Source organism: Acipenser ruthenus, chromosome 1, assembly GCF_902713425.1.
Source record: "Acipenser ruthenus chromosome 1, fAciRut3.2 maternal haplotype, whole genome shotgun sequence".
NCBI lineage: Eukaryota > Metazoa > Chordata > Actinopteri > Acipenseriformes > Acipenseridae > Acipenser > Acipenser ruthenus.
The window spans coordinates 62,817,604-63,064,741 of record NC_081189.1 but is presented as its reverse complement, the minus strand read 5'-3'; the positions used below and the strand labels follow the sequence as shown (position 1 = coordinate 63,064,741).

At 37.6% G+C, this 247,138-nt stretch overlaps 3 protein-coding genes across 22 annotated transcripts; 1 reads left to right on the top strand and 2 right to left on the bottom strand.

Moving 5' to 3' along the window:
• Positions 1 to 8,430: 8,430 nt before the first annotated feature.
• LOC117420731 (PDZ and LIM domain protein 3-like) lies at positions 8,431 to 26,863 on the bottom strand. Of its 2 annotated transcripts, none has more exons than XM_034034296.2 (7): positions 26,633 to 26,863; positions 16,011 to 16,162; positions 13,778 to 13,862; positions 12,198 to 12,385; positions 10,075 to 10,205; positions 9,563 to 9,674; positions 8,431 to 9,305 (listed from the first exon to the last, which is right to left on the bottom strand). In XM_034034296.2, the coding sequence occupies exons 1-7, from the start codon at positions 26,723 to 26,725 to the stop codon at positions 9,116 to 9,118; spliced, it is 951 nt and encodes a 316-aa protein (XP_033890187.1). In that variant the 5' UTR covers positions 26,726 to 26,863; the 3' UTR covers positions 8,431 to 9,115. The 2 variants fall into 2 exon arrangements, with proteins under 2 accessions (XP_033890187.1, XP_033890188.1); XM_034034297.2 differs by lacking the exon at positions 12,198 to 12,385 and adding an exon at positions 11,861 to 11,928 and having other exon boundaries at positions 26,633 to 26,862.
• Positions 26,864 to 38,820: 11,957 nt separating this feature from the next.
• On the bottom strand, positions 38,821 to 185,337 carry LOC117421159 (sorbin and SH3 domain-containing protein 2). Of its 18 annotated transcripts, none has more exons than XM_059027214.1 (27): positions 185,038 to 185,337; positions 141,819 to 141,922; positions 137,767 to 137,906; positions 109,747 to 109,802; positions 100,256 to 100,351; positions 96,228 to 96,254; positions 95,848 to 95,972; positions 91,564 to 91,708; positions 89,225 to 89,385; positions 87,625 to 87,691; positions 84,052 to 84,102; positions 77,744 to 77,933; positions 77,165 to 77,279; positions 66,262 to 66,311; positions 65,352 to 65,530; positions 63,258 to 64,811; positions 59,926 to 60,005; positions 59,678 to 59,724; positions 58,955 to 59,069; positions 58,702 to 58,830; positions 55,004 to 55,207; positions 47,190 to 48,038; positions 46,700 to 46,873; positions 45,654 to 45,767; positions 43,984 to 44,033; positions 43,568 to 43,674; positions 38,821 to 41,385 (listed from the first exon to the last, which is right to left on the bottom strand). In XM_059027214.1, the coding sequence occupies exons 4-27, from the start codon at positions 109,754 to 109,756 to the stop codon at positions 41,324 to 41,326; spliced, it is 4,701 nt and encodes a 1,566-aa protein (XP_058883197.1). In that variant the 5' UTR covers positions 109,757 to 109,802; positions 137,767 to 137,906; positions 141,819 to 141,922; positions 185,038 to 185,337; the 3' UTR covers positions 38,821 to 41,323. The 18 variants fall into 18 exon arrangements, with proteins under 18 accessions (XP_058883197.1, XP_058883186.1, XP_058883199.1 ...); XM_059027203.1 differs by lacking the exon at positions 185,038 to 185,337 and adding an exon at positions 151,984 to 152,522; XM_059027216.1 differs by lacking the exons at positions 141,819 to 141,922; positions 185,038 to 185,337 and adding exons at positions 101,707 to 101,895; positions 151,984 to 152,522.
• A 34,412-nt stretch (positions 185,338 to 219,749) lies between these two features.
• Positions 219,750 to 238,709, top strand: tlr3 (toll-like receptor 3). Of its 2 annotated transcripts, none has more exons than XM_034035991.3 (5): positions 219,750 to 219,948; positions 230,812 to 231,265; positions 232,603 to 232,794; positions 233,568 to 235,411; positions 236,654 to 238,709. In XM_034035991.3, exons 2-5 carry the CDS (start codon positions 230,825 to 230,827, stop codon positions 236,883 to 236,885), a joined length of 2,709 nt encoding a protein of 902 aa, XP_033891882.3. In that variant the 5' UTR covers positions 219,750 to 219,948; positions 230,812 to 230,824; the 3' UTR covers positions 236,886 to 238,709. The 2 variants fall into 2 exon arrangements, with proteins under 2 accessions (XP_033891882.3, XP_033891883.3); XM_034035992.3 differs by lacking the exon at positions 219,750 to 219,948 and adding an exon at positions 220,718 to 220,825.
• The last annotated feature ends 8,429 nt before the right edge of the window (positions 238,710 to 247,138 follow it).

Here is a 247,138-nt window from a genome sequence, read left to right as displayed (position 1 = left end):
TTCTTATTGATAGAATTTCTTGTTGCAAACAGATTTCATATTGAAATACAGTAGTAAACAAATTAGAAATAAAAGCTTTTCAGAGCTTTTACTTTGCTGCAGAATCATTACATACAACCTTGTACTGTTGAAAGACATAATTAACATTTTGCTATGTCCACACAGAGGTAACTTTAGCATTTGTTTTGAGAATATATCAAGCAAAAGGTTTTGAAAACCCGTGATGAGTTTAATATGCTGCTAGTGCGTGAGACTTTTGAGTACTGTAAATCTAACCTCTGAAAACTGAACAGACCTACTAATGCCAATTAGATTTATTGAAGCTGTAGCGGATCAGTTTGTACTAAACTGATAACTGTTTTGAAACCAGAGCTCTTTGTAAACAGATGTAGCCAAGGGAACCTTTTCACAAATGGAACTCATGGTGACCTTGAGGTTTACACGCTGGGAAAAGTTGGGATACAGTTGACTTCTTGACTTGTGGTACAGGATTGTACAAGCAAAGGGGATCACTTTACCCTTTGTTTAGTTTTTAGCCCTAATTACAGCTGGGCAAGTCCCTGTCTTTCAGTGGCTGAGCACAGTGGTCACAACACAAACTTAAGGACAGTTAATATCAAAATTAGGAAAGTTAGCAGCTAAATGTGGAAACCATTACTTATTTATTTAAATAAAAGGTGAAATACATGATTATCACATTTACAGACACAGACAAAAGTAATGGCACTCTACGCTTATTATAGCGTAATTCAAGGTAACAGATTAAGGATGGGCATTTAGTAAACTATAACCACTTTTTAATAAAACAAAAAGCTAAATACACATTTTCTAGTAACGTAACAAATAATCTTTATCAAAAAACAAGCACATTTTTTTTGTTTTAAGTATTAGTTCATGACAAAAGTATTGGCATCCCTGCTTTAGTATTTCATGTGTTATACTTTTGCTTTAATTATGGCTTTCAGACGTTTATGATCATTCCTAACCAGTATGTTAATAGAGTATGTTAAATCTCGGCCCATTCTGTCTTGCATATTTCCTTCCGCTCAAACAGATTGGATACACAATACTTGGCTACAGCTGTTTTCAGATCAGTCAAAAGCATTTCTATTGGACTGAGATCTGGTGATTGTTAATGCAATTCCAGAACTTTTATCTTGATTTTCTTCAAGAATTTCAGAATTGACTAGCCATACGTTTTGGGTCATTGTCGTGTTGGAAGATAAACTGTCTGCCAATCAGCCTACAAGCAAATGGTATCATTGTACTTTGTAGAATTTTTTGATACATGGCTTCATTCATTCAATCTTCAATCAAACAAATGCCTCCAGTCCCTGAACTGCTAAAACACCCCCATATCATAATCAGACCACTCTAGGTACAAGGTTTTCTTCATTTAAGTATTTCTCTTTTTTTGGCAAACATACTGTGGTCCATTTTTGGGGAAAAGCTATGTTTTAGAACATAAGAACATAAGAACATAAGAAAGTTTACAAACGAGAGGAGGCCATTCAGCCCATCTTGCTTGTTTGGTTGTTAGTAGCTTATTGATCCCAGAATCTCATCAAGCAGCTTCTTGAAGGATCCCAGGGTGTCAGCTTCAACAACATTACTGGGGAGTTGGTTCCAGACCCTCACAATTCTCTGTGTAAAAAAGTGCCTCCTATTTTCTGTTCTGAATGCCCCTTTATCTAATCTCCATTTGTGACCCCTGGTCCTTGTTTCTTTTTTCAGGTCAAAAAAGTCCCCTGGGTCAACATTGTCTATACCTTTTAGGATTTTGAATGTTTGAATCAGATCACTGACAATTCTGGTCGCTCTTCTTTGCACTCTTTCTAGAGCAGCGATATCATTTTTGTAACAAGGTGACCAGAACTGAACACAATATTCTAGGTGAGGTCTTAATGCATTGTAAAGTTTTAACATTACTTCCCTTGATTTCAACACTTCTCACAATATATCCAGGCATCTTGTTGGCCTTTTTTTTTTTATAGCTTCCCCACATTGTCTAGATGAAGCCATTTGTGAGTCAACATAAACTTCTAGGTCTTTTTCACAGATTCCTTCTTCAATTTCAGTATCTTCCATATGATAATTATAATGCACATTTTTTATTGCCTGTGTGCAGTACCTTACACTTTTCTCTATTAAATGTCATTTGCCATGTGGCTGCCCAGTTCTGAATACTGTCTATATCATTTTGAATGACCTTTGCTGCTGCAACAGTATTTGCCACTCCTCCTATTTTTGTGTCGTCTGCAAATTTAACAAGTTTGCTTACTATACCAGAATCTAAATCATTAAGGTCGATTAGGAATAGCAGAGGACCTAATACTGATCCCTGTGGTACACCACTGGTTACGTCACTCCATTTTGAGGTTTCTCCTCTAATCAGTACTTTCTGTTTTCTACATGTTAACTCCCTAATCCATGTGCATGCATTTCCTTGAATCCCTACTGCATTCAGTTTGAGAATTAATCTTTTATCCGGGACTTTGTCAAAAGCTTTCTGGAAATCTAAATAGACCATGTCGTATGCTTTGTAATTATCCATTGTGGATGTTGCATCCTCAAAAAAAATCACATCTCCCTTTCCTAAAACCATGCTGACTGCCTCACAGGATATTGTTCCCATATAGGTATTTTTCCATTTTGGATCTTATTATAGTTTCCATAAGTTTACATATAATAGAAGTCAGGCTTATTGGTCTGCAGTTACCTGGTTCGGTTTTGTCTCCCTTTTTGTGGATCGTTAATACATTTGTAATTTTCCAGTCTGTCGGTACAACCCCTGTGTCAAGAGACTGTTGCATGATCTTGGTTAGCGGTTTGTAAATAACTTCTTTCATTTCTTTGAGTACTATTGGGAGCATCTCATCCGGTCCAGGGGATTTGTTTATTTTAAGAGCTCCTAGTCCCTTTAACACTTCTGCCTCTGTTATAGTAAAGTTATTTAAAACTGGATAGGAACAGGTCGACATGTGGGGCATGTTGTCCGTATCCCCCTTTGTAAAAACCTGTGAAAAGTAATCATTTAATTTTAGTCTCATCAGATAAAAGAGTTTTGTTGAAGAATGCTCCAGATTCCTGTTCATGTTTCATGGCAAATTTTAGAGGATTTGTTTTATGACTTTTCTGTAAAATTGATTTGCAGCGAAGTCTACATGCACAGAACTCTTCTGTTCAGGTGTCTATGTCTGATGCTTCTAAATCTTTCTTTGTCCTACCTGCTGTACCGGTAATTTTCTTTGGATGTCCACCTCTTTCAAGAATTTAGTTGAATTTGTTCTGTGGTACTTCTTGATTATTGCTCTGATTGTGAATTTTGGCATTACATAGTTCTTTGATACTGTTCTGTTGCCATTTCCTTTGTTTTAGTTTGCTACAAGTGCTTTTCTCAAACGTGAATCCATCTCCTTTGTCTTGACCATCTGCTGTGTTGCCAAAACGTTCTTCTTTAACAGATGTTGGAAATAATTACCTCTTTTCTGGCTATAGACTTTATAATGCAGTTTAATTACAGTGTAATTGTTTTCAATCAATTAGTATATTTTTTTAAATTGTTCTGTAACATTTTACAGACTTTTAATGTAAAGGTGCCAATACTTTAGTCATGAGCAAATATTTGAAATTACTTAAGTTATTTTTCTTAATAAAGATTGTTTGTTAAACTACTAGAAATTGTGTATTTTAGTCGTTGTCATATTAATTAGTGGCTAATGTTTACAAAATGCTTGTATGTAACATGTTGTCTTTAATTACCTTTGTGACATGTTGTAAGAGTGTACTATAGCTTTAAGACAAAGTGTACACATTACCCCTTGCATGTATCCCAGTGTGCAAGGCAGTTGTTGGCTGGACTCGACGTACAATAAACGTGTTATAAAAATCTCTGTGTATGCCTCCTCAATATGGAAAAGTCCAAACATAACAACCTTATATTAAGTGTAGGGTGCAAATACTTTTGTCTCCACCGTATGCATGTAAAACTGATGTGTGAATATGAATGTAACAGGGTCAAGAATGCCCTTTTCACATTTATTTTACTCTTGTATTATTTTTATAATCTTATTTATTGATTTGATAGTGAACGCTTTATGTTGTCTGACACTTATAATTGATTTGTATCACGTTATGTTGGCTTCTCCACTTGTTTCCCTTTATCTGCCTTACTGGGCTCAGACTAATTGAATTATTGAACAATTTATGCACCTGAATATAAATAGCCCATGTTTTTACGAATGGGTTGGCCATTTTTGTTTGTCTGTGCAGGAGTGGGAACGCAGCGTTTGGAGCTTGGAACGACGAGTAAGAGAGAGTGAAGCGGACCAGTAAATGGAGCATCCCGACCAAGTATTGGGCTGATTGTATGCAGGTGTTGAATAATGAATGTGAGCAGCTTGAGTGCTTTTAGCCTGTCAGTTGCCGACCGGAATTTAGGAAGTGAAACAGAATAGGCTATTCAGCATGGAGAATCCGCTATGAATGGCAGTGAATAAATGATGATGATTGCAATTGCAGATGATTTATGAACTGTGGTGGGCACTCAGGGCCCGAGTGAAAGATAAATTTGGCTGGAGGCCTCATCCACAGGTGCCTGACGGCTACCTGCGCGAGGCCTGCTGGAAATACATGAACAGTTACATGCATCCCAGTGCTGCAGATAGGAAGTGTCTATGAGCCACCTCCCCCCTCCCAAAAAAGACGAGGCCGCCAAACCATGAATGGAGAATAATAATAAATAATTAACGCACCCCACAAGGGTGAGATCAATTTGGCTGGAGGCCTTGTCCGTGGGTGCCTGACGGCTACCTGCGTGAGGCCTGCTGGAAAAACACAAACAGTTACATTATTATTTTTTGTTTATTTAGCAGACACCTTTATCCAAGGCGACTTACAGAGACTAGAGTATGTGAACTATGCATCAGATGCAGAGTTACTTACAATTACGTCTCACCTGAAAGACAGAGCACAAGGAGATTAAGTGACTTGCTTTGGGTCACACAATGAGTCAGTGGCTGAGGTGGGATTTGAACTGGGGATCTCCTAGTTACAAGCCCTTTTCTTTAACCACTGGACCACACAGCCTCTCAAGTTACATGCATCCCAGTGCCGCAGATAGGAAGTGGCTGTGGCCACCTCCCCCCCGAAAAGATGAAGCTGCAAAACCATGAATGATAATAATAATAAATAATTAACGCGCTCCACAGTGGCGCCCTGCCACCTACCCCCCAAACATCAAATTTAATGAAAATCAGCAGCTGAGACACGGCCCGTCCCCCAGAGCATGACTGCACTGGGGGAGAGAGCCCAGCCTCTCCAACCCGACCACTCACCACACAGAACTAAATACAAACCGCTCAGCACTCAGGTAAGGAAAAACCCGCTACTCACATATTTTTTTTATTATTTTTTAGGGGGAAACCTCATGGAATCCATGGCTGAGGGCAGCCCTTCCTCCAGGCTCTAAGCGGTCAACTCCCGTTTCGGCCTCCCAGCGCTTGACCGAGCAGCCGAAACAAAAAGAAACAACATGAAAGAATAACACACATGGCTTTTATGCGCTTGCTGATGATGTATTGGTTAGGGACGGATTCTCCTTTGCAGAAAAGCAACCAAGGTTACAATACTGTGATGCTGGTTTCTCTCTCTCCGTCTCTATCTCTGTGTTCCCTCCCTTGTACGGACATTGTGTATGTGTGTGTGTTTAGACCACTGTATTTTGTTTTTATTATTACTGTTTTACTGTGTTCTGTAAAAATATATATCCCCTCTATTCGCTGGGTAGCAGTGTTGTTACATTTGCACTTTACAAAATAAATGATAAATGATTCCCATTAATGTGAACCTTGTTTAACCGTTTGAAATCTCTCTACTTATTTATATGTGAATGGAATGATTGTCTTAAACAAGTACCTTGTAAACAATGTGTTGCTATTTTAGGATTTCTACAATAAACAAACGTCTTTTAAAATGTATTTGGCAGCCTTGTTCCTGCCATTTTTAATCTGTTTTCTGAATAAAAGAACCTAAAGGTATCCAAAAATTTGTTCTGTGCCTTATCGCACTGAACTGGCGTAGTCACTCTATATTCTGCTATTTTGGAATTGAAGGCATGTGTTCTGTCTGTTTTTGTACACTCCTGTACCGGGCAAGTGTTACATGAATATAACTCTGTATTATATTTGTATGTATATTAAAATGGATATGTACAGTATATATCTATACATGTATCAACTTTTGTTATTCATAATCTGTTTCTTTGCATTTGTTTGTTAATTAAATATTTTACTGGAACATTTGAATACAAATTAGAAAGTATTTTTTTCAAATCTAAAAAACATGATTTTTTAAAAAACATGATTTTAAGATGCTTTTTTATGTAGGCTGTCATTCATTCCTATCACGTACATGATGGCGGAACAGCTAAATGGGAAAAGTAAGGCTACCTATGTTTCAAATATGATTTTGGGCAAATCACTTCTTTTTAAATCTGTCAACGCTTCAGTGAGGCCTAAAGACCTGAACAGAAGTGTTAATCCCATAGTACTCGTGTAAATATTGTATATGTGCATGGTGGCAATTCCCCATGTCTATTGAGCCCTATATATGTTTTATTAAGGAAAGACTGTAGACCAAATGCTATTAGATAATGTATGAACTGCCTTATGATTTCTTTGTTTATGTACAATCCTTCTGATTATACATTTTAAGGGACATCATCACCAGCATAGTAATTGTCTTTGACCCGATGGAGCCTTCCAATGTCGCTTCTTACTAGATGCCATCTATGGAGTTGGCAGCAAAAGATCTGTAATAATTCCTCCCCTTTATGATAATCAAACTGAAAACCAGTTAAGTTTACAAACTGGCAGAATTCATTAAAAATCACAGCTTTCTAATAAAGTGAGTGAAAGGACGGGAACACATGTCTATTGAACCATTTTACAATCATGATGTGAGTCTCATATTTGGTTTAGAGCATCAGCCTGAGAACAAAGGTACTGTAATATTCCCCATACTGTATTTTAGGAACATAAATAACTCATATTTAGAATATTGCTAGTTGGGATATTCTACTGGTGTTCTGAATAATTCTGGAATACTAAATTCTATGAGATGTTAACAGATTGTTCCATATGAAAGCAAACTCTCTACCAAAATTACAGTTTTACTTATCCATGTAAGTGTTTTAATGGCACAAAGGAATAAAGAAATAGTTGTAAATGGGCAAAAAGAAAATTAAATTGTAAATTCTTTTTTTTATATATTTAGCTTTTGAGTGTAGAACACATGAACTCAGTTTATGAAGATCCGATTCCCTTGTGTTAAAAAGAGATTTTTATTACACATTGGCGGTACATATGTTTTTGCATGTTATTGCATGTGCATAACACAGCATATGATATACTATTATGACACAACACTATTATAGAAGAAATAAATAGATAATAGTAAGCTAGACATTTTCAGAAGTCACATATCCTCCTCACATAAACATTTTGTATGTGGAGGAAGAGTAAAATAACTAAAGAAACCATTCTGCTGTGTAAGTGAGTGAAAATAATATAGTTACACGAAAACACTACATATACTAAGAAGACTACAGGTTTAAACTGTTTATATTCCATATCTATTTATCCATTTATGTGTATAAAGGGTAATTGTTACAGTATAAGAGCCTTGAAGACTTCTTTCTTATATGAAACTTTGAAGGTACTGTTGTACAAACACTTTCTTTAAGTTCATTGTAGTCTTAGCTACGTTATAAGCAGGGTGTCTGATTTTCGGATGAATGCTTTTTTAAAAATCGGGTAGAATTATTTAATGAACAAAATCAGGTGAAATCGAGAAAGAAAAAATATTCGGGTAGAACTCTGGTTTTATTTAGAAAGAAATAAACAAATGCTTAACCACAAAGTGTTGACAACAAAGTTGTCGTCAACAGTTTAAATCCCCAACTTATGTATATTTCCACACATTGGTGTATGCAAACTTTTGACATCTATCTTTCTCCCCTCTCTCTCTCTCTCACACACACACACACACACACACACACACACACACACACACACACACACACACACACACACACACACACACACACACACACACACACACACACACACACACACACACACACACACACACACACACACACACACACACACACACACACACACAGTATATGGAGGCATTGGTCCAGTGTTTAAAGAAAAGGGCTTGTAACCAGGAGGTCCCCGGTTCAAATCCCACCTCAGCCACTGACTCATTGTGTGACCCTGAGCAAGTCACTTAACCTCCTTGTGCTCTGTCTTTCGGGTGAGACGTAATTGTAAGTGACTCTGCAGCTGATTCATTGTTCACACACCCTAGTCTCTGTAAGTCGCCTTGGATAAAGGCGTCTGCTAAATAAACAAATAATAATAATTTATCTGTTCCAATCAAGTTTTATTTTGTAGTGGAGTACAAGTATAATTGCACACAGAACATACAGAAAAACTAAACAACTTTACTCCATGCTGTTTTACAAAAAGAAACGATCGACTGTCACATCTAAATGCTCTTGGCTTAAACACACACTCATAAAACAAATAACTGGGAAGAAAAGTGTGCAAAAAAACAAAAACTGACACATGTTTCTAATAGCTGCTCTGTTGTATTTGAATCAGACAACTGCGCATGTGTTTATTCATATACAGTATGTGCCTATTCATGGAGTTTTCGGGTTTAACCCGAATGCAGAAAAAAACATTTGCGGGGAGAAAATCTGGTTAAATTGGGTAAAACCTGAAAATCAGACTCCCTAGTTATAAGCTACAAAATATGTGCTGGCTAGGGTTTCCTTGCTTTTCCAGATAATTATGTAGCAGACTGTGAAATACATGCATGTGTACACTGAACAAGATTGACTTTTAGGTGACCCTTGTATTCTGTAGCAATTACTAACTGTAAGTGGAGTATTCTCTTGCATGTTCTGCATTGAACCAAAATGTAACACTGTTTATGTAGTATAATGCACCATGGTGCACATTCCTGCTAATGCTAATCTCAATGGATTCAGAAGGCACGGGGTGAAGCTATTTCTGCAGGGTACTTCCAATAAGCAAGATGTTTAGGCTGTAGGGTAGACAGTGACTGCATCATATCCCTCTGGAGGCCTCATCCTGGATCTTGCGTGGGTCTCACAGTATAGCTGTCCCTCCACGAAGAAGTAGCCCTTCTGCTTCAGATTCATGTTACAGTCAGAGCACACAAAGCAGTCAGGGTGGCGAAACTTATCACGGGCCTTTACAATGGTCCCGCTGTAAAGAAAAACAGAATGAATAGAACATCTGGCACGGTTTATCTGTAGTGGGTTATTATTCATAAAATAATCTTCTACTTATATGTTTAGATTAAAGACTAATTTGACAATAAAGGAATCTGTAGGTTTATTTGGTTATTGATATTTTCATATTGGAACACCAAATGAATAACTACTTAAAGTCCTAAATACTAGTAACCAGCGGCCCCTGACATTCAGCTTGCTTTGCTTTATAAAAGTGATTGAAATACTCACACAATCCCATTGCCACATTTGTCACACAACGGCAGTTTCTGAACGCTTCCAGTGGGTCCACCAACCTTTGTGATGGGAGCTCTCACACTTCTAGTGCCAATGGGATGAGAACCTGCCAATTGGGATTAAATAGTTAGCATTACCTGATAAAGTAACTTGAACACGGACAACTGCTAGTACTGTGGGTCTTTCCCCTGGTGGTCTGTTTCAATGCACATGTAATGTAAACAGCAATGCCACCCTAAATCTTGTAAACCTGCTCTGTCACGATTTACAACTTATTTCCATTTTAGTTACCAATGTTAAGCAAACATAACACCAGAATGATAACTATAGAGTAATGTTGTTGCTGCTTCAATCGTAAAATAGGCCCCTCATCCTTCTTTTTATTTTAATGGTTAATTTTATACAAGTGAGTTTGAAATCCCCCCACTATTTTTCATACCATCAATTCTAAATTGATAAAAAAAAAATGAGAAGGCAAAACCAACAATGATCCAGTTAACGCTTACAAGGTTCGTCCTCCACGTAATCCTGCAGAGCTCTGAAGGAGCCAGACTGCCGAGGCTCATGGTATTCATTCTGATTCTCCTGAAGCATTTTGTACACGTGTGACTGCTCAATCGATGGCTCTGGTTCAACACTGCAGAATAAGTGGCATCATTAGTTACTATAAGAGCATCTTGTACTTTACTGTTTTTATTCAAAAAGGTTGCTTTGAATTATAAGAACAAATTACAATTATTTCATCGCTGTTTTTTTAACTGCTATTAATTGTCATGTTGACCACATTTCAGAAAATATAAAATAGTTGTTTCTGAAAAACATACACTTACAGAACTCCAACAAATATGTAGCTTTATTTAGTTGTGTATTAATTTTTAAAGCAATAATTCATATTGTACATTTTTTTTTTGTCTCTGGTGCCGCAGCCCCTAGGGCCTAGCGCACCACGTTTCTCCCAAAATAGTTACATATTAGTTAAGGCATTTTGATCAAAATCTCCAGTTCTTATTCTTTCTGAAATTCATTGTAAAATGTCGCTCCTCTTATGTGCTATTGCATTTATACACAATCCTCATGCATTGACATGATAATGGAAAAAAATAAATAAATATTGAACATACTCTTTAAATATTATTTTACAGTCTTAGGCTTCAGATCAATGCCTCAGCTATTTAAAAATACCTCACCATGTGCTAAATGCCACCATGCACTTAATTTCAGTTCTCAATAGTTATTGTATACAGGATCTATATTGTTTTTAGTGATTTCAGTTGAAGTGGAAGACGCCTCTCCATATAGAGAGTTCATATTATTGGCATCTGAGTATAAATTGTATGGGTGAGTTAAATGGAGCGTGTTGACTCCTGAGCCCTGGCAGCTCTGCCACCCAGGTCTTCTGAGGAGACCATTTCATGGTAACCTTTAAATCTCTGGGGGTGATGATGTTAGAAACTGCAGTGGGGGGGGGGGGGGGGGGGGGGCTTCTTGAATCCACTAATGACCAGGAATGACAGACACAACAAGGACACCCTGGGATCCTTCAATAAGCTGCTTGATGAGATTCTGGGATCAATAAGCTACTAACAACCAAACCAGCAAGATGGGCTGAATGGCCTCCTCTCGTTTGTAAACTTTCTTATGTTCTTATGTTCTTATGTTCTTATGACACCAGCACAACGACAATGAACAACAAACCAACACAGACGACAGGGGAAACAAATACCAGGGACCACGAAACAACATTTACAAGGGAAACATTGTAGAAATTATATGTATGGCAGTTACAAATGTTATTAATAAATGTTGATTATGCTCTCGCAACAGGATGCCACACACTCAAACCAAACACAGGCTTCATCATACTACTGTATGCATGCCTTAAATTACAAAAAAGAGACCTTTTCTAAACGTCATGCCCCTTAAAAGATATGCTTCCCCTGTACTTCCATTATATTTTTGAGGTAATGTAAATGCTACATAAAAAAAGTTTTAATAAAAAAAAAAAAACAGGTTGGTTTAATTTGCAGAGCCATGCTGTCGTGTTTTGGTGACACATGTAAAGACTACCAGTACACTTAATGTAATTTTTTAAAATAGAAAATGAAATGTATTAAATACGATTATATCTTTCCCATGCACAGAAAACAAATTTGAAACCTGGTTACCAGGTTTAAGCTAATGTTTACCCCATCCTAATTTCTAAACAGGGTTTGTTATTTAATGCAGACTATGCTTATAACAGCCATAAAATGCAGATTGCATGCTATATTGCAAAAATCTAGTGCATGTAACCTGCTTTGGCCTGAGGCTACGAATGGTTTTGGTCTGATATTAAACTTGTGTTCGAAGTAGCCTAGGTCCTGTAAAAAAACAAAGAGGTTAGAATGAGGTTACGAGTGTTACAAATGTTAGTGCATGGAAAGGCTTGATCACCGTTTAGATTAATGTTCAAACCACTGGTGTTGGTTATGTTCATAGTGTTTTTGTTGTTGTTATAGACCTATGTCAAATAAGAACAAAAGGGTTTTAGATACAGGAAATGAAGCCTAAAGAGCTGGGCTTATGGACATCACAGACAAACACAGGATGAAGACAACTAGACATGGACAAATAAAACCCTTGCACTTACCCTTCTGGTTTGTCTTGAATGAGGCCTCGCATCTGTCCGTGGAGGGCGTCCTGGATGTTGCCAGCAGAGTACAGGCCTATAGGAGTGTTGTAGGCTGAACTCACTACCTGCCTTTTATCATCAATGCCGGCTGCGGCTACAAATGGCTGGGCTCTCCTATTATGAGCAGCACCGATTGGTTTTAACTCCTGCACATGGAGCCGAACAAAAACACACAACGCTACATGCTGCAGTCAAAACAGTAAACAAGGACAATAGTACCAATAAAGCTAACTGCATTGGCCACAACATGTTGTACTTCAGCTGGAGCCACCAATATGGAATGTGTACCTGATATATTAGATAACAGGACCTATTCACAAAAGTTGCACAAAAGACTGTTTTAAGCAATTTTGATGAAGTTTATATATATATATATATATATATATATATATATATATATATATATATATATATATATATATATATATGGCAGTTTTGTGTTATCTGCAACATTATATTGTTTTTCAACACAGGCAATACATTTAAAAAATGACAGAAAGTGGGGGTCATTATATTTTATGTACAGGAAATTATCAGTACATGCAATATGGGTTAGAGTGTCTGCAGGATTGTGGCATTAAGTAGTAACCAAATATGTTGTTATTGTCATGCGGTGGGTCTAAACCTCGCAAACGACTAATATATGGTATGTGCCTCAGGGCATTATTCTCTTATCAGCCCGAATAAGACCATTACTGGCCCAAGAGGAATCCATGTTTATTACTGATTACTGTACTAAATATTTTTTAATAGAACTGCCATTTACTGGCTCTTTAGATTTTCTAATATTTATTTAATGTGTTCCAGCACATTACACCAGTCAACACCATCTAATCAAATAAGAACAACATTACACTTGCTCTATAAAACTCATCTTTCCAGTGAGTATCCATGATAAACGAGCTATTCCCATGCTTATACTGTTTGTTTACTATTCATGCATTCACTCTGCTTTACTGCAGTTTGCTATGCTTTTATCATGGTGCTCCTCAGTAAACCTTTATAAGATATTCAGAAAATGTCTTTTACCCAGGTACATAGAACAAGTTATTGCACATATCCAAGACAAACATTAAGACAGAAATACACTGGAAAAACAAAGTCCAGCTCTTGTGTTCAAACTAATCTATGCATAGGGGATTTGAGGAGGATTCTGTTGTTTTATTGTATGTTTATAAGTGTTCAGTGGCTACCTCTAATCAACTTCATAAAAAAAACAAACAGATGGAAAGCTGATATTAACGTATTTAATCTGTTTGTGTTGATTCGGTTGTGGTTTAAACATTTATAATTACTTTTCATTAACATTCTGAATGTGAGATCTACACTCTCAGCCACATTCTAAGTGTTGCTGTTGCTAGGTTCCAATGGAGACATGACTTATAATTAAATATTTAAGGGCGTTTGGGGGTTGGTCAACAGGGGGTCCCAAAACTGGCTGGCTATGCCCGATATTTCATAGGTGTACAGTGCTGTACATTTAAGACAGTGTATGAAAGGTAAATACATGGTGAATCTCAATGTTGCATGATACCTACCTGCTGTTCAGCTTCCAAATTGATTTTAAAAGGATTGGCCTTACCACCTTCTGTGACTTGAGGAGACCAAAGCTTGGTTTCTGGTCTGAAATGAGATCAGTAAACGTCGTTACTAATGTGAAATTGTTCAACTACCATCCCATGTAGCATGAATACAGTATCAGACAGCTGTGATTTGCAGCCTGGGAAATTTTGTATGTCTTAAAAGAAAAAACCTTTACCACATTCTGACCCCAGCTGTTTCAAAACTGGAGTGCAGACAATCATAAATCAATATCTAAACAGCCACAACCTTTATTTCAATATTTTGATTTCATGAGTTTATGAATCAAGAAGCAAGAATGTAATTGTTGGTTTGTAGCCATGTACAGTTTCCAAGAGCCTGAAAAAGTTCCAATATGCTCAGCCTTGGCAATCTGGCATAAACACCTACTCTAAGCCTAGCAAGCATGGAGACAAGTTTACAGTTCTACAGCATGCGTTAACTATTATACAGCGTAATGTATTTGATTACATTTGATATACAGTTAGAACCATATTGTTTTACTGTATTTCCATTCTAATTGAAAAGCTAAGCTGAAAAACAAGTCCAATCACATGCTTCTAAGCCAGACAAGACTGCTTGCCATTAAAAAGTTATAATAGAGATGTTTAATATAGCAGTACTTAGAAACTGTATTATTTTGCAGTTCAGTTAAAATTAATATTGCAAGTGTGTATAAAATAGATGATTAGTCAATTTCTGGAGGATCGCCAACTTGGACAGTATGTACCAGTAGTAGATTTTGTAGACAATGATTTATACCCTCTGAATTTGTATAATATTTAATTAGGTATCTGTGTATTATCCCATGACATGTATTCTTAATCATTATATAGTTTCTGTATTCATAACATTTTTGGCAGAATATTTGACCTTTCTGGCACTCTCTTTTGCAAATCTTTAAATTGTAACTAACAAAATAATTCCATAAATCTTATTCATTTTCCACTTCCAACTGTCAAATGTGCAGTTTTAAAAGAAACACATGTTATAACACACATGCATTTTCATTTTAAAACGATATGTGGTACTGCTTTAATCTCAGCAGTGTCTTCTGGGTCAATGCAAATGCAGGGAAGGGGGAGGGGCCATATTTAAATTAGCGACGCGTGAGGCCCAGTTTGATTCTTGTGCTGTTTACCGTGAAAGTCCTCAACATACTCTTTACTTGTGCAGTTTCACGGGAGAGAATCCACATGTCATCAAGTGTGATGTAAATGGTTATTAAAGATCTGATTTGCTGATGGATAGTGCTTGCTTTTTTAATACTTTGTTTTAGTGTTGTCACCCACACTGGGTTTTACAGAAGACGGAGAAAAAAGTGGGGTTATCTGCAACATCAATCTGATAAGGAAAATACTGCAAACTTTCCTGCTGCCATCTTTGGACCATGGTAAATTATTTATTCCCATGAGGCTTTAGGTAAGACACTTGGGTGAGCTGATTAACAGTTTCACTAGAAACCTGTGTTTCCACGTGTAAGTGGGCATTGATTTCATGAGCATTTCTTTGGTTCTCACAGGTAAAATAGTGCAACCATTTTTGGGGGCATTTTCACAAGCTTTCCTGCTAACATGCATGCGCATTGCCAATTCAAGTTGAGACAAACCACTCATGTAAACTGGCCCAATGTCTGCAGGAATAATAATAACACCAACACATAAACAGGTAATGGGATAATTAACAGATACAAATAAATATTACACAAATTCAGAAGGTAAAAAGTTTCCTTTCATATACATTCTAAAATGCACTGCTCACTATAAATTGCTTTTTGTAATTTAATTTTACACTTGTGTGTGTTCTTTTCTGAAATCTGAACTTGTCTCTCTTGAACATGAAACCCCTTTATTATGAGCTGTTATAAAGTAGCCACGTCATGGAGACATGCTATGCAAAGGAGGTATTTATTAGTTAAAGCAGAGTTGTCAAGGGTATGACATTATTTACAATAACCCTTCCTATATTACTAAAATGTGTGCAAGTACCTGTCTTCTACAAATGGACATTTCTATTTACTGAGTCAAGTTTTATGTTTTTTTTCAGTCTGCCTGTTATTAATAAAATACAATTTTATATTCATTAAACTGCTTGGCTGTGGTTATTATTCAAATATTGTTGAATATCCTTGAAACCTGTAGAGTTATGTATGACACCAATGCTTTGTGCGTTCCCATTTTATGTTGTTACCTCTCGATCTTCAGATTCAGTTGATTTGTGGAATCCTTGATTATATTCTGAGCTTCGCAATGAGTCATGCTTTCTGTTGTTACACCATCAATGGAAAGAATAATGTCACCAGGGCAAAGATTGGCTAGTGAGGCCTTGCTTCCAGGAGTGATCTAAACCAAAAGAAAGAAACAAAATACAGAAATAAAAAATAATACTAAACTAAATTAACACACGTTGTTCTGATTTTTATCACTTCTTTTGAGTTCCCAAATTTAAAAATAGACATTACCATACAAGGGAATGTTTATTCAGTATAATTAAGTCTTCACTGCTTTAGCATGATTCCTACCGACTGCTTGGTTACAGAAATTATGTAAATAAAAGAGTACCTCTGTATTCACATTTTCTGTTTCAATTAACTTCCTTTGGGTTTTGAAATAAATAATAATAAAAAAAAACTTAATCATGTACATTTAAAATATGTATTGGTATGACATTTAATTATGTCAAACACCATGACCTATGATTGCCACATTTATGGATAGCTACTTGTACAAATGTTTTCAATTCAATGTACACATTCAGCGCTATAGTATTAATTTGAAAATGGTTGCAGACTGGTCATTTTATCTTTATTTCATATTTCACATGTAACAAAATAACTGACTGGCACTCAGTGAAAAATATGTTAATTAAAGTGCCAGTCTATTCTAAAGCAAAAGATACAACTAAACACAGCTTCAGGCACTTGGGAACAAATCCTGCTGATGTGTTGACTTTGGATGCCACACAATGTTTTTTTTAATCTTGTTTGCATTTATACCTTACAATACTATATTTTTTCTACTTTTGTTTTATTTACAGTTGCTGGGATATTGATTTCCCCTTCAAGAGGTGTTGATCCTCCAGTTAAAACTACACTGTGTTAACATAGAATAAACCAACGGTAAAGAGGCGGCTGCGTTCTGATCCGCTCCATACCACACAGGCCTACAGGATTGCTGAAGGCTCAACTCCGTCAAAGTTTTCAGATAAGCTCTGCAATATCAACAGTCAAGTCATTTTTATATCACAGTATCATTTTTTGGCTATTTAATGGTATTAAAAATAATGTATCTCATAAAATATATTTTATAGTCAGATGTTTTCATGTAGAAAATTGGAAGCAGACGGACTAGAGGAGATTATCTAAGTCTAGGTTTCTTGCATTGGAATTGCATACAGGCTAGGATTGACTGATCACTTCAAGCACAATGAAACAAACAAACATCTATACTGTTTCATAGGTCTGTTCTTTGCCAAATTTCTACTATGGTCCAGCTTGAATACTGTGTTACAAAATGGTTTTGAGGTGAAGACTACACAGACTCATTGTAATCAATGTGGAAAGATATATTCTTTATTAAAATGCTACAACAAATCAAAATCAATTGCTGATACAATAACCAGTTTGATTTTGGTTGATGTTACAGTGTTACAAAATCATTATTATGTAGGGGTAGAGTGATTACTAATTGGACAGAGTAAAAACTTTTGAATAGTACAGTAAGACTAGTCACCCCAGCAGACTCTTGTCAAATAGACTACAGTACAACCCCTGTCATTACTGGTGTTTTGAGGTAGTTCAGTTTCTTAAAGGGCTCAAATGTTCAAAATGTATTCCAATCCCTTTTTGAATCCAAAATCTTAGGTGAAAATATGCCATTGTCTACTAAATCTGATTTGTGTTTAGTTTGACCTCTTCAAATTAACACCATACCTTAAATAAATAAAAAATAATGACCTCCCTTTTTAAGATAAAATATATTAAGCTACAGTACAGCTAACCATGGAACCATGAAAATACTACAGAACTTAAAAAATATATTTCTAGTGAAATCAAAATGGATTTCTGCAGAGACCTACTTATAAGGTGTAGTGCACTGGAGTTTGTAGAAAATAGAATATTCCATGTAAAAAAAGTTTACGTGAAATTCCATTTAAGTTCCTTGGAAACTGGATCATTCAGATACAGGGCACATACAAATGCATTCACACCAAATACATTTTTGTCCTACATATTTGGTTACATATATGTGCTTGGTGACTTGTGCCGTAGGTTTTGCACTATATGGTGTAACTCGGGGAGGGTGATAACATTCTATATATTAAGAGAATCAATTTGACAGGTTAATTCGATATCTTAAACAGTGTGTTAATGTAACACTCATTGTAAAATGCAACCAGAAAACCTTTTGCCATAAAAGACAAAATAAGTGAAGGCATGCATTGCAATGAAAAAGTGAAGGAATTTGAATGTTGTCAGTTGTAATATGTCCCTTAAGTAAACAGGTTGGATCTCTAATAAACATAGAAACGCAGCAGTGTGACCTCCATTGTCTTCACGTCAGGACAGTAAATCATTATCAGACTTTTAAAATTAAACACATATGAGTCACCAATAGGCACAGAGTCTGCATTAAGTCTGGAAGAGCTACACATGCTCTGGTTCATGGCCCTGTTTCAAGACCCTGCCAGTAAGAGGATATGTAACCTTATAAAATAGAAACCTCTTCATGTTACTTACTTCATTTTGAAGTGTTTATTATTATTAGTGCTATGATCATTAATATTGCTGCTATGAATGTACCCTGTGAAGTATCCTGATTTTTTTTTTTTTTTTACTGAACATGATGTAATATTGGGTAGTTTTATATTTAAATTTTATTATATTCATTTTATGTAGCCAAATTAGCTCCTAAGGATTCTTTATCAGAAGGGCACCAGTGCAAGGCAGTGACACATTCATACAGTTACTGTACCATTTTTAATGATAAACACATACTGTATATTTCTTAGCGGGATTCCCAGGGGACCAAAATTAGAGAATGATGTAACTCCAGAAGAGGTTTACAGGCAGGTAAGCAAACTGACACCTGTGTTTAACTGATGTGCAAGGCCATGGTGTGAGGGCTTATAGAAAGGGTCTGATGTTGTGCCGACATGTCATGTTAACTTCAAGAGAAGTTTTTTTTTTGTTTCAGATTTCTCAATTTTTATATTACATGGTTTACCAATTGTGTTTTCCCCTTCATTTCATTTTGATAAAATGTACAGGGTAAACACTGGTTTAATCTTTGTGTTCGTTTCAGGGGTGTCATACAATGGAAGTAAAACATTCCTAGGATAATACTGTAAGTATACTGCCTCACCTAAATAATAAATAATACCTTCATGGATTAGATTAAGAGGGAGCTTTAAATGCCTAGTTTTGTGTTGGAATGTTGCTGTTACTAGATCTGTAAGGATGCATTCATCAGAGTGCGGTCATACTACAGCTGAGGGAGACTCATTTCTCATTGAGTGCTTGTTGATCTATTTGTTGAGGCATTTCATCTCCCTTCAAGCAGGGTTCTTGAGACTAGGAGTTACACTGGACCTGACAGCACCCTCCGTTCCCATTCCTCCTGCAGGGTCATTCCCGAAGCATTCATCTATCTTTGCAGCTGCTTATATCTTGTAGTGAAGGAGACAGCCCCCTGCTTCATGATAGTGTACCCCTATTAGGTGTTTTGAGTAAGGCACTCCTGTTCTATTTTAACAGCAAATGGACTCAGTATGAGATCAGTGGTACTGTAGTGGATTATTACCACATTATATAAACTCTGAAAAGTCTTTCAACTTAGGTTTTTATAGTAATAACACAGTGTAACAAATATATATATATTTTTTTGTTCCTGGGTAGTAAGTGTTATTTCCTAATTGCTTATGCCTCAAAAGTATAGAAAATGGCTATTATTCCCCACAAACTTTGCTTTTGTGACCAGGACAGTGATATTTTGAAATTGACCTATTTTCCAGAACATTCCAGATAGATTCAGTGCTGAGTAAACTTGGAGTAACTTCTAGAACTTTCTAGAACTTTCCAGTAATATAAATAGTAGTATAAATACAGGGGCCTTAAGCCCACCAGTTCAGTTTAGTTCCAGCTGCCTAAGTGGATACATATCTGCATTTTTCTGAGATGGCATCAACGTCATAGGAGACTTCAAAATGGTGGCATTCCTGATGGGTCTCCAAGGCGGTTTTACCAAGTTTCCCTGCTATCTTTGCCTTTGGGACAGCAGGGACACCAAGGCGCACTACCACAGGCGGGACTGGCCACAGCGGACCGAGTTCTCTGTGGGGAGGAACAACGTCAAGTGGGAGCCACTGGTGGACCCCCGGAAGGTGCTGATGCCACCACTGCACATCAAATTGGGCCTTATGAAACAATTTGTCAGAGCTCTAGAAAAGGAGTCATTTGATAAAAAAAAGAAAATCAGCAACATATTTTCATTATATCACACTGAAAGGAGGGCCAACGTAGAGGTTGCTTATGGTAATAATAGGTAAGAAAGTAGTGTTGGTTATTACAGTAACTATTCTAACGGTAACAATTTAAAACAATGTACATTAACATGACTTCAAATTACATTTCATGTGAATCTCATCTGTTCACATCAAAAACTTTTTGTTTTCAAAAGAGAAAGCAAAGTATAGTCCTAAAAACACACACACACACACACACACACACACACACACACACACACACACACACACACACACACACACACACAGCGCTAGAGCCTTTCTAAAAGTTGGGTGGTCAAACTACATTTAGATTTCAACAAATAAAATACAAAATAGATTATTACATTTAGGTGTTACCTAACTTAAACATATCTGAAATCAAAATGCCTAAAAAATGTGTTTTAATTGTGTAAAATGTAGTTTTAACACACCAAATTCACCTACTTTTCTACCAGGCGGCCATTTTGAATTTTAGTTATACTTCGGTTTGAATACATGGCGCATGGCTCGTTTTATTCCGCAACCTACCTGTGAAAAATACGTACATTTATCGTGATTTAAGAAGACCCCTAATTATATTCTATTCAAAATAACACCCAGCAGATAAATAAAGCATTTTCTTATCGTGTGACGGGTTGAGGTCTGCTCATGAGGATTAAGACTTTGGCTTCCCAAAGTAGGCTTCTCTGTGCACATTCTTTGTTATAAACAGCATTCATGGTGTTAGTTGTCTTTGTGTATGCTTATCAAAGGCACTGCTTTTAAAGTTGTCAGTGTTTCTGCTTTGCTGTGGAGAGTGGCTCCTGCAGGAATAATCTCATATGTTGCCTTGTTTTATTATCTTTTTTGGTGGAGGTGAAATAAAGATTTTCGCTGCCTCATCCACAATATTATTGTCTTCTAAAACATTCATTTTCCATTCTTTAATTATCCTAGTTCTCTGAATATTTCCCGCCTTAAAAATAATCTTCCTCTCGCGCTGAAAAAACATTAGCTCACAGCAAAAGTAAAGGCTCCAATCAGAATTTGCGTGTGGTTGCTCTGCACACTACTGGCTGTCTGTCTGTCTGTCTGTCACTGAAATGGGTGACACATCCCTCTCCCGCAGTCCTATTGCATTCGTAACCTGACACATTTTTAACCCTTTGTCGCTGTGAAAATTCTACCTTTATGAGGTCTGACTGACATAACTTGACTTTACGACTTGTATTAAGGCAAATATCCACAGAAAGTATACCGTAATATACCTTTTTTAACAGCTGAGAGTCTGAAGATTATTAAGAGAATGTTTTGTATGTATAAAAATACGTTTTAAAATGTACTCAAATTCTTATTTTTTTTTTTAGAAATGTCCTCATAAGGGTAATTTAGTAAGCTCCTTCCTGAAAACTGCTAAATTACCAGTGGTAGCCACAACCCTCAGGAACAGTATTTTTTTATATATAAATACTGTGTATGGTTTTGATTTTAGACCAAATTGTTTGATGGGTGTGCAGGAATGTCTACTTCAGATTATTTACTAGAATCAGTATGAAGAAGTTCACCATCAGAGAGATCTGTCAACATCTTCTGTAAAATAAATATTTTTTTCTTTCAGGTCGATAATCACTCTTGGTTATGTAAAGCAATTTAGTATGCTCTCCAGTAATGCCTGTGCCTTGAATCCATGGTATAGGGGAGTCGAAACCCAAGATACTGAAATCCTGCACCGCATAAAAAAGTATCTCTATTGGCTTGGGGCTTTAGTGAAATGTGTTTTCATTGGGGAGTCATCCCTGAAATTTATCCTGTGAATATTTCGCTACAATTAATATTGTGTTCATTTTTGGGGGTTTATGGACAATTTGGACGATTTAGTATGATTTCTGGTAAGCTTTGTTCGCCGAATCTCCAGACGAAAAACAAAATACTAAAACTCACTCATCTAGCTTTCCGTCTATCTAACTACACTTTCGTTTTGAAACTTGCTGTATTGGCTAAATAAACCCCTACCTGATTGGTTGTTGAAGCCTTTAGCGATGTCAGTCATTTGGTAAGCAACCAATGGTTGTTTAAAAAGGCTCAAATGGGCATCTAACTTTACCATTACATCATTGTTTATATATGAACGATTTCTAGCGGCGCTGTAGCATAATTAAACCTGAAGAAACATTATTTTTGCTATTGGCTATAACAGACCACCAGAATTTTCACCGCAACTAAACATTATGTGCTATACAAGTGCCTTTTTTTCCTTGTTTCTTTTGCCACGGCTCCGGTGCCACTACAATATCGATATGAACCTGTGTCGTATTGTTTAAATGTGTCCTTTTGTGTGGGCTTCGGTTGACAGAATCACTCACTTCTTCAGTATATCACTAGATAGAAAAACACATTTTGTCCAGCTGATACTAATGTTTCTCTAACAAAGTCATTATTCCCATTTCAGCACAAGCTACCCCATAGTGACACAGCATCCCTTTTCTTTCAAAAATCAACTAAAATTAAATCATGTCTTAAAATGTAGTTTAAAGTTGTGCAAAACAAAATGAAATAAGTTATTTACAAACCGCTAACCAAGATCATGCAACACTCTCTTGAGACAGGGGCTGTATACCGATCAATACAGACAGTCAGCATGGTTTTAGAAAAGGGAGATCGTGTGTAACTAACCTGCTTGATTTTTTTGAGGATGCAACTTCGATAATGGATAATTGTAAAGCATATAACATGGTTTATTTAGATTTCCAGAAAGCTTTTGACAAAATCCCACATAAAAGATTACTTCTCAAACTGAACGCAGTAGGGATTCAAGGAAATGCATGCACATGGATTAGGGAGTGGTTAACATGTAGAAAACAGAAAGTACTGATTAGAGGAGAAACCTCAAAATGGAGCGAGGTAACCAGTGGTGTACCACAGGGATCAGTATTAGGTCATCTGCTATTCCTAATCTACATTAACGATTTAGATTCTGGTATAGTAAGCAAACTTGTTAAATTTGCAGACAACACAAAAATAGGAGGAGTGGCAAACACTGTTGCAGCAGCAAAGGTCATTCAAAATGATCTAGACAGCATTCAGAACTGGGCAAACACATGGCAAATGACATTTAATAGAGAAAAGTGTAAGGTACTGCACGCAGGCAATAAAAATGTGCATTATAAATACCATATGGGAGATACTGAAATTGAAAAAGGAATCTATGAAAAAGATCTAGGAGTTTATGTTGACTCAGAAATGTCTTCATCTAGACAATGTGGGGAAGCTATAAGAAAGGCCAAAAAAATGCTCGGATATATAGTGAAAAGTGTTGAATTTAAACCAAGGGAAGTAATGTTAAAACTCTACAATGCATTAGTAAGACCTCATCTAGAATATTGTGTTCAGTTCTGGTCACCTCGCTACAAAAAGGATATTGCTGCCCTAGAAAGAGTGCAAAGAAGAGCGACCAGAATTATTCTGGGTTTAAAGGGCATGTCATATGCAGACAGGCTAAAAGAATTGAATCTATTCAGTCTTGCACAAAGAAGAAAATGTGGCAATCTGGTCCAAGCATTCAAAATTCTAAAAGGTATTGACAATGTCGACCCAAGGGACTTTTTCGACCTGAAAAAAGAAACAAGTACCAGGGGTCACAAACAAAGATTAGATAAAGGGGCATTCAGAAGAGAAAATAGGAGGCACTTTTTTACACAGAGAATAGTGGGAGTCTGGAACCAACTCCCCAGTAATGTTGTTGAAGCTGACACCCAGGGATCTTTCAAGAAGCTGCTTGATGAGATTCTGGGAACAATAAGCTACTAACAACCAAACGAGCAAGATGGGCCGAATGGCCTCTCATTTGTAAATGTTTTTATGTTGTTATGTTCTTAAAACCACAATCTGTTTACCTTCAGTTTTTAAAAACAAATGTAATTCATAAGACAGGAAAAATACATAGTTTAATAAGCATGTCAGGGTATTTTACACAATTCACCCTATTAACAGACAGCAGAGTGAATCTGCTGACTACAAATGTCTGCAAAAGAAATATATATATATATATATATATATATATATATATATATATATATATATATATATATATATATATACATATATATATATATATATATATATAAAACACAGCTAAAACGTAAAACAAACTGAACTGGTGGTTTGTGTTGTGATCATTTTAATGAGTCATGCCCTGTGACACACTGATTTTATTTCCTCTTAGATATTAAGACACAATATGGGTTCTGGAACCAAAGCTGAGACAATTGTAAACCTTTAATTTGATTCAATTAAAACATGATACTATGAAAATATGTCATAGTTGTCTGTCTTCACAGTTAACTTAATTAACATAAAAGAAAAGATAAGCAGGTTTTGGGAAATAACTACCCTTTCTTGTTGGTATGACTTAAATATAACAGATATTTAATGCTTTATACAGTACTAAAACCTTTAGCATATAAAGCTACAATATATTAATTAATCAATGATTCATAAACTAGATTGTATTAATTGAATGTACTGAAATGTTATGTACTACATTTCAAAATCACCACTTGACATGTTTTTTTGTCACATAACTGTGTTAATGCTGCAAATACAACCGTTTAAAATCAGAGAAAAGACAGGTGCAGTGTAAATCGGAAAGGGAGCTTTTATAGTGATATTAAACAAAGAGACACAAAGGTTTATTGATCCATTTGTTAATATTTGATGAACTTTTCATCACATGATATACGTAAACTGTGATGATATTATAACCTTTTAATTCTGGTGGCTCTTTCACTAAATGCATGAGGAGTTTTTTTAAGTGCAGCCAGCTGACAGATTTTATGTGACTGTTGTGACAGACATATTTACGTATACTTTAGACTTCTCTACCTTTTTAGGTATCACTGTTCTTGGCACATAATTATGTCACCTTTTGGCACAACATTTGCTTCAACAACTCATTTAGTGTGGTCTTTCAGTGTTTGTTCTGAGTAATGACAGAACAGCTTTAGGAGCTGACATCTGCTCTTGAAACAGGTGTGATGATCCCTGCAGTGTTTCGTTTCAAATGTCTCAGCAAACGTTACACATTAAGTTCCTATGAGCGCATTTAACCTGGTTAGAGTCTTAACAAATGCCTATAATTAGTTCATATTAGAATTAAATGTTTGTATATCAGTAATTTAATCATAAAATAACTCTCCATGTATAAATATGTATTATGCTAAACAGCCCAGTGTGGGTGTATATACACACACACACACACACACACACACACATACACACACACACAACAAACTGTGAATACAAGTTTCTGGTCACTGGTCATCAGAGTAGGTTCTGATCACATTACAAACCACGAGAGCGACGCTGAAGCGGACTAGCCATCACAACCTATTGAGATGTGACCAAAACAAGTCCAACAAAACAGGCTGTCTTTTGTCAACGCATTGTCAATCAGCTGTAAGTCACAGTTTTGAGCAAAATTTATTTACGAGCCAGTCCTGTGAATTATGACTTTTTTCATGGGGTGAGTGTGGGTTACAGAAACCAACCATAAATATATTATAGGTATGCTGTAGCTTGCTTATGCAAATGATTGCACTAGAACTCCAGGGTTTGTTACAAAGAGTTTATCCACAGCAGTATCTTCAGTTATATATTATTCTTAAAAGGAAAAACAAATCAAAGGCCTTCTGTTTCAGTTGTTCATGAATGTCCACTTTCAAACGCCAGAAATTTCTGAAACCATGAATTGTGAAGATTTTAATCAGCTGTGAGTAAATACTCAGTTGTTTTTATTTGGATACAGCAGCTATACTGCAGATTCTAGACTACCAAATCCCTTCACCTCAAATCAATTTTTGATACAAGAATGAGGAAAGAACATGCTAAATACAGCCAGTGTCTAAAATTTGAATTGTGTGAATTCAAAACTTTACAGTCAGATTTTTATATTTCACAAAAAGCTAAATTTGAAAATAAGGCCACAGAGGAATGAGGCAGTCTGAAAGTCAATTTAAACAAGTTTGAGATTAGATAAATACTGTTAGCAGATAATCAAAGAATTGGCAAGCAAAGAAAACATACCCAGATGGTCAATCTGATAGCAAACCATCTGGGCTGTGAAAACAGTTACATATTCCTAAGAAGAGATAATGGGAATCATAATTCACATTGTTTCTCTTTTTTTGTCTTTGATGAATTTATCCAAAGTAAATTACCTAAAGAGATTCTGTTGTACGTCTGTCATATTCTGCCGAAACACACCCAGCACAGATCATTCAATATATTTATATACAAAACACTTTTATAAATATTTATTTAAAATTACTCACCCTTGATATGGTCAATGGCTGATTAAAATCCTTTCCACCAGTCAGTCTGAATCCCCAAGGGGCTGGACCTTGCAAAGCTACATTCTGTGGCATTTTTGCTACTTATTTTTTTATACTTCTGTGCTAGGTAACAGAAATAATCATTTATAGATGTACTGCCCTCCCAAAAGGAACAATTGCTCCTCGAGAGCTGTGCTTCATCAGCCCCTGTCCCGGATCCTTTTAAGATCCTCCTGGTGTAGCAGTGGCCCCGCCTCCTGGATGAGGTCATCTGGCAGCCACTGGTCCTGGAACAGCAGCAGCACCTCAGAGAGCATGAACTGAGTTCTGTGTCTCAGGCCTCTGCTGGACTCTTCTCAACCACCTCCTAGACATCGGTGCACAGCTCCATAGCAAATGACACGCACATTTGTTATGAGATCAAAGGTGCTGACTTGAAGCACATGGCTTGCCTATGAAATAAGCATACAGGTATGGCAGCAATACCAGATTATATTTAATATGAAATCCCTGCTGTCAGCAGCTACTGACTATTATATATTTATTTAAAAAAAAAATAAACTACCTGATATCAATTGACCGATCTACTCATTTTAAATATGCTGCCTTTATATCATCAGTTGACTTTTAGTCAAAATATATATGGATTTGTTATTTATGACCCACTTTATTTTCTTGTTCTACACTGTGTCACATTTTCAGGAGGGATGGAACATCTGTGCTCTTCATTTTAGGGCTTCAAATGTTTGCTCATTTTGGTATGTCTGAAAGTTTGATTGAATAGAGCACAGAGACCTCTGAGTCATTAAATATACATTTTGATATCAGATATTTAAATTGCTGAGAACATTTACTGCATTTCAAATATCAAAAATGCTGTTTTCTTCTGTTTGCTATGCAATTATATACCTATGTACATCTAAAATGTGCCTGCAAAAATAATAATAATACAGTTCGTGCATATTGCACAAACTCCATACAATTTCTGTGTTTTGCACACCATAAATATCCACTTATATTCCTGCCCTACTTGTGGAAGTTTTATTTCAAGGAGTGCATTGTGGGACATTTACAGTTTGTAGTCTGCTGCCAAGAGTTCCTTTTTTCTCTAAAATTGGAGAAAGAGGTCACATAGAAATGGGATCAGTATGATAAATAGAAACTGTTATTTTAATTAATAAATTATCGATAAATATAAACTAATTATTTTATTAACTTTCTTTGCTGTCACTACAAGGACACTCTTGTTGTAATTCAACAGTGCAGCTAGGATCATACCATTTGACACAAACTCATAAGACAGTTGCATGCTTCACTGAAACTTGAATGCCCTTACAGAGTAAAATGTGCACACTCACTGAAAGTAATTAAATTATTTTAAGCTCTTGTCATTCCTCTTCAAGACCGCATTTACCCATGTGAGGTATAAGACCAATAACATATACCTCACATGGTAATTCATCTTGTTTATAAGTCAGACATCATAATTCAATAGTGGAACATTTCAAGGATGATCAAGTTAGCCTGTATTTCAGTGGCTGTATAATTCTATAAATTCCAACAAAATGAAGGCACATCTGCTGGCTGATTTATGTTCTGATGTTAACTTCTCAAGACTTCACATCTTAAAACTCATTTTTGTTAGTTACGATATTCTTGCTCTCAGTACAGCTAACAGAAGGGGTGCACTGGCATGATGGTGCATTCCACTCTTTCAAAGATAGATTCCCACTGTTGGGGAACATGGTGCATTCCATTCTTTCAAAGATAGATTCCCACTGTGGAGGAACATGATGAAACTGTCAAATGAATTATTGTTTTTTTTCTGCTAATATCTTATTTCCATATACTGAAAATAATTTTAATATTTTTTACTCTGAAGCAACACAGTAAAATCTTTTTTTTTTACTATCGAGAAGTTTTGCAAATGTGACTGAAGCTCCCCCACAAGACTGATACTTCAGCACTCTAATCTGCATGTTATAACAGTAAATATGCCAATGCCTCTTTTTCCACTTAAAACAGGTGTCTTGGAAGATCTTGGCTTACAGGAGTGCAACAGAGCAACCCTAAGTGAGAGATCAGTCACTCAGTGGCTTAGATCTGAAAGTAAATGCCACTGCTAAATTTGGCCAATTGTTACCTTATTTGGTTTGAAGTTAAGGCTCATTCAGGCAACTGAGACTGTGCAGGCACATTCCAAAAGTATTAATCTGGGTCAAACCCAAGAAGTCTTCTTGCAGCGTGGCTGAACTCCAAAAGCTTGTCTGTTGAATACGCAATACTCTGTACTTTTCCTGTAATTTTTCTATCAGGCTCCAAATGTGAATTTAAGATGGGGGATGTGAGGGGGTATTTCTGTATGGTTAACTAGAGTCTTATCTTGAACCAGTTTGTTCTTCTCATTATTCTGTATAGATATTAATTGAAACCCAAAAACTCTTGTATTTTAGTATATATATATATATATATATATATATATATATATATATATATAGTAACAGAGCGGCACTCACTCTGGTTCGTTGCCCGTTTAAAAGCAGGACCCAGGACACAAGAAATGGATTTTCAAACGCTTACGCACTATTTTTAATACACAAAATAAACACAAACAAAATAAACACCTAGGTCAGTTTGGAGTGCTAACTACACAGGTAGGTTCACCCTAACTACCGAACCGGACAGCAAAGCTGTTTACCGGCAGACATAAAGACACCACGGTACTTACAAAGGAGACTGCTCGGAAACAGCACACACAGCCTTCTGTTTCCTTTTACTCAGCAGCTCCGAGTAGTTTATGGTCTCTCTTAAATACCCTGCACCTGGTTCCAATTTACAATCGTAACCAGGTGCGGGTGATAATTAAATAATAAAACAATTAACAAAACGGTGCATACGCACATGTTTTCTGCAGGGAGGATATTAACCCCCTCCCTGCTGTGTTACAATATATATATATATATATATATATATATATATATATATATATATATATATATATATATATTTATATATATATATATATATATATATATATATATATATATATATATATATATATATATATATATATATAGTTATACTGAAGTTAGAACTTCTTGAGATGTTACATTTCTAAATAATGTTAGGTTATTATCATAACCCTGGTCTCCCTGAAATAGAAATGTAACCATTACAGTATGGGTATTAACCTCTTTAAGACCTGAAACCTGAATAAGATATAACAAAGCTGCTCACAGAGCCTGTGACACAGTCATGTCCCGCCCCCAAGGACATAAATGAACTGCACACACAGATCTCATCGTCTTTTTTCCTTCAAAATGGATGCAGCAACCCTGAAGGTTAATGGTTACATTTCTTTTTCAGGGAACCAGGGTTAGGGTAATAAACTAATGTTCCCTTTCAATTAGGAAATGTAACAGTTACTGTATGGGTCAGTATACCTATGCGGTCACAAGGGCAAGATTGCTGCACGACTGGAATGCTACAACGCTAAGTCGAGGCTGCCTTGTGCGTTACCATATGGAACCCCAGTAACAAGTAGCTTGGGCTAGAAACTCCCCTCTGTGCCTGTGTTGTAAGGGTTGACTCAAAAGCCACCCTTAGCACTCTAGTTCCAAAACTAGGGTATTGAGGATCCACGACATTCAGTCTGTAGCACCTAGTAAAGGTATGGGGTGTAGCCCTCACCGCTGCATTGCAAATGTCCCTGACAGATGCACCCTGGAATAAAGCCCACGAAGTTGCATGGGCTCAAATGGAGGCTTCATGAGTGCATCGTGCACCACGTTTAGCCCCCAGCGAGGAACACTGTCCTTCATAGGCAGCCGACGCTACCAAACCCCTTTCAAAAATTGCCCTGCCAGGAAGCTGAGCTCCTGGGGAGATCGAGTCAATTTTGACATGGCAAACCAATGGCTGCCAGATATACCTTCAATGTAGAGGGAGATTTCCTCTCATCAAACAGCTCCTGCAGAAATTGCAGTATTACTGCCATGGGACAAGTTGTGGGGTGGAACCCATGAGGCAGACAGCATATCTGAAAGACGTACCCATACTGGGAATGTGTGGCTGCTTCTCTGGCATTTTGTAAGGTGTCAATAACCCTATTGGACAGACCCAGATGGCTCAAATACAGCCATTCAGGGGCCAGACCCAGATCTACAGGCTTGATTGGTCAATATGCCATAAGGTCCCCTGTACCTGACTGAGCAGGTCACGGCATTTGGGCAGTCTCATGGCTGGCCGCTCAGTAGCTGCATCAGGGTTTAAAGGGCTATTAGGAGCACCTTGGCCCGGTCCTGCCTGATTTTCTCCAGATATAGCAGGAGTGAGAAGAGTGGTGGGAAGGCATATAACAGTTACCTTGGCCACTGGTGTGCCAAGGCATCTACCGCCACTGGGTCCCCGCCTCCTATTATGGAGAGCCAGAGGGGAGAGTAGGTTGATTCCTGGGAGGCAAGAGACCTAGCTCTCCTGAACCTCTCACAAATGAGGCTCACCACCTCGGGGTTAGCCTCCACTGTGAGGCGCTGGGACCCTCCTCGAGAGGAAGTCTAGTGCCCAGTTTATTGTATTTAGGTTCTTGTGTGCCCAGAGCAAAAGCTTGAGGGCCACACGATGGAGACGGTGAACTGAGGCCGCCCTGGTGGCTGAAGTAAGCCACCGCTGTTGTGTTGTCTGTACGGACAAGCACATGTCTCCCTTGATTCTTCTGCAAAAAATGCTAGGTAAACTACATGTGGCTCCAAAACATTTATGTGGAGACCCTGCCAAGGAGGGTTCCACACCCCCTGCGCCCCTCTGCCATTCCACACAGCAACCCAGCCCAGTCTGGATGAGTCCGTGGTGACGACCTCCCTTCTAGTGACACTGCCCAGCACTACGGCAAGGCCTACATGGGCAGGCTGTTTCCACCAAGAGCGTGCCTTTAGACAGTGGCGAGACACTGTAAATAGGCGGTTGCAGTTCATCGCGGACTGAAAAACCTTGCTGTTGAACTTGAGACTTGAGTCTCAGTGGGGCCAGGGTAGCTTCCATGCACTTCGAAAAAGCACGGGGAGCTAGAGAGAGAAGCCAAATGGCAAGACCTGGAACTCGTACGCTGTTCCCTTGAACGGTATGGTGTGGTCGGAACTGGTACAGTACCGGTAAGGTACGGGTCGGTTGGTATCAAGACAGTACAAGTCAGTTTGGTACCGGTTCGGTGCCTCTAGCAGTAGCCTGTACCGTAAAAGCCAAAATGAGAATAAAATAACTCCAGCCGGAGCTATTGCAGCCTGGGGGAAGAGCACAAAGTCAGCCGACTTATGTTGCTTGATCCCTGGGAAGGAGCGACTAAAGCCGCTGGCTTCACGCGGGACACAAGGCCACTGTAGTTCACAATATACGCGTAATTAAAATTTTATATATATATATATATATATATATATATATATATATATATATATATATATATATATATTACAGATTAATTACATTATTGCATAAAGTATGTAAAACACAATAAATAGCAACAATTATACAGTCACATGCAACAAGTACTTATATGATAAGCTCCTCCTGTCAGGTCAGTCTTGAAAAAATGGCGATTAGATCTGTGTGTGCAGTTCATTTATGTCATAAATGTATCATATGGCTCCATGTTCAACGGGACAGTTTTGGGACAGTCCAGGCTTTTTAACCCCACACCCCAATGCATTCTGGTAAGTGTAGTCCTGCTTCTCTTAAAAAAAAGAAACAAGTGAAAGGTACCTGAGAAAAGTAAAATATACCAGAATGCATTGCCTGAACTGTCCCAAACTGTCTCCTGTGAACACGGAGTCATATGGTAATCCCAATAATACTAGCACTAGTATTCTATGTATAAGGTGGAACACAAATTGCATGGTCTCTTACCTATGGCTCCCATCTACAGTGTTATTTCGGGGAGCAGTGTACAAGTAGTCTTATCTTTGCAGGTCAGCTTTTAACACCACTTTATTAGGTTTTTCATAATGCTATATTATTAATAACTCAAGTTATTTTAGGAGAAATCATTATGTCTTGGGAGTAGGAGTATTACAAAGTAAGAAGATACCATGGACAATAAGTTACATTAAATGTGCAGTTCATGAAACCTTTTCTCACTGATTTACAGAGGGTTAGACGTTTATCTTTATTTAAAAACATTCAGTATAAATAGGGCCCACAGTTCAGTATGGGTGTTGAAGAATACAGTATCTTTCATAATATGCTGTTCTAAAAGAATGAAAAAAATGGGCTTAAACTACATCCCGTTAGAGTATGAGGCTTTTTTTTTATTGAAGTCTGCCACTGTTTTAAGACCACTGCAACTCTAATGACATAATACATCTGAGGTTTTAAACATAGCCTGCACGAGTGCTTGTTGTGGTTTATTTATTTAGCATTGGTTGCTAATGAAGCATGGGAGCCAGATAGACCCCATCAGCTTAAGGGCATGTATGCTGCTGTTTATAGTGCAAGTACAGTATAGGAGACTCCCACCAGTGAAAAGATCTGGAAACAAGACATGAGCTTCTTTGGTGCCATCAAGTGTTGGAAGAGTAAACATACTTGAAAAACAATTTGTGAACAGTTATTTATATCCACTTTAGAATATTTCATTTAATAGTAAACTGGAGTTAGCTGGTGCTCACAGATTTTTTGACAGCCTGTCTGAATTTCTTCCATGTTTGAAGCTCTTTTGTGAAAAGGACGACACAGTGACTACATGGACACTTATTGGTGTGAGTGGCAATAAAAAGGGAAATACACATTCATTATTATGATTTATTGCTTGTCTTGTAGATTTCCAGCCATGCTCGGTCTTCAAGGTTTTCACATCATGGGGTCACACTGGAGGATGGCCGCCTGTCTTTTATGCCTCGTTTCCACTGCCTGGCACTCCCGGCTACAACTGCCCATGGCAACAAAACTGGCTACAAAGGAAGTCCGTCATCAGGTAGCCAGGAGGTGCTTATAATTGGGATGATAGAACCGCTTTTAAGTTATTTTTTTTTTACCAAAGTTAGAGTAGAAGTTTGAAATCTTCACAACTTTTAAAAACTTTGGCTTACATATTTGATATAATATACATTTTTGAAAAAATAACTCTTCTGTCAAACAAATGAACAGGTTATATTTCAAAGTCATCAGGCCATCAGTTCTATGAATTGCTTGTACCACTGCTTCTGTGCAACACTTTTCACCAGCTAACATTTCACAAAAAATAAAATATTTTTTACAAAAGAAGGCTTAATGGAATATCACAATAAAGCTCTATCAGTATTTCAGCATTAGTATCTGCAATCCAGAATCTTTACCTCAACTCTGAAGAGTATGGCTGAGAAAACAGAACATAATTCTCTTCGCGTAACCTCATGTCATTAAGATGAAAATAGAATTACTAAAATAGAACCACATGCACTGATTGCTGTTGAAGAGGATGAAATCTAACAGTATCAGCCATCAGCTGAAATCAATTGATATTTTCCTGTTATTTACATATATGGAAAGTATGGAAAACGTACATTGTTTGTTGCTTAGATAAAAACACATTTAAAATTCAAAGATCGAAGCTCAGCATTGTAAGATGTAAAGTGTAGTGTGGAATGACGGACTGATTGGCCCAGGATCTCGCCTTCTAGACCGATAGGAGCCGTCCTCGTTTGCCATCGGTCAGAGGTCACTCTGCGTTAGTGAAGATGCGCATGTCCGTTCTTGACTTTTCCTTTATATATGAAGTAAATAAGCAGACGGTGTTTGAGCAGCAGATTCAGAAAAATGACAAAGTTATAAAAATGCATCCCTAGAACCGCCAGACCGGTCATATTGACCAGGTACTACAATACGTTTTTTTTTTTTTAAATATAACTTACACTATTCTATTCTTTTTACATACAGTATACAAGACACCCTCCCCCCTCCCACCGCTAGGCCACATCACTATGTATTTCACTGTGTAACGTGGGATGGTGTGGCTGTATGCTAATCCTTTGCAACTCGCGTCTGTTTTGACATGCGCAGCGTGTGGATGTAAACAACTGCGGATTACAATTTTTTTTATAGACAATGTCACACAATCTTTTTCGAGAAATATTGAGATATTATTTTGTTTTATTTTAGAGCAACGAGTTACGCCCAGCTTCAGACAGTTATTTGCCCTGACTGGATTTGTACAACAATAGCTCCAAGATGGTCACTTACCTGACAACTCACCTGGGAGCTATCAATCTTTCGTTTTGATACAAGGAATGTAATGGGGAAAATATCAGAAGGAGATATTTCATTTTGGAACTAGCCACAAAGCTTCGGCACAAACATTTCGATCACAATACTGCAAAGCTGCACTCAGTGTACACACGCCAGGTAGGTAAACAATAATCAAACTTCTTCTTCTTCTTCTTATTTAGCTGATGCCTTTATCCAAAGCAACTTACAAGTGTATGAGAAGTGCAAGTTATAAATAAATACAACAAATAAACAAATAGAGCAATACAGTAAGAAGACACTACATACAGTACAATAGAGACGACATACCGGATAAAGTGTTATATTTTCTTTTTTTATGTTAGTATTAGAAAAAATGTTTTCAGTTTTATAGTTTTGTATGTACATATACCCGTTTACACCTATTTACACACTACTTTCTTTTGAAATGTTTATTTTGTTATGGTTTTTTTTTTATTTTTTGTAGTTGTGCTGTATTCGCTAATTTTGAATATAAAGCCTTTTATCTATAATTTTCCATTTAAATACAGTGTTTCTGCTATGCAAATGTGAGATATGATATTCACGAATAAAACTTTTGAGTTGTATCTGATAGTTTGTCTTTCATTTTCATATCGAAGCTATTTAAAATAACCGGCGCGGCGGTTCTAGGTAGTAAGAAAATCCTGCGGTTCTAGTGTTAAATGTACGCTTTGGTGCTCAAACTGCAGCTTCCTGGTTTCTGAGTCTCGGTCTCGCCGCTATCTTGTCACATGTGGTGTCCTGCGTGGGATACAAATGCCTCCAAAACTCAGAGCAGGTACTGCAGATATATTTTTAAAAAGGATTGTTTGTCTTTTTTGTGAAAAAAAAAATGGGAAGGAAGAGGTGGTGGAGCCGAGACCCCAGAACAGGGCCACCCCAGGATTGGCAGGCAGAGCAAGAGTGGATGGCTGAAGGGGCTCAGTGGTGTGGCTGCTATGTAGAGTTCGGACATGTGAGGCAGGATTGTCCCTATGAAAACCCCAGCCTATGCAAGGGGGGAGGTGGCAAATGCTGGCGATTGGTTTGGGCTGCAACCCAAAGAAGCCCCAGCTGCTATCCCAAAAACTAGAGATGGTCCCCTCTGCCTCCAAAGCTACCTGGAGCAGTGGATTGGATGTCCTAGCGTGGTGCCTCTCCTGTGTTAAAAAGGCAGTGTGCTGCCCCCTCCAGGGTGAGAAGGAGGAGTCGCCACCTGTCTAGAAGAGCAAGAAGGGAAGGAGTGGTTGCTCCCGGAGGCAAGCCAGGAGGACAGTGCTAGAGAGGGAGCTGCTGCCATCCCAAGAGCCTGAGAAAGAGGAGCTGCCTTTCTCAGCGCCAACAAGGGGGGAGCCTGAGCATCCAGTGCCCAGAAGGGGGGAGCTTGACCGTCCAGTGCCCAGAAGGGGGGAGCCCATGCATTCAGCGCCCAGTAGGGCGGAGGCCGAGTGTCCAGAGCCCAAGAAAGAGTTGCACCAGTCTCCAGTGACCGAGGGAAAGCCGCACCAGTCTCCAGAGATAGAGACTACCTCCCGCTCCTGCCTCCACCACTAGAGGGAGACTACCTGCCGCTCCCGCCCCCACAGCTAGAAGGAGACTACCTAATGCTCCGCTGCCACAGCTAGAGGGAGACTACCTGCCGTTCCCACCTTCACCGCTAGAGGGAGACTACCTGCTGCTCCCGTCTCCACTGATAGAGGGAGACTACCTGCCGTTCCCGCCTCTACCGCTAGAGGGAGAAGCCCTGCTGTCGCCAAAGCGAGAGGGAGAAGCGCTGTGGCTGGTGAAGTCTACAGGACAACAGCCAGGCCAACCTCAGCAGGCACTGCATTTGCTACTGAGGGAAGCCTGGCGAAAACCAGTTGCATGTCTGCGTCCGGAGTTCCCAGTGTCGCCTCCCCAAGATGCCAGCTCGCCATTGCCCGGGAATGCCAGCTTGCCACCATCTGGAGATGCCTGCACACCACCGCCCGGGGATTTCCTGCACGCCACTGTCCAGGGATGCCTGCATGACACCACCCGGGGATTTGTGGTGTTCACCAGCAGCAGTTTTCCTGCTGGAAATTTTGTGGCCGGTGCCCAGGAAGAGGGAGTTGCTAGCTATAGAGAAGGGGGGGGGAGGGGGGGGGGGGGGGGCGGTCAGGAGACCACCTGCGCCGGCAGCATTGTCACTGCCACAGTTGCCTCTGCCTCTGTCCTGAAGGACCAACAAGACTTTTGGGACTTTAAATAGTGTAGTGTTTTATGGTGTTTTGGTGATGGTTGGCAGGGATGGGGTTAATTCCTGTCCCTGCCAAAAACATGTGAGAATGTGGCTGCTCCTTAATTGAATGATTAAGTGCTAATTAGGAGCACACACTTCACCTAAAAGGAGAGCCTAGGGCTCCATTTGGGAGGAGTTTGGTGAGTGTACACTGTGTTTCTGCACGTTATTGTTTTTGTAGTGAAGGCAAGTGCCCAGCCTGTGTTTTTTGTGTTTTGTTTAAACCTTTATTTTTTGGCCCTTGTGCCCTTTTTGTTTGTATTTGGTGTTATTTTGTATATTAACATGCACACTTCATCAGCATGTTAAGAAACACACTTGCTGGATCAGCATGTTAAACATACACACACTGGATCAGCATGTTAAACACACACACATGCTGGATCAGAATGTAAACAAACACACTGCGAGCTGGACATTGAGGAAGAGAGTAGATCACAAAGACCTGGAGGAGGGAGCTTAGAGCTACGAGAGTAGCGTGGGAGAGCTGGAAACCGGTCAGTTTCAATCAGAAAGAAGAGAAAAAAAATCGATCAAAATAGACTGCTCAAGCAGAGCAGGAGCAATTGGAGATGCAGAAGTAGTTGGAGATGCAGGAGTGATCTGGACACGATTCAGATTGAGGCTGGTTGTAGACATAAGAATCATCACATAGATTATCCATGTTTTACGGTTCAGTAGCTACTTTCGACCTACTCAGAAGAAAGGCTTGCAGAACAAGTATTGGAAGGTGAGCCTGGACTATATAGGTTGAGGAACCAATAGGATTAGCATAGCGAGCTGAGCCTCGCCCCTAGAACTATGGCAAGCCTCGATATGTTGCATTTGATAAAACATAGCCTTTTCATTTAAGAGTGTTCAATTAAGTATGTACCCGTTTTTGTTTCCATTTTAAATTGCTAATTTTAATTCCACAAGAGCCTAGCAAAGATCAGCAAATCCTGATCACATGACTCACCCAACACTCCACATAGCACTAGGGACTTTACTGTAGATGTTGCATTTTCACAAGGCCATCTGGTAAGACCATGAAATGTTGAGATACTACTAATGTGTAAGCATAGATGATGTTGGAGGTCTTATTAGCATTTTTTTTTAAAACGATTGTTAAAAATGCTTGTTAGACTTAAAACATGTTATTAAAACATTGATTGCACAAACAGAAAATACAAACATGGGGAAAGAAATTGTATTTCAGGCAAAATTTATTAGGTATTCAATTCCACACACACACAAAAAAACACCTTTTGTTTGTAAGAATGCAATTGCATTAAATCTATTTTTTTGAAGTCTGTCTAAGAAATAACTTCTTTGAAACCAGAGACATAAAAAAATTCAACAGGCACAAATACTGCAGGTTCATCATAAATGGCATAAAAGACAGATGTTAATCTCACAGCAAAGCTCCATGCACTTTACCTGAATATTGAAAGCTCCTGAAATACAAAGTTTTACGCCGTGAAAGTCGCTGTAACAAAGGTATACTGCAAAAGACTACTGCATTTTTCTATATTTATTGTTGCCGTTTATTTATACTTATAAAGATCTATGTACAGTTAGTTTTTTTGCTGGTAATACTAAAGTGTATTTATAAAATTTTGCATAAAACTATTCTGCAGATTAGCACCATCTATGTGTGCTTGTGATCAATATATATGAAATGAATTAAGGACCAAAAAAAAGGAAACTGATGCTGGGTGATAGAGACTTTATAAAGCAGTGGATTTAATTTACTTAACAGCTTAACAGTTCCGTACAAAAAACACACTTACAAAATGCAAAACGACATACAATGTGGTAAGTTCGGGCATTATGACAAGGAAGGAGGATGCAAAAACAAAAGTAATGGAACTGGAAGGAGTTAAACAGGTTTTCTTCATACACTTTGTTGCCCACCGTAACATTTCACAAAGCACCCGCCTCACAATACTTTCTGTAACATAATATGTTATGAATGCATGAGAACATAGTTAACCACTTTGCTGCAAAGAATATATTATATATATATATATATATATATATATATATATATATATATATATATATATATATATATATTACAAATATAATCATTGACTAAGCAAACACTTTAATTAACCAATTGATGAATGGCACCTCTGCAGCAATTTCACTCCTTTATATAAAACTAAAAATACACGGTAGTTTTAAAATATACTGAAAAATGTAACAACATTTGTTCGAGAAACACTAACACTTTAAATAAGTTTACAAACAACATCTAAAAGGCTTGAAAGTAATATACTAGGTCCAGATTTTGACTTCTAAGGCCCTGTTAAAGTGTTCTCATTTAATTAAGTAATTAATATATTTCTCGAGCTGGAAAATAAAATGTACCGGACAAAAGAATGCTACTGCAAGTGCAAAATTTAACACAACACATTAGTTATTTTAATATAAATGACAGCATTACCGAAGCCAGCAATCGTAATCCACGGTTGAGTTTTTCACATTAGAACACCAATATTTTTCTCATAAAGGATCAGGACATGCCCTTTCGTACTGAACTTTCGGTTTTAAAACTGGGAAATGCGGCGCTTGTACTTTTAATACTAGACCACTGGCTCAAACCAATATACAAGTTACAGTATTATAATATAATCTGCCAATAATGAAGTGCCCCCCCCCCCCCCCCCCCAATGAAAATTAAAGTTTCTGATTCTGAGGTAATCCTCTCATGTCTAAAACCAATATACAGGTAGTGGACAAAAAAAATGGAAACACCAATGTAAAGTCACTTAATAGGGCATTGGGCCACTATGGTATCCCGCTCTGTGGAGTTCTCGGCAGACCGTTTTTGATGAAACTGGCTGCTCGCGCCCCAGGTTGAAATTTGCAATCAATTGATCTGCAGTTGCTCGTCTGTTTTGCCTTGCACTTCAAATTAATGCACGGATATCACCCTTTACTGATGATGTCTTTCCCTCGGAGTTCCATGCCGACATCACCTTAGACACCGTTGCTCGTGAAACATCAGCAAGTTGAGCTGTCTTGAAGCTCCAGTCAAACGCACCCCAACAAACACCCCTCTTTCAAAGTCACTGAGGTCTCCTCTTGCAGCCATAATTATAGGCAACCAGGCCTGTCCAGCATTTTTACACATGACCCTAAGCATGCTGGGATGTTATTTGCTTAATTAACGCATGAGCCACACCTGTGTGGACGCCCTTGCTTTCAATATACTTGGTGTCCCTCATTTACCCAGGTGTTTCCATTTTTTTGTCCACTACCCGTATGTTCCACATGTATAATGCACAGATCGCTGTGTCATGTCTTACATGAGCTCAAATGAAAGTCCCCTTTCATACATACTGTATATGCAAGGGCTGTTTTATATGAAACATATATGTAGAAATCTATATATGTCATACTACAATATATATAAAAGGCAAATATGCCCCTTCCATATGAAAGTTCCTGCTCCAAAATATGCTAAACTTTGGGTTTACATTTACATTCCTCAAAATGATGGAAATCATAATGCTCGGCACTAATAATGTATAACACTGCATACTGGTTACGCTTTTCTCTTACTTACGGCTTCAGTTTCCATTCCTACGAATAACATATGAAGCAGGAAACAGAAACCTGTTCTTCATGTGGTGCGAAGGTATAAAATGTACCGACTCTAATTTGACAAGGTAGGTTATATTGTACCCTGTAACAAGCATGAAGGCAAATAGGAAATTCTATAGGACTTGTGGAAATAAATTAACGTTTAAATCATTCAGCAAGTCCATATGGCGTGCTTTACTGTAGATTTTTCTGCACATACACAACATACTGTATCAAACTCATCATACTTGTTATCCTCTGTATCCATCTTATCTCAGCGAACATCACTGCTAATAAATAACGAGATGCACAGATTATCAACTGTACAATTCAAACATTTCATAGTTTTCTGTTTCACAGACCAAAACAATAACCTTTTTTTTGTTGTTGAATGTACTGTACTTGTCCCTGCCTATAAGTGGATGAGTGGAATATAAAGCAATAATCACTCAAAATGTTACTGGAATAGTCTTCTATGAAGATGGCTAGTTCTAGCTAAAGGTTATCTTTAGTGTAAAAACACACACACACACACAGTCTGTGGTGTTTTGTTTCATCTATAACTGTTCTCCAATGTAGTTGTGCTAAACTAAAAGCTGTACCACTGATACAAATCAGTAGTATTATAACCGCTTGACATAGTTTCCTGGGAAGGTACCAAAGAACTTGCTTCTTCTAGACGTTCCTAGAAAAGAAAAATATAGCGTTACTGTATGAACAGCATGTGATATAAGAGTGGTACAAATGACACAAATAAGCTCGGCACAAGCAACAGAAAATAATGGACAGAGAAAAGGTTTATTAAATGAAACTCAAAACTGACTCTGGCATGGGACTTAGGGGTAGATGTACTAAGATGGGCCAGTCGCAATGCAAACATATCATAATTTGCATTTTCGTTGCGGCAATTCACAAAGTATATATTTTGTTGTATGTACTAAGAGAAAATATGTTATTTTAAAGAGCAGCAATAAACTAATTTAAATATTTGTTGCGTCTTCTTAGCAAGATCTCTAGCATTATACATTGTGAGGGTGCCAGAAGGATAACGCCTATACATGCAAGGGTGCAAGAATCAAAATGACATTGTTTTTATTAAATGTAGTATTCATCTGTACAATGCATTCTGTTCCGTCTTCATTTTACCTATTTAAATACTGTTATATTATGAAAGGCAGTTTAATCCCATCAGATTGGGGCCCCATCCTTCACCCACAAAAAGCTTTTCATAATCACACAGTAGCCCCTCGTGAAACCGGACATGTTTAAAAACAATACAATAAAAACGCACACACATACATTTATAGTGCTTGATGTATTTTAAAAGTAAATCATTGCACTGAAATAACACAAATGTGTTTTGGGTAGGCTACACATTACATTGTGTAAAAATATACATTTGTACAGTAGGACTATACAGTATACAGTACAGTAGTAAAATCTAATGAATACCTATAGCACATTTTCTTTTTACTTTAGCCTACCAGTAACACAAAATAAATCATGCTGCTGCATTTTACACATTAGTGTACAATGAGAATAAATGATTCTTTTAAATTGAAACTAAATGATTGTAGTGTTTTTTTTTTCTTTTCTTTTATCATTATTATTTGGCCTACTTAGTAGCCTAGCCAATTAACACAAAATAGATCGTGGTCCTATACAGATGCTCAGAATGAGCTGGAGGGGTTAGTGACACATGTGTTCCCAACACATTGGGGGAAACCAGAAGTGTCATAGAAATTTGTTTTCAAGGCTTGTAAGTACACCCTGATTTTAGTGAAAATTAGGTACTTAGCCTCAAAAATGCATTGAGCACAACTGGCAACACACAAGAGAAATGCCAGCAACAATTGCGACTGTTTAAAACGTGCTTTCAAAAGTTCTTAACAAATTGATGCAATTGTAAGTGTTGCAATTGTCGGCAGCTTTAGTACATCTCATTATATTTGAGAACCCTAATTTGCACTCCACCCCCTTTTTGCAAATTTATGCAGGAATGTCCATAATTACATATTAATCTAAGGTTGAACCACATAGAAAAACTGCTGTTGCAAAGCATTCCCTAAAAAGTCGCTAACAGCATTGCGCTTGTTTAGTACATTTCACCCAAGATTTCCGACTCGTTTGCAACTGGTTTGCGACTATTGCGACAGGAGCAACACTTTAGTACATCTACCCCTCAGTGTGACTTTCAATGGCTGCACATACTGTATAGCATTAATTTAAAGCAAAGACAGCTAAAATATTAAATAGATGCTATTTGCAAATTTAGTTTATTTATTTTATATTATGCACAGCAAGGGGAATTTGTTCTAACTTGTTTATTTTTCTTAATGCATTTAAACTGTGCATATTCCTCTAAATATTTAAGTATGTGTGAACGCTAACTTAATTGAATAAGACATTTTGAGACCAGATCAAACTAAAAAATCAGTTTAATATCAGAGAAAACTTATTATTAGTCATACCAGGGGAAATGTATTAAGTACATACAAGCTATTAATTAAAATCCTCTCTCTAATTCCAATTCAATCGATCCAAGCAGACATCCCATTCGGGATTTTAATAATAAACAACACCTGACCACACATGTGCCAGCTTTTACATGTGGGGGAAAAGCATGCAGACAAATATTCCAGATAATGCCTTCATCAGTCTTCATCTTGGATGACTTTAAGGTAAAAATCCAAAGATCAGAAGAATGTGGCACAGCATTAATAGATGAAGTATAAAGATGCAGCATGAAATGATGACAGTGTAGGATCTCAGGATTTGAGGTGCAGCCTCCAAAGACCACGGCACACCAGAAGGGAGAGACAGTTACAAAGGAGGCAATTTTATAAAACCACAGATGTTATACTTACCAACAAACCACCCATCATCACATTTTTCCATGACATCAACAATATCCCCTTCTTTGAGTTCCAACTCATCTTCATTCCTAGGACTATAATTATATAATGCCTGAAACCTGAAAAACAGAGGCGCAATACAATAATCCCGCCAGCACTACTGTATGTGTGTCTTTTTTATTTATTTGCATTATTATTATTGAAATGGCTGGAAAACATAGAAAAGAATACCATGTTTGTAGATCTATTAATTGAAAATGTGCGGGCCAGATGGTAAATATTAGAATGTTGGGAGTCTACATTCAGGCAATTTGAAAGGCTTATAATATTATAGCCTAAATTGACAAAAAAATATTATTTCGTTTTTCCAGGTGGTACACATTTTTTAAATATACACAATTTAAATAAATAAAATAAAAAATACTTACGGTTCTCCCCCACTATGCAAGTTGTCTTGGACAAAGACTGGCCGCTGTGGCTGAAATATTAAATATAAAATATAAACACATATAAACAAAACTGTTCTGAGTGTCCCCGCAAACAGTACATTATAAACAGGGCTTGAACTTCTTAGTTTTAACTGATAATAAATTATAGCATACCCCTCCCGAGGACATGTTTAGAAAAATAATTTTTGTGCTGATAAAACACAGAAATGTATAATTAAAAAAGGCTTTGTAACGGTTCAATCACCATTTTTGCACTGTGCAGTTGAAACAGTGTGTCTGTCCATGACGGAACCACAGACGTGCTTAATGTTGGTTTAAAAACCTAAATATGTGTTTGTGAAGCTACAATGGGGGCATAAAACCAAATCAGTTAGTCAGTATGGAAAGGGAAATTGTGGTTTGGTTGAAGAAACCATAAAAGGAAAGCCAGAAATCATATGCAAGTACAGCACTGCAGAGTTGTGATTCCTGAGAAGTTACACAACCTGTGTGGGATCTGTTTCCAGTAGTCCAGGTTGCAATGGGACCTGGGTTTTCTTTCCTCAATCCTACAAGGCTGACATCTGCACCTCCACATAGTAAGTTAACCTTTTTATGATTAAAATTCTGTAGGATAGATGTGTGTAATAATGAGTGTTACAAACCGAAATGTAGTGTGTTTGAAAAACTAAAAGCCTTAATTATACTGGAATTTCAAGGCCAAACACGGGCTAAATGGGTACTCCCCTGTTGTAGAAGAAATTTTGGAGAAAAAGCTGCTTGTCTTGACCTTGTAGGTACACGTTTTTTAAGCTGTGTATACACAGAACACATTATTCAAAACAGCTATGAAGAAAAATCAGTACACATCAAATTGTATTTTTTCTACAGTATACAAGCCAATTCCTCTGCGTTAAAATATTGACATGCATTTGTTTAATTTCATAATCTTTCTTTTTTACACAGCAACACACACAGCTTACACTACTACATCAGCATGCCTTCATGTTTAAATGTGTTGTCCAAACAATGTTATAATTTTTTTTATATACTGTACATTGCATTTGCACTAAATATTATTTTATATATATATATATATATATATATATATATATATATATATACATACTTAAAACCAGCTGATTGGTCCAGTTTAAATGAAATTAGACAGAATACATAAAATATACAATAGATGATATAAAGCTTTGACAAAAAACATGTTGTTTTTCAAAGACCCCCATATCTGAGCTGTAGTCAATATCACTTAAAAGCTCATGCAGATTTTCTCAAACAAAGACAAATTTCCACATGCACGTCAGACACCACCTCACCCACCAATAAAACAGTTTGGAAATGTGCACAGTATCAAAATATATGTTCTTTTATTGTGCTTTATTTTATTGTAAATCACAATGCTAGACTTCAAAGCACACAGAAAGACAGGTCATTAAAGTTAAAGGTATCCCTAAATGAACGTTCTTTAATTAATGTTATGTATATTCACAATTGTTCACATATGTTGATTTATTGACTGTTTAATCTCGAGCATACAGTAGATTAAAACTAAAGCTGCAGAAAGGGATACATGAACTTTAAAGGTTACAAAACAGACGGATTTACCAACAACCACAGCTGCTGAAGCCACACACAGGGTGCACACACCACCCTACCCTGTGAGACGGTGAAAAGCTTTGACCTCTAACTGGTGAGCCGCAGGATCTCCTGGACATCACTGGGCTACGAGGAGGTTTACCGACAACTACAATATCACGTTTTAAAAGAGGCTGAAAGAATCAAAAGACTAAGTAAGCCTTTATCATAGAAAGCACCGAATAGAAACAGAGAACGTCCACATGCTGTTAGAAATATAGTAAAATGCACAAAAAAGTGTGCGTGTGTGTCCCCCTAATTAAAGCCTTTGTAACAATATCTATTTTTTTTTCTTTTCCATTTGGATACAAATATGTTTAAATATTGCACTACAGCTACGGGTTTAGAAATAAAGAAACATATAGTACATGTTTAAAGGCTGGCATACATGGTATTAGAGTGATCAATTTTTGTAGTGTATTACAGGTAGTATGCCACAAGACCAATTGAGTGTGTTATATACTGCATATTTGATTTAATATTGAGTATTTTATTATGCATCAATCAATCAGTTACAGGAAAGCCTGGAACATGTTGTAAAAAGGTACTACTAACTACTGGACAGCAGATGGCACTACTAGATTTTTAAATGCAATCCAAGACAAAAAAGAAAAATGTGAACACTACTAATAGAACATAGAACACAAAAATATACGTCTAAGATGTAGCAATAATGCTGCAAAAACATCACTGAACAGCTGTAATTTCAAGTGTTGCAGAGAATAAGAGGTGATGCCAAAAGCTTAATAGGCTGCCAACCCCTAGTAATCCAAATTGTGAATTGGTCAGTCTCTTTATTCATTTTCTTTTCAGGATGAGTCCATTTTTTTTTAACCTTATACTCACCTCTCAAACATTTAGCTACATTAAACAATTTGGAGCAATGTTGTCCTGCAGGCTTATTATAGCCAGAACCAATCAAAATAGTTATGTATTATTTATTTTTCTTTAAATAAAAACATATCTATGTTGCTGTCATGCTTAGATAGTTGGGGTCCACTGAATGTAAAAAAGCACATTAAAACACCCCCACACCTCAAAGCCTCAAGCAGTTCCTTTTCTTTACCTTCAATTTAGACCTAGACTCCAGTCGGGGAGAGTGTTTTGAGGACAGAGGGGGGGAGTGCGTGGCAGCAGGCTGGGGAGATGACTTTGCGGAGTGTACCAATAATGAAGAAATGAAAGGGAGGTTTGAGGGGGAGGAAGAAAGCGGCAGAGACACGCCTGGAGAGGCAGAGGCCTAGTGAAACAGATAATGCAGACATAAAAATAAATGAACAAATACAAATTCAATATCAGGAATACATTTGTAGAAAACAATAATTCAAAGTTTAAAATCATTTTTGGATTGAAGTACTGTATGCACTGAATCATATTTATGTTACAATATGATTTAAAATATTACACAAAGCAACAATAATTATTGTGTGATCTACAAGAGCATCCTGAGACTGGATTATTCATAGCATTCACTTGATTGTTTGTTTATACAAAAACCTATATTTTAATGTTAAAATATTGTATTCATATAACACAGACTTTTTTTGTGGCTATACCTCTTTCTGACTATGTCTTGATTTTGAGTCTTCATTAGTCACATGGGCTACGCTTTTAGATGGTGTGGATGTCTTTTTGCTTTCTCCAGGTTCTTCCTCTATATAGAGTTTGGGAAGCTCCTCCAATACATCTGCTGCTCGTCTGTAAAACCCTGTGTCTTTCTGTAAGCCCCCGTTGTGGTTTCCTTGGATGATAGACAGCAGCTCTTCGCAAAGCTCCTCCTCCTGGTCTTCCCTGACCTGCTGAGTTTTGTCTGAGGAGCGAGGCTCAAAAGACTCTGAAATGACTAAATTACCAGTTTCTCTGTGCTTGTACGATTCCATAGTGTCAGAGAAACTAGCCTCCTTTCCTTCAACATCTATAGAATTTCTGGACTGCTTCTCACTAATGTCCTTTGTTTTTTTTTCAGCAAGGGTCATGTCACTGCCACACTTGTGGGCGCGTTCGTGTCGCAGTGAGGAGGTGAGGAATGGTGATAATGATCTTGGGACGAGATACGGCTGTGGTGAGTGGATGGTTTCAGATGAGCTGGAGAGGGCTTTGGGAGATGTGATTGGAATGAAATGCCCTTTCTGAACTTGAGATGTGATGGTTCTTGGAGAAGTGGTTCCTAGCGAAGTAGACGCCAGTGGCGCCAAATAGTTGAGCTCTTCCAAGTCAGACAGGAGGCTGCTTGGAAAGGGAGGGGGTGTGGGGGCAGGAGTGCAGGATGGAGACATCCCAACAGTCAGGGAGATCCACTCACTGGTGACAGCTTGGATATCAGGGTGTTTTTGTGGAATAAGGGAAGGTGAGGAGTGATGTCTGAGAGTAGGGGATGGAGTACTGAACCTTGGGTGGGAAGAAGTCTTGGGAAAGAAAAGGTAGAACTTAGAAATAAACAGCAAGAAATATAGGAAAAGTAAATTAAGAAAAGAAAAAGTAATAGTTTTAAAGGAAATTAGGAAAGAACAAACCCACAAATGTAACGACTTATATGTAGAAGTAACATTTCTGACCAATGTAAATTGACCTAATTGTAGACTGAGACCTGAAACAAAAATAAACTTGAATAATCATGAAAGTACTGCTACTATATTACTTAATTTAAAATCCACTACTAATTAAGTTTAAATCAAATCTCCAATATGAAAATTTATTCATATAAATAACTGAATAAATGACATGATTATGAAAAACATTTAACAGACACCCTTAGTGCGGTATTGTTACAGCGGACATAGTTCACAACACATATTTAATTTTAATTAGTTCACAAAGTTTCCCTATACAGAAAAGTATTGTCATTTGTCATTAAAAAAAATAGCTAACACAGAAAAACGTTATTATCATCTAGATTCCATTACCGAATGGGATATATCTCTTATAGCCCGAATTACCTGAGCACTTGTATCAAAGCATCTCCTTTAAGAGCCTCGTATGCGTCAGACGTCGTCTCCGCCCCAGGAGATAAATGCGAGTGACGCATAAGGCTCAGCGCCATTTTCTCTTCCGGCCTGCTGCGTTGGAGTGAACACAGTGACCTTGAAGGGTAATGGTTACTTTTCTATTTCAGGGAACCAGGGTTATGATAATAACCTAACGTTCCCTTTCAAGTACAAAATGTAACCATTAACTAATGGGATCAAATACCCAAGCCACCACAAATGAAGGACTTACAGCACTGGCAGATGTGCTAAAAAAAGAAGATAAACTACCTTAGCATTCTGTCCGAGGACCGATAAGGGTCCATGGCATATAGTCCACAGTGCAGTGAGGGACAGCCCACACTGAGTAACCTCAGCATTTAACACCACAAGTCCATAGAGGTATGTGACTAACTGCCCCTGGACTTAAAGTGGAACACAATAAAAAGCAGAATGAGTGGCTACCCTTAACACTCTGTTCCCAAAACCAGGGTTTTGCTGATCTATGACATTCAGTCGGTAGAACCTGGTAAAAGTATGAGACGTGGCCCATACTGCAGCTTTGCGATAACGCCCAAGATGCACTCTGTAATAAAGCCCAAGAGGTTGCAAGGCCTCTTGTGGACTGACCAGTGACCTTCTCTGGTGGGGTCAGATTGGCAAGATTGTATGCAATCCTGACTGTGTCTACAATCCACCTCAACAGCCGCTGTTTAGACAGGGTTTGTCCATGGAACTTAAGACCTGAAGCAGATAAACAATTGCTCGGACTGCCACCAACAGTGCCCTAACTGGACAGAGCGTATGGAACTTTCTCTCTCTGTTAGACTGGAAAGAAGGTGGATGGAAGCCAATTCCACTGACTGGTTGATATAGAAAGCAGAAATGCTTTAGGGGGAAAAGCAGGATTAGTGTGGAGAGTAACCTTAGACCAAGTTCACAAAACTGTCCCCACAGCTCCTGGGAAGGCAGTCATTTTTAATATGGCAAGGTGATACAGCTGCCAGGTAGACCTTAAGCATGGAGGGATATTTCCCTTTATCAAAAAGGTCCTGCAAAAATTGCAGTATATCTGCCATGGGGCACGTCGTGGGGTCCAGTCCACGTGACTGACACCACGTCAGGAATAACCCTATTTCTAACCATACTGGGAGCGTGTAGACCTGGGGTTCCCAAACTATTTTTGCTGCGCACCCTTCTAGTAAACAGTACAATATTTAGAAAAATATGATTTTCCTAAAATAACATAGTGTAACGTCGTGTATAATAATAATAGTAAAAGCAGTTTAATTTACTGTGTTTTGCTGTGAAACAACTAAATGGGCTTTTAAATCCTCCAAGCCCTTACTTTTGTATTTAAAAGTGGAATAAAAAACGAGAAAACGAAGGTGCAACATTTTAATAAGTCTTTAGTAATGTTATAGTACTTAGTAGTAATGTTTGTCCAGCTTAATTTTTTATTATAACTATAAAAGATTTATTTTATAAAATGTTGCACCCTCGTTTGTCTGTTTTATACATTCTGCACTCGAGCCAGAGCAAGACAGAGCTGCCTTCTTGCCACTACCAATGCAACCATGCTCCTGGTTATGGACCAAGCATCGGGCACCCTATCAAATATAGAGCGTTTGGGCTCATCTTCCGTGGCCCAAGGCACCTGCAGGGCTGTGGTAGCACATCTGATAAGGGAGGTGCGCTCCTCTAACAGGGAGGGGCTTACCGTGGGAGCCAAGATATCTGATTCCGCATCCTCGGACAGTAAGCTTGGCAGGGCTGTATTAAGGGCGGAGCTAGAGCGGAACTTCATTGTAATATTGCCGGAAGGGGGTTGTCATGGGGGATTCTCCATGTGATCTTCATATATAGTAGCGGCGTGACAAACACAACAAACTGTATACTGTACACATAATATTTCCTGTGTTGTCCGCTGATGTGAGTGGGTGTGTGAATCTGTCTTGCTGGCTAATCTCTCTCCCTATCAGCCTGCCTGCACATCAGTTCTGCGTGTGTATGAATGTGAGTGAATATCGATGGGCCAGTGGGTGATGAGTGGGCGGAGTCAGCGTCCATAAAAGGGCATGCTGCGTGCCAATTGAGGGAACTGAGTAGAGCAGGGAATATGTGAGAGAGAGAGAGAGAGAGAGAGAGAGAGAGAGAGAGAGAATAAACAGGCCATTTGAACAAAACAGCGCAAAAATGATTTGATAAAAACAAAAAAGCAGTTTTACTGCTTTCGCTGTACCCTGTTGTCTGTCACTTCATTGACCGCCAGAAACCCCGCACATAGCCGGTCGCTACAATATATTTCTTGCCACTAAGCAGAAAACTAAGTGTTTTGCGATATTGATTCCAAACTGCTTGCTGATTGTGGGATAAACAATACATTTGTATATCAGGTTTTGCATACAACGACATATTGTATTATATTTAAGTCTCGCTATGGTACTGGAACCCTCATACACAGGAGTGCAGAATAACTTCTCAGCTTTAAAACATCAGGTGTGAGTGTGACTGTGGCAGTCTGGCTCGCAGTGGTGAGGTGGATGACGTCACGGACCAGGAAGTAACTGACACCAAAACAGTGGATGGGCGGGTGAAGCTGAATGCTGCGGCACTCAGCGTATTTATTAATAAACAAAACAAAAGATTTAACAAAACACAAAACAAAAGGGCACGAGGGCCAAACGAATGAACAAACAAACAAGTAAGTGATGTGCTGGGTAATCCAGCACGTTTTAACCATTGTTTTTTAAATGTTGCTTTCTCTCTCCGCTCTCCCGTACTCTCCTCTACACTCCCAACCTCGAGTGCAGAGAGCTGCAGGTTTATATACTCTGGCCGATCTTATTATCCCTCGGCCAGAGTCTGCACGCGTTTGGTAAGGATGCATGACTGTCAGCTAGTTAAATAATCAGTAGCTGATCAGCCATGCATCCTCACAGGGTTTTTAAATATAATAATAAAAGACGCAGCGCTTTTACCCGCGCCGCAAACAAAAATACAAATAATAATACATAGAGGCGGGACACTCCGCCACAGTGACAGACTTGACAGTGATAATAGATGGTCCTCCAAAAATGTACGTGCCCCTCATTATTTTTTTGAAATACCAAATCGCACAGTATGCCACTCAAAACCACTTGACAAATGTGAGGGGCACCGGCAAAACAGCTGACATTTTGAGTTAAGTTTCACTTTCAACATGTCGGAATGTTAAAGTAAACTAATTTGTCTCTTTAGAGATGCAACACAGATGCTATAATATTTTTACTGATCTGTATTTGGAGTTTACAAGGACACACTATCACAATTGTTACTTTATTCCTTTATTTGTTTTCAAACTGCCGAAGCTTTTTCTTTTTTATTGATGAGCCAGTTGTCGGTGAAACAATTTAACCTGCTGTTTTTTTTTTCCATCATGGAACAGATATCGATACATTTGGTTGTATATGCAGGTAAAGATTATTGATGCAGCATTTACCGCCGGAAATGTAGTTAAAGCTCATATAGTCTAGGGTGCATGGCACATCTTAATGTACGCGCATCAAAAATACAGCAGCAGCCATACATAGGTTATTAAAATGTGCCGTGTGCCCTGGACTATGATATGAATGATAAGTCAAAATACATTTGAAATTGTTCAGTATGTGTTCTCTATGCCATGCGCTATACAGCAACACATTTGTAGAGCTCATTTTTGCGGTGGTGGCGGGGAGTGGAGGAGGGGGGGGGGGGTTTGGGTTGGGTTGGGGGAGTAAGTGGCCTGCTCTGTGACTGTCTGCAGGTCATTTGGCCCACCGTTGAAATTGAATTGCCGACCCCTGCGCCAGTGTCAGAGATTCAGAGTGGTCCCTGGAACAGCGGGCCAGCCTGCTTTCTAGAATCCTCCTAGCAAAATGAGTAGAAGATGTACAAGAGCTGCAGTCTTTAACTGCTCCCTCTACATGCTCCCTTCCCAGGCAGTGGATGCACCTGTCGTGCTTATCCTCTGCCGGAATGTTTCTCTTGCAAACAGAACAGAGGTGAAACCCAGGCATGGTACAAGGTTGAAAAAACAGTTCAGCCTTGCAATGTATGCACACAAGAACAGACAGAAAGCTGACTGGTGTTGAAAGTTGCTGTGCACAAAAGTGGAGCACTGTCTAACCGAACATGGTAACTGGTACCGATTCTGGTATGACTAGGTCACTGGTACAGGCTGTGGTACTGACTAGTACCGGTTCTGGTACTGACTAGGTCATTAGTACAGGCTCTGGTACCAACTGGTACTGACTCTGGTACTGACCAGGTCACTGGTACGGGCTCTGGTACTGACAGAGCGAGTCACTGGTACCAGTTCTCGTACCGGCTCTGTACCAGGACAAGTGGCGTGCAGGTGAAGACCTGAAAAAGCCACTGGCAACTGCAAGCATGCACTGTTAAACAGACAGGCGCTGCAGTCACCTGCTAACTAGAATAAATCTAGTAGCCTTCATTGTCAGTGAAGCAAAAGCAGACACAACGACGGTAAAGAGACAATCAGAATATTCTCAGGCTGAAAAATGCTCCTGCCAATTCGACAGCGCAGTGTAGCTAAAAAGCCATTAACACTGGCAGTGTCTCCGTAGTGCAAAAAGCTGACTGGAAAAAACAGACAGCTAGCACAGTATACCGTCTGTGTACAGAGGCGGACCTAGTACAGACAGACAGCCTACGTGCATGCTGTTTCTGAAAGAAAAACAGAAAATAATTAAAACTTGCTAATAATTCTATACAACATTATATATATATATATATATATATATATATATATATATATATATATATATATATATATATATATATATATATATATATATATGCTAGCAAGAATTATTATATTATTATATTGACTCACAAAGAGCCAAGCATCAAGGGAGAAAGCGTGAAAACTTAGCCGCAACAAGGGAATGCATCCTGGGGAAGGGGCGGGGAGAGCCGCCGGCTTTGCGCAGCAGACAAGGCCGCAGAGGGGACTTAATCAGAACCTAGGCTATGAAAGAATCATACGCTTAAAATAAGCAAAATTATTTCCATAGTTATGACAAAAAAGTCAGTGCTCACTCCTTTCCCAGGCAGGCTGAAAAAAAAATGGCTCTGGGCCTTATGCGTCACTTGTATTTATCTCCTGGGGGCGAAGATGACGTCTGATGCATACAGGGCTTTTAAAGGAGCAGCTTTGATAAAAGTGCTCAGGTAATTCGGGCTATAAGAGATATATCCCATTCGGTAATGGCTACATTTCGTACTTGAAATGAAACTGTATTTGTTTTGTTGCTTGCACTCTGCTAAGAGCACAAAGTAGGCATACATTATTATATACTTAGGAATTAAATAATAATAATAATAATAATAATAATAATAATAATAATAATAATAATAATAATAATAATAATAATAATAATAATACCCTGTTGATATCATCAGTATTTGAGAGCTGACTTTTTGTTGTACAGTGAACACTGTAAGTTAGTATCCAGAAAATTTGAGTTGACAAGTGCTCTCAATAGGGACCATTCTCACTGGTGTAGAGTCTTATATCCATGACTGAAGAATGTGCTGGTCTCTGAGCTTTAGAAGGTTTCAGCCTATAGTACATCGGCATACATCTTGACAAAACTATTTTAGGTGGTTTGTCAGGACAATAAATGTTCTTTATGGTGTCCATTTTATTTGAAGAGTTTTTAATTTGGATATGGATGTTCCACAAACATCTAGCGCGTGAGCTAATTTCTTTAAAGCAATTTAAAAAGGAAAAAAAGATCAGTTTTAAAAACATGTATTGAATAGAAGTTCAATTCAGAACTGTCTTTCTTGAGTCACCTTTAGAAACATCATGTGTCCTCCATCGCTTACATTAGAAACAGTGGTAACTACAGTATTGAAAATGTAGAGGCCCACTGTACCTGCCCGTGCCTGACCCTGGTTGAAGCTAAGGGTTCTGTATTAACAAAGCCAAGTCATTTCTAAGTTTTGGCCCGATTAACATGCTGAGATGACCTCTGACTGAGGGTTGAACAGATACATCATTCACTTTCTGTACAAGACAGGATGACTGTGTCTTAAACATATAATTTACCAGTAAATAAAACACTTTTTGTTATGTTTAGCAGCGATGAATACAAATACGAACCAATAGACAGGTAATTTGTTCCAAACTACCACAACCACAGATTAAAACAACCTCAGACCAGATCTACTATTGCTGTACATAAGAGATGTTTCAAATTGTTTCAAAATTGTGCATCTGAGTAGGTCTTTATTAGCACCAACAGAAATAAATGTATGAACTCCAACAAAGTAAAATAATAAGAATAAACCTCTCATTGAAAAGGGATTTCCTGGAGAAAAAATAGGGTAGCATTACAAAAACAAGAACTCATTCATACCTTTTTAGAAGCTAAGGTGTGTATCATATCACTGGAATAGCTCTGAGGTATTGATGGATCCGGATAGTCACCTGGGCTTCTACTTGAGCCCTTCTTGATGACATTCACATAGGACACTGGAAATATTCCTTGTTTACTGGTTCCAGGTATCTTTCCTTCATACCAATTCTGATCCACTTGTCGAAGAAGTACGACTCTCTCTCCCTAAAAAAATGTATTTCAGTTTTCAGAATTTAAACCCACAAAACACTCTCACACGCAAACAACATTCACTGCATTTTTCACATACCAGGGGCTATTTTAATCAATATCTAAACATTTTTTAATCAACATCTTGGGAAATTGTAAGTTAAAAGGATGGGTATATACTGATGCACAATGAAAATGCAACAGTCTTACATAATATTATTTACATTTTAAATAGTGAGCAGATAGGTTTGTTAATTGTTTATGTAGTATTGTTCCTCCAAAATACTGAGCTAAAGTCATGTGATTTCATAAAAACGCCAGATGCTCAGTGTTTGGTATTTGAGTTTGGTATTAAAATTGCCAAAATGAGTTGATTAAGAATCTGTATCAATAGCCATTTGAAAAGATTTTTAATTAACGCAGGAACAGTGAAAGATACGACCATGCACCACTTGAGTAATGAAGATCGGCCTGTTGCTATTGGCATGATTGAAGGCGGTCTGTCTGTGAGAGAAGTTGCCTGGAGAATGAGATGTTTTGCTTCAACAATCAGCAGACTGGTCCAGAGAAACAAAAAAAAAACGGTTCTGTGAGGGACAGGCCACGTCCTGGAAGGCAGAGGGTCATCACACCGGCCGGAATGTTATGCTGACTGTTTCGTTCTTCAAGCCAACCGATGGGGCGGTGGAAGTGTGATGATGTGGGGAGGAATCTCCTTTAACACAAGAACGCCTTTGGTGCAGATTGAGGGCAACCTTACTGCTCAGCGATACACTGACGAAGTCCTTGAGGCAACAGTTTTTCCATTCCTGCAAGCCAATCTATCAATTTTCCAGCAGGACAATGCAAGACCACACAGTGCTAGGATTACAATAGCACAACTGCAAGAAAACAATGTCGAGGTCTTGCCCTGGACAGCTTTTTCTCCTGACCTGAGTCCAACAGAACATCTGTGGGACCAAATCGCCAGTGCCATCCACAAGAGACAACCGCGACCAGTCAACCTTCGCCAGCTGGCTGCAGCTGCACAGGAAGAGTGGCGGAACATCCCACAGCAATCTATCCAGAGGCTGATCAAGTCTATGCGTCAATGCTGCCAAGATTGTGTTAATGCTCAGGGAGGTCATACCCGATACTAACTTTGTAATGTTTTCACGTTTCATACTGAAAACTTATCATGATTCTTTGATCTGTATTTTTGTTCAGATTTTCTGTGATTTTGTTTGATATCTATGTTTAAAATATTTGATTAAATCCAATAGACTTGAGTGTTGCGTTTCTTTTGTGCATCAGTATACGTAAACAGTCAGCACTCACATATCCGACTGTAACAGGGGAGATCTGTGCTGACTATCTGACGGATGCAAGATTCTGCAGGAAGAGGGCAGCAGCCCCGTAAGATTCGCCTGTCAATTATAGCAGTGACACAGAGAGGTTGGGTGGAGGTGGGCCTTGGGAGGTCACTTGGCCTATAAAAATAAATAACGCTTTGCTGTTTTTGGCCCAGCACATTTAGGAAGAACGGCAGTGGGAGCTCTGTTCGTAAACTTGGATTTTAAAACATAACAGAATGCCAGTGTCTGGAGAGAAAGAGACAGGCAAGCACGGCTAAAGGATACAGCCGATATTAAAAAGAAAATAATCATAATTACGTACCCGAGTGGGACGTGTATAGCTAGCGGGGAAAACCTGGGCCATCCCACAGAGTATTGTGAGGGAACACCACAGTGTAGGTTGGAGACCAGAGCTGACCGGTTTAGCGGCAGTGGGGGGCGCTGCACAAAGCAGCACCTTTTATTCTGTAGTTTTATTTTCCCTTTTCCTTTGTGCCTTTTGTTTTCATTATTATTTTGAGCACTTGCATGTGTGCCACGAGTGAACGTCCAACCTTTTACCATTGCTGGTATCGGGTTGTGCTCTGCAGCAGTACCACAATGCCACCTTGTGGCGGAAATACATCAATGCACCAAGCGGCGTTTCAAATAAAGTTCTGTCTCCTGTGTGTCAGTGAATTTCCCACACCCTTCCACACCGACTCTATAAAATGTTGACTTCAGTGAGTTAAAAGAGTGTGACGCAAATCTGATTATTTAGTTTTGGATCGTTCCAACCCTTGTCCGTTTTTCAGGGAACACAAAAAAGATACAATGTAAAAAATACATAGCTGAAAGGACTGTTTTAAAATAAGTATGTTTCCATTGAGATGTACTGTAGTTGGTTTTGGTGGTACAGTACTATATTTTCAACAGAAGAAGTATTTTAATTCAGAATGATATGATTCTGAAAACATTACTTGCCAAAAGAGACGACTGTGGACACGTGGACTGTAATACAGTACATACTATTAAATCCGGTATGTATTGTAGCAGTATGTACAATTCCCCACTAGCAACCCAACAGCAAAATGAAATAAAAATGTTGCCCATGCACAGAACTGCATAAAACATAAAAGGCAAAGCAATTTAGCAAACGACAAATAAATAAAAAACACAGTTTCCAGAATTAAAACAGTATCCAAAGTCAGTATTCAAAATTGCAGAATATAGTGCTCAATAAGGCTCTAATGTCACAGTTCACTTGAAAAGAAAATGCAATTAAAAAAAAACACAGTATCTAAAACTGTTTAATGATTTACTGTTTTACATGACAGCAGCTGGTCTCGTTCGACTTGTTGTTGCTTTATTTTCGTCAGGTGAAACTGAAGGAAGCGCCGTGTAACTGCATAATAAAGACAGACTGATTTCCGCATGCGAGAAAAGAATATATTATATATGTATATATATTTAACATTGAAGAGATGGTTTTTGTATCAGAAAACTGGTCGGAAATTGCGTGTGACAGGTAAGTGCATACATTTGTTACATTTCTATCTGAGTGTCGTATATCCGAGTGCTGACTGCATGCTGCATTTTCCTACTATTTCATTTGTCACCTATTTAACATCTTATTGTGCATATTCTGTATGATTCTCTTTTTTTGTTTCTTAACGTGCTTACGAACTCCTGACTTCCCCTCAAGGCTGACTGTGCATATATTAGCGCTCTGTTGTGGTGAAGCATTATGTACTGTGCCTGTGCACCATTGATATGCTTCCCTACCTCGAACAGGCCTTTCATAAACATAGCAAGCAAAGACCCAAGCAGAAACAACAATAGAGAATCATATACAGAGCACACGGAATAGCATATGAAACAGATATTGGATTAAGTATAAGGATATACTTAATGACTCCCATTAATGAAATCATGTGAATGAATGTGAATCAATCTTTATTGGGTTAAGATGTACTGATTCACATTACATATTTTCCTTCAACTAAAAAGGGAATTCAAATTGACCCTATGTATTATTATGTATGAGGTAAACAGAGGACACAATGTCAGCAGTTAGTTAAACACAGCACACCTTTATGCAGAATGGGTTGTCATTTTGTGACACGGATCATTATCTTACTTGAAATCTGGATTGAAAAACGGATTGAAATCCAGCATATTGAATAAACATGTTACCTTTCTTAGTGACAGCTCCACATTCGTGTCTGCTGTAAAGGTGTATTTGGCCACAGCCTCTCCTATCTCTCTTATCTGTGCTGGCGGGGGCGGTCTTGTGGGCTGAGATTTTTCTGTCGACAATACTTTCTAAAGAGTGACAGAGATGAGGTTTAGAGAGTTACATTGTACATGGTTTTAGGGACTACTGTATATATATATATATATATATATATATATATATATAAATTAAACAAAAAGGAAAATAACACACCTCAACATATGAAATGGGGAAGATCCCCACTCGCCCATGATGTTCTCCCTCATACCAGTTTTGATCGATTTGCCTGAGGATGTAGACCGTATCTCCTTTCTTGAATGTCAGTTCCCTGAAAGGCATTGCTCCCAGGTTAAATCTAATCTATAAGTCACTGAGGTTATCGACCATTTCAGCACTTCCCCCATTTCTGAGTAGCAATAAGGCAGTATAAGGTTTGTGCACATACATAAAAGGCAGTGCTTTGTGTGGTCACTGATTTAGCTAGCAGCTGTCTGAATATGCCTTTCTTTTTTTACTTAAAGGAATGGTTGCTTGGCAGCCCTAAAAAGCTACTTTTTTCCTTTTCACTGTTTTTTCTTCCAAACCTTCCAGTCTTTATTTTATATTTATACACTGTATATATTGTTGTCACTAAGATTCGACCCCCATTTTTCAGTAACATTAAGTACAACTATTTAAGCCACAGGGAATCATACCATTGCAGACCTGTGTTTTTATTGTATTAAACTTTTAATAAGGATAATTCACTAGCAGAATTAATACAATTACAAAACAGTATGATCCAATTTTGATCACAGTGCAAAGTGAAACGCAAACACTATTACCATATACAACATTGAATAGGGAATTCCATAATCTGCATTAGGTATTCATGTTTTCATTGTACTTTGCCAATTTAGCCCATATCAAAAAATGTCGATTGAAAACTATACTCACTTTGATGTTTGAGCCTTAAAATCATATATTGCTCTGGCTTGCTGCTTCTGAAAAAAGCCACATATATAAGAGAACATTATACATACGTAGCCCAGTAATATTTGTTAGATCTTGTTATTATACAGCTCTTTAGAGCGTTAGTAAATGTAACTTATGTTTCATGTATTAAGTCAGACACAAATTAATACAGCTGATCAGAAACGAAGAACAGAAACGTTGCTGTTTGTAATCTAACAGGGACTCATTACCTCTCTATCTGGAGTTCCTCTTGTTGGAGTATAGCGACCCACATCAGCAGAAGAAGAAAAGCCCCTAGAGGATTCCCGATCTATTCAAAATAAATTGGTGTAATGTGAATGGAAATCCAATACATTTAACAGACAGAGACCAAGTGCAGTGTTTCATTAGTCATTGTTGACTTGCATATGCTGTACTTAAAACTGCAAAACGATGGGTTGTACCTTAATCTTGCATCAGTCTGATATGATTAGCCTCAGCTGAAACTTGAAAATAATACTGTTCTGGTGTCTTGAAATCAAATATATACTATATAAACAACAGGTGATATTAAAATCTGAGTGGTTTAGGTTTAAAACAGTTTACATCAACCCTTTAATCAATGTTGGGACCATATGGTAACCGCTCATTAGTGTTATTCATGTTTACAGCATGCAAGATATTATAAGATCCTAATGTCCCTTGCAGTAAATATGTAATGGTTTTACTTATTTTCAACATTGTTTGGATATAACCATTTATCACTAGGTCAACATAATATTTCTTAGATCACCTTTAAAATTGAGATAGATTTAAGTATCCTGCCAGTGCATAACCTTTCTGCTAAGTCTCAAGGTACTGATAATCTGCAAATTAGAGCTCAGACTTGTTTCATGACCAGCTGTGTTTCTAAAATGGCTTACCAAGCTTTGAATTTTGACCCATATGGATAGTTGAAGGTCCTTTTGGTATTAAATATATGTGTCATTTGGCCCACACTTTTAAAACTTTAAACCCTGCTTATGTCACTTTAGAAAAACAAGTTTGGGATTCCTTAAAGCATTTTTGGAGTTGAGTCTCTTTAGCCATATATGCAGATTGCTAACAATCAGTTACAGTTTTGTGAATAGGTCACAATCTCTGTTTCTGTGTCCCCTATTCAAATATAGTGTACATGCACAGATAGTGACGCACACATGTATCTTTAACTAAAAGAGATGTGTAAAAATAGCAGAGGAATATCTATCATTCAGTGCAGGAATGCAGGCCCATTTTAGACTGGCCATCATTTAAAACTCTTCTTCAGCTGCTCCAAACCGCAATTATCATATATCACTGGCTGCTTCTATTAGCAGATGCATTTCGTGTTTAATAGGCATACACAAAAAATAAAATAACTAAAATATATTTTTCATAACACTGGATAAGTGTTTATTTTCTTCTCCATGCATGGTGTCTCAACTGTTCAAAAACATGAGAATCCTCATATACTAATACAGATTCAAACTTCAAAAAATGTGACCTAAACATGTTGACAGTAATTTGCTATTTCTTTTTGACATTGTAATATCTCCACTCCAATGTAGGAACCCAAAAATAATTTAACCCAATATGGTTTTGGTCTTACTTTTAGTAATTCTACTATTAAGGGGTAGATGCACTAAAGTGTTGCGCCTGTCGCAATAGTCACAAACCAGTTGCAAACAAGTCGGCAGTCTAGGGTGAAATGTACTAAACATTTCAGGTGTTGGGATCAATAGACTGCACACAGTGCCACTAACCTCTCCAGCTCATTCTGAGCATCTGTATAGGACCATGATCTATTGTGTGTTATTTATTATTATTATTATTTATTTCTTAGCTAGGCTACTAAGTAGGCCAAGTTAAAAATAATAATAATAATAATAATAATAATAATAATAATAATAATAATAATAATAATAATAATAATATATGCTAAAATCATTTAATTTCAATTTAAACTAATCATTTATTCACATTGTGCACCAATGTGTACAATGCAGCAGCTTGATTTATTTTTGTTATTGGTAGGCTAAAGTAAAAAGAAAGTGCGCTAGGTATTCACTTGATTTTATTACTGTACTGTATAGGCCTACTGTACAGATATTTTTACATAATGTAATGTGTAGCCTACCCAAAACACATTAGTGTTATTTCAGCGCAATGATTTGTATTTAAAATACATTGAGCACTTTAAATGTATGTGTGTGCGATTTTATTGTATTGTTTTTAAACCCGACACCACCTCCAAACACGTCCGGTTTAGTGTGGGGCTACTGTATGATTATGAAAAGCTTTTGGGGGGTGAATGTGGGGACCCCACTATATGGGATTAAACTGCCTTTCATTTTTTATTAGTATTAAACAGTATTAAAGTAAGTAAAATGAAGACAGAACAGAATGCATTGTACAGATGACTTTTTTACATTTAACAAAAACAATGTTATTTTGATTCTTGCACCCTTGCATTGCAGAGACGTTATCCATCGGGCACCCTCTGCTGCAGCAAAGCACAACTCAAATCCCTCTATTTATATGAACAATGTTGCACGACTCTCACAATGTATAATGTTAGAGATCTCGCTAACAATACACAACAAATATGTAAATTAGTATATTGTGGCTGTCTTCATTAATATATTTTCTCTTAGTACATACGACAAAATGTTTACTTTGCTAAGTGTCGCAACGAAAATGCAAATTGCCGTATGTTTGCGCTGCGACTGGCCCATCTTAGTACATCTACCCCCAAGTCTTTTACCACGAGAAGAAATTGTTTGAGGCAGATTAATAGCCTAAAACATTTGTTTTTAAGCATGCTTTAAAAGAAGTAATAAAAACAACAAATAATAATCATTACTGTATTGTAATATGATTGTGAATGAATATTAGTGCATGAATTTTACATATAACACACACACACACAATAAAAATGAATGCATATCTGACAAGTACCCAAAGAAGGCAAAAAGTAAGAAAAAAACAAAGGATAACATCAATGGGAAAGGACATCAAAAGTTATTGGCAGTACCATTAAAGTCGCTTCCCTAGTATATATATATATATATATATATATATATATATATATATATATATATATATATATATATATACACACTGTATACATATATAGCTATATTTTGAGTGCAAAGACAAATATTCTGAGAGGAATAAAACAATTAGAACAGTGTAAAACTAACAAGAAACAACTGCATAGTAGTTTTTCTGGCTAGTTTTAGACTTTTAAAATTATATTCTTATCTGAAAATGTCCCCTTGCCTTTGCTACAGTACTATATATAATACCAAGAAATAAAAATGATGATAGTTACAAAAGGTCTGCAGCAGTTTGTGCTTTTCATTATTTCTATAACATCCTGCAAACCTTAATTTAAAGGTGTTCCAATTAGAAAGCCAATTCCTTCAGATTCAATTCTACAGTTAACTCTCTATCCTTAGTTCTTTAAGGATTTCTACAAGACACAAATGGAAATGGGTGGGATGACATTTTGTGTGAAGAGTTCAAACACATGTTAAGCGAAATGGGGGCTTGTACAATCCACCTTGATAAGACTGTGCATTATCGTTCCCTTGGTTGTTGTTGGTGTCCATATCTTGATACGAGGAACTGCGGGGTAATCTTCCATAATCCGTCTGGTATGAAGGATAATTCACAAGGCCATCTTGTGGCTGCTGTTGATAAGGCTGTTGTAAAGGGCTCCTCCTCCTCATGGCTTTCAGAGAGGAGTTTCTTTCTGGAATATCAGGAAGCAGTTCTGCTAGGAGTCTATGTAATATACTGTTATCTGGAAGGCTCCCCCTCCTTTTTTCAGCTTTAATGTGTTCGTAGATGTCCTTTAAAGCCGAGTCCAGCGCTTCATAAACTGATGTCTTTGATTTAGTTTTTTCAGTTAGTTTTTGAGGAGGCAAGCATTTTTTTCTCCTGAAAGGCACTGGGCTGACTAGGAATGCTAACTTTGACAAGCCAGACTCAGCTTCTTCTTTCTTTAGCTGCTGCTTCCTTTCTTGTTTAGCCCTTTCGTGCTTAAGCATAGTGGTGAACCTGGTGTTGGAGGCTGGGCATCTGCCCTTGCAGGAGGTGACCAGGTGTTTGTGATGTTGATGATGGTGGCCTGACCCGTAAAAGCTTTCGGAAGAGGTGAAGGAGAAATGGTCAAAGTCACTTTCGCTGCAAAACGAAGAACCCTCAATCTGAATAAAGTCACTGAGGTCGGACACCACTGGGTCATGCTCACTGTCCGAGTAATCAAATTGGGATGTCGACCGTTGCTGATGTTCATTGGTGACTTCGATGTGGATTGGCACCACAGTTTTTGACTTGTAGTACTGCTGTTGCCTCTCAGTGGGTTTTCTGTTCGGATGCTCATCATCCAGTAATGACTCAATGGAAAAGCGGCGCTTGGGACATGTTCCCCTTTTAGAGGAGCCCAAAGTACCATCAGATAATGTTTCGTCAACCAGATTTGGCATGGATTTGGATTTTTGGATCATTCTTTCAAATTCAGAAATCCTTGTTGGCACCATGTCTCTGGGAACCTCCTCACTGGACTCTCTCCAGCCTGCAAGCATGCATTTGTGCTGTTCTTGTTCATACTGTAATATCCTGGATTTTACTGAGCAAATCACCTCACAGCTTAACAAGTCTTTTCGGTTGATGTGGTGCATCTTCCTGTACAGCTTTAAGAATCCTGGAGCGTTGTGTGCTGATCTGTGTCGCGCTCTGGGTCTGCGGGGCTCTGATCCCTCACAGCACACCCTAAAATAGGAATCTTTGGGTTCTTTGTCACACATCAGTGACCCCACACTTTCCGACCTCATCTGCGCTTCAGCTAAACTCTCGTGTTCATCCGTCAGAAGATCATCACAGCTGCGAGACTTCAGCTTTGGTGATACTGTTTCTTCTGCACTACTCCAAGTTCCTGCATTTTGCCGGTTCATTTGCCATCTGTTCTTGAAACTGATTGACCTCTTTGAGCCAAGTGGAATGACCGGGAAAGGCGGATTGTCATCGTAACTGTAGTCTAACGCACATGAGGCATTCTGGTTGGGACCTGAACAACTTAAAAGGGATGAGTACATTTTGCTAATATTCCCACCTTTGAAATCCATGGAGCAGCATGGCAAGAGAAAGACATGAGAATAAATTAACAGATTCTCAAAGACATTCAGTTATAAGTAGAAGGGAGAAAGGAAGAAAATGCATTTTCTTGAGAAGGAAAGCAAAAAATAAGAGACAGGTAGTCATAAGCACTACGTGTGCAGCAAATAAATACCCTCTACTTGATGCTGCAAAGTCCATTTATATTCAAAGATTTACAGGTAAAATAAAAAATAAAAAAATACTGTTGGTAAAAATGTACATTCCTTCAAGACATGCACAAACATAAACTCACTCACTAAAATATTAATTTTCCTTTAAGACATGTACATACAAAATGATTAAAGCACAAACTATTTCCACTATACATTATAAAAAATAATTTCAATATTTTAATTTAGGGGTAAATTCAGTTAACAGTGACTCTTTTTTTTAATTTGATCACTTTGTTATTTTAAAACAGTGTCATGGATTTATATTTTCCTTAAAAGCCCCTTTCTCAGTATTTGCATTCTAAACAATTTGAGCAGATTCTTACCTTGCACTCTAGATGGAGAAGAGGGAGAGGACCGAGTCAATGGCTTTCTGAGTGTGCTATTCTTCTCCTGTATGTCGGCAGCCCTTGGAGAGGTTTGATTTGCATTTTGATCTCTGTGTGCTCTCTGATGACTTACAGCAGGCTCAGACTTCCGTCTTTTTCTATAGTCACTTGCCGAGCTACATAAGAGAGAAATAAATCACTGAGACTTTAAAATTCAGAACCACGTTAATTTGTATGCGTCCAGTGGATATTCAGGACATTCTAAGCAATTTACTATGATACACGGTGTTACACAGCTACAGTTATAGCTGTGTATGAGCAGGCCATTCTTTATGCACAGTGCATGCGTTGTACTGGTGCTTGATAGATGATATCCAGGAGATTTCATGGCTAATGCAATGTGCCCATGGGATACAAACACACAGCAACCTACTGGGGGAGGACAGCTCTGCTTCGGGCAGAGTAGCACTGATTAATGCAAGAGAAGACATTGATCTGACATTCCACAAAGATAGTGCTAGCAGCACAACTGGTGCAAAAAGACACCTACTGTATAATTTCCAAAATGTACTGCAGGGAAGGGAGATGTGGGGGTGGAGGTCAACATTAATATAATTTTATTCTGGGGTTAGCCCCAGCACAGGAATCCATTTTCCTGTTATTTCTATGTGGCTGTACTGTGTGTAGAAGCTGATTTGGACAAAAAATAGCACATCAATATTCACAAAGATAAAAGGAATGGAAATACTGGTAGTACAACATTTTAAGTAACATTTAACTTCATATTTTTTAGCAATATATGATTTAAATTGCATGTGTGCTACAGGAATATGCTAAATAACCTGTAGTTCCTGAAGCTAAAACAGCAAATATTGAAGTGGTGGAAAACAAACAAAAAAATCCTTACCTAGATAGTCTTTCTGGAGTTCTCTCTGCTGAAGAGTGATACAAAGAGATCTGTAAGAAACCAAACCAGTAAAAGTATTAGCCAGTGAATAAGGCAGCTGTGAAACAAACAGCCCTTTCTCCCCTGCAGGAGTCCCGGATTCCCTTGATAGTTTATGAAGGGATGAGGCAAAGCTGGCTACAACTCTGCTGAAAGGCACAACAGAATATGTTATGAGATGAAGAACCTGCATTCAGACATAAAGAGTACATCAGTAAATCAGATTCTGCTGCCAGATGAGGAAAGTTGCCCGTTGTTATCTTAACCTGATATCCAGAAAATATAGTCTCGGAATGAACTCACTAGTGTCTCAATATCAATTAAAGCAGGAAACTCTTTATAAGCATTGCTGGAATATGCTTTCATTCTCCTGCCTGTGCCAGCCCAGTGCAGTTCATATTGAGCACTGCTCTAAATGCACACAGACCTGACTAGTTTTTTTTTTTTTTTTTTTTTACCATCTTTATAAGTAGCAGTGATGTTCATCCCCTGGAATGCAGTGTCACTCCAATACACTGGTCACTTGTCACTATAAATTCTGCCCTAAGTGACAGCCACCTTTACTTAATTGGGTTGCAAGGCTTAAGCTACAATTTTAAACATCCTGTTAAACTGAGGGTCCTCTAGCTAGTCTATGTGCACGTTTTTATCTTCAGCTTCTACATATGGCCTCATATGTAGTACCAGTAAAACTAGATTCGTTTTTCAAGAAAAAAACACAAAGCTAAAATAGCAATATGAAGTATAAAAAATGTATTTACAGCCCCCTTTCAAATGATAATATACTAGTATATTACTTACTCAACAAGGGAGATATGCTACACTATAGTATATAGTATTGAACAGTGTTCTATCAAGAATCATGTTCCTTTCTTCCCATTTTGAGGATCTATACTTTCAAATACAAAAATAGTGTCATTTTTTTTATTTTTTATTACTGGTACCAAATTAATTTGATATGATTTATTTGTGATTACTGTCTGTCTGAATTTAGACCACCAATGCACAACATACTAAGTTTGAGTCTTCCAGCCTGTTATCTAAGTACATATTTTATTATAATTTGTAGTTTGATAAACAGTGCATATTTATATTGTAAACTAAAACAGTTTTTATTTTGGTTCTCATTATGTAAAACTCTCATTCTGTATGTAAATCAGAAACTAGAATGATACCGGAGTCAGCACATTAGGCAGGACCTTACTATAAATCATATGCGCCCTCTATCCATTCAGAAGGTCGTTTGTAGTACAAACAGTACACATATATATATATATATATATATGTACTGTACACACACACACACACACACACGAGCCAACAAATAAAAACAGTGGTGGCTTTAAATAACTGGACTTTTTCCATAAGCATGACACTTCTGTAAGCTACTATTTTTTTGTAAATGCTGAAAAAAATATGGCAGACTTTTTTACTCTGCATGATAAAACACAGTCTTAGAGGCATTTAGAAAATACATTATGGAAAGTAGAAATGCATATGAACTTTTCACAAATTTTGGAATTAACAGTTGTAATTGCATTAGAAACTTGTCATTTGGTAACTGTCAGTAAAAAGATATTTGCTGCGTTTACAAAAGAGTAGTAGCATGGTATAATTGTAGCGCTACTACCCTGTCCTTTTCATTTACCATGACATGGGTGTATTTCCATTATTATTGTATTTGTCATTTATATTTAAGTTTTACAGTTTACAGTTTATCAGTGACAGTCTGGAAGTATGTATATCTCAACTTTGTATTGTAACTTGTTTTTATAAATATGACAATCAGAATTCTAGAAAAAGAACGTTGCATTCTGGGTGCCAGAAGTCTTGTAACCCAGGGGTAAATCTGTTTTGTCAGTATCCACCTTCATAATGTACAAACATTTGTTGATAATCTCAGGAAAAAAAGGGAGATTATACAGTACCTGCAAACTATCATTGTTCAGAAAAGTTAAATTTACCGGCAGTGGCGTGCTGTGACAAAATGGACATTTATCACATTTATTTTTTATTTAGTGTAAAATAAAATTAAAATTAATTAGATGTTGTAAAGGTATTTGTATTTATCAATGTATATTTATAAACAATATCGTGCAAATCCAGCTATCCTCCTAACTGCAGTGCTAACCAAGGAATATTCATGTTTTGGGGTTGCTCACTAATAATTGGTCAGCTGTCAGAGCTTTGACTTTCCCATTGGTTGCTAAAGCAGGCCCTTCAAGTGAGGCAGAGAATACCCTGGGAGATTTATGGCCCGCCTCTGCTCACTCCTGATTGGTCACCACCTGTCTTAAAAAAAAAAAGGACATTCTTCGACTCGCCTATTGGTTAAACTCACTCAAGACCTTCAACTGAAACGGAGAATACCCTCAACTGTTTTTTTTCTAGCGTCTGGTCATTGTTTTAGACTTATGCGGGGAAAATGCAGATCTCTTATTGGCTGATCACATCCCCTTCAGGAAACCCCTAGACTCTTAAAAAACCTCTAGTAAACCCTGTAAGTCATCTTCGTCAGACAAATGAACAAATAATAATTAGAGTAGTATGTTTCATAGTGTAAGCAAGCACACTGTATGCAAGTGAGTGAGGCAACGTAATGTCATTTGACTGACGGTTTACTTGGCACTGTGTGGTCAGCAGAGAATACCTTGAAGATCCTGACGGCACACCACTGTTTAGCAGAGATTCTCCTTTTCCTGTGAGAAATGTTTGTGAAATAATGTGATATAAATGAGCTTCTTGAACCATTCAAAGAAGTGTTCATTACCTTGGTAGAGACACCCGGGGAGCTTTCTGGCATATAATCCAAACGTTTTTTAGAAGGCTTGTATCAAAAGCAGCATATAGGAAGAGGTGGAAAGATGAGGTGAAGGAGAGTCAATGGCATCAAGGGAAAGAACATGTGGATAAAATGACATGGTCAGAAAAAGGACAGAGCAGCAGCACAGCAGAATGAAAAAAACATGCATGCAAAGGATAAGCAGAGTGAAAAATGAAACAAGCTGTGATGAAATCCTGTCAAGTTTAAAGCTTGATGCATGGAAATCCTTTACCCACCATTGATGCATGAAAAGCTGATCAAAGGGCTTTACCTTCAAGAGTGAATCCAAACTATTCAATTATCTTTCATTCTTGCATCAATTTTCATCAGTGTTCATTGATAGCTAACTAGCAGCACTGTGGAGTAGTGGTTGGGGCTCTGGACTCTTGACTGGAGGGTCGTGGGTTCAATCCCAGGTGGGGACACTGCTCCTGTATCCTTGAGCAAGGTACTTTACCTAGATTGCGCCAGTAAAAACCCAACTGTATAAATGGGTAATTGTATGTAAAAATAATGTGATATCTTGTAACAATTGTAAGTCGCCCTGGATAAGGTTGTCTGCTAAGAAATAAATAATAAAATACATTTGTTTTATTTTGCTGTATATGTTCAGACTTTATTTCTGATATTTAAAAACTAAAAGCTCTGATAAGGTCTGAAATTAGCAATTTTGTATTTGAAGTCCTTCAGAACACATCTAAAAAACTGATATTTCAAAGCTTTAATACATTTAAATGTTTTATTCCAGGGTTTTTAAGTATTATTCAGCTATTTATTACTAATTTTTGAACATCTAGTGTTATCAAATAAGATTTACCCCCAAGTGCTATTAAAACACTATTTTTTTTAGTCTGTGTCCATTAATTAAACAAGGTTATCAAAACTGTATTAGATAATTCGAAACAAAAATAGTTTTCACTTACTAGTAGTTAAAAAAAAAAAACAACAAAAAAAAAAAAACGAAAAATGTTAGAAGCTGAATTCTACGGAACCCCTAAAGGGACATTGCGCCCACTTTCTGAAAACAAAAGCAGGATCGGGCTTGATCATTAATGTGTCCGTCCCAATAATAACTTGCAAATCACTGAGACACACATGACTCAATTAACTCCTTATCATGAAGACTTTCATGGGGTAAAATAGCTTTCTCTTGAGAGTTAGTCTTCTGGAGCTATGAACTGTTGTATGACGTAGCCTACTGTATAATGTAAAGGGTAAATATGTGCGTATTTTTGTTCATGACAAATCGAGATAAATAACTTGCAAATCATGAAACATAACTCAAATTACTCCTTTCGCATTTGCTTTTGTACCCGGGGTGTTCCGACATAAGAGAATACAATTGCATGCAATAATGTATTTACGTTAAAATAGAGTCTAAAAAGAGCACCAGTTTTGCATAGTTGTTTTATGCCATGAGGAAAATACGGTGATTGTCTCCTAACCTATCCACCGAGAACAGGTATCTGCTGCAGTCAGCAAGATACAAGCTCATGTGCACGAGATAGTAAGTCGTGAGCATGAGATATTATCAGGTGAGACAGTATTATTTTATTTTGTTTCACAATGTCCCTTTAGGGATTCTGTAGAATTCAACATCCTGATGAAAGAGAATGTGTCTACCCTGTCTAACAGACACCTGACTCCTGCACATAGTTGGCTCTATTTTATTACACTTTACACCGGAATTAACTCGTGGGCATAGCATTTAGCAAAGGTCGACACTAAGCAAAGGACAGGGCAGTTAACCTCTCACACTACCTTTAAATACTTTTAATAAAACTGCAGTGCTAATTACCCTGTTCTTGTTACTTCAGCCTGTAACATAGGAGTGCCCCTGTCACTAAGAAACAGTTGCAATGTTATGTCAGTAGAGCACTATGGATGTGTAGCATGCAACATGATTGGTGGTAATTTTCATAATAAATACTAGTATTGAAAGGGGCTAGGAATGTGCATCCGCTGTAAAGTGGAAGCCAACACTGCACATGTGGAATGCACATCCGCCTGCCTCTCTATTTATAAATCTATCACCCGTGCTGTTTTAGAGACTAGCGGTTTAGCAGCTACAGTATTCACATGCTGAGATTCAAAAGGCCTATAAAATTAGCATAATGCATCTATTCTATTGTAGCATCCATAACATCAGAATTACAGTATTTTTATTTATTTTTTGCAATTATTCAAGTGATTTAAAAATAACACCACGCAGAAACGCCATTAGGTATAAGCGTGCAGAAAATGTAGCTCTGATTTCCCCTTCTAATGCTGTTGGAATACTCTTCTCATTCTAATAAAATGATTAGATTCTGTACTATGGTATTAAACACCCTATTGATGTGCTAACATCATCAAGTTGTTCTTAAAAAAAAAAAAGAACTAAAAGAGAAGAGATTTTAGCCACCATGCCCTGATCTTTTGTACATCCGTACCTGCATGCCCCAATGTACATATTTTACAGTATTACTGTAAGTAAGCTTGCTAGATGACCTCCCAATCTAAAATCATCTATGACAAGCACTACATCATTTGGTCTGTCCACTATACAAAACAAATACAACACTGAGCATTCTCACAACATGCCAAGCCTCTATCAGAACTGCAGGCAAAGTAGTTCAACAATTTACTTTATAGCGGAAGTGCATATTCGGGTTTCTTGAATGCTTACTGGCCTCACTTACCGGACGTCTTTACTCCAGGTCAGAAAATAACTTATACCAGGGTTCATTTTCTAAATCTATCTCATCTGGGTTTATGTCATAAATCTGGAGCAGAAGTGAAGGAAAAAGCATACTGAGCGAGGTGGAAATGTTATGCCAAACTCACATGTGCATTCACATGGTAAAAAAAATAGTCAATGAGGTAAATAACGGGCATTCTTGACTGTTTTCCCACCCAGTGCTCCCTTGCTGAAAAAGCCCTCCTATATAAAACTAGTAGATCAGAGAAAACTTTTGTGAACATGGTTTTTGTTCACAAATGTTTCTAATGTACTTAAAGGTGTTTGGACCAGTATAATGATACATGAAAATGATGAAAAGTGACACAAATTTGCAAATAATAAAATAAATTTTACTTTCTGAATGCAAAATATAATTTAAACATTCCAATTTAAAATAGAAATATACTAAAAGCAGTTGGTCAAAAGTATGTTATATTTATTCTGTCCATGCATTTGCACCAGTCATGGTAATTAAATTTGAGTTCTGGTCTAAATATGATCTTAGCATACTGAAAGTACTGTAACCTCTTTCAATAAAACCATTTCATGCAGCAGAGGGCAGCGAACATACAATACATCTGCACATTGTACCATAATACACATAATAATCTACATGTGCAGAAAGAAAGTTTTTTCTATTATTTTTCTACAAGAAAGAACTATCTTTTGTGTAATGTTTTATTTAGTGAACTGCTTATCCCTGAACAAACTATCCTGTCGCATATCTAATATGAGTTCTTGTTGATCATGCACAGAAAGGTATGATGAAGTTAGAACCAGCAAAAATGAAAAAACAAATACATGATAACAAATGCAGACTTCAATACACTGTAGTCAGTGCAGTGTAACTGAAAGGCAGACAATTGAAAATGTGGTATTAGTGATTCCTTGCTTTAGTGCAGTGTAGTTGTTCTCAGTGGGAAAAAATCCCTAATGAAGGTTCTTTTGAACTTGTACAGTGAATCCTGACAGGGTCAGATTTCAGCTTAAAGATAGCTGGGGTCAATGTTGCTATGCCAAGGGCAAAAGCTTCCTGCACCCTCAAATCCAACATAACATTAACTAGTTTGCACTATAGGAAATCAGAACTAAAGAACCAATATTATGTAACAGCATCTGTTGTATACTGTAAGGTGCCAATAAACTCAAATTATGGTGGTGACTGGGTTTTGGAGGAAGAGGTGTAGAAACGAACAGCATTTTTCTTTTTACTCACCTTCACAATAGCTGTCATCCACAGCTTGAAACTGTCTCGCCTACACTACTCCACGTTTTTATATGACTTAACCCTGTCTATTGAGTAACCAAATCAGCGAGAAGAAACTCAATTAATAACATGTTTATTTATTTTACAACTTACTCAATTACTGCCACAACTGCAGAAGAATAGGTAACCACCATGACAGGATGTACATGTCCTTATCTTTAAACTGTATTTCATACCCAATTATAAACAGATTATTTTTCCCAAGAGATTAAATTTAAACGGCCAAAAATAAAAAAAAAATCTGAAAGGTTACATAATTAAAATTCCACTATAACTGCCTTTAACACAATCTGTGAGCCTCAGAACCAATTTAGGAGATGTGGGTAGGTAGTGGACAGGTTGCATGGTACAATGCAGAAATACATGATTATAGCTTCCTTCACAAACAGCCATCCTCAATTCCAACATAACACCAACTAGTTTACACTATTGAAAATCAGAACTAAAGAACCAATATTATGTGATGGCCATTTTAATTTCAAGATAATTGGTTTAAATCTCTACAAGTTCTAAAAAAGTCTGATCTAATATCACTACAATACACGAGGCAGTACTGTTCTCAGCCATTTTAGATTTAAGAAGAATTTACAGACAGCCATTAGGGATGCAAACTTCCCTTACAGCCTCCATGAGTCCTTGACTTAGTCTTTTCAAATAACAAAGACAGAATAACTAAAACAGAGGTCAAAGAACCACTGGCAAACTCAGATCACAACATGGTCTCATTTAAAGTGATTTTTAAAACCCAACAAGTAACGACTAAAGCTAAGGTTTACAATTTTAAAAAGGCAAACTATGAAGGAATGAAACAGAGACTAACAGAAGTACATTGGAGTCAAATAGAGAAAACATCCACAGAGAAAGGATGGCTATTTTTCAAAGGGAATACTAGAGGCGCAAAACAGAATACACCCCAAAAGTAGACAAATCAAACTCTAAAACAAAATGGCCAAAAAGGTCTAACCCTTTGCGGTCCTATGTCGGACCTGGTCCGACATCGCATTTTCCCTTTCCGGTCCAATGTCGGACCCTGCCCGACATCATCAAGAAGATGCAAAAAAGGTCTCTAGTCGTTTTTTCTCCGGAAAAAGACGAGAAAACCATTCAATGGCCGAGTGAGACTGATAGGAGCCGAGAGAAACCGGGAAAAAAAGGGCATATCTCATGAATACTGACAGACCCGACACCACATAGATAATACGGACATAAACAAACAAGATAGCTGCTTCCGCATCCAGCGTTCAAAGAACATCAGACATTTGCAGAGCTTTTTTTAGATATTATAGTAATAAAATAACGACTTGAATCGCATTATTCAGGAGTTTGATGATAAAACGAGTGATCAAAAGATGATTTATCGGTATGTACTATTATTAAGAGGCATTTGAAAAATATAGCGAACAAGGGGTGGGGCAGGGCTGGAGATGCTGAGTGTCCTGTTGATATGCAGTGCTTTTTAAATGTGTTTTACTGTGAAAAAAAATACTTTTAAACAGCGCGTCTAAAATAAACTGTGCGTGTGAAAATAAATTGGACCTGACGAGCCTGAGATGCGCTGAATAAATGGACTGCTAAGGGTTAATAGATCAATTAAAAAAATATTCAGGAAAAAAGGCACTTTACTGAGCATTTGAAAGGGGACAAGAACAAAGTACACAGAAAGAGTACTTGAAACTGAGAGTGCAAGTCAAAAAGTTAGAAAGGCCAAAAGAGAGATAGAAATGAACATTGCCAAGAGGGCTAAAACCAATTCCAAAAAGTTTTTTTTCCAATGTTATAACAGCAAAAGAACATTCAAGGAGGAAGTAAAATGTCTAAGAGATACAAATGGCAACATCATAGATGAAGAGAAAAAAATAGCAAATATATTAAATGATTACTTTTCACAAGTTTTTACAAAGGAGGATTACTATTATTATTTATTTCTTAGCAGACGCCCTTATCCAGGGCGACTTACAATTGTTACAAGATATCACATTCTACATTATTTCACATTATACAGATATCACATTATTTATTTATTTTTTATACAATTACCCATTTATACAGTTGGGTTTTTACTGGAGCAATCTAGGTAAAATACCTTGCTCAAGGGTACAGCAGCAGTGTCCCCCATCCTGGGATTGAACCCCCGACCCTCCGGTCAAGAGTCCAGAGCCCTAACCACTACTCCACACTGCTGCCCCCATACGGACAACATGCCACACATGTCGACCTGTTCCTATCCAGTTTTAAATAACTTTACTATAACAGAGGCAGAAGTGTTAAAGGGACTAGGAGTTCTTAAAATAAACAAATCCCCTTGGCCAGATGAGATCCTCCCAATAGTACTCAAAGAAATGAAAGAAGTTATTTAGAAACCGCTAACCAAGATCATGCAACAGTCCCTTGAGACAGTGGTTGTACCAACAGGCTGGAGAATTGCAAACGTTACCTATCCACAAAAAGGGAGACAAAACCAAACCAGGTAACTACAGACCAATAAGTCTGACTTCTATTATATGTAAACTTATGGAAACTATAATAAGATCAAAAATGGAAAATTACCTATATGGGAACAATATCCTGTGAGACAGTCAGCATGGTTTTAGGAAAGGGAGATCGTGTCTAACTAACCTGCTTGATTTTTTTGAGGATGCAACATCGACAATGGATAATTGCAAAGCATATGACATGGTTTATTTAGATTTCCAGAAAGCTTTGGCCAAAGTCTGCAATAAAAGATTACTTCTCAAACTGAACGCAGTAGGGATTCAAGGAAATGCATGCACATGGATTAGGGAGTGGTTAACATGTAGAAAACAGAAAGTACCAATTAAAGGAGAAACCTCAAAATGGAGCCAGGTAACCAGTGGAGTACCACAGGGATCAGTATTCGGTCCTCTGCTATTCATAATCTACATTAATGACTTAGATTCTGGTATAGAAAGCAAACTTGTTAAATTTGCAGATGACACAAAAATAGGAGTGGCAAACACTGTTGCAGCAGCAAAGGTCATTCAAAATGACCTAGGCAGTATTCAAAACTGGGCAGACACATGGTAAATGACATTTAATAAAGAAAAGTGAAAGATACTACACGCAGCAAATAAAAAATGTCTATTATAAATACGATATGAAAGATACTGAAATTGAAGAAGGAATCTATGAAAAAGATCTATGAGTTTATGTTGACTCAGAAATGTCTTCATCTAGGCAATATGGGGAAGCTATTAAAAAAAAAGCCCAACACAATGCTCGGATATATAGTGAAAAGTGTTGAAATTAAATCAAGGGAAGTAATGCTAAAACTTTACAATGCATTAGTAAGACCTCATCTAGAATATTGTGTTCAGTTCTGGTCACCTCGCATGTCATATACAGACAGGCTAAAAGAATTGAATCTATTCAGTCTTGAACAAAGACGACTATGCATTTACTCTTTCTGATGCACCTTCAATTTCATTAAGAGTTCAGGGACAGATGGCAAGCAGAAAAAAAGTCTCACTGTATAATAGGATTTGACTGTTACAAAATCAAATACATGCAAGAAACAAAATGATGCTCCAGGCAGTAATCAAGTTATATAATGTGTTAATTAACAATGATCTCTGAAAAGCAGACAGTCAACAGCAGGTAGCAAATTGCTTTACAATTTGTCCATGTGAATTTATATCACATAATGTTACTGTTAACATTTTTGTTAAGGGAGAAAATAAAATGAAGGACAAACATCAAGTTGCCTTTTTTTTTTTTTTTGCATCTGCCGATATGCTATGGCCCTGTAGTTGAGGGTATACAGTATGTCATATACATGCATGGTTCAGTGGTTCTTTTCTTCTCGTCTGTGGCAGATACAGCTCTTTCTGACAAAACAGTTTGTCAGCACAGATAAACAGTAAGTAATATTGATTGTGCTTGAAAAAAAGTGGTGCATAAAGCCATCTACCGCCATTAACTTTTTAAAGAAGGAACTAAGATACCAAGTAAAACACAGCAACAAGATAAAAAAAATAATAATATTGAAAATATTATTATTGCTAGATACTACGACTATTAATACAGCTCTTACCGGTCTTTCATGTTGTAAAATGGATGATTTCCCTGGCTCGTACTCAAAAATACTCCTGGGTTCAGCACGGTATTTTCGGGTATCAACTTTTCTGTCTGGAGGTCCCCATTCGTTCCTTTTGAAAACAAAAGTAAAAGCTGTATGAAAAGCCAAACAGTATTGCAGCACAGGCCTTTAAGCGCGCAATACTTCTCAATAGGTTTAAAGGGCTATACTGTAGAGAGATTTTTACTATATTGTTTTTAAGAACCTTAACATCTTATTGAGTTGTGCTTTTCCCGTGTTACACCTGAGACACAACTACTCTTTAATGCTTCAGTATTCATGAAATATCAAAGCCTGAAAAATCAGAGTAACACACAAGAGCTAAAAGTTTATCATAAATATACTTTTTGTATTATTTATAAATAAATGTCATTTTTTCATCAATTGCTTCTTTACCGAAACATATTTAGTCCTGATGATCAGGCCTTTTATCAAGATTGCACTGAATTTTCCTATATTGTAAATGAAGACTACATTTTTTTGTACAATTGGGATTTTGGTATGTTGGTTGACTGTTTCAAGGACTACACTTACATTTCAGGTGTGGCTCTCTCCAGTGGTCTCAGCTGGGATAGAGATGGCATCGGTGGAGGAGGGGGAGGCAAAGGCGATGAGTCCCTAAAGGTGCTAGTGCCGTTATCGGAGATGCTCTTCGACAAAGGCCAGTATGTGTGTGTCTTGGGCGCAGGGTGTGCCTGCACTGGGTTTGATGGGCTGTAATTATCTGACACAAAGATACATAAAGTAAACAACCTTTATTTACAATGCTTTCAATGGGGAGGCATTGTGCTGCCTCAACAAGAGCGGGACCAGGCTTAGGGGGTATTTTTATTATTTAAGGGAAGATTTTTGGAAAGTTTGACAATAGTCTTTATTTTGTAGATTACCATAAAGTAGCGGTTTTCGGTTAGGATGGACTTGGTTTTTATCTTTTAATTTTATTTGTATATGATTCTTTCTCATAATTAGCTGATCAAAGAAAACCCCTCTGAGCTGGAAAAGAGGGAGGGCATTGAAGGAAGTGAGCCCACCTCTCTTTGATTGTAGTAAGAAATGAGGCTTGTAATAATAGTGCATTCCCTTTCAAGTACAAAATGTAATCATTACCGTATTGGTATTTATCTCCTAAAGACCCCAAACCTGAATATTGTATACCAAAGCTGCTCCTTGAGTCTGTGACACAATCGTGGCCCGCCCCCGAGGGCACAAAGGCACTGCGCTCACAGATCTCGGCGCAGTTTTTCCTTTCAAGACTGGCCTGATTGGAGAACCTTGTTCAGATAAGTACATTGTACTATCTGTATATATTTCGCATTTATTGTTTTTTTTACACAAAATATATGTGATATTTAACTAATCGCTGTAATAGTTTTTACTATTTAGGTGTATTGTGTGCACTACAGCCTGTTGCTTGTTACATCCTGCTGCGGCCTTGTACCCCGCGTGAAGCAAGAGGCTTGAGTCGCTCCTTCCCAAGGATCCAGCAACATAAGTCGGCTGACTTTGTGCTCTACCCCAGGCTGCATAGCTCCGGCTGGAGTTATTTTATTTCATGTTTTGGCTTTTTGCTAAAATATGAGATGTTTTATATTATTTATGTAATTGTAAATTACTGTGTTTTTTCTGTTTTAATATTGTTAAATATGATGACCGTGTACATGATTAGGATGTCTCATACAACTTGTCTTATAAGAATAGTGTTAAAGAAAAACATTAGGTGTTGATGGAACATTAGATTTTTGACCTCTGATAGGCTTTGCACACATTCTTAAACCGCCCAGTTCCGCCCCAGTACCGTACCTTACAGAGGAGCGCCTAGTATTTTATAGTCCTTTATAACATTCTAATATTTACAGACGTGCTCAAATTTGTTGGTACCCTTACAGCTCATTGAAATAATGCTTCATTACTCCTGAAAAGTGATTAAATTAAAAGCTATTTTATCATGTATACTTGCATGCCTTTGGTATGTCATAGAATAAAGCAAAGAAGCAGTGAAAAGAGATGAATTATTGCTTATTCTACAAAGATATTCTAAAATGGCCTGGACACATTTGTTGGTACCCCTTAGAAAATATAATAAATAATTGGATTATAGTGATATTTCAAACTAATTAGTTTCTTTAATTAGTATCACACATGTCTCCAATCTTGTAATCAGTCATTCAGCCTATTTAAATGGAGAAAAGTAGTCACTGTGCTGTTTGGTATCACTGTGTGCACCACACTGAACATGGACCAGAGAAAGCAAAGGAGAGAGTTGTCTGAGGGGATCAGAAAGAAAATAATAGACAAGCATGGTAAAGGTAAAGGCTACAAGTCCATCTCCAAGCAGCTTGATGTTCCTGTGACAACAGTTGCAATTATTATTAAGAAGTTTAAGGTCCATAGAACTGTAGCCAACCTCCCTGGGCGCGGCCGCAAGATTGAAAATCGAACCCAGATTGAACAGAAGGATAGTGCGAATGGTAGAAAAAGAACCAAGGACAACTGCCAAAGAGATACAAGCTGAACTCCAAGGTGAAGGTACTTCAGTTTCTGATCGCACCATCCGTCACTTTTTGAGCAAAAGTGGGCTCCATGGAAGAAGACCCAGGAGGACTCCACTTTTGAAAGAAAAACATAAAAAAGCCAGACTGGAATTTGCTAAAATGCATATTGACAAGCCACAATCCTTCTGGGAGAATGTCCTTTGGACAGATGAGTCAAAACTGGAGCTTTTTGGCAAGTCACATCAGCTCTATGTTCACAGATGAAAAAATGAAGCTTTCAAAGAAAAGAACACCATACCTACAGTGAAATATGGAGGAGGCTCGGTTATGTTTTGGGGCTGCTTTGCTGCGCTTGGCACAGGGTGCCTTGAATCTGTGCAGGGCACAATGAAATCTCAAGACTATCAAGGCATTCTGGAGCAAAACGTACTGCCCAGTGTCAGAAAGCTCTGTCTCAGTCACAGGTCATGGGTCCTCCAACAGGATAATGACCCAAAACACACAGCTAAAAGCACCCAAGAATGGATAAGAACAAAACATTGGACTATTCTGAAGTGGCCTTCTATGAGTCCTGATCTGAATCCTATCGAACATCTATGGAAAGAGCTGAAACTTGCAGTCTGGAGAAGGCACCCATCAAACCTGAGACAGCTGGAGCAGTTTGCTCAGGAAGAGTGGGTCAAACTACCTGTTAACAGGTGCAGAAGTCTCTTTGAGAGCTACAGAAAACGTTTGATTGCAGTGATTGCCTCTAAAGGTTGTGCAACAAAATATTAGGTTAGCGGTCCCATCATTTTTGTCCATGCCATTTTCATTTGTTTTATTATTTACAATATTATGTTAAATAAAAAATCAAAAGCAAAGTTTGATTTCTATTAAATATGGAATAAAGAATGGTGGATGCCAATTACTTTTGTCAGTTTCAAGTTATTTCAGAGAAAATTGTGCATTCTTCATTTTTTGTGGAGGGGTACCAACAAATTTGAGTACGTCTGTAAATGACAAAACTCATCAGGTAAGAACTGGGGATCTGTCCATTTCTGTGAGTCTGTTTTTCATTTTAGGATGTCTTCCACACCCTCACATCATCGTAACACAATCTTATATTTGTACTCTGGACTTTTGGCTGAGCTTTTTGACATAGCTCAGACTGTCATAATAAGATGCCAATAAATTTTGGTGCTTTCATTTTTTAATTTTTTTTACTCGCCTTCACAACACCTGTTATCCACAGCTTGAAACTGTCTCGCCTACACTACTCCACGTTTCATACATTTTATATGACTTAAAAAGTAGCAGAGTTTCGAAGAAATATAGAGCTATATGCATAGACAGCGGAACCGTGGGGGCAGGGGGGGAGCTCGGTAATATGTTTTCATATGGTTTTTTTTTTTTACTTTCACAAATAAATTTTTTTAGCACCTAATGGTAACTTACACAAATACAAGAATGTGTAATCAAAAAATAAAAAAAAAGTTCCAGGCACTTTTACTCTTTTATATGTTTTAAATTTTTGTATGTAGGCGGTACCTGAAGTGAAGATCGGTTTCCCGGTAAAGCCCTCTTTCGGTTCTATTGCTTAAATAAAATAGTTCATAGATTCACGTAAATGTAACAAAATATTGACTGCGTCTGTCATTAACTGAAATAAACTCCTTAGCGATGTTAGTCATATTCAGTTCATGAGAAGCATCATGAGAAGCTTCTCTCAGCTGTAGCACTGGATACTGGCAAGGTGAGGAACAATTGCAAGAATGAATGGATTTCCGAGAAGAAAACATCTGATAATGGGACAGCCTTAAACATATCAACTGCGGCCAAAGCATGAAAAAAACGCAGTTCTAGTGCCTTATTAATTAAGGTAATTAAAAAAGCCATATATAACAATAATATTTTATAACAATACCGATCTGAAATAGCAGAAATGTGAAATAACTAGCATTATTTTTAATGGCAATGTTATATACAAGTATTAGTAGAAATGGTTTACAGTAAATCACTTATAAAAAACCAAGTCCAGTAAACTTTGTAGATTGAACGGTGTATTTACAGTATTTCACTACCGGTATATTTACAGTTCGCACCACAGGCCTTATATTTCAAACAAAAATGAACTTGCTCAATTTTTCAGATACTGCCAAGCATGGTCTATAGCAGGGGTTTTCATCTGGGAGTACGCAAACCCCTGGGGGTACTTCTTAGGGTGATAGGGGGTACGCAGAAATGCACAAATAAAAATGAAAGTAAGAGAAAATAATTATCTGAATTGTCGTTTGTTTTTTTTTTTAACGGTATTATATATTCTCAAAACCACTGTGTGTACATATTTAATCTTTGTTTAGCAGCCTCAAGTGAACCGCAGATGAAAAAAAAAAAAAATCTATCACGTCCACATTTTCCACCTGTACGCATGCGCGACTTCGATTGAGTGGCTTTCCACTCTGATATGTAGGTGAAGCAGGCGTCTGGCGATTGTGCCTGGAGAACGCTCTGTGCTGCTCATGATCTTTGCTGTTTTCAACTTGTCGTATCAGTGAAGCACAATGTTTCTGCGTTTTTTAGAAGTATAAATGCTCCGGTAAACATAAATAGTCATCACAATATTCATACTTTGTATTTATTACTGCAGCTGCATTTTATTAACAGCAATAGCTGCTGGTTGAATATGTTTTCGGTGTTTGATACATTTCTTACTTGCAAGAGAAAGACGAAGGAAGAAAACACAAGAGTACAGAAAGTGCAAAGGGACTTTGGATCATTTTTATGCTGGCTTTAATAAAAACAAGTATATTATTGTTAGTAACTAATTATAGTTTTTGAGGTTAATGTTTTTGATACTGTAAACATTTTAAAAGGCACACAAAATTATGCTGAGGTGGGAAGTAAATAGTAAAGTGATGAACAATTACAGTGCAGACTATTTTGTATTATTTATGACTTTGCCCAATAGAAAGCGAATAGTGTTTCCAAAGATTCCTAAATACTTTGTCATGTAATTCAGTTTTAAGAATGAAGCCTACTGTTTGGTTTTCTTTCTCAGCAATTTGTCAGTCCCAGACTGTTGTAAAATATTATATATTAAATAAACAGGAAAAAAAGAAATGTGTTAACCAGATTATTCTGCCTTTTATTGCAACTTTGGTACCATTCAGTGAGCGAAAATTGTAAAGGGTACTTTAGCTGAAACCTCCTGACAGAAGGGGTACAGTCTCAAAAAAAGTTTGAACCCCCCCCCCCCCCTTTTTTTAAAACTGCTGCAGACTTTCGTTTTGCATTTTTTTTTTTCGATTTAGGTAGGGCCTGAATTATTTTCAATATTATCTCACAAACTGTGTTTAGGTGGGAACACTAAAAACAGCGCTCAGGAAGTTTCGCCCCCCCCCCCAATCATAAAAAGCTTCCGCCACCAGTGGTTATACGGCCCCACATGTTGCTACAACTGCTTAAATAATGCACCTTTCATTGTTAACATCCTGGCAACTTTTTACACTTATAACTTTAAAGTCTGTTTCAAAGCTCTTTTCAAAATGGCTGCTCTAGTGCCCTGTGGTATGAGATCTGTCCTGTAAATCAAGGTTTCCTAATCTTGGTCCTGGGGACCCATTGTGTCTGCTGTTTTTCATTCTGAGTTATCAGTTACTTAATTGAATCCTTAATCAAACTATTTATTAGCTTATAAAGACCTGTTTAATTGTTTTCAGCTTTTGAACAGATTTCAAGCTAACGATACAATTTTATAACTAACTTGAAATCGGCAACTTTGTAGGAGCTGAACAATTAAAAAGGTCTAATTAAGCACATTATAAGTTCAAGTAAGGGTTTGATTAAGTAATTGAGAACTCAGTTGGAATGAAAACCAGAAGACACAGTGGGTCCCCAGGACCAGGATTGGGAAACCCTGCTCTAAATCACTTCAGGAACAAGTGCCCTGGCTTTTCTGTTCCGTACCACATCATGGATCTTTATGGCCGTGTTACCTATTTGACAATGTGGGCAATAATCCTTACACAAGAGCGGCCATTTTGAAATGAGCTTTGAAACAGAGTTTAAAGTTATAAATGTAAAAATTTGTCAGGTTAACAATGAAAAGAAAAACTGCAGGTACGTTATGTTTTTCGGAAACCGGCTTACTCTTTAACCCTGCCTATTGACTGGCCATATCAGTAAAAATAAACTCAATTAATAACATGTTTAGTTATTTGACAATTTACTCAATCACTGCCACACCTGAACTGCAAAAGAACATGGCCTTCTCTTTTCTCCCAGTAATCACCATGACAGGATGTCCTTACATGAACTTTAAAAAAGTGAAGAAATAGAGACTTCAAATCATACTGACAAAACTCTTACCAGTATTTACTAATGCATAGGTGGCATTGCATGTATTTCCATCTGTACCATCTGTGGAGGCAACATTAAGATAGTCAAGATTAATGCATACAGTGCTTGCTTTGCCTACTCTACAGCACATGAACATGATGAGGACTGCTAGCAAGCTGACTCTGTGCACAGATCATGTGTATTGAGGGACGTGGTTAATATGTGTAAACTATACATTTTTTATAAATACAAACTACAGTACAAGTCGAGATATACACAGCTTCAGACTGTCGCTGATAAAAACCCTTGACATCTCAACAGCACGCTATATCTGCACAATTTTTTCAAAGCACATTAACAAATCTCTTTTGTGCTATGAGTGAAACATTTAACACACTATCACAATCAGCGCTCTAGATAAGCTGTGTACTGGGTGTTTTATGCACTGAAAAAATATGAATTACGCATGATATTCAATTTAATGCACAGCAATTTTGCTGCACAGTTTGAGTTTGCATGTTATCAAGCTGCTTGTGCTTTATTCCTGACGTCTCAATGGCCAATTGTGAATAAACTGCATGCGATAGCTAGAGAATGGATCACGTCGGTGCAGTTAATTGCAGCCTGTATGGGAATTGCCAGAAACACATGACCAAGGTTTTCAAACGTTTTCTATTTATCCCCCTCAACCTAACCTAACAATTTATCTATTTGTGAACCGAATATTTGGAACATATATATATATATATATATATATATATATATATATATATATATATATATATAAAATACAATATTCTGTGTTTGGAGAGAATCAGGATGCTTTATATTGCTATAGCTAGGCAATCAGTAAGGAATACAACATTACAATATATATTTTGGCTTTTTTTTTGGTTTTTACATTTTTGGGCACATGGCTGTCACCTTGGAATGGGAGATTACAAGAAAGCTTTTTTTTGGTTTAGTTTAAATCACTGGAAATATATAGTATGTGCATGTACATTCCATCTACAGCTTTGGGATTTAAAAAAAAATACATGTTCTGTTTCTGTGTTTATTTGCTTCACATATTGTTAGTGGTCAATAAAGCAAATAAGAATAATTGTTGACTAAGTTTTTGTACATTGGTTCAAAGTAACATTGCAGTTCAAATGTAAGGCTGTAGTTAATGCATAACTCATAAGTTAGCATTAAAGTATGTACAGTATTTATTGAAAGTACTCATGACTTCAAGGTAATGTTGCATATTACTCACCTAGGGCCCTATTCTCATACATGACTAAATTGACTAAAAAAGTTATGCTTTTTTAATGCAGGGCTGGTTTAGTCCCATTGTTCGTAAATGACTCTGTTTAATTAGGGGTTTAAGCATCTAAATCACTTATGCTCATCTAGATGACTAAATTCTCTCCTACAGGTGGCACTGGATTTAGATGTGTCAATGTAGGTGTGATTTTCAAAACCTGTGCTGATTAACTAGGCAGAATATCAGTTAGGATGGTAAAGAGACGGGGCTCAGAATTGCCTACTATAACAGGGCGAGCAGACCTGTACGGATTTACTTATTTTTAGTATTATTTTGTATTTGTTTTGTATTATTATTATTATTATTATTATTATTATTATTATTATTATTAGTAGTAGTAGTATTATGGTTTATTTATTATACTTATGACGGTGAGGCACCGCAGGTTTTGTTATTGTTTTTGTATTTATTATTGTATTTATATATGACGGCGTTGCCGCATTGTTTGTTATTATTTAGTAGCGTGGATGGGAAGCCCCATCCACACAGTAATTAATGAACTCGTGCAGATAGTGGCCGAGGGGTAATCGAATAATTACTAGCTAGTTAAACCCCTCGGCCACGATATAAAAGCCTGCAGGTCACTGCACTCGTGGGTGTTAGAGAGGAGAGAGCGAGCGGAGCGAGAGAAAGAAAGACAAAACTGTATTTTAAAAAAATATACAGGAACAGTGATAGCGACTGCCCAGCCTGACCTGTATTTATTATTTTGTGTTCGTGATTTGTTTTGTTTAAAATATTTATTTTTGCTCCGCGAGCACACAGTGTTTTTTTGTTTAAATATTTTATTTATTTTTGTGTTGCTTAATAAAAACGGCGGCCAGCCACGTATTTCTTTAAAAACTGCAGTGCCTGGTGTCAGTGCTTTACCTTCCTGCTTCTGCCGTGACGTCACCGACTCAGCCACCCTGTCACACCTACATTTAGTTATTTAGTTATTTGTAATTGTAATTTGCATTTCTGAAAAAAAAACAAAAAAACACAAACAAACAAAAAAAAAAACACGATGTGTGCTACAATAAATGTCTGCAAACCCCAATACAACTGGAGAGTGTGCCTCTCTGAAATTGGAGAAAATAAAAAACAACAGAAAACCACCTTTTTTGTCTGAGAAAGTAGAAAGACTTGTTGATGCAGTTGTTCATTTATGTAAAACCTTCCCGCAAGGCAAAGAATCACCAGATCCCGTCACCATACAAAAATAGTATGTTGAATCCCCACAATTGTATATTTTGTTTTTTGTGACAACTGTGTAGTTTTCGGAAAGCATATATATTTATTCACACAATCACTTCAACCCATTGTCCGATGGATCTTTGATATGGAGGATATTTTGTGCCAAAATGAAAAATAAATGAATAAATGAAAAGTCATTTATTTATTTCAATTTTGACCTACTTATGTATTTATTTTTCATTTTGGCACAAAATATGCTCCACAGCTTGAAAGCCCTCCCATAGAATCTTAGGCCAGTGGTTATCGTCACTGCCACAGGAACGGCAAAGCTGTGCAATGTGTTCTCCAAATCCTCTGATAACTCCACACATAAATTGTATTTAGTCGAAAATGACAAATAATCTGATCATCTGTTAGGTCCAAAAAATGAATAGGGGGGTCTGTATAATCTAGAAAAAGGATACCTCCCCTCCTCATTATTCTCCTTCTCTCTGCCTGGACCTCAACCACTTCAAAAAAAAAAATCTGCCATTCTTGCTTTCAAAAGGGTAGTGAAATGTCTATCTTTCAAACAATAGTGACTAAAGTAACACCAAGTAGAAGCTGGTGTAACTTAGAAAGTCATAAAATCTTAATAGACGTGTTAATGCTCCGGAAATCGTACGTAGGGGTATGTCAGCTAATTTAACTAACCGTGAATAACTTAAAATAGACAGGCGACTAAATCCCTAGAAACACCTGAACTTACACGAACCAAAACCGTCAAGTCACACGTCTAAATGGCTAAAAAGACAGCTTATGCACGTACAAAAATAGGGCCTCTAGGTGTCTAAATTGGAGAGCAAATTACTCAATGACCCAAAATCTTATTCATGACATCCACCAGCGTGCCACTTTCAAGTTTGTTGTAAGCCCATGTAAAAATGAAAAAGGCCAGGGTCAAGCGGATTTTTTTTCAAGAATAATAAGGCTACTATTATAGCATGCTACTTCAATTTATGTTGTAAAGGTGTGTACAATATTTAAATATTAAATTCAAAAGTCAAAATGTTTTTAAAAGAACTGAAAAACAAACAAACATTTGATGCACTTTGTTACTGTAACTGATACAAATTACCTACCTGGTTTGTGCACCATATGAATTTGCTTGAACATGGTCTTATACCAATCCTTTGGCCTGTCCACCGTCTAGATTATAAAATACAATTTAGTTTCAAATGCTTGCCGGATAATGTAAAAGGGACTGTGCTTTACTTCCACAATAAAATCAGGATTTCTCTGGGGGCTAAGGTTTGTTCAGAGATTAGTACAAATACTTATCAATTATGAGGGAGGTGCAATCGGTCTATAGTTGTAGGATTCACTAAACCCAATACTGCACTTCAATTACATTTGGAGCCACAGTTATTACATTTGAAAGAACAATAAACCTAGCAACAGTTGCTGAAGACAGCACAGGGGAATGAAAGTGTTAGCCATTATCTTCAGAATGCAATAAATACATTACCAAGCATACAAATACAAACAGCAATTCTTACACATGAAGTGCTTTCTTAGATTAAATGATATATTACACTCATTACACAACCTGTAATACACAAATTCTTTGCAACAGAGGGTATTCAAAATTACAAATGTATAGGCCACAGCAAGAAGCCCTTTGAAGTTTGTGTTATGAGAGCATTCACTGCAACTAATAAATTACAGTTTTAGTTAACAGAAACCTAGCATTCCGGGGACATAATCAAATGAGAATGTCTTTACAGATCTATTGGTTAAAATGGATCTTAAAATGTGAAAAAAAAAACATCTGTATCATTAATAAGTTCAGATGTTGAAGCAATGTGGCAATTTCTACTGTTAATAACCCTACAAATATTAAGTGGCTACCTCAAGTAATTTCTGAGACATGAAGCTTTGATACTGTGGCAGCAGTAGCTTTATAAAATTACTTTCAAGAAAGGGTACATTTTTCTAGTACAAAACGTGACCGAGAGAATCACAGAATACAGCTGTGTATCTAATATGAAGCCAATATCTGAAAGCAAAAAGTCACATGAGCCTAACAGCACAGCCCTGCTTTAAAATATTGTACAGTAGTCTCTTGTTAAACTGGACATGTCTGAAGACAAGAGAGATTGTTTTATTTTAAATGTATAAATCATTGTGCTGAAATAACATGAATGTGTTCTCTGTACACATTACATTACGTACAAATACAAATCTGTACAGTTGGCCTACACAGTATACATTACAGTAGTAAAATCAAATTAATACCTAGCAGACTTTTTTTTTCACTTTAGCCTATAGGCTACTTGTATCTGTTCTTACGTTTCTTTATTTTTTCCAGTGTGTCTCTGGATCATGCAATTCACAGTGACCTAGCGTAGCACTAAATTGGTTATTATTGGGAGACATACGTTGTGCGTGGCATATCTGAATGCATAACAGTGTTTGTATTAGCGAAGGACTACTGTACCCCTATTTCCTGTTATATTAGGGGGTTGTCTATGCAGTATATATTAGATTTTGATACATGACTGGGCATTATTGTGAAAAAAACAGCTTCAAAGTAAAACACAAATCATAGTTTACATTGAAGAAAGTAAAAGAAAGGGGGGTAGAACTTTGTTCACTATAAAAATATTCAAACCATTAAACAGGACTAAAAAAAAAAACAGACCAACGAGAACACAACAAAAAGACTTGAAATGCTCTTACCGTTCTCATAGCAATTGGAATGCCAGCTTCATCTGCTGGTCCAATCCCTGAATAATGAGGCACTTTAATAACAGACACTTCAGACGTCCTACAGATTGGAACTGGGCTCACTGCAGTGTAGCCATGAGAATAGGATTCCTGTGTCATGGATTCAGGCGATTCTGTAGACAGCAAGTGATGGTAAAATTAAGACACATTACACTACTTACCTGTGTAAAAGCCACATTCCAAATCTCTCTGAGGGGTTTACTCCATGACAGAATTGCATAGAAATAATTTCAAAATGTGCACTGCAAGCTCTGAGACACCTTTGTTTAAAGTCCAAGCCATATGAGCTAAACTCAAATGCTACGTAACAAGACAACAATGCCAGCTGCAGCAGGGACTTGCTTCACTTGCTTGGAATGCGGTTTTTTGTTATACTGATAATTACAGATCTGCTAAAATGGACAAAGGTGAACATTTTATAAGACAACAGAAAACAACCCACAACCACAGCTGATGGTTTGCCAGTCCTTCTTTCCTGAAGGACTCTATCGTACAGATTTACTGGTAATCCCTGTTGCTTGTACAGTGGGATTAAAGGGATCACTCAGTCTGTAGCACTGCAGGAGGAAAAATCACAGGGAATGATTCTCATTGCCATTGCATTACTGAATTATAGTCATTTAAATTCAAATTCTTTATTACAACTTAAAATATTTACATGTTAGTATTATGTACATTACAGTTTGTGATATATCATTTTCATATTCTGCATAACAGTCATGCAATGAGGCTACAGCGGGTGGCAATTTTCAGTTATTTAGTAGCCAAGTCCAATTTTGGTTGATCCATGTTTGTAATCTCTAATGATAAATCTTCACACAGCTCTGCATGAATAATCAGAAATGCATTGATTTTTGCTTCATAATCTTCGTAAATGTATTATCAATATTGTGTATATATTATATAATTGATTTATACACATCTTGATAAATAATAATTATTACTCTTCCACTTTTGTTAAAAATATTTCCTATAAAAGGTTAAAGAAATGGAACTCCATAATGTACACAACATTAGAAACCATCAGGGCAGCAGTGTTGAGTAGTGGTTAGGGCTCTGGACTCTTGACCGGAGGGTCGTGGGTTCAATCCCCGGTGGGGGACACTGCTGCTGTACCCTTGAGCAAGGTACTTTACCTAGATTGCTCCAGTAAAAACCCAACTGTATAAATGGGTAATTGTATGTAAAAAAATAATGTAATTGTATGTAAAAATAATGTGATATCTTGTAACAATTGTAAGTCGCCCTGGATAAGTGCGTCTGCTAAGAAATAAATAATAATCATGCTTCAAAAATATTTTAAACGATTCAATGACGGTTGCTTTTAATTGAACTATTTCATCTTATATTCTGAAGCTCAGTCCTGAAATGAATGATCCAATTATAATCATAATATACCACGATAATTTGTGAAGTATGTGGGGCTGTAATCCGGTAGAACAAGTATAATTTAACATATCCTTTTTTAATTAACATATTTCAAGTTTTATATTGATGAATAACTATATATTTTTTTTAAATATAGTAACTGTTAACTGCTAATACTGAGAAGAAACCCACACTGAAAATGTCACTGACAATATAATCGATTTACACAATAGTAAAGTTAAATTTGCACTTTGCATTTATCACTTCTAATTCTATTTTCCTGTTAGTGTAAAAAGTAATCCGCTCACATCTCAGACATATTGCAAAAGCCGTTTTTTAGGTACTTCCCTGTGTGCCTGCTGTACTGAATCAATGTAACACTTTGTTATTCATGCTGTACTGGGCTGCACGGATAATTTTAGCTCTGAGTGGTTTCCTAGGCAACAATGGCAACGAGCTGGTCATATGATCACTTGCCCGGTGCAGGAGCAGTGATGATACAGCGTATTTCTTATGTTGAAAAATAATTATCCACAACTATTAAATACTCAATAATGTCAAATTTAGAAATACTAAAATAATCTAATTCAGTGACAAATGTTTCCAATAAGAAGTCTCTCTCCATCCATTTGTCATTGAATTTATTAAGTTTATTTTAGTATTTTACCCTTGAGGTTGTCCAAAGGCATCTCCCAGCTGAAGAGTTAACCTTCCCTAAAATCTATAAAATAGCTTCATTCTAAGAAAACTACCAGTAAAATAAGTATGCTAAATATTCAGAATGAGATGCACTTCAACTGAAACAGGAGGATCATACTGGCATTACCCCCAACCCGGAAACACAATGTTTTATTCTTCATTTTAATTAAACCTGAGTGTGCTATGCCATCCTTAAAGTAAACACTTTGCACAGAATAACTTACCCATGCTGCGGCTGTGTGTCATGACAACACTGTTTGGATTGAGAGGTGGTGGAGGAGGGTAATCTGGAGGAGGGGAGAAGGGTCTTTGTAAATGACTCAGAGGGCTGCCAGCAATGCTCGAGTTTCCATTCACTGTCATCTGGCCCTGAGAGAAACAAAGCAATGAATCATTAAAACTATTCAAAAGTGTGTTATGAACACCGGACAATAAAACAAGGCGCTGGGATGAGGTAACACTGTCAGCTGGACAACATTAGTATACAATGAAAACAAAACAGAATTGTGATAGGGAAGAATATGGAGTGTCTGGTTATTGTTCTGACATTCCATTTGGTTTACCACTTATGTAACAAAAACTAATATAGCAGTAAACCATGACAAAACATTCCATTAATAGTGCAGCCCAAAAGACAGTTATGCATTTTTTTATGAAGGGTTTGATACGTCCAGTGTTTGCTATTAAAGAAACACATACTGCACAATATAATAATAATAATAATAATAATAATAATAATAATAATAATAATAATAATAAAAAACACTTTTCATTAGCTTTATGTAGTGGTAGGCAATTTGAATATTAAACTTCACGGAGGAAAGGGTATACATGTATTTGGTCAAATATTTATTATAAATGTTTGGTAGCAATATTGAACAGTTACACAATAACTCTTGTAGGTGTCAAGTATTAGCCCATATGACCCATGTTAGTAGTCCTACACACTTGTTGTTCATCTTCTGGTATCTCCATAAATGTATATCCCTGTTACGCTTTTGCTTGGATTCAAGATTCTGTAGTTTCTCATATACTTTGATAGTTTGATACTTTTTTATTTACATATTTAAGATGGTTATAGGTCCAACTCTGTAGGCATTGTCAGTAAAATTGTATTAGTATTTTTCTCTATGAGGGAAATTACCTACACACTATCTCAAATTTTCTTTTGTAGTTTTAAAGTTACGAATATAAAACACATTATGCAAATATTTATTTAAATATTATGGTATGTAAGTGCTAAATATCCTTTGCTTCCTGAGATACAAAAATGTTTGAGTCTCTAATTTATAACCTACTGATGCAAAAAGCTAAGAAGCAACTGGCTCACAGAGAGAGAGTGGCAAGCGGATTTCTGAAAATACAGTAGCGTGCAAAAGACGGCTACAGATCTGTATGGAGGAATGTTGTACAAAGGCAACATGGGAATTGTATTTCAGTGTATAACTGAACATAACTGGGGAACATTCATTTCAGATGTGTATTCAGAGGGGGTAGCTGCTTACCCCATCACAGTGACCTAGTGAAACCGAGGTTTCAGCATACAAGCCTTATGCTATCGATACAGTGCCTCTGGTACGTTGGAAATGTTGCGCTACAACACTGGCATACTGTTCTGTACTTTGTAACTTAAAACTGATCAAATCCAAATTTCGAAATGGTACAAAAACAAACAACAAAACAAAAACAAAGCTATTATAAGCTTGAGTTACCTCATGGTTAGATTAGAAAAGCCACCATTTACAGGAAACAAAGTACTTAGTGAGTACTAAGAGTGATATAACAGAAAAGTAAAATTAGAGACCCACATGCTAACACCAGCACATGGTTGAACAATTCAGGTTAGTTTCTGTTGACCAAAATCCTGCTTTACACAGTTAAAAAATACATTAAAAAATGGAAGGATAATTACATTAATTACTGTGGCAGTGGAGGTTAAGGTGGTGTCATCAGTTACAGCGGACATCTGACAAGGCGTTTCGGAACTTTCAGGGTGTCAAAGCCAAAGATTTGAAGCTCATCTAGAATGGCTGTGGAGGCGTCGCTTAGTGTGCAAGATGAATATTCACTGAAAGTGGAATCTGTGGCAGTGGATGCTGTTTTGTTCAAGTGTAGTGGGTTTTCAAGAGTGTGAGCAGAACTCAAAAAAGGGGGAGTATGGCGCTGGGGCTAAGGTCTTCTGGAGAGGTGCAGGGATAAGGTAATCTACTTTCAGCAAGCTAATTGGCTCTACACTGGTGTAGTTGTCAGGTGAGAAACTGGATCTTTTAACAGGTAACAGGTGAGGAGGCAGGGATGCTTCTGGTGAGGTTTGTCTGCCTGTCTGTGGGGCTTTTGCAGAAAGATTATGGATTTCAAGCTGAGGGTGGAAAAAAAATAAAAATAAAACCTTTAACCAAAATGGCAAGATGGGAACTAATATAATACTTGACACATACATGTTAGTCATATAATGTGTTTACATTGTTACACGGTTAAGAAAGGAAGCCTGAGATCTGAGATCATATTACTAAAAAAAATATCTAAATGGGTTCGTTTTTTAGTGGCGCTAAAGAATCTGGCTGCTAATTAGGAAGGAAAGAATATTTTATAAAATCTTTGAATAAACTTGAGAATCATTGACAAGCACTGCTGTACATAACAAAACCCACTGTAGATATAAAACCTGGTCTCAAAAGTAGTGTGCTTTGTTTTTGGCTTTAGGTGGAGCTCTTCTGTGGTTAATGGTTGTAACCATGGAAACGTAATCTTTTTTTTAGTGATGTACCAAAGGCACATATTGAAATTAATTAGCTACATCCAGAAACAAACAAAAAAAAGAGCTTGGGAAAGATCAAATTAGAAAACAAACTGCTGCATAATGGATGCTCTCAACTATTAGCCTAGCTATGTACATTGGAAACGTTATACCACTGATTAAATTCTGATCCTACAGAGACTATTATCCCGTGAATTCCAGGAACTTTTTGTATGACTTGTTTTTCTTAATTTTCCTATTTGTGTTACAGTAATATTTAAACTTTGTGTGTCATTTTTTAACTCCATAAAAGATTTTCAGCAGTTTGTGTTAAAAGTTGGAGGTTAGGTAGGGGTATCAGGTATTATTCCGGTCAATGGGAGCATTGTTTAGAAAGTGAACTGGCTTTCACAAGACGGAAACTTGGATTTTATACCACTTGACCCCTTGCTGAAGATGAGAATGAAGATGCCTGTCTTGTATCCATAGATGTCATCTTTTTGGTTTCTGTAGAAGGAACTGGTGACTGCCCCTGAGCAACCTTAGGCCCAGGTTCTGTGTTATGAACAATGGTCGGGGTAATCTGAATGGAAAGAGAAGCTGTGGGTCTCTCAAGCTGGCTTTTAGGATCTTGAGGTGACAAGGAGTGCTCTTTAAGTTTTACTTCTGCAGTGTGCTTAAGAATAAGCTTCTGTTGTGCACTGGGAATATTAGTGGCATCTTGACCTTCTGATAAGGTTAACTTGAGGGCAGAAACTTTACGTTCTTGAGTCTGCCTGTTGCTGGCTTGAGGGTAGACATTAGTACCATCTCCTGAAAGATTAGAGGTGGTTGTCTTAGATTTAAAGGAGGTCTCTCTATAAGAAAAAGGTGTACTGGTGTTTCTGGAGTCTTCTTGCATAGCCTCCTTATTTGTTAAATATTGAACATCTAAATGGGCAATGTCAAAGGGTGGTTCATGCATTTGACTACAACTAGAACTAGAAGTAAGTGCTTTATTTTGCTTATTGCAAAGAGGGGACAAGTGAAAGCTGTCTTTCCTAAGGGGTAGAAGTGGGACCTTTATGAGCCATAGAGATCCACACAGCACACAATCAAGAAAGAAACAAAGAAAACAAAATAAAACATGTGTTAGTCATTTTTCTTACCTTGGTATCACCTTTTATAATGTTTGACTCAACAATATTGTTCTATATGTTTTAATATATTTACTGTACTAATATAATTAAATTTGTTATCATGAGATTCATGTTTGAGTACCACATACAGAAGTAAGGTGCAGGAGGGCTAAGGGAGTATCCAATGGCTTACAATGCACCTCAGCCCTGTGTATGGAAAATTAGTTTTGTTCTTGAATGTCCCCTCATTTAAGTTAAAAGAGTTCAATGATGAAACAGGGCTTACTGAAATAATAATAATAATAATAATAATAATAATAATTGTTTGAAGTTGAATTTATAAAAGTGTCTTTCAAGAGATCAAGGTGCTGTACAACAGTAACAACACAACAAACCCAGCAAAACAAAAATAAAATCAAAACCACCTGTAACTTCTTCAAACGTCAATGTATTTTATTAATATTTACACGTACCGTAAGTGTTTAAGAGCAAGTTAAATACGAGGTACAAAAAATAGTGTTATAATTACTCGCATTGCTCACTGTATTACTCACAATACAGCAACACAAATCCACCCCTGTATATGTACACTATAAGACACATGAACCACCATAAGCACATGTGAGTTGAAAATGCTTTTAAATTTAATTTACCAGTGTTGGAGACTTCTTGTCTTGTAGATTCGGCCTGACACTTCTGAAACCCTTGGCTGCCAGAGACGAACTGCTTGCATCGCCATTTCTAAGCCCATCATTAGAACTGCAAGATCTCCAGACATCTGCAGAGTATGAAGACAATATAGTCTAAGGGATTAATATGAAAATATAATTGACTCAAGAATAGATTTAATTGCTTTGGCTGGTGATACTGAGGCAAACACTGAACACATAAATCTTTAACTTGGCCCTTTTTTTTTTAGATATCATATGTATATACATATGTACTGTCCAGACACATTATTATAGAGGACGCTTAAATAGGAAAAAAAAGCTATTTCATGCAGTATTGTATTCAAACCATTACATTTAATTACCTGAATCTGATGACTGGGAGTCATTACCTAAGGAAAAAAATAAAATAAAGATTATGTTTTATGTAAAAAACATAACAAAACAATGATTTGCAACCAGTGTTGGGGTTAGGGGTTTGAACAAGTGTTAGGCTCACTTTGTTAAACCTGATTCACATATTCTATCAAATTTACCAGTGGTTTAATAGATATTTGATGCCCAATGCACTTATATTAATTCCTGATTAAAGCAGAAAAGGAAAGATTAAGAATGAAAAAAACAATGTTTCTACTGTACCCTTGTATTACTAATGCCAAAGTTAGGTCCAATATTTAAACTCTAGTCTGATAATGCCAAAATAACCACTACATGCATTTTTAGAGTATGGATGGTGAGGGATGGGAAAGTGGGATTGAATAAATTGTTGTGTGTGAGATTTGGAGAAGTGGATCTGTTACCTCACCTGTTGAGGAACTGTTCTGGCTAGCTTATTAAATGGACAGATATGGGAGATTGTGGGAAAATTCCAACTACTTTGTTCATCCCAAACACTGATCTTGGGTATGCAAAAAAGTGGGAAACTGGGATACTGCTAAAAAAGAGGAACTGACACAAACGCTGATGGGGTCAGCTCTTTAATCTCAGCTGATCTGAACGGGAAAATAAACATTTTTTTCCCTGATATTTTAAAGAAAAGCTGAAGTTTTTTTTAATCTAATGTGATGTTTTTTATGTATATCATTTTTTTTATTAAATATCCCAAATGTACCATAATATAGATGCACGATTGTTCAAGTTCTTATGGATCAGAGAACATTGGTTTCAAAAGTATAATTGTACGGTTGCACGAAAAGGCAGTAGAATAACATTAGAATGTATTTTTCTAGAGTAGTATGGTAGTATTCAAACTTGATACATATAACTATCTTTCCATCAATTAAACAAGAGGTGGGTTGTTTAATATTTAGTTTTCCCAACGTGGCAATAAGTAATGAATCATTGGTGGTCTTCATAGTAACCTGTTCACAAATCACTGAACATACATTTTTCCTCTTTGCATTTATCTAACTATGGGGGTGTGTTGTGAGCACAACCAACATCTTACAAACTGCTAGGGGAACTGAACAAAGCAAAATGAATATATCAGCTGAAAACATTACTACAAAAATAAAAAGAAAAAAACTTTTCGTCTTTTTAATTGTGTGCATTTGTGGCCAGATTTTTAAGAATCTGCAGCAAGTCGTAGATAAATGGCAAGAACATCCTATAATTCCTGATCCCACAAGCGCTAGACAGCTGTAAATGGGGCTGTCCAATCAATACGTGAAGTAAAACAGCCTAATTAAGCTTGCTGGGCCATCTTGGTGAGCAGCTGCAATGAGAAGTAAATGGTGTGGAAAAAGTGGAGACAGACAGTGAAAGACTCTCACTTGCTGAGTGGCTTTTGTATTTTCGTTTTTTTATTATAATTTGTGCTGCAAGGCATAAATATCTGTCAATCAGTTGAAGAGTTGATTACATTAATTATGCTTGGTCTAATTCAACAGATCTAATAGGGGTGAATGAAAGAAATGTTTTGAATATGGCAAAAATAAGAAAACAGTATTTTTTTCACACTATCCTGCAGCTATTCTGGACCACAATCTAAAAGTACAGCTATGGCCAACAGTTTTGCATCACCTAGAATTTTAGGATTGAGACATAATGAACAAATATATATATATATAGTCCAATGTTTTGTTCTTATCCATTCTTGGGTGCTTTTAGCTGTGTGTTTTGGGTCATTATCCTGTTGGAGGACCCATGACCTGAGACTGAGACAGAGCTTTCTGACACTGGGCAGTACGTTTTGCTCCAGAATGCCTTGATAGTCTTGAGATTTCATTGTGCCCTGCACAGATTCAAGGCACCCTGTGCCAGGCGCAGCAAAGCAGCCCCAAAACATAACCAAGCCTCCTCCATGTTTCACTGTAGGTATGGTGTTCTTTTCTTTGAAAGCTTCATTTTTTCGTCTGTGAACATAGAGATGATATGACTTGCCAAAAAGCCCCAGTTTTGACTCATCTGTCCAAAGGACATTCTCCCAGAAGGATTGTGGCTTGTCAATATGCATTTTAGCAAATTCCAGTCTGGCTTTTTTACGTTTTTCTTTCAAAAGTGGAGTCCTCCTGGGTCTTCTTCCATGGAGCCCACTTTCGCTCAAAAAGCGACGGATGGTGCGATCACAAACTGACGTACCTTCACCTTGGAGTTCAGCTTGTATCTCAGTTATCCTTGGTTCTTTTTCTACCATTCGCACTATCCTTCTGTTCAATCTGGGGTCGATTTTCCTCTTGTGGCCGCGCCCAGGGAAGTTGGCTACAGTTCCATGGAGCTTAAACCTCTTAATGATATTTGCAACTGTTGTCACAGGAACATCAAGCTGCTTGGAGATGGTCTTGTAGCCTTTACCTTTACCATGCTTGTCGATTATTTTCTTTCTGATCTCCTCAGACAACTCTCTCATTTGCTTTCTCTGGTCCATGTTCAGTGTGGTGCACACAGTGATACCAACCAGCACAGTGACTACTTTTCTCCATTTAAATAGGCTGAATGACTGATTACAAGATTGGAGATATGTGTGATACTAATTAAAGAAACTAATTAGTTTGAAATATCACTATAATCCAATTATTTATTATCTTTTCTAAGGGGTACCAACAAATGTGTCCAGGCCATTTTAGAATATCTTTGTAGAATAAGCAATAATTCATCTCTTTTCACAGCTTCTTTGCTTTATTCTATGACATACCAAAGGCATGCAAGTATACATGATAAAATAGCTTTTAATTTCATCACTTTTCAGGAGGAATGAAGCATTATTTCAATGAGCTGTAAGGGTACCAACAAATTTTAGCACGTCTGTATATATATATATATATATATATATATGTGTGTGTAAATCGAAGAAACTACAAAATGATATCGCAAAAGTCTACCGGAAGCTATAGTGGTAGTACAGTATTTCATGTTAGATTTCAAAATGTCACATTTTTCAATTGTTGTCAGTTTTTCGTTAAGTATATGGAAAACTACAAAGCGGTATGTGATTCAATATGTTAACGTAACATTATTCAGCAGGTTTCATTAGACTTTATGAAGCTAAATTAGTTAATCCTATAGGGTGATGCAAATCTTTTGGCCACAGCTGTAGTAAAGTAATAGCATACAAGACCCTGTACATTACACTTTTATTTCAATTTCACATCCCTTAACTGATTTCCTTAGTTTATATGCTCAGATTGGTAAAACAAAAAATTGGCTTCAAGGCAAAAAAACAAACAAACAACAATACTAATATCAAGATTTGCTCAGAAGCCACAAGAAAATAAGGAAACTTTATTATAAACTGCAAAAAAACAATGAGCGACAGAAAAGAATATAACCATCGTATCTTCTGTTTAAATACAACATATCCAGACGATACTCAGATAAGATTGTACTTGAGTCAAACTGTTTCTTAATTTCCATATTACACAACAGTGGTTTCAATTTGCAGAGGTCAGGGTTTAAGACCAATAGTACAAGCAAAGCGCCAGGCAGGAAGTATGGTCAGGCAGAAAAACTAACCACACAATGGTTGCTATGGGTCTATTTTATCAATAGAAGCAGATTAGCTAATACACCTGGGTCCTTTGATTTGCTTTGCTTTCAAAAACATTACATACATTTTCTGCTGCATCACTAAAATTCTTCTCTGATCATTTTTTTGAAAAAATGTATTTGAATGAGAAAGACATGCTCAGAAACCAAAAAAAACTAATGTCTACTGTACAAAAAGCTAACCTCCCATTTACAGAGATTCTACTATCGTGCTGTATGAGCAAATCTTTTTTTGTTGTTTTTGTTTTTAAGAAGACATTTAGAAGTATATGGAAATGGAAACACATACAAAATATGAAATATATACATCCAAGTATTTTCGAGACACTATTTACCAAGTTTTCATTTATATAACTTTTTTATTATTATTTTTATCCATTCATTCATGTTATTTGATTGGAGTTAATACCTGAAACCGTATATAGGTTTGGCGAACTCTGGACTCTCTTCATAGCTCTTAATGTGACAGACATGGCAGCACGTTTGCGAGCACATCCACCTTTTTCTGGAAAGCACAGCACCACACAGACACATGCCCAACACATAAGAGGTAAGCACATGCATCATTAGGACTTGTATGCAGGAATTACAAACATGCTTCAAAATGTAAAATGCTTAGTATAATATTTAGCAAATCTTACTACATGCAAAGCATTATGTCAGGGATAAGTAGCATATTAATGAGCTTGTATGCCACTATGTGCATATATGTAGCCTTGATTTCTGATGTGTTATATATATCATGTTTTCAAATGCATCCTTGATTTCTGATGCTGCATTAAATTATTAACTCAAAAAGTAAAAAAATAAAATGCAATACATTAATATTTATGGAATAGATTTGTGGCAAAACATTGGGAAAATCACACAGCCTTACCAAGCAGCGTGAAAATGCATTACAAATATTCTTTATAATTTAAAATATTTGGCATTGGTAAATAAGAAATTATAGATCACAAAAATATCATAAAAAACTTGAAAGATATATTATTACTAGAGGTTATTTAAAACAAGCTACTATTCCTTTGAACATGTTTTAGAAGCGGTCTAAAGTTTGCCAAACATTTGGTTATGCAAAAAGCATGTACTATATGTTAACATGAGCATATCATTTTTTGTTTTGTTTTAAAAAGTGTCTGGATTTACCAGCTAATGTAAACCACCACACACCAACACACCATTTCTGTACCAAAGCAGTATTTCATTGTTGAAGAGTCACATGTATTGGGCCTTGTCACAAAGACGGCCAGAGTGGGTGGCGTCAGACCAGAATCAGGAAGTAACACACAGAGAGATGGGGTTTTTGGTAAAGCTGAGCGCGTGATTGCGCTCAGCATTTAATAACGGAACAGAAAATAAAAGGTTTGCAACAACAAAAACACAGGACACGGCACTTGCGCCAAAATAAACAGACATACAAAACGACTAAACACGAAACAGACGGTGCAGGACAGACGAACAAACACGGTGAGCAGATTTAACTATTACTACTATTATTATTACTTTACTTCACTTCCTGTAGGATCCAGATTTGACTAGCAGATGCATCATAACGTTATTTAAATTTTTAATTAGGTATGCTCCCTGTGTTTAATTATGTATACCACCTGTTCTTGGTATTTATAAGCTGGAACACTATTTTATTACATCAGCAATCACACATACAGTATTCACTGCTGCTGAAGCAGCAACAGCCAAACTTTTTTTTGTTAACATGTTTAGCACGCACAATTTATACTTAACTGTGTAATCCTTTAACACGTTGTTCAGTGATGCAATACAATGCAAATGAGTCTCACACTTCATTCTAGTAACTGTTAATTAAGTAGCTTCAAATTTCATTGATTTGTGTCCCCTTACCTTTTTATGATGTTAGTTTTTTCCTGTGTTAGGGTACTTTTGTATGAGTTTAGGAGCTGCTCTTCCCTTCCAGTTGCCTTCCAAGATACACGTACCACAAGCAGTGCCTTTATAGAAGTAAGAGCCAAACTGGGGGTCGCGAGTGCCTTTAAATGGGGTCACAAGTGCCTTTAATGAGGTCGCAAATACCTGCGCAATTTAAAAAGCGATTTTAGTTTAAGAAAGAGGTACGTTCATTTATTATTATTATTATTATTATTATTATTGCCGCTTTTTACTCAAAATTTTACTCCCAATGAATCCTTTGCTCTTGCTTTTGTCTGAACTGGTCACCTAGCAACCAACTTGCATGTCAGCCAATCAGCGGAATGCACTTCTGTAGTGTTAAGTCCAGCCTCTGTGATTTTTGTTGTGAAGTGAGTTCAAAAAGTTGCATAAATATCAAAAAATTCTGTTTTCTGAAGAAAAGTGTTGGAAACAGGAGTGATGAAGGGGAATCTAGTGGTACTGCAGCAGAACAAGTGCTGACGACAAGGACCCAATCAGCAGTAAAAAAAAAAAAAAAAAAAGCTTGTAGATGCTAAGAGCCTGATTTTCAGAAGGTGCAAAGTGAAAAACAGGTCGCAAAACACCTTATTTTAAAAAGTCCTATAAGTCAGTTGCGCAATGGCATTTCAGGGTTTGCGCTTTATGAAAATGCACTTGAATTACAGCTTGTTAAGCAATTAAAGTCCGTAATTAGTTCTATTTTACAAATAACGTTGTATTTTCAAAAGGTGCAAATCACTGATGTGCCCACTTAGTACACCAAAATACTCTCGCTAATTAAGACATGACCCCTGTCATGTCTTATTTAAACTTTGACCGACTGCAGCAAGAGAGGGAAGGGAGGAGGAAAAAAGACCCTCCTGCGTAGATTGGATGAAGCCACTATAACAGAGCTGTGTGAGTCTGATTTAGAATCACAAACAGCCCGCAGTCACACCATACCTGTAGTTACAGCAGCCCTTCATTTTCATGCAATGGGTGTGTGAACCGGATGGCTTGTGGTGAAGTCAGACCAGGAAGTGACAGAGTCTGTACTATGAGGTCAGCGCTGCTGCGCGTTTTAATAATAAATAAAAGATTTAGAGAAAACAAAAGGCATGATGGCCAAAATAGACACAAACACTGAACACAAAACAAACAAGTATCGCCCTGGTGTAGAACCAGCATGTGCATCAATTATTAAGTCTACTGTATTTATTTCTCCTCTCTCTCCCATACCTCCTCGCTGTACACCCAACCTCCAGTGAGTGATTCGTGTCTCTGTAATACAGCTGTGCCGGGACTCAATTACTAATCATTCAATCTGGCCCTGGCACAGTCTGCACGTGAACTAATTTGTGCATTCCCTGTGCCAAAATACCAATATACACTTTAACTCATCCATGCTATATAACTCAAACTATACAAAACAAACCAAATACTCCCAGGGCTGGGGGGTGCCGCATCACAGGGTGCCATCCAGACAACAGCTGTCAGTCTTCTATGTCAAAGATACTGACTGATGTCACAGATGCACTTTTCCGTAGGGCAAGGGAGTATATAATATTTCCAATTGGGGATGTGGATTAAAATAGAACCAAATACAATTTGTATCAGTTTTCTGGATTCCCGAACGTGCTAGGTGTAATAAGCCCCTTTCACACTGGCATGCTGTACCCAGGTCAGGACCTGGTTTCATGCGGGTCGGCTATGTGATTTCACATTGCTTATGATAAAGTAGGGTTGACCTGGGTGACGCAAATAACCAATATGCGCATCAATGCCCCGGAAGCAGCTTGTTACTGGAAGCTTACTTCCATCAAAGCTTCTCTGTATTAAACCGTTGGCCCAAATGTTGATTAGATTAAATGTTTCTTCTTCCTTGCTGCAACATGACTCATGGTGTGTCTCAAGCAACAAAAATATGGCAAAACAGAGTAAACAAAACCGTTCCTTGCGGAAGTGAAACCTTCATGCAAGCGTGGCTGGTTGTTATTTCGTCGGCCGTCATGCATTTTGTCTCGCTCAGTCCGGGTCAAAGCGTGTCAACCCACATCCTGAGGTGGGTCGCTGGGACTCTGGTTAACCCGGGAACAACCCAGGTACGTGGTTTCACACTAAGCAAGATTGTGACCTGGGTGTGAAAGGGGCTATAGATTACATACATGTTGCGATATACCCAGATTCAAGGAATGAAATTGGTTTCCGAAGCAGAAAACATCATCGATCTTTAACTGTGCAAGTTTTATGTGATGCTCAATTATCACTGATGTAGTTGCCAAGTACCCTGGCTCATGCCATGACTCATTTATCATGGAGAACAGTGCCTTGTTCTGAAAATGTGAACAGGGGCTTCTAAGTGTAGGCTGGCTAATTTTAGAATATATTAAAATATATAATTACCATATGACCGCTATAAAACAGATGTAACAAATGCATATTAATGTTTAACATTTTTATTATGATTTTTCACAAACATACAGAAACATTCATTGCATGTAAAGAATATGAATATTAATATTGCATCAGAGAATATATTGCTATATTGAAATAAACTAAGGATTTTTATTTTTCCTATGGGCAGGCTGTATTATTATTATTATTATTATTATTATTATTATTATTATTATTATTATTATTTAGTCATTTAGCAGATGCTTTTATCCAAAGTGACTTACAGAGACTAGGTGGTGAATTATGCATCACAACTGTTCTGTGCTTTAGGTCCCAGAATCTTTTTTTAAACTTCTTTATTTGACCTTTTTATGGAAGAGGTTGCATTTATTTTTTCGGTTATATCCTTCCGTAATTTAAATTTAGCAGAGGCTCCGGACCTTTTGCCGAAAAGAACAGTTTCATGTGCTAAAATCCCACCGAGCAAAAGCTCAACTTGTTGTTTTCCAGTTAAATGGAAGTCCAGACTATTGAAATGTGACTAATTGGCTTGTTAAGGAACCGTAAAATCAATTGCCATTTCAATTGAATCAGACGTAAGCAGAAGTCATAAAAGGCTTTGCGAGTAGAAATGAACCTGCCCCTGTTGAAAATAAAGATGTTTAATTTGGTTGCCAAAAAACTTGTAGCGCAAATGCATTGCAACCTCTGTTTTCTCTCTAAAACTGTGGAAATCATGCTGTAAATGGCTTGCTTTGCTATCTTAGCTGGCAGATATTTTTGATCGCTTAAATATTCTAACACATCACTCCAAGGACGAGATACATCTGTCCTTTCTCTCACTGACTAAATCGAAAGCTGGATCAAGAGGCTGTCCTTGTGGTACGATCGCGTAAACCTGGAAGCATTATTTATTTTATTTTTTTTACTGTTGGCTGTAAAAAATCCTGCGATTGTATTATGAATTAAAAATAAATTTATATATATATATACACACACACAGTGGCTTTCAAAAGTATTCCCCCCCTTGGACTTTTCCACATTTTATTGTGTTACAACATTTTTGCCACTGATCAACACGAAAAAAGTCCATAATGTCAAAGTGAAAAATAAAATCTACAAATTGTTCTAAATTAATTACAAATATAAAACAGAAAATACTTGATTGCATAAGTATTCACCCCCTTTGCTATGACACACCTAAATAAGCTCTAATTGTCTTTAGATGTCACATAATTAGTTGAATGGAGTCCACCTGTGTGCAATTAAGGTGTTTCACATGATTTCAGGTTGAATACACCTGTCTCTGGGAGGTCCCACAGTTGGTTAGTACATTTCCTAACAAAAACTACATCATGAAGACGAAGGAACATTCAAAGCAAATCCGGAATAAGCTTCTTCAAAAGCAGCAATCAGGGGTAGGATATAAGAACCAAGGCACTGAATATCCCCCGGAGCACAGTAAAGTCCATTATTAAGAAATGGAGAGAATATGGCACAACTGTGAATCTGACTAGAACAGGCCTATAGCAACTCTAAAGGAGTTACAGTCTTCCACGGCTGAGCTGGGAGACACTGTGCATACGGCAACAATAGCCCGGGTGCTTCATAAAACTGGCCTTTATGGGAGAGTTGCAAAAAGAAAGCCATTGTTGAAAAAAACGCACATCAAATCTCAGCTACAGTTTGCCAGAAGGCATGTGGGAGACTCTGAGACCAAGTGGAAGAAGATTCTATGGTCTGATGAGACCAAAGTAGAGCTTTTTGGCCTCAACGCTAAGTGCTATGTTTGGCGCAAGCAACCGTGAAGCATGGTGGTGGCAGCATCATGAAGATAGAGGGCAAAATGGATGCAGCACAGTACAGAGAAATCCTGGAGGAAAACCTGCTGAAGTCTGAAAGAGACCTGGGACTTGGGAGAAGATTCATCTTCCAGCAGGACAATGACCCCAAACATACAGCCAAAGCCACACTGGAGTGGCTTAAAAACAAAAAGGTCAATGTCCTGGAGTGGCCCAGTCAAAGCCCCGAATCCAATTGAGAATATGTGGAAAGAGTTGAAAATTGCTGTTCACCAAAGGTCCCCATCCAACTTGACGGAGCTTGAGCAATTTTGCAAAGAAGAATGGGCAAAAATTGCAGTGTCCAGATGTGCAAAGCTGGTAGAGACTTATCCAAATAGACTCATGGCTGTAATTGCTGCCAAAGGGGCCTCTACCAGATATTGACTCAAGGGGGTGAATACTTATGCAATCAATTATTTTCTGTTTTGTATTTGTAATTAATTTAGAACAATTTGTAGATTTTATTTTTCACTTTGACATTATGGACTTTTTTGCCTTGATCAGTGGCAAAAACTCCTTATTAAATCCATTTTGATTCCATGTTGTAACACAATAAAATGTGGAAAAGTCCAAGGGGGGTGAATACTTTTGAGAGCCACTGTGTATATATCTATCTATCTATCTATCTATATATATATATATATATATATATATATATATATATATATATACATTATACATTAGTTTTGTTGATATTACTTTGCAATGCATGTTTTACTTTTCAATACTAACTATTCTGCAATAACACAGGGCAGAGGGGTTGCGCAGTATTACTAGAAGGAGGTCGCAGTGCAGCGAAGTTTGAGAACTGCTGCTCTAGAGGGTGCTGGCGCTTATCAATACAAAGACACTTTGGCTACTTTATATACATATATGACAGGTAAGTAGAACTGAAGAGCAGCTCCTAAACTCATAGGAACCTTAACACAGTAATTGTTTATTTCAGTAATTAATTGTAGTAATTGTAGTAATTGCAAAAAAAAAAAAACAGTACTTTATTCCTACTTCCCTGAATAGAATGAATACTAACAAACAGGGCTGGTTTAAACCTTAACTAACTGCTATATATGTGATAAACGAGAACTCCTGCGTGCTAAGCAAAAACTACATTACTGTGCATTACTGTTGTGGTCATGGATATGTACTAAGTCACCTTTATTTTGTCTTTGCTGCAGGCAATCACTAAATCCATCACCTACATCACTTCCTTGGAAAAGTCTTATTCGTATCCATGCCACACGAGGCAAGATTTGAACTTAAGATCCTTCTGATTAACAGACTTGTCATCAGCCAGTGTGTATGAAATTAATCAGCCTCTGGAGCTTAAGTATTTGAATTCTGTGTGGAGTTGAAGAGCTCTACTACTGAAGAGCTCTAGTACTGTAGTCCTGCTGCCTTGGATCGCTATCTCTTGGTCCTCTCTTCCTTCTCTTCTACACTCGCTGCCAAACGCTCCTACTTCCACTCTATCATACAGTCTTCTACCAACAATCCCTGTAAACTTTTCTCTACCTTTTCCTCCCTTCTTAGCCCTTCCCCCCCTCTCCCACCTTCCTCTATCTCGGCCAACGACTTTGCCTCCTTTCTCTCCTCCAAAATCACGGAAACTCTTCAATACCTCGCCTCCTTCCCCACCCCCTGCCCCCTGCTCACTCACTCCCGTATCTTTACTCCTCTGCAACCCCTACTAATTTACCCTCCTTCTCGTCACCTTTTCCAGGCTGGTACCCCTGCTCTACTCCATTTCATTTCTTCTCTTCACCTCACTACTCTCTGGCTTTCAAACAGGCCTGCATCACCCCCATCTTAAAAAAACTCCCTTCATCCCTCATCCCTCCAGAACTACCATCCTTCCTTCTCCCTTTCCTTTCCAAAACCCTCAAGAGAGCGGTACATCACCAGCTCTCTGCCTTCCTGTCAAAACATTCTCTGCTCGACCCCCTCCAATCCTGTTTTTGCCCACTGACACTGCTCTTCTCTCTGTCACTAACTCTTTACTCTCTGCCCGTGCCGCCTCCCTCTCCTCTGTCCTAATTATCGTCAACCTCTCTGCAGCCTTTGACACAGTCGACCACTCTATTCTCCTATCCTCCCTTGATGACCTCTGAGTCTCCAGCACTGCTCTTGCCTGGTTCTCCTCCTACCTCTCCGAGCGCATGTACCAGGTTTCCTAGCGTGGCTCACCCTCTGCCTCTTGATCACTTTCAACAGGCGTCCCCGAAAGGCTCAGTCCTGGACCCTGTTTTCTCTCTACACTCGCTCCCTGGGTCCCCTCATCTCCTCCATGGCTTCTCGTAACACTTCTATGCTGATGATGCCCAGATCTTCCTCTTCTTTCCCCCCTCTCCTCCCACATCTCCTCCCGTATCTCTACTTGTCTCTCAGCCATCTCCACCTGGATGCACTTGCATCATCTTAAACTCAACCTCTTCAAATCAGACCTCCTTTTCTTCCCCCCTCTTCCTCCTCACCGCTGATCTCTCTATCTCTATTCCTCTTGAATCCACCACCCTCTCTCCCTCCTCATCCACCAAGAACCTTGGTGCCACCCTCGACCCCTCCCTCTCCTACTCTCAGCTCATCTCTACTCTCACACGCTCCTGTCGCTTTTCCCTCCAGCAACATACGTAAAATTTATCCCTTCCTCATCGACTACTCCACAGCTTCTAGTTTAGGCCCTGGTACTGTCCCGCTTTGACTACTGCAACTCCCTCCTGGACGGCCTCTCTGCTTCCACTATTCCGTCCGCTCCAGCTCATCCAAAACTCTGCTGCTCGCCTTGTCTTTTCCTTATTGTACTTGCCTATCACTGTCTTGACCTTTCTGCCCCCTCCTACCTCCAGACTATTATTTTTCCCTACACCCCCTCTCACCCCCTCCGTGGTGGAACGACCATCTCCACCCTTGCCCCTCAGTGGTGGAACAACCTACCCACAGATATCAGGACTGCTTAGTCCCTGACCACCTTCTGGCGTCTCCTCAAGACACACCTGTTCAGACAGCATCTGTAAACATCACAACTCTCGACTATACTGGACTATATGGCACTGTATCTGTACTTACATCATCTTGTACTTGCACTTAACTGCTCCACACTTTGCTGTATTCTACTACTGCTCTCAATTATAATTCTATTTTCTGTATCTTGCACTTGATTTTACTCTTAAAGGTAACGGTATTCACGTTTTTTGTAATTGCTGTTATTTGAAATCGTTCTTATCCATGTATTGTACTTACTACTTGCTCTTAATACAATTTACTCTTATAACCAAATATGTTTAAGTTTAATTGCTCTTAGTCATAATCACTCTCAAATGTAATTATTTACTGTATTTATTGTCTCTCATTTGAATTTGCTCTTACTACTGATTGTATTGTATTTTATAACTGTATCTGTAATGTGATACTTTGTAATGTGATACTTTGTAACAACTGTAAGTCACCCTGGATAAGGGTGTCTGCTAAGAAATAAATAAAATAATAAAATAAATACTTTAAAACACTTTCAAATAAATCATTTACTCTATTCTTTAATTAACACATATTTTTTAAAGGAGAAATGCCATGCTATTAACAAAATGAGAAACAGGCAACTTGAGAGGGCTTAAGAGTCATGGAATTGTATTATTCAATTGTTTGGTTTTGAAACAATTAACAGATGCTGAAAATATGGTCCTGTGTTACAATTCATAGGTATTTCCAGTCAAAAGAAATACTAGCACTAACAACAATCAATAACTAAAACACATAGCAACTAAATTAAATGTTAACATACCTGTATTCATGTTGAAGGTCTCTCTTAATTTTTCAATAGTAAATCGTCAGGTTATCCTGTAAACAGAGCAGAATGGTTTACAAAGTGCAGCTTTCATCATACTATATACACTGTAATGTAATGGTCAGATTAAATATTTACCAATAACAGAACTACAATATGCTTTTTATACATTTATCATAAAATGGCATTACATTTTAAAGTATAATGCAGTATGTACTTCATTTCAATGAACTAATTTTGCCTAACAAGCCATTGCCTATGCCTGTCATATGAGCCAAGCTTTATAGACCGGACTGTATTCTACCTACAGTACAATCCTGATATTATATTTAAATACAGAGGGCCCCAAGTATACCTACTACCTGGAAATGCAAAAAATGGAGTAATGTATTGCTTTGGACCTCATCTAGGATTCAAACCATGTGAAGGTTGTGAAACATGATACCAGAGGTAACATTCTGAATTTCAGCACAGATACACTCAGCCTAAACTGAATATACACCAGGGCATTAAACACACTGGCTTTACAGGACACCTCGAGAGTAGAGATATGTAAGTAGGGTCTAATCCATTACCTCCATTTGCATGTGAGAGCCTAATGAGTTATGACAGAGCAGTTAAATAAAGAATGACCAGCAAAGTAATTGCTTCACCCCTGAGACTTCCACTAAATCCTCATGAGACATTTTGAAACTGGAGTGAATTAAGAGATTATTAGAGCATGTCAATTGTGAGTGATTTGCAATATACAGCACAGGAAATTGTGTGTGTGTGTGTGTGTGTGTATATATATATATATATATATATATATATATATATATATATATATATATATATATACACACACACAAAAAAAACTGCCTTGATTGAATGCCTTTTACTCAATATGCCACTAAAACTGGATTTTCATTCTCAATCATTGAGGCAACATTTGAACCCATTCACACACCTCATTTCTCCTGTTCCTTTATTATTATTATTATTTATTTCTTAGCAGACGCCCTTATCCAGGGCGACTTACAATTGTTACAACATATCACATTATACATTATTTCACATTATACAAATATCACATTATTTTTACATACAATTACCCATTTATACAGTTGGGTTTTTACTGGAGCAATCTAGGTAAAGTACCTTGCTCAAGGGTACAACAGCAGTGTCCCCCACTGGGGATTGAACCCACAACCCTCTGGTCAAGAGTCCAGAGCCCTAACCACTACTCCACACTGCTGCTCCATTATTTTAATAAATCCATACATAGTCTGTATTTAGCAGTTGATTTTGGTAAACAGATATGACAAAAGCTATATATATATATATATATATATATATATATATATATATATATATATATATATATATATATATATATATATAATGGCTTGGATCAATTAAGTGCTGTGATTGGCTGAACAAGATTACATGACCGTGTGGTAATAATTGTCTTACTGCACGGCTATGACATCATAGACCAACTTACTTACCTGATCTATTAATATTACTATGCCTTAATTATTATTATTATTTATTTCTAGCAGATTCCCTTATCCAGGGCGACTTACAATTGTTACAAGATATCACATTATTGTTACATACAATTATCCATTTATACAGTTTACTGGAGCAATCTAAGTGAAGTACCTTGCTCAAGGGAAGAGCAGCAGTGTCCCCCACCTGGGATTTCCTACAAAAAAAGAAACTCGGAAGCCCCTCCCTCGAGTGCCAGTGTTCCATGAATCCTCCCTCAGATGTGGGAAAGTCTGCTTTCAATTCACAAACGTCATTTCATCTCGAAAATTTTATGTTTCAAAATATGTTACAAAAATATATGTTACAATCAAAAGTCTTCAGGGACTATTTTTTCTCAGTGGAAGTATACATAATATATTTCTTATTTTTTCCTTAAAAATGCTAGTTTGTGTAATTATTTAAAAAAAAATTAACCATTTTATAAGGGAAATAACCCACTCCTGGGTGTGCGGTAAGACCATTCTTACCGCACTTCCTGGGTGGTTGAAGGTCCTCGGCCTGTGACCTCGTGCCTCACAACGTACCCAGGGTGTGCGGTAAGTCTTACCATGAAATTCGACACCATGATACTGTACATCATGATGTAACTATAATGATGCTGATGTTAAAGATATAGGGCAGACTGCAGACCGTCAGCAACTTAAGGTGTCAAATGAGTAAAGAAATCCACGTACAGTGCTTACTTTCGATTGTAAGTCGCCCTGGATAAGGGCGTCTGCTAAGAAATAAATAATACTAATAATAATAATAATGGCGAAATTGTACGCTATGAATCTAGCCAACAGATCAGTTGACCAATTTAAGGTAATAAAGTTGTATCATTATGCAATTAGGATTTGACTTTTGTCTGAAAAAGAATGTAAAAGTACTAAATGTACAGTTAGCATACAAATGTATACTAACATTACATTACTGCTCATTTTACTATTATATTGTTATACCTTCAATATTACAACAGTGTTTTTCTTTTATTTTTTATCACTCAGTGTCACTTAAATTCTTTCCATTTGTACACAGCATCTACAAAATATATACTCATGCTTATCTGCAGCATGATCTATCCTGTTATTCAGGCTTCAGACTTTATTAAACACCATTTTTCTTTTTCAGTAAAACTGCACTTGATTTGAAATGTCAAAAAACATAAGTGATTCTACTGAACAGTTTTACTGCAGTTGTAAAAAAAAAAAAATATTCAAGATTTCATTTGTCAAAAACCCAGCCAGACAGGATCATATCCAGTACTAGCAGCAAAAAAGGAAATGTCCCAGGGAACCTACATTACTTTTATGTAAAATTCAGATTTCTTTTGTTTTCAGTTTTTTTTTTTTATATAATTTTCTGCTTTAAATAATATTTTCAAAATGTTTTCCATATGTATGTATTTGTCTTTGAAAAACCAGGTCTGGAGTGGATAGTAACAACATAGTGTTGTGGTACATTATAAAGGAGAACATGACCACAGAAAAATGTGATACTGCCACGTACCACAAGAACTGTATATTCCTGACAATTATATTGATTATAGTAAGGTGTTTTGTAAAGATAAAAAAATGATTATATAAAGCACTAACATGCTACTTCCTATAAAGTATTATTTTATATGATGAAATAGTATAATGTAAAATGTTTGTGGAATTCAAATTATTAGCTAATGGAGTTTTTACAAAATGTTAGTAGATTTTGCAAATTTATGCAGGAATGCCCATAATTACATATTCCTCTACGCTTGAACCACAAACAGAAACTGCTGCTGCAAAGCATTCCCTAAAAAGCCACAAATAGTATTGTGCTTGTCTAGTAAATTTCACCCAAGACTTCTGACTCGTTTGTGACTATTGCGACAGGCACAACACTTTAGTAAACCTACCCCATTGTGTATCAAAACAGCACTCCATGGGGCCTATTAAGAACAGCACCAAAGGAAATGTAACTTATTGTTAGAAATGTTAAAACAATCCTCTCAACATTCAGACATTGGGGATTCAATGTCAATTTCATGTGATTGTATCGACAATTGTTTATGATCAGGAAACAATTCCTGGACTATAAAAAAAAAACACCTTATGAGACAAGTGAATCAGTACCAAGATGAATCTGTCAGGGGCAGACTTTAGTAAAACGCCTAACAGTTTGATTGCAGGGGCTTCAATAAATTAAACCATTCATTGTACAGCTGTGCAAGTACAGAGAGAGAAAACACAATTAGGTACAAATGTCAGCGAACCTACACGTTTCCTTAAAATGTGAACAATGAAAAAATATTTGCACACGGTTTTGTGATTTATTCTGAAAGGCACACAAACAACTGTCTGACAGCTTGTTTGCAATAATGTATATCATCTAAAATTAAAGCCCCAGGCAGTTGATTTTGCAGTGGGTTAGATTTAGTGTGATAATCTGAAAGGAAGCAGATATAAATTCAACATACAGTACATCTCAGTTTTTGTGCCAATAAGTTAACTGGAACAGAAGATTACGATGACAGTAAAACATTCTTGCGGTTACAAGGGTGTATTTATATTACAACATGATGTGTACAGCAACAATCTACCTCTGAATAAACAGAAAAGGAGTCCCTGACAGTGGTTGTCCAGTGGTTGTCTTGTGGTTGTCCATATCTTGCTTCCCCACATTCACTAACCTTGTATATACAGTGTCTAAACGTTTTTTGTTTACACGTGATGCATTTATCATAAATTGAAAAGTAGGGCTAAATTCAAATCTCTTTGCTGTAGACTATGTTTGTGTAACAACAACAAAGCAAAGCTCTTTCACAATTTCATCAAAAATTGGGCCATATTCATAAAGCATAATATATTTTAGCTTGCTGCATTTTCCTCAGGACAGCTACTGTACCAGTGCCTAATTATAATAAATGTACCCTAAGATTTTGCAATATGATTAAAGAATTTTATGACAACGCACATTAACACATACTTTGGCTTGGTGAAAAATTGATTGCCAACATTTGGAAAAGTTTTTTTGTCCATTCCATCACAAATTCCACAAAGATCCACCCCTGAGATATGACAGTGTAATACCTCCTGTTCCAGCGTTCAGGGCTTAGTGTCTAATATATTTATTTTTGGATAACATGAAGAACAGTACTGGCAAGCCCATCCATATTTGCACTCCTGGTTCAAGACACTCATGTCTGTGAGGCTCTCTTGATTAGCCTCACCCTGAGGTACGTTCTCCTTCCAGCCTTAGTTAAAACTGGTTTTAAAGTTTTAAAGAAGGTGATTGAAGTACAGTAGTTATCGTGTGCCCATTCTGTAATGCAGGTTGATGAACAGAGAATGATTTAGAAATTGAATTGCTTCCATGGGAATATATTGGGTGGACAAATACTAAATATTGCATATTAAATTAGTGGATCATTTATCATTTCATTGACTTTGACAAGTTAACAGGAAAACATATTTGACTTTCAAATTGAATATATTTATATATATATATATATATATATATATATATATATATACTTAACAAAATAGCAGAGTAATTCTCAATAGTGGACTCAGGCAGTGTAACCTGTACTGTGTCCTATTTAATTAATATAGAAAATCAATTTCTAGTACTACCAAAATTATGGAATGGACTCTGATCACTCAAGATTAAGAAATTTCATGGAATGTGAAAATAAATCCTATGCATGTGACCTACATTATTGGAAATGCTTTTTTATTGAACAGACAGACAGAGGAGCTACTGACCTAGGATCATAAAAGGGTTGTTCAACTTACTGCAGTACAAAGAACTGCATACTACAACAGACGATAATGAAAAGTGACAATAGCAAAAAAAGGCACATATCAATGAAATACTGACATGTTCCCTCAAAATACTGTAGCAAAACATTCTGTTTCACTATAACAACCAGCATCACTACATTATATAGAAGTATTAATACTTTTTGAAATCTTTCGATTTGTTCCTGTGAATTGTCCGTCTGTCTTCTTACAGTATGTGTTGTACTTCAAATTAGGACAAATTATCTTGCTACTGATATAAGTGGTCCTTTTGCAATATACAGTACTACAAATTTACAATACAGTAATCCATCGCATATACGACTGGAAAAAGGAAAATGCATTTACCATACAGTATGTTATTACTGTTTCTATACAAAATTTGTATTTACTGTCTACAGCTTTTTTTGCATCTTTAAATATTCCCAAAGGAATAGAAGTATTCTTCCAAGTCTTGAGATTTGATAATGTTGCTGCTTTTTGAGATGTTTAAACTAGTATAAAACAATACATAGCCCAGCTAGGGCCATGTGTCTACAATATTATTAGGCAAAACAATATTAGGTTTTACAGAATATTATATAAATCATGTGTTTTTGGAGTGCTTATAACTTAGAATGTATGACTGAAAAAAAGATTCAGTTGTTATTAGAAATTTGGTAATAGTCACTTTCTAAAGGGAAAATAAACAAATGTGCATTTTAGCTAGCTGCACAAAATAAACAACTACATGTTGGGACTATTATTTATTTAAGTTTAAAGTGAGTGTACTAGTAATAAGAAAATGTTTTGTTTGATTTATGCATGTGTGGCAGGATGACAGAGGTTTGAGGCTCAGAGACAGTGGAAGGGGCAAAATAATGATCTTTATTAAACTAAAATAATCAAATAAACAGGCACAAGGGCCAACAAAAAGGTTCAAACAAAATACAGAAATGTAGGCTGGGCATTAGCCTTCACTACAGTTTCTTTTTAAAAAAACTAAACAGCACAGCACACCAACAAACAAAACTCACCCAAAAACTCCTCTCTCTAACAAAGGGTTTCAGCTGTCTTTTATAGTCTGTGGCTGGAGCCCAATTAACTAATAATTAACAATTATACACTTAAGGCTCCAGCCACATTCTCACATGCATTTTACAGGGAGGAATTTAACCCCCTCCCTGCCAATCCAAAACAAACCAAGAATCACAAAAACCATAATGAAAACAGTAAAAACAACAACAATAACAAAACACAAATTTATAGGGGCGAGCTAGCACCCCATCACAGCATGTCATTTTAATAATACAGTACTCTTCCAAGGGGAGTTTGCAGCCAACCAAAAAAACAGGCTGAGGCAAAGACACCAGGAAGTGAGCGTTTTGGAGTTTATGGATCCTGCACCTCCTTACCCCCTAAAAGGGTTGCCAGAAGTGAGGTTGAAGTGTCTGTCAAAATGTATTTTGGCATTGACCTTCCAATATCTCAGATCTTGACCGGGCCTAAATAATCAGCATCAACAGTGTGAAACGGGTTACAGTGAGTAGTTGAGTTGAGCTTCTAAAATAAAATGTATTCAAACTGGCCATAAAAAAGTATGTAACATACAGTACTATACATAAGTGCTACGACTGTACAAATCTCCAGATTCTGATAATCATAACAACTCAGGAGTATTATGATCATTGTTCAGTTATTACCCGAAAAGCATTCTGGGAGTTCCACATCTGATGAGTGTAAAATAACCATGTGCAAATGTGTCAGGTGCTATTGCAGGTCACTCAAGAATAAGTGTAAGAGTGCTTATCCTGGTATCTTAAAAATACTGAGAATCCAACGGCACCATGAAAATAAATCTTACATACTGTATAGCTCCTCATAAATCTTGAACATACACACGCTACTCTACTGGGTTACGCAAAATGTACTTGAATAAATCAGTTTGTAATGGCCTGTCAGCATTAAATGAAGGAGAGATTATGTGATTATATTTCAGGGTAGCAGACATGCGGCGACAGAACAGCTGTAGTAGATGCTGAGGAAGACTGCAAGTTACTGTGTTCTTCTAGGCAAGGAGCTAAGGGTATTTTGAGGAATATAAAGTGGGAGAAGAATACAGAGGCTTTAGTCATTTATTTACATTTAAACTTTTAGATTCCATCAGCTCTTCAAAGACTGGCAATGCTCCTAAATCATCTCTGCAAGATAGTCTGAATTGATTTATTTTTTTAACTGCAATGCTATTTGTGAAGCGTTTGCTGTCAATACCTGACATGTTGCCAGTCAGGCAGCTCAGTGGATCAATATCACAATTATATAGGAGGCCGTGTGGTCCAGTGGTTAAAGAAACAGGCTTGTAACCAGAAGGTCCCCGGTTCTAATCCCACCTCAGCCACTGACTCACTGTGTGACCCTGAGCAAGTCACTTAACCTCCTTGTGCTCCGTCTTTCGGGTGAGATGTAATTGTAAGTGACTCTGCAGCTGACGCATCGTTCACACACCCTAGTCTCTGTAAGTCGCCTTGGATAAAGGCGTCTGCTAAATAAACAAATAATAATGTATAAAACAGATGCTAATTAAGTGTGTGTTCTTACAAAGACAACCATGGAAATTTTCTAATCTGGCTAGAATATTTAAAATAAATGTGAGATTGGTCTTTAAAAGTGTATGGTTAACTTAAAATTGGCACTTCATTGGTCATAATGGGCCCTGTTTTCATATGTGACTAAATTGACTAGTTATGTTTGTTTTAGTCAGGGCTGGTATATTTTCGTAAATGACTAATTGTTTAATTAGGGGTTTAAGAATCTAAATCACTTATGCTCGTCTAGATGACTAAATTCTCTCCTACAGGTAACATGGGATTTGTAAACTTGGTTGCTTTTCTGCAAGGAGAATCCGCCCCTAACCAACACGTCATCAGCACGCACATAAAAGCTCTGTGTGTTACTCTTCCCTGTCGCTTCTTTTGTTTCGGCCGCTCAGTCAAGCGCTGGGAAGCCGAAACAGGATTTGACCGCTTAGAGCCTGGAGGAAGGGCTACACTCAGCCATGGACTCCCAGAGGTTTCCCCCTAAAAAAGTAAAAATATGTGAGTAGGGGGTTTTTCCTTACGTGAGTGCTGAGCGGTTCGTATTTAGTTCTGCGGGGTGAGTGGTCAGACAGTCAGGCTTGAGAGGCCGGGCTCTTTCCCCCAGTGCAGTGATGCTCTGGGGGACGGGCCATGTCTCAGCTGCCCATTTTCATTAATTTCTCAATATTTGGGGGGTAGGTGGCAGTGCGCCACTGTGGGGTGCATTAATCATTTATTATTGTTTTCCATTTATGGTTTGGTGGCCTTGTCTTTTTGGGGGAGGTGGCCTATAGCCACTTCCTAGCTGCGGCACTGCGATGCATTTAGCCGTTCATGTTTTTCCAGCCGGCCTCGCACAGGTAGCCGTCGGGCATCCATAGACGAGGCCTCCGGCCAAATTTATCTTTCACTCGGGCCTTGAGTGACCATCACAGTCATTAAATCATCTGCAATAGCTGAATTAGAAGTGTCAATTGTGATTTACAAAACCTGTAGTCACCAACGTGCTGATTGACTAGACAGAATATCAATTAGGATGGTAATGAGCAGACGGGGCTCAGAATCGCCTAAATGTAGTTGTTTATACGTTTGTAATGGTCATTTGCATTTCTGAAAAAAATGAAATAAAACACGAGGAGTGCTTTATAATAAATAGCTGCAAACTACAATACAACTGGAGTCTGCCTCTCCAGTTTTGGAGAAAATAAAAAAATTACAGAAGACCGAACTTTTTGATGCAGTTCTTCATTTATATAACAGATCCTGTCACCATACAAAAAAGAGGATGGGATAACGTGTTGAATCCCCGCAATTGTATATTATTCTTCTTTTGTTTTTTGTGACAACTGTGTCATTCTCGGAAAGCATATATTAATTCATGCTCAGTCACTATTTTGGACATGGAAGATTGGCTTATACCAGAGTTGTTTCCGATGGATCTTTGATATGGAGGATATTTTAAGACAAAATGAAGAATAAATACATTATATATATATAGACACACATTTATTTATTAATGTATTATATTTATTTATTTATTCATGTATTTATTTGTTTATTTTTCATTTTGGCATAAAATATCCTCCATACCTTGAAAGCCCTCCCATAGAATCTTAGGCCAGTGGTTATCTTCATGCATTGTGTTCTCCAAATCCTCTGATAACCCAATATTGTTTGTGAATTTAGTCGAAAACGACAAATAATCTGATCATCTGTTAGATCCAAAAAATGAATAGGGGGTCTGTATAATCTAGCAAAAGGATACCTCCCCTCCTCATTATTTTCCTTCTCTCTGCCTGGACCGCAATCACTTCGAAAAAAAAAAAATCTGCCATTCTTGCTTTCAAAAGGGTAGTGAAATGTCTATCTTTTAAACAATAGCGACTAAACTTACACCAAATAGAAGCTGGTGTAACTCGGAAAGCCCTAACAGCCTAATAACAGACGTGTAAATGCTTTGGAAATCATACATAGGGGTATGTCAGCCAATTTAAGTAGCAGTGAATAACTTAAAATAGACAGGAGTCTAAATGCCTGGAAGCACCTAAAATTACACATTCGAAAATCTCACACACACAAGTCACCCATCTAAACGACTAAAACATGCTTAAACCCCTTAGTCATGTAAGAAAATAGGGCCAAATGTGCCTGTAAGACACAATATTCAGATACCAAATAATAAGGTTTATGATGAAGAGCAGCACACTCACTGACATTTCACTTGATTTTAATCTTGTTTTGTACATTTATTTTTGGTACTTTTTATAATTAAGCTAAGGAATAAAACATTTATTGATGCAGCTGCACTAGCAGCTTTATTAACATTTAAAAAAAACTGTGACTCATCAAGTACCAATACTAAAAAAAATATGCAAATCCATCAGGCTTAGTCATTAGAACAAACTATGAGCTCAGATATCAAAGCTTTTTCCTCAATTTTGTCATGACCACATTTTTTGTTTGAAAGTAAAAGCATTTTGTATTACTACATCCAGCCCACAAGAAAAAAAAACATTTTGTGTTACTACATCCGGCCCAACAGAAATGTTATTTGGCCCGCCAAAAGTTAATAGATTAATTAGAGTTTTTTTAGTTGTTGCTGTCTGAAGTGCCTTTTTCAATGTGGAAGACTGATGGCTGGGCGCGGGGTTGTACACTTGTTTGGGTACCATGTCTGCTGCACAGTACACGACTAGTAGAACGAAATCCAATGTGCGAAGTGTCAGGTCTGTGTATTGCCCCCGCGACGCAAATGAGGTGGGAAGCAAAGCATTTACAAATAAGCTGGAGAATTTTTTTATCATAAAAGATGGACTGATAGAGAAAACCAGCTCTTCCATGCACGATGGGCATGTGATTTTTTTTAAAGATAAAGGAGGTAAGCCCCAATGCCTTGTACTGTATCTGCAAGTCATGAGTGCCAATTGAATATAGCCTTACTTGAACCACAAGTTTCACTGGCAAGCTACCAAAACGAGAACTTTTTTTATTTGTTATTATTCTGATCAATTATTAACCCCCTACTCTTCTGCACACAGAAAAACATATTTATGTTTAAATGTGTATATATATTGTGTGAGATAGCAGGGGGGGGTTAAGGCCTCCCTGAAGAAAAAAAAAAAAGTGAAAATGCACATTGGTTTAGTTTAATTGTTTGCTTTATTGTTTCATTTAATTTGCTAAATTGTGTTATTGTTTAATTTAATTGTTTATTAATAATGATCCCCTGCACCTGGCTATTATTGTAAATTAGAGCCAGGTGCAGGGTATTTAAAGAGAACAGTCAGTGTGCTTGAGGCGGCTGAGGAGAAGGAGGCAGAAAGGAGTGCTCTGCTTCCTGGCAGTTGTGAATTAAAAAGTAAGTGCTGTGTCAAACTTGTGTTTTGTAAGAACGGAGAAACAGCGTAGCTGTCCTGTGTTAGTCAGGGTGTTCCTTTGTGTTATTTAGTGCTCGTACAGAGCTAGGCGTTTATTTTGTGTGTTTTGTTTGATTTTTGGGTGAATTAAAAACAGCGCACCAGCTCTTCAATACCCTGCACCTGGCTCTAATTTACAATAGCCAGGTGCAGGGGATCATTATTAATAAACAATAACACAATTTAGCAAATTAAATTAAACAATAAAGCAAACAATTAACTAAACCAATGTGCATTTTCACATGTGTTTTTTTTTTTTTCTTCAGGGAGGCCTTAACCCCCTCCCTGCTATCTCACACAATATATGTATAATTGTAATACAACTGCACCCACTCTGGTTCGTTGCCCCTTTAAAAATAGATCCAGGACACAGATTTGGAGGTTTCAAAGTGCTCTTGCGCTATTTTTTTAATAAACAAATACAAAAACAAAACAAACACCTAGCTCTTTTCGAGCAAAAACTAAAACACAAAACAGGAACCGAAACTATAAACAGGACAGCTAAGCAGTTTACCTGTAACACAACAACATAAACAAAAACTAAACCACACGGTTTCACACTACCTTTCCTTTGTTCGCCTGCACGCACTCGCAAGTGGGCCCTTCACACAGCAGCCCTGAGCAGACTAACTGCTCTCCTTAAATACCCTGCACCTGGCTCTAATTTACAATAATAGCCAGGTGCAGGTGATAATTAACAATAAAACAATTAACAAAAAACAATTAAACTAAACCAAAATGTGTCTACGCACATGTTTTCTGCAGGGAGGAATTAACTTATATATACTTACAAACGCCGAAGACAGATCCCCCCTCCTTCCCAGTGTTGTGGAATGGCAGCCTGGACACCACCTTCACCTAGCTCGAGGCCATAGGTTGGTGCTTCGCCTGCGGGGAGGCTAGACACTGTGTGGCCTGCTGCCCCATCCAAAAGGAAGAGGAACAACTGCCGGCCCGAATACCGAAGCAAGGGAGGGGTAGCTGTTCCCGAAGGCAATTGGGGAAGCCGTCTCTTGATGATTAATTAGGCTTCAGCCACAGGTGTATAAAAAGGGCAAAAACAGTTTGTTGGTGTTAAGGTTGGTGATTAAATGAGTGCTGTGCTGTAAGGTGAATGTCCAGTCGTTTGTTGTTTGTTTAAACCATTTATTTTGGCCATGGCGTCTATTTGTTTGTTAGTGTGTTTTGTTTGTTATTTGTGTTTAATTAAAAGCGCGCAATATCACATAAGCTGCAGCTTCTTGTAGAAGTTTGCTTGGGCCTAAATTTTAAAACCCAAGCCAAACAAACCAAACCAATCCGAACCCGACCCAACCAAACAAATCCGAACCCGACCCGAGCTCGAGACCTTTGAACTATTTGCATACCCGACCCGACCATCTCCACAAATATATTCCTAACATACGCTACTGAAACTAAGTACCTTCAGTGTAGAGTATTCCCGGTTTCCAGTTAAAACGTAAATAAATAAAAGAAAAAAACTAAATTAATCTCATTTACTTCCTTTCCTAATAATCCAACACTGCATGATTTAAAAGATGACAACAACAAGCTTCTTCAAAACTTTGTTACCATAAATAGCCACACAGAAGATGCTCTTGCAAATTTGCGTAATTTTGGACAAGCCTATATCCTATCAAAACGCTAAATTAACATTCAACAACAAATATTACACCACTGTATTTTTATTTCAGTAATATTTTGGAAGATTTGCATTGTACAAAGCCACATGGACTTTTATTATCCCTGAATACAACAAAATCGTAATTTTTACAAACAGTGGATTTAGACGTACCCTTGACAGCAACGGAACGTTCCAGCTACACATTCTCCTGTTGATAGTTTTTTTTTTTTTTTTAATCCATCAGCCTACATGCAGATGAACCCACTTTATACCATGATTGCGGTGCAGGCGTAATTCATGATATAAAACGGGTCATGATATAAACTGAGTTTCACTTTTGCCTATGACAGCACGTTAAGAGTAAACTAACGGTGAATTAAAAAGCAGTGATTTAATACTGTACATTTAGTCGTTCTTTACATTTAAACAAATGCATACAGTTTACTACAGGACAAATACATTTTGTATCATTAACTGGAACAAAACATTTTCTGTTATTATCTAAAAAAGGCATCAATTGTCTGAACTCTATCCTGTTAAGACCGCCCACGCAGCATTTGGCTGCACAAAATGTCAGTTTATTAGCCAAGATGATTATTGGTTGTTAGTTGCGCTGGAAATTAATTATATCCTGTGGTTACTTAGAAAAGCCCAGCCACGCAGCAGAACCTATGGTGCATGGCGAGTGGTTTTTCAAAAATCGTGAAGCAGGATGTGAGTTTTAGGAAGCACTTGCACGCACAGTGGAAGAAAAAAATACTCACTTAAAATTAAAAACGCCATAATCCACTCACTGATAACATACTGACCCGACCAGACAGGTGTCTGTCTCTCTCCCTGATGGTAACAAGCCTTGCCAGTGACGCTACCCAGTCATAGTATGTAATGGGATAAATAGAGAACTGTGGTGCCTATTTGGCTCATTTAGAAAACAATACATTAATTGCCCCCAAAATTACCCAGATACCGTATTTAAACAGTACGTTGTGTTGGATTCATGGTTTAGATATTAACTATTATCATGGTCAACCCTGATTTGATAATCAATTATCATTGTTATCCATTGCCAGATCATACTTGAAATATGGCGGCCATGCTCTAAGATCACAAATTTCCTAATTTCCCATATTAAATCTTGTATCCATATGTACAGTATACCATTTCTTGAAGTCAGAAATATATCAAGCATGCTCACTTGGTGATTCTTTGTTTTATAAGAGTGTCAAAAGTACTGATCAATTCCACAAATTAAAAACTGTGTTATTTAACTTCTTAAGGTACACAAGAATTGAACAGTTGTTCAACCGGTTTCTTCTTAAAATACATTTGCGAGTGACTCAAGTACTGTATCACGAGGAAACTGGATGAAAAACTGGAAAAAAACTTTCAAACTGGCAAAAAAACTTTCAAACTGGAAACAGGTTGAATCTGGATGACCAGATTCAACCTGTCAGTACATTTTAGACCGTTTCGTGCACCTCATTGCAAAATAAGACAGTTAGTATAATTTTTATTTGTGGGACACATATGTCCTTGTACCTTAAAGGGTTAGGAACACCCATGTCACAGAGTTTTGTTTATTCTGTATTTAGATAATCATGTTTTTTATTTAAATTTGTTTTCCCATACTTTAAAAGCATTTTAGTTTCTTCAATATACATGATTTTCATTACACGAGAGTAGATGTTAAAACTTCCTGCTGATTTGAACTCGGCTCTCGCCAAGATAAGCACCAACTAAGACGTAGCTTTACAGTAAACTAATGTGATCCATCTGTGTCTCCATCCATTTGCGTTTCCTTCCATATGATGATGTAGATATCCTTCTGACTGGTGTTGATGGCTCAGTTCAGCCCAGCTTACTTACCCGTACATCAGCGTTTCTTTCTTTCTATTGTGCTTGAGATCCCCAACCAGAATCTTTCCGTCTCAACCACAGCCAGTTGCTGCTCCTCTCTGCTGCTTCAGATAAGTTCTTCACTGTGCGACGCAACTCTTGGCCACTGAATACGACGTCTCTGAGAAACCGGGTTGTAGAGTGTGCTACAAATCCTCGACAACCCACTTCCACTGGGTAAACCCGAACTCTCCATCCTCGCTGTTCTGCTTCAGCGGCTAGTTGAGCATACCACAGTTTCTTCCTCTCATACGCGTCATCTACAGCTTCCTCCCATGGCACTGCTAACTCTACCAGGTGAACAAGGCGTGCTGATCCAGATCACAAGACAATATCTGGTTGAAGGTTAGTGGTGGCAATCTCCAGTGGAAAAATAAGCCGTTGACCAACATCTGCCAGCATTTTCCAGTCTCTAGCAGCATCCAGTATATATATCTCAACTCCCCAAATATAACAGTAACAATTTACATTTGCGCGTTGTATCCCCAATAAAATGTATAACTCAGGCTCCCCTTCTATGAAACAGGAACAGTATCATCCATCACTAGATACAATTTTTAATTAAAGTGGCTTTGAAGTATCTATGCTTTTGATCACCTCTGTTTTGTAGAAACGCAAGTAAAAACTTATGTGCTTCCCAAAACTCACTTCTTATTTACCTTTCTAACCTTAGTCTGGTAACGTTTTGATCTCTACTTCACAACATTTTTTCTTCTTTAAATCAATAAATGCCTTGATCTAAGCCTTTCAAAAAACAACAAACATACAACTCATGATGTCTTCAGATTCTGTTTACAATATATTTTCAATTATAAGAAATACAACGATATTGTACTTTTTTTGAACATTCACAGTGCTTTATGTGACACTTCCTTCCCAGTTCAGCAGCTATCCTCCTGCATTTAATTTACTTTGTGCCAACAGTTTACTAAAACTGCAATTTAGATTCCTGGTCTTCAGGTTTTTTCAGCCCTGGATTACTGCCTTTTAATTATTACTGAGCCAGGACTCTTACCATAGATCTCTTTCCCCTCCACATACTGTACTGCATCGACAAAACTTTGGCGACCTGAATGTATGACATATACTCATCACCATATTGCTAAACTGACTTGAAATATTCTCTTGAGGCTTGACTTCTTTCCCGGTTAGGTCAGTGGATCGAAATGCCAAGAGGCTAAATCCAACAATTTAATAGAAAAGTATGAGGAACTATACAGCATTTGCATAAACTAAGATAAATCAGAACTTGTGAACAGTGCTTTGGAATGACACACAATCCCCAAGTGGAACTTTGTGCCCCATTCTGGTGCTGTGGATTATATGGTGTAATATAGCTTGTTTGATTATTTTTCATCTACTACCACCCTCCTTTATGTGTCATGCTGACCATACTGTGCATTTTCTGACTGTCTAATAAGCACAATGGTATCAGGTCACCATGGTAGCATTATTCCAGCAGCCACAAAGCAGAGGGCATCAGAAAGAAAATAACTGTTGACTTCTCTTTTATAGATGTGAGAGCAAACAAATAAAACAATTACATAACTCTGAAAGGTCATGCCTGAGCACTATGCATTTGTTATCAGTTACTAGTTAGGAAAGAACAAGCAACCTGATGTCATGTGACATACTGATAATGAAGGTACTGTTTAGATAACTGGAGCAATGAAAAGTATGTAACTAGTTATAATCTAAATGAAACAGAATATGCAAAATGTACTTTATAGAGGGTATACCAAAGGCCTGGGTGCTTCAATCCTAGATACATTTTTTCACAGCATTAGAAAAAGGCTGTACTTTTTAAAAAGGAAATAGGGTAAATGAGGGTCAGGAGAGTGGGATTGAAGTGTGTATTGGAAGAGCATTGGAAAATTACATTAAAACTAATCAATGTCCTCCATTCCAGCCACACTGTCAAATGGTTGCAAAGGAGGAAATACCCTATCCCTGCCAATCCACCAAACAAGGTACGATAACATCTATCAACCAATGGACCATTGGCATGTGTCATTTACTGCTGGTACCGACTGAAGGGTACCGATGGGAACTGATCAACACACATTTAATCATGGGTCAAACAGTAAATTCCGTTCTAGCCGGAGATCACTAATTCAGTTGCAGATAAAATTCATAGACGGTGCATTTGGGAATTCAGTTGAACTCTTTACATGCAGTCACTTTACGAAAAACAAACTGCCCAGTTTAACCATGCTCAATAACAAGAAAGCAAGAGATTAATATAATTACTGTACCATTAAAAAGCTGAAATAATTATTTTTGTAGGTGTTTTCCTTTTTTTTTTTTAGCTACTGTTATTGGTTTTTTACCTGTTAAATTGGATATGACAGGTTCTACTGCACTGAATGTACATATTTTCAATGTACAGAGTCTTCACCCTGCTATGAGCATTCAATTGAATAAACAATGAAAAACATAAGGTGGCTACTATATAGGATGGCCAATGGATTGGAATCGGCATAAGGATTTATTTGTTTTGTCAGGAAAGACCTTTACAACTCTCTGAGGCATTATGCAGCCTTTTCTCAAACTAAAATAAGTGTTGCTATCTCATCCAGACCTGTTATATGTAGGCAAAGTAAAACTGTGTAATCCTACAACCACAGCTGTCACGCAAACATTTAATTGAACCTTGGAAACATAAGGGCACAGTTCAAGTTTAATAAGTGCTATAGTGCTATATATTACATTAACAATACACACGTGAATCAGTAATGCTATCATGAGCTCAAGCGAAAGAAATCAGCAGGAAAATCAGGTTATTGCCACAGTGTTCAATACCTTTGTTCAGGGGTTATTTTCTTAATCACTATCAGCAGCCTGGTTTATCAATAATGATGAACCATGCTGCTGGTAGACATTGCCACAGTATACCATACAGAACATTTTCAACCCCCAACATCACTGGTTGGACTTTGTGGACACCTGTAAACTTCTCAAGCCACCATTTATCCAAGTTAACCTGTGAACCATTAATTGTTCCACCACTATTCCACCATTAGGAGAGCACCGCCTCCAAGTTCTTCTCCACACTGTTGTGAGTCATCCTCCTTTCAGAAGTTTTTTTTTCTTTTCATAATTCTCTATAGTGACCCTCTGTTTAGACCCTTTGAAAGGAGGAACGGTCTCCTGGGTTTTTGATCTAATATGTTAACTAGTAACACAAAGTCATTGATGTCTCTATGATGTCTCCTTTAAAGTATTAACTTGAAGTGAAATGTTATTTTTCTGGGTGTTTCACATTGACCACATTTGAAAGGAGGGCTTACAGATGCATCTCTTTCTAAAGCCTTGCTTCACCTTACAACACCCTGTGGCCGAGCAGCTGTTGAGTGGCGTGTGACTGGTGACGTCATGGACCAGGAAGTAAACGGAAACCAAACAAGGAATGGAATAGTGGAACTGAGCACTACGGCGCTCAGCGTTTTATTAAATAAACAAAACAAACAAAAGGTTTAAACAGACAACAAAACAAAAAGGCTCGTTGGCCAAACAAATAGAAATAAACAAATAAGTGTGCTGGTTTTACCCCAGCACGATACTTAGCAGTTATTTTTAAGTTTCGCTTCTCTCGCTCTCTCCTGACACAACCACCCCGAGGGTAGAGAGCTGCAGGTTTATATACAGTGACCATCTCCCGATTAGCAACAATTAATCAATTAATTAACTTGGGAGATGGTCACCGTCTGCACGAGTTTAATAAGGATGTGTGACTTTCAGCTAGTTAAATAAATCACTAGCTGATCAGTCACGTATCCTCACAGGGTTTTTAAAAATACAAAAACAATAACAAATATGCTGCGCTTTTATCCGTGCCGCAAACAATAATACAAATCATAAAACAGTTTACAAATATATATATAGGGGCGGGACACTCAGGATACTCCACCACACACCCATACCAAAAGAACATAAAAACAGAACATTTTACGAGAGAAGGCCATTCTGTCCATCTAAGCTTGTCCGGTTCCTAGTAGCTTTGTCGTTGGATTTTAAAGGATCAAAGTGATTCTGCCATTCTATACCCTCGCCATTCTCTGTGTGAAAAAATTTCACCACACTACATTTGTTCACTCTTGTCTTCTTTTCTTACCACCAATACAGATGAACTGTTAAAGGATACAGACCCTTCCTGACCCAGGGTGTGGGTAGGTGAGCCCAGGCAGGAGATGTGGTGAATGAGGGGCATGTTGAGATTAGGTAACAGATATTGTGCTGATTCTGATTAATACTAATAAAAAGCAAAGACTTGTAGTTCATTTTAAATAAACTGAAATTGCTCCTGCGTGTCTGTCTTTCTGTATATTTCAGGGCTGCGTTTTAAATTCTGTTTTAAGTTCAAAATCAGATATAGAACCGAAAGATAATCCTGGATTAAAACTGTCTCACAGTTCATAAAATTGCAGGTTGAAATGCGATAATATTTTGTCAGCATTTAAGAAAAGCTTCTTGTTGGGAGAACTTGACCCACCGACATGAGTCATACTCCTGACAGCCACACTCATTAAAAGAACATGTTGCTATATTTTACTTCAAGCCATACCTTGGTTGTATATTGAATGCATTATTTTCTTTTTCTTAATGTCAACTTTGAAACCCACCACAAGCACAATTTCAGAAATCAATACACTGCATTCCTTGACTAAAATGATGCTACACAAAATGTATCACAAACAAGCAAATCCATCACACCTATTAACTTAAGTTAATTTTCAACTGAATTACAAAATGCGTATTGTATCACTTGTACGATGTTCCATGATATATGGCTTAAACAATTAACTGTTATTTTAACAATAATAGCAGCTGGCAGGACAAATTCAGTATCTGCCATATGATATTTATAATGCACATCTGTATTGCCTGCGTGCAGTACCTTACACTTTTCTCTATTAAATGTCATTTGCCATGTGTCTGCCCAGTTCTGAATGCTGTCTAGATCATTTTGAATGACCTTTGCTGCTGCAACAGTGTTTGCCACTCCTCCTATTTTTGTGTCGTCTGCAAATGTAACAAGTTTTCTTACTATACCAGAATCTAAATCATTAATGTAGATTAGGAATAGCAGAGGACCTAATACTGATCCCTGTGGTACACCACTGGTTACGTCGCTCCATTTTGAGGTTTCTCCTCTAATCAGTACTTTCTGTTTTCTACATGTTAACCACTCCCTAATCCATGTGCATGCATTTCCTTGAATCCCTACTGCATTCAGTTTGAGAATTAATCTTTTATTCAGGACTTTGTCAAAAGCTTTCTGGAAATCTAAATAAACCATGTTGTATGCTTTGCAATTATCCATTGTCGATGTTGCATCCTCAAAAAAATCAAGCAGGTTAGTTAGACACGATCTCCCTTTCCTAAAACCATGCTGCCTGTCTCCCAGGATATTGTTACCATATAGGTAATTTTCCATTTTGGATCTTATTAGAGTTTCCATAAGTTTACAGAAGTCAGGCTTATTGGTCTGTTTTCTCTCATTCATTCTTACTCATTCATTCTTACTAACACTGCAAGTGCATGACTACGACAGTAACTATACAGACGAGTACAAATATTTGCAGGAAACAGGGATCTTGACCCATACTTTACTACTTTTTTGGTATTTTCTATTTTTTGTAAAGCGTTTTACTGTTTTATGCATTGGACAACTGCCAATACAAGAAAATAAACGCAAATATTACATAATAAACATGGTGTGCTGATTTAACTAATCACGCATACTTCATGTGTTTTAGTACAGCACATTAACTTAAAACAATCCTTCAAATACAGCCACACATTCCTTTTAACAACATGAGCTTGATTAGGCGTTGATACTAATTGGCATTAATTTGTGCTCAGCTTTCTACAGTGGTATCCTTGAGTAGGACAGATAAAGCTTCATTGAGAGGCAAGACTAATTCTAAGAAGCTACTGTGACAACCCTTAGAAAGCAACAGCATTCCTACAGAGGAAGAATAAACTTATGAACAGCAATTATCATTGGCTCATTCTAAGGCCTCACTTTGCTTTGTCAGTCGTATCCTATCTGCCAAGAACTGCTTTGTGTACAGCATAACCAGTTAACCATACTGGGCCATGTTATCAAAGCGTTTACTCCAGCCTTCAATTAACTCCTATTTGTTTATAGATGAAAATTCAACAGTAATGTATAAAATTGAGAAATAAACAACTTGAGAGTACTTAAGAGACCTCCAATTACAGTATTTATGTGTTTCATACTAGTTTTGTAAAGTCAATAGGTGTTTTTCTCTTTTTTAAAAATAGAAGTTAATTAAAGACTGGCATAAACTCTTTGAAATTATGTCCCACTGTAATTTAAAATTGTAAATGCATTATTTGCCAAGCTGTTAAGTTTAATAAAGTTATTAATGGGCCAGTAATTGTGCTGGTTATGGTTTTTCACTTGTTTATATATTTATTCAGGATATGCAAATACTTCAAATACAATTGTATAGCTAAACTACTCCATTGTGGTACTTGTGCAGTAGGTCACAATGGAGGCGGTTGGACTGCAACACCTGAAGGAATAAGGTACTGTACAATCTACAGCGTTGTATATGAAATATATGTTTAAAATACCAAAAGCATAAAATAAAAGCAAGATTGTCAACAGAAAAAAGTAAGTGATTATTGGGAACTGCTATACATTTGTTAGCCTGTTTTACTGGTCTACTCAGGTTGGTATTTGTTAAATTCAAGATCTATGTTTTTTTTTTGTTTGTTTTTTTAAAGCAATTGTTTACTGAACTGGGATAACAAAACATATTTCTAAAAAATGAAAGACCTATTCTTGAGATGCATAAAACTAAACATTCCAAAATCCACCTGTTTATGTTTACTATGTCCCATTGGCACTGCACCTTTTAAAAAAAAAAACTCCAAAACTGGAGAGCATTTATTTCCCACTTTCACTTTCAAAAATAGAGAAATGTACTCATAATACAAACACTTTAGCCATTTTCCAAAAGGCTAGTCACGTGTTTCAGTGTGACTGATTATAAGACTATTTGGCTTCACTTACTTGAAGCACAAATTAAATTTACACCGCTTGGTTCTAAGTGGCAATGTACAAATCCTCATCTGTCAATGCTGCATCATGATGTCACTGATACTTAAAGTGGTTGTAGCTAACAAAATAATTCCATGAATCTTCCTTTCACACATCCATTTGCTATATACAGGTAGGTCTCAAATGTTCAGTTTTGTAAACATATGTATTTTCATTTAAAAAAAAGTATATAGTTAACAAACAACATAAATGTACCCTAACACTTTAAATATAGACTTTCGTTACAAGACATCCACGTTTCGTTATAAAGTGTGTGTGTTAAGCGGATTCTGCGCCTGGCACTTCTATCGCAGCTGCAGACCAGCAGTCACTGGCTTCTCGGAGCAGAGGCGGGGTATAGGGACCGGCAGATGTGTCCAGGAACATTAGGATGCTCAGCCTGGTACTCCACCTATAGAACTGCCAGTGCATGAAGCTGCTCAGGAACCTCGTATGTATTTTTACATATCCCTGTTCTCAATCTTATATTCATATATGCCTAAGGATCATCTTTTTTTATTGTACTGTAGTGTAACCCCCTGTGTTCCCACATTTTCCACATACATTTATACACTACTTTAATTTAATAAAACTTTTAGATGTTATGCATATCTATTTTGGAAGTAGTAAAACTTGTACTTAGTATTTTATATACTTTTATGTGTGTGTATGTGTGTGTGTGTGCGTGTGTGTTGGAAAGGTAACGAGACACAAACAAATAATGCGTGATAATTCGGAATGTACGCGACAACATGTTAATTCTTTTCTCTTGCTAATTTTTTTAAATCTTCATGACAACACATGAAGTTCTCCTCACGATACTCAGTGTTGTTCTTTTCCTCTCTCTTTTCCCCTCCCCTAAATTACTATGAATTGAGTAATCTGCATTGGCACGGCCGACTTTTTTCCTAAATCAGAACAGCATAGCAATGCATTTCCTGAAAAGTATGGCAAAAACATTGTGAGGAAAACTGTCATGACTTGTTCATGTAAACACTGTCAATTTTAATTTAGCTTGCTAAACTTTTAAGCACTTATTTCACGCTGAGGTGTCCCTCAGCATAGTAAAACTGCAAAACTACCATACAAAATGATTTTGGTAAACTTTTATAAGGGGTATTTGGCCTCTATCACCAATACTCAGGTGCTTATTTCTATTATTTTAAGCTGAAACATGTTCAGCTTCACAGGAGGCCACTAGCTAAATGTCTCTGGTATAGGGAAATTTAATCTGCATTAGATCCCTTTAAAGAGCCAAGGGCCAAAGGTTGGGGAGCAGACACAAGCACTTCCACTTACAAAACACTTCACTAGAATTTTCTCCAAGCCATAATCAGTCAAATATTTATTGGGGTTGACACAAACAGTTCAAGTAGGAAGCGTTACTAACCTAGGCCTAAATCCATTTTCACTGTCTGTTTACTGCTGCACATAGCCTTTAAAAAATCCATCCTACAGTACCAATGACCCAGATGGATTGGTGCACACCAGTTCATTCTTATCCAATTAGAGAATGCAGCAGAATAAACTCAGAGATCTTAATGCCTCATTTAACATCAATTGCTTTCTGTTTTTGTCTCTCTTTTAAAGATATGGGAGGAGCAATACTGTTGAAGGCCACAAGCATTTACAGAATTTTAATTCTGAAAGCTGTCTATCACTGCTTCATATCCAATGTCCGTTATCATGAATATTCTTATATACAGTTACCTTATATACTGTTGTGCTTTTTGTCATTCGTCAATGAAGTGATCAACACATCAGTTGTCAAATATACAGTTCTATCAAATATCTGAGTTACTTAGTTTAAACATTAAGGGGTAGATGTAAGGATACTAGCAAAGTGATTTACGGGTGTAAAACCTCCATAATGCGGCTGTAAATTGTGTTTAGCAGCCATAAAGTCTGATTTTAGCGTCCGCTAAAAATGCGTTGTATGTAAAGAATGGTATTCACCTGGCGTTCTGCACCTGCAATCAAATTTGCACTTTGCCATCATTAATCCACTAAAATTATATTGAAATGCATTCAACTGAAGAAAGGAGCATGGAATTGGACGGGATCTGGATACTAAGTGGGCACAAACATTATAATGTGATGTAAGAATTTTACCTTGCACTTAGGCAATTGCTGACCCTCCAAAAACCTTACACCTCTTCTTACAAGGTGCAAACCATTGTAGAAGCGAGTAATTAAGAGCTGCATAAAAGCACACACCTGCTGTGGTACACTTCCTGATGCGGCGACACTTGGCTCTTGTTGAGGAGAGGCAGGAACACGTTCGGAGAAGGACAAGATGAAGAAGACCCTGCATATTCAATCCCAGGGTCACTTTGTTTGGGATGCCGGAGAATGTGGTGCTAAAGCGTTATCATCACACTCCGCCGGTCATCCTAGACCTAATAGCTGAATTGAGGGATGAGCTAGACCCCAGCGTCAATCTAGAGACCACTATCCCTGCACATGTGAAAGTGCATTTCCTAAGGATACTAGCATAACTGATATTGGCTGAGGCTTTTCCGAACAACTCCGTTTCATGCGGAGTGACCTCAGCCTTAAGGACTCTCAGCTCAAAAAACTTTTCTTTTCTTTTCTGTGTGCCTTTGACTTTGCTGCCCTTCATCTGACATATTTTTCTGTATAGAGAGACTGCGGCTCTCTATACTCCATCACCTCTGGGCTGCAAGTGCAGCTGCTAAATAAACCAATGTGCTCATTGAAACCCTCATTATCATAATTGCGGATCATTACTTGTGCGTGTTGAGTAATTTGCATTGCTCTTAATCTTACGTAGTGAGCAGTGCAAGATAATTGCCTGGCCACAATTCAATTTGAATTTTGCATCCACAATTATTTGCACTGCACCTATACTTACATCTACCCCTAAAATCTTAAGATGCTAAGCAAAGCAGTAGAGCTTCAGTAGGATCAGACACTTCACACATCAGTTTTTACCGTCAGTGAGATAGGGTCATGCAGTAGTGCTAAGATATTATCCTCATTGCCCAATGCTAAAAATACTGATGGAGTTATTCACAAACATCTACACGCACACTCCTTCCCTTGCAAGGCCATGTGAAATCAGCATGCTATGTGAAACTTTCCTTTCACAAAAATGTATGTTTTTCACTTGGTTAAGTCTAATGAGATGAAAGTGCACATGCATGCCCCTTTAAAAAAAAAAAGATGCCCTGCAATTGTTACCAAAGTTCAATTAGAGGTTAAACATGAATACCAAGGTCACTGGTTCAAATTAAGTTTCAGAACCAACCCTTCCTACTTCTCGTGGTAGATTTTAAGGTGCACAAAAAATAACAAATAAAAATAACAGTAACCTTATTTTTTCACTTACATTTTACAGTTTTTAAGCTGATTCAATTCTATTTTTATCACACTGAGGCCTGTTTGTTGCTGACTTATCCTTTGATTTTACCTCTTGCAAAAAACAGCTAGTTTAGAATACATGTACCTGAGGTTGAATTCCTGAGGGCAAACAGTACATTTTAAAAGTACAATAAACATGTATAATTTCAACAGGGTGTTTTTACCCTGCTCCTGAATCAAAGTATAGAAGAATTGTTCACAGTTAAAAATAATAATAATAATAATAATAATAATAATAATAATAATAATAATAATAATAATAACAGTAAACCCCAGTAAATCACAGTAAATTAATTGTAAGTACTTTTGGAAAAGCATACAATTTTTAAATTGCAATGCAAATGTACACCAGCAAACGTATTACTAGGGTATCCTTGAGATTTACACAAGGAATATGGTCAATACAGGCAAAATGCAAAAATGTCATAAACCAAAAAGAGCTAAGGTACTTTGTTAATTGAAGAATGTAATATTTTTACTGTGGATTTTTACCTACAGTATAGTGTATGGTTGAATATCCCTGCAATTTTGTCATAACATATTTATTCATGACATATTCCATGAGTAGCACTTAAGCCTCTTCACTTTCAATGTCTTATTTTTCAACAGAATATTTTTTAATTATAATAATATACGCTAACCTTAATATACAGTACAGTAATTGAATGTCATTGTGAATGTCATTGAGTCAACTCACCACCTTGGAGTAAGAGACCTTGGAGTTAGCAAACACATTCATTAACAAGATTCTGAAAAAGGTTCATTTAAAATGTCTCAAAATGCATGCTGATTTGGCAGTAAGACACAGCAATAATAAAAACCTCAAACATAACAAACTAAATGTCAGTCTGTGGTACAGAACATTATTTTGTTTTATTAGGTTATCAATTTGGGTAAAAACCAAAAATTCACGGATTTATAGTTTATGATATTGCAGCAGGTAATACATGTCAGTTTCTCAGAGGTACCAGAAGGTTGTAGAATCATATCTGTTTATTTAATACCTTAAGCCACCTTAATGTTAAGCAGTTAACATTACATTCCCCCTATGTCAATGCCCCTTTATACTCTGAAAACGTTAGATTTAAAAAATACACCAAATTCTCCAGGAATGTTGTGTGTAAACAAAGCTGCAGAGATTTATTTTGTTTCTACAAAAAATGTCCCATCTCATTCAGAGCAAACACAAAGACGTACTGTTAAAATAGAAAAAAAAAACCCTGCACAGAGTGTTACTGTTTGTGGCTCGGGCGACACAGGGGTGTATGAAAGGAAAAGGTGAAATTCCACACATGACCTCTGGGATCTCTTTGATTCAATCTAATTATGTGTATAATACAATAAAACAATGGGAACCAGGAAGCTGGGATAATAACGGTGACATATGCTGGTTTCATATTTAGCGTATCAAAGTATTCAATGGTCTAAAAACATTTACTCATTATTCTGAAACTGTTTTTTTGCCAGAGTATCAGTGTGCAGGGTCATTATCCTGAACCATGTCTAAACGAAATTAATTGTGTATTTATAATGTCAAAAAAAGAAATTAAATCAAGTACACAAATCATCTCCATCAGTGGCATACAAGAGGAATAGTTTCAAATAGTTTTACCTGGCACATGAATTACTGAAAATCCAAGGACAGTGACCGAACTGTTTTGAAGTCTGTGCTATATTGGGAATAGTGTGTAAACAACATATCACAAGAAAGGTACAGAAGAAGATAGACTAAAGGCAGGACATGTTAAGAGAACACAGTGGATCAGGCGTCACAAATGGAAACAAGGACCAGGGGTCAAAAATGGAGATTAGATAAAGGGGCATTCAGAACAGAAGATAGGAGGCACTTTTTTACATAGAGAATTGTGGGAGTCTGGAACCTCCCCAGTAACGTTGTTGAAGCTGACACCCTGGGATCCTTCAAGAAGCTGGTTGATGAGATTCTGGGATCAATAAGCTACTAACAACCAAACGAGCAAGATGGGCCGAATGGCCTCTTCTCGTTTGTAACCTTTTTTATGTTCTTATGTTTACAGTATTCTATAGACCATCTATTAAGATTGATACAGAACTAACAATTATTTAAGAAACCAATGGGGGGTTCTCATGTTTCATATTAAATAGTATACAAGCTTTTCATTCTTTCTTCTGATCAACTGCTATTCATTCTCTCTGTGATTAAGGACTACCCATCATTAAGTGTTTTACCCCTTCATATTGCCCACATTCAGATTTAAAACTTAAGACCTGATGCAAGTGGTTGTAGGCTGAAAGTCATGTGCAGTTAAATTTGGTTTAAAATGGTAAAGTGTAGTAAAGCATTTACCAAGCATTGGTAGGTACAGTAAAGCTCAAAGAAGTTATGGTACACCATGGTAAAAAATGATTAATATAATCAGTTACATTGTGGATAATAAGTTAACCAGCTGCCAAAAGCATTATCATAATTATTATTTTTTTAATTATTAAATCACAATAAATATTACTACCTCATGTGACTAAAATGACAAAAAAACATCAATTTATATTTAATCACAAATGCTGTTTGTTAAGCTACCAATCAAGGCACCCTTCGCTTGTACAGTCTATTTATTTTATTCAAAGTTGCTTGAAGTTGGGTTGTTGTTGTGGGAGCTAATTCACATTATTAGAAATCTACAGCTGTTGTTAACAGTTAGTTCATTAAAAAACGTATAATTATAATTTATTACTGTACAGTTTTTGCTAAACAACACCAAGACCTCTGAAATAAAAAGAACAAGCATAAATGTCTTACCCAGAACACTGTCAGGAAGGCAAATTTAACCGACAGAAGGTGGGCATCTGCTATTCTGCACATCCAACTCTTCCCTTTTTCTTTTGTTAAAAAGTTTTGAAGCGTTTTTCAGAGTTTAGATCCAAGCCTGATTCCAGCTTCTGCAGGCAAAGAAAGAACATTAGAAATGCAGCTCCTGCCCCTGTTGTAGTGCTTTTTGAGCTATTTTCAGATGCAGACCTGTATGTCTAGAGGCTGGAAAGTCACTCAAGAGCTCAGAGGAAAAGTGACAACACATACTGTTCACAGAACTAACTTTGTGTGAAGTATGTGAACATGTCAAATATGTGACTACTAGGCAAACACCTTGTAAGTTTAACTTCACTAAAAACCATTAGAAGGTAACTGGCAGCACATTATAAACTTATTTTGATTTCAGCCGGCTAAATGTTGAATCCGAAAGGTTATACAAGCATTCCCTGCTTTCTTCCTCTTAAGAGCACTTTTCCTCATTTGAACGTGGACACTGTTTGAATCAGTGTTTGAATCAGTGTTTCCTTATAAAGTGGGACAATTTTCAATTTGTATGTAACATCACCAGCACCAATTTTACACAGTGCAGTTTAAGTCTGTTGACAGAGCTCATCTTCCAATGCGAGTGGCAGAGTTTAGCCAATTGTAGTAAATCCACATCATGTTGCAACAGTGTAAAGATAAATTAACTGACCACTCTCTTTCAATCATTAATTAATTATCGGGGCTGGACAGCACTGGGAGCTTAGTAATCCTTACAAGCATGCACCTAGGGCTTTAATATTACAGTATATGCACAAGTACAAAGCACTTCTGGACTGGAAATAAGCTACTTAAAAAAAGGTTAAATGTAAACAGTTTTTTTTCAGAAAAAAAATGGAATATGTTGTGTGAGGAACTACGTCTGTTTGAGGTTTGCATATGATTGTGGGTCAAACATGGTGTCTGTTTCTTAAAATCTAGGTTTGGAAGGCATTGCTTGAAAATAAAAATAAACTTGCCCTGGTTAAAATAATGTAGCTTCTACTCAACCAAGGCTACTTTTATGTAGGGCAGTGATATCTTCGTCAGCACTATTTCTTAACCAAAGCTTAGATTTGGACAACACAGAAGTGTGTTGGAAGAAAGCATAGAGAGTTGAGTTTGAAAGAGAATTCAAAACCTAGTAATTTAATTCAGTTAGAAAACTAATTATGGCTTTTGCCAAACCACCAGAAATATGCGACAGTCCAATCTATAGCGGAGAACCCTGCTGCACAAATAGTGTTGTAAATGGTGTTGTAAATGGGACGACAACTGTGTTTATACTTGAAGAGTACATGTTTTGTGACCAGTAAACAGCTTAGCTGTCCGGGTTAGTTTAAGAAAACTTGAAAAGTTGAGTTTAGTGCTCCTGGAAGGAGTTAGGCTTTTGTTTTATTTTGTTTTGTGTGCAGTCGATGAACTATACAGGCACCGCCCTGTTTTATTTCATTTCTGTGGTCCCGTGTTTCTATTTACAACAAAAGACAAGTGGAAAAGGTTCTGGAAGTGGCAAACTAACCCCGGTTTGTCACAGGGTGCAGTAAAGGTTTTGTTTTATTGGACACATACCATGGAAAGGTGTTTATGGTATGTGTCAGTCACTGTATATGTGAAGAAATTAATTTAAAAAAAAAATGTATATCAGGGATTAGAGTTCATTTTCTGAAAATTACCAGCAGACAAGTACAAAACTGCATATTTTGAGTAATTTGCTGGGAGAAGGATAAATCGGGTACTGAAACCTAAATAACATATTTTATATAGATCTTGTATAGCCCATTTTTTCTGCAAAATGTGTTGTTTTTGTGTCTGTACAGTATAAAATAATCAAATATAAATGGGAAAAAAAAATATGGTCCAGTAGATCCCACGGTCACAGAACATTTAATATTCTGTACTAATTGTTTATGGAGTACTTGAGGTTTCATTGCTTAGTCAAAAATCAGTGTGGTGTGGCACATTTTAGATTTTTTTTTTTTTTTGTCACCTGGAATTAACTTTAAGGAAAAAGTGGAAACGCATCTGCCACTATTTACCCTTTACTGCTCTTCAGTCTGGTGTTTCGGTGCCTCTTTATACTATTTTTTATTTTAGTTCCCCCAAGCAAACTTAAGTCACAAATACAAAGCAGAAGTGAAAGGGTAAACAAGAGGGACAGCATTAGAGTATGAAATTAACAGGAATTAAAACCTGTGAAATATTATTTTAAATATAATATTGACTGATTTATAACGAAGTTCATCTTTAATATTTTGATTTTAAGACAACACTTCTCTACAGTGCAATTAGCACTTTGCAATCTTTACATGGTTCTGGATAGAATTTCACGAGTGTTAATTTTGTCACCAAAATAAATAAAAAGTTTACCAAAGCCAAAATACACTTAGTTACAGAAATAGGTCTTGCCTTTTTAATCTCTGGCCCAAGCCCCAAAGTCATGGTTGTTTATAACACAACTTCTTTGCTACATTCTAAAGTTCTTTCTTTCACCTCCAATACCAGGATACAAATGTGTCGCATAAATAGGCATTTGTCAAAAATATGTCAACAGGGGATTTACACTTACTTTGCTGGTGTGGCTAAGTTCAAAGATTTCTTTATTTGGAGTAAGCCAATATCTTTTACCGTGAAAAATGCAGACTGAACTTCATAACTTCTTGAAGTAAAATGCAGACGCAATGGAAAAGATTGTATAACAGCACTGTCACATGGCAGTCTTTGCTGTTTTTGCTTCAGCTAAGGTAGGTGGCATTACTGTAGCTGACAGGGATGAAAGCTAGAGAGCTGTTACTGAATTATCACACTGGAAACTTTCTATTTCACTTTGACCATATGGCAAGCCCATTAGCAAAATAAATCAACAATTAAAATTCTCAAGACGACCAAGATAAATGAATGTCAAGCAATCTTTCTACATGGACTAGTAATTTAATAGCTTCCCACTAGGACCTCTATACAACTTGTTAATTGCCCACAGCCTGTTTCAAACATTCAGTCATTGTATGGTAGTTTGCACAAGTACACATATCTTTAACCTGCTTTGCTATTTTAATGTGGTTCAAAAACACAAAAATACATCCCAAATTAGGTACCCCGGATAGACACATAAACTGTTTTGAGAGGGTTGACATACCATGAAAAATAAATAATAGTGTATTGGACTGCGTGGCATTGTGACAAGCAGTCTTTGTGATTGCATCACAAGTGTGACTCAAGAGCTTTAGTTACTTATGTCTGTCTTAGGACATGGCAGTTTGTATTATTTGTTTATTATTATTTGTTTATTTAGCAGACGCCTTTATCCAAGGCAACTTACAGAGACTAAGGTGTGTGAACTATGCATCCGCTGCAGTCACTTACAACTACGTCTCACCCGAAAGACGGAGCACAAGGAGGTTAAGTCACTTGCTCAGGGTCACACAATGAGTCAGTGGCTAAGGTGGGATTTGAACTGGGGACCTCCTGGTTACAAGCCTTTTTCTTCAACCACTTGACCACACAGCCTCCTATTGTATTCGCACATGACTAATTTAAATACCATGCATAGATAACACATAAATAAGTACTCACTTTTTTTTTTTTTTTTACTTTTGAAGTACTGTTTTAACAACAGCTGCTGAACCAACAAACAGTGCAGAACTTCAGAAATTGTTTTATTTAAACAACTTAGCTAGGGTTTTTGTTTTTTTGAGGGAGGGACACATGAATTTATTCAACGTTCACTACAGTTGTGGCCTTTATTGCAGAGGTGTAAGGTTTTCATTGTAGACGACAGTATATTATCCTCAAGCCTGGGATTACTGTCCCAGGTGAACCAGTGAAAAAAAAAGTTTTTCTAGGGGGTTGTAAGTTAGACCAGTGGTGTGCAACAAAGTGCAGAGAGTCGGGGGGGGGGGGGGGGGCGGGGGGGGGGGGGCGTGACTATAACTAAAGGGGCAGTTATGTAAAAATGTTTTAAAAGGATAGAACATTTTTAATAAATACACAAATGACTGATAATTAGTCCAAGTTCTTACTTTTCAAATGAGCCATTGACGATCACTATAGGCCTTGTAGAACTGGAGGAACTATTTTTTAAGTGGCGAGTGTGTCAGTGAAACTGCAGTGAACAGGGGCAAGTCTAAAAAGAAAAAAAAAAAAAATATTCACTTATTTTTTAACAGGTATTTTTTCCCAGATTTATTGTAAATCGCGTATTTTTTTCCTAGATTTAACCAAAAAAGTAAAGATTTAGCTAAATACATAAAAATGTTTTCATAAACACATTCTTAAAAGTCGGAGTGTGAGTGCAGCTCTGCAGCATACAATACCAAATCAAACGCGTCAATGGGCACAGGGTTGCATGTTAAAGGGCTATGCACACCGGACGCGAGCGAGCGAATACAAAATAATTAAAACTATTTATTTACATAGAGTAATGCACACCACAAGCAAAGCGAGCGACGCAAACTAAGAGAGCAAATATATAATAAATACATTTGTTTTATTTGTATTTGTGCTACGTGCTGTTCTCAATGCAATGGACCAATCAGAAATAAGGTCAAAGGTAGTGGCTGTCACGCAGAGATTACCACAGAAATAAAAAAAATGGACATCAATTATTAAAGTCGAAAAATATAATGTTCTTTATGATGTCCGTGGTTATAAAGACAATAACAAGAAGGATGCCACATGGCAAAAAATAGCAGAACAATTGGAACGATTTATAGACTGATTTTAAATGTTGATTTTGTGATACGCTTATGTATTTAGCTAAATCTGAACTTTTTGTGGTTAAGGAAAAATTACGTGATTTACATGAAATCGGGGGCAGCATTAAAAATGTTTGCGCACCACTGTTAGACCTGTCAATTACAGACGCAAACAAGGGATGATGTAATGCAAGAAGGTAAATGGTGACAGTTCTGGCATTTCAAACATTTCGACTGTCACATCTTTTGACTTCCTGTAGACCACACATGAATTCCTTAGTACTCCTTTCATTCAGGGTTTGTTTTCAGAAACGTAGGCCATGTAACGTGATCACTGATGCAACATAATACTGAGCCCCCAAACTACCTTTGAATCAAGCAGTGAAAGAGTTCTCTGATCACTGCCCTTTTTAAAAACCTGATTTGGGTAGCTTGAGCTTTTAAATTAAGGTCAAGGTGAACACAATTAGAATTTATTTCTGGGGCCTTTCATTCTTTCAGTTCAATGAAAGCTGAATTCAGACCCTTTTTGACCTTACACAGCTTTGTAGAGCTAAAAAAAACACATGCTAACTATTTGACTGCACCGGATCCATGCCAGTTACTAAGCAAAGAACACAGGATATTAGACATAGCATGGGCTCCTAAATTTGTTTACAGTGGGGGGACAGAGGAAAAGAAGGACTGGAGAGCAAAGAGAAGTAACATTTATTTTTATTTTTTTGCCAAGAAGCTCTGGGAAACCGAATTTTTACTGTTCAATCTTTTTCAAGTTACTGTTTTTGTAATGGTAAAATCACAAATTTGGGCAGGTGCTTCAGCATAAAATGTAGAATATTTATTAAGTACGCAAGTAGCACAGAAATGGCAGTTTATTAAAGGGAAGTGCTAAACAAATGCAAAGAATTACATATACAAAATGTTATAATATGGCTTGTTTATTGATAGATATATTGACATATGTACGTTAACAGTTAAAATTACCATTACCATATTGTTTTTTTCCCTTAGAAAGACCTGAAACCTGAATAAGATGTATCAAAGCTGCTCGACGAGCCTGTGACGCAGTCATGGCCCGCTCCCGAGGCCACAAAAGCACTGTGGTCACAGACCTCAACACCATTTTTCCTTTCAAGAACTGACCTGACAGGAGAGCTGTTTCAGATAAGTACTTGTTACTTTTCTGCTATATATTTCACATTTATTGTGTTTTACACAATTAATATGTGACTTTAAAATAATCGCTGTATTAGTTTTTACTAATTACGCGTAATTGTGCACTACAGCCTGTTGTTTATTATGTCTCACTGCGGCCTTGTGCCCCATGTGTAGCCTTGACTTGACTTGCTCCTTTTCAAGGATCAAGCAACATAAGTCGGCTGACACTGTGCTCTCCCCCCAGGAGAGCACAGGCTAAAATTACGAGACAGTTTGTATATTTTATGCAATTGTTACAATCACTGTATTTTGTTGAGAACATTTTTTCTCATTCTGTTTTTTTTTTCTGTTTTCACAGAGACTAAGCGCAGGCCTGTCTGCAAAGTGGTGCTGCGAGCACACGTGTAGTGACAGCAGCTGCTGGGCCCAGCAGCACTGTACAGGACACAAGACATTTGCAAGCAAAGACATGGCAAGCAAAAATCTACAAACGGAATTAAAAAAATACAGTTTCACTGCCACAAGTTATGGGGATTTACAGGCTGAATTGGAACCACGAACGTTATTATAATGGAAACTTACGCCGTAGAGTAAATTATGCAATCATGTGCGCTTTCGTTGTTAAATATCGAAGTTGTGTCATTAACAGTTTAAATTCAAATTTTCCTCAGCAACACAGTGTGAATGTACACAAGGAACGTCCGAAATAATGCCAGACAATATTTCAACATCAGATTGTTCAAAAACTGATAGGGAGATGGAATTTGTGGCCGAATTCGACATTCCAACTCAACGGTGTGTAGACGATTGTGCATGTGTTGTGTCAGGAAATGCAAATGAAATATGAAGGATGAAAAAATGCAATATTTATTTTTTTAGGTCGGATCACCCTCAAAGACCTCATTCCTAAAGAAAATATATCGTTTCCGAATCTCATTTGCTAGTTTATTTGATACGTGTCCATTCTGCAAACATTCAGAATCAGCTGGAGCTGTATCTAAGACTTTGGGGACCTATACTGAAATAACACAGTGCTGCTATAATTGTGGGTGGGTCCCTTCATTAGCTGGAAATGAGAACAACTCCGTCTTGGGTTTTCTTTTCCCCGCAACCACTTACACAGCACAGACATTTTTTTTTTTTTTTAATGCAACATTAATCATAATAATACATCAAAATACAACATGTGAAGGAAACATGTACAGTATAAAAGATGTCTACTACACAAAATGAAAGCAGGTACTAGTTCCTTCCTTATGGAAAATTAGACAGACCATGTTTGTCACACAGACTAGTGTGTTTCCACACGGAGGTAATATAGCTTATACAATGCTTCACTGGGCATGCGCCAGTACATTTCAGAGTACATATGAGAGTACATGCGGATGTCATATTTGGCTCAAAAGACATGCTTGAGAACAGTGATTTTGGACATAGCAGTGTGGCATTATGCAGATGTTTGGGCGCATATGGATTATTATACAATGACCAAATACATTTGGAACAGCAAGGTGGGATAGTTTATGTTTTATTTTTTCATGTATTGCTGATGTACCCTTTAACCTTGGGATGAAAGAATTCAGCAAAACTATGATTTTGTTTTTCAATTTGGAATCGCAGGCCTGCCACGCAGCCACCTCAGCGCTACAGCATCGGAGGACCACGCAGCTCTGGGCAACTTACAGGCAGGCCCGCAGGTGCCCGGCCAGTCTACAGGGGTCGCTGGTGCGCGGTGAGCCAAGGACACCCTGGCCGACCTAAACCCTCCCCACCCAGGCGGCACTCAGCCAATTGTGTGCCGCCCCTTGGAACTCTTGTCCACGGTCAGAACTACATTTATTGGTCAGCAGCTGTCCCAATTCAAGGTTATTTTTCCATGTACAATCTTTTATATTAACCAACAAAAAGTACTTTATGGCAGGGGTCGGCAACCTCAACATAGCCAGGGGCCGCTATGGTGGCCCCTAAAATGGCTGGTGGGTTGCCACTACAAAGCTGAACAATTTGTAACTTAATTATCAGGTTGTAATACCTAGATAATACCAACAAACTTACAGAAACACATTGGGCAAAGCATGGAAAAAAACATAAAAATGGAAATCTTTGAACAAAGACATTACCGCTATACCGCTGCTATTGTCTTTTCAGTCAACAATATAGAACCACACAGAATTCACAATGTAAAACCACACAGCATTCAAACAGTGATTCACACTAATCTGTGCAACAGCAAAGATATATAACTATTTAAAAGGGTTTTATTTACATTTACTAGCTGCCTATTACTTCTGTCTTTCTCAAAAAAAAAAAAAAAATCCAACGAAAAATAAATGCGCAAATAGTATTTTGAAGCTACGTGGATTCCCACCAAAAGCAGCCATACAGTAACACACAAATGCAGGTTTAAGTTTTAAGTGTTAGACACATTGCGCAATCATCAAAAACTATTCCCCAACTGTAAATAAATAAATAAATACATTCATACAGACATAAATCAAAACAGCTGTGCCTTTTCCATTTCGCTAACTATTCCCATTTAACATTACATGTGGATTAACATTACATGTGTGTCTGGTAAAAATCGCTTGAAATTACCGGTCAGTGTGAAAACTGAGCACCCTTGCTCTGCACGAGTGACTGAAAGTCAAGGATAAGCATATTACTAATGGCACAGTGGAGTTGGGCTTCCAGATTTGCATTGTTCAGTCTGCTCCTGTACTTGGACTTAAAGACATTCACTGTGGAAAAAGTGGCTTCGCACAGGTAATGTTGGTTGCGTGCTCTCTAACGTGCCTTGGAACTGTTGCCTAGCAACCATTGACAGACTGCGATTATTGTGAGAAATCACTCCAGCAACAACAACACAGAAGCTGGCTGCGTAAGTGCCATGGTTTTATGATGAGGCAGCGGATCTAATTAATGTTTTATTAACATTTAATACATTGATAAAGAAACTCAGAGGGGCCGCCAGTTGCCGACCCCTGCTTTATGGTACAAGAAAACAGAGTTAATGGTCTTACAGTATGCCCATTGCCTAATTATGTTATCTATAAAATTAAAGAGAGCTTGGTAGTTGTTTGAAATTAAGATGTGGGCCTCTTCTTTTCATTAGAGATACCGGTATGAGCAGTCTGTTGAATCTAGCAAAAGTATGACCTAATGTAATAGATTAGGAATGTGCTTATAGTCAAAGTTTCTTATTAATTAAAAGTAACTCTGGTTCGAGAGTAGGGCCTCTTGAATTCTTATCTATAAGTTGCCAAAGACTGCTGAAGAAAAGGGATTTTAGCTAAAGAAGCCAAGTTTGTTGAACACACACTTATAAATGAAAAAAAAGTTTATTAAACACACACTGAAAAGTACGTTTTTATTGTTGAGAAGGAAATATATTTTAGACCAAGGCTGGACTAATTAACAGAGCTGGTGTTATATATTAGAAAACATCACTCTATAGATGGTACTGGAAAAATATGTTATCAGTTCGAGGATTACCTCAGATATTTTAGAGATTAGAAAAGTAGAGAACATGAGATCATATACAATTAATTTTAAAGTTGCTGGGACTTTTTAAATATATTATTCACTTAAAGATAAGAGCTGTCAAATAGATCAAATGTTTAGATTTAATTAAATCTTCTGATGCACGAAGCAGAGGTACAGTTCTATAAGAGTCGAGGCAAAACTCCAGTCAAGTATCATTCAACTTGGTAATACAAGCTGTTTGGTCCATGCTCTGCAGATCTCTGAAGAGCTGGTTGCTGTGTGGTCGTAATCAGAAGCCTCTGCCTTCGCAGACAGCTCTTGTCTTGATTTATATTCTACAAAAGCACTTCCCTATATTGGAAGGTAAGCATAATCTTGAATTTATATCTCACTTATATTGAAGCATTGCTATAGGGATAAGAATTATATTTTAGCTTTACAGAGTGACATATTGGATGCTTTAGGACTTTTAGCGGTGGGCGTTTCTTAGCGTTTCACATGTCTAGCCCAACCATAATTGTTTTAAGTATTAACGCAGTTTGTACAGGCACAGGCCCTCCCAGATTGCCTATTAGCTGGGATCCAACATGGTCTAAGGTATAACACCGTAAGCCAGTACGTAAACTATGCACTTTAGGGTTAAAACCATCTGTATATCTCCCTGTTAGCCTCCCCTGGGTTCTCTGATCAAGAACCAAAGTAGTGCTCAAAGTGATACCACCAAGGAATGGTTCCCCTTGGGCCCCACTGAGTTTCGGGCGCAGATTGGCCACAGGAACATACTGTCCATCACCACCTCTGATGAGGTGGGCAAACTGGAGCTGGTGTTCCCATCTGAGGACGTCAAGTCCGATCACACGTCCCCTGCGGTTAAGCTCTCCCTGTCGGCAGAGCTTCTACCACTGATCGAGAGGGCCACTGCAACCTTGCAAGTGCCCTGTCCTACAGAAGGCGAAACAAGGCAGTCCATCTTTGATTATGAGCCTACCATCTCTCCCGTGTCCCCCCCCCCCCCCCCAGTGCACCAGGATTCTCTTCATCCCAGTCATCCTGGGATCATCAGCTCCTGCTATTTCCCGGTCGATGGAAGCACTATATAGGGTACACGATGGAGGCTTCAATTGCCACCTTGGTACAGGCACCTAATTTAGCGCTCCTGTCCAAGGACTCTACCTGCTCCAACAAGCAATGCCAGGTCTCAGAGGTGATCATTCAGCCATTGTGTTCGCCGCACGGCTAGGCAATTATAATAGTATTCTGGTAGCCTACCAGTCCTTTTTGCTAAGGTCCCTTTCTGACAGTCACAGGCCCTCACCACATCAGTATACATCTAAGAGAGATTCTGTCACCATATAAACCTCTGTTCTAACACTGGCCTTTTGTGAAGAGGAGAAAGTGCATTATATGCCCCCAGATTGTGGAACATTGCCCTTTTCTATTAGAGATGCTACTTTGGTCAATATTTTTAAGTCAAGATTAAAGACGTACTTTTATAGTCTAGCCTTTTTAACCTGACATAAATATAATCCCTTTTCTCTATTTGACTTGCTTATTTAGCAATTTTGTGTTTTATCTATCATTCTTATTAATGTCTTGTTTTCTTCAACTGTTTTTATTTTTGTAATGCTTTTTATTGTTATTATTTATTGATACTGTTAATATTATAATCACGTATTCTTATTTTGTAATGTGTACTATTTTTTGATACTGCAGACTTCTTTCTGTTTTATCCGACATGTAAAACGCTTTGAAATAGATACACACACACACACACACACACAAGTACCTGTGCAGTTAAAAACAATGAGAAAAACCACAAAGAAAGTGATTTCTATAATTCATAATTGTTCTATTGAAATATATAAATTAGAGATTCAGCTTTATAATAAAACAACAAATTATTACATAACATGCATAAAATGAAAAAAATAACATGCAAAAAATAATTTTATACTTTGACAAAAGTATTTGGGCACCCTAACATTAGTATTTTGTGTGCCCATCCTTTGCTTCCTTTACAGCTTGCAGTCTTTTTTTTTTGTATTTTGAAACCAGTTCCTGGCATCTTTCCGGAGATATTTTTGCCCATTCTTTAAGTTCTGCAATCGACTTTGGTTTCCTTCAAGTCAATCTACATTATCTCGATGGGATTCAAGTCTGGGGACTGAGATGGCCATTCCATAACTGTAATCTTCCTTTTTTTCAGAAATTCCTTTGTAGACTTCACAGAACGCTAAGGGTCATTATCCTGCTAGAATACAAACTTCCATCCAATAAGCCAAGCATTGAGAGTGCAAATTGTCTTGATATTTTGCAGCATTCATTGATTCTTCTACAATACAAAGGTCACCAGTGCCTGAGGAAAAACACAAGCCCATATCATCACACAACCTCCACCATGTTTAACACTGGGCATGATGAACTTGTATTTAAATTATTCTCCTCTCTTCCTCCAAACAAGTTATATTTTGGATTCGTCTGACCATAAAATGTGGTTGAAGAAATCATCAGGCTTCTCAAGTATTCAATGGAAAAATCTAATCATTTTCTTTTGTGTACTGTTTTTAACAAAAGTTTCCATCTTGATTTTTCCCCATGGACATTCATCTTGTTAAGGTATCAATGAATTGTTCACTCGTGAATTTCTCAACCATCTTTACTCAATTCTTGTGTCAAATCTTTTGCAGTAATCCAAAGTTTTTGCTAGGCTGCTTGAACGATTTCTCTTCCAGATTTTGCAGAAATCTTTCTTGGTCGTCCACACCTGGAGCTAGTTGCAGTAGTTCCTGTTCTCCTGTGCATGTCAGTAATAGCCCACACAGTGCTTTTTGGTTAACTGAGTCTTTCTGTTATTTTTCTGGTAGTTTCTCCTTTTTCGTTTAGTTGTATCACTGTCATTTTTAGATTGTTGTTGTACTCCTTAGTTTTAACCTTTTTTTTTTTGGATTAAATCACAAATTTCAAATTTATTTTTCAGCACTTGATAATTACGTATGTATGTATTCTATAATTATCATCAGGTCAGTTAGCAAAGAATTAGTTTCATACGAAATATTTCTATTGCCCAAATACTTTTGTCAAAGTATGAAAATAGTTATTTTTCATTTTATGCATGGTATGTAATAATTTGTTTTTATTATAAAGCTGAATCTCTACTTTAATGTATATCTTTCAATAGAACAATTAGAAATTATAAAAAAAATAAAAATATATTTCTACTGTGTATTACAAAGCAGGTCACACCGATAATTTAACATCCATCAAAAGAATCACTTTAAATATCTATAAAATGGGACAAAAAAAAAACATTGTTTGTTTTTTGTTATCTGTACATTACATACAGAGTGGCACAAACTCAGTACCTTTCCTCAGGTTCATTTATAGCAAAGACATATTTGCTCAATTAAACTGGTCACCACAGAGCATGTGTTTCAGTTGTTATAGCTCATATTCAGCAGAAGGGCATTGGTGTGTAATGTTTTTATTGAGCAAACACTGTTGACCTTGACCTCACAAGCTGGTTATTTATTGCAATAATATAAGAAAAGCAATAAAATGGTTACCTTTGGTGTTTAAACATGGTTCTCCTACAACTTTTGACCTTCTGTAAATACACACGCAGCACTATTACTTTCGGTTTCATTAGATTATTTAACGGACTTATATAACATGATCTAAACATCACTATACATACAATTTTAACTTCCACCTACCATGATGAGACATCAATATTTACAGTACTGTTGAAAATTCACTCCTACATATACACGTTTACTGTACTGTAGGAACTATATATATATATATATATATATATATATATATATATATATATATATATATATATATATATATATATATATATATAATTATGTTGCAAAAACTTTAGATATAATGAGTGCATTCGGTGTACTGTACTTTCAGGAACTAAATCTTGATGTATTCATAATAATAAGGAAGGATGGCTATAGATAATACCCCACCTCCCGTCAGATCACGACGCATACAACCGTATCCATCAATTTTACTATTTAGCTTCTTTGTTACATTCTCACAAGCAAGTGCTTTGGCACAGCATTACTTTTTAAACTATTCTCCCGATCATCAGTACAGACTATCTATCCATGATCCTAGAAGGGCACGTTGGATTGAACTATATAAATATATTTATCCTAATTCATTTTTCTAAACAAGGTAAATACTAAAATGAGACCAGCGATGAAGTTATCGGTTTTGAAGATCGTTCTTAAAGGTTATTCATTATTAAATAATTAATAAGTGTAATGGAGTTAAAATAAGATACCTCCTCACAAATGGGTATTTTGTAATTTGCTAGAGTAGACCGTCCTGCATGCAACAATTCAACGCCAGGTTGAAATGTTTTTGACAACAAATATCAAAGCTGCCAGCCTGTAATCTTTCCTTAGACCGTAATAAAGACCGTAATTTGGTAAATTTGAACAACTACTCACCTGGAAGAATGACATCAGTTATTAGCACACGAAGAAAAAAAAATCTTGACATGTTTTCAATACAACTTTAAAAGTAAATAATACTTTAAATGCTCAGCGTGCTAGCTACATAGAAAGAAAAATGTTGGATAAAGGTATTGTTGTGACAGACTACGTTACCCAGTGTGTACTCGACAGTGCACTTCATCCATTACTCGTGCATTACCAATTTATAAAATCTAATACAATATCTCAGAATGTGCCATAGTATTATTTTGCTACCGTAGCAAAAAAACATGATGCATCATATTTATTACACCTGCCAAACATGAACGCGCGCGAGGACACTAAACAAAATTTGGAAGTAAAAACAATGCTGATTTTGACACCCGAGCGCTTACCTAAAATGAGACATACAGCAGCGGGTGTCCACAGAGAAACCGCTATTTATTGTCCCCAAAAGAAGATGACAAATACCGAGTGTGCGCTGGCTTTAGGACCTGCGTATCCACTACAGGAGCCCAAGTGAAATCACACACCTGCTTCTTCAGTGGCGTCAGTCCAAATAAAGCAGCCACCACACCGATAAACAATGTCAGCACTGGGCAACACCCTTCTTTTGGGTCACTTGCTCTCACACTGTTCGTAAGATGTTGAGATAACATAGCAGTAAATTCTCTTTACGAGAGAAACCCATAGCATTTACCAGGGTAGCCTATGCAGCATTCTATTCGTTATTATTCTGCATTTTACATACTGAGTGCAGTTCAGGTAACAGTAGGCTAGTCAATATAGCAGTTTGATGGCATTCCAATCTCAGTCACCGTAATCATCCACCAACTTGCCTCTGTCTCGTTTCCAGTGAATGGGTTATTTTATTCCTGGATAAAGCAGAGCATAATGCCATTCTGTGCTCCCATAAGCAAAATGGCTGGTCCTTTCAGCAGTGCTGCAGACAGCTCATTGGTTTACCTCTGTTTTTTTGTAGTCATGGAAACAGCCTAGTTCAATGTGTGCAGTAAGCATGGTTGATCATGTGCAGGTCACCAAAAAGAATTTGTTTTTATTTTTTTCAGTCTTTCGGTCATGCAGACTTCCAAATGTAGCTTGAAAATGATATAGCTTTAAATGTATTGGTTAATGAGTATACTGTAATAACAATAATGATAAATAACAAAAACTGCAAGGACTTGTATTTATTAAAACACAGTGTTTTGGTGTACACATATTCTTTATGTGTGTTAATATTTTGTGCAGCTAATTACAATTGAGACTGCATTGCAATAGTACGGGGAAACAGAACGAAACAGAAAATGGATAGCCTAAATAAATAGATAATTGCTGTATGGATTGGGTATGATATGAATGCCAATTTACACAAACACACGGACGTGTATTCAAACCTTAATTCAAAAATAAAAAGTTACATGTGTTGGACCAGAAAGTGGTACGTCGTCATAATATGGTAGTGTACCAAAACTTGACCCCTGTAAGGCCAGAATGTGGTACGCTGTCAGATTTTGGTATATCTGTAATCAATTGCTATAGTCATAAGGTTTGCAGGAAAATTTAAAGCACATGCTAAAGTTAATTATACGTTATATTTTTTGCAAACTTAAACTGGAAACAGACAACCAATTTCTCTTAAAACAAAAAACAATTCATGACGAACAAGACAAAATGAGAAGTCACCGCAAAGTTGCACAAGTAAACAAATTTACAAGACCCAATATATTGCATATGATACATATTTGCATACTATTTTCTTAATAGTGGAAAAAATATGATAACTAAATTAAAACCGTGTAAAAAAAACAGGAAAATATGATAAATTAGATGTAAAAAGATGTAAAAGACCAAAAACAACATAACGTATCAGATTTAAATGGCCATTTCCCCGCTTTCTTAGCGGTTGTTCAGGTGTGCGCGAGTATGCACAGTACACTGCGAACCATGTTTGAATGCGTACCTGAAAATAACACGGCTCCGGTACTTTTATTGTTTTAATGTTTTACATTTTTTAAGAGGTAGATAAAAACAGTTCACAAAACATGCCCACTTTTGGGTACAAGTACCTGAACTGAAGAACCATTGAAGAAGCAGCTTTTTTGTTGTTGTTTTTTTGTTTCTTTGTTTGTTTTTAGTATTGAGTTATTATTTAGGCTGTTGGAAATACCCACGATGCAACGCAGGGATAATGAAGCCTGAAGGCTACCAGGCCACATATGGAATTCTGTGCAAGCTCCATTACTGTACAATATTGAGGAAAACGTTTGTATTCGTTAGCAAAAAAAAAAGTGAAAAACAAACAAACACAAAAACAAACAAAAAAAAAAACAAGAAACTTTTTTTTTTTAACACAGCAATTTTCTAACACCAATAGAGCTCTCATAAGACAGCTTTGCCGTCTGGTAAAATTTACAGACGGTTGGCAATCCTGGTTCTATTGCTTAATAAATGTATGTGTTGCCTTAATATAATGCATATCGAAAATATGATATTTTCCATTTCGCAATTTGATCAAAATAATTTACTGAAAAATAACCTTTCATTTCATTCTTTGAATATTTGGAAATGCTAAAATCATGAACTGGAAAAAAATGTCCACTCTAATGCATTGAGGTTTGAGACCTTTCCTCTAAATCACTGCAGGAAGAGCGCTAAAAAAAATCAATCATAAAAAAAAACAGCAACAAGTGCTCTGTTTTTTCTGTTCCGTACCAGACCATGGATCGCTGTTGCTGTGTTACCTGTTTGACAATGTGGGCAATAATCCGTACACTATCAGTGCACTAGAGCGGTCATTTTCAAAAGAGCTTTGAAACAGACTTTAAAGTTATAAGTGTAAAAAGTTGTCAGGACGTTAACACTGAAAAGAAAAACTATAAGTACATTATTTAAACATTTGTAGCAACACGTTGGGACATATAAGGCTATATTTTTCAGAACCCCGCTACTTACTCTTTAAGTACTTCAAAGATATTTCTTTACATTTAATATCATCTGACTCTTCTTAATTCCTTTGTTTTCTGTTTTTTTGTTACACTTTAAAATACATTCAATATGCACTGCAGTCCTAGGTCTAGTTTTGCATTGTACTGTATGATGTGTGGTTAACTTTCTTTCTTTCTTTCTTTCTTTCTTTCTTTCTTTCTTTCTTTCTTTATTGGAGCGGGGGGGTGGGGCTTTGTTTAACAATATAAATTGTTTCTACATAAATGATTGGAATTTGTCCAACTTGTTTCACTTTGTTGATCTAAGTATTTTGGTAGAAATATATACTTACATGCAGAAATAAGTAATCTAAACTATGGACATATTCACTCCTGTGTACATTTTCTTAAATGTCAACCAGGCAGTCCATTCGAAATTGAATTTTTTTTAACTTTTAAAGTTTAATTCTGTTGTTCCCAACCTGGCAAATCTTGACACAATTTATTTAAGTGTGCATGATCAAATCTGAGTTTCTTTGGATAAATTAATTTGGAATAGAATAAGGCTTATGCATTACAGAATTATTATTAATAATAATAATAATAATAATAATAATAATAATAATAATAATAATAATAATAATAATAATAATAGATTTCTCTGAGCCTGCTGTGAAAAGTTCCCTATTGAGAGAGACAGGCTGGCATAATGTAATCCTAATTTGTTAACGCTGGGCTGTTTGCTTTAGGATGTTACAGAACCAACAAATGAATTACCAATTTCAACAGTCAGTAATACAGCACTTAGAAAACATAGCAGTAGATGTTCTCACTGCATTAACTCACTTTCTCATCAGTGAGGCCAGTGGATACTCCACAAAGGTATTTATGGAATTTGGAGGACACTATATCAAACCAAGGGGACAATAGTTTTCCACTAAACCCAAGCTAATCTATTCTGTATATGTTTTATTAAACCTTGAAAGAAAACTTCATCTCTATTCAGTTTCCAGATGGTAGCATAGCACTCTCATAGAAGGCAGTTAAGGTTTTGATTCTCTATGTCTGTGTATGTTTTTTTATTTTTATTTTTTTTATGATTCTGAATGATAGCAATAGAAATTTTGTGTTTTTGAAATCTTTTATTTGTTTAGAATTTGTGAAAACAGAAAATCAGGCAATGCCTCAAGAGAAAAAATACTCAATATGGATATTCAATATGGCAAATATTCTGTCAAAGAAATAGTTTGAAATATTATGCTTAGAAGAAACTGGAATCCACACTTTATTAAAAGAAAAACAATTAAACTCAAAGTAGTACCTAACCTCACTGTAAGGCAGCCATTTTCTCTAACTCACCCTGACGCAATCCCGCGTTCCTACATGTAAAATGTCCAGTAGATGGTGTTGTACTTTAGGTATAAGGTTAAGACACAACAAGCTCTGTAAACAAATTGCCTTATAGATGTACCCAGTCTTGTTGTCTACATATTTTATTACTGGTTAGGAATTTCTTAAATTTACAACTTTTAGAATATACTTTCATATATTCATTCATTTATTCATGCACACTTTTTATTGTTCTCTTAAATGTGTGCATTGCTGTATACATAATTACCTCAATGGAAATATTTTATTCAACTTTCTTTTTCTTTCTTTCTTTCTTTCTTTCTTTCTTTCTTTCTTTCTTTCTTTCTTTCTTTATTGGAGGGGGGGGGGTCATTATTTAACAATATAAAAGTAATCACGTTGCCTGTGTGTAGTTTGTGTAACTACCACACATAACAGATAAGTACTTCCTTTTCTGTGCCTAGTCTTTGATCTGTCATTTATAATGATATATTTAGAGTAGTGAATCCCCACTAGTACTGCCCTTTCCAGTTTGTTTTACCCTTTACAATGGTCTGCTTACTCCCACAATTCACTGCTGCAGCACAGCTCACAGTGGCCAAACATTACAGACTTGAAAGGTGACATTTGGGGGTCACTTTTATCTCTTGTCACAGACTCAACACAGTCTTGATACATACAAAAAGAATACAGAAGCCATTACAAAAAAGAAGTGCCCTTTAGATTTTGTTATCTAGCACAGTGACTTCAGATCTCTTTCAGGACCCTACAGAGTTGAAGGGAGGGCAGCACTGCTGAGATTCTGGTATGCAGTGAAACAAGAAGGACAGCCATGGTTGCACGTGGATGACTGACAGCAACATTCATGGAAAAATGAATAAGGATTGAGCGACGCCTTTATAATATCTTGAATATGAGACCTTTCTTGTTATTTTTATAAATTAATACAGTTAACTAGGACTCCAGAGCTGGAATGACTTACCAGCAGCCCCCTCTACAAAGAAGTAGATTGTGATTACAGCAGTGGGCAGAAGATGAGGTCATGGCTGTATCTTTAATTACCCCATGTTCCCCTATAAATATGACCTAGCATCAGTCACAAGTAATTTAGTGAGTGCATGCTACAACCAGTGCTGAGATAAATGTTGATAAAAAAAATACCATTCTTATCTTTGACTTTCACATGCTCTTTACTTTGAAATGGTTTTACATTATAAAACTTATAACAGTCTTCCAAAAATCTGGTAAAATTTCAATAAAATTTAGTTTAATTACATCTGATATTTATGTGAAAAAGCTGTACTATTTGTTATTATTATTATTATTATTATTATTATTATTATTATTATTATTATTATTATATAACACTATTGTAAGCAGAGTTAAGTAAACAAAAACTGCAATGTTAATATTAAATGTAGTGTCAGGACCTATTGACATAAATACACAATCTTTGATGGCATCATTAAAAGGTTTTAAAAGATAAAATGATATGTGATAACCAATGCTTTAAAATCAGTGTCGTTACATTATCATTGGAAACATAAACCGTGTTACCCTTAGTGTTGTGCATCCTTGTACCTTATTAGTTATAACTTCCTGTGCCATAGGTCAGCTACATGGTGTCTTGCTTAATAGTTTATTGCTGCAGAGCCAGGGGTAGTCGTCTCAGCACCTTTCTCAGCAGGACCATGTCCTGCCTCCGGTACTGCAGATATACCCCTCTCATCTCAGTCCCATGGTCCCAGAACAAAAATAATAATAACAAAAGTACCACGATTACTATTGCTAATGCACTTTAATTATCAGGAATTTTGAATATTACAGAAAAAGTCCTCATCTTCAACCCCTTTTCCAATAAATCCTTTGAGATACATTAAAATACTAGGTACAAATACAAGATTGTGTTCATTAACTATGTTCTGAATTTTAAAGCAGAATAGATACCACTTGGGGATAGCATTTGTGGTGACATCTGAAGCATGTAATTACCTTTGTCAGAATTGTTTGCCACCACTGCCTAAGAAATGAAAAACATCCACTAAAATCCAATATAAAGATACAGTGGTATTTCCTTTAAAATATATCCCTCATTTCTTGGAAACACCCTTCTGGCTGGTAATTAAATCACAAAAAACAACATTATTGGGGAAACAACTGGAAAGATATTGAAAAAAAAAAGCTTTTTTTGTTTTCTTTCTTTTTATTGCAACTGCTGGGCAACTCGCAATCTAAAAATGGTAATGTGTGGACACTATATAAGTGTACTGCACATTATCATGTTTTAGGGTTTTATGGCATTCTTAGTTCATTTTCGTTATTCTCTTATCAGGGTTAGCAGGTCTGTTTCCTTTGGATCTTGTTTTTCTATTGGAGAGTCTACTGATACGGTATCGAGTATCAATTGTACTACTGTACGTTATTGGTGTAAATTATAGAGACATTGTTAAGCTTTGTTTGTTTACTGTTGCGCAGCGTCAAATAATTTTGCATACTGTACATTTATGGATGGATTTTGTCTGTGTGAGCTCCTGAAACTCTGACAGTTTGAGGTTCAGCCTGGGCATAGTGTCTGAGATAAATAGAACATTACAGTATGCAATAAACTCTTGCTAATTTGGACCACGCTAGGCCAAATGACCTAATTAAGTGTGTAAAACAATTACAGCTGTCTATGTATGTTTTATTCAAAGGGTTATTATCCTGATTTTTGATTTAATATAACTGTAAAAAACATAAAACACAGATTGGACAAGTCTTTTTAGTAGCTTCTAATCAGTACCCCTTGCAAATCACTTGTCTAATTCTAACTCTCAAAAACCTTATTGCTACTATTGTGAAGATGGTCTGAATACAGTTCTTTTGTATAAACTACCAAGGCATGTTCCATATGTTTTGATAAAAAGAGGTACTGTCACTAGTGGTGTTTAACAGATTATTTTACAGCAAAGCCTGGAGGAAGAGGTTGAGGTGACAAACTCAGCAGACATACACATGGCTATTTAATTAAATGCCAGGAAAACATTTAAGGCTTTGTTTCACAGAGAAGGTTCAGTGAAGGCAGATGCCGCTGGATCTGCTTCCTGCTGTTCACCAGCCTTGGCCGTGACACTATCCTGACACACAAACTGTTATGAAACTTTAATGATATAGTAAAACGTACTCGGTTCACTCAATCTTTTCTACGTTAAATAACTTTCTAAGGAACTCCGTTTGAATGGAAACATTGTTTATAATCTCCCAGAGTCATAAGTGCGTGTTCGCATGGCACAAGCGTTGATGTTTAATATTGAAAGAATAATAGGCACATATTACACAATCCAGTCCCTGAAGTTTGAAGTAATTCACTACTTCATTAAATAAAATTGTTATTATAATGGCCCTTTTGACCTTTTTTTTAAATCCTTTAGGAAGGATTTTCAGAAGATGTAATAGTTTTGAAATACCACCATAGTAAATCATAATTTCCATGACCTAACCAGTCAAACAGAGTGGCGCAGTATACACTCTATAGGTCAATAAATATTTGTCCCCCATCCATATTAAACTCTTTGTGTCCAGGGATTGACATTTATCAAATTGGTTTATGGCAAATATATATTTTTTTCCATATTATTGTTATTATTCTGCTTTTTTCTTTTTTTTTTCTTGGTTGCTGAGAATTCCATTGATCGGAAGATATGAATAATTCAGTGTCAAGTATAATATAATTGGCCCACGTTGAGAATAATGAGCAATAGAGTATCATTTTATTATCATGCGAGAATACATTTTCTTTTTAGGGACACAATTTAGGGCTGTTATCTGAAAGTACTGTGAAGGCGCAACCAGCGCAGATCAGGTTTGAATTCAAAATAAACACTGATCTTCCATTTCACCCAGCTATACACAAACTATTGTTGGTTCAAAGACTACTGATCTATGCTTTTTATTACTGCATTAGACAACATAAATAAATTTCACCTGTTGTCACTTGTGACAGGGTAGATGGATTCCCTGCACTGAAATGAAAAGGTCACTTTCCACCAGCAGGGGGAGCATGGGGGACCTGTCCATCCAGGAGGCACTGGCAACTACTGGGTTAACATTCTGTAGGAGTCGGCCTGCTAGGAGGCTGGTGGAGGGGAACTAGGTACACCTGGTCCCAAGCCAGGTAAACAGATACAGGGCAGGGCCAATGTGTACAAAAGGGGTAGCCTCTCCACCGGTCAGGGCAGTGTTCCTAGGATCAGGGAATCGAAGCAACATATGTCCACTGTGCAACAGTAAACTCCTGTTTTATCTCTTGTAGAGTAATAAGGTCATGAATGCTTCAGAAGACCAAGAGCAATAGGTGCAGCAGGGCTACCTCATCCTGCAAACAAACAGCAATTCTGTTTAATTTTACGCTTTGCTACGCATGTTCGCTTACCACCCCGGGACTTGTGTATATATTTGTAAACAGACACCTTTTTAAAGGCACAGTCCCCATTTATTTTCTGGACAGGTTTTGTTGAATTTTGTGAAAATAAACGTTTGTTGGTTTTTATTGAAAATACCAACTCACTCTGTGTGTCATTTCGAGGCCTTCCACATTACTTTTAAATATTCACTTCTGTGTATTACTGTGCCAGAGTGGAAGCCCTGCCAGTATAAATAATGTGGTGGTGGTATTTTGAATGTAAGTTTGGCAGGGATGGTTAAATCCGTATCTGCCAACCATCATGTGGGGGATGTGGCCATTCCCCTATTAGGTAATCGAGTGCTAATTGGAGAATGGCCACATGTATAACAAGGAAGCTAAATCCTTTGTTTGGTGTAGGAGTGTTGCAGTGTCGGGTAGTGAGTTGATGTGTTTGTGAGACTATTCAGTGAAGGCCATTGCCCAGCCTGAATAGTACAGTTTGTTTTGTATTGTTTTGTGTGTTTATTTTGGCACCTGTGCCTTGTTTCTTTTTGATTTCTGTTTTGTAAATCAAAGTGCGTGTTTGCGCTTTGAAACTGCAGCTTCTGACCTTGGGTTTGCTTTCCTGCCACTGACCAGCCTTGACCGCAATGCTAACCTACTACAATTACCAATATAACAAATTTAGAAATGTTGCTTTAGTACAGGTTTTGCATAATATGGAAAGTTGATTTTATGTTTTTAATCTCCACTGGTGCAGGAGTGAAAGCTGAGGAAACTGGTCTAACTGATATCGAAACTAGTTGACAAAAATGATTTTATTCTTAACGCACACATTGTGTTTGAGAATTACCTTGTTCAAAAACATCTGGTTTCACAGACCCCTATATGTTCTAATCTTAGACAACATTACTTAAGGTGACATTAGATAGTCCAAAATACAATAATATAATTCATTACAAATATTTTCACTATCTTTTTAGGTCTCTACTGTAATTCATGACATAAAATGTAGTGTGCAATTGAAACCAACCATGTTATGCTAACTTTTGAAGTTACTCTGAGATGCTTTGTTTACTTACTGCCTTTGGTGAAATTAGTTCTGGCATTAACCAGTGCCAGGACACAGGTGGAGGATTTCTTATCCTTTGGGATAAATTCATTGAGTCTAAAGCACATATATTTGTGAAGTTTATCCAAATGTATCATCCATATAGACAGACTTTGTTGTGGTTAAAATGGGAGTAGAAGTTAGCTCAGCAAAAATATACACTGTGGCTGGGGTTGAAGTAGTAGGTGTCACTATGGCTACTTATAAACTAAATATAGTACCCATATTTTGTTTTCTATATCAACATTTAATCAGAGGTATATATATATATGTGTTTCTAACTAAGGGTTTATGGAAGGTTAACACAGGTTACTTCTGTACAGGATTTGGCGGGTACCCTCCTATATCCTGAAGTTTGAATAGTGCCATAGAACAAGGAAAAAACATCACAAAGTGTCAAATCTATATATTTTTTAAATGAATCTACCCCATTGACGGTCGCTGGGGTATACAGTATCTTGTGTTCCACGTTACCGGTTTATTCCGAATTTTACCGAAAAATTACAGGATATTTTTGTTAACTGGGCGTCAGTTTTTACTGATTTATCCCCGATTTGTCTATTATTCAATATTTTCCCGGTTCTATTTTCTAGGAAATACAAAATATTTTGATTAAAATGCTGTTTTAATCAAAATTGTAATTATTAACATAAAGTATTCAGTTAAGGAACAGGGGGACAGCAAAAAAAACATTACAAGCTCTATGTTACAGCATGCTTCAAAAGGCAACTGGTAGCTTCTTACCACTCCCTTAGTTGTTTCTATATAAATAAATAATTTTGTTGTCATATTATTGTTTCCCTTTTATATTGTGTTTGTAAAAACTGCTAATTCATAAAGAAGTTACACCACAGTTTTGCACAAATAATTATGATAAACTATAATAACAAGTTAATATATGTAAGAAACTGTGGCAAAGTGGTTAACAGTGCGCAGGTGCAATTGATCAATAATCAGACTGACAACGATAATCCAGGTGCAATGGTGGTTTATTTTTATAATCCAATTGCCTGATGGTGAAAGAGCAGCAAACAATAACAATGTTAACAGGCAATACAGCAGCGCGTATTGCTCTGTTTATAATCCACAGGTTGGTCCCAAAATAATACACAGCCCCGTTCTTATTCACCCACACGTAACACAGACACAAACACAAACACAAGTCCACAGTGTGTGCTCTAGTGTTCGTAGTGAAAATACAGTTCTGGCGATACAAAGTGCAGTGGTGTTGATCTGGGTTTAGTGCTGGCCTTTGGCGGCAGCTCCGGATCATGTTAGCCGTCTAAATAACAACAAACAGTATTCTTAACGACAAACAAAACAAACACTCACAATATCACACGGTTCTCCTTTTTGTTAAACAAGCTTCTAACCATTCACAAAGGAACAGATCACATCACTACGTCCCCTTAAATACCATCAACCGTGACCCCTTTGTTAACGAGCGCAACCGCTCCTCCAATCCGCGGATGTCACATCGTTTCTCTTCCGGGTCGATGATTTAGTGTACCGTAGCTCCGCCCCCTTTCTAGATAGCCGACTTCCGCCTAACCCTGGGAATGAACTGTCGTGCCATCCAGTCCAGGGTACTCTTTTCCCTTTACACTGTGCCCTTGCAGGTCGGGAGGGAGATCTAACACCAAGAATTCTTCGATCTCTGTCACAGAAACGTACATGCCGTAATATTTCAGGTTATAACATGTACTGTTTTGCAAACAAATTATACAGGCTGAATGTTAACTGGGGTTAAGGTCTTCCACATAGTTCATAAAATTTTTCAAACTCAAACAAATGGTTTCCTCGATATATCATCTAATAACTTGATAAGTAGATTGTAATGAGATTCAAGTGTTTCTATTGTATAGCCTTCAAGTCATTTCCAAGCCTGTTTGCTAAATCAGTTATATACCTTTATACCTCATCTAACAAATGTATTAGGCATTCACAACTGGATGTTGCATGGGCTCAGTCTTCTCCCATAATCCATCAGCCTAATAAAACTCAAATTTATTTTCTCTAAGGATTAACTAAAATGGGATTTTCCTTTCGAAAGCAGCAATATGCTGACAAATACATAGAATGAATGAGAATGAAGTATACCAAGTTCTTTACCAACTGCAATTTTGAAGTAACTTCTGAAAAAAATATTAGACATAGTCGTTCTCAACCTGGAATATTATATCTATAGAACATCACTTTCACCTTAGTTTCTTCTATTTTGTATTTTTTACAGTTGAATGATGAATCCACAGCACTAGCACTTGTCTGTTTTCTAACTGTAACTACTATACTTGTTGAAACAAAACATCAGTCTTGTAATTACTGTAAATATTAGGTCTCCTTTTTTAAAATTACCTTTATTCATAGATTGTTTTGTTTTTGTTTGTATCTGTTTCAAATATGAATTGCCTGGTGTTTTGCTGATTCACTAATCAAATGAATAATCCAGGAGCCAGGATCAATCGTCTAATCCTGGCTCCAGGATTGTACTGTAAAGGATCACTAATCTGTACACTTATTTATTTTACGTTTTTTATTGCAAATACGCATGAGAACCTGTTCTCAATGGTTTGAACTGGTTTTGGAATTGAACTGTATTGAGCAGGAGGAGTAACCAAAGTTTTCAGAGATGCTGAAAATAGAATTTGCTTACATTGGAGCAATACGTGTTCTGTTACAATTATCAGTGTTACACAAAGTGTATTCTGTTTTAGTACATTAAAAAGAAACAAAAAGTTGTCTAAATTAAACAAAAACTAAAGCCAAATTTTGAATACTGTGGTAAAAATGCCAGATGGCCATGCCATGCACAGCTGTCAATAGGGAATTGGGGAAATGCTGGTTGGCTGCTCCACAGTATGCAAATAAGGCAGTGGGAGGGAGAATCAAGGGGAACATTTGGTGTTTTGGGGGGGGTCAGGAGAGGGCAGTATGGGCGAGGGTGATATAATGTGTTACTCAGGTCTGCCACCGGGTAGGATTAACCATTTTCACATATTTGAACATTGATTGTCTTATCAAATGAACCTCAAAGCTAAGGCCAGACACCCCTTATTATAATTTATTTATATTGACAATTCTGTAATTGAAACACAGCTACAACAAAATTAGACATATATTAGTACCCTATTAAAATAAAAAGAAGAAACCAGATACAACTAAAGCTGTAAAATGAATGACTGTTTTACATCCCTCTGCAGATATAGGTTAACTAAACTGCAACAGAGCAACTCCAACCCCAGCTCTCTTGCTTCAGCAAGGGTGCTTTATTTGGTTGTACAGACATAATGTAATTAAGAGGAATTGGAAGCTATCAATTGCTGTAGAACTAAAATAATGCAGAATGATAGTTTGCAAAATCAGATGAAAGCTTTCAATACAATCAGGATAATACATAATCATTATTTACAAAATCTTGTTTGTCTCGTTACTTGCTAAAAACTGTAACTTTGCTATACTACTTGCAAATGTTGTAAAATGGAAGTATAAACTTTGTGGCGTGAAAACTAGGGGTGTCTGCATTGCAAACTGCATTGGAATCATGTCTTGGGTTTGGTTCCCACACAGGGTTTATATTGCAAAAAATGAAATGTATTTTATTTATGTGTAACAAACACATTTTTTAATGTGAAAAAATATAGTTGATATGAATAACACTTTCATTGAACATGCATACGCTTGCACACATAACTTTAACGTGCATATGTATATATATATTATTTATTTATTTAGCAGATGCCTTTATCCAAGTTGACTTACAGAGACTAGGGTGTGTGAACTATGCACCAGCTGCAGTCACTTACAACTACGTCTCACCCGAAAGACGGAGCACAAGGAGATTAAGTGGCTTGCTCAGGGTCACACAATGAGTGGCTGAGGTGGGATTTGAACCAGGGACCTTCTGGTTACAAGCCCTTGTCTTTAACCACTGGACCACACAGCCGTATGTATGTATGTATGTATGTATGTATGTATGTATGTATGTATGTATGTATGTATGTATGTATGTATGTATGTATGTATGTATGTATGTATGTATGTATGTATGTATGTATGTATGTATGTATGTATGTATGTATGTATGTATGTATGTATGTATGTATGTATGTATGTATGTATGTATGTATGTATGTATGTATGTATGTATGTATGTATGTATGTATGTATGTATGTATGTATGTAGGTCAGGATTTGAACCCTAACTAGTCACACTTTCACTCCAACTACATAACCGCTACGCTACACAGATTCACATTAACCCTTTCAACAGATTAAGCTACTATTTACATTTACCCTATCCAAATGGCAATACATTGCCTCAATATAGGTTGAACAATTTTCCTATTCCTGTAATGTGTGTGTGTGTTATAAGTGAACAAATGAGTGATATCTGAAACAAAAAAAATGGCAAGTTATCAAAAGTGCCCAGCCATTTAAAGTGGAGTCAAAAACACAAGCCAATTTTCAAGAAACCATTGGGGAAACCTTGGCCAGCGCCAAGCAATTAGGCACAACTGTAAAACCGATGGGGGACAAGGTTACCCCAATTGTTTCTACTAACTTGGCTTGTGATTTTCAGGCACAATAAATGCAGTTCGAATTGTTCTATTGAAAGATATAAATTATTGTAGAGATTCAACTTCATAATAAAACAACAAATTATTACATAACATGCATAAAATTAAAAATAACAAACAGAAACTAATTTCATACTAATATATATATTATGTTTGACACTGAAATACAGACTCAAAGTTTATTAACATTTTAAAAAGCGAAAAATGTCCTCGTTATACTGTAAATTAGGCTATATAAGTAGAATGTTCTGAATAAGTCTTTAAAATGAGTGTGGGCTATAAACCTGATGCATCATGCTCTCAGAATAGCAGAGGCACACAGCATGTGTTGGTGGCTCAGCAGGTAGCACGCGTGCCAGACAGAAAGATAGAGGTTCTATTCTGCCTGGGAATCACCTGGCCATGCTCCATCTCCCAGAGCTGGTGTGGGGGGCGCTGAGGTTTTAGAAGGACCATACAAGTTTCCCATCTGTTACTTGGCCATAACACTGGATAAAAGGGTAGTGGGAATGACCTTGGTGTGGCCAGTGAAGCTTAATTTGCCTGCCTCTGTTTTTGAAAAAAAGAGCATTTGTCAGCCTGTTATAATTGAGGGTACTATAAAAACCATCCATCTGTATTAAGTCAGGAAGACATCCCATTACATTAGTATATTTAAATATTGTATTAACAATTAATTGGTCAGCAGTATTATATGGGTCTGAAGGAATATAGTACTGTATGTTACCACCTCTAAGAAAAAAAGTGCCATATTTAGTCCGTTATACAGACTTAATTTTAATCTCAACCTGATACTCAAATAGCAATGTCATATTTTATTAATAATAAGCCTTACATAAGTATTAGTTTGTTACAACTGCGAGTTACAATATGCTATAAAGTATAAGGTATAGGTAAGATACTGAAGTAACACTAACACTACTGTGATAGATATTTATTCTGTATAAATAATAAGCAATAATGTCAAGTTACCATGGTGATTTTAGTGTTTTGACAAGATGAAACAGTTCTTGTATGGTATGCAGGTTGATTTTGTTCATGAATTAAGTGGTTATGAAAGTTAAGGGACATTACCTCTGGACAGCCATGTGGCTGGCAGGCGTTATGGAACGCACATCTCAATCCTGACCTGAACACCCCCACCATTCTGTCCTGGGCCTACTATTTATTTATTTAGCAGACGCCTTTATCCAAGGCAACTTACAGAGACTAGGGTGTGTGAACTATGCATTAGCTGCATTGTCACTTACAACTACGTCTCACCCAAAAGATGGAGCACAAGGAGGCTAGGTGACTTGCTTAGGGTCACACAATGAGTCAGTGGCTGAGGTGGGATTTGAACCAGGGACCTCCTTGTTACAAGTCCTTTTCTTTAACCACTCGACCACACGGCCTCCCTCAATAGAGACTGTTTCCAATTTTAAGGTGGTTTCATGATGTAGACTAATTATTTAATGTTCACTGAGGGCTAAATTGCAGCCACCAAACATTCCTGAAATGGTTTCAAACATAGGCCTCCAGAGGTCAAAGCTATGAGAAGCCTTCTGTGCCATCTAACCACCATTTATGCTGATATTTCAGCATGCATAATTGTTTTTTCTATTATCATCTTGGCAAAAGACATTATGCAAAAGTAATACTTATGTAATGCTGGTAACAGTACGAAATAGCTAGAATATGCAAAGTAATACAATTAAAACCATGTCACTCTCCAGGGGCTTAAATGTGCAGAAATCTGTTAACAGCTGCGTGGGTTGTCTGTGAAATGATTAAAACTAATCTCAGCCTACTTTCAAACAGATATAAAATGCATTGCTTGGTAGGATGACTCCACTCTATTAACAATTTTATATAATATTCAGTGGTCAGAGTCAGGCAAATGATCATGATGAGCAAACACGAACTCCAAGAATAGGGGCTGTATTAGCATTGTGTATTCTGACCAACAAAGTTATTGAATAAATTGGTCTTACAGTTTTACAGAACAGGATGTAGGGTAAAATACAAATTTACCATTGTAGAAATTGCATGAGTTTTGTCGTAAACCCTGTCCTTCAGTAACACTCCAGTCCTAATAGTACTCTAGATGTAGCTCATCAAAATCAGGGACTGACAAGGTGAGCTGGGTATATGAATATTATTATTATTTATTTCTTAGCAGATGCCCTTATCCAGGGCGACTTACAATTGTTACAAGATATCACATTATTTTTTAAATACAATTACCCATTTATACAGTTGGGTTTTTACTGGAGCAATCTAGGTAAAGTACCTTGCTCAAGGGTACAGCAGCAGTGTTCTCCACCTGGGATTGAACGTACAACCCTCCAGTCAAGAGTCCAAAGCCCTAACCACTACTCCACACTGCTGTCTGGTACAAAATATATAGATGTTTTTACTGTATACCAATAAACATATTTCTCATAGGCTCTTGTCTATTGTCACAAATTGATAGTTGTTTCTTACTATTTTGGCTACCATTGTCACATTTATTTCCCTTTAAGCTAATTTTTAAAATATGGTGCACATAGAGTTAGCTGTACTTGTCATTTCTTGATTTATTAACTTGTTTTATTTTGTTAATTAGCAAAAAAAGTAGTTTCACATGAAAATCTGAACTGCTACTTCTATAAGTTGTATAATAAAGTTAAAATATGCTGTCTGGTGTGAATGTGCTGATTATACAGAAAGGTGACAGTAAACCCTGGGCTGTAACCTTGAAATTACTGACATTGCAAATGCCAGCAATTAATATATAAGTGCACAGACTTTGCAGAATTGTATTAATGAAAGTGATACTGAGATGATGACTTTGTATGTGAAACCTTTTTTAAAGCACAGTCTAGGAGGTTATTATTCCATCAGTTCAAATACATATATTACATTTATTTTGAGCTATGTATTAACCAATATGTCATAAATACATATGTCAGCTATTCTGTAAAGTTAATATAGTAGACTTGACACAATGTTGTAAAGATTGTAATTCTTTCAGTTGGGGAGATGATTCTCTGTTCTTGGCTCAGTGGATACAGATCTTCAATGAGATTTGGCCCTTTAGCAGTGTCGTATTTCCACATGTGGTGCTTGTGGATTTTAGACTATCCAATGATTGGCGATTATTAAAATCTGGAAATCTGATGAACTTTGATTAAAAATTTGTGAAGCATAGTCTTCACATTTTTTTTTTTTTTTTGCAGATTTGAATTGGCTTTGGCTAAGTTCAGTTTTAATTAGATTGCTATAATGTTGCTGTTGTGATCACTGCAGTGTATTATCATTTTTATCATCGATAATGTTTAACTATAGTCAAGGACAGGAGGTAATATAAAAATTCTGATCTGAGAAAAAAAAGGTTTGATAGCTTCTAATATATCAAAGCTACACTGTTCGTACATAATGCAGATGAGTAGTATGATGAATCCAAGCATCTTCGATTGTTCTTAAAATAATAATGCAATTTGGCTACTCAAATAAAAGGCATATATTAAGCCATAATGGCCCGATATGGCACTGTCACAGGTAAATAGTTATCTACCATTATATTTTGAGTAAATCAATACATGTTTATCAATACATATCAAATAAAAAAAAAGTAAAGTATTACACAGTATACCAAAGCATTGCAATATATCCTCTTAGACCAGTTATTAAAATGCAGTTGTAGGGTTAGAGATGAACTAAGAAAGGGTTAATATTATTAATGGAAACTGAACTTACAAGACATAAGTTGTCTTCCTAGGAAAAGAGATTTATCTGCGCAGCTAAAAACAACTCTATTGAGAATGCAGATTAGGAGGTTTACGAAATGAACCAAGTTGCGGTTTGACATTTAAGGTGAATGGGAGTTGAGAGTGTGTGTGTCTGAATGGGTTACACTTTGGTTGAACTCAAGAACATGCACCCCACTTACTAGCAGACATACTACTGTTGATTACAATTAGCAAGTTAACAATAGCCAGTTGGCAACACGCCAAGCTTACAGCTTCATGGCGGCACATAAATATAGGCACAGAAGAGACGCACTCCAAGTCCTCCCAGTGACCTTGAAGGTGTGTGCCAATGTGATCCCAGAAAGATAAGTAATTGATCTCTACCTTTACTTCTGTAATAACTAGTGCTACATTACTTGGTATAAAGATGATGTTTAAATAATTTGTGTATAACTCTTGAATGTTAGAATCAAATAAAGGAACAATGTAAATTCTTAATTACTGTTTGGACATGAATCATAAATTATAAACCACCAATATGTTAGTTTCCTTACACAGTCTGTATGCTGCTGGATCTTGATGGCATTGGCTTGTGGGTAGTTGCACTCCGAGATTATAAATGCATTTGTGCTCAGGAGGAAGGATAACAGGAACTTTGGAAGCTCTTTCTGTTTAACCCTGAATGGCAACTGAATAAAGGACTATTTAGTACAGTATCATCTACATTTCTATGAAGTTTTTTTTTTTTTTACCTATTTAACATTCTATTACAGGTGTTGACTATGGCGCCCAACTATAGCGTTATAAAGGGGGAACACTGTATGTGTATATTATAGATAGATAGATACCGAGCATCAAAAGAAACGTATCACTATTACAACATTTATTTTTGAAAAGAAAAATAATGTATAGAAATGATGGACATTGACGCAATGTTTTTGGTTTCTTTTTAATCACTTGATCATTCATCTTTGACCATGATACGCTTGAGTGACTACGACTGAAGCATATGCACTTAATCACCTACTTAGTGAGACAGTTGATTGGACACTGGATATGGAGTGATTTCAGCTGCTGAATTGCAAGCTTGAATAAAAGCAATAAAGAAAAGCACAGAAAAAAAACCAACATGCTACGTCTATTAAGAGAGCAGCGCCTTCGTGCAATCGGCATGTTGGAGGCTGGACTAGGGCAGCGTACTGTGGCTCGCCATCTTGGGTGCTCATAGCCAGCAAGTTCAAACCTGGCAAAACGGTATAACCAGACACACTCTCTCAATGACAGGCCACGAACTGGGAAACCAAGAGTCACAACACCTGCCCAAGATCAACAGATCATCTTCGTGATGTCAATTGTTAATCAGCACAATAAAAAGTCACTGCACCTGCTCTAAAGCAGAGTTTGTCATTTTTTGATCACATCTAGTGAATTTTATCCAAATATAAGTTTCTTTTGATGCTCAAATATGTGATACGTTTCGTCTGATGCTCAAATACAAGTGATAAGTTTCTTTTGATGATCAGTGTATATACAAAAATATGTTGAGCAAAACAACACACAGAAGAGGAAAAAAAATAAGAAGTAAAAACTGTCCATACCACACTGTAGGGATTCCATGAGATGCTTTCAGCAGTCTAAATGTTTTTTTGTAACTTCCTTTAATGTTACATTATTTTAATGTTATCCATATGGAATGCTATTTCTTTTCATAGAGAACATGGACTCTGAGGTTAATTTATGAGAAGTATTGTTCTTGTGGTACAAGCACTTCACAGTGGGAACTGCAATTACATCTGATATCTTTTGACACTCAAGAATGATACAATAACTTAACAACTGCTGTATTGTACAGTACATGCAACTATTCAACCTAATAAGTACATAATAAAGTATCTCTATTAGTCCGCATAGCCTCTCGTGTACAGCTTTGGTTGATCAAGCTTGCTCACTATCTGCATTAGAGTTATTGTGCATAATGTCTTTCATATGTCACAACAGTCCAACCTTTCTATTCCCCTATCAGTCACCCTACTGACCACATGCAGTTGTCATCTAAATCTTTGCTTCTATCCATTTTGGCCTAACATTGTCACTTGATAATATTTCTACAGTGTAATGTAATTGCATTGTAACAAGCTGTTACTACTGAGCTTCAGCACTTTCAACATTTAGAAAGTATTCAGATAAAATAAAAATAAAAATAAAAAAGTTGATGGAATGTTATTGTACAGAAAGCCTTTGAGGCACAGCAATGGAGGTGAAATGATCAGCTAAGGAGGTGAACTGTGGGGGTGTACAACGGATCTGCGGTCAAGATTGTAGCCAATATACCATTCGAGAATGAACACCTTCTGACAGGCTGTATAAATTGTAGTTGGTAAAAACAGCCATAGGGCGTCTCAGTAAGTCCTAGACACACTGTTGAATGTTGTTGTCTAATCAAATACTTTATCACTGCAATTATGTACTTGATTTTATTGTTTTACATATTACATGTTTTGTTATACCTGTTGTAAAATGTGTCATGGTGTCATCTACAAGGAAATTATATGGAAAAAATATGAGTTCCTTATACTATAGGCCTTATATCAACATTTATTGTTGAGCACATTGTTTTAAGAAAGAGATTTAATAAAACAAGAGATGTGATTTGTTGCCTTTTTAGTTTGTAATGTGAAAGGTTACTTCAAATAACCATTGAACCATGAACTGCAAGAAATGGTGATGAATTGTCATTTTGTGGGGATTAGTGATTCCATTAACTTGACTTTCTTTGCCATGTTGAACCATATATGCTTTACAATGCTTTGTTATCCTTTTACTATGGGATACCACAGTAAACTTTGTGTAGTATTACATGTAATATAAACAGACATGATACTCAATGGTAGATATTTGGAAGGGTCGTCTCAATTTAACTGCATGAATATGAAATTTCATTTACACGGGGGGGGGGGGGGAGGGCAAGCAAGTTCTTTCATCTTCGCAGCTGATATTCAGAATTAATATCTCTAGTATGATAAAATTATTATCTGTAATTTGGGACCAATTGTAGGTAACACAGAAATGTTTTTAAATGCAGCATCTTTTAGTTTAAAATGAGCCCTGCAGTTTAAAATTACATTAAACCTTAAAAATATAACTGCAATATAATATCCCACATTTTTGCTTTGTTGTTTTATATTCCCACCCACGCATTCCCACAGCAATATCAGAAGTAATTTGAAGTGTTTCAGATTTTTTAATTCCACCCTTTATTTAAAGTGAAAGAGATAAAAATCATATCATTTCTAATGCTTGCTCAGCCCATGTAAGTCTGGTATGTGTGTGGGGCTCCTGTGAAGATCACTTTACCGCAGTACAGAGCATCTTCTGTCTCTGTATTTGTATAACTTCCTTACTTGTACTTATTTGTTATGCTTTACACATCTACTTTGGAGTAACCAGAATCTACCAGTACTCAATGGAGTTGAAAAAAGTGCACTATTTTCAACCAAAAGGAGGTCATACCTTGCTTAGAACCATTACACAATGTCCATCCACGTCTTATTTATTTATTTAGCAGATGCCTTTATCCAAGGTGACTTACAGAGACTAGGGTGTGTGAACTATGCATCAGCTGCAGAGTCACTTACAATTACGTCTCACCCAAAAGACGGAGCACAAGGAGGTTAAGTGACTTGCTCAGGATCACACAATGAGTCAGCGGTTGAGGTGGGATTTGAACCAGGGATCTCCTGGTTACAAGTCCTTTTCTTTAACCACTGGACCACACATCATCCACTGCAAGGTTTCTCTAAGTCCCCAGTAATTGAAGCTAATATAATCTCAAGTAATCCGATACAAAGTGGAATGTGTCAAACGCACAGTATTTAATTTATGATTGCGGTGGTTGTTAGCCTTTAAATCTGTGAAAACTAAATAATGTTTCTTTTTTGTTTCAGTGGGAGCTAGCATTCCAAGGATTAATAACTAGTAAGCAAGTGTACTCAGCCTGTATGTGTGATGGAATTTACCAGATAGCCTGCATGAAAATAGCTGGATGACATCAGAAATACCATGAAACTCATGCAGTGTTTTTCTTTTTTTTTTTCTTTTTTTTTTTTTAGACCATACAATTGAATCTAACTCTCATATGCATATGTGAGGGATCTTAACCCTCACGTGACCCTTGGCAAATGTTTACCTGGCATCTGTTTATTTTGCTGCCAAATCTCAACAGTTTAACATTAGGGCTAAATGCATCTCTAATATTGTAGTTTAGTTAACAATGATTTCTTTGACACTGAGAGATCCTCTCTAGAATAAGTATCTCAATTTGGCATTTAAACCATCCTGGCTTACCACCTCAGTGGCCTTCTATTTGGGAGTCATGTTGCCTCCCTGGCCAAATCCTGTGGCGATCCTAGAGCCATGGTTACAGTACTTATACCTCCCTGCTCAAAATGAATGTTTTTTGGTTGTCGTGCTGGAGATCTAGAGCATTGCCTTGGGTGTCCCAGTGCAAGGTGTATGTGCTGTACTGCAAGTGGGCATGGGTATTCAGATCTCTAGCACTGTTGGGGAGTGCTTTGGTAATCTGCTGACACTTGGAGCATGAAAAAAAAGGAACATGCCTTCTGTGAAACTACTGCTACAACTATTATTATTATTATTATTATTATTATTATTATTATTATTATTATTATTATTATTTATTTCTTAGCCGACACCCTTATCCAGGGCGACTTACAATCGCAAGCAAATACATTCAAGTGTTACAATACAAGTAATACAATAAGAGCAAGAAATACAATAATTTTTGTTCTAGTGTGACAAACCACAATTCAATAATACAGCAGATAATAGTGATAGTTACATTAGGATATGATTAAATAGTGATAGTTACATCAGGATATGATTAAGTACAAAATACTACAGGTTTAAACACTTGGCAGATTACAGTATTCTGAAGTACAGGATTAAATGCAGTAAAATAGGGGGCAGATAAGAGCAAAATAAAGCACATTTAAATGAAGGGTGATAGTGTCCCAGGATACAACAGAGGAGTTGTACAGGTGCTGTTTGAAGAGGTGAGTCTTAAGGAGGCGCCGGAATGTGGTCAGGGACTGGGCAGTCCTGACATCTGTAGGAAAGTCGTTCCACCACTGCGGAGCAATGGTGGAGAAGGAGCGGGCTCGGGAGGCAGGGGAGCGTAGCGGAGGTAGAGCCAGTCTTCTAGTGCAGGCGGAGCGGAGAGGTCGAGTGGTGGTGTAGGGAGAGATGAGGGTCTGGAGGTAGCTGGGTGCAGACTGGTCAAGGCATCTGTAGGCTAGTACAAGAGTCTTGAACTGGATGCGAGCGGTGATCGGGAGTCAGTGGAGCGAGCGGAGTAGTGGAGTAGCGTGGGCGAAGCGAGGCAGAGAGAACACCAGGCGGGCAGCAGAGTTCTGGATGAGCTGGAGCGGACAGGTGGCGGACGCAGGGAGGCCAGCCAGGAGGGAGTTGCAGTAGTCTAGGCGGGAGAGTACCAGGGCCTGGACCAGGAGCTGGGTAGCATAGTTGGTGAGGAAGGGTCGGATTCTTCGGATGTTGCTCAGGAAGAATCGGCAAGTGCGTGGAAACAAAAAATCTTGGAGATGGTCTAAAAAGGTAGCATTAAGTACAGGCTTTAGGTATATAAATTGTATGTGGGGGTTTCTTCCCGTCTCACTTCCCCTCCAGGTGGACTGGTCAAATATGTCATATAATGGAAGATGGATAACCGTAATGTATAGTTAAAATGAACATTAATGTTGTTTCTGAATATAGGAAAGTATTTGTGTGATCAATTACACAAAATGGACTGTAATTATAAATTTTGCTCTACTGTTGGAAAGCATGTTGTAAGCAAACTTTGCATTGAATTTCTCATATCAATAACCTATGGATGTTAACTTTTAATCAAATGTAATTTGATTACTAACATTTACCATTGTTCAAAACTTGTCATTGATATTTAATAATTAATATTAAGTAACTATTCATTAATACAAGGCTTAGGATACATTATATAACTATAAGTAAATAATAACACAACCCTACAATAAAACAGCATGCTACTTGATGTGTAGGATGAATTGACAAATCAAGGCAAATTTCAAGAACATACCAGAAACATATACTGGAAAGCTACAGTATTTATCTATAATGTTAGCTGTGTTTCTCAAACCACTGGGATCTTACAAAGTCTGGTTAATCGGCAATTGTAACACTAACATTACAGAAACTCTACCATAAGTTATATTGATCTACTCTTATCTTTCAGTTCTCTAAATGCAAGGAGCTCAAATGCATTTCAGTTGCTGCATTCCTCTACATACTGCTTGTAGTACAAATGTTTTCTCACTATGTGGATCTAACATCCTGTTTACTAGGATATCTCAAAGAACAACAAACACAAACGTTGCATCCACATATTTAATCACACATATCAGATATCTAATTTCACATTTCTTACTGTTCCGGGGTGTATAAGATGACTAAGCGGGGTTATGCATACAATTCAGATTTGAATTTAATTTTACTAATAATATAGATAACATTTTGTGAATGCTATTTAAAAAAATCAACAAGTTGTAACACCTTAAGCCGGGAAGGCAATATTAGTTACGATAGCTTTTTTGTTAAATCCCTACAACAAACATAACAAATGGATATATAGCCATTCTATGTTACCATGGCAACAGACTCCTAAACTGGAAAAAAAAATAATAATAATCCTGATATTAGTTACATTCATGCATATGAACATGACTAATATTTTTTTTCATATTATATTCCTTCCTACGTCTTCATCTTCTTGAGTGTGCAGTCAGTGCTGCTTAATGTCAGCAGCCGCCATATGTATCACTAATTACAATAAACACTGTAAAGCGAACATAATAGGCTATATTAAAAACAAACATATGGACAATTCAAAAAAGAAAAAAAAAACGAGGTTCACACCAATAACAGAATTAAAAAAAAACTTTTTAAAACAGCAAGAAATGAAAATACAAAAAGAAACACTCACATAAACCTTTTGGATTTCACCAAATACCTGAAAAAGACCTGGACAAACACCGTTTGAATTTCATCTTATCAGTGAAAAAAAAAAAAAAAATGTGGACGACTTTGAACCAAGTTCTCTCAGAAGGATTATTAGCAGCATTGCACAGACATAACTATGACTGCAGCATTTTCTACAGCAGCCCATCGCAGCCAAACAAAGACATATTATTGTGTGCTATTATATTCTGACCCATATATTATTCTATTTAAATATTTTTATGTAGAAATAATGTTTTTGTTGGGTTTGAAAATAAAATGTTTAATTTTAAAAACTTTGTGTTTAGATATGGCAGGGCTGGGAGGTTAGACTTCTCTCCCTGTCTAATTAAAACTTCATGTGCAGCATGTGGCCTAGAGGTCTTCACGAGTCCAAATGAATCAACCCGACCCGACCACGAACCTACAATTATTTACCCGACCCGACCCGATGTAATATTCGTGTTATTAGACCCGGATCCGACCCGGCCCAAAAAAACAGTGTAACGCTTTTCCTTTCCCCAGCGTAGTATATGCACGGACAAGATACAGTATTAAAACAGTGTTTTTTTCCCGTCAACCAGGAAATCGGACTGAACTACAGACAGTGTTTATTCCATCATGAACCTGCGCAGAGGACTGTAAAATTAAATATATAATGTTTGTGTAAAAGACACAAAGATAAATACATTATCTGAAAATAAAATGACCTGAAGTACGATCTCATAAATGCGTGATTTTATTACAAACTTAACACAAGAGCAAAGGTTTTCCTTCTTTGTCCACAATAACAACAAAAAAAAGTCCCACACGGCAGACGTGCATTTTTCTGTGAGCTTTTGTTCATGGAAGTTTTTCTTTCACGTCCTTATCCATTACTCCAACTTTTAAGACTGATCAAAAAGAAACACCTTCGATATGGGTCACGTGTCTGCTGCTGCGCTCTGCAAGCCATGTCATGTGTTATTGGGGGAAGCCAATCCAAGCAACAGGAATTATAAACAATGAATTTTAGTACCAAAGAGATTTAATAGTAATCGACAGTTTGTGTATTACTGAGTAAACAAAATCGGACCCGAGTGTTGAGTGACAATTTTGCACCCGGAAACTCGTTCGGTACGGGTCGGGTTTTGGGTCCTCAGGTTCGGGTAGACCTGTGAAGATCTCTAATGTGGCCAGTTGTTGATTCAATAATTGATTATCAATTAACCCTGGGCACATGCCTTTAAAAAGGAGATGAAAAGTTAATTTCTTTGTTCTACAAGCACAGATACAGATTGTCTGGTAAGGAGCGGTTGGCTGTAGGAGCCTCACTGTTGAGTATGTGATCCAGGGTGAGAAAAACACAAAAGGAATGACGTGTGTATTCCGGGGTTCCAGTGCTTAGAAAAGGGATTTAATTTAGGGAATTTTAATCCCACAAAGTTTAGTTAAATGTGTGTCAGGGAGAAGGTTCGACACTAGTAGTCTTCAAAATTATAATGGATGGAACTGGTCACACTGTGCATTACAGTGGCTTTTTAGAAATTAAAAAAAATACTTGTGTGTTTTACTGTGTCATTTATAGTTCTATGTTGTTGACTGAGCTTGGAAGCAAGTATAACGAATACTTCATTTGTTTCTGTTTTAGGGGCGTTCAAGCACAATACCTCCCTGGCACCAAACTAATTAATCTTCTTTTAGTAAAATGTAATGCAACTTTCAGTCTGAACAAATATCTTCACCAGACATAATGTAGTGCCAGTATGCCGACAGCAATTAATAAAAAAATTGAATAGCTCTAGCAGGTGCACTGAGTGAAGGTTCTGTAAGCTACGACTGCATCAATTTGTTTAGTATCGGTAGTGTTCCGCCCCAGTCCTCAGGATCCATTAACCAGCCAGACCCTACAAAAACCATTCTATTTGTAGCTGACATAAATACCACATTCTACCTCGAGACTGTGAGCATTTCATGGGTACTACTGGGAAATACATGTAGATTTAAAATAAATATGTAGGATTTGGCTGGAATAAAAACCAATACTGTTCATACTTCATAGTCCCTGTGGACCTGAGGTGAGCGTCACAGATAGTGTGTCAGCAGTAACAGGTCTGTGCACCCTCTATACAGAGGCTTAAATGAGCTGAGAGTAAATGGTGCATAACTGACCAGGTCAATGAGAAATCAGCAAAAATACCCTTACCCATAAAAACTGCAGCTTTCCTGCCCTAATATCAGTACTTTGGCAACAGTATAGTTTAATGCAGTACAGTGGAACTAAAATACAGCAATGTTTTTGTAAGGGTTCTGCTGGTCTCTCTGAAAAGTTGCATTGTTTGGCTGAAGTTCAGACGGTGCAGAGATAATGGCTTTATTGAAAGCTATCTTTTACAGGCCACACAGTAGCTTTTCAAACCTGTTTAATCTCATTTCATTTGAGAAGCTCTTGCTGCTCAGGTTATTGCATGCTTGAACATTAGGTTGCTGCAGCAAGCGTTCTGAAAAGTTTGTAACTGATATATATATATATATATATATATATATATATATATATATATATATATATATATATATATATATATACATACACTTTATATATATTTCAATTTTCTCTATTTTTTCTTGTCTGGAGAATCCCAAGTGCCAGGACTAAACTGATTCTATTCAAATCATCTGACAATATGACATCTCAGCTAGGCCAGCCACAGTTCCATATTGGAGCAACAAAACCTAGAGCCACTCGGATGGTAGAAAACATCATAAAACAGTAAGGGAAATGTAACAAAAACAATTGAGATACTACTCAAAGAAGGTTGGAATTACAATCAAAAGAGATGTGACTTGTCTCTTAAAGCTGTGTTTTCTTTCATTTTCTGTTTTAACATACAGAAAAATGAATGCCCCTTGTTTTGTTTAAGAATTATAAAAGAGTGAATAGAAAATTTAGAAGTTTGGCAGCTCTGGCTTTATACTCTGGTGTACTGTATAAAGTCTTTCAGAGCTGTTTCATCATGTGTCTTGGAGAAACAGTTGACCTTGCCAGCGTCACGCTAATGGCATTAAAACGTCCCTGATTTTATACTTTCAAATCTGGGTCAGATGGGGGCAAATATCTGGTAAAACCACAGATCAAACTCTTGACTTTCAGCACTACAGTCGATCACTTTGGCCACTGTAGCACTCAAATGCATATTTATATATAGACAGGGTTATTTTTAAATGTAGGATATCTACAGTAATGTTTTTAAAAAAGTATCTGTTTTAAGGGGCACTTTTTGTTTATTAACATGCTTTTAAACACATGTAAACACATTTAAATGAGGTTATCGATTTGGAGTTCATAATAGCTAATCAATTGGCGATCTGCTTTTTAGCTTATAACTAGGGTAATATTAACAGCAAACCACCAACATTTTTAATGCATTAGTAAGTTAGTTGTTAATGTATAAACTAAAAAAGCACTGCCTCTACCATAAAGCCTTTGCAAATACTGATACTTTTAATTTGCAATGCCTTATTAATGAATATTACTAAATCGACCATGACTGACAAATTAATTGCCTACACAGGGCACTCATTCACTATTATAGTATTATATAAATAAAATTGTCCCCCAGGTAAAGCAGAATTCTATTAACTTGCATTAACCCATCAGTATATAGTTCTTTTTCTGAAATGCATTTGAAGATAGTCAAAGTTTTTGACAAGAAAGTGGAGCAGAGGGAGGTTATATTGTGCAAGAACTTCCTTCTATTCCACAAAGACAAAGCAGGGGGAGGCGTATACTTCTACACTACAGTGTGTTGCAGATTCCCACTGTCTTCAAATAGGGAGAAGACAGGGCATCTTAATGCACATCACAATAATTGGGAGGGATGTATTTGAAGATTTATTATATTACATGTATTTTGTTGTTGTTTTATTAGAGTAATTCACAGTGTGATTTGATCATTATGTCGTATTTAAGATTATTCTATGGGTCAGGAAAACTCAATTTAAATATCAAAGGCAATAATTGTAATATAAAAATGTTTTGCAAATTGCAGGTTAGCTTAGCTGTGGTTCTCTTTGTATAGAGGGTGCATCCCATACCATTGTAATGACATTATTATTATTATTATTATTATTATTATTTATTTCTTAGCAGACACCCTTATCCAGGGCGACTTACAATTGTTACAAGATATCACATTATTTTTACATACAATTACATTATTTTTTTACAAATTATTTTTACATATAATTACCCATTTATACAGTTGGGTTTTTACTGGAGCAATCTAGGTAAAGTACCTTGCTCAAGGGTACAGCAGCAGTGTCCCCACCTCGGATTAAACCCACGACCCTCTGGTCAGGAGTCCAGAGCCCTAACCACTACTCCACGAACCGTACCAAATTAACGTTTTATGCCTACCATCACTCTTCTGCACCTGTAATAATTCTAAGGAGTTAAATCAAATATGATTATATGTATATATCAAAATGGATACAAGTCAAGTCCAAGTCGAATCCATCTTCCTGGTATCTCCTTTTGTTTCTGCTAATGATTTCTTTGATGATGCCTTCATGCTTATGATATACCACCTCCACTTTTATCTTTGATTTCTAGAAGGGTAAATGCATAAATATAAAATACTCCTTTTTTCCCCAATTACAGACTGCAAACTAATGTGGATTCTGTGAACCACATTGTGCACATACAGTATATGGATTTCTTTATCCTATGGGATCATTACTGTGTGGGAGAGAACTATATAAGCAGCAAGACTGTTACATGGGCCTGCCAATTATATAACCACCAGGAACTACCAGATGCAGTGCTGTTTTGTTTTTAAATATACTTTGTCAGAGAATGGTACTAAACATTCTGTTCTAACTACAGCGTACAGTCATTTCCAATTTCTAAAATATGATGTAGCATGTTATCTACCCTGTTTCATAGTTTAATACTGTACACCTTCATCAAAGGCATACATACCTTGTTAATGTAAGCATGATCCAGATGAGGGTATAAGCTCTGCACATGCTAACTAGCCTAGCTCTTTTGTACAGTGGTTAAGATGCTCTATTGCAGTGTTTGTAGTAACTAGTTAGCACCCAAACCCCTAAATTAGTTTTAGCTTTAGAGATGCAAGCTTTTTCCACATGCTTTTTTTATGATAATATTTTAAATAGAATTCCTATAGCTTCACAGAAAAAAACACTCTGAAATATGTGGAAGCTATTTTTAAAACCATATGGGACACTACAACCTTAACAAATTATTTGTATACATTTATAAGCGGCTACAGCGCTTTAAACTGGATTACTGGGTTCTTGCTAATAAGATTTTGCTGAACTACAAATAAATACACTGCCCCTGAGCTGACCTCCAAACATCATGGGCAGGATTTTCAAAAGGTCATAAATGACAACTCCAGTGTTAATCAAGAAATTGGTATGCAACATTGATTTTGGCATTTTCAAGTGGTCGTTATGCCAATTTCGTTTATAAATAATCATCCTAATGTGATTTCGGTAACGCTTTATATTGCGTGGCATAAATTAATATAAAATAGATATGAAATTGCATATTAAATTAATGTTAAATTAATATTTAATAGATATGCAATTGATATTACATTTACATTCAATTATTCCTTGTTACTTTCTATTAACATTTAAGTCAGATTAACTGTATTTTCAATAAGGACATGTCAACAATGGGAAATGATTACATATTTTCAAGGGTAACAAAACGTAATATAAATGGACTTGATATGCAATTACATTTTCAATCGACATTTGGTTAACATTAAGCAAGAAACCAGCTATTGCATATTTATTAAATATTAATTTAACATTAATTTAATATGCACTTGTATATCTATTTAATATTAATTTATGCGACACAATATAAAGCCTTACCGTGATTTCTGATGTGATTTTTCTGCGACTGTTTCTTTTGTTTGCGTGTGAATTTAAAAACAAATCTGTGCTAATTGTCACAATTTATCAGGAGTTAATATGCAATTGGAAAAGGAGGGTTTTAGTTAACGAAACAGTATATAACTCACCTTGAAACAGAAATTTAACATACCACGGCTGACAAGAGAGAGAGAGAGAGAGAGAGAGAGAGAGAGAGAGAGAGAGAGAGAGAGAGAGTGTGTGTGTGTGTGTGTACAGGACCAGAGTTAATTTCTTATAGACAACCTAGCTAATTCAATATTTGTAGTTATGAAAATATTTTAGCCTTTGCTAGACCTGTGGTTATTAAGGAGATGTATTCACTTGTTTTAATCATTTGTAACCTAACGGAACATTTGCTGTATTGCTAAAATGATATACCGTTATTTGCACGAAATTATCAATGCAACTGTAGCCTATTTGAATTCTGCATACATACATTATGACAGCTGACCTCTACTGTAGATTTTATTTGAATTATACAACTGAAATCATGATATAGAAAACGGCATATTCGATATTACAATAAAATTTCCTTAGGTAATTGCAGACATGCAATGCGTCCCTGACTTTTAACACCTGTGTCTAATCCACACAAGAACGAATAAAAGGCATCATGGACACAGAGCGATGCGCTAGGAATGTGATCGAGATCATGGACATGGAATTTGCCTAAACGTATTTAATGTTGTCAGACTCCCCCCACGCTTTATATACAATGTGCACTTTCGCCCGTTTGTATGCACATAAAACTGTTCTTAAAATACTGTAAGTGTTCAGTGGCTACTTCTAATCATGTTGAATTTATTCAATCGCAGAGGTGAGCAAAGAGTACCAGAGAAAATGCATGATTAGAAGATTTACTGAACAATTAAGTATAAACAAATTGTGCATTGGGTTAAGGAGTTCTATCGTAATTTTAAAAGCTTAATAATGAAATGTTACATACATGGTATACATGTATAATATAGCTAACAACTACAAACACAAATGACACTTCAAACGTATGTATTCATAGCCTACAATCGTACATACTAAAACACATACAAAAGTAGATGTCATCATAAGAAAATAAACTCCAACCAATATACATAGACGGTTACGGTATTTTTTCTTCTTCTTTAACAAAAAAGATTGCAAGATGCACATTAAAAGAGTTGTATATAGTAAGCTGTGGCAAAATATCCCCCCGAAAGAGGGTAAGTGACTAGGGGGGTTTCGTTTTTATTTATTTTCTTTACCCGTGCAGTGCACACGCCAGATCATCGTAAATCAGCATTTTATATGTGATAAATAAATGTACATTCTGCATGACAAAATGCACAATTTTAAATTAACTTTACAAATTATACACAACATACATATTCCCATTATTTTTTATTTCCATTTGCCTGCTGCTCGCTGGTGGGAGAGCCGCCTCCCAGTACGCTAGTAACAGCGAATTATGCTTCCAATTATGCTTGATCTCGTTAACATGCATTTTGATAAACGAGTTCCCCTTAGCTATTCGTTGAGACAGGAAGTGATGTAGGTGACCTGTGACAATTAACCTTTTTAACGAGAAATGCGTTCATTAACGACCTCATCGACTCAACTTCAAAGCATTAATGGATTGAACACATTTTGTTTGAAAATCACTTGCTACTAAAGCTCTCGTTACAATACCGCGAGTTTGATATAATAACACTGGTTTTTGAAAATTCTGCCCCATCTGTCTTCTACAGGGGAGAAAGGTGGACAGTGACAAGAGGCATTAAAAAAGTACATCTTTTTTTAGCTGAAATGTAACAACCACATATTAAGTGACAATCAAATCGTCATTATCTCAATTGGCTTGTAAATGAATGGTCTTGTTGTTCCTGTCATTTTCATCACTGGTTGTAGAGGGTCATTTTTTGACAATTAATAATAATAGCTAAACCCATTACTAAACCTCTAAACAAACATACAGTACAGTAATAAAGATGCCTTGCAAATAGAAACGTGTGTGCAAGTCATGGCTTTGGTACTGTAAGTACACTAGAGGCATGCTTTCATGCTTAGTCTGCAAACTGCTAATTTTGACAGCATGCTTTCATTTTCCACAAAATAAAAAAAATACCTTTGTTGTGCAAGTCTAATGGGGTTCTCAACAAATTATTTACAGATACATAACTGGACTTCAGCTAAAAAAGCAATGAAAGACAAGCAACCGAGCCATGTACTGTATAGTATATGCTTCAGTCTCATTACCTTAGCTTACATGATAGATACAGTTATAATACAATCCTCCTTTAAAAAGACAGAAACAATTAACAAACCCCCTTTATAAAAAAGAGCCACTTGGACACAGAATAAACCTGCAGGTACTGGTCTTTAAGTCTGGTATACATGGTAAATGCACCTTTATATATGAACAAAAGACTTGCTTACCTTTACAAGGAGGCATTCTGGCAACACAAGGAAGCAGCTGAGTCACTGGATTCTTTGTCGACTAATAAGCAACATGGCATGAACACAGGCATTGACAAAGCTGCCTCCCCTCAGTCATCTCATCTGCATGACAGCACACGCCAGCCCCCTGGAGCATCCAAACCATGTATGTCGTTCTTATGAGCAGTAATCAGCTAGAATTGTATAATACTCTTTGGGTTGCAGCACCGTTCGATTGACTGCCTCCCTGCAGCTCAGTGTATTTCCTTTGTATTTAACCTTCAGCTATATACAGTATATTTCCCAAAGGAAATATTAAGATAATTGCCAGTTAGCTGAGCAGTAGCAATGATTTAGCTAGCCAATGGTTTAGAAAATGTCCAGTTACGATTCTCCTAGATTCAGCTGGATTCCATGTTGTCCCAGATATTTAAAAAAAGACTATTAGAAATGCTGACATTTACAAAAGCAGTCTTTGTTTTCTTTTGTTTTTTTAAGGTATTACAAATACTATAAGCTGCATCAGATTAGCACAGTGCTAATCCAATGAGGTTTCTGTGGCTTCCAGAGACGGTCTGCTAATCAGCATTAAACCAAAGCAGATAGGAATGACCAAATATATTAAGGAGGTTATTAACAGTGCCGGGGCTGCTCAGTTAAATGCATGGTTTGACAATCCATCTTAAAAGGGTTTCAGACACTATTATACAAAACTGTTCCATTAACCAGCCGGGCTGCTTCTGGTCAAGGGTGAAGTGAAGGCTTCAATCAATAAAAAGGTGTCTCCAGAATCAGAAAAAAAGAGAGATGTTGTTGCTTAAATTCGACTTTAAATGAGAACTAATCTAAAACTACATATGCTGTGTCTAGTTTATGAATAGGGCATACCTTTTTAAAATCTGAATTTCAACTAAGTATGACTTTGGTTTTCAAATTTTTGTGTCATATAACAAATAAAATACTCAGTTGTTGGCATCCTAGCAAGTCTGACTGTATTACAATTAGTTAGACAGCAATAAGACACCAAATAATGTTTGCTTACTATAAGATACTCCTCACATTTAGAATAATGTAGCTAACATCATGATACTTTATAGTGACATTTGTAAGCAATACCTTACTCTTTGTCTTCTCTCCTTGGCTACTAGCTTTGGTAATCCAATTGTGGCTTTAGAATTGTGAACTTAACTGGCAAAAAACATGTGGGGTTTTGCCATACGTTCTATAGTCTCAAATTGTATTCCTCCTTTGTTTTACCAGCGTATCAAGCATTGCAGCAGTCACACAGTGAACACCAGGCTTATTCTTAGGTTCTGTCCTTGTAGTTTCTTTTTCAGAGCATACAGACTATGGCTACATATTTTATTTATAAGTCCTATTGTGACCTCAATCAGAGTGTGGCATTAGCTCAATATAATTGTCCAACGCGCATTTTCCAGGATCTCATATGCCTATATTTTATTCACCTCTTTCCACATGTCCTGTTGTCCAATTCATCAATTTCTTCAATTCTCATCTTCTTGTTAATATTAATTAACTTCTCACACCTTCTTCTCACACCTCCCTTTTTCAATTTGTAAGTATATTGGCAGCTAGTCAGAGCAAGTCTGTTGTGGTAGCATGTTCTGCACTTGGTTTTTAAATAAAGAGAGCTGTCAGTCACTTAAATAATACACTGTAATTTCAATAAGAAATCACGATTCACTACTTAGAACAAGTTTAGTAATTAAGCTTTCCAACAATGATGTATTCTATTTTTACTTTTATGCATTATGTTTTAGAATTTGATTTAAAAAATGTCAAATGTAACTAGTAAATAAAATAATACTATATTTTATGAATGGCATAACATAGATGAAAAGTGGTTACTACTAAAAATAAGCTAAAAGCAAAAACTGCTAATCATCTGAACTATTGGTCAGCTAAAAAAAATGTATTACTTGCAATAATGTAAATACACCATTCATATTGATAAAGATATGTTACCAGGTGTGGCAGGGTGCCCCACCCCTGTGTGTAGTCTGTGTTATATGTTGTATGTAGTGTGTTGATGTTGTCTATAATATGTATTATTGTTGTGGTGCACAGAGTATGGGTTATGTAGCACAGGTTAGTTAGTTCACACGCAGAAGAACCAAGATTCCAATTGAATGATTGATTAGCAATCGAGTCTCGGTACAACTCTGTGTTGAGAGTTCATAAGTGGATAACGGGAGAGCGGGAGAGGAGAGAAATTAATTATAAGAAATAACAATTACTACTGTTGCTAAACCACCTCGGCACAGTACTTGTTTGGATGAGTGTTTTTGTTTGTCTATTTACTTTGGCCAACGTGCCATTTTGTTTTGTGAGAGTATTTTGTTTTCTGTTTAAAACCGTTTATTTTACAATAAACATGCAACAGCGCATTTTCACTCACCACTGTGTGTTTCTTCCTGGCCTGACGTAACCCCTACAGCCATCCTTGTCACACCAGGTCAATGTGCAAATGAGTTCAGAAAACCTATCCACCCTGAAAATCACAGATGCATTAGTCATGCAGCAGACAGCAAGTTCCACAGAAGTGTCTTTCAACACATGTGGATTGTTACAGAATGGGAAGTGCAAAGTATGCAAACAAATGTTAATTCCCCTCTCAACTGCTAATCATCCAATTTGCCAGTTCCAAACAAGCATAACCACCTGTCCAGCCAAAGTCTTACAAGGGTAGACTATCAGTGGAGGTAAACCTAAGACAAATGGCTGCAGCTGTTGATATTAAGAGCTACCAACTAGGGAAGAAAGTTTGGCAAACCAAATTCTATTCAACCAAAACATTACAAAACGGATTATCTTCCAAATCTCAGATAGTGGACACATGTTATGGAGAATAAGACCATTTTCAACTTTTTGTAGCAAGAGAAACAGCGGCGCAGTTCACTGTTTGTTTACATGCCATTTTGTAGCGATAATGTGCACTAGTGGAAATCAGAATATAAAACGATGATATGACGTCGGTTCTGGAAAGAATGAATAAACCAATCAGTTTGCCTCTTCAAGACACTCTGAGGATGATCTCTGAGAAAAGCAACCCATTTGCTAGATCAGTGGTGCACAAACTTTTTATATACTGCCCCCTTTTCTTAGCATATATTTTGTTGGTTAAACCTAGGAAAAAAAAATATGCAATTTACATTAAATCTGGGGAAAAAAAAAATACGTTTGTGCTTTTTTTTACATTTGACGCCCGATACATGGAAGCCGCAAATTTTGGCACCGTTTACTGCATTCACCACTTCAAAAATCATTTCTCCGATTCTAATTAGCTGTCATTTATGTATTTATTTAAAATGTTCTATCCTTTAAATATATATATATATATATATATATATATATATATATATATATATATATATATATATATATATATATTACATAACTATCCCTTTCATAGTCCTGCCCCCCTTACTGACTCTTTGCGCGCCTAAAGACAACAAGGAATGGATCAACATCTCACAAGAATGACTATCTACTATAAAAACAGAGTAGAAAACTATTTATCTGCTTTGCATTTGATCTTCATGTACAGTAAGTAATGAACAGCAGAGCATTGATTACTACTTTTATTTTTTACTAGCCCAATAATATACAGTGTCTATGAGTAGTCTGTGCAGAAAAAAATGTTTTATATATATGTGTGTATATATATATATATATATATATATATATATATATATATATATATGCAAGTTATCAACTATAACTGCTAATGAGCATAGGTCTATGTGTGCTGATAAAATATTAAACAGTTCATTACTGCCAAACCATGAAGAATCATCAATCAACTATCAGAAGCGGGAATTAAAGCAAGGTCAATGCCTATATTTTATTCAGTCTTTTGTTGATGACGGGCTAAAGGTTACTACCACAGATTAGGAACTAACCATGTGCTACCTCCCCACTGACTCAATGACATGATCAGGAAATTCAAATGTAGCACAATACAATGATGACTATAACAGTAGAAGGGTATCTTATTCTGCATGTTTTTATGTCAAGGAGCTAAAGACCTCCGTCCATTTTTATAGTTTGTCACAGTAATTGTGTCATATTAAAACATTTGTCAAATAGGAATGACCCAGATGTGAGTGAGAACAGTTTCAAAAAACGATTTATAAAAGAAACTATTAGGTATCTTACCATATAATACCATTTCCTTCATAGTGTGTTGTCATTGTCATAATCGTAACATAACACTTCACAGTCCAATAGTAGCAGGATCTTCCTTGAGAATGTAACAGAGGATCCCCCCAGGGTGCTGTACTATATTTCATAATCAGCAGTGTTACCTCTGCCTTAAACTCCATGCAAACCTACTGTAGAGCACAGGGCTGCACTTACAGTATTCATAATACAGTCAACTTGAAGACAGCTTTTTGCTTCATACTTCAATTGGTGATTAAAAAGATCAGGCCAGTGCCAATTAAACCCCACTTTATCCAAAAGCCCCTGCATATCCACGCTGGTGATAAGCAGCATCTATTTAAAGGATAAAAGAGGAGACCTAGAAGCAAGCATTTTGACTGTATAACTTTGCATATATAACTTAATTAAAACCATCAAGAACATGTGATTCCTTTTTAGCTATTGGGATCTTTTTTATTCACACTCAATAATATGACAGATACAAAGTCTACTAATAATTGTATGTACCAAGAGAAATGTTATTTTTGTATGGATTTGAAGCAGCTTTAGAGTTGATGTTAAAATACAGTTGTTTTTTTTTTACAGCTCAAAACTGCGTGGCTTATCTATATGGTACGTAACAGGCTGTGATCAAGATTTCCCATTTGGTAGGTTCAACACTACTTGCCATAAGATACATTTCAGTACAACTAGCATGGTAATACTTACAATAATTACATCATTGAACATCTAATCCAATCATTCATTAAGCTACAGTGTGGAGTAGTGGTTAGGGCTCTGGACTCAATCCCCGGTGGGGACACTGCTGCTGTACCCTTGAGCAAGGTACTTTACCTAGATTGCTCCAGTAAAAACCCAACTGTATAAATGGGTAATTGTATGTAAAAATAATGTGATATCTTGTAACAATTGTAAGTCGCCCTGGATAAGGGCGTCAGCTAAGAAATAAATAATAATAATAATAATGTATACAACAATGTTCTCATGCTGCCATACAAATGTGTGGCAACTTTTCATATGATTCAAGGCTAACAAAGGCTGCCACTGTAATTTATTTGCTCTTGGCATATTAGGTTTCTCACTTCCTAATTGAACTACATTACTTAGTAAGCTTCCTTGCCATAGCACTGTATACAGTCACAATATGTATTTACTAACCACTATACCTCTGTAAATGTTCTCATTTATGGTCAATAAAGCCTAAAAGTCAGGAGCATGTCAGAATGTTTGCTAATATACCATGGTAATAAATCCTTGGGCAATGAAGGTCTGTGGCAGGGCTGAGGCCCTGCATGTAAACACACACACACACACACACACACACAAACACACACACACACACACACACACACACACACACACACACACATTATATATACCCCATCCATGTTTGGCATGGATGGGGTTAACATCACATCCCTGCCAAATCCATGTGCAGAACTTGTGTTGCTTGGGGTTAGTTTAGGGAAAAAGATTGGGAGCAGCAGGTTGTGCGCAGCTGCGATGAATTGCAGTCTTCTGCCTCTGTGTCTACTATTACTATTCCTGCCACTGGCTAGACTTCACCGCAATGCTATTCTACCACAAGGTCTTAAAAAAACAGAGATAAATTAAAAACTGTCATCGCTTATTTATAAAGAATCAAGTGTATATTCAGAAAAAAAACAATTACAGATGCAGTTACAAGTGGTAGAAAACTTTTATGCCAATATTTATTTTATAGAAAAAATGAACCTATTTCCTATTGACGCATTTGTTGGCATACAGGCCACATTGTTGAAGCTAATAACTAAGAACTATTTACACTGATGGATGACCCAAAAGCAGTCTGGTAACTCTTTGGAATCAGATAGGTAGTAATACATCATGTTACCTCCCTGGGTACTATATGAGAAAATGACACCACCTTTAGCTCTAGTTTAGGACTGTGAAGCTCAGAATTTGATTCAGATTTAGGTAAAACGACAAATACATTTCCAGCAATGTTTATTCAAATATTGACATATTTGTCCCAGCACTATATTTATATACTCTGTGGTGTAATGGGATTACAGAGCTATCCAGAATAGCAATATTCTTATCAGGCAATATCCATTTTCACCACCTTGTCTGGTGTCACTTGTCTGCTCTCATTCCTCCCATCAAGTACAACATGTCAACAGGTTCATTCAGTGAGATTAAACAGTCATCCACAAAAAAAAATCCTCCCCATCACAAGATTAGCAGTTGTCTGAGGTCTTTCTGAAAGGGGGGGAGGGTCATGCTTTAAATCCTCCTTTCAGTCTTCAATGCACTTCAATCCATTGGCAAATCGTTCTTTCTAGAGAACATTTTTAAGTCATCTGATTTTTTAGACCTATTGGTACAACAGCATTGGTACAACATACTGGTATAAATAATTGCCCCACTCAGTTTTTATTGTATTTTATTAATCTGATGCACTTATGGAAGAAACGAAATGTTGCGTTTTGCACATGTCGTCGGTCCTGGAGCTTCCCTCAAAATATTATGTTCACCCCTTCTACCTGCAGCTTCAACACCAGGATTTATAGTGTTCCAAACAGTGCCATCATTACCAGCCTCTTGAGTTCCAGGTGGTGCTGGCACTACTGCTGGAGAAGCCTCAAGTGAAGTAGCGGCTGCTGCATCTTTATCGTTGTTTGGTAAAATTTGCAGTAATTCCAAACACTGCTTTGCTGTCCTGTGTCTTACGTGATCCATTTTCAATGTGTATTGGGGTAACAATGAATTTCTTAGAAAATCGAGTGGCTTGTATAGTAACCAGAGTGCAAACAGTCAAGGCTGATTGATGGGCTATCAGGATTCTCATTGAAACAATAGAAATGTCAGAAGATTACTCACTTGAGGAATGGAGACTGATATAATCAAACTTCAATACATGGCAGCAAGTCCCGACTGATAAATACACATAATACCGCAACATTTAATTGTTATAATATGTTTTATATGTATCAGTCAATTTGACCACTCCTGGTCGGAATAGGTATGACAGTATTTTATCTCCCTAATTCTTGCAGATACGCGATTCTTTCTTTGTCAGGGAAATTAGTGCATAGTGCACAGCTCCATATCTTAAACACACACACCACAATTTAAATTTAAATCCCAAAAACAGTCAAAATGACTGCCTTGGAAGAAGTGTTAAAAGGAAAATTTATAGGTCCAGTTTAACAAAAAAAAAAGGTTTACCATCTTTGTGTGCAAGTTTTCCCTTACTCTGATGCATTGCATTGCTTTTTTAAAACAGTTTGGACATTAAAACCACAATGCATCACGCTACTCTTGTAAAGTAAACACATTTCAACCTTGTAGGACTGGGCAGGGCCAACACAAATTACCTCTGACTTATTACCCCCACCACAGAGTTAAAAATAAAACTAGTTACAATATTTGCCAAGGGATTGAAAACAACCAGAAATCAGCACAGAACACAAACGTGTGGCTATTATTATTGCCAATGCTATGATTTAATTAGAATTACAAACTGTGACAGGGCGAGGAGCCTTGCACATGAAAAGGGGGCAGGGCGAAGCTCTCCCATAAATATATTTGTTTATTTTAGAACGGGGTACCCCTCCACCCCTGTGTTTGTGTGTTATTTTGTATCTGTTTTGTTTTATTATAATTGATGTATTTTAAAATATGATGGCATAGCCGTACGTTTTTGTTTTGTTATTGTTAAATGTGTTCTAGCAGAGGCGAGGTCGGCAGCTTGTCCTCTGCCAATAGTAATTGGGGAAAACCTGTGCAGAATGTGGCTGAGGGGTTATCAGAATTGATAGCTAGTTAATCCCTCGGTCACTGATATAAAAACCTGCAGTTCTCCCTGTTCTGGGTGGGAAGTTCGGAGGAGAGAACAGAGCAAGAGCGAGACATTTTACTTCCTCCTTGAATGTTCTTTTGCTGTTATATTATTGGAAACTTTTTGGAATTGATTTAGCCCCCTTGGCAATGTTCATTTCTATCTCTCTCTTGGCCTTTCTAAGTTCCTTTATGACTTGCGTTTGCAGTTCCAAGTACTCTTTCTGTGTACTTTGTTCTTGGTCCATTTTAAACGCTCTATAAAGTACCTTTTTTCTCTGAATATTTTTTTAATTGCTCTATTAAACCATTTTGACCATTTTGTTTTAGATTTTGATTTGTCTACTTTTGGGATGTAATTGTTTTGTGCCTCTAGTACTACATTTTTTAAAAATAGCCATCCTTTTTCTGTGGATGTTTTCTCTATTTTACTCCAATCTACGTCTGTTAGTCTGTTTCATTCCTTCATAGTTTGCCTTTTTAAAATTGTAAACCTTAGCTTTAGTCATTACCTTTGGGGTATTAAGAAGCACTTCAAATGAGGCCATGTTGTGATCTGAGATTGCCAATGGTTCTCTGACCTCTATTATAGTTATTCTGTCTTTGTTATTTGAAAAGACTAAATCAAGGCATGCCTCCTTTCTAGTCGGTGCCTTGACAAATTGCGTTAGGAAGCAGTAATTTGTCATTTCTACCATTTCAATTTCAGCTGTCGTGCTCCCCACCGAGTTTTCCCATTTTATATGGGGGAAGTTGAAATCCCCCATTAGTATGGCTTCTCCTTTGCTACATGCATTTCTAATGTCATTGTATAACAGATTATTTTGCTCGGTATCTGAATTTGGCAGTCTATAGCATGTGTCTATTATTCTGTCCCATATTGATTCTGCATTGCTTTTATTTAGATTTTGTGACTTCATTATTTAAGTTAAAATGATAGTTTTGCAATAACTTGCTTGTTAACTAAAACAGGTGATCTGCATTTACAAAAAAAAAAAAAAAGCTTTTAGTTAAAACCCAGCCCTGTTTTTCTGAACTTCCCTTTACCATTCCAAGCCACAAAGATGTTTAACAAAGACAAAACTGTAGCTGTGCCTCTGGGGGTTAATTCTACGTCTACATTTTGGCTATATCACTTTCAACATGACCTTTTAATACTATCATCATGGGCTGTCCCACGGAGCCTCCAACTATGGCAGTTCTTCAGTCCTGATGGGTTCACTGCACCAATCTTTTGACCCCTGTTTGACCCCTGTTTTATATACTGTATATATATATATATATATATATATATATATACAGTATATATATATATATGCAATATTAATAAATAAGCCTAACATTGAAAACTGTTTTACCATGGGATCTGAAGACGATTCAGGCAAAAATCTGGTTTGTTATCTGAAAGCTAAACATAACATTTGTTGTGTATGTTTGCTTCAGTATAAAATAATTGCTCAAGCTTAGAAAAGGTTCAACTACAAATCTTGACTGCCAGCAACATGTTGCTTTTATATATATATGATACAATACAGGATACATTTTAGTATCAAGGGATGCATTTTACTTTAGTTGCTGGAGGAATTGCTACAGACTAAATATATTGAGTGAACTATGTCAGACTGATATCTCTATATATATTAAACATATAATTGATATTGTTGCACAAATGTATTCTTTTCCAGTGAAGTTTAAAACACCAAACTTCTGCTTCATTGGAAACCATTGGATTTACAGTTTCAGCTGCAGAAACACAAACTTTATACGTCTTTTTGCCCTGTCTCATCAGGCAGGATTCTGTTCTTGCATTCAGGAGCAAGAAGGTTTTAAGCATCTTCTACAGACTCCACTGAATACAAAATACAAAATGTCATTCTAAAAACCATATGGGGCAGTGCACCTTAAGACCATGTTTTAAAAGGCCCCCTCTGTCTATCTGACTGTGAGGGATCTGGACTGGCCGTCAGGTGCATGCGGGAGCCTGTAGGGGGTCCGTACTCTCCGTGTATTCCTACGCTGTCAGGCAATGTCTTTTTGACAGAACTCAGCTGTGAAGAAATCGGCTGACGCTCTGTCATTGGCTAGGGGGTGGGACTACACGGGGTGAATGAATGAATAAAAAGGCACTGTTTTGTATCCTCTCTGGCTCATACAGGAAATATAGTGGAGCGTGACTTCACGGCAGAATCCGGAAAATCAGAGAGACTCGGAGAGATGGAGTGGCAATTCCAGCGCGAGGCTTACAGACCGGGTGGTGCAAGCAAGCCACACACCGGTTATTTACTGTATTACTATTTGAGATAGAGAGTTTAGCGGGACTGAGCCATCCCACAGTGTTTACGAGAGGGTATAAAGCAGTGCCTGTTTCTCGGGGCTCCCACCGCTAAAGGGAGCAACGAGCCACGGTAAAAACCTGCACGCTTTATTTTGTAGATTTTCCTTAAAGTATTTTGTTTTCCTTTTTTCTTTCGCCTTTTCACTTATTTTGCTTTTGGATTATACATCTGTGTGTGTTGTATGAAGATGGGGCACAATACCATTGTTGGTAGAGTGCCCCGAACTATAACAGAAACACCTGCCAATCGAGCTCGCCCTAATAAATAGTGGGATAACTGGCATTGCCAAGACACAGCAGTGCCCATTTAAAAAATAAAAATAATAATAATCATCATCAGTATGGATGCAATACAGTTTGCAGAAATGATGACCCTTCTGCGCCAGACACTGACAGCGGCAGTGCAGGGAGGGATTGGGGCTGCTTCCAGATGGCAGCAGCCTACTAAAATGATGACTGAGGATCGCCCGGAGGCATACCTCCACCTGTTTGAAGTTTTTGCGGAGGCCAATCTGTGGCCCCAGGACTGATGGGTGAGCTATCTTCTGCCGCAGTTAACCGGGGAGGCGCAAGCGGCTGCCCAAACTCTGTCCGCGAAGGAGATGAGGAACTACGCCACACTTAAAACGGCTATCCTCAACAGATACCGACGGAGACTCCAGGAGGGTAGGTTAGGTGAGATGGAACATCCCCATACACTGGCCCACCGTCTCCGCGATTATGCCGTGTGATGGCTGGATCCCGGTACCAACTCCAAGGATCGGGTCGTGGAAATGGTAGTGTTGAAGCAGTTGCTGGAGGCTTTGGGACCGGTCTTGGGACTGTGGGTACGGAGACAGGAACCCGGAACCCTGAATGAGACGGTCAACATAGCAGAGAGATACCAGGCTGAGCCCGCTCCTAGCACTGCACCCTACAAGTCTGCTGCCTCAGCACCAGCGCCCCCCTGAGAGGGTAAAGGGACTCGGCGGGGCGGGGCGGGGGGGGGCGGGGGGGGGGGGGACTGAGACGGGGTGGGCTACTCCACGACCGATCGCAGTGTCGGGCCGGGGTCTCGGGCGGTGTAACAGGGGGAGACCTGTGCTGACTCTTCTGATGTGGTCATAGTGCTGCAGGGAGAGGGCAGCAGCCCGTCAATATCCGCCTGTCAGTCATGGCAGTGATACGGAGAGGTGGGAGAGTGGGTGTGCGGGCTTTCCTTCTCTCTGAGTGGCTGAGAGGTGGGTCTTGGGGGAATTGCTGGCCCTATAAGTTAACATTCTGCTGTTCCCTCAGGTCTGCCCTCTGAGATGTAAAAGGCGTGCGGAAGCGCTGGAGTAAAAGCTGCGGGGACGGAAATCCCAACAAGAAAAGAAAATAAAAGAATTAGCGGTAGCGGGGAAAAACCTTGGGCAGCCCCGGTAAACAGTGTATAGCAGGCTGAGGGAGGACGGAGACCCGGGCCGTGCGGGTAGCGACGGTTGGGGTGAAGCTGCCGAGCGCAGCACCTTTTATTTGTAGTTTTGTTTACTGTGTTTTATTTTCCCTGTTCCTTTCGTCTTTTGGTTATTGTTTTGTTGAACACCTGTATTCTGAACCGCCCCCGGTATAGTTGTGGCTCTGTCGTTACCATAGTTGGTACGGCAGACCACAGACAACAGCGCCCTCTGCACCTGGGCACCTGTGCGGTGTTCCTAAATTACTTCTCTGTCCTGTGCGTCAGTGAATTACCTACCACCCTTCCACAGGCGGCCACAGCATTATCGAAGCCCTTTGATTGCTTCTGAAGTACCGTGGCCTTGAGAGGGACTGTCACAAAAGTATTTGTAATTCCTCGAAAGGGAGGGGGTTCCAAGCGGAACTGAAGCGCGTAACCGTTGTGCACGGTGGCGAGCACTAGTGTACCGAAAAGGGGGTCTGAGGCCGCAAGCCTTCAGGGGGCTCTGCTGGAGGTTGTAGCGGGGCAGTTTGAGGCGGCTGCCTAGGGCGGTGGCCGTGGAAACGCCTCCTGGTACACTGGTGTGTGGGCTGGCCACGTCCTGCGTTTCCTCTGCCTGTTGGGAGGGACCGGTTGTTCACTGCTGGTGTGCCTTGTAGGTGATGCCTTAGGTCACCCAGCGGAGCCGTGGGAACCGGAACTGACCTGATGACAGTCCACGTCAGAAGAGCTCGCCAGCGGTTCGACCTGCCCCACGAGGGAGCGTGGGGAGGGAGCAATGAGGCCACCTGCCAGGATGCCTCGCTTTCCCAGTGGGATCTCTGCAGGATTTCCTCCATGGCTGGCCCAAAGGTATGTCCCAGGGATATCGACGCATCTAGCAGTGGAGCCTTATCCGCATCGGGAACTCTGGCTTGCGACAGCCACAGCTGTCTGCGAGCCACAGCTAAGCTAGCCAGGCTCCGGCCAAGAGCTTGCCCTTGGAGACCGGAGATCTGTAGCAGCGTGCTAGACAGGAGGCATAGTTCGGTGGCCACCGGCTCAGGGAGCAGGGCCTCGCGCAGGACACCGTCCATATAGGCCGTCAGTATACCCGCCATGTTGGACAGGCAGGTTACTTATGCCTCCGCTGCATACGCCCTCTTAAGGTGCATCTCAGTCACCTTACATTGCAGGTTCGGACACACCGGCAGAGCCTTGACCAAGGCCGCGATGGTGGAGTCTACTGGGGGGAACCCCACTAGACCCAGCTTTTCCGCGCCTTCCAAGGAGGCAAGCTGTGCGGCCTGCTTCAGCACACTTGGAGCTGAGGCTGGACGATGCCAAGAGGAGCATACCTCCTCCATGAAGTCCAGGAAGGCCAGGAATTTTTGAGGGCGAGGAGCCATCACTTGCGTCCGGAATACGGACCTGACTTGGCTTAGCCGCTGGCGTCCAGGGGACCTGCAAAAACGCTGCAGCGCGCCCCATAAGTGCCGATGTCGAGTCCGACAGTGGAGGAACGCTGGCTTCTGAGGCCACCTCAAAGCTAGGTTCCGCCTCGGCAGGGGGTTCAGGCTCCCCTCCTCCCTCCATGCCGGAGGAGAAGGAGGCTGCATCCCAAGAGGCCGCTATAGAGAGCATGTCCTCCTGTGCCAGCTGGGACGCCTCTTCCTGTTCACCCTGATTTCCCCTGGGGGAGGGAGGGTACTGTAGTTGGGGTGGTATTGGAGCTGGGACTGCGGCTGGAGCCGCAAGTGCCTGTCGAGACAGGAGCTCCAGGACCTGGGCCATCTGAGCATTCAGGTCCATGATGTCCCTGGCCCTCTCCAACCTGTTCTCCTTCACCCGGGGCTGAAAAGACGCACAGATACTACAGACCACCTCTCTCTTGAGGGCCAAGGTGGCATGCTACCGTGTGCACTTTGCACTGTGTACCGTGAGCACTACGTGCACCATGTACCGTGTGACACCGTGTCCATGCACTGGCCCTGTAACACTGGGCACCGTGTGCCAGGTGCAATGAGCACTGTGCGCACCTAGATACCGAAGTACCAAGGGCTATGCGTGCACTGAGGTACCAAAGCACCAGGGGGCAGCTATGCAATGGTGCCTACTCTAACCCCGTGGTCACAGACCTTGTCAGCATGTAGCATACACCAGGGAGACACAAGGGCTGAAGCCGTGGCGGGCGAGTTGAGCAGACAGCAAAAAACACGGTAGAAAACAGTTAGGGGAGAACACACTGTTGTTTGTTTTGAAGGCCCAACTCACGAGGTGGGCGGGTTTACGCAGCCGGCGAGGTCTATTCTACAGCGGGGTAATGTAAACAGAGCCCGGTGGAGGAATCCAGACAAGCAGGGTCGTGCAGTCTAATACGGAGACAGGGAATGTGCAGCGGCAGCTGAACAAACAAGGCCCACTTCAGCTGCCAGACGGCGGCTGGTAGACAGCAGGGATGCGGCAAGGCCTAGCCCCGTGGAGGAACTGTATTCTCCGAAGTTAGAAATAGACACACATGCACGTGAGAGGTACTGCACAGACAGTCGCTCACACATGACAGACAGATAAAAGAAAGCAGCCTACAACGAGGAGGCTACTGAAAGACAGAAAAACAAGAACTCGAATTTCTTAAGAGTCATTGATTCCACGAAAGCGGCAAGCCGGCTTTCAGCACGAATACAGGGGAAATGCAATCGACTCGAGAAGCTCTTTTCTATCAACACGCTCAGCTAAACACTGAGGTCTTACCGTACCGTCTTGAAGGAAAAAGAGAAATGGCTTCCTCAGGATGACGGTTTTAATCCCTTGGTGGTTTCCTGCAACTAAATAAATCATCACAGTGGCGTTTTTTCAATTATTTGTCCATAAAGTTTGTTATTGGCAGCAGCAGAGCAAAAACAATAGTTGATTTGACTTTTAAACACTACTGCAAACTAAAAGGCAGATAAAATGAGAGGAAGGCTAGATGGGATGCGGTAGTGAAATACTTAAACCCTGCATATCACATTCTGACATGTTTCCAAATTAGCGATTTTTAGACTACATTTCGCCACAACAGCTCGTTTTGTTGCATTTTGGGATAATTCTGTATTACGAAATGCATCAAGTAGCCTATTATGTTTTGTGGTGGTATACCAACATCTGTACAAACAAACACATACGTATTTTTCGTGTGTTGTTGCTTACACAGTTCAAAAAACAAACAAACATGACAACATCTCCCCCAACAAAACAATCGTTAATATCTTAAAAACCATAGTTGCACAAACATTTGTTTCAACAGCACAAACCGGCACAAATGAATGATATATGACTCAACGTTTGTGCTGTTTGTAGGGGGGCCAACTTCACAGAGCTATCCAAAACGTGTCTGTTGAGTGTCAGTTTAGGGTTCCAACTAAAGTTAGCTGTGAATGGCTGAACATGTCAGCAGACAGCAAGAGCAAGGCCCGATTTTTCTTGATGGAAGTGGGCGAGGCTGAGGGGAATGATTGACACTTTGTACTTGCACAGTTCAAGTAAAATGTATTTAAATAAACTGGAGCAAAAGTACACAGCTCAAATAAAGACCTTGTGCACCCCAGCGTAAACTGATTTTTTATTCAAGAGAAACTGTTTTCTTTAACACAGCTCAAATAGAAGAACTTCCGCACCTAGGGTAAATTGAATTTTCATTTAAGGTATGCTGTTTTTTGTCCTTGAGTAAATTGAATTTAATTTTAAGATATGCTGTTTTGTTGTTAATAGATTAACTTTTTGTTAATAGATGAGTTTTCATTATATTATTTACTTTTTGTTCACCTCTCATAGAGGACTAGCTTAGTACAGAACTCACCCAGAGGGGTTCTGTACTGGGGTGTTTTAGCCTAGGCTATTTCTCACGGGGCGAGAATAGCCTGGGTTGAGAATTAGCCTGTAGCACCGGCTCTTTTGTACAGCGTTATCGGCGCTATGCTTTAGTGCGAGAGTTCCCGGGTTCCCATGCGAGAGTTCCCGGGTTCCCACCCGCCCTACGCCTGTGTGTGGACTGCCTCACCCTGTGTGATGCGCGTGCATGTGGGGTTTGCTACAGTATACCGTTTAAAAAATGTTGTTTTTTGTTTTTTTTATATAAATGAAGTTGTTTTTAAAGAGGGTCACTACTTTTATTTGTAATGATTAAACAAAAAAAACTTTTAATATGTTGATGTTAATTTGTTGAAAAGGTGGCTGACATTTTTGTGAAAAAAATAAATACAACTTTAAAATCAATTTCACACTCCCTTTCTTTAACTGCAAAATCCTTTTAACTCATTGGATTGTTTTGCTGGAGCAATCAGCTAAACTGTTCTGGACTCTTGACTGGAGGGTCGTGGGTTCAATCCCACGTGGGGGGACACTGCTGCTGAGCAAGGTACTTTACCTAGATTGCTCCAGTAAAAACCCAACTGTATAAATGGGTAATTGTATGTAAAAAAAATAATGTGATATCTTGTAACAATTGTAAGTTGCCCTAGATAAAGGCGTCTGCTAAGAAATAAATAATAATAACAATATAACAGTAGTTCTATTATAATGTATAAGCAAGCCAATTTTTTTTTATTTACTTAACAAAAATAAACAATGGTGATTCAAAATATGTAAATTATGTGTTGATGATTTATTCAGTTTTGTAAGAGTTTAGTATATATGCAAGAAAAAACAATAAGAATAATAATAACAATATAACTAAACTCCTTTTCAAGTAAGTTTGTTTTTGTCCTTTTTACTTTAACAGGATATAAAAAACTTACAAGTGCTTTGAAAAAATGCATGGTAATAATGAAATAAAATTTTCAAATGAATGCACATATTACCTGCTTTCAAGTTACATTTATCTGATGTTAATACTCTCAGTGGGAAAGGGGGAGGGGCATGGATTTTTTTTAAATATTCAGAATATGTGGTTAATCAATTTCCAACTGGCTCGACCGGACACTTTGAAATAGGACAGGACTTTGAAGTTGCTCGTAAATTGAAAGTAAAATGTCCTAATCTGCACTGACTAGGATTTATCTGTACCAACTACTCCCGATCAAATAATAATACCGATCAGCTGTTCACTCGTCAGATCGGTATAACAGGAGTAGTGAATAGCTGAATAATTTGAGAGATGATTTATTATCAACTAATACCATATAAAAAGAAATGTTAAAATACTGATCAAAAACAAATAAATAAATAAATACTGAAGACGGTGTTGTGTGTGTGTTTTTTTTTTAATTCTTTAAATATTGTGCTGCCTAGCGGTAGGAACAAAATGATTCATCATCAGTAATGTTTTTTTTATTTAATAAAATTAACACATGCACAATTTCTCTATGCGACTTTAATAACTTATTACAACAAATAAAACATTTCCGTAGCACAGATTTCCGCATAGATTTACATTGCTGTAGGGACAGTACAGCAGTATTGATACTCCCCTGCATCGATCCTAAGCAGTAGATAACATACAGTGCATCTGCACATACATACAGATTTCTTTGAGAGGTATGTTGATATCCACATTTAGCGAAGTTTAACAATAACAAAATGTTGGTTGACAACAAGACATAAATGATAACATGCTCCTGTTTACAGTTTTTAAAAGAATATTACGAAATGAAAATGATTTTGTAAAGACATGAAAGCATTTTATAAGTTTATTCCTACCAAAAAATTGTTATTTGAAATGTTACTTGTGCTGAGTTAGAAAATAAACATACTGCTCCGTATCACCAGATTATAGCTCCATTTTAAAATTCAAACACAGAATGAATGATCCCCGTTTATTCATTTATTTAAATGATAAGATATTGCAATTAATACATTTGCCAATTTTAAGCATGATAGTTGTAATTCATTGGAAAACATTGGCAATTGTGTGCCACAAAGGAAAACCATCAGCCCTGGTCACTATGTTGCCTGGGTGCAAAAAGATGAGCAATGGTTTCAATGTAATGATATGAAATGCACACAGCGCATCAGACTGCCTAAAACCTGCATGATTCTTACATGAGCTTTCTAGACAGTAGACAGAGCCATACAACATGACGAATAACTGCCCTCAGCACTACTCTCCAGTCTCAGGTGCAGTCATTGCTGTCCCCTCCTCTCCAGTCAGGTGCAGTCGTTGCTGTCCCCACCTCTCCAGTCTCAGATGCAGTCGTTGCTGTCCCCACCTCTCCAGTCAGGTGCAGTCGTTGCTGTCCCCTCCTCTCCAGTCTCAGGTGCAGTCGTTGCTGTCCCCACCTCTCCAGTCTCAGATGCAGTCGTTGCTGTCCCCACCTCTCCAGTCTCAGGTGCAGTCGTTGCTGTCCCCACCTCTCCAGTCAGGTGCAGTCGTTGCTGTCCCCACCTCTCCAGTCAGGTGCAGTTGTTGCTGTCCCCACCTCTCCAGTCTCAGGTGCAGTCGTTGCTGTCCCCACCTCTCCAGTCAGGTGCAGTCGTTGCTGTCCCCACCTCTCCAGTCTCAGGTGCAGTCGTTGCTGTCCCCACCTCTCCAGTCAGGTGCAGTCGTTGCTGTCCCCTCCTCTCCAGTCTCAGGTGCAGTCGTTGCTGTCCCCTCCTCTCCAGTCAGGTGCAGTCGTTGCTGTCCCCTCCTCTCCAGTCTCAGGTGCAGTCATTGCTGTCCCCACCTCTCCAGTCTCAGATGCAGTCGTTGCTGTCCCCACCTCTCCAGTCTCAGGTGCAGTCGTTGCTGTCCCCACCTCTCCAGTCAGGTGCAGTTGTTGCTGTCCCCACCTCTCCAGTCTCAGGTGCAGTCGTTGCTGTCCCCACCTCTCCAGTCAGGTGCAGTCGTTGCTGTCCCCTCATCTCCAGTCAGGTGCAGTTGTTGCTGTCCCCACCTCTCCAGTCTCAGGTGCAGTCGTTGCTGTCCCCACCTCTCCAGTCAGGTGCAGTCGTTGCTGTCCCCACCTCTCCAGTCAGGTGCAGTTGTTGCTGTCCCCACCTCTCCAGTCTCAGGTGCAGTCGTTGCTGTCCCCTCCTCTCCAGTCAGGTGCAGTTGTTGCTGTCCCCACCTCTCCAGTCTCAGGTGCAGTCGTTGCTGTCCCCACCTCTCCAGTCAGGTGCAGTCGTTGCTGTCCCCACCTCTCCAGTCTCAGATGCAGTCGTTGCTGTCCCCACCTCTCCAGCCTCAGGGGCAGGGATTAACATTTTTCACATTTGATTTGGCATCAATAAATCTGGCTTCTAAAAAAAAAAACTAAAAAAAACTTTACATACTTGGTGTGTGTCTCTTTCTTCTGTGCTAATTTGTCTCAAGTTGTGTTTCCACCACTGCACTATGTGGCAGATGTGGTTGTTTGATTTTCCAGGATGCCTTCTGCAAAAATTCGGTGGCAAAAACTTTGTTAAAGTAACAAAGTAACAAAAGTTGAAAAGGTTAGGAAATTGCAAGTTAAGGTAGGGCTAAGGAAAGGGTTTAAAAATAGCTAACAGATAGATTTTCTCACTACTTATTATTTAAGATGTGTAAAGTAAATTACTAACAATTAATTGCATTTTATATGCATTCTGAGACCAGGATAGGAGCGCTCATTGTGATCACTTCAACTTCCTCTGAAGCTTTAAAAAACATGTAGAAGCAAACTTTCCTTTCACTCTGGGCGCTGTCAGAACTGTCATAAATGTTAGCTTGCGTAGTTCATGGGACGTGGAGCTGGTGGCTTATAATTTCCTGTTAATTAGTAGCTATTTTCTAATTAAACCCTGATCACTTGCACCTTCGCTTTCTAGTGTTTCATTGTGTAGCAAATGCTCAGACGCCATCATTTCGTGCTTTACCGCGAATATCTAAACTTCGTTGCCTCACTCACTGCAGGTCACTTCTCTGCACAGCGCTGCCAATATGTTATCAATCATTTTCCTACCTGCTCAGGTGATTCTTCTTTTCATTCAGCTTCTCTTTTCGGCTCTAAGAGCTCCAATGTTAATCTTTCCTGCACCATCCAGTCTCCAGCCCACCAACAGTGCCATCCAAAGCACAGCTTCATTAGTCAACTTGTCTGCGACTTTATCAGAAAGAATGGTCCTGTACTAAACTTCCAAAGCTCCTTTGAAAAGATATCGACATTCCCGTTGTACTTTAGCTCTATTTAAATCCACCACGAAGCTTTGTCTACGGAATCTCTTTACTCCTCGCCTGCAATCAGAGGCCCCTCCCCCGCTCCCATTTCAACCAGTGGCGGCTCGTGATTTTGACTGGTCACAACATGCTCCAATGACACTGCTGTACTGCATCTTTTCCACCGGTACCTCAGACCATGGTTACCAAGGCAACGCCCTCATTGAGTGACTGCGGGAGTGGTAAGTTGCCATGGTTAACAGGCAGCTTCATCAGGAAATGCTAATGCAGTTACTGAACATGTTACTAATCACAAGGACTATGATTTTCCAGTGTTATGTCCCTATGGCCAGTCTTCAGGGAGAATGTGTCATGTGCTTAGTGATGTCATTGTCGATGTCATTCATGATGTCATTTGTGATGTCAAGTGTGACAGAAAACATACACAAGGGTGCAGAATTAAGGTTGCGTGGCTACCTTAACTTGCAATTTCCTAACCTTTTGGACTTTTGCAACCAAACCTTAATGTTACTTTAGCTAAGATTTTGCCATTGAATAATTATACTCTGTGTGTGTGTGTGTGTGTGTGTGTGTGTGTGTGTGTATACACATACACATACCCTGCGAGGTGAAAATGTTTATTGTATGGCAGGGAGAGGGTTAAAATCCTCCCTGCCTGCCCAAATTGTATTATTGTTAATTGTGTGCAGCTGGTAGCATTGTAAATTGAACCCAGCTGCCATGTATTTAAAGTCAGCAGCCAGTATAATCGAGACTGCTCAGTAGAAGGAGACAGAAAGTGGTACTCTATGTCTGAGCAATCATTTTGTAAGTACTGTGTTTATTTTTGTAAACCGTGTGTTTTGCTTTACGGGTAAACAGTGTATCCGTCCCGTGCTAGGAAGGGCGTTCCTGAAATGTGTATTTAGTGCTGGAAGAGAACTAGGCTTTTGTTTTATTTTTATTTTTGTGAAATAAAAGTGTGCAACAGTGCTGAACTTATATTTCTTGTGTCGGGTCAGTGTTTTAAAAGGGGCAACAAACCTTTTAAAGTGTGTTAGCAAGTGAAGGGAGTGTTTATCCTTCGCAATATATACAGTCACCTCCAAAATTATTGGCACCCTTGATAAAGATAAGCAAAAAAGACTGTATAAAATAAATAATACCAGTACTGAGCTATACATTTAATTTTCCAACATGTGGAATATATTTGACTTTATTAATGATTCAAAGGAATCAACCAAAATTACACATTTCTCAAATTATAAATTTATTTCCAAAAAAAATGAAGTGTCACAATTATTGGCACCCTTGTTTTCAGTACTTTGTGCACCCTCCCCTTGCAAGGATAACGGCACTGAGTCTTTTTCTATAATGTTTTAATGAGATTGGAGAACACATTGGGAGGGATCTTAGACCATTCCTCCATATAGAATCTTTCCAGATCCTTGATATCCTTCGGTCTGCGCTTATGGATTGCCCTCTTCAATTAAAACCACAGGTTTTCAATGGGGTTCAAGTCTGGAGACTGAGATGGCCATTGCAAAATGTTGATTTTGTGGTCAATTAACCATTTCTTTGTGGATTTTGATGTGTGCTTGGGGTCATTGTCTTGCTGGAAGATCCACTTGCGGCCAAGTTTCAGCCTCCTGGCAGAGGCAACCAGGTTTTTGGCTAAAATGTCCTGGTACTGGGTAGAGTTCATGATGCTGTTGATCTTAACAAGGGCCCCAGGACAAGTGGAAGCAAAACAGCCCCATAACAAAGATCCACCACCATATTTTACAGTAGGTATGAGGTTCTTTTTTGCACCCATCCTTCTTTCGAAGCCAAACCCACTGCTGGTGTGCGTGGCAAAAGAGCTCTATTTTCGTCTCATCTGACCATAGCACCTGGTTCCAATCGAAGTGCCAATGCCATTTAACAAACTCCAGGTGCTTACTTTTTTTGGTTGCTCTCAATAAAGGCTTTTTTTCTGAGAACAGGAGAGGACCCAAGACTGACCCTTGGGGGACTCCTGTTGAGAGAGGGCGAGGTGTGGAGGTTGCTCCATGCCAGGTTACCTGGTAAGTGCGGTTGGAGAGGTAGGAGGAGAACCAGGCCAGAGCAGTGCCAGAGATTCCCAGGTCAGCGAGAGAGGATAGTAGAATAGAGTGATCGACAGTGTCAAAGGCAGCAGAGAGGTCAACAAGAATTAGGACAGAGGAGAGAGAGGCAGCTCGGGCAGAGTTTAGTGAGTTGGTGACAGACAGGAGAGCGGTTTCAGTGGAGTGAGCTAATGGAGTAATGTTAATGCAGATTTAATTTTGTTTGATTTTATTTATAAGAATCTTTTTATTACTTGTTGATAAAACACTTTTTTCTCTGAGCAATTGTATTAGAATAGGAGAATATGGTTTTCCCATACATTTGAGCATAAAATATAGCTCATTACCTGTGTTGTTTATTCTATACAGCCTTTTTTGCTCATCTTTATCAAGGGTGCAAATCATTTTGGAGGTGACTGTGTATGTGTGTGTGTGTGTGTGTGTGTGTGTGTGTGTGTGTGTATATGTATGTATATATGTATATATGTTTGTATGTGTGTATATATATATATATATATATATATATATATATATATATATATATATATATATATATATACTGTATATATATAGTGTGTGTAATAACCACTGACTGGCCAAGACTTCATGCTGCCTGGGACCTGAAATATTCATTCAGATTAAGCTGTTAAAATATGCATGTTGTATTATGTTCCATTTATTGTTACACTGTGTGCAGTCATCAATGAGGTTATGTGCAACAATGCAAGTACTTGTCATGAGTGCGTTTTAACATTATTTTAGGTGCTGTAAGCATAGGTAGTTTTTGTTATTGCCTTTTGATACCGTAGCCATAAAAATAAAAACTGCAAGATGGCAGTTTTTGATGGTAAAATTTGATAAATTGCACCGTGTGTACCGGTAGAGAAGCCCACATGCACTGCACAAGAAACCATTTCCTGAAGTGATATTGACATGACCGGTTCCATTTGTCCCAGTTTCTGCTTTTGCATGAACAGCAGCCTTTTTTTTTTTTTTTTTTTGTAGACCATATTTTGAAAAAGGGAATGGGATTTAATTTGAATAAAAATGATTCCTACTTTTTATGAATACACCTGGTTCTGAGTAAATAAGTGCACACTTACATAGATATACAGTACAGGAGACTTTTGTTTGAACATCACTAGGAAAGCTGTGATTAAGATGTGGGAAGCTGTTTTAGTGCTATTGATAAAATATTATTTCTGCACGTTAGGGTGTATAGTATCTGGAGTGAGTATACATTACATTGCTCCTCATGATACCTAATCAATCAAGTAAGCAAATAACAATTTCCATGCTGTGTGTTTGTTTAAATAGCAAGAACCAACTTCGAGGTCCCTAAGTGTTTTAGGGACACTTTTGAACAGCATAAAGCAATATATTACAGCAGAAAGAAACAGCTTAGTTACAAGCAGGAACAGTTGCCTGTTGTCCTGAGTAGTTTCATGCCAGTCTTATGGCTTTCAAATTTGCTATTTCACTTGCTGTCCTGCACCTATTGTACCTGCAAGTTATTGTTTCTTCCTAGACTTGTATCTATATTTTCTTGCTAAACAAATTGTGGGAAAACTTTGCCCCATTGCAAACTGTTTAAAATTGCCCCATTGTGTTAAATTAAAAAATGGTGCACAACAGAATGAAATCAGACAATGTGAAAGGCAGTTAAATCAGGGTTAACTGGTACAGTAGCATTTCAACTGATCCCTGAAAGCAAGGATACTTGTTCGAACTTACGAGCCCATTGACCTTGCATTGAGCTTTAGTGTTTACCAATAAGAGATATGCATGCTAAAATCCTGGGCAAGATGTTCCCACCGGGTTAGCACAGTGCAGGGGGTAAACATGCAAATGAGCCTCAAAACTAGATGCTTCTGTCGTCATGGGAAACACAGTTTTTCTCTTCACATTCTTTTTTTCTAAAGCCTTACTTCTTAAACTGTATTTCAGTAATTATGTCTCACGTTAAAGGAATGTCTATCTTATTGTTCTGCAGACGGCTTACAAACACTCGGCTTTGAACTTTGCACTTCCCCCTCTAGAAAAGGCTACATTCCTTGTACTGATTTTACAAACTTATGTAGATTAAGATATTTAAAAATTATAATATTAGAGGCAACACTTTCTGGCATATTAAAGCAAGTTCCTGCAGTGACATATACAGTATCATTGGCATAAGAAAATACTTGTTAATATATGGCAACAGTACCAAACCCCCTCTTAAGCTTTCCAGCGTGAATGTCATTACAGTAGAATTGTTGTGGTAGACACATTACATCAATATGATATTACATACAGTAGTTAATAACCACAGTCTTTTCTATACTATACCCTGACATTTGTCTTTTTGTAGTATCTTTGTAGTCTTTTGATGTACATAGGCATCCTCTTAAAGTACCCAAATATGTGGTTACATTCTAGTTTAATCACCAAGAACACTGGGAGAGTGTGTCATAAATTCAAATTACAACTGTCCAGCAGCATAGCTGGGGGACCTGAACAATAGCGTGGATTTGCTTCTGCTGCTAATTGAGATGGGGCCCTGCTTGACGTTTGTGCCAAGGGCTGGTACTGGGATCAGGACGAAGCACCACGTCAGCAACAAAACCCCAATACACTCATCAATGAAGACCCGCCCATCGCCGAAGCTTGCAGACTATGATGGCATCCTAACTGTGAGGTGAATAACTAGAAGAAAAAAGAGAAACAGGCACCCTCACTACCAAACTGGAGTGACAGGGTTTGGACCTTTGGCAGGAAGACAATCACAGTAAGCATAGAGCCAAATAATGGCATGCCGGGTCAGATCCGCTGTCCAGTCGTCAACAGATACATTACTATATGTTTACAGTGACAGGAACTCTGCCACTGTCTGGTGGCGATCCATCATGTCTGATCTGTTTCCCTGGATGACCTTGTGGCTTTTTCTATAGAGTTCTAAGCTTTTGTTCTAAAAAAATCCAGCACCAGGCTCATATGCTGGTCTCACTTCTCTTTTCAGTTATGTTCTGTGCCACAGTCAAGGTCAAATTGTTTAATCATTACAACCCCCCTCCCTGCTCACTCTACTTTAAAAGCATACAAATCACTGCACAATTACTTCTGACAGCTCTAGGATAATGCCATATTTACACATTAGGCTAAACCCTGATATAAATTGGTATTGTTGTATTTAATTTCACCAAGTACTTTTGAGCCCAACTTCAAGCCAACCTTTACACCCAGGGGCTTTACAGCAGATGTTGGAGAGCTACCGGCCCTGGGAGGACAAGGCCAGACTTCCATGTGTCTGCTCGAGCTCACCAGACACTGGAAGTCGTACAGCAGCCCCTGTGGTGCTCTCTGTGGGGTTCTTTGCCTAAATCCGCTACTTTAAAGAATATGGTAAGGGTCATGATGATAGAAAACTGGTTTAATACAAAGACTTCCATAGTATCTCTTATTGGTGCTAAATTGCTGTATTACCTCTGGACATCCTTTTCGTCTGTTGACAATATGTTGTTTGTTTGCTTTTATTTTCATTTGGAAAGGCAAAGCTATAGATCATGTGACCTACCTGATTAAACTAAGAGGTAATACTATTGATTTTAAAACCACGCCTTTAATTTTTAACCTACATCATCTTATAGTCATCCCCAGCCAGGGATAAGAACTATCAGGAGACAGCAGTCAAATTAAGATCTTTAAAAAAATAAAATTCCATCAAGAGGAAGGAGGAGGGTCTTACAATAAAAACAATAATCCATATACAGTACATAGAGGGTAGAACAGTAACTACTATATGTGAGATCTAAACATGTGGCCTGCTAGTTTGCCTGTGTGTGATGCTAGGAAATGTATCAGTCTAGCAAGTGATAGTTTGTTATGGTTAAAAAAAGCAACAAACTAAAACCTACAGACAATCTAAATAGCCTATCAACTGCAAAAGAACACGAGACCTTCTGTTGCTAACTGAATCAGATATTGCACCACTGCCATCTACTGGATTTACCAGTTAATTACAGATTATATGTAAAGTTAATATGTCTACTAAAATGTCGTGCTGTACTTTTTTATTTTTCTGAGACGTGGTCTAGCCACAGTAGTTATACTTGATGTTTATTACATACTTGTTTTTCCTTTCTTGAATGTCCTTGTTTCAGTTCTGTTTCATTTGTGTGGAAGAGAAAGTCTATTTATGCAATTAAACCAAAGCATCTTTTTACAGGAAGTGAAAAACGCGTCTGCTTAGCAGTGCTGGTTGTGATTTTCTGTACTTCCTCCTAGTTTCCATGCCAAACCACAGTTGTTTCACGACATGTTTCTTGCGATCTTGTTGTCTTTTGTAAGTCATTTCTACATAACAAGTATAGTTATTACACAGTAGCAATTCAATAATATCAAATTCCGAGATTCTATTTTATTGCTGATTACTACTGCAAATCTGGTCCCTTTTCTGCCTAAGAAATGGCTCTTGCTCTATCTCTATGCTATCCTCCAGTGTCCAATCTGCAAACCAGGCCCTTCCTGTATGAAAACATTACATATCTCAATATTTCTATTTATGAAATGGTTACTTCATAGAATCTATTTTCTTCAAAATGTTTAATTTCTTACCATTTAATATGACATGGTATTTGTTCTGTATATTTTTTTCTATTGCAGTTTCTGCTTGGATCATTAGTGTGCCGTGATTAATAGATACTATGATTTTTTTTCAGCCACTTTCTACTATTTAACTATTACTATTAAAGGGTTTTTTTTTTTTTTTTTTTTTAGAAGCTGCCCTGATTTATTTCAATAGAAAATACTTTTGTCATATTTTACAGCCCCTCATATTGTTGTGATGGGCTATTTTGATGCACAGTTTGTTCAAACCAGGACAAGCTTCAGTGCACTGCGTTGTAAACATGGCACGGTGATGTGACATGACATAACGATGTCCTTACAAAGGTAACACGAAATTCTCCTGTCAGGACACTGCACTCTGATTGGCAATCATATTATTGTTAATGAAACCTTAACCTTAAGGTCAGTATGCTATACTGCAGTCATTACACATCTAATGTAGTTCATGTTTGGCAGTGAATAAGCATTTATGTTACTTTAAAAAAAAAAATGACAGGAGGTGCTGGCTTCCTCAGTTGTCCTGACAGGAACATTTCGTGGTACCTTTGTAAGCACTGCTGACATGACAGCGTTGATTTCCGCAATTGTCACCTATAGCTACATTGTATGAGACGTTATTGTTAAAACTACAGTAGTGTAACCTCTTCACACAGCGAGAGTGATGATTCAGACGAGGATTGAAATAAACACAGACGTTTTTGGAAAGTAGTACTGTCTGGACATTTTGATTATTATCACACCACTCACACCCTGTCACAAGGAACACAGCAACAATATAAAACTATATATTTGGTAAATGTTGTATTTCTCCATCCCATCTAGATATAATAACGGCGCATAGAGACAGAACGCTTTGGCCGCGTGTGACAGAGAGAGAGAGCGAATGAATCCGAGTCAACAAAATCTCCCTCCCCACCTGTGAGGGCACGGTATAACAGGAAGTGTGCCCCGGACTGGATGGTTTGACAGTTCATTATATATTTGTCATTGTAAATATCCGGGAGCTGTCGCTATTCAGCCAGCATCAAACCCAGACTGCACTGCACCACTGTTAGCACTATTTCATGTATTCACAACACCACTTGCACCCGGAGCTCTCACTGTTGGACTGGTGGTCGTGTAGGTGTTTTAAAGTGTGTGTTTATTGTTATTATCATTTTGGGACTCAACCCCGTGGTTTTCCTGACTATACACATTGTTGTGTATAGTCAGTGTTTTAAAAGCCCTTAATAAAGCTTTGTTATTTACCATTGAACTGCTGTTGGACTGTTGTTTCTAAGAACTGCATCACCACCACACTTGTGCAGTACAAACCACTTTGCCACACGTGGTGTCAGAACACGAGATCATGGACGTCACTGCACTATCTGCGCTGCTGGAAGCGCTGGACCACAGACAGGAGGCTGCGGAGAGAAAGAGAGCACTGATCAAGAGGATCGGCATCAGAGATGCACCCCAAGTACCAGCAGGGCCCGTGGTGGCGCCCCCTAGCGTTCTGTATGTCTTTGACCTTTGAGCAGATGACTTTGATCCCATTTTCCTTTATAATAAATAAATACATTTAAAAAAGAAATATAGCTTCCTTAATTGAAACTATTTACCTTAAGTTTTCTTCATGGTAAAGACATCAAAGATCAAGCTCCCTCCATCAGCTCCATGTGCTTCCTTACTGGTCAGTCATTTGCATGTGACAAATGAATAAAGCTCAATAAAACTTTCTGCTTTGTGATGGTAATGACGGCATAACAAGGGGACAAAAAATAAATAAAAAACTCATAGTCCAAACAATTCATACAGCAATGTTAAATATATTATTAACTGTAAATACAAACACACAGAAAAGTTACATTAATGCTACATTTTCACAGAAAATGTACAAAACAAAACAAAAAATCAAAGAAGGGACAAGCACAAACCAATGAAATGTACAAACAAAATAGGGTTGCCAGTTTTATGCAATTAAACCAAAGCGTTAAGCAGTTTTGTGTTATTATTATTATTTTTTTTACAAGGGGTTAATTAAGTAGCAGCCAAAACTGTTTATGCCAGACTTGTTAGAAAATCTGTAACAATGGTGCAGATTTGCTTTGGATTGTTATTGTTGATACGTGTAGATAAGTTAAATAAAAAAAAAAAAGTGATATAACAATTGTAAGTCGCCTTGGATAAGGGCGTCTGCTAAGAAATAAATAATAATAATAATAATAATAATAATAATAATAATAATAATAATAATAATAATAATAATAATAATAGATACTACTATCCACTGTGCAGGTATTGCAAAGTCCCTAAACAATGTGTTAAAATAAATTAGTTCTGCACCGTATAAAAAAAGCTGATTTTGCCAGTGCTTGCTAGTCTATTAACCAGTTTTAAAGTTAAAGATTTTTAGTTTCGGCTTTATTGTTAAAATTTTCAGACGTGCTACACTGTCCTACAATTACTACATGATACTGTGATAATTCCACTGTGTTATGTTAATGAACCATAGCTAAGTTTTAAAACTGAGAATTAGCAAATGCTTAAAGTGTACTGCAGTTAGTAATCCTTTCCAATCACTAAAATTCAATAAAATTGAAGGGCCATATAAGAACGATACATATTTTGTAACTCATTTTTAGAAGGCCTTTAGTTGTTCTCCAAGTTGCTGAGTCTCTCGTTTCTTCACTGTAGGCTTTTTAAAAGCCGTGCAATAGACATGGAGTGCGTCAGATCTCCTTGGCAACAGGTCAGCTACAATTTAACAAGCAAAACAAGTACAGTAATACCTGTCAACTTATGAAAACACGAGAACCAGAGGTCTCCTTTTTCGGACTTACTGCACAACTTTCTCAGAACAAATCAATATAATAATTCTTACATATACAGTAAATAATACTTTATACTTAACTTGTAGCCTATTAAAATCTGATATAGCCTACATCAACATCTTAAAGACATTTTCGCAGGTCGGGTGGGGAAAATAATAATAAATAAATAAAGTTGATGTTTATCTTAAGACTGGTGATCTAAATTATCCGGAGGCAGAAGATCTTACGCGGGAGTGTTCCGACAAAACGTTAGGTTACCTACTGTAACCCTGATTCCCTGAAAGGGAAGACGAACACCAATGACATTGGTATACGTATAGGATATGCCTGCCCATTGGGTAGGTATCGCTGAGCTCTTTATACCAGAGCTGCCGATAGGCCCCTTCCTGGGATGATGCACTCGGTCCTGCCCACCGAGAGAATAAAACTGTCATCTCAAGGAAGCCATTTCTCTTTTTCCATCGAACACGTGAGGGCGACTGATGCGACCTCAAGGTTGGTGGTGGTCTTCTCTTTCAGGAAACCAGAGATAAGGTAGGTAACCTAACATTCCCTTTCAATTCGAAGACGACCACCAATGACATTACATATGGGATAATGTATACCAGAGCCTTCGCAAGGTAGAAGGAACGGCAGGATATGAGGGACGCACAAGCGCTGTCTAACCCAAAGGTTAGCGGTGTGAACTTACACCCTCAAGGACCCTCGTGCCTAATGAAGGCAGGGCAGGGTCTACCACATTAAGACGGTAGAACCTAGAGAAGGTATGCCCAAGAGGGCCCAAGATGTAGCCAACCCTCTAGTTGAGTGTGCGGCTACCCTACCAGGTGGGGGCAAGCCAGCACTATTATATGCAGTCAAGACTGTATCCACAATCCAATATGACAGACGCTGCTTAGAGAGGGGCTGTCCTAGGGTCTGTGTCCCGTGACAGACGAAGAGTTGGTCAGATTGACACAGAGCTCTTGTCCTATGCACGTAGCATCTCAATGCCTGCACTGGGAAGAGGAAATTCAATCTCTCATCCTCTGTTGAAGCAAACTGAGGTGGATGGAATTCCACAGACTGATTAATGTGGAAGGCTATGATCACTTTGGGGAGGAAAGCAGTGTTGGTGCATAGAGACACCCTGCTGCCATCCTCCCAAATACGCATGCAGGAGCTGTGCACAGATAGTGTCCGCAGCTCACTGACCAACTTAGCGGAGGTGATAGCCACGAGGAAGGCTGTCTTCATAGACAGATACTTCAACTCTATGGAGTGTATGGGCTCAAACTGGGCTTTCGTGAGAGCCTCCAGTACAATATTAAGGCTTCATTCGAGGAGAACAGTCCTCCTGGGAGGGCGTAACCGCCGAGCGCCTTTAAGAAATCGGGTAGCCAAGAAATTCGCACCCGGGGGCATGGCATGCAGAGATAGCCGCTAAATACACCTTCAAAGTGGAAGGTGACCTACCAGCATCAAGCAGTTCTTGCAGAAACTGTAAGATGACTGGCATAGGGCAAGATATTGGGTCATGGCTTCCAGCCAGACACCAAGCTTGGAAATACCTCCATTTACAGGTATACAAAGACCTAGTAGAGTCTGTCCTAGCGCTCTGCAGCATACCCACAACTGCATCTGATAGCCCTAGGGCTAACCAGCGGTCCCTTTCAGGGGACAGACCCACTACGGTTCCGGGTGCCAAAGAGTGCCTCTCGCCTGACTGAGGAGATCCAAGTGCATTGAGATCTCCCAGAGCTGGCCATGTAACAGCTGGCACAGGGTCGAAAACCAGATTCTCCTGGGCCACTTGGGGGCCACTAGGAGAACTGACGCTACCTCTAACAGGACCTTTTCAAGAAAGGCCGGGAGCAGCGGTATAGGTGGAAAAGCATACAAAAACGGTTTGAGCCATTCGTGCGCTAGCGTGTCTACGCCGAGTGGACCGCCTAAGCAATGGAGGGAGTACCACAGGGGGCAATGTGTCGTCTCTGCCGAGGCGAAGAGATCAACCTGCGCCTTCCCGAACCATTTCCAAATGCACTCCACTATCTGAGGGTGGAGTCGCCACTCTGACGGATGCGGACTGGATCAACACGTGTACCGCTCAGCACCGGGAGGAAGTGGTGGAGAGCAAGGGAGACCGCTTGCAACTCCAGCATGTTTATGTGCAGGGATGTCCAGTGGTCCGACCAGGAACCGCGTACTCCCTGCCTTCCCAGACCTCCCACCCAACCCAAGTTTCCTGAAAGACAGAAAGGCAAAAGGCTCGGTCTTTTCAAAGTCGTTGATTCTGGGAAAGTGGTGAGCCAGCTTTCAGCATGAATGCAAGGGAAATACAATCAACTTGATTCGACTTGAGGAGCTCTTTTCTATCAATATGCTCAGCTCAACACAGAGGTCTTACTGTACCGTCTTGAGAAGGAAAAAGAGAAATGGCTTCCTCATGATGACAGTTTTATTCCCTCGGTGGGCGGGACCGAGTGCATCATCCCAAGAAGGGGTCTATCGGCAGCTCTGGTATAGAGAGCTCAGCGATACCTACCCAATGGGCAGGCATATCCCATACGTAATGTCAATGGTGGTCGTCTTTGAAAGGGAATCGACAGACTTCACAGCAATGCATACATAACGTGATCATTTTATCACATTATTTATTAATAATGTACATGGGAGGTTGTTGGCTATATAATCCCGTCACTTTATGCATATTTTCATCAAAGTAAGAGATAATTATAATGGAATGATAGGATCATGACCTTACCCTCTGCATCTCTTTTCCTGGCAGCCGCTCGAGTCCCAATGATTTTCCTTTTTTTACCATAAGAAGATGCTGCTGTTCTGCAGGTACCATCTGGATAAATGGATGGTACTGCATCCATTAACAGCACCCATCTTGAACATCATTACATTAATAAAGCTGTCTTCGGTAAAGTGGGTGCTGCAGATGGAGCTGCTGTTGGGCTTAGCATCCCAATCCCTGGTCCTCCTTACAAACTTCACCCATTGCTGGCATCGTACCGGCTCTTTAGGTAACTAAAGAGATACTAATGGCCCTGGTGGAGCAACCATATATTACACACCTATTTACCATGGCATCTCTCCCCTGGGTGTGTTGTGTTTTGGTAAGCGGTAATGCAGGAAAGCAGCGGGCGGGATGGCGAGCTTGTCCTGGTGTGACGTCACGCATAAATTAGCCGCAGCTTCGAGTGAGCTGGACTTTTCATAGAGGTGTCAACTTCAGAGTTGTTTTTTATACACTTAGCATTAAAACTACACAGATACTTTTATTGGCCTTCCAACAGTACTATACAAGTGAATTCTGAAAAAAAATGAAAATTCATTGCACCCCACCTTTAAAGGATTTCCACTATCTTATTAGAAATGTACTGTTTAGCACTGATTGGGACATTCTACTGTGCCGCCAGCATTTGAATAATGCTTTACATTACATTGATCTGCGTGTGATTATATACATAACCTTCACAGTAAAATATGGGTTACTTATGAGATATAATGATAATTAAACCACATAGGCGTGCGTGTATGTATAAACATTGCATATTTAGTGGTAGCCATTAGTAACATTGAAAAACCCAAACCAAATTTGAGTACATTTTGACTCATTTTGTCTCTTTTTACTGATACACAACCAATAGTGCTGTAGTTTTTAACATCTATTAACAAAGTTTGTTAATATTTATTATGGCCATGACACAATGGCTGTAAAATAATTCTGACAGTCACAAACAGGCTTTTCAGGCTCAGAAATTATTTGCCAAAAAAAAAAAAAAAAAAGCATGTAGGCAGGATTGTCTTCTGAAATTGCATTGATTTACTACAGCGTTACTCATCACCACAGCTACTTGTCTCAGGTAAGATTAGCCTCTACCCTCTACTATTTTTCTGGCTTGCAAGTTTGATTGCTAGAAATATCAAGAGCACTATACTGTGTATACTGCATGATTATTGATTTGTACTGAGATCTGGTGGTATTTTGTTAAACTATTACACTATACTGCAGTTTTGATAGAGCTAGGCTGACTGAGAAATATGTCCAGGTTTGGTCTGTGGAAAAGGTGGCATCCCTAATACAAAAGCATAGAAAAATAACACAAAAACACCTATTATTGACAATATGTTACGTGGCATAGATCGACAAAACAGTATTGTATTATTTGGCAAACCAAACCAAAAATGTACAACGAACACACTTAAAAACAAATATTGCTTTGGGACACCAAAAGGCCCGTAGTTGAAGAATCACCCATATATAAGGGACAACATATATACCCCAATACAAATTTACCATAGTAAAACCATAAGAAAGTGTTTTAAAGTATTGTATAGTGGAAGCATGTTAAATGTAATGTAATCATAGTAATTCCCAGTAAGACATTTATAAGAGTAATATCATCATCCAACTTTATTTGGAATGCCAATTACTGTATTTACCACGATTAATGTCCTCGTTTATAAAACACCACAATCACTAAGTAACAGGGACGGACTGGGACTAAAACACGGCCCTGGACTTTGACCCAGACCGGCCCACCACAACCGTTCCACGGATACTCCACCGCCCCCGCCCCACCGACGCACGTACGTTCACACACCAGCCCCTAATACCACCACCTAGCTGCATCACTGCTATTGTTGTACATTAATGCAGTACTATTTTCAGAGTGCTACAGAACACACACACACACTCTGTACACTGTTATAAGAGTTCTACAGAACACATACTGAATTGTCATGATTGCCTCCTCTTGCGAACCTGCTCTCTATGAGCAGACATCTGACTGTCACTGAGCAGATTTTCAATATCTGCTTTGGAGGCCCTTAAAACATACGCCTCAGCACTACTTCTGTGCATGTTGCTGTTGAATTTAATTAATAAAAGGCGGCTGTGTTGTGTCAAGGACTGACTAATGTAAATAGTAGGGCTTCAAATGAACATTAACCTGTTGAATGTTATCTGAAAATGCAGATTTCCGCCTAAATAGACATACCAAAAAGTAATTATTTATCATGAGAGGGCCATACACAATAACTAGTAATGCTGCATACTCCAAGAAAGATTAAAATCTCACCTTTCTGGTAAAAATAGTTATAAATTGCTGAGGTGTACTCACTTTTGAGGACACAAGCTCAAGTACATAACAAAAATATGATGAAAATATGAAATATCATATATGGTGTAGTTCCTATTCAACAGAAGTTGAGGAATAGGGCTTGAAATGACTGATATGGCTGGCATGTACATTAATCAACAAACTGCCTGGCTGGAATCATGTTACTGGTACAGTTAGTTAGCCTAGTTAGCTAGCACAATATTGATGTTGTGGGGAATTCTCCCGGTGCTCCAGGTGGCCAGTCCGCTACTGCAGTAAGTAAAGTACAGGTCGTGCTCGTTCTATTTTCGTGACTCTGCCTGCCTTTCTGGTTAGTCCAGCTAGTACAGCACAGGTGTCACAATTTTCAAACTTTACTTACGACGCATGCCCAGACTATCTTACCCCTGACTAACAGCAGACAGCGCTTCTGTGAGCTACTTCCTAAACTGGTGGAAGCGAAGTTGTTCAGCATTGTTTTGGAGTTAATTTTAACAAAACGTAAGTACCGAGATATTGTTTGCAGGGACTGATTGACATTCTGTGCTAATTCCCCACAGGAAAATGGAAAATCGTGTGCTGACAAGGGAGGAGCCCTGATGGGCGAATGGCCTTTTCTCGTTCATAAACCTTTCTTTTGTTCTTGTATTATAAGTAATATAATTGTGAACTGATGACATTTCTGCCAATAGGTAAACACACAAGTTAATAACTGCCTCGTACTACGTGATGTATTCTATCTGTATTATGATGGGAGTGCATAGAAATAACCCCCTAGCCAATTGAAGATATAGTTGTTGTTTTTTTTAGTAACGTACAATCAGGAGTTTATGGAGAGCAAAAAATAAAAGGAAAAACATTTTAAGCCTATGCATTAACTGTCCCTAATAATAATACTATGGATACAGTCAAGGTTTTGGAGGCATATAGGCCCTAGTTATTGTTAAATACAAGTGGATGTTTAAAAAGGAAAGAAAAAAAAGAAGACGATAAAGTCGTTGCGTAGTATCTACAAGAATGCAGTTGTATTTCATTTTACAGTCATTGCCAACGTGACATTATTAATTATGGTGAAATAATCATTTTGTTAATGCTACAAAATGGACTCAACAAAATAATAAATAGGTTTGTTTATAGACACAAAAGCTTGCCCTACTTTTTTGTAACAAGTTTTGTACAGGCTTTATTTAATTTGATTTTACGGGGCGTGGGCGGGAGGCATGGGAGGGGCATTTGGACTTCGGCAAAGGGTTAGAGTATGTAAGTAGCACAACAATTCAACTTGCAGCAGTAGTAGAGTGTACTTTTAAGGCTATGTTGGAGTACATATTTTACGTAAACATCTACAGATTGAAATCACAGGACGTACTTGGGCGAGGTAAAGGAAACTTACCTTTGACTTTATTACAACTGTAGATATCATGCATTGAAAGTGTAGTGATCCCGTTTAATCAGTAACTCTAAATTGCTATTATACTGACCCAGTCAATGTACATTCTTACGGTATTGGAATTATCTTGAACCAGTGGGCTGTAGAACACTGAACTTTTTTTTTTTGGTGTTCACTTTTACATTTCTTTCCAGACTAACTCCAAATTGTGGGTTATCAAGTTTTTTTCAGTTCTTGAAGCTGATAAACTGTATACGTTTTAACTCTCGACTATACTGGACCATATGGCACCCTATTGTACTAGTACAGTAACTGCATCGGGGCAGACTAAAACGAATGACAAAATTGAATGCCCATTGACTACAATGAAGAAAGAAAAAAAATGCCCATTGAATATAATGGAGAAAATAATGCCCATTGAATATAATGAAAAAAAAGATGAATAAGGAATGACAGCTTGTATCTTAAAATCCCTAACGGAAATCTTAAAACCACTAATACCGTTTCTTACAGATAAACTAAAATAAAAAATAAAAGTAAAATGATATGGAATGACAGGCCAGAAATACCGAAAAACCAGTAAAATCACAGACAAATAAGGAATGACGGCATGTATCTTAAAATCCCTAATACCGTTTCTTTGTAACATTTGGATTACAATGTAACATTGCAAGTACCGCTTTAAAAACTATTATGCATTTTAATAAATTGATTACATCAGTTTAATAATTAAATGTATATATATTTTTTTACCTTATTTGTGTTGATTTGTACCAGTTGGGGGTCAAAGCAAAATAAAAATAAAAAGTTGTTTAAATCCATAACCAATCAGAGTAACAACCAATCAAGAGAAAAACTACGCAGGACATTTTAATAAAACGCGAAACAGCATCGCGTTTCTAAAACGCAGATGTAAAAGACATCATTTCCCTTTTTTATCCCTATCCAATAATTTTGTTTATATTACAAATTAGTTTTGTGCAGTGCAACGTGTAAAAATGGTTCCACTACTCCCTGCATCCTCTTTAAAAAACAAACCGATCAGCGGAGGTCCATTGTGGTGTACCAGCAGAACAGGGTTTTAGCTGTCAGAACAGAGGGCAGACAGCAAACGCTGTTGTTTAATTGAGAATCATCTAAAACATGACAATTTCAATGGAAGCTCCTGAGAATTATTAAGACTTTGATTTGGAAAGAGCACGAGTATTTTTTTTTTTTTAACTTCGGTGCTAAAAGAAAAATTAAATAGGCCTAACTTTTAACAGCAAAACTGTAAATAGTTATGATGTTGACAGCTACCCGCAGAGACATTGGTACATGGTCTACAACACTGATTTTTATGTTATTAATGGGGGGATTAAAAAAAAAATCGTTTTATGGTAAGCGTGTCTTTATGTCTATTTCTACTACCGGTACCGTTATTTATACTGTGTACCGTTTTGCATGTTAACTTCGTTAATCTGAAATAGTTACACTGGAAAAATAATATAACTATGTTGATGCAATATGTAAAAACGCAGGTGTTATGGTTGAAAACGCATATGCCTTTTATAAATGCTAGCGCGACCTCTGCATCTCTCATTAGTCACGCAAATTTGTTGTGTTACCGGAGTATCCCAAACATTGCTTTCTTTACTTTTCTTTCTTGCCGTCTTACTTTAGAAAATAATTGTCGCTCGCTCGATCATTATTTGTAATTCTAGCACAATTAATTTGCTCTGTAACTTTGAAGACTCCTGCACAGATCCAATCCCATCAGTAAACACTCACAGGGGGCGGGGCAGGGGGGTGAAGTTGAGCTCAATCGCATGCAGATTCAGTGAGTCAGACCTGAGGGGAGCAGAGAAGCTCTGCGCTTAATGCAAAAAATAACTGCCGATTCCAAATTTAATAAAAAAAAATAATTTTCCTTTGTTAAAACCCTTTACACAAAAAAGAAGCGCTGGCCTGATTATCGATAGTTTTCAAATGATACGATGCATCGCCTCAGCCTTACAGATTATCCTAAACTCCCGCATGTCTTCTGCTCCAGTCGCATAATTTAAGATTTAGATAATTTGATCAAACAGCACGGGGGTTTAAAGGATGACACAAAAGTTTTAAAAGATCATGTAAAGCAACTCATCAAAAGCGCTTCCTTGCCCTTTTTTCAAGAGCTGTATGACAATTTTTTTTTCTGGAATGGAGCATTCCATTCCAACAGTATTTTGACCGACAGATCAAGGATCCCATAGCACAGCGTGCTGCAAAATTTGTTACTGAGAAGTTTGCTGCCTTCTAGAACAACAAAGCCGCTACAAACAATATCAGTGAAAGCATGCACAAGGTCATAAAGCAGTAAACTGATTTTGTATCATTTTCTGGAAAGCAATGCAGCTCTAAACAAAGACATTGTGTTAATTCCATTCAACACTGATGTGTGGGGTCCTGGAAAGCACTGGTGTTTTGGTGTAGTAAGCTTTTCTACACATTAAATAGTAATTTTTAATTCTAAAAAAACAAAAAAACAAACAAAAAAAAAGAGCTCAGGCACAGGGGGAAGTATTTTTATTTATCGTTGCTGCCTGCTATCAGATAGGCAGTGCAACTTTCAGTAGAGGAGTAGAATGTGTTTCCGATGCTATGCAGCAAAACAATCCATATGACTGTGGGTTGTACACAATTTTGAACACATTTACAGTCATCGCAGGTGACAGATATGCATATGTAGTGCGTACGTCTGTTTGCAAATGCGTAGCAGTGATTATTTCAGAACACAAACACTGCAAGTGCAAAAGGCAGAATAAGACAGCTGCATATTCCTATTCAGATCTGCACAAAGCCCTCCTGGCAACAGATATGTGCATGCCTCTGAAAGAAAAAACACTTATGCACTACTTCTCTACACTTACAAACCATGAAACAGCAGATGGTCTACCTGCACAGTTTATGTTCTGGCAACTTTTCAGCTGTGGACTGTATGGTTATTTATTGCCAATGTAGGAAGTGGTACCATGGGGCTTACATTTCAACATACACCACAAAACTTCCCAAGTACTTCATTTGTGAGACATGCTTGTAAATCAAAATATTTGTGTTCGTGATTGTAAAATATGAGCTGTTATTCCTTAGTTATAGTTTTACTAGTTTTTTTTCACTGTCCCAAGCCTCATTCCAAGGAATGCAGCTGTCTTTCCGTTTCATTCCACTTTTATCGTGTACATTAGTTTATTTGTAAGAAACTGTATTAGGGGCTTTAAGATAAAAGCTGTCATTCCTTATTTACCTATGATTTTACTGGTTTTTCGGTATTAATTGGCCTGTTATTCCATGGAATACAGCTGTCATTCAACTTTTAGTTTGTATAATAGGTCTATGTAATGACTCAATGGGTTTTAAGATTTGTCTTTGGAATTTTAAGTTAAAAGCTGTCATTCTTTTTTTTCCTGTTATATTCAATGGGCATTCCTTTCTCCATTGTAGTCAATGGGCATTTTGTTTTGGTCTGTTCCCTTGTATCAGCTAGTACTCATATTGAACTGCTACATACCTTGCCGTATTCTACTACTGCTCCTAATTATAACTAATCACTCTATCATGTACTTGATTCTACTCTTGGATGTCCATATTCACGTTTTTGGTAACTGCTCTTAGTCGAACTCGATCTTAAATGTAATTATTTACTGTATTCTTTACTTTGCTCTTATTTGAATATGATCTTATTTTCTACTGATTTTATTGTACTGTAGTGACCCAGTCAGTTCAGGTCGGCAGGACTTTTTGTTTTGTCTCATTTGTCTTGTTTCGTCCGTGATCCTATAATTATAATAATGCCGTACCAAATTTCCTGTAGAGTTTCATAGAGCTATATGCCTAGTTGTCAAAAGAGATATTTTAACCAGACACACACGTCTATTATTGAAAGGTTCACAAATTAAGTCTGAACTATCTGAAAGAACAGATCAAGCCTTGGGTATTCTATATAACGTGTTTATAAATCAATATACAAAATTTACATAAAATCTGCAATTTTGACAGTATATGTTAATTGTAGCATGTCATTATGTACTGTGAGATCCTTGTCACCTCCCAATAAAGACAACACAGCTCAACACAATTTAAGACCACATTTGTATTAGATTAAATACAATTAAGTTAACATAAACCTTAAAACTCAACTATATACAGAAACACAGCTATTGTTTTACCATATTCCAGTGAAGCAGCTTCAGCTGTGTATTTCAGCTGCCTCGTTTCACCACCTTTGGAGTGCAGTATGGTCTGAGATCACTTATTGTGCATGGCACTGATACTGCTGTACTAGAGGAGGCAGTGATATCATTTTCCTCTACTCAAGGCCTAGCTGTCATGCCAAGTATGCATGCTGTTGTATTAACCACATACTTATCTTCAATCGTGCATAAGGTCCATGAAATTGCAGGCTAGGGGATAGAATGGTACTGCACCAACTAATGATATTAAATAAATGTAACGTTTTCATGGGTGAAAGTGCTGTGTCAAAATGGCCTCTCCCAGGCCCATTCCTATGATTCGTGTAGAAATGCCAATCTGTGTGTATTCAAAATGCAACATTTAGCAAAATCCAATGTACAATGCATAGGCATATACTATTGATATGCGATATTTCTATAGCTTTATTCTAATATATTTTACATTAATCTATATATGACCTCCAAAAATATTGGGACATATTTAAATGTTTACCTCAGGAGCCAACACTTTAAAACTTCAAATCTGTGTCTGGGTCTGCATTTAAAGGGACAAATGAAAACAAACACCTAGCTCTAACTAACAAAACACAGGAACCTAAACTATAAAACAGGACAGCTAAGCTGTTTACCTGTTAAACAAAACCAAACAGACAGTTTCTTCACAATAAACAAACAATTAAACAAATATGTTTCTGGCAGGCAGGATTTTAACCACCTTCCTACCTTATCACACATCCTTCCCCTACTTTTTTTTTCTTAAAAAAAAAAAAAAAAAAAGGCCACTCGACGGCCACTCCCAACCTCATACTTTTGAAGAATGTCCCATTTCAGCACAATAACAGGGAATGACGCTCTTGTCTCTGAAAATAAGTATTAAGTTTTGTTTATTTAAGGAACAGGTGTAGAAGAGTATTATGAGTGAGTGAACATATTGAAAATACCCTACCTGCCATCTCCTGAGAATAGTGGTATCTAAAATGTTCAGCCCCTTATATTTAACTTTGAAGCTCTTTACCTTTGATTGGTGGCCTTTCTGGGCCGTGTCTAAATGTCTAGGTGCCAAGTAAATACGCCTGCAGGAATCCATACATTCTATATAATCACTACATAACAAAAAGCCTCAAACCAACACGCTGGCATATGTGAGAAGTACTGAGAATTTGTTGTTAGCCTATACACTTGCATTAATGGTATTACTGTAAATTAAGTATGAGACAATGCATCAATAATGAACCTAAACGAAACTGAATAATAAAACTGTGAAATCATAATATAGCCTAAAAGCAGCATGCGAGTGGTCCTAAGGACCACTGAGCAGTACACAGTGCTTGGCAACTGCTGCAGTGGTCCAGAGCCCATTATTATTAGATATAAACACTTGCATTAATTATATCACTGTAAAGTAAGTATGAGAAAATGAAACAATAATTAGCCATAAAGAAAATTAATAATTCAGCTGTGAAATCAGAATGTAACAGCGGCAGCAAGTGGTCCTGACACCTTTGATGGAGTGGTCCCTGTGGTCTGTACCACTGTGACGTCACAGCGCTGAGTGGTCCCTGTGGTCCGCACCACTGTGACATCACAGCGCTGAGTGGTCCCTGTGGTCTGTACCACTGTGACGTCACAATGCTGAGTGGTCCCTGTGGTCAGTGCCACTGTGACGTCACAGCGCTAAGTGGTCCCTGTGGTCCGCGCCACTGTGACGTCACAGCGCTGAGTGGTCCCTGTGGTCAGTGCCACTGTGACGTCACAATGCTGAGTGGTCCCTGTGGTCAGTGCCACTGTGACGTCACAGCGCTAAGTGGTCCCTGTGGTCCGCGCCACTGTGACGTCACAGCGCTGAGTGGTCCCTGTGGTCAGTGCCACTGTGACGTCACAATGCTGAGTGGTCCCTGTGGTCAGTGCCACTGTGACGTCACAGCGCTAAGTGGTCCCTGTGGTCCGCGCCACTGTGACGTCACAGCGCTGAGTGGTCCCTGTGGTCCGCGCCACTGTGACGTCACAGTGCTGAGTGGTCCCTGTGGTCCAGTAAAAGTTTTACTGTAAAAGTTATATATTTAATCACATGCAGATCAATACAATGTAAAGCATTATTCAAATGCTGGGGGCACAGTAGAATGTACAGACCAGTACTAAACCGTACGTTTGTAATAAGTAATAAGATTTGTAATAAATAATAAGATTGTGGAAATCCTTTAAGCAACTAATGTACCGTATAACAGGCAATTTTGGCTGGTATTAAATTTGCAGATTTCCTACCTTGGTAGATTTTGACGGTTTTTGAATTGGCACTTTGCACGTTCACAAAGAAGAATGCCACACAGTTTTGTATTTCTACTTTTAATTTCAAAAACATTCCAACACATGTTTACTTAATGAAATGTTTCTGCTAAAACAGTATCTCATTTACAGTAACTAGATATATATAGCATCTACAATGTCACTGCAGCAACTTGGACAACAAAGAAGGCCTTCTAAAAATTAGTTACAATATTTATCGTTCTTATATGGCCCTTCAATTTTAAGGTATCAATAATTGGAAAGGATTTAAAACGTAGCTCTGGTTCACTAACATAACACAGTGGAAAGATCACAGTATCATTTGTAGGACAATATTGCCACATGTGAAAACTTTAACAATAAAGAATAAACTAAAATGCTTTAAATTTAAAACTGGTTAATAGACTAGCTTCTTTATTTTAACATATTGTTTAGGGCCTTTGCGATGGGTGTCTTAATGGTAGTATCTACACCAGGGGTCTCCAACCTTTTTACTATGAAGAGCTACTTATGATTTGCAAAAACATTTGTGAGCCCCTCCTCAAAGAACTCCAAGCTAAAAATAAAGAAAAATTGTATTCTTACATAGATTTCAACGTGAGACTTGACACTGCATGCTTTCTACCAGTCCAGCATAATCTGTCTCGTAATTAGAAAGCGCAACCCTGATGGAGTCATTCAGATGCTCGTCACTCAGGCGGGTTCGAAGTTTTGATTTGATAAAGTTCATGTCGGAAGAGGCAGATTCACATAGATAAGTGGAACCAAATAAAGACGCCACTTTCATTGCTGCTGTGCAGAGATTTATGTGCTTGTCCTTGTCCACTAAAGTCCAGAAGTCAGACACTGGGTATCTTGCTTTCAACTGAATATCGTTTTGAAGATTAAGAATGTCCATTTCCAGTTCAACACAATCCAGATTAAACAATGACCCCACTTGTTCAGAAATGTCACTTGCATCCACGTCCATATAAAGGGATTTGAGGCAAACATTACACAAGGTTCTAGCTGCTTAAAATCATGAACTCTGTCATTAAATTCTTGCCTAAGTCTGGTCAAGTGATCGCAGTATTTACTGGGGTCCAAAAGTTCTGCAACTTACAACTTTCTTGGAGTCATTTTTGGAAATTAACCTGTAAGGTACACACAAATAACAAGATAGTCTGAAACATACAATGTAGGTTTCATTTGATTCTTAGTAGCTTATTGATCCCAGAATCTCATCAAGCAGCTTCTTAAATGATCCCAGGGTGTCAGCTTCAACAACATTACAGGGGAGTTGGTTCCAGACCCTCACAATTCTCTGTAAAAAAGTGCCTCCTATTTTCTGTTCTGAATGCCCCTCTATCTAATCTCCATTTGTGACCCCTGGTCCTTGTTTCTTTTTTCAGGTCGAAAAAGTCCCTTGGATTGACATTGTCAATACCTTTTAGAATTTTGAATGCTTGAATCAGATCGCTGCGTAGTCTTCTTTGTTCAAGACTGAATAGATTCAATTCTTTAAGCCTGTCTGCATATGTCATGCCTTTTAAACCCAGAATAATTCTGGTCGCTCTTCTTTGCACTCTTTCTAGATCAGCAATATCCTTTTTGAAGCGAGGTGACCAGAACTGCACACAATATTCTAGATGAGGACTTACAAATGCATTGTAAAGTTTTAACATTACTTCCCTTGATTTAAATTCAACACTTTTCACTATATATCCGAGCATCTTGTTGGCCTTTTTTTATAGCTTCCCCACATTGCCTAGATGAAGACATTTCTGAGTCAACATAAACTCCTAGGTCTTTTTCATAGATTCCTTCTTCAATTTCAGTATCTCCCATATGATATTTGTAATGCACATTTTTATTGCATGCAGTACCTTACACTTTTCTCTATTAAATGTTCTGAATGCTGTCTAGATCATTTCGAATGACCTTTGCTGCTGCAACAGTGTTTGCCACTCCTATTTTTGTGTCATCTGCAAATTTAACAAGTTTGATTAGTATACCAGAATCTAAGCCATTAATGTAGGTTAGGAAGAGCATTTTGTTTAACATTTGTGCATACAAGACCAACAGTTATGTATTCCAAATGTTTTGTATTAAATAGCCCCTTTCGGACAGAAAATGGCAATGCTTTTTTCATAAAAAAAACATCAAGTGATAAGAATAAGCAATACAATTAGACAACCATTTCTTATTTACAAAAAAATTCTCGTCTTGATTATCTATACATTCCATATGAAATCAATAAAAAAAACTGCCATTTTTCACTTGACCTCCCCTGATTTTGATCAACTTTTGCACATATTGTCTTTGGAAGAAATGGTTACACTGTGAATTGTAGGCCTGAGTGACCTCCCATTCATGAGATACAGGTCATCAAAGATTGACCCGATTTGGACACCCACCCTACCTTTACATGGTCATAACTTCTTCCAGTATTGACATAGAAAGCTGGTGTCAGTTTAAAGCTCACAAATTGGACTATCTATTCATTATATCAAAATTGATGTGAAATACAAGATAAAGTTGTGTGAATCTGTGACCTTTGGCCTCACCCAGGCACAAATTGAAACTTGCAGGAAATGTAGATAAGGGTATAGGCTACAATCTATTAAACACTGACGAAAATCCAAGGAATGAGAAGATAGTGCTATTTGAGAGCTTTTAATTGACACCTTTCTGTCTCAATTATGGAACAAATTATGACCATGAAAAGGTTGGGTGTGTGGTCCAAAATGGGTCAGCTTTGATGAGCTCTGTCTCATAAACATGATTTCACTCAGGCCTAAAACTGACACTGTAACCACTTCTGCCAAAGGCAAAAATAAATTTTTTAAAACAAATCCAAGGAGGTCAAGGTTTTTGGTTGATTTCATATGGAATGACCCGATAAGGACAGCAGCGAATCTTATCATTCATTGCTTGATGTTATTGATGGATTTCACTGACACACCCGTATTACTGATGCTGAACTTAATAGAACATAATTTTAAGATTTAGGGAATTGTTAAAATATATAAATATATAAATCAGACATCAGTAACATTTACTAACAGTGAACGTTGTACAGGGCCCATCATCTGAAATTTCGTTCAAAAGGATTACTTGAATCACATACTCAATAAAAAAAATACTAACATAAAATATTTCACTCTGAAACCCACATTTCAGTTCTCTAAGCAGCAAACCACATCCTTCCCACTACAAGTATTTGTTCCGATTTGCAGATGGACATAAAATGAGGAAACGTTTACATTTGTTGTTCTGCATATGTTCTTTGTTTAATAAGAACCTGATGGCTTGTGCACAGTTTGAAATGTAATAAAAATGTAATAAAAAGAAAAAATCTAGAGGTTCAGAAATCTTTGTATATTAGGTGCATATACAGTACTCTATCGACAGATATTATGCAACCAATATACAAAGTGCATTCTTTTCATCTCATCTAACTGAGCTAATGTTTTAAATGCCTTTAATTGTATTTTTCAGAGATCCTGAAACCATGAACATCTGTTTTTGCGTGTTCAGTTTGTGTGTGGGACTTTTAACCCCCTGCCTTAGCTATGTGGAATACAAGAAGACGGAGTGTGAGGTTAAAGATCAGATTGCAGACTGTAGTCACCTGAAGCTCAAGGAAGTTCCTTCATATCTTCCTGACAATATAACCGTCCTGGACGTGTCACATAACCAGCTGAGAGAGTTGCCCACTTCTGTTATGTCACAATACAAGCAGCTTGTTTATCTTAATGCAGGGTTTAACTCAATCAAGAAAATACAGCAAGGCTTGTGCCAGACACTGCCACTCCTCCAGGAATTGAATTTGGAGCACAATGAAGTGTATGAGTTGTCTGAGAAAGACTTTACTTACTGCTCTAACCTCAGTGAACTGAACCTATCATCCAACAAGATCAAAATCAAAGGAGATCCTTTTGGAAGCCTAGAGGTAGGAATTTCTAATCCGCTAATAGGTTTTTTTTTTAAGCTCACAGTCATGTTCAATTTTACACTCAAATAAGAATTCCTTGGTGTCTGTTTACAACTGCTGTTTAGCCTGTGCAAAGTATCAGAAAAAAAACCTCTTCAGAGGTTTTGAGACATAAGCTTCCTTTGTAATATAATATGCAGATTAACATTTGAGCTGTGCAGAAAGCTGTATTGTTTTGCATTTCACCACTAGATGTCACTTTCACTGCAGTAAAAATCCCAGACAAAACAGGACAGGATAATTCTATCCCCTGCATGTATTTACTTTTCCATTAGACATCTGACTATGGCTATGAATATTACTGATCTAAATTTATAAATGTTATAATAGGTTTAATGAGGAGATGTTGACCACAACACATCAGTACAAGAAGTAAATGCATTTCTTATTCCCTGGGGGCAAATACACCTTATAGGTATAGCTAAGTCCTTAACACATATTCCGTAGCGTTAGTATTATGGTTTAATAGAGATTTTTAAAAACACTATTTATTCTAAAGCCCCTTTCACACTGTCACTTCTACCCGGGTCCAGCGACCCACCTCAGGAAGTGTGTTGACACGGCTTGACCTGGGTTGAGCGAGACAAAATGCCGATGAAATAACAAACCGCCATGCCTGTGTGAAAGTTTCACTTCCACAAGGAATATTTTTGTTTAGTCTGTTTAGCCATATTTGTTGCTTGAGACACACCGTGAGCCAGATTGCAGCAGGGATGAAGAAACATTTGCTCTAATCAACATTTGGGCCGACGGCTCAATCTAGAGAAGCTTGGATGGAAGCGTCTGTAACAAGCTGCTTCCCGGTGTATTGGTACACGTATTGTTTAGTTGAGTCTGTCACCCAGGTCAACCATGCTTGGTAGAGCATGCCAGTGTGAAAGGGGCTTTACAATGTGTATATTAGCACTTTCCTTCAAATAGAACATTCATACAAGTTTTGTGAATAGTCTGAACTATCTAGTGACATGTTATGATATGCTGTTCTACAGTACATGGTTATCATTCTACTGAGACCTGTAATGTGTTATTGATATTCTTATTGGGGTATTATAGTATATTGCTAACATATCATACATGCTAACAGTCCCTTCGTGCAGCTGACACTGACTTATACAAAGCGAAGAACGCTTCATTATGTCTATTTTTACTGTCATAATGGTCGTGTCGAGTTGGGGGCGATACATCTATTATATGATAATGAGAGTTTTTTGCGTATATACATTTTTGAGGAGATTCTGAAGATGCAGTAATTTACTTGTTATACATATATTTTTTATTTGTTTACTTTTTTGTAGAATTTGAGAAAATTGGATGTGTCTCGCAATGACCTGACAACTGCTAACCTGGGAACCCATCCACAACTGCAGAACCTTCAAGAACTTATCCTGTCAGGAAATAAAATATCTGTGCTTAAGAAAGATGAGTTTTCCTGTCTGAGCAACACCTCACTGAAACTGCTGGAACTGTCTTCCCTTCCATTGAAACAGGTATGTCTGCTGTTGTAATACATGAATAAACACACCATTGAGCAGTTTACCATAAGTATTGTAACATCATTCAAGTTAATTCTTAGTTAATGTGGTGAAAGGAATAACATTATATAGAAAGTACATACACTATGTGCCGAGTTAAAACTGCTGAACAATGTGTTTTTTTTTTTTTGCTATCTATTTTAATTTACTAACAAATAAAGTAGTTTTTGAAAAAATAGACTATTCAGTTAAAAACCAAACAGGAAGCAATTGGCAAACCTAATCGACAAGGAGATCTTGGTTAGTGTGCCTTGCAAGCTACTGGGCTGTTTTTAAAAAGCTTTTACCTTCAAAAGGAGAAAAATACACATTTGAATGTTACCAACTACAAGTGAACAACAACAGATATTGAATTTAAAGCACTTTAGGGTTGGTTACAGGTAGGCAATTGATTTCTCATTTTGTAATTTATAAGATTATGGTTTTTTTAGTTTTTTTTTACTGTGAACTTGACCATTCACAAAGACCTGTATCAACAGACATTTCACCTCAAACGGATTATCATTGTATCATGTATAATTTAGAGCAGGGATTGAGAACTGTTGGTAAAGGGCTATCCCACTCCTTTATTTTATACCTAAATGATTAGAACCTTTGGTGTTTCATAATTAAAACATTTAGAGAACAGAACTGGAAAGGCTTAGGTTGTCTACCCCTGATTTAGTGGCTTGATGACTTAACCATTTTATTGATTTCCTCAAGACTTAAATTCTTCTCCCTTTCTTTAGTTTGAGCCAGGATGCTTCCACTCCATTGGGCAACTGTATGGGCTAGTAATGGATCACACCAAACTTGATTCTGTTTTAGCAGAGAAACTCTGTAATGAGCTGTCAGGAACTGCTCTCCGCAACCTTTCACTGCAGGGCACAACTCTTTCAAAAATACTTAGCAGCACCTTTAAAGGACTTAAAGCAACTAACCTTACAGCTCTGGATCTTTCCAAAAATGGATTGTCTATTATAAATGACGGTTCATTTCAGTGGCTTCAGAAATTAGAATATTTATCCCTTGAGGAGAACAGCATTGCACATTTAACCAAAAACACATTTGCAAACTTGACAACCCTAAACTTCTTAAATCTTAAGAAAGCCTTGACAAAACATAAAACAACACCCATACTTGATGATTTCTCCTTTCAGTGGTTTATAAACCTGGAACATCTGCTAATGGACGGAAACGTTTTCAGAGGCATTACAGAGGAAACTTTCACTGGTTTAAAAAGCCTTAAATATTTGAGTTTGAGCAGCTGTTCCATGAATATGAAAACCATTACCAATAAAACACTCTACTCTCTGGCCCAGTCACCTCTCGTGTTCCTTAACCTGACAGGAATTGGAATCTCAAAACTCGAGAACGGAGCCTTCACATGGTTCAGAAATTTAAGTAAGCTATACATGGGCCATAATGCGATCATTCAAACTTTAACTGGAGAAGAATTTAGAGGGCTCAGCAGTATTGAAGAGATTTTCCTGTCTTACAACCAAAAAATCACCTTGTCGTCTTCATCTTTTATCCATACCCCTACTCTAAGAACTCTAATGCTTGGACGCACACTGTCTGGAACTCTGGATTTGAGTCCTTCACCGTTTCAGCCCCTCCAGAACCTTACAGTGCTTGACCTCAGCAACAACAACATAGCTAACATTAATGAGGCTCTGTTCAGTGGACTCCAGCACTTGAAAATCTTGAAGTTGCAGCACAATAACTTAGCCCGCCTTTGGAAAAATGGTAACCCTGGGGGTCCACTGCTATTCCTCAAAGGTTTAGTTAGCCTTCGGATACTTCAACTGGACTCTAATGGTTTGGATGAGATCCCCGTTGATGCATTTAGAGGACTCTATAAGCTGGTTCAACTTGATTTAGGTCCAAATAACCTAAATGTTCTTCCAAAGTTCATTTTTGATGACCTTACGTCTCTCCGGGTGCTTAACCTTCAAAAAAATCTCATTACCTCAGTGGAAAACGGTGTGTTTGAGACCGTCTTCAAAAACTTGCAGACTCTGTATTTGGGGAAGAATCCTTTCGACTGCACATGTGAAAGTATGTTTTGGTTTGTGAATTGGCTAAATAAGACCAATACCAGTGTTCCCAGATTGAATTCACAATATGTTTGTAACACCCCACCTTCTTTCTACAACTCCTCTGTCAGCCTGTTTGACACATCCCCCTGTAAGGACCTTGCACCATTTAAAAGTCTGTTTATATTCAGCGCTAGCTTTTTACTTGTATTCCTGGTTTGTGTCATTTTCATTCGTTTCCAAGGATGGAGAATAGAGTTCTTTTGGAATGTGTCTGTGAGTCGTATCCTTGGATACACAGAAGTCGATATAGGGGAAAATAGATTTGAATATGATGCATACATAATTTGTGCCCCTACTGATGTGGACTTGGTAGAGAGGAACTTCTCACCCTTGGAAAATATTGACCAGGGAGGGTATCAGTTTTTCTATGAGGAGCGGGACTTTGCAGCTGGCGTATCAAAATTGGATGCTGTTGTCGGGGGTATGAGCAGGAGCAGAAAAATAATATTTGTTGTAACTGAAGCTCTATTAAAGGATCCTTGGTGCAGAAGGTAAGAGAGTTGTTATCCCCTAATGTTTAATTTGTGGTTATTGGGACTCTTAAAATAATGCAGATACCCTATGGTGATCACACCTACTGAGAGGGGTAATAAGATGCAGTTTAGCTAAGTGCCTTCACCTTGGGGCAAGAAAGCATTTGTAGTTAGGATTTGTACATACTTATAGCTTATACACATTTAATTACAAATGTAAATTGTTAATGCAACAAAAATAGCCAAAATGATGCAAATTAAAAACCAAACATTCATATTTATAACCAAATTTATGAACTAAAATTAAAAAACAAACAAAAAAAAAAACTGCATTTCTAATCAACATATAATCCAAAGACCAACATATGGATGTCCTGCAAAATCCTGCATCTGAGAAATGCAAATGGTTTAATAACCTTCATGTTTAGCTCCCTACTGAACCTTATACACATCAGTTATTTAAAAGTCTGTTTGAGGGATTAAATAAAGTCTGATATGCATGGAATGGACTGTTCTGGAAACCAACAGCATTGTACTGTATTTCATGAATTTGCTAAAGACATGCCAATTCTCACTTCCTGTAAGTGATTCTCACTCATTTTAGAAGCCTATGAAACCTTAAAAAAAAAAAATCTAAGAATACTGGCACCATCTCTTGAGGGGCCAGAACCAACCCTTGTAATTAAAACAGCACCAGCATATAATTTATTTATATTAATGACAAGGAGAGGTCTGGAGAGATTACATTTCAGGAATGTCAGTTTTAAAATATAGATGACTCTTTAGGCCCTATTGAAAAAGCTTTAACTCATGAAAAACGTTTAGTATTCATGACAGTTCTATAGCAGTTTCATGAAGATACATCTTTGTTTGATCCATGAAAAGAAACTTTTAAAAACATGTGTGGTGGGTGTTACATATAGAACAACAGACTGGCTGCAGTGAATTACAAGGTTATAATTGCATCAAAGGGTTCGCACTTGTGGGTTATGATGAATTCACCAGATCCTTGAGATGCAATTATAACCTATGTAATTAAATTCACTTACGTTTTTGTTTTCTTGGTTTCCGATGAATAATTCTGTGGTGTAGGAATTTTAGAAAGGGACGACATTTTCAGTGCTTGAAATTTTTTAAATAAAAACTGCAGTTGGCAGTTTAAAAGACCAAGAAAAAATGCTTAAATGGGACTGTTTGATGTAACAATAGAAGATGAACTGCATTCAGATAAATAATCATCTTCTGTGTTGCTTTTCCCAGGTTCAAGGTGCACCATGCGATACATCAAGTCATTGAACAGAGCCGGGACTCCATTGTTCTAATCTTTCTAGAGGACATCCCAGATTACAAATTATACCAATCCCTTTTCCTTCGGAGAGGAATGATCAAATCATGCTGTATTTTGCACTGGCCAGTACAGAGGGATCGTGTAAAAGCTTTTCGTCAGAAAATGAAGGTGGCGTTGGGTTCAAGTAACAGAATGCAACAGTAATATTTTCACGCTGCCTTCCAAAAAAAAAAAAAAAAATGTCAGTTTGACAGTTTTAATTCAATATATTATGTACATTCAAGTGTAGTTCTGCATTTGTCAATTCAAAAATCTTATCCTTGGTGTAATAGGTTTTAGTACAAAGACCATTGGAGGAGGGTTTTTTTTTTGTTTTTTTTTTGAGAGTTTGATCCAGGATCTTGTACTCTGCAACCTTAAACACTGGTTTGTGGTGCGAAGAGAAAAGGAAGGATAAATAACTTTAGTTAACAGACTGTACACCAATTTAGTAATATAAGCCTGATTAGTGGGCATTATCCATTGATAGCTGAAGTTGCTTACAACATGCAATCGATATATTATACAGGAAATCCATTATTACAGTATATTTTTTAGGTAGATTACAAGAATAATGTTTCTTGATCTAGCGTTATTAAATAAAACACGGGAGAATTTGTTAAATAAGTCCAGTATCCCGCAACATTGCACATTTCAACCATAAATTGCACTGTTAGTGTGGAAAAAGTTTATACCTGATTTTCTTTTACTTTAATTTGTTGCACCAACAAAATAGAGAGTCAGATGATAAAATAAAGGAAAAAAAAAATTGTACAGAAGTTTTGCACTATTAGTGTTTGTTAATTTTGTGATATTTGGGGCCTTGAAATGAATATTATTTAAAATTTAAAATTTTATGTATGGAACTTCATTTTTTCTTTTATTCGAATAGTTTATTTCATTGTCCTTACTCTTGTTTTTTGTTGTTTCGAAACAAAAGTATGTTGAGAATAGCTAAATGATTGATTTATTTTGAATTGTTAATTTTGAAAAATGCAATATGTTATGTAGCTTGTAGGGGGAATTTTTTTAAAAAAAAATACAGTATCCACCACTTACACCGTACAGGGTTATTTCGGGAAGCCGTTTATATCGGACAAGTAGCGTTTGCCATTTGCCATTCACATAGATTTAAATAACAAAGGCATCAATTACACTGTGTTAAGCACATCGTATATTTCGGGCAAACTCAGCTGTTTGGACCTCTGTGCCATTCACTTAGATTTAAATAACAAACTCCCTGCTTATTACTGTACTAATCGCTCTTACTAATCCACCAATCAGCTGTTTTCACCTCGTTCCCTCACCATTCACGTATATTTCAATACAAAAGGCAGCACTTTACTGTAGTAAAAGCTTGACAAATCGATCAGTCAGCTGTTTGCACCTCGTTACTGAGCGATTACCCCTGTACTGTACCTTGGCTATTTAGTCGGGTTTACAGTTTGAAAAAACAGCACTGACTGTAACAGCAGGCATGGCTGGAAAGAGAAAAGCGATGGGCATCCGCACGAAAATTCAGTGTAAATAAAATGTCTTAGATACTGTGTGCTTGCTAAAGCATGCTTGCAACTGTGTCGGTTAGAAAACAATGCAGTGTTGCTTCAAAAATGCTGGGGTTTCTGTAGTTGAGGAGGAGAGTGCTGATGAAAATACAATCGAAACTGAAACTCTGACAACACCAGAGGGGATGCTAGAGGAAGAATTCTCCGGTGTGTCACCTCAGCGACCAGGACGGTCTTGCCTGAAACAGACACCGATGACGTAAGCATGGTGCTGCGCTTGTAACACTGCTAATATGGAGCAGCATCTGGATATAGAGCCGAACTGGGATTTTTTAGAAAACACCTACAAGGTTTGCCGTCCATTTCTGCACTTGCATTACTTTTTTGCACTTGCTTTTTATTATATTCATAGGTTAATACATATTTTTTTATTGGTGTAATGAGTGTCTTAATAAAGATTTTAACTGCAAACACACTTGTTTGTTTTGATTATTGTACTGGTGATTGGGGGACATTTTGAAGGTCCGGTTATTGTGTGGGAGTATGTACCGTCCATCGCCTACACTGAGGGTGAACACAAACGTGCCCGTTCAAAGCAGTGGTGACTGCTATATATATAAATTTTCAGAGCAGAGCAAAACTGTTTGAACAGCGTAAGAAGCTGTTCAAACTTTTATACAGATTAATGGCTTTGTCTTTACACTAACTTGGGTATATGGCCCTGTGTCTATGCTTAAAATTAAATAGCTTGAATACTTTTTGTAATGATGACTAACACCTGTAATGTGTATTTATATAATTGGCTTGGGATATAGGCCTATATGTTACTGATGCACACTGAAAACTGGTCAACATTTAGGTCCTTCATTAAAAAATGCTTTTGGAGAAGGTAACGGTGAGGGTTTTTTTATTATTTAATCTACTAACTAGAAGATATGTTTGTGCGATTCACTTTATAAAGAATTGTGAATAAGACAAATAGTCCACTGTTGACAGCTTGGCAGAATATGTAGAACAAACCCACACTTTGTAATGCTTTATCTGAATCTCAAATGTGGCAAAGACAAACATCTCTTGCCCTAAATCTGTAATTTATCTGTGCCCATCATTTCTGTGCTTTGTACTTACATATGAGCAATACTTTAAACTTTTTTTCCCACCAAAACTTGCTGTGAGCAGTCAGCAGTGAAATGAGAGGATAGTTGCTGAAGGTAAAAGTTTTTAAAAAGTGGGCTAAATATAGCCGGTTTAATTTACAACTAAACTGTAATTGGTGATGGCCTTGCTAACCACAGGGAGTAGATTATCTTTGCTGAAATGCTTACTTCTCATCTTTCAAGGCTGCTTTTGTTTCCAGGTGACAGGTTTCTGTTCTATTTGAATACCAGGAAAGCCGAGAGGGGTACAGTAAGAATGGTGAACAAATCATCATTAGAATGTCCTGCAAATTTAAAGATCAGTTCTCATTGCATAACAAGGACTTTGCTTGTTCTATGAAAAAATACATATTTACAGTATATAGTACAGTTGCAGACAAAAGTATTGGCACCCTACACTTAATAAAAAACCATTCAAGAAAGTGTGTTAAATACAAGCATTTAGTGAACATCAGCCACTAATTAATATCACAAAGACCAAATTACACAAGTTCTGGTAGTTTAACAATCTTCATAAAAAAAGCTTAAGCAAATTATAAAATTTTTCATGACAAAAGTATTGGCACCTTTACACGTCTAAATATTTAATAAAACAAATCTAATAATATATTAATTTATTGAAAACCATTACAAAGTAACTAAGCTGCATTATAAAGTCAATAGCCAGAAAAAGAGGTCATTATTTCCAAAATCTGTTGAAGAATAACGTTTTTGCAACACATCAGATGATGGTCAAGACAAAGGAGTTGGATTCACGTTTAAGAAAAGCATGTGACAACAAATGAAATGGCTACAGAACAGTATAAAAAAATACAGAATACCAAAATCTACAATCGGCAATAATCAAGAAGAACCACAGAACAAATTTAACTGAAACGCTTGAAAGAAGTGGACATAACAAAGAAAATTACATGTACAGTAGGTAGGAGAATCGTCCCTGAAGCTAAAAAAATAAATAAAACAATAATCCAAGATTAAATAACGTACCTGTCATTTTTCTTTTCCTTTTTACACTCATAATTCTAAAAAGTCTGTTTCAAAACTGCTCAAAATGTTTGCTCTAGAGCGATTAAAAACAAAAAAACAAAAAAACACACATAACAAGTGCTCTGGCTTTTCTGTTCCATACCAGCTCACGGATCGTTATTGCTATGTTACTGGTTTGACGATGTGAGTAGTAATCCTTAAACTGTCAGTGCACTGGAACAGACATAAGAACTTTGAAACAGACTTTAAAGTTCAGTTTCAATTCGAAGACGACCACCAACAACATTACGTATGGGATATGCCTGCCTATTGGTAGGTATTTTCTGAGCTCTCTATACCAGAGCTGCCGATAGGCCCCTTCCTGAGATGATGCCCTCGGTCCTACCTACCGAGGGATTCAAACCATCATACTGAGGAAGCCATTTCTCTTTTTGCCTCTCAAGACAGTAAGGTAACACCCTCTGTGTTGGTATCTGAGAGTATTAAAAAAAGAGCTTTGAGTCCACTGCAGTTCCCTTGCCTTTCAGGCTGAAAGCTGGATAGCTGCTTTCACGGAATCAGTGACTCTTGATTTAGCCTTTTTTTTTTTCTTTCTTCCTCAGCAACCTGCGCACGCTCGCGTTGCTGCTGCTTTCCTAACTGTGGTATGTGCGTCGACTGCCTGTGCAGTATTGATTTAAAGGAGTAAGTGTTGTTGTCTTTTACAGCCTTTCACTCGTGTGGGAGCACATCCTCCACTGGGGCTAGGCTCTGCCTTACCCCCGCTGTCGAGCGACTCAGCTGGCTGCCAAGTGGTAGTTTTAATATATATATATATTGTAATAGGATTGCACCTCACACGGTTTGTTGCCCCTTTAAAAATAGACCCAATACACAGAAATGGATTTTGACAGCGCGGTTGCGCTAAATTTTTAATGAACACAAACAAAACAAACACAAAATAAACACCTAGTTCTTTACGAGCACTAACTAAACAAACAGGAACCTAAACTATAAATCAGGACAGCTAAGCTGTTTACCTGGAACACAAAACAAAATCTTCACCACGAAACAAACCACACAGGTTTACACTACCTTTCTTCACCCGACTGCTCGGAAGCAGAGCACCTATCCTGCTTCCTTCTCTCTCAGCAGCCATGGGCAGACTATCTGCCTCTCTTAAATACCCTGCACCTGGTACTAATTTAACAATGGCTACCAGGTGCAGGGGATAATTAATACTACAACAATTAACAAAATCAATTAAACAATAAAGCAAAACAATTAAATTAAACAAATGTGCATTCCGCACATGTTTTTTTCTTCAGGGAGGCTTTAACCCCCTCCCTGCTGTCTTACAATATATATATATATATATATATATATATATATATATATATATATATATATATATATATATATACACGGTATCCCGCTCGCCTGTGTTGTGCAGCAGCAAAAAATAAATAAATAAATAAACCAGCAGGCCTTGTCCTCCACGGGCTGTATTTTTCCAGACCCGCTGTAGAGTAGACCACGCCGGCTGCCCCGGCCTGCCCACCTCGGCAGTTCGGGCCTTCGAAAAATCAACAACAGCAGCAGTGTGCTGCCCTGTAATATTGTTGTTATTGTATTTATTGTGCACATGGTGCTGACTGTGCTCAGTGCACTCGGTGATCGGTGCATATAGGCTTGGTGCACTCGGTGCACACGGTACTCGGTGCGCACAGTGCTTAGAGCACTCGGTGAGCACGGTGCTCGGTGCACTCAGTGCACATAGCGCTTCGGTGCTTGGTGCGCTTGGACCAATTAGTGCGCACTCTGTAGTGGCAACCATGACGAGCAACCCATGGTTCCACACCTGCACATCTTGTAAGGCGAATATGCCACCCAGGGTAGGTCGTAATAGGCTCAGAAGAGCCATGGGGATAGACATTCAGTCTCCCACGACAGAGCCGTCAGCAGCCCTCAGGGCCCCATCCCTACTCCTCCAGCTCTCACAGAGCCCATTGCAGGAGATCCCCTGGACTCAGGCTCCTGTGCCAAAACCTTGCAGTAGCTCCCCCTCACCCCAGACGAGAAGGGTGAAGAGCTCAAGGCAGGCGAGAGATGTTATTTATCTCAAGGAAAAGATGGCCCAGGTCCTTGAGCTACTGTCGAGGCAGCAAGCTCCTGCGGGACCGGAAGAGGTCCTGGCCCCGCTACCACCCTCACCAGCTTCAGCTCCTGGGTCTCCCATGGGAGCCCAGGCCAAGCCGGAGCCGCAGCCTTTGTTGGCGGAGGAGGACACGCTATATTTAGTGGCCTCCTGGGATGAGGACTCCTTCCCCATAGAGATGGAGGAAGAAGAGGAGCCGGCGCCGTCAATTGCCTGGTGGGTACTCTGCAGAGCACTAGGGCAGACTCCACTAGGTCACTGTGTGCCTATAAGTGGAAGTATTTCCAGAATTGGTGTCTGACTAGAAGTCATGACCCAGTTTCTTGACCCATGCTGATTATCTTGCAGTTTCTGCAAGAACTGCTTGATGCTGGAAGGTCTCCTTCCACACTGAAGGTGTATTTAGTGGCTATCTCTGTGTGCCATGTCCCCGTAGATTCGGTATCTCTGGTCGCGCAGTTTGCTTCAGAGGAGGATAGGAGATTGAATTTCCTCTGCCTGGTGTGGGCATTGAGGTATTACGTGGCTAGGACAAGAGCTCTGCGTCCTACTGACCAGCTCTTTGTCTGTCACGGTATACAGACCCTAGGACAGCCCCTTTCAAAGCAGCGACTGTCGCATTGGATTGCGGACACAATCTCTGCGGTGTATGACAGTGCTGGCTTACCCCCACCTGGGAGAGTAGATGCGCACTCTACCAGAGGGTTGGCTAAATCTTGGGCCCTCTTCAGAGGGGCCTCACTGTCTGGTATATGTACGGCAGCTAGCTGGGCTACGCTGCATACATTCTCCAGGTTCTACCGCTTGAATGTGGTAGATCCTTCCTTGCCTTCTATAGGCACGAGGGTCCTTGAGGTTGCACACTCACACTGCTAACCTTGGGTTATATGGTTATGATGCGTCGTTGTCAGGATGTTAAAATGAAAAGAAAATTTACAGGTACGTTATTTAAACAGTTGTTGCAACACATAGGGACATGTAACACTATATTTTTCGGAACACCACTACTTCCTCTTTAACAGCCAATGAGGGACATGTATCAGGATTGACCGACACAGCACTACATTGGTGCAGTGTAAAGTAGTGCTCTGCCGCGGCACAAATTTTACCCCAGCCCGAATGTATTATCTGGCCCAAAATTAATGAGGCACGGTGTAAGCTGCCGCATTTAAATGCGTATATGTGCTGCGCTGGTGCTCAAAATGTGATACGGGTGGCACTAATTAACAGACTAATGTGAAAAATAGGACCTCTCCTCCAAACGGGCTACCTAAATTGAACAATAGGTAGGTCATTTGGAGAGGCAGAAATTACAGTTCAAAATGGGCTAACCTGTGTTTTAAATAAAATGTACAGGTTTTAACCCACTAAATCCTGTATAGCTCATATGGAGAGGCAGAAATGACCCGTGTTGACTAAGTGTCTTGACTTTATATTATATTATTATAAGATGGATAAAACCAAATATACATAATGAAAAGGATAACTTAATGAACCCAGTTTATTATATGACAGACTTCATTTACAAATGAGCCCCACCTACAATTTGCCCATGCATATAATTAAGGCTTGACATGCATTAAAGTGCATGGCTAATAAGTGGCAGCGAGCTCTGTATGACGGAGCATATTTTGGTGGCGATAACACTGCCTTAACTTGTCAAAAGTGTCATGATACAGGGATGGAAATAAGACTCCTATTGCATAGCAGTTTTACCCATGCCAGGTTTTAATAAGAGCTTGATTAGCCCCAGTGTATAGGCAACAAGCTCATGGATGTCTTATTAAACTCATAGCAAAACCAGGAATGGATCAAAGTGCTGTGCAATGGGAGTCTTATTTTCATCCCTGAGATACATACGGGGCAATTTTAAGGCCGGTGTAAACTCAGATCTATGGCCTTTATGCCATCGCAAACGCTTGATACATGACCCCCCATTGCTTAAAAAGAAAAATTTAGATGCATCAGACATAATAGTGCATAAAACAACTGCACAAAGACACCTGAACACAGAACAGTTGTATACATGTAGACCTAGCTGTAAACCACTTTTAAAGAAAATCCACGGACCATAGTATGTTTGGAGAAAAAAAGGGAAAGCCTTCAATGAAGAAAACCTAGTACCTACAGTTAAACATGGAGGTGGTTCAATCATGATATGGGGGTGTTTCAGCAGTTCAGGGACTAGAGACATTGGTGTGATTGAAGATCAAATGAATGCAGCCAGGTATCAAAATATTCTAAAGGTACAATGATACCATCTGCTTGTCGGCTGATTGGCAGACAGTTTATCTTCCAACAGGACAACTGCATTAAAAAGTATGTGGCCAAGTCAACTCTGGAATTCTTGAAGAAAACAAAGATGAAAGTTCTGGAATGACCTTTGCAATCAGGTCTCAATCAAATATTAATGCTTTGGACTGATCTGAAGAAGCTGCAGCCATGTGTTTTCAACCTGTCTGAACGGAAAGAAATATGCAAGACGGAATGTGCCCAGATTTCACCAACAAGATGTAACATACTTTTAGGAGTTATCATAAGCATATGAAAGCCGTAATAAAAGAAAAAGGAGGACACACGAAATATTAAGCAGGAGTGTCAGCATTTGTCATGAACGAATACTTTGAATTAAAGAAGTGTTTGTTTTTTTTATAAAGATTATTTGTTCAATTACTACAAATTCTGTATTTTGCTTTTTGTTTTATTAAGAAAAAGGTTAACCTTTACCAAATGCTTGTCCTTAATCTTAATCTGTTATCTTGAATAATTAAGTTATAAGTAATAAGTAAGTTGCTACAATAAACACAATTTCTAGGCGTTTACGAGTTTTTCGTGACGTACGACAAAATGCTTATATAAAAAAGTTGTTTTAAACGTTTTTAAAGTTGTATTAAGACAAACATTGTTTAGCAATGTAAAAAAAAAAAAAAAACAGTATAGGTATAATAGTATATATATATATATATATATATATATATATATATATATATATATATATATATATATATATATATATATATATACACACACACACACACACACACACACTATTGTTGCAAATGTTACATAGTGTACCCAAAAAGAAAGAAAAACATGACCGTTCAATAAATACATTTAATTTGTTTCTTTAAAGTTAATTGTTTTTACGTTAAAAGAAGGCAAATATTGACGTCGCCATTCAAGCCCCAATAAATAATTGTCGGTATTTTTTCTGCTTGATAAAACTAAAACAAATCTACTACACCCAATCAGAAGTTGTGCGTTTGTTTTGCATAGCAACCAGTGCTGCCCCTGTCACCTGACAAGCATTTTTTATGATAGCTAACCAAGCTTTTGTTCCAACATATGGGGAATACAATTTGTCATTGAGACTGCTGGTATTTCCTTATCTGATAGACATGAGTAATAGTATATGAGAGGCAAACATGGCAAGAATGAAATAACACCCTTATCAAGATCACCTTGCTTTCCCCTCAATACCACCAGGAAATTGACACAGACCATGGCTGTTTCGTTGCAAGGATCATGGGTGCTGAGGAGCAAGCATGGCTTTTTGAGGACCGATAAAAAAGAAAATGTAAAAAGATAATTAGGGTAGGCATATAGCTCTCGCTTGACAAATTATTGCTGTGTAAAAGAAACACGTTTATACATTCAGCTCAACGTTACCTATCTTAGGAATATAGTAAAATATGAAGGTTGCTGTGCTAGACTTGGGGAATATATTTGCAAAAACATTTAAAACATCACCTGTTTCGCCGTTGGTCCCTCCTACTCCAGCAACACCAAGAAGTGTCCCGCATGGTTCATCCGGGGGAACTTCGGTTATTGCTGTTTCTTCTGCAAAGACAATGACTTTTACTTCTTCATCATCCGGTTTACCTGGAAAGTCTGCAGCACTGACGAGCGTGTCCAGTAGCCCACCTGCCTCAAAAAGCAACGCACCAGCATCTCTCACCTCAGCTAGTGGATCAAAACTCGGAGGATCAAGCGCAGGTACGACTAATCCGATTTTAGTCCGTCCAGCTCACAGTTCCAACCTGATCACTTTAACGGCAGTTAACCAGTTTCACGTTGGGAGTTCCACCAGCACTACTTCAGAAAATAACAGAGGAAGGACATCGCTATGTGCACCCGAAAGCCTTACTTGGAGTGCACTTAACAAGCAACATACATTTACAATTCATGATATCAGAGACATACTCACTGACACTGAATCTGAGAGGAAACGTGACATTCAAAGGTAAGAGTAATTGAAAAAAAAGCATAAAATAATATGAAATAATACTTAAAACGATTATGTGTGTGTGTGTTTATATATATACACACACACAGTGTTACATTGGTGAAACGTGTATTTTTTATGTACCTTCACTAAAACAAATTTCAAAGGACGTACAGTACATCCCAGCAGCAGCAGTGTTACATTCCATTTTGTGGAATTATTCATCAACATGGAGCAGCTTTTTTTTTTTTTTTTAACAATATTATTACAGTTAAACATACTCATCTATAGTAAGTAAATATGTTAAGTTTGTAAAATATCTTTATCTCTTAGATTAATGATTTAATGCCTCTTTTCAATAAGAGACCAGTAATTAAGTGTATTTTTACACCACTAATTGCTTTTCA

Bases quoted from the DNA above. Each gene is read 5' to 3' on its own strand.
- LOC117420731 (XM_034034296.2), bottom strand. From the start codon at position 26,725: ATGCCACAGAATGTAGCTTTGCAAGGTCCAGCCCCTTGGGGATTCAGA. The intron at 10,206-12,197 runs GTAAGTGCAAGG...CTTATTCTGCAG, and splicing joins ATTCAAGACAAACCAGAAGG to TGTTGAACCAGAGCCATCGA. The intron at 9,306-9,562 runs GTGAGTATTTCA...TTTTCTTTACAG, and splicing joins AAATGTGGCAATGGGATTGT to CGGGACCATTGTAAAGGCCC.
- tlr3 (XM_034035991.3), top strand. From the start codon at position 230,825: ATGAACATCTGTTTTTGCGTGTTCAGTTTGTGTGTGGGACTTTTAACC. The intron at 231,266-232,602 runs GTAGGAATTTCT...ACTTTTTTGTAG, and splicing joins ATCCTTTTGGAAGCCTAGAG to AATTTGAGAAAATTGGATGT. The intron at 232,795-233,567 runs GTATGTCTGCTG...CCCTTTCTTTAG, and splicing joins CTTCCCTTCCATTGAAACAG to TTTGAGCCAGGATGCTTCCA.
- LOC117421159 (XM_059027214.1), bottom strand. The intron at 87,692-89,224 runs GTAAGAGCATTT...TTTATAATCTAG, and splicing joins TTCCAATTGCTATGAGAACG to ACGGTGGACAGGCCAAAGGA. The intron at 60,006-63,257 runs GTGGATTGTACA...TATTTTGAATAG, and splicing joins TAATGCACAGTCTTATCAAG to ATCGGGAATCCTCTAGGGGC.